Genomic DNA, 288,358 nt, shown 5'->3' with positions numbered 1-288,358 from the left:
GAAGTGGTGATTCCTGAAGCCGAATTGCTCCGGTCTCAGGATGTAATTTGTTATGCAGTGCCTAGTGATGCGTTTGAGAATCACCTTCTCAACAATCTTACTGAGCGAACTCAGATGGCTGATGGGTCGGCAATTTTGTGGGAGGCTGTGGTCTTTCCCCGGCTTCCTGAACATCAGGACCTTGGCCGTCTTCCAAAAGGCGGGGAAGTGTTGGTGTTTTAGTATGGCATTCGTTATGTGTGTTAGGTAATCAGTTGCTTTATCCGTGAACTCCTGTAGGACACGGTTTTGAATGCCTTCATGACCAGGGGCTTTCCTAGCAGCGGAATGCATTATAGCCCAGGAGACTTCGGCCTTTCCTGTAAGACCAGTTTTAGATTCCGATGCTTCATTTCAGGTTTACTGTATCGCTTGGACCTTCTTATTTACGATGAAACACAGAAATTGCATCGGAATTAAATACAAATGGCAAAATGTCGCCTAAAGTACAAGTACACTGGCTCTTCTTACTGTCTATGATTTGAACCTTTCCTGTGAGACCAGTTTTAGATTCCGATGCTTCACCTCAGGTTTACTGTACCCCTTGTCGAATGTCGTCACGCGATGGTTGGGCTAGAATGCGTGTAACCTCTTGGTCAGTAGCAAGTGTGAACACTGGATCTGATGGTACCAGGTTCGGTGTGAATGACGCTGCGAGTGTTCGAGCCATTTGTTCTGCTTTCTCTTCCGCTGAGTATGCAGGTCCGTCAGGCCCTTGAAGCGTTGGGGTGTATATTTTCTCCCTGGTGAAGTGTCGGGCTAGCTGCCACACGCCAGGTCGTGCGGTGTCCAGCCCTTCGAGTTTTTGATTCCACTGTTGTGTTCTATGTGTTTGTATTTTATCGTGTATGATGCCCTGTAGTCTGTTAATGTGCCGTTTGAAGTACGGACGCCTGGTGGGCTGCCATTGTCTCCTGAGGGGTTTCCTCATTGAGATTAGGCCCAGGATTCCTGGGGCAGGGCCGCACTGCGTTGTTGTGAGGTGCGATCAGGTATGGTGCCTGCCATTGCGTCCCGGACGGCGTTAGTGAGGGTTTCTACTGCCTCGTCAATTTGTCCTGTTTCGTTAATTTCGTGTATAGGTGGGATGTTGCTTTCAAGCGTTTGCTTGAATAATGTCCAATTCGCACGCCTGTAGTCCAACATCTTGCGTTGTTCCGTGTGCTGCAGTGTTTCCTCCATGTATAGTATTACAGGTTGGTGGTTTGAGGGCAGATCGTTTTCAATGGCAACGTTGAGTGTCGCTGTAATGCCCTTGATGAGGGCCATGTCTATCACGTCTGGCCTGTGTCCCCTATGATAGGGAATGTGCGTCGGTTCAGTCGGCGCTAGTATGATGTAGTTTCTACCTAGCGAATGTTCGTACAGTTTTTTGCCGTTGGGATTTCGTATGCGTGAATTCCATTCTGGGTGTTTTGCGTTCAGAACTCCAGCGACTATTACTCGCGGTGAAATGTTGAGTAATGTGCTGATATCACGTGTTGAGATGCTTACAGGGCTGTTGTATACCGATATCAGTGTGGTGTAGGCTCCGTTGAACTTGACTCTGACGGCCGTAGCCTCGATTTTTTCCAGTTCAGGGAGCTCTATGTTTGTGTGCTCAATGTCTTTGTGTATGACGATTGCAGTTCCACCTGCCACGGCGTCGCCCGGTCGGTCGGTACGATAGACACTGTAGCCAGGAAAGTTTAATTGTTTGTGCGGTTTAAGTTTAGTCTCGCTCAGTAGCGCGACAAGGATTCCCTTGCGATCCATGAACGCGGCAAATTCTGCCCTTTTGTTGTGGATCGAGTCTGCATTCCAGAACAGGTTCCGTGATAGTGTATGCGGGTCTGCGTTATGGGCCGGGTGTGGTGTATTATTCATGTAAGAGTGTGAAAGAGTGTTGTGATGGCAGTGTGTATGACAGCCCAGTATTGCCCGGGTTCGGCGCTCATGAGCTGGGTGATGAGTGTAGCGACGGCCGTCAGCACCTTGGTAAGGATTTGAGCGGTCGTGTGTCGGGGGAATAGTGTTTCCAGTATTCCGCCAGGTGGTGTGTTGGTGTTGGGTGTGGCAGCCTGAGGTGCTGTTGTGGAGTTAGCGGCCGCTTGTGCGGGTATTGGTGTGTTGTTAGGAGCGGCATTTGTGCTTTGTGACAGAGGTTGTGGCGCCTGTGTTACTTCTGTGGTGAGGGGGATGGAAGTGTGAGTTACAGTCTCAGTGTCTTGTTGACTATTTTCCTGTGTGTTGCTGTTCTGTTGTTGCTGTGTGGCCTGTTGTGGTGATTTCGTGTTCCCCGCCCTGTGTTTGCGTGTACGTCTATTCCTCCTCTGGGCTTGGGGTTCGGGGGGTTCTTGTGTGGGTGTGTTTTCCTGTAAATGGTGCGTTTGTTCGCAGCACGTGATTTCCGGGAGTGGGGTCGTGTTGTTTGGGGGCATAGGTGTTGGTACCAATGCTTGTTGGGTTTCAGGTGTTGCCTGTGATTGTTGTGTGGCTGTTGCAGCGGTTGTTTCACGTGTGTGTGTAGGGCGCTGAGGTTCCGCAGCCTGTGCCGTTCCGCCAGGGCGTGCAACCGTGGCAAACGTTACGCCGTTCCTTACTGGGTTCGGCGCTGGCCTTGGGCGTGGTATGTCGTACAGTACCCTGCTTTTGTCTTGTTTTCGCTTCAGCGTCTGTTTGTATGAGTTGCACTGTCTGAAGTTTGCCGCATGGGGCCCACCGCAGTTGGCACAGCGTCGATGGTTTGGTTGTATTTGTGTGCAGGTGTGATTGCCAGCGCATCCGCGGCAGCGAGTTGCCAGGCCGCAGCGGAGGGCCGAGTGGCCGAACCGCTGGCAGTTGTCGCATTGTGGGGGACGTTGGGTGGTTCGTAGAGTTCTACACGTACGTCCATCCGCAGAAAGCTCTTTATCTGCAGGATGGCGCGGGAATCAGCCGTGTCGGCTAACTCAACCATGTAGTGTGGTAGCGGTGCGTGTGTACGGAACCCTGTCATCCGGGAGGCACTTTTACAGTCGAATCCCAGATAACAAAGGGCCGCATGTACAGTCTCGTTGGGGGTGCTGGGGTCCACTCCCTGATCACGTACGTCTGGGTTCTCTCGTTCAGCGTTCTGTACGTGTAATGTTCGATCTTCCGATCTTTGAGGAAGGTCAGAAGATCTTTATATTCGTTGTCTGTGGCAACGTACAGTGAGGCCCTGTCCCCCGAGTACTTTGCATGTAATGTGCTGTTTATGTGCCTCTCCGCGAATGCAGTGTTAAGGACACTAAGGTTCCCGTAGTTTTGTGTAACAACTGGGGGGAAACCAGTCTTGTGTTGTGTGGGCACTGCTGTGGCTTTGTGTGCTTTGCTGTTGTTCGCCACAGCTGTGTTTGCGTTTTGTTTTGTGCTAATGTTGCTAGCCTGAGATGAAGTGGGTGTAGGCAACAGCGCCTTTCGGTTGCCTAGCGAGTTTGGTTGCTCGCTTGTTTGTGCTGGTGTTTTTTTGGGTCTGCGTTTTGGGCCCTCCACCTGCCAGGGCTCTGTGTAGTGGTTTTCCGTATCCACATCCGCCGCCGCTGCCTCGGTTTCTTGAGGCTGCGACGCCGGTGGGGGAATGGTACATGACTATCCAGTGACAGGTGAGTGTAAGGTAATGTTTAGTGTAGTTGTCTTGTTGGGACAGACTCCGCCCCGAAAAGTTCGGTGATTAGCCGGCGCGACTAGAGCTGCTTTTGCGATTTCGTGCCAAGCTGTCGAGCGTCGCCAGCCGCTCCCTTGCCTTCGGTAGCGGGCGGGGCGCGAATTTCGGCGGGTGCAGTCGAACCTCGCGCCTCTTGTGTTGCAGTCTTGCTGCGGGTGATAGCAGGGGAAGTGCTAGTAGCGTCAGCCATCTCGCACTTAGGATTATTTATTGGGTAGGAAGGGGGAAACGACAATTTTACTTTTCTCGAAAGGCGAGAGAAGTGTTACTTGTTCGCTATGGAAGTGGGTGGTCCCTACTTTATGCTAACATGCGCTGTTCGTGCAAGCGCGGCACCTAAAGGAGGTGCGGGAGAAGAATGGCCTGCAGCGTGCGGGCTTGCTCCCGTGAAGGAGCCCTGCTACTGCTCAGAGTCCCTAAAAGAACGTGAGAATCACGTTGGGGGCGTTGGGTAACCGGAGGCTACCGTGAGCTGCGAGCCGAAGCTCTTTCGCGGCAGTCCGCGACTGGTTGCGCGGCTTTGCGTCGAAGGGGAGCAGGCTCAACCCTTCGGCACTCGGCCGGTTGCCGCTGGGCGGCTGCGCCAAGAGCGGCTGATGCGCACTCCGGGGGCGCTGCCGCGCGACTGGCTGCGGAGCGCTGGTAGCGGCCGGCTGGAGTGGGTAGCGGGCGAGCTACGGCTGCTGGTGGTCGGCGACTGCGCTGCGAGGTCCTCTCCGCTCGGCGTCCAAACGACGAATTGCAATTTCTGTGTTTCATCGTCAATAAGAAGCTCCAAGGGATACAGGAAAACTAAAGTGAAGCATCGGAATCTAAAACTGGTGTCACCGGAAAAGTTCAAAACGTAGACAGTAAGAAGAGTCAGTCATCTTGTACTTAATTCGGCATTGTGCCTTTTGTATTTAATTCCGATGCAATATCTGTGTTTCATCGTCAACAGGAAGGTCCAAGGGATACAGTAAACCTGAAGTGAAGCATCAGAAACTAAAACTGGTCTCACAGGATAGGTTCAAAACATAGACATTAAGAAGAGGCAGAATTCTTGTACTTAAGTCGGCATTGTGCCTTTTGTATTTAAATCCCGAGGCAATTTCTGTGTTTCATCGTCAATAAGAAGGTCCAAGAAATACAGTAAACCTGAAGTGAAGCATCGGAATCTAAAACTGGACTCACAGGAGAGGTTCAAATCATAGAAAGTGAGAGTGTCAGTCCTCTTGTACTTAAGTCGGCATTGTGCCTTTTGTATTAAATTTGGATGCTATTTCTGTGTTTCATCGTCAGTAAGAAGGTCCAAGGGATACACTAAACCTTATGTGAAGCATCGGAATCTAAAACTGGACTCACAGGAGACGTTCAAATCATAGAAAGTGGGAGTGTCAGTTCTCTTGTACTTAAGTCGGCATTGTGCCTTTTGTATTAAATTCGGATGCAATTTCTGTGTTTCATCGTCAATAAGAAGGTGCAAGGTATACAGTAAACCTGAAGTGAAGCATCGGAATCTAAAACTGGACTCACAGGAGAGGATCAAATCATAGAAAGTTATAGTGTCAGTCCTCTCGTACTTAAGTCGGCATTGTGCTTTTTGAATTTAATTCCGCTGCAATGTCTGTGTTTCATCGTCAATAAGAAGGTGCAAGGTATACAGTAAACCTGAAGTGAAGCATCGTAATCTAAAACTGGACCCACAGGAGAGGTTCAAATCACAGAAAGTGAGAGTGTCAGTCCTCTTTTACTTCAGTCGGCATTGTGCCTTTTGTATTAAATTCGGATGCAATTTCTGTGTTTCATCGTCAGTAAGAAGGTGCAAGGTATACAGTTAACCTGAAGTGAAGCATCGGAATCTAAAACAGGACTCACAGGAGAGGTTCAAATCATAGAAAGAGAGAGTGTCAGTCCTCGTTTACTTTAGTCGGCATTGTGCCTTTTGTATTGAATTCGGATGCAATTTCTGTGTTTCATCGTCAATAAGAAGGTCCAAGGGATACAGTAAACCTGAAGTGAAGCATCCGAATCTAAAACTGGACTCACAGGAGAGGTTCAAATCATAGAAAGAGAGAGTGTCATGCCGTCTTTTACTTAAGTCGGCATTGTGCCTTTTGTATTAAATTCGGATGCAGTTTCAGTGTTTCATCGTCAATAAGAAGGTCCAAGAGATTCAGCAAACGTGAAGTGAAGCATCGGAATCTAAATTTGGACTCACAGGAGAGGTTCAAATCATAGAAAGAGAGAGTGTCAGTCCGCTTGTACTTAAGTCGTCATTGTGCCTTTTGTATTAAATTCGGATCAATTTCTGTATTTCATCGTCAATGAGAAGGTCCAAGGGATACAGTAAACCTGAAGTGAAGCATCGGAAACTAAAACTGGACTCACAGGAGAGGGTCAAATCATAGAAAGCGAGAGTGTCAGTTCTCTTTTACTAAAGTCGGCATTGTGCCTTTTGAATTTAATTCCGAGGCAATTTCTGTGTTTCATCGTCAATAAGAAGGTACAAGGTATACAGTAAACCTGAAGTGAAGCATCGGAATCTAAAACTGGACTCACAGGAGAGGTTCAAATCACAGAAAGTGATAGTGTCAGTCCTCTTTTACTTAAGTCGGCATTGTGCCTTTTGTATTAAATTCGGATGCAATTTCTGTGTTTCATTGCCAACAAGAAGGTCCAAGGGATACAGTAAAGCTGAAGTGAAGCATTGGAATCTGAAACTGGATTCACAGGAGAGGTTCAAATCATAGAATGTTAGAGTGCCAGTCCTCTTGTACTTAAGTCGGCATTGTGCCTTTTGTATTAAATTCGGATGCAAAGTCTGTGTTTCTTCGTCAATAAGAAGGTCCAAGGGATACAGTAAACCTGAAGTGAAGCATCGGAATCTAAAACTGGACTCACAGGAGAGCTTCAAATCATAAAAAGTGACAGTGTCAGTCCTCTTGTAGTTAAGTCCGCATTGTGCCTTTTGTATTAAAGTCGGACGCAGTTTCTGTGCTTCATCGTCAATAATAATGTGCAAGGTATACTGTAAACCTGAAGTGGAGCATCGGAACCTAAAACTGGACTCACAGGAAAAGTTCAAATCGTAGAAAGTGAGAGTGTCAGTCCTCTTGTACTTTAGTCGGCATTGTGCCTTTTGTATTAAATTCGGATGCAATTACAGTGTTTCATCGTCAATAAGAAGGTGCAATGTATACAGTAAACCTGAAGTGAAGCATCGGAATCTAAAACTGGACTCACAGGAGAGGTTCAGATCATAGAAAGTTAGAGTGTCAGTCCTCTTGTACTTACGTCGGCATTGTGACTTTTGTATTAAATTCCGATGCAATTTCTGTGTTTCATCGTCAGTAAGAAGGTGCAAGGTATACAGTAAACTCTAGGTGAAGCATTGGAATCTAAAGCTGGACTCACAGGAGAGGTTCAAATCGTAGAAAGTGAGAGTGTCAGTCCTCTTGTACTTAAGTCGGCATTGTGCCTTTTGTATAAAATTCGGATGCAATTACCGTGTTTCATCGTCAATAAGAAGGTGAAAGGTATACAGTAAACCTGAAGTCAAGCATCGGAATCTAAAACTGGACTCACTGGAGAGGTTCAAATCATAGAAATTTAGAGTGTCAGTCCTCTTGTACTTAAGTCGGCATTGTGCCTTTTGTATTAAATTCGGATGTAAACTCTGTGTTTCATCGTAAATAAGAAGGTCCAAGGGATACAGTATTCCTGAAGTGAAGCATCGGAATCTAAAACAGGACTCACAGGAGAGGTTCAAATCATAGAAAGAGAGAGTGTCAGTCGTCTTCTACATAAGTCGGCATTGTACCTTCTGTATTAAATTCGGATGCGATTTCTGTGTTTCATCGTCAATGTGAAGGTCCAAGGTATACGGTAAACCTGAAGTAAAGCATCGGAATCTATAACTGGACTCACAGGAGAGGATCAAATCATAGAAAATTAGAGTGTCAGTCCTCTTTTACTTAAGTCGGCATTGTGCCTTTTGCATTAAATTCGGATGCAATTTCTGTGTTTCATCGTCAATAAGAAGGTCCAAGGGATACAGTAAACCTGAAGTGAAGCAGCGGAATCTAAAATTGGACTCACAGGAGAGGTTGAAATCATAGAAAGTGAGAGTGTCAGTCCTCTTGTACTTCAGTCGGCATTGTGCCTTTTCTATTAAATTCGGATGCAATTTCTATGTTTCATCGTCATTATGAAGGTCCAAGGGATACAGTGAACCTGAAGTAAAGCATCGGAATCTAAAACTGGACTCACAGGAGAAGCTCAAATCATAGATAGTTAGACTGTCAGTCCTCTTGTACTTAGGTCGGCATTGTGCCTTTTGTATTAAATTCGGATGCAATTTCGGTGTTTCATCGTCAATAAGAAGGTCCAAGGTATACAGTAAACCTGAAGTGAAGCATCGGAATCTAAAACTGGACTCACAGGAGAGGTTCAAATCTTAGAAAGTTAGAGATTCAGTCCTCATGTACTTAAGTCGGCATTGTGCCTTTTTAATTCAATTGCGATGTAATTTCTGTGTTTCATCGTCAATAAGAAGGTGCAAGGTATACAGTAAACCTGAAGTGAAGCATCGGAATCTAGAAGTGGACTTTCAGGAGAGGTTCAAATAATAGAAAGTGAGAGTGACAGTCCTCTTGTACTTAAGTCGGCATTGTGCGTTTTGTATTAAATTCGGATGCAACATCTGTGTTTCATCGTCAATACGAAGGTCCAAGGTATACAGTAAATCTTAAGTGAAGCATCGGAATCTAAAACTGAACTCACAGGAGAGGTTCAAAACATAGACAGTTACAGTGTCAGTCCTCATGTACTTAAGTCAGCATTGTGCCTTTTGTATTAAATTCGGATGCAATTTCTGTGTCTCATCGTCAATAAGAAGGTCCAAGGGATACAGTAAACGTGATGTGAAGCATCGGAATCTAAAAGTGGACTCACAGGGGAGGTTCAAATCATAGAAAGTTAGACTGTCAGTCCTCTTGTACTTAAGAAGGAATTGTGTCTTTTGAATTTAATTCCGATGCAATTTCTGTGTTTCATCGTCAATAAAAAGGTCCAAAGAATACAGTAAACCTGAAGAGAAGCATCGGAATCTAAAACTGGACTCAGAGGAGAGATCCAAATCATAGAAAGTTAGAGTGTCACTCCTCTTGTACATACGTCGGCATTGTGCCTTTTGAATTTAATTCCGAAGCTTTTTTTATGTTTCATCGTCAATAAGACGGTGCAAGATATACAGCAAACCTGAAGTGAAGCATCGGAATCTAAAACTGGACTCACAGGGGAGGTTCAACTCATAGAAAGTGAGAGTGTCAGTCCTCTTGTACTTAAGTCGGCATTGAGCTTTTTTTATTAAATTCCGATGCAATTTCTGTGTTTTATCGTCAATAAGAAGGTGCAAGGTATATAGTAAACCTGAAGTGAAGCATCGGAATCTAAAACTGGACTCACAGGAGAGGTTCAAATCACAGAAAGTGAGAGTGTCAGTCCTCTTTTACTTAAGTAGGCATTGTGCCTTTTCTATTAAATTCGGATGCAATTTCTATGTTTCATCGTCATTATGAAGGTCCAAGGGATACAGTGAACCTGAAGTAAAGCATCGGAATCTAAAACTGGACTCACAGGAGAGGTTGAAATCATAGAAAGTGAGAGTGTCAGTCCTCTTGTACTTCAGTCGGCATTGTGCCTTTTCTATTAAATTCGGATGCAATTTCTATGTTTCATCGTCATTATGAAGGTCCAAGGGATACAGTGAACCTGAAGTAAAGCATCGGAATCTAAAACTGGACTCACAGGAGAAGTTCAAATCATAGATAGTTAGACTGTCAGTCCTCCTGTACTTAGGTCGGCATTGTGCCTTTTGTATTAAATTCGGATGCAATTTCGGTGTTTCATCGTCAATAAGAAGGTCCAAGGTATACAGTAAACCTGAAGTGAAGCATCGGAATCTAAAACTGGACTCACAGGAGAGGTTCAAATCTTAGAAAGTTAGAGATTTAGTCCTCATGTACTTAAGTCGGCATTGTGCCTTTTGAATTCAATTGCGATGTAATTTCTGTGTTTCATCGTCAATAAGAAGGTGCAAGGTATACAGTAAACCTGAAGTGAAGCATCGGAATCTAGAAGTGGACTTTCAGGAGAGGTTCAAATAATAGAAAGTGAGAGTGACAGTCCTCTTGTACATAAGTCGGCATTGTGCGTTTTGTATTAAATTCGGATGCAATATCTGTGTTTCATCGTCAATACGAAGGTCCAAGGTATACAGTAAATCTTAAGTGAAGCATCGGAATCTAAAACTGGACTCACAGGAGAGGTTCAAAACATAGACAGTTACAGTGTCAGTCCTCATGTACTTAAGTCAGCATTGTGCCTTTTGTATTAAATTCGGATGCAATTTCTGTGTCTCAACGTCAATAAGAAGGTCCAAGGGATACAGTAAACGTGATGTGAAGCATCGGAATCTAAAAGTGGACTCACAGGGGAGGTTCAAATCATAGAAAGTTAGACTGTCAGTCCTCTTGTACTTAAGAAGGAATTGTGTCTTTTGAATTTAATTCCGATGCAATTTCTGTGTTTCATCGTCAATAAAAAGGTCCAAAGAATACAGTAAACCCGAAGAGAAGCATCGGAATCTAAAACTGGACTCACAGGAGAGATCCAAATCATAGAAAGTTAGAGTGTCACTCCTCTTGTACATACGTCGGCATTGTGCCTTTTGAATTTAATTCCGAAGCTTTTTTTATGTTTCATCGTCAATAAGACGGTGCAAGATATACAGTAAACCTGAAGTGAAGCATCGGAATCTAAAACTGGACTCACAGGGGAGGTTCAACTCATAGAAAGTGAGAGTGTCAGTCCTCTTGTACTTAAGTCGGCATTGAGCTTTTTTTTATTAAATTCCGATGCAATTTCTGTGTTTTATCGTCAATAAGAAGGTGCAAGGTATACAGTAAACCTGAAGTGAAGCATCGGAATCTAAAACTGGACTCACAGGAGAGGTTCAAATCATAGAGAGTTAGAGTGTCAGTCCTCTTGTACTTAAGTCGGCATTGTGTCTTTTGAATTTAATACCGATGCTATTTCTGTGTTTTATCGTCAATACGAAAGTGCAAGGTGTACAGTAAACCTGAAGTGAAGCATCGGAATCTAAAAGTGGACTCACAGGCCAGGTTCAAATCAAAGAAAGAGAGAGTGTCAGTCCTCTTTTACTTAAGTCGGCATTGTGCGTTTTGTATTAATTTCGGATTCAATTTCTGTATTTCATCGTCAATAAGAAGGTCCAAGGGATACAGTAAACCTGAAGTGAAGCATCGGAATCTAAAACTGGACTCATAGGAGAGGTTCAAATCATAGAAAGTTAGAGTGTCAGTCCTCTTGTACTTAAGAAGGCATTGTGCCTTTTGAATTTAATTCCGTTGCAATATCTGTGTTTCATCGTCAATAAGTAGGTCCAAAGGATACAGTAAACCTGAAGTGAAGCATGGGAATCTAAAACTGGACTCACAGGAGAGGTTCAAATCAAAGATAGTTAGAGTGTGAGTCCTCTTGTAGTTAAGTCGGCATTGTGCCTGTTGAATTTAATTCCGATGCAATTTCTGTGTTTCATCGGCAATGACAAGGTGCAAGGTATACAGTAAACCTGAAGTGAAGCATCGGAATCTAAAACTGGACTCACAGGAGAGTTTCAAATCATTGAGAGTTAGAGTGTTAGTCCTCTTGTACTTAAGTCGGCATTGTGCCTTTTGAATTCAATACCGATGCTATTTCTGTATTTCATCGTCAATACGAATGTGCAAGGTATACAGTAAACCTGAAGTGAAGCATCGGAATCTAAAACTGGACTCACAGGAGAGGTTCAAATCACAGAAAGTGAGAGTGTCAGTCCTCTTTTACTTAAGTAGGCATTGTGCCTTTTGTATTAAATTCGGATGCAATATCTGTGTTTCATCGTCAATAAGAAGGTCCAAGGGATGCAGCGAACCTGAAGTGAAGCATGGGAATCTGAAACTGGACTCACAGGAGTAGTTCAAATCGTAGAATGTGAGAGTGTCAGTCCTCTTGTACTTTAGTCGGCATTGTGCCTTTTGTATTAAATTCGGATGCAATTACAGTGTTTCATCGTCAATAAGAAGGTGCAATGTATACAGTAAACCTGAAGTGAAGCATCGGAATCTAAAGCTGGACTCACAGGAGAGGTTCAAATCATAGAAAGTTAGAGTGTCAGTCCTCTTGTACTTAAGTCAGCATTGTGCCCTTTGTAATAAATTCCGATGCAATTTCTGTGTTTCATCGTCAATACGAAGGTCCAAGGGATACAGTAAACCAGAAGGGAAGCATCGGAATCTGAAACTGGACTCACTGGAGAGGTTCAAATCTTAGAAAGTTAGAGTGTCAGTCCTCTTGCACTTAAGTCGGCATTGTGCCTTTTGAATTTAATTCCGATGCGATTTCTGTGTTTTATCGTCAATAAGAAGGTGCAAGGTATTCAGTACACGTGAAGTGAAGCATCGGAAACTAAAACTGGACTCACAGGAGAGGTCCAAATCACAGAAAGTGAGAGTGTTAGTCTTCTTTTACTTAAGTCGGCATTGGGCCTTTTGTATTAAATTCGGATGCAATTTCTGTGTTTCATCGTCAATACGAAGGTCCAAGTGATACAGGAAACCAGAAGGGAAGCATCGGAATCTGAAACTGGACTCACAGGAGAGGTTCAAATCATAGAAAGTTAGAGTGTCAGTCCTCTTATACTTAAGTCGGCATTGTGCCTTTGAATTTAATTCCGATGCAATTTCTGTGTTTCATCGTCAATAAGTACGTCCAAAGGATACAGTAAACCTGAAGTGAAGCATGGGAATCTAAAACTGGACTCACAGGAGAGGTTCAAATCAAAGATAGTTAGAGTGTCAGTCCTCTTGTACTTAAGTTGGCATTGTATCTTTTGAATTTAATTCCGATGCAATTTATGTGTTTCATCGTCAATAAGAAGGTCCAAGGGATATAGTAAACCTGAAGTGAAGCATCAGAATCTAAAAGTGGACTCACAGGAGAGGTTCAAATCATTGAAAGAGAGAGTGTCAGTCGTCTTTTACTTAAGTAGGCATTGTGCCTTTTCTATTAAATTCGGATGCAATTTCTATGTTTCATCGTCATTATGAAGGTCCAAGGGATACAGTGAACCTGAAGTAAAGCATCGGAATCTAAAACTGGACTCACAGGAGAAGTTCAAATCATAGATAGTTAGACTGTCAGTCCTCCTGTACTTAGGTCGGCATTGTGCATTTTGTATTAAATTCGGATGCAATTTCGGTGTTTCATCGTCAATAAGAAGGTCCAAGGTATACAGTAAACCTGAAGTGAAGCATCGGAATCTAAAACTGGACTCACAGGAGAGGTTCAAATCTTAGAAAGTTAGAGATTTAGTCCTCATGTACTTAAGTCGGCATTGTGCCTTTTGAATTCAATTGCGATGTAATTTCTGTGTTTCATCGTCAATAAGAAGGTGCAAGGTATACAGTAAACCTGAAGTGAAGCATCGGAATCTAGAAGTGGACTTTCAGGAGAGGTTCAAATAATAGAAAGTGAGAGTGACAGTCCTCTTGTACATAAGTCGGCATTGTGCGTTTTGTATTAAATTCGGATGCAATATCTGTGTTTCATCGTCAATACGAAGGTCCAAGGTATACAGTAAATCTTAAGTGAAGCATCGGAATCTAAAACTGGACTCACAGGAGAGGTTCAAAACATAGACAGTTACAGTGTCAGTCCTCATGTACTTAAGTCAGCATTGTGCCTTTTGTATTAAATTCGGATGCAATTTCTGTGTCTCATCGTCAATAAGAAGGTCCAAGGGATACAGTAAACGTGATGTGAAGCATCGGAATCTAAAAGTGGACTCACAGGGGAGGTTCAAATCATAGAAAGTTAGACTGTCAGTCCTCTTGTACTTAAGAAGGAATTGTGTCTTTTGAATTTAATTCCGATGCAATTTCTGTGTTTCATCGTCAATAAAAAGGTCCAAAGAATACAGTAAACCTGAAGAGAAGCATCGGAATCTAAAACTGGCTCACAGGAGAGATCCAAATCATAGAAAGTTAGAGTGTCACTCCTCTTGTACATACGTCGGCATTGTGCCTTTTGAATTTAATTCCGAAGCTTTTTTTATGTTTCATCGTCAATAAGACGGTGCAAGATATACAGCAAACCTGAAGTGAAGCATCGGAATCTAAAACTGGACTCACAGGGGAGGTTCACCTCATAGAAAGTGAGAGTGTCAGTCCTCTTGTACTTAAGTCGGCATTGAGCTTTTTTTATTAAATTCCGATGCAATTTCTGTGTTTTATCGTCAATAAGAAGGTGCAAGGTATACAGTAAACCTGAAGTGAAGCATCGGAATCTAAAACTGGACTCACAGGAGAGGTTCAAATCATAGAGAGTTAGAGTGTCAGTCCTCTTGTACTTAAGTCGGCATTGTGTCTTTTGAATTTAATACCGATGCTATTTCTGTGTTTTATCGTCAATACGAAAGTGCAAGGTGTACAGTAAACCTGAAGTGAAGCATCGGAATCTAAAAGTGGACTCACAGGCCAGGTTCAAATCAAAGAAAGAGAGAGTGTCAGTCCTCTTTTACTTAAGTCGGCATTGTGCGTTTTGTATTAATTTCGGATTCAATTTCTGTATTTCACCGTCAATAAGAAGGTCCAAGGGATACAGTAAACCTGAAGTGAAGCATCGGAATCTAAAACTGGACTCATAGGAGAGGTTCAAATCATAGAAAGTTAGAGTGTCAGTCCTCTTGTACTTAAGAAGGCATTGTGCCTTTTGAATTTAATTCCGTTGCAATATCTGTGTTTCATCGTCAATAAGTAGGTCCAAAGGATACAGTAAACCTGAAGTGAAGCATGGGAATCTAAAACTGGACTCACAGGAGAGGTTCAAATCAAAGATAGTTAGAGTGTGAGTCCTCTTGTAGTTAAGTCGGCATTGTGCCTGTTGAATTTAATTCCGATGCAATTTCTGTGTTTCATCGGCAATGACAAGGTGCAAGGTATACAGTAAACCTGAAGTGAAGCATCGGAATCTAAAACTGGACTCACAGGAGAGGTTCAAATCATTGAGAGTTAGAGTGTTAGTCCTCTTGTACTTAAGTCGGCATTGTGCCTTTTGAATTCAATACCGATGCTATTTCTGTATTTCATCGTCAATACGAATGTGCAAGGTATACAGTAAACCTGAAGTGAAGCATCGGAATCTAAAACTGGACTCACAGGAGAGGTTCAAATCACAGAAAGTGAGAGTGTCAGTCCTCTTTTACTTAAGTAGGCATTGTGCCTTTTGTATTAAATTCGGATGCAATTTCTGTGTTTCATCGTCAATAAGAAGGTCCAAGGGATGCAGCGAACCTGAAGTGAAGCATGGGAATCTGAAACTGGACTCACAGGAGTAGTTCAAATCGTAGAATGTGAGAGTGTCAGTCCTCTTGTACTTTAGTCGGCATTGTGCCTTTTGTATTAAATTCGGATGCAATTACAGTGTTTCATCGTCAATAAGAAGGTGCAATGTATACAGTAAACCTGAAGTGAAGCATCGGAATCTAAAACTGGACTCACAGGAGAGGTTCAAATCATAGAAAGTTAGAGTGTCAGTCCTCTTGTACTTAAGTCTGCATTGTGCCCTTTGTATTAAATTCCGATGCAATTTCTGTGTTTCATCGTCAATACGAAGGTCCAAGGGATACAGTAAACCAGAAGGGAAGCATCGGAATCTGAAACTGGACTCACTGGAGAGGTTCAAATCTTAGAAAGTTAGAGTGTCAGTCCTCTTGCACTTAAGTCGGCATTGTGCCTTTTGAATTTAATTCCGATGCGATTTCTGTGTTTCATCGTCAATAAGAAGGTGCAAGGTATTCAGTAAACGTGAAGTGAAGCATCGGAAACTAAAACTGGACTCACAGGAGAGGTCCAAATCACAGAAAGTGAGAGTGTTAGTCTTCTTTTACTTAAGTCGGCATTGGGCCTTTTGTATTAAATTCGGATGCAATTTCTGTGTTTCATCGTCAATACGAAGGTCCAAGTGATACAGGAAACCAGAAGGGAAGCATCGGAATCTGAAACTGGACTCACAGGAGAGGTTCAAATCATAGAAAGTTAGAGTGTCAGTCCTCTTATACTTAAGTCGGCATTGTGCCTTTTGAATTTAATTCCGATGCAATTTCTGTGTTTCATCGTCAATAAGTACGTCCAAAGGATACAGTAAACCTGAAGTGAAGCATGGGAATCTAAAACTGGACTCACAGGAGAGGTTCAAATCAAAGATAGTTAGAGTGTCAGTCCTCTTGTACTTAAGTTGGCATTGTATCTTTTGAATTTAATTCCGATGCAATTTATGTGTTTCATCGTCAATAAGAAGGTCCAAGGGATATAGTAAACCTGAAGTGAAGCATCAGAATCTAAAAGTGGACTCACAGGAGAGGTTCAAATCATTGAAAGAGAGAGTGTCAGTCGTCTTTTACTTAAGTCGGCATTGTGCCTTTTGTATTAAATTCGGATGCAATATCTGTGTTTCATCGTCAATAAGAAGGTCCAAGAGATTCAGCAAACCTGAAGTGAAGCATCGGAATCTAAAACTGGACTCACAGGAGAGGTTCAAATCATAAAAAGTGACAGTGTCAGTCCTCTTGTAAGACTGCATTATGCCTTTTGTATTAAATTCGGACGCAGTTTCTGTGCTTCATCGTCAATAATAAGGTGCAAGGTATACAGTAAACCTGAAGTGAAGCATCGGAATCTGAAACTGGACTCACAGGAGAGGTTCAAATCATAGAAAGTTAGAGTGTCAGTCCTCTTGTACTTTAGTCGGCATTGTGGCTTTTGTATTAAATTCGGATGCAGTTTCCGTGTTTCATCGTCAATAAGAAGGCGCAAGGTATACAGTAAACCTGAAGTGAAGCATCGGAATCTAAAACTGGACACACAGGAGAGGTACAAATCGTAGAAAAAGAGAGTGTCATTCCTCTTGTACTTAAGTCGACATTGTGCCTTTTGTATTAAATTCCGATGCAATTTCTGTGTTTCATCGTCAATACGAAGGTCCAAGGTATGCAGTGAACCAGAAGGGAAGCATCGGAATCTGAAACTGGACTCACTGGAGAGGTCCAAATCTTAGAAAGTTAGAGTGTAAGTCCTCTTGCACTTAAGTCGGCATTGTGCCTTTTGAAATTAAATCCGATGCGATTTCTGTGTTTCATCGTCAATAAGAAGGTGCAAGGTATTCAGTAAACGTGAAGTGAAGCATCGGAATCTGAAACTGGACTCACAGGAGAGGTTCAAATCACAGAAAGTGAGAGTGTCAGTCCTCTTTTACTTAAGTCGGCATTGTGCCTTTTGTATTAAATTCGGATGCAATTTCTGTGTTTCATCGTCAATACGAAGGTCCAATGGATACAGTAAACCTGAAGGGAAGCATCGGAATCTGAAACTGGACTCACAGGAGAGGTTCAAATCATAGAAAGTTAGACTGTCAGTACTCTTGTACTTAAGTCAGCATTGTGCCTTTTGTATTAAATTCGGATGCAATTTCCGTGTTTCATCGTCAATAAGAAGGTCCAAAGTATACAGTAAACCTGAAGTGAAGCATCGGAATCTAAAACTGGACTCCCAGGAGAGGTTCAAATCTTAGAAAGTTAGAGTGTCAGTCCCCTTGTACTTGTCGGGATTGTGCCTTTTGAATTTAATTTGGATGCAATTTCTGTGTTTCATCGTCAATAAGACCGTGCAAGGTATACAGTAAACCTGAAGTGAAGCATCAGAATGTAATACTGGACTCACAGGAGAGGTTCTAATCATAGAAAGTTAGGGTGTCAGTCCTCATGTACTTAAGTCGGCATTGTGCTTTTTGAATTTAATTCCGATGTAATTTCTGTGTTTCATCGTCAATAAGAAGGTGCAAGGTATACTGTAAACCTGAAGTGAAGCATCGGAATCTAAAACTGGACTGACAGGAGGGCTTCAAATCACAGAAAGTGAGAGTGTCTGTCCTCTTTTACTTAAGTCGGCATTGTGCCTTTTGTATTAAATTCGGATGCAATTTCTGTGTTTCATCGTCAATAAGAAGTTCCAAGGTATACAGTAAACCTGAAGTGAAGCATCGGAATCTAAAAGCGGACTCACAGGAGCGGTTCAAATCATAGAAAGTTAGAGTGTCAGTCCTCTTGTACTTAAGAAGGCATTGTGTCATTTGAATTTAAATCTGATGCAATTTCTATGTTTCATCGTCAATAAGAAGGTCCAAAGGATACAGTAAACCTGAAGAGAAGCATCGGAATCTAAAACTGGACTCACAGGAGAGGTCCAAATCGTAGAAAGTTTTAGTGGCAGTCCTCTTGTACTTGTCGGCATTGTGCCTTTTGAATTTAATTTGGATGCAATTTCTGTGTTTCATCGTCAATAAGACGGTGCAAGGTATACAGTAAACCTGAAGTGAAGCATCAGAATCTAATACTGGACTCACAGGAGAGGTTCTGATCATAGAAAGTTAGAGTGTCAGTCCTCTTGTACTTACGTCGGCATTGTGCCTTTTGAATTTAATTCCGATGCAATTTTTATGTTTCATCGTCAATAACACGGTGCAAGGTATACAGTAAACCTGAAGTGAAGCATCGGAATCTAAAACTTGACTCACAGGAGAGGTTAAAATCATAGAAAGGGAGAGTGTCTTTCCTCTTGTACTTAAGTCGGTATTGTGCCTTTTGTATTAAATTCGGATGCAATTTCTGTATTTCATCGTCAATAAGAAGGTCCAAGGGGTACAGTAAACCTGAAGTGAAGCATCGGAATCTAAAACTGGACTCACAGGAGAGGTTCAAATCATAGAAAGGGAGAGTGTCTGTCCACTTGTACTTAAGTCTGCATTGTGCCTTTTGAATTTAATTCCGATTCAATTTCTCTGTTTCATCGGCAATAAGAAGGTGCAAGGTATACAGTAAACCTGAAGTGAAGCATCGGAATCCAAAACTGGACACACGGGAGTGGTTCAAATCATAGAGAGTTAGAGTGTCAGTCCTGTTGTACTTAAGTCGGCATTGTGCCTTTTGAATTTAATTCCGATGCAATTTCTGTGTTTCATTGTCAATAAGAAGGTGCAAGGTATACAGTAAGCCTGAAGTGAAGCATCGGAATCGAAAACTGGCCCTATAGGTGAGGTTTAAATCATAGAAAGTTAGAGTGTCAGTCCTCTTGTACTTAAGTCGGCATTGTGCCATTTGTATTAAATGCGGATGCAATTTCTGTATTTCATCGTCAGTAAGAAGGTCCAAGGGATACAGTATACCTGAAGTGAAGCATCGGAATCTAAAACTGAACTCACAGGAGAGGTTCAAATCATAGAAAGGGAGAGTGTCTGTCCACTTGTACTTAAGTCTGCATTGTGCCTTTTGAATTTAATTCCGATTCAATTTCTCTGTTTCATCGGCAAATAAGAAGGTGCAAGGTATACAGTAAACCTGAAGTGAAGCATCGGAATCCAAAACTGGACACACGGGAGTGGTTCAAATCATAGAGAGTTAGAGTGTCAGTCCTGTTGTACTTAAGTCGGCATTGTGCCTTTTGAATTTAATTTCGATGCAATTTCTGTGTTTCATTGTCAATAAGAAGGTGCAAGGTATACAGTAAGCCTGAAGTGAAGCATCGGAATCGAAAACTGGCCCCATAGGTGAGGTTTAAATCATAGAAAGTTAGAGTGTCAGTCCTCTTGTACTTAAGTCGGCATTGTCCCATTTGTATTAAATGCGGATGCAATTTCTGTATTTCATCGTCAGTAAGAAGGTCCAAGGGATACAGTATACCTGAAGTGAATAATCGGAATTTAAAACTGGACTCACAGGAGAGGTTCAAATCATAGAAAGGGAGAGTGTCTGTCCTCTTGTACTTAAGTCTGCATTGTGCCTTTTGAATTTAATTCCGATGCAATTTCTCTCTTTCATCGGCAATAAGAAGGTGCAAGGTATACAGTAAACCTGAAGTGAAGCATCGGAATCCAAAACTGGACACACGGGAGTGGTTCAAATCATAGAGAGTTAGAGTGTCATTCCTCTTGTACTTAAGTCGGCATTGTGCCTTTTGAATTTAATTCCGATGCAATTTCTGTGTTTCATTGTCAATAAGAAGGTGCAAGGTATACAGTAAGCCTGAAGTGAAGCATCGGAATCGAAAACTGGCCCCATTGGTGAGGTTTAAATCATAGAAAGTTAGAGTGTCAGTCCTCTTGTTCTTAAGTCGGCATTGTGCCATTTGTATTAAATGCGGATGCAATTTCTGTATTTCATCATCAGTAAGAAGGTCCAAGGGATACAGTAAACCTGAAGTGAAAATCCGGAATTTAAAACTGGACTCACAGGAGAGGTTCAAATCATAGAAAGTTAGAGTGTCAGTCCTCTTGTACTTAAGTCGGCATTGTGCCTTTTAAATTTAATTCCGATGCAATATCTCTGTTTCATCGGCAATAAGAAGGTGCAAGGTATACAGTAAACCTGAAGTGAAGCATCGGAATCCAAAACTGGACACACGGGAGAGGTTCAAATCATAGAGAGTTAGAGTGTCAGTCCTCTTGTACTTAAGTCGGCATTGTGCCTTTTGAATTTAATTCCGATGCAATTTCTGTGTTTCATTGTCAATAAGAAGGTGCAAGGTATACAGTAAACCTGAAGTGAAGCATCGGGAACTAAAACTGGACTCACAGGAGAGGTTCAAATCATAGTAAGAGAGAGTGTCAGTCCTCTAGTACTTAAATCGGTTTTGTGCCTTTTGTATTAAATTCGGATGCAATTTCTGTATTTCATCGTCAATAAGAAGGTCCAACGGATACAGTTAGCCTGAAGTGAAGCATCAGAAACTAAAACTGGACTCACAGGAGAGGTTCAAATCATAGAAAGTTAGAGTGTCAGTCCTCTTGTACTTAAGTCGGCATTGTGCCTTTTGAATTTAATTCCGATGCAATTTCTATGTTTCATCGTCAATAAGAAGGTGCAAGGTATACAGTAAAAATGAAGTGAAGCATCTAAATCTAAAACTGGACTCACAGGAGAGGTTCAAATCATAGAAAGAGAGAGTGACAGTCCTCTTTTACTTAATTTGGCATTGTGCCTTTTGTATTAAATTCCGATGAAATTTGTCTGTTTCATCGTCAATAAGTAGGTGCAAGGTATACAGTAAACCTGAAGTGAAGCATCGGGAACTAAAACTGGACTCACAGGAGACTTTAAAATCATAGAAAGGGAGAGTGTCAGTCCTCTTGTACTTAAGTGGGAATTGTGCCTTTTGTATTAAATTCGGATGCAATTTCTGTGTTTCATCGTCAATAAGAAGGTCCAAGGGGTACAGTAAACCTGAAGTGAAGCATCGGAATCTAAAACTGTACTCACAGGAGAGGTTCAAATCATAGAAAGGGAGAGTGTCAGTCCTCTTGTACTTAAGTCTGCATTGTGCCTTTTGAATTTAATTACGATGCAATTTCTCTGTTTCATCGGCAATAAGAAAGTGCAAGATATACAGTAAACCTGAAGTGAAGCATCGGAATCCAAAACTCGACACATGGGAGAGGTTCAAATCATAGAGAGTTAGAGTGCCAGTCCTCTTGTACTTAAGTCGGCATTGTGCCTTTTGAATTTAATTCGGATGCAATTTCTGTGTTTCATTGTCAATAAGAAGGTGCAAGGTATACAGTAAGCCTGAAGTGAAGCATCGGAATCGAAAACTGGCCTCATAGGTGAGGTTCAAATCATAGAAAGTTAGAGTGTCAGTCCTCTTGTACTTAAGTCGGCATTGTGCCATTTGTATTAAATGCGGATGCAATTTCTGTATTTCATCGTCAGTAAGACGGTCCAAGGGATACAGTAAACCTGAAGTGAAAAATCGGAATTTAAAACTGGACTCTCAGGAGAGGTTCCAATCATAGAAAGATAGAGTGTCAGTCCTCTTGTACTTAAGTCGGCATTGTGCCTTTTAAATTTAATTCCGATGCAATTTCTCTGTTTCATCGGCAATAAGAAGGTGCAAGGTATACAGTAAACCTGAAGTGAAGCATAGGAATCCAAAACTGGACACACGGGAGAGGTTCAAATAATAGAGAGTTAGAGTGTCATTCCTCTTGTACTTAAGTCGGCATTGTGCCTTTTGAATTTAATTCCGATGCAATTTCTGTGTTTCATTGTCAGTAAGAAGGTGCAAGGTATACAGTAAACCTGAAGTGAAGCATCGGGAACTAAAACTAGACTTACAGGAGAGGTTCAAATCATACTAAGCGAGAGTGTCAGTCCTCTTGTACTTAAGTCGGTTTTGTGCCATTTGTATTAAATTCGGATGCAATTTCTGTATTTCATCGTCAATAAGAACCTCCAAGGGATACAGTAAACCTGAAGTGAAGCACCGGAATATAAAATTGGACTCACAGAAGAGGCTAAATCATAGAAAGTGAGAGTGTGAGTCCTCATGTACTTCAGTCGGCATTGTGCCTTTTGAATTTAATTCCGATGCAATTTCTATGTTTCATCGTCAATATGAAGGTGCAAGGTATACAGTAAACCTGAAGCATCGGAATCTAAAACTGGACTCACAGGAGAGGTTCAAAACATAAAAAGAGAGAGTGACAGTCCTCTTTTACTTTAGTCGGCATTGTGCTTTTTGTATTAAATTCCGATGAAATTTCTCTGTTTCATCGTCAATATGATGGTCCAAGGGATACAGTAAACCTGAAGTGAAGCATCGGAATGTAAAACTGGACTGACAGGAGAGGTTCAAATCATAGAAAGTTAGACTGTCAGTCCTCTTGTACTTGAGTCCTCATTGTGCCTTTTGTATTAAATTCGGATGCAAACTCTGTTTCATCGTCAATAAGAAGGTCCAAGGGATACAGTAAACCTCAAGTGAAGCATCGGAATCTAAAACTGGACTCACAGGAGAGGTTCAAATCATAGAAAGTGAGAGTGTCAGTCCTCTTGTACTTAAGTCGGCATTGTGCCATTTGAATATAATTCCGATGCAATTTCTGTGTTTCATTGTCAATAAGAAGGTGCAAGGTATACAGTAAACCTGAAGTGAAGCATCGGGAACTAAAACTGGACTCACAGGAGAGGTTCAAATCATAGTAAGAGAGAGTGTCAGTCCTCTAGTACTTAAATCGGTTTTGTGCCTTTTGTATTAAATTCGGATGCAATTTCTGTATTTCATCGTCAATAAGAAGGTCCAACGGATACAGTTAGCCTGAAGTGAAGCATCAGAAACTAAAACTGGACTCACAGGAGAGGTTCAAATCATAGAAAGTTAGAGTGTCAGTCCTCTTGTACTTAAGTCGGCATTGTGCCTTTTGAATTTAATTCCGATGCAATTTCTATGTTTCATCGTCAATAAGAAGGTGCAAGGTATACAGTAAAAATGAAGTGAAGCATCTAAATCTAAAACTGGACTCACAGGAGAGGTTCAAATCATAGAAAGAGAGAGTGACAGTCCTCTTTTACTTAATTTGGCATTGTGCCTTTTGTATTAAATTCCGATGAAATTTGTCTGTTTCATCGTCAATAAGTAGGTGCAAGGTATACAGTAAACCTGAAGTGAAGCATCGGGAACTAAAACTGGACTCACAGGAGACTTTAAAATCATAGAAAGGGAGAGTGTCAGTCCTCTTGTACTTAAGTGGGAATTGTGCCTTTTGTATTAAATTCGGATGCAATTTCTGTGTTTCATCGTCAATAAGAAGGTCCAAGGGGTACAGTAAACCTGAAGTGAAGCATCGGAATCTAAAACTGTACTCACAGGAGAGGTTCAAATCATAGAAAGGCAGAGTGTCAGTCCTCTTGTACTTAAGTCTGCATTGTGCCTTTTGAATTTAATTACGATGCAATTTCTCTGTTTCATCGGCAATAAGAAAGTGCAAGATATACAGTAAACCTGAAGTGAAGCATCGGAATCCAAAACTCGACACATGGGAGAGGTTCAAATCATAGAGAGTTAGAGTGCCAGTCCTCTTGTACTTAAGTCGGCATTGTGCCTTTTGAATTTAATTCGGATGCAATTTCTGTGTTTCATTGTCAATAAGAAGGTGCAAGGTATACAGTAAGCCTGAAGTGAAGCATCGGAATCGAAAACTGGCCTCATAGGTGAGGTTCAAATCATAGAAAGTTAGAGTGTCAGTCCTCTTGTACTTAAGTCGGCATTGTGCCATTTGTATTAAATGCGGATGCAATTTCTGTATTTCATCGTCAGTAAGACGGTCCAAGGGATACAGTAAACCTGAAGTGAAAAATCGGAATTTAAAACTGGACTCTCAGGAGAGGTTCCAATCATAGAAAGATAGAGTGTCAGTCCTCTTGTACTTAAGTCGGCATTGTGCCTTTTAAATTTAATTCCGATGCAATTTCTCTGTTTCATCGGCAATAAGAAGGTGCAAGGTATACAGTAAACCTGAAGTGAAGCATAGGAATCCAAAACTGGACACACGGGAGAGGTTCAAATAATAGAGAGTTAGAGTGTCATTCCTCTTGTACTTAAGTCGGCATTGTGCCTTTTGAATTTAATTCCGATGCAATTTCTGTGTTTCATTGTCAGTAAGAAGGTGCAAGGTATACAGTAAACCTGAAGTGAAGCATCGGGAACTAAAACTAGACTTACAGGAGAGGTTCAAATCATACTAAGCGAGAGTGTCAGTCCTCTTGTACTTAAGTCGGTTTTGTGCCATTTGTATTAAATTCGGATGCAATTTCTGTATTTCATCGTCAATAAGAACCTCCAAGGGATACAGTAAACCTGAAGTGAAGCACCGGAATATAAAATTGGACTCACAGAAGAGGCTAAATCATAGAAAGTGAGAGTGTGAGTCCTCATGTACTTCAGTCGGCATTGTGCCTTTTGAATTTAATTCCGATGCAATTTCTATGTTTCATCGTCAATATGAAGGTGCAAGGTATACAGTAAACCTGAAGCATCGGAATCTAAAACTGGACTCACAGGAGAGGTTCAAAACATAAAAAGAGAGAGTGACAGTCCTCTTTTACTTTAGTCGGCATTGTGCTTTTTGTATTAAATTCCGATGAAATTTCTCTGTTTCATCGTCAATATGATGGTCCAAGGGATACAGTAAACCTGAAGTGAAGCATCGGAATGTAAAACTGGACTGACAGGAGAGGTTCAAATCATAGAAAGTTAGAGTGTCAGTCCTCTTGTACTTGAGTCCTCATTGTGCCTTTTGTATTAAATTCGGATGCAAACTCTGTTTCATCGTCAATAAGAAGGTCCAAGGGATACAGTAAACCTCAAGTGAAGCATCGGAATCTAAAACTGGACTCACAGGAGAGGTTCAAATCATAGAAAGTGAGAGTGTCAGTCCTCTTGTACTTAAGTCGGCATTGTGCCATTTGAATATAATTCCGATGCAATTTCTGTGTTTCATTGTCAATAAGAAGGTGCAAGGTATACAGTAATCCTTAAGTGAAGCATCGGAATCGAAAACTGGCCTCATAGGTGAGGTTCAAATCATAGATAGTTAGAGTGTCAGTCCTTTTGTACTCAAGTCGGCATTGTGCCATTTGTATTAAATGTGGATGCAATTTCTGTATTTCATCGTCAGTAAGAAGTTCCAAGGGATACAGTAAACCTGAAGTGAAAAATCGGAATCTAAAACTGGACTCACAGGAGAGGTTCAAATCATAGAAAGTTAGAATGTCAGTCCTCTTGTACTTAAGTCGGCATTGTGCCTTTTAAATTTTATTCCGATGCAACTTATTTGTTTCGTCGGCAATAAGAAGGTGCAAGGTATACAGTAAACCTGAAGTGAAGCATCGGAATCCAAAACTGGACACACGGGAGAGGTTCAAATCATAGAAAGTTAGAGTGTCAGTCCTCTTGTACTTAAGTCGGCATTGTGCCTTTTGATTTTAATTCCGATGCTATTTCTATGTTTCATCGTCAATAAGAATGTGCAAGGTATACAGTAAAAATGAAGTAAAGCATCGGAATCTAAAACTGGACTCACAGGAGAGTTTCAAATCTTAGAAAGAGAGAGTGACAGTCCTCTTTTACTTAATTTGGCATTGAGCCTTTTGTATTAAATTCGGATGCAATTTCTGTGTTTCATCGACAATAAGAAGGTCCAAGGGATACAGTATACCTGAAGTGAAGCACCGGAATCTAAAACTGGACTCACAGGAGAAGTTCAAATCATAGAAAGTTAGAGTGTCACTCCTCTTGTACTCAAGTCGGCATTGTGCCTTTTGTATTAAATTCGGATACAATTTCTGTGTTTCATCGTTAATAAGAAGGTCCAAGGTATACAGTAAACCCGAAGTGAAGCATCGGAATCTAAAACTGGACTGACAGGAGAGGTTCAAATCACAGAAAGTGAGAGTGTCAGTCCACTTTTACTTAAGTCGGCATTGGGCCTTTTGTATTAAATTCGGATGCAATTTCTCTGTTTCCACGTCAATAAGAAGGTCCAAGGTATACAGTAAACCTGAAGTGAAGCATCGGAATCTGAAACAGGACTTACAGGAGAGGTTCAAATAATAGAAAAAAAGAGTGTCAGTCCTCTAGTTCTTAAGTCGGCATTCTGCCTTTTGTATTAAATTCGGGTGCAATTTCTGTGTTCCATCGTTACTGAGATGGTACAAGGGATACAGTAAACCTGAAGTGAAGCATCGGAATCTAAAAGTGGACCAACAGGAGCGGTTCAAATCATAGAAAGTTAGAGTGTCAGTCCTCTTGTACTTAAGAAGGCATTGTGCCTATTGAATTGAATTCCGATGCAATTTATGTGTTTCTTCGTCAATAAGAAGGTCCAAAGGATACAGTAAACTTGAAGAGAAGCATCGAAATCTAAATCTGGACTCACAGGAGAGGTTCAAATCATAGAAAGTTAAAGTGTCAGTCCTCTTGTACTTGTCGGCATTGTGTCTTTTGAATTTAATTAGGATGCAATTTCTATGTTTCATCGTCAATAAGAGGGTGCAAGGTATACAGTAAACCTGAAGTGTAGCATCAGGATCTAAAACTGGACTCACAGGAGAGGTTCAAATCATAGAAAGTTAGAGTGTCAGTCCTCTTGTACTTACGTCGGCATTGTCCCCTTTGAATTTAATTCCGGTGCAAATTTTAAGTTTCATCGTCTATAAGGCGGTGCAAGGTATACAGTAAACCCGAAGTGAAGCATCGGAATCTAAAACTGGACTCACAGGAGAGGTTCAAATCATAGAAAGTGAGAGTGTCAGTCCTCTTGTACTTAAGTCGGCATTGTGCCTTTTGTATTAAATTCCAATGCAATTTCTGTGTTTCATCGTCAATAAGAAGGTCCAAGGGATACAGTAAACCTGAAGTGAAGCATCGGAATCTAAAACTGGACTTACAGGAGAGGTTCAAATAATAGAAAGTTAGAGTGTCAGTCCTCTTGTACTTAAGTCGGCATTCTGCCTTTTGTATTAAATTCGGATGCAAACTCTGTTTCATCGTCAATAAGAAGGTCCAAGGGATACAGTAAACCTGAAGTGAAGCATCGAAATCTAAAACTGGACTCACAGGAGAGGTTCAAATCATAGAAAGTGAGAGTGTCAGTCCTCTTGTACTTAAGTCGGCATTGTGCCTTTTGAATATAATTCCGATGCAATTTCTGTGTTTCATTGTCAATAAGAAGGTGCAAGGTATACAGTAATCCTTAAGTGAAGCATCGGAATCGAAAACTGGCCTCATAGGTGAGGTTCAAATCATAGATAGTTAGGGTGTTAGTCCTCTTGTACTCAAGTCGGCATTGTGCCATTTGTATTAAATGCGGATGCAATTTCTGTATTTCATCGTCAGTATAAAAGGTCCAAGGGATACAGTAAACCTGAAGTGAAAAATCGGAATCTAAAACTGGACTCACAGGAGAAGTTCAAATCATAGAAAGTTAGAATGTCAGTCCTCTTGTACTTAAGTCGGCATTGTGCCTTTTAAATTTTATTCCGATGCAACTTCTTTGTTTCATCGGCAACAAGAAGGTGCAAGGTATACAGTAAACCTGAAGTGAAGCATCGGAATCCAAAACTGGACACACGGGAGAGGTTCAAATCATAGCAAGTTAGAGTGTCAGTCCTCTTTTACTTAATTTGGCATTGAGCTTTTGTATTAAATTCCGATGAAATTTCTTTGTTTCATCGTCAATAAGAAGGTCCAAGTGATATAGTAAACCTGAAGTGAAGCATCGGATCTAAAACTGGACTCACAGGAGAGGTTCAAATCATAGAAATTGAGAGTGTCAGTCCTCTTTTACTTAAGTCGGCATTCTGCCTTTTGTATTAAATTCGGATGCAATTTCTGTGTTTCATCGTCAATAAGAAGGTCCAAGGGATACAGTAAACCTTAAGTGAAGCACCGGAATATAAAACTTGACTCACAGATGAGGTTCAAATCATAGAAAGTGAGAGTGTCAGTCCTCATGTACTTTAGTCGGCATTGTGCCTTTTGAATTTAATTCCGATGCAATTTCTATGTTTCATCGTCAATATGAAGGTGCAAGGTATACAGTAAACCTGAAGTGAAGCATCGGAATCTAAAACAGGACTCACAGGACAGGTTCAAAACATAAAAAGAGAGAGTGACAGTCCTCTTTTACTTAAGTCGGCATTGTGCCTTTTGTATTAAATTCTGATGAAATTTCTCTGTTTCATCGTCAATAAGAAGGACCAAGGGATACAGTAAACCTGAAGTGAAGCATCGGAATCTAAAACTGGACTCACAGGAGAGGTTCAAATCATAGAAAATGGGAGTGTCAGTCCTCTTTTACTTAAGTCGGCATTGTGCCTTTTGTATTAAATTCGGATGCAATTTCTGTGTTTCATCGACAATAAGAAGGTCCAAGGGATACAGTATACCTGAAGTGAAGCACCGGAATCTAAAACTGGACTCACAGGAGAAGTTCAAATCATAGAAAGTTAGAGTGTCACTCCTCTTGTACTCAAGACGGCATTGTGCCTTTTGTATTAAATTCGGATACAATTTCTGTGTTTCATCGTCAATAAGAAGGTCCAAGGTATACAGTAAACCCGAAGTGAAGCATCGGAATCGAAAACTGGACTGACAGGAGAGGTTCAAATCACAGAAGGTGAGAGTGTCAGTCCACTTTTACTTAAGTCGGCATTGGGCCTTTTGTATTAAATTCGGATGCAATTTCTCTGTTTCCACGTCAATAAGAAGGTCCAAGGTATACAGTAAACCTGAAGTGAAGCATCGGAATCTGAAACAGGACCTACAGGAGAGGTTCAAATAATAGAAAAAGAGAGTGTCAGTCCTCTAGTACTTAAGTCGGCATTCTGCCTTTTGTATTAATTTCGGGTGCAATTTCTGTGTTCCATCGTTACTGAGATGGTACAAGGGATACAGTAAACCTGAAGTGAAGCATCGGAATCTAAAAGTGGACCAACAGGAGCGGTTCAAATCATAGAAAGTTAGAGTGTCAGTCCTCTTGTACTTAGGAAGGCATTGTGCCTTTTGAATTGAATTCCGATGCAATTTATGTGTTTCATCGTCAATAAGAAGGTCCAAAGGAAACAGTAAACCTGAAGAGAAGTATCGAAATCTAAATCTGGACTCACAGGAGAGGTTCAAATCATAGAAAGTTAAAGTGTCAGCCCTCTTGTACTTGTCGGCATTGTGTCTTTTGAATTTAATTCGGATGCAATTTCTATGTTTCATCGTCAATAAGACGGTGCAAGGTATACAGTATACCTGAAGTGTAGCATCGGGATCTAAAACTGGACTCACAGGGGAGCTTCAAATCATAGAAAGTTAGAGTGTCAGTCCTCTTGTACTTACGTCGGCATTGTCCCCTTTGAATTTAATCCGGGGCAAATTTTAAGTTTCATCGTCTATAAGACGGTGCAAGGTATACAGTAACCCCGAAGTGAAGCATCGGAACCTAAAACTGGACTCACAGGAGAGGTTCAAATCATAGAAAGTGAGAGTGTCAGTCCTCTTGTACTTAAGTCGGCATTGTGCCTTTTGTATTAAATTCCGATGCAATTTCAGTGTTTCATCGTCAATAAGAAGGTCCAAGGGATACAGTAAACCTGAAGTGAAGCATCGGAATCTATAACTAGTGTCACAGGAATGGTTCAAACATTGACAGTAAGAAGAGTCAGTCTTCATGTACTTAAATCGGCACTGTGCCTTTTGTATTTATTCCCGATGCAATTTCTGTGTTTCATCGTCAATAAGAAGGTCCAAGGGATACAGTAAACCTCAAGTGAAGCATCGGAATCTAAAACTGGACTCACAGGAGAGGTTCAAATCATAGAAAGTGAGAGTGTCAGTCCTCTTGTACTTAAGTCGGCATTGTGCCATTTGAATATAATTCCGATGCAATTTCTGTGTTTCATTGTCAATAAGAAGGTGCAAGGTATACAGTAATCCTTAAGTGAAGCATCGGAATCGAAAACTGGCCTCATAGGTGAGGTTCAAATCATAGATAGTTAGAGTGTCAGTCCTTTTGTACTCAAGTCGGCATTGTGCCATTTGTATTAAATGTGGATGCAATTTCTGTATTTCATCGTCAGTAAGAAGTTCCAAGGGATACAGTAAACCTGAAGTGAAAAATCGGAATCTAAAACTGGACTCACAGGAGAGGTTCAAATCATAGAAAGTTAGAATGTCAGTCCTCTTGTACTTAAGTCGGCATTGTGCCTTTTAAATTTTATTCCGATGCAACTTATTTGTTTCGTCGGCAATAAGAAGGTGCAAGGTATACAGTAAACCTGAAGTGAAGCATCGGAATCCAAAACTGGACACACGGGAGAGGTTCAAATCATAGAAAGTTAGAGTGTCAGTCCTCTTGTACTTAAGTCGGCATTGTGCCTTTTGATTTTAATTCCGATGCAATTTCTATGTTTCATCGTCAATAAGAATGTGCAAGGTATACAGTAAAAATGAAGTAAAGCATCGGAATCTAAAACTGGACTCACAGGAGAGTTTCAAATCTTAGAAAGAGAGAGTGACAGTCCTCTTTTACTTAATTTGGCATTGAGCCTTTTGTATTAAATTCGGATGCAATTTCTGTGTTTCATCGACAATAAGAAGGTCCAAGGGATACAGTATACCTGAAGTGAAGCACCGGAATCTAAAACTGGACTCACAGGAGAAGTTCAAATCATAGAAAGTTAGAGTGTCACTCCTCTTGTACTCAAGTCGGCATTGTGCCTTTTGTATTAAATTCGGATACAATTTCTGTGTTTCATCGTTAATAAGAAGGTCCAAGGTATACAGTAAACCCGAAGTGAAGCATCGGAATCTAAAACTGGACTGACAGGAGAGGTTCAAATCACAGAAAGTGAGAGTGTCAGTCCACTTTTACTTAAGTCGGCATTGGGCCTTTTGTATTAAATTCGGATGCAATTTCTCTGTTTCCACGTCAATAAGAAGGTCCAAGGTATACAGTAAACCTGAAGTGAAGCATCGGAATCTGAAACAGGACTTACAGGAGAGGTTCAAATAATAGAAGAAAAGAGTGTCAGTCCTCTAGTTCTTAAGTCGGCATTCTGCCTTTTGTATTAAATTCGGGTGCAATTTCTGTGTTCCATCGTTACTGAGATGGTACAAGGGATACAGTAAACCTGAAGTGAAGCATCGGAATCTAAAAGTGGACCAACAGGAGCGGTTCAAATCATAGAAAGTTAGAGTGTCAGTCCTCTTGTACTTAAGAAGGCATTGTGCCTATTGAATTGAATTCCGATGCAATTTATGTGTTTCTTCGTCAATAAGAAGGTCCAAAGGATACAGTAAACTTGAAGAGAAGCATCGAAATCTAAATCTGGACTCACAGGAGAGGTTCAAATCATAGAAAGTTAAAGTGTCAGTCCTCTTGTACTTGTCGGCATTGTGTCTTTTGAATTTAATTAGGATGCAATTTCTATGTTTCATCGTCAATAAGAGGGTGCAAGGTATACAGTAAACCTGAAGTGTAGCATCAGGATCTAAAACTGGACTCACAGGAGAGGTTCAAATCATAGAAAGTTAGAGTGTCAGTCCTCTTGTACTTACGTCGGCATTGTCCCCTTTGAATTTAATTCCGGTGCAAATTTTAAGTTTCATCGTCTATAAGGCGGTGCAAGGTATACAGTAAACCCGAAGTGAAGCATCGGAATCTAAAACTGGACTCACAGGAGAGGTTCAAATCATAGAAAGTGAGAGTGTCAGTCCTCTTGTACTTAAGTCGGCATTGTGCCTTTTGTATTAAATTCCAATGCAATTTCTGTGTTTCATCGTCAATAAGAAGGTCCAAGGGATACAGTAAACCTGAAGTGAAGCATCGGAATCTAAAACTGGACTTACAGGAGAGGTTCAAATAATAGAAAGTTAGAGTGTCAGTCCTCTTGTACTTAAGTCGGCATTCTGCCTTTTGTATTAAATTCGGATGCAAACTCTGTTTCATCGTCAATAAGAAGGTCCAAGGGATACAGTAAACCTGAAGTGAAGCATCGAAATCTAAAACTGGACTCACAGGAGAGGTTCAAATCATAGAAAGTGAGAGTGTCAGTCCTCTTGTACTTAAGTCGGCATTGTGCCTTTTGAATATAATTCCGATGCAATTTCTGTGTTTCATTGTCAATAAGAAGGTGCAAGGTATACAGTAATCCTTAAGTGAAGCATCGGAATCGAAAACTGGCCTCATAGGTGAGGTTCAAATCATAGATAGTTAGGGTGTTAGTCCTCTTGTACTCAAGTCGGCATTGTGCCATTTGTATTAAATGCGGATGCAATTTCTGTATTTCATCGTCAGTATAAAAGGTCCAAGGGATACAGTAAACCTGAAGTGAAAAATCGGAATCTAAAACTGGACTCACAGGAGAAGTTCAAATCATAGAAAGTTGGAATGTCAGTCCTCTTGTACTTAAGTCGGCATTGTGCCTTTTAAATTTTATTCCGATGCAACTTCTTTGTTTCATCGGCAACAAGAAGGTGCAAGGTATACAGTAAACCTGAAGTGAAGCATCGGAATCCAAAACTGGACACACGGGAGAGGTTCAAATCATAGCAAGTTAGAGTGTCAGTCCTCTTTTACTTAATTTGGCATTGAGCTTTTGTATTAAATTCCGATGAAATTTCTTTGTTTCATCGTCAATAAGAAGGTCCAAGTGATATAGTAAACCTGAAGTGAAGCATCGGATCTAAAACTGGACTCACAGGAGAGGTTCAAATCATAGAAATTGAGAGTGTCAGTCCTCTTTTACTTAAGTCGGCATTCTGCCTTTTGTATTAAATTCGGATGCAATTTCTGTGTTTCATCGTCAATAAGAAGGTCCAAGGGATACAGTAAACCTTAAGTGAAGCACCGGAATATAAAACTTGACTCACAGATGAGGTTCAAATCATAGAAAGTGAGAGTGTCAGTCCTCATGTACTTTAGTCGGCATTGTGCCTTTTGAATTTAATTCCGATGCAATTTCTATGTTTCATCGTCAATATGAAGGTGCAAGGTATACAGTAAACCTGAAGTGAAGCATCGGAATCTAAAACTGGACTCACAGGACAGGTTCAAAACATAAAAAGAGAGAGTGACAGTCCTCTTTTACTTAAGTCGGCATTGTGCCTTTTGTATTAAATTCTGATGAAATTTCTCTGTTTCATCGTCAATAAGAAGGACCAAGGGATACAGTAAACCTGAAGTGAAGCATCGGAATCTAAAACTGGACTCACAGGAGAGGTTCAAATCATAGAAAATGGGAGTGTCAGTCCTCTTTTACTTAAGTCGGCATTGTGACTTTTGTATTAAATTCGGATGCAATTTCTGTGTTTCATCGACAATAAGAAGGTCCAAGGGATACAGTATACCTGAAGTGAAGCACCGGAATCTAAAACTGGACTCACAGGAGAAGTTCAAATCATAGAAAGTTAGAGTGTCACTCCTCTTGTACTCAAGACGGCATTGTGCCTTTTGTATTAAATTCGGATACAATTTCTGTGTTTCATCGTCAATAAGAAGGTCCAAGGTATACAGTAAACCCGAAGTGAAGCATCGGAATCGAAAACTGGACTGACAGGAGAGGTTCAAATCACAGAAGGTGAGAGTGTCAGTCCACTTTTACTTAAGTCGGCATTGGGCCTTTTGTATTAAATTCGGATGCAATTTCTCTGTTTCCACGTCAATAAGAAGGTCCAAGGTATACAGTAAACCTGAAGTGAAGCATCGGAATCTGAAACAGGACCTACAGGAGAGGTTCAAATAATAGAAAAAGAGAGTGTCAGTCCTCGAGTACTTAAGTCGGCATTCTGCCTTTTGTATTAATTTCGGGTGCAATTTCTGTGTTCCATCGTTACTGAGATGGTACAAGGGATACAGTAAACCTGAAGTGAAGCATCGGAATCTAAAAGTGGACCAACAGGAGCGGTTCAAATCATAGAAAGTTAGAGTGTCAGTCCTCTTGTACTTAGGAAGGCATTGTGCCTTTTGAATTGAATTCCGATGCAATTTATGTGTTTCATCGTCAATAAGAAGGTCCAAAGGAAACAGTAAACCTGAAGAGAAGTATCGAAATCTAAATCTGGACTCACAGGAGAGGTTCAAATCATAGAAAGTTAAAGTGTCAGCCCTCTTGTACTTGTCGGCATTGTGTCTTTTGAATTTAATTCGGATGCAATTTCTATGTTTCATCGTCAATAAGACGGTGCAAGGTATACAGTATACCTGAAGTGTAGCATCGGGATCTAAAACTGGACTCACAGGGGAGCTTCAAATCATAGAAAGTTAGAGTGTCAGTCCTCTTGTACTTACGTCGGCATTGTCCCCTTTGAATTTAATCCGGGGCAAATTTTAAGTTTCATCGTCTATAAGACGGTGCAAGGTATACAGTAACCCCGAAGTGAAGCATCGGAACCTAAAACTGGACTCACAGGAGAGGTTCAAATCATAGAAAGTGAGAGTGTCAGTCCTCTTGTACTTAAGTCGGCATTGTGCCTTTTGTATTAAATTCCGATGCAATTTCAGTGTTTCATCGTCAATAAGAAGGTCCAAGGGATACAGTAAACCTGAAGTGAAGCATCGGAATCTATAACTAGTGTCACAGGAATGGTTCAAACATTGACAGTAAGAAGAGTCAGTCTTCATGTACTTAAATCGGCACTGTGCCTTTTGTATTTATTCCCTATGCAATTTCTGTGTTTCATCGTCAATAAGAAGGTCCAAGGGATACAGTAAACCTGAAGTGAAGCATCGGAATCTAAAACTGGACTCACAGGAGAAGTTCAAATCATAGAAAATGGGAGTGTCAGTCCTCTTTTACTTAAGTCGGCATTGTGCCTTTTGTATTAAATTCGGATGCAATTTCTGTGTTTCATCGTCAATAAGAAGGTCCAAGGGATACAGTATACCTGAAGTGAAGCACCGGAATCTAAAACTGGACTCACAGGAGAAGTTCAAATCATAGAAAGTTAGAGTGTCACTCCTCTTGTACTTAAGAAGGCATTGTGCCTTTTAAATTGAATTCCGATGCAATTTATGTGTTTCATCGTCAATAAGAAGGTCCAAAGGATACAGTAAACCTGAAGAGAAGCATCGAAATCTGTATCTGGACTCACAGGAGAGGTTCAAATCATAGAAAGTTAAAGTGTCAGTCCTCTTGTACTTACGTCGGCATTGTCCCCTTTGAATTTAATTCCGGTGCAAATTTTAAGTTTCATCGTCTATAAGACTGTGCAAGGTATACAGTAACCCCGAAGCGAAGCATCGGAATCTAAAACAGGACTCACAGGAGAGGTTCAAATCATAGAAAGTGAGAGTGTCAGTCCTCTTGTACTTAAGTCGGCATTGTGCCTTTTGTATTAAATTCCGATGCAATTTCTGTGTTTCATCGTCAATAAGAAGGTCCAAGGGATACAGTAAACCTGAAGTGAAGCATCGGAATCTAAAACTGGACTCACAGGAGGGGTTCAAATCATAGCTAGTTAGAGTGTCAGTCCTCATATACCTAAGTCGGCATTGTGTCATTTGATTTTAATTCCGATGCAATTTCTGGGTTTCATCGTCAATAAGAAGGTGCAAGGTATACCATAAACCTGAAGTGAAGCATCGGAATCTAAAACTGGACTCACAGGAGAGGTTCAAATCATAGAGAGTTATAGTGTCAGTCCTCTTGTACTTAAGGTGGCATTGTGCATTTTGAATTTAATTCCGATGCAATTTCTCTGATTCATCGGCAATAAGAAGGTGCAAGGTATTCAGCAAACCTGAAGTGAAGCATCGGAATCCAAAACTGGACACACGGGAGAGGTTCAAATCAAGGAGAGTTAGAGTGTCAGTCCTCTTGTACTTAAGTCAGCATTGTGCATTTTGAATATAATTCCGATGCAATTTCTGTGTTTCATTGTCAATAAGAAGGTGCAAGGTATACAGTAATCCTTAAGTGGAGCATCGGAATCGAAAACTGGCCTCATAGGTGAGGTTCAAATCATAGATAGTTAGAGTGTCAGTCCTCTTGTACTTAAGTCGGCATTGTGCCATTTGTATTAAATGCGGATGCAATTTCTGTATTTCATCGTCAGTAAGAAGGTCCAAGGGATACAGTAAACCTGAAGTGAAAAATCGGAATCTAAAACTGGACTCACAGGAGAGGTTCAAATCATAGAAAGTTAGAGTGTCAGTCCTCTTGTACTTAAGTCGGCATTGTGCCTTTTAAATTTAATTCCGATGCAATTTCTTTGTTTCATCGGCAATAAGAAGGTGCAAGGTATACAGTAAACCTGAAGTGAAGCATCGGAATCCAAAACTGGACACACGGGAGAGGTTCAAATCATAGAGAGTTAGAGTGTCAGTCCTCTTGTACTTAAGTCGGCATTGTGCCTTTTGAATCTAATTCCGATGCAATTTCTGTGTTTCATTGTCAATAAGAAGGTGCAAGGTATACAGTAAACCTGAAGTGAAGCATTGGGAACTAAAACTGGACTCACAGCAGAGGTTCAAATCATAGTAAGGGAGAGTGTCAGTCCTCTTTTACTTCAGTCGGTATTGTGCGTTTTGTATTAAATTCGGATGCAATTTCTGTATTTCTACGTCAATAAGAAAGTCCAAGGGATACAGTTAACCTGAAGTGAAGCATCGGAATCTGAAACTGGACTCACAGGAGAGGTTGAAATCATAGAAAGTGAGAGTGTCAGTCCTCTTGTACTTAAGTCGGCATTGTGTCTTTTGAATTTAATACCGATGCTATTTCTGTGTTTTATCGTCAATACGAAAGTGCAAGGTGTACAGTAAACCTGAAGTGAAGCATCGGAATCTAAAAGTGGACTCACAGGCCAGGTTCAAATCAAAGAAAGAGAGAGTGTCAGTCCTCTTTTACTTAAGTCGGCATTGTGCGTTTTGTATTAATTTCGGATTCAATTTCTGTATTTCATCGTCAATAAGAAGGTCCAAGGGATACAGTAAACCTGAAGTGAAGCATCGGAATCTAAAACTAGACTCATAGGAGAGGTTCAAATCATAGAAAGTTAGAGTGTCAGTCCTCTTGTACTTAAGAAGGCATTGTGCCTTTTGAATTTAATTCCGATGCAATATCTGTGTTTCATCGTCAATAAGTAGGTCCAAAGGATACAGTAAACCTGAAGTGAAGCATGGGAATCTAAAACTGGACTCACAGGAGAGGTTCAAATCAAAGATAGTTAGAGTGTGAGTCCTCTTGTAGTTAAGTCGGCATTGTGCCTGTTGAATTTAATTCCGATGCAATTTCTGTGTTTCATCGGCAATGACAAGGTGCAAGGTATACAGTAAACCTGAAGTGAAGCATCGGAATCTAAAACTGGACTCACAGGAGAGGTTCAAATCATTGAGAGTTAGAGTGTTAGTCCTCTTGTACTTAAGTCGACATTGTGCCTTTTGAATTCAATACCGATGCTATTTCTGTATTTCATCGTCAATACGAATGTGCAAGGTATACAGTAAACCTGAAGTGAAGCATCGGAATCTAAAACTGGACTCACAGGAGAGGTTCAAATCACAGAAAGTGAGAGTGTCAGTCCTCTTTTACTTAAGTAGGCATTGTGCCTTTTCTATTAAATTCGGATGCAATATCTATGTTTCATCGTCATTATGAAGGTCCAAGGGATACAGTGAACCTGAAGTAAAGCATCGGAATCTAAAACTGGACTCACAGGAGAGGTTGAAATCATAGAAAGTGAGAGTGTCAGTCCTCTTGTACTTCAGTCGGCATTGTGCCTTTTCTATTAAATTCGGATGCATTTTCTATGTTTCATCGTCATTATGAAGGTCCAAGGGATACAGTGAACCTGAAGTAAAGCATCGGAATCTAAAACTGGACTCACAGGAGAAGTTCAAATCATAGATAGTTAGACTGTCAGTCCTCTTGTACTTAGGTCGGCATTGTGCCTTTTGTATTAAATTCGGATGCAATTTCGGTGTTTCATCGTCAATAAGAAGGTCCAAGGTATACAGTAAACCTGAAGTGAAGCATCGGAATCTAAAACTGGACTCACAGGAGAGGTTCAAATCTTAGAAAGTTAGAGATTCAGTCCTCATGTCCTTAAGTCGGCATTGTGCCTTTTGAATTCAATTGCGATGTAATTTCTGTGTTTCATCGTCAATAAGAAGGTGCAAGGTATACAGTAAACCTGAAGTGAAGCATCGGAATCTAGAAGTGGACTTTCAGGAGAGGTTCAAATAATAGAAAGTGAGAGTGACAGTCCTCTTGTACTTAAGTCGGCATTGTGCGTTTTGTATTAAATTCGGATGCAATATCTGTGTTTCATCGTCAATACGAAGGTCCAAGGTATACAGTAAATCCTAAGTGAAGCATCGGAATCTAAAACTGGACTCACAGGAGAGGTTCAAAACATAGACAGTTACAGTGTCAGTCCTCATGTACTTAAGTCAGCATTGTGCCTTTTGTATTAAATTCGGATGCAATTTCTGTGTCTCATCGTCAATAAGAAGGTCCAAGGGATACAGTAAACGTGATGTGAAGCATCGGAATCTAAAAGTGGACTCACAGGGGAGGTTCAAATCATAGAAAGTTAGACTGTCAGTCCTCTTGTACTTAAGAAGGAATTGTGTCTTTTGAATTTAATTCCGATGCAATTTCTGTGTTTCATCGTCAATAAAAAGGTCCAAAGAATACAGTAAACCTGAAGAGAAGCATCGGAATCTAAAACTGGACTCACAGGAGAGATCCAAATCATAGAAAGTTAGAGTGTCACTCCTCTTGTACATACGTCGGCATTGTGCCTTTTGAATTTAATTCCGAAGCTTTTTTTATGTTTCATCGTCAATAAGACGGTGCAAGATATACAGCAAACCTGAAGTGAAGCATCGGAATCTAAAACTGGACTCACAGGGGAGGTTCAACTCATAGAAAGTGAGAGTGTCAGTCCTCTTGTACTCAAGTCGGCATTGAGCTTTTTTTATTAAATTCCGATGCAATTTCTGTGTTTTATCGTCAATAAGAAGGTGCAAGGTATACAGTAAACCTGAAGTGAAGCATCGGAATCTAAAACTGGACTCACAGGCCAGGTTCAAATCAAAGAAAGAGAGAGTGTCAGTCCTCTTTTACTTAAGTCGGCATTGTGCGTTTTGTATTAATTTCGGATTCAATTTCTGTATTTCATCGTCAATAAGAAGGTCCAAAGGATACAGTAAACCTGAAGTGAAGCATCGGAATCTAAAACTGGACTCATAGGAGAGGTTCAAATCATAGAAAGTTAGAGTGTCAGTCCTCTTGTACTTAAGAAGGCATTGTGCCTTTTGAATTTAATTCCGATGCAATATCTGTGTTTCATCGTCAATAAGTAGGTCCAAAGGATACAGTAAACCTGAAGTGAAGCATGGGAATCTAAAACTGGACTCACAGGAGAGGTTCAAATCAAAGATAGAGTGTGAGTCCTCTTGTAGTTAAGTCGGCATTGTGCCTGTTGAATTTAATTCCGATGCAATTTCTGTGTTTCATCGGCAATGACAAGGTGCAAGGTATACACTAAACCTGAAGTGAAGCATCGGAATCTAAAACTGGACTCACAGGAGAGGTTCAAATCATTGAGAGTTAGAGTGTTAGTCCTCTTGTACTTAAGTCGGCATTGTGCCTTTTGAATTCAATACCGATGCTATTTCTGTATTTCATCGTCAATACGAATGTGCAAGGTATACAGTAAACCTGAAGTGAAGCATCGGAATCTAAAACTGGACTCACAGGAGAGGTTCAAATCACAGAAAGTGAGAGTGTCAGTCCTCTTTTACTTAAGTAGGCATTGTGCCTTTTGTATTAAATTCGGATGCAATTTCTGTGTTTCATCGTCAATAAGAAGGTCCAAGGGATGCAGCGAACCTGAAGTGAAGCATGGGAATCTGAAACTGGACTCACAGGAGTAGTTCAAATCGTAGAATGTGAGAGTGTCAGTCCTCTTGTACTTTAGTCGGCATTGTGCCTTTTGTATTAAATTCGGATGCAATTACAGTGTTTCATCGTCAATAAGAAGGTGCAATGTATACAGTAAACCTGAAGTGAAGCATCGGAATCTAAAACTGGACTCACAGGAGAGGTTCAAATCATAGAAAGTTAGAGTGTCAGTCCTCTTGTACTTAAGTCTGCATTGTGCCCTTTGTATTAAATTCCGATGCAATTTCTGTGTTTCATCGTCAATACGAAGGTCCAAGGGATACAGTAAACCAGAAGGGAAGCATCGGAATCTGAAACTGGACTCACTGGAGAGGTTCAAATCTTAGAAAGTTAGAGTGTCAGTCCTCTTGCACTTAAGTCGGCATTGTGCCTTTTGAATTTAATTCCGATGCGATTTCTGTGTTTCATCGTCAATAAGAAGGTGCAAGGTATTCAGTAAACGTGAAGTGAAGCATCGGAAACTAAAACTGGACTCACAGGAGAGGTCCAAATCACAGAAAGTGAGAGTGTTAGTCTTCTTTTACTTAAGTCGGCATTGGGCCTTTTGTATTAAATTCGGATGCAATATCTGTGTTTCATCGTCAATAAGAAGGTCCAAGAGATTCAGCAAACCTGAAGTGAAGCATCGGAATCTAAAACTGGACTCACAGGAGAGGTTCAAATCATAAAAAGTGACAGTGTCAGTCCTCTTGTAAGTCTGCATTATGCCTTTTGTATTAAATTCGGACGCAGTTTCTGTGCTTCATCGTCAATAATAAGGTGCAAGGTATACAGTAAACCTGAAGTGAAGCATCGGAATCTGAAACTGGACTCACAGGAGAGGTTCAAATCATAGAACGTTAGAGTGTCAGTCCTCTTGTACTTTAGTCGGCATTGTGCCTTTTGTATTAAATTCGGATGCAGTTTCCGTGTTTCATCGTCAATAAGAAGGCGCAAGGTATACAGTAAACCAGAAGTGAAGCATCGGAATCTAAAACTGGACACACAGGAGAGGTACAAATCGTAGAAAAAGAGAGTGTCATTCCTCTTGTACTTAAGTCGACATTGTGCCTTTTGTATTAAATTCCGATGCAATTTCTGTGTTTCATCGTCAATACGAAGGTCCAAGGTATGCAGTGAACCAGAAGGGAAGCATCGGAATCTGAAACTGGACTCACTGGAGAGGTTCAAATCTTAGAAAGTTAGAGTGTAAGTCCTCTTGCACTTAAGTCGGCATTGTGCCTTTTGAAATTAAATCCGATGCGATTTCTGTGTTTCATCGTCAATAAGAAGGTGCAAGGTATTCAGTAAACGTGAAGTGAAGCATCGGAATCTGAAACTGGACTCACAGGAGAGGTTCAAATCACAGAAAGTGAGAGTGTCAGTCCTCTTTTACTTAAGTCGGCATTGTGCCTTTTGTATTAAATTCGGATGCAATTTCTGTGTTTCATCGTCAATACGAAGGTCCAATGGATACAGTAAACCTGAAGGGAAGCATCGGAATCTGAAACTGGACTCACAGGAGAGGTTCAAATCATAGAAAGTTAGACTGTCAGTACTCTTGTACTTAAGTCAGCATTGTGCCTTTTGTATTAAATTCGGATGCAATTTCCGTGTTTCATCGTCAATAAGAAGGTCCAAAGTATACAGTAAACCTGAAGTGAAGCATCGGAATCTAAAACTGGACTCACAGGAGAGGTTCAAATCTTAGAAAGTTAGAGTGTCAGTCCCCTTGTACTTGTCGGCATTGTGCCTTTCGAATTTAATTTGGATGCAATTTCTGTGTTTCATCGTCAATAAGACCGTGCAAGGTATACAGTAAACCTGAAGTGAAGCATCAGAATGTAATACTGTACTCACAGGAGAGGTTCTAATCATAGAAAGTTAGGGTGTCAGTCCTCATGTACTTAAGTCGGCATTGTGCTTTTTGAATTTAATTCCGATGTAATTTCTGTGTTTCATCGTCAATAAGAAGGTGCAAGGTATACTGTAAACCTGAAGTGAAGCATCGGAATCTAAAACTGGACTGACAGGAGGGCTTCAAATCACAGAAAGTGAGAGTGTCTGTCCTCTTTTACTTAAGTCGGCATTGTGCCTTTTGTATTAAATTCGGATGCAATTTCTGTGTTTCATCGTCAATAAGAAGTTCCAAGGTATACAGTAAACCTGAAGTGAAGCATCGGAATCTAAAAGCGGACTCACAGGAGCGGTTCAAATCATAGAAAGTTAGAGTGTCAGTCCTCTTGTACTTAAGAAGGCATTGTGTCATTTGAATTTAAATCTGATGCAATTTCTATGTTTCATCGTCAATAAGAACGTCCAAAGGATACAGTAAACCTGAAGAGAAGCATCGGAATCTAAAACTGGACTCACAGGAGAGGTCCAAATCGTAGAAAGTTTTAGTGGCAGTCCTCTTGTACTTGTCGGCATTGTGCCTTTTGAATTTAATTCCGATGCAATTTTTATGTTTCATCGTCAATAACACGGTGCAAGGTATACAGTAAACCTGAAGTGAAGCATCGGAATCTAAAACTTGACTCACAGGAGAGGTTAAAATCATAGAAAGGGAGAGTGTCTTTCCTCTTGTACTTAAGTCGGTATTGTGCCTTTTGTATTAAATTCGGATGCAATTTCTGTATTTCATCGTCAATAAGAAGGTCCAAGGGGTACAGTAAACCTGAAGTGAAGCATCGGAATCTAAAACTGGACTCACAGGAGAGGTTCAAATCATAGAAAGGGAGAGTGTCTGTCCACTTGTACTTAAGTCTGCATTGTGCCTTTTGAATTTAATTCCGATTCAATTTCTCTGTTTCATCGGCAATAAGAAGGTGCAAGGTATACAGTAAACCTGAAGTGAAGCATCGGAATCCAAAACTGGACACACGGGAGTGGTTCAAATCATAGAGAGTTAGAGTGTCAGTCCTGTTGTACTTAAGTCGGCATTGTGCCTTTTGAATTTAATTCCGATGCAATTTCTGTGTTTCATTGTCAATAAGAAGGTGCAAGGTATACAGTAAGCCTGAAGTGAAGCATCGGAATCGAAAACTGGCCCCATAGGTGAGGTTTAAATCATAGAAAGTTAGAGTGTCAGTCCTCTTGTACTTAAGTCGGCATTGTGCCATTTGTATTAAATGCGGATGCAATTTCTGTATTTCATCGTCAGTAAGAAGGTCCAAGGGATACAGTATACCTGAAGTGAAGCATCGGAATCTAAAACTGGACTCACAGGAGAGGTTCAAATCATAGAAAGGGAGAGTGTCTGTCCACTTGTACTTAAGTCTGCATTGTGCCTTTTGAATTTAATTCCGATTCAATTTCTCTGTTTCATCGGCAAATAAGAAGGTGCAAGGTATACAGTAAACCTGAAGTGAAGCATCGGAATCCAAAACTGGACACACGGGAGTGGTTCAAATCATAGAGAGTTAGAGTGTCAGTCCTGTTGTACTTAAGTCGGCATTGTGCCTTTTGAATTTAATTTCGATGCAATTTCTGTGTTTCATTGTCAATAAGAAGGTGCAAGGTATACAGTAAGCCTGAAGTGAAGCATCGGAATCGAAAACTGGCCCCATAGGTGAGGTTTAAATCATAGAAAGTTAGAGTGTCAGTCCTCTTATACTTAAGTCGGCATTGTCCCATTTGTATTAAATGCGGATGCAATTTCTGTATTTCATCGTCAGTAAGAAGGTCCAAGGGATACAGTATACCTGAAGTGAATAATCGGAATTTAAAACTGGACTCACAGGAGAGGTTCAAATCATAGAAAGGGAGAGTGTCTGTCCTCTTGTACTTAAGTCTGCATTGTGCCTTTTGAATTTAATTCCGATGCAATTTCTCTGTTTCATCGGCAATAAGAAGGTGCAAGGTATACAGTAAACCTGAAGTGAAGCATCGGAATCCAAAACTGGACACACGGGAGTGGTTCAAATCATAGAGAGTTAGAGTGTCATTCCTCTTGTACTTAAGTCGGCATTGTGCATTTTGAATTTAATTCCGATGCAATCTCTGTGTTTCATTGTCAATAAGAAGGTGCAAGGTATACAGTAAGCCTGAAGTGAAGCATCGGAATCGAAAACTGGCCCCATTGGTGAGGTTTAAATCATAGAAAGTTAGAGTGTCAGTCCTCTTGTTCTTAAGTCGGCATTGTGCCATTTGTATTAAATGCGGATGCAATTTCTGTATTTCATCATCAGTAAGAAGGTCCAAGGGATACAGTAAACCTGAAGTGAAAATCCGGAATTTAAAACTGGACTCACAGGAGAGGTTCAAATCATAGAAAGTTAGAGTGTCAGTCCTCTTGTACTTAAGTCGGCATTGTGCCTTTTAAATTTAATTCCGATGCAATATCTCTGTTTCATCGGCAATAAGAAGGTGCAAGGTATACAGTAAACCTGAAGTGAAGCATCGGAATCCAAAACTGGACACACGGGAGAGGTTCAAATCATAGAGAGTTAGAGTGTCAGTCCTCTTGTACTTAAGTCGGCATTGTGCCTTTTGAATTTAATTCCGATGCAATTTCTGTGTTTCATTGTCAATAAGGAGGTGCAAGGTATACAGTAAACCTGAAGTGAAGCATCGGGAACTAAAACTGGACTCACAGGAGAGGTTCAAATCATAGTAAGAGAGAGTGTCAGTCCTCTAGTACTTAAATCGGTTTTGTGCCTTTTGTATTAAATTCGGATGCAATTTCTGTATTTCATCGTCAATAAGAAGGTCCAACGGATACAGTTAGCCTGAAGTGAAGCATCGGAAACTAAAACTGGACTCACAGGAGAGGTTCAAATCATAGAAAGTTAGAGTGTCAGTCCTCTTGTACTAAAGTCGGCATTGTGCCTTTTGAATTTAATTCCGATGCAATTTCTATGTTTCATCGTCAATAAGAAGGTGCAAGGTATACAGTAAAAATGAAGTGAAGCATCAGAATCTAAAACTGGACTCACAGGAGAGGTTCAAATCATAGAAAGAGAGAGTGACAGTCCTCTTTTACTTAATTTGGCATTGTGCCTTTTGTATTAAATTCCGATGAAATTTGTCTGTTTCATCGTCAATAAGTAGGTGCAAGGTATACAGTAAACCTGAAGTGAAGCATCGGGAACTAAAACTGGACTCACAGGAGACTTTAAAATCATAGAAAGGGAGAGTGTCAGTCCTCTTGTACTTAAGTCGGAATTGTGCCTTTTGTATTAAATTCGGATGCAATTTCTGTGTTTCATCGTCAATAAGAAGGTCCAAGGGATACAGTAAACCTGAAGTGAAGCATCGGAATCTAAAACTGTACTCACAGGAGAGGTTCAAATCATAGAAAGGGAGAGTGTCAGTCCTCTTGTACTTAAGTCTGCATTGTGCCTTTTGAATTTAATTACGATGCAATTTCTCTGTTTCATCGGCAATAAGAAAGTGCAAGATATACAGTAAACCTGAAGTGAAGCATCGGAATCCAAAACTGGACACATGGGAGAGGTTCAAATCATAGAGAGTTAGAGTGCCAGTCCTCTTGTACTTAAGTCGGCATTGTGCCTTTTGAATTTAATTCGGATGCAATTTCTGTATTTCATTGTCAATAAGAAGGTGCAAGGTATACAGTAAGCCTGAAGTGAAGCATCGGAATCGAAAACTGGCCTCATAGGTGAGGTTCAAATCATAGAAAGTTAGAGTGTCAGTCCTCTTGTACTTAAGTCGGCATTGTGCCATTTGTATTAAATGCGGATGCAATTTCTGTATTTCATCGTCAGTAAGACGGTCCAAGGGATACAGTAAACCTGAAGTGAAAAATCGGAATTTAAAACTGGACTCTCAGGAGAGGTTCAAATCATAGAAAGATAGAGTGTCAGTCCTCTTGTACTTAAGTCGGCATTGTGCCTTTTAAATTTAATTCCGATGCAATTTCTCTGTTTCATCGGCAATAAGAAGGTGCAAGGTATACAGTAAACCTGAAGTGAAGCATAGGAATCCAAAACTGGACACACGGGAGAGGTTCAAATAATAGAGAGTTAGAGTGTCATTCCTCTTGTACTTAAGTCGGCATTGTGCCTTTTGAATTTAATTCCGATGCAATTTCTGTGTTTCATTGTCAGTAAGAAGGTGCAAGGTATACAGTAAACCTGAAGTGAAGCATCGGGAACTAAAGCTAGACTTACAGGAGAGGTTCAAATCATACTAAGCGAGAGTGTCAGTCCTCTTGTACTTAAGTCGGTTTTGTGCCTTTTGTATTAAATTCGGATGCAATTTCTGTATTTCATCGTCAATAAGAACCTCCAAGGGATACAGTAAACCTGAAGTGAAGCACCGGAATATAAAATTGGACTCACAGAAGAGGCTCAAATCATAGAAAGTGAGAGTGTGAGTCCTCATGTACTTCAGTCGGCATTGTGCCTTTTGAATTTAATTCCGATGCAATTTCTATGTTTCATCGTCAATATGAAGGTGCAAGGTATACAGTAAACCTGAAGCATCGGAATCTAAAACTGGACTCACAGGAGAGGTTCAAAACATAAAAAGAGAGAGTGACAGTCCTCTTTTACTTTAGTCGGCATTGTGCTTTTTGTATTAAATTCCGATGAAATTTCTCTGTTTCATCGTCAATATGATGGTCCAAGGGATACAGTAAACCTGAAGTGAAGCATCGGAATGTAAAACTGGACTGACAGGAGAGGTTCAAATCATAGAAAGTTAGAGTGTCAGTCCTCTTGTACTTAAGTCCTCATTGTGCCTTTTGTATTAAATTCGGATGCAAACTCTGTTTCATCGTCAATAAGAAGGTCCAAGGGATAGAGTAAACCTCAAGTGAAGCATCGGAATCTAAAACTGGACTCACAGGAGAGGTTCAAATCATAGAAAGTGAGAGTGTCAGTCCTCTTGTACTTAAGTCGGCATTGTGCCATTTGAATATAATTCCGATGCAATTTCTGTGTTTCATTGTCAATAAGAAGGTGCAAGGTATACAGTAATCCTTAAGTGAAGCATCGGAATCGAAAACTGGCCTCATAGGTGAGGTTCAAATCATAGATAGTTACAGTGTCAGCCCTTTTGTACTCAAGTCGGCATTGTGCCATTTGTATTAAATGTGGATGCAATTTCTGTATTTCATCGTCAGTAAGAAGTTCCAAGGGATACAGTAAACCTGAAGTGAAAAATCGGAATCTAAAACTGGACTCACAGGAGAGGTTCAAATCATAGAAAGTTAGAATGTCAGTCCTCTTGTACTTAAGTCGGCATTGTGCCTTTTAAATTTTATTCCGATGCAACTTATTTGTTTCGTCGGCAATAAGAAGGTGCAAGGTATACAGTAAACCTGAAGTGAAGCATCGGAAACCAAAACTGGACACACGGGAGAGGTTCAAATCATAGAAAGTTAGAGTGTCAGTCCTCTTGTACTTAAGTCGGCATTGTGCCTTTTGATTTTAATTCCGATGCAATTTCTATGTTTCATCGTCAATAAGAATGTGCAAGGTATACAGTAAAAATGAAGTAAAGCATCGGAATCTAAAACTGGACTCACAGGAGAGTTTCAAATCTTAGAAAGAGAGAGTGACAGTCCTCTTTTACTTAATTTGGCATTGAGCCTTTTGTATTAAATTCCGATGAAATTTCTCTGTTTCATCGTCAATAAGAAGGTCCAAGGGATACAGTAAACCTGAAGTGAAGCATCGGAATCTAAAACTGGACTCACAGGAGAGGTACAAACCATAGAAAATGGGAGTGTCAGTCCTCTATTACGTAAGTCGGCATTGTGCCTTTTGTATTAAATTCGGATGCAATTTCTGTGTTTCATCGACAATAAGAAGGTCCAAGGGATACAGTATACCTGAAGTGAAGCACCGGAATCTAAAACTGGACTCACAGGAGAAGTTCAAATCATAGAAAGTTAGAGTGTCACTCCTCTTGTACTCAAGTCGGCATTGTGCCTTTTGTATTAAATTCGGATACAATTTCTGTGTTTCATCGTTAATAAGAAGGTCCAAGGTATACAAGAAACCCGAAGTGAAGCATCGGAATCTAAAACTGGACTGACAGGAGAGGTTCAAATCACAGAAAGTGAGAGTGTCAGTCCACTTTTACTTAAGTCGGCATTGGGCCTTTTGTATTAAATTCGGATGCAATTTCTCTGTTTCCACGTCAATAAGAAGGTCCAAGGTATACAGTAAACCTGAAGTGAAGCATCGGAATCTGAAACAGGACTTACAGGAGAGGTTCAAATAATAGAAAAAAAGAGTGTCAGTCCTCTAGTTCTTAAGTCGGCATTCTGCCTTTTGTATTAAATTCGGGTGCAATTTCTGTGTTCCATCGTTACTGAGATGGTACAAGGGATACAGTAAACCTGAAGTGAAGCATCGGAATCTAAAAGTGGACCAACAGGAGCGGTTCAAATCATAGAAAGTTAGAGTGTCAGTCCTCTTGTACTTAAGAAGGCATTGTGCCTTTTGAATTGAATTCCGATGCAATTTATGTGTTTCATCGTCAATAAGAAGGTCCAAAGGATACAGTAAACTTGAAGAGAAGCATCGAAATCTAAATCTGGACTCACAGGAGAGGTTCAAATCATAGAAAGTTAAAGTGTCAGTCCTCTTGTACTTGTCGGCATTGTGTCTTTTGAATTTAATTAGGATGCAATTTCTATGTTTCATCGTCAATAAGAGGGTGCAAGGTATACAGTAAACCTGAAGTGTAGCATCAGGATCTAAAACTGGACTCACAGGAGAGGTTCAAATCATAGAAAGTTAGAGTGTCAGTCCTCTTGTACTTACGTCGGCATTGTCCCCTTTGAATTTAATTCCGGTGCAAATTTTAAGTTTCATCGTCTATAAGGCGGTGCAAGGTATACAGTAAACCCGAAGTGAAGCATCGGAATCTAAAACTGGACTCACAGGAGAGGTTCAAATCATAGAAAGTGAGAGTGTCAGTCCTCTTGTACTTAAGTCGGCATTGTGCCTTTTGTATTAAATTCCAATGCAATTTCTGTGTTTCATCATCAATAAGAAGGTCCAAGGGATACAGTAAACCTGAAGTGAAGCATCGGGATCTAAAACTGGACTTACAGGAGAGGTTCAAATAATAGAAAGTTAGAGTGTCAGTCCTCTTGTACTTAAGTCGGCATTCTGCCTTTTGTATTAAATTCGGATGCAAACTCTGTTTCATCGTCAATAAGAAGGTCCAAGGGATACAGTAAACCTGAAGTGAAGCATCGAAATCTAAAACTGGACTCAAAGGAGAGGTTCAAATCATAGAAAGTGAGAGTGTCAGTCCTCTTGTACTTAAGTCGGCATTGTGCCTTTTGAATATAATTCCGATGCAATTTCTGTGTTTCACTGTCAATAAGAAGGTGCAAGGTATACAGTAATCCTTAAGTGAAGCATCGGAATCGAAAACTGGCCTCATAGGTGAGGTTCAAATCATAGATAGTTAGAGTGTTAGTCCTCTTGTACTCAAGTCGGCATTGTGCCATTTGTATTAAATGCGGATGCAATTTCTGTATTTCACCGTCAGTATAAAAGGTCCAAGGGATACAGTAAACCTGAAGTGAAAAATCGGAATCTAAAACTGGACTCACAGGAGAAGTTCAAATCATAGAAAGTTAGAATGTCAGTCCTCTTGTACTTAAGTCGGCATTGTGCCTTTTAAATTTTATTCCGATGCAACTTCTTTGTTTCATCGGCAACAAGAAGGTGCAAGGTATACAGTAAACCTGAAGTGAAGCATCGGAATCCAAAACTGGACACACGGGAGAGGTTCAAATCATAGCAAGTTAGAGTGTCAGTCCTCTTATACTTAATTTGGCATTGAGCTTTTGTATTAAATTCCGATGAAATTTCTTTGTTTCATCGTCAATAAGAAGGTCCAAGTGATATAGTAAACCTGAAGTGAAGCATCGGATCTAAAACTGGACTCACAGGAGAGTTTCAAATCATAGAAATTGAGAGTGTCAGTCCTCTTTTACTTAAGTCGGCATTCTGCCTTTTGTATTAAATTCGGATGCAATTTCTGTGTTTCATCGTCAATAAGAAGGTCCAAGGGATACAGTAAACCTTAAGTGAAGCACCGGAATATAAAACTTGACTCACAGATGAGGTTCAAATCATAGAAAGTGAGAGTGTCAGTCCTCATGTACTTTAGTCGGCATTGTGCCTTTTGAATTTAATTCCGATGCAATTTCTCTGTTTCATCGTCAATAAGAAGGTCCAAGGGATACAGTAAACCTGAAGTGAAGCATCGGAATCTAAAACTGGACTCACAGGAGAGGTTCAAATCATAGAAAATGGGAGTGTCAGTCCTCTTTTACTTAAGTCGGCATTGTGCCTTTTGTATTAAATTCGGATGCAATTTCTGTGTTTCATCGACAATAAGAAGGTCCAAGGGATACAGTATACCTGAAGTGAAGCACCGGAATCTAAAACTGGACTCACAGGAGAAGTTCAAATCATAGAAAGTTAGAGTGTCACTCCTCTTGTACTCAAGACGGCATTGTGCCTTTTGTATTAAATTCGGATACAATTTCTGTGTTTCATCGTCAATAAGAAGGTCCAAGGTATACAGTAAACCCGAAGTGAAGCATCGGAATCGAAAACTGGACTGACAGGAGAGGTTGAAATCACAGAAGGTGAGAGTGTCAGTCCACTTTTACTTAAGTCGGCATTGGGCCTTTTGTATTAAATTCGGATGCAATTTCTCTGTTTCCACGTCAATAAGAAGGTCCAAGGTATACAGTAAACCTGAAGTGAAGCATCGGAATCTGAAACAGGACCTACAGGAGAGGTTCAAATAATAGAAAAAGAGAGTGTCAGTCCTCTAGTACTTAAGTCGGCATTCTGCCTTTTGTATTAAATTCGGGTGCAATTTCTGTGTTCCATCGTTACTGAGATGGTACAAGGGATACAGTAAACCTGAAGTGAAGCATCGGAATCTAAAAGTGGACCAACAGGAGCGGTTCAAATCATAGAAAGTTAGAGTGTCAGTCCTCTTGTACTTAGGAAGGCATTGTGCCTTTTGAATTGAATTCCGATGCAATTTATGTGTTTCATCGTCAATAAGAAGGTCCAAAGGAAACAGTAAACCTGAAGAGAAGCATCGAAATCTAAATCTGGACTCACAGGAGAGGTTCAAATCATAGAAAGTTAAAGTGTCAGCCCTCTTGTACTTGTCGGCATTGTGTCTTTTGAATTTAATTCGGATGCAATTTCTATGTTTCATCGTCAATAAGACGGTGCAAGGTATACAGTATACCTGAAGTGTAGCATCGGGATCTAAAACTGGACTCACAGGGGAGCTTCAAATCATAGAAAGTTAGAGTGTCAGTCCTCTTGTACTTACGTCGGCATTGTCCCCTTTGAATTTAATCCGGGGCAAATTTTAAGTTTCATCGTCTATAAGACGGTGCAAGGTATACAGTAACCCCGAAGTGAAGCATCGGAACCTAAAACTGGACTCACAGGAGAGGTTCAAATCATAGAAAGTGAGAGTGTCAGTCCTCTTGTACTTAAGTCGGCATTGTGCCTTTTGTATTAAATTCCGATGCAATTTCTGTGTTTCATCGTCAATAAGAAGGTCCAAGGGATACAGTAATCCTGAAGTGAAGCATCGGAATCTAAAACTGGACTCACAGGAGGGGTTCAAATCATAGATAGTTAGAGTGTCAGTCCTCATATACCTAAGTCGGCATTGTGTCGTTTGATTTTAATTCCGATGCAATTTCTGTGTTTCATCGTCAATAAGAAGGTCCAAGGGATACAGTAAACCTGAAGTGAAGCAACGGAATCTAAAACTGGACTCACAGGAGAAGTTCAAATCATAGAAAATGGGAGTGTCAGTCCTCTTTTACTTAAGTCGGCATTGTGCCTTTTGTATTAAATTCGGATGCAATTTCTGTGTTTCATCGTCAATAAGAAGGTCCAAGGGATACAGTATACCTGAAGTGAAGCACCGGAATCTAAAACTGGACTCACAGGAGAAGTTCAAATCATAGAAAGTTAGAGTGTCACTCCTCTTGTACTCAAGTCGGCATTGTGCCTTTTGTATTAAATTCGGATACAATTTCTGTGTTTCTTGGTCAATAAGAAGGTCCAAGGTATACAGTAAACCTGAAGTGAAGCATCGGAATCTAAAACTGGACTGACAGGAGAGGTTCAAATCACAGAAAGTGAGAGTGTCAGTCCACTTTTACTTAAGTCGGCATTGGGCCTTTTGTATTAAATTCGGATGCAATTTCTCTGTTTCAACGTCAATAAGAAGGTCCATGGTATACAGTAAACCTGAAGTGAAGCATCGGAATCTAAAACAGGACTTACAGGAGAGGTTCAAATAATAGAAAAAGAGAGTGTCAGTCCTCTAGTACTTAAGTCGGCATTCTGCCTTTTGTATTAAATTCGGGTGCAATTTCTGTGTTCCATCGTTACTGAGATGGTTCAAGGGATACAGTAAACCTGAAGTGAAGCATCGGAATCTAAAAGTGGACCAACAGGAGCGGTTCAAACCATAGAAAGTTAGAGTGTCAGTCCTCTTGTACTTAAGAAGGCATTGTGCCTTTTAAATTTAATTCCGATGCAATTTATGTGTTTCATCGTCAATAAGAAGGTCCAAAGAATACAGTAAACCTGAAGAGAAGCATCGAAATCTGTATCTGGACTCACAGGAGAGGTTCAAATCATAGAAAGTTAAAGTGTCAGTCCTCTTGTACTTACGTCGGCATTGTCCCCTTTGAATTTAATTCCGGTGCAAATTTTAAGTTTCATCGTCTATAAGACTGTGCAAGGTATACAGTAACCCCGAAGTGAAGCATCGGAATCTAAAACTGGACTCACAGGAGAGGTTCAAATCATAGAAAGTGAGAGTGTCAGTCCTCTTGTACTTAAGTCGGCATTGTGCCTTTTGTATTAAATTCCGATGCAATTTCTGTGTTTCATCGTCAATAAGAAGGTCCAAGGGATACAGTAAACCTGAAGTGAAGCATCGGAATCTAAAACTGGACTCACAGGAGGGGTTCAAATCATAGCTAGTTAGAGTGTCAGTCCTCATATACCTAAGTCGGCATTGTGTCATTTGATTTTAATTCCGATGCAATTTCTGGGTTTCATCGTCAATAAGAAGGTGCAAGGTATACCATAAACCTGAAGTGAAGCATCGGAATCTAAAACTGGACTCACAGGAGAGGTTCAAATCATAGAGAGTTATAGTGTCAGTCCTCTTGTACTTAAGGTGGCATTGTGCATTTTGAATTTAATTCCGATGCAATTTCTCTGATTCATCGGCAATAAGAAGGTGCAAGGTATTCAGCAAACCTGAAGTGAAGCATCGGAATCCAAAACTGGAGACACGGGAGAGGTTCAAATCAAGGAGAGTTAGAGTGTCAGTCCTCTTGTACTTAAGTCAGCATTGTGCATTTTGAATATAATTCCGATGCAATTTCTGTGTTTCATTGTCAATAAGAAGGTGCAAGGTATACAGTAATCCTTAAGTGGAGCATCGGAATCGAAAACTGGCCTCATAGGTGAGGTTCAAATCATAGATAGTTAGAGTGTCAGTCCTCTTGTACTTAAGTCGGCATTGTGCCATTTGTATTAAATGCGGATGCAATTTCTGTATTTCATCGTCAGTAAGAAGGTCCAAGGGATACAGTAAACCTGAAGTGAAAAATCGGAATCTAAAACTGGACTCACAGGAGAGGTTCAAATCATAGAAAGTTAGAGTGTCAGTCCTCTTGTACTTAAGTCGGCATTGTGCATTTTAAATTTAATTCCGATGCAATTTCTTTGTTTCATCGGCAATAAGAAGGTGCAAGGTATACAGTAAACCTGAAGTGAAGCATCGGAATCCAAAACTGGACACACGGGAGAGGTTCAAATCATAGAGAGTTAGAGTGTCAGTCCTCTTGTACTTAAGTCGGCATTGTGCCTTTTGAATCTAATTCAGATGCAATTACTGTGTTTCATTGTCAATAAGAAGGTGCAAGGTATACAGTAAACCTGACGTGAAGCATTGGGAACTAAAACTGGACTCACAGGAGAGGTTCAAATCATAGTAAGGGAGAGTGTCAGTCCTCTTTTACTTCAGTCGGTATTGTGCGTTTTGTATTAAATTCGGATGCAATTTCTGTATTTCTACGTCAATAAGAAAGTCCAAGGGATACAGTTAACCTGAAGTGAAGCATCGGAATCTAAAACTGGACTCACAGGAGAGGTTCAAATCATAGAAAGTGAGAGTGTCAGTCCTCATGTACTTTAGTCGGCATTGTGCCTTTTGAATTTAATTCCGATGCAATTTCTATGCTTCATCGTCAATATGAAGGTGCAAGGTATACAGTAAACCTGAAGTGAAGCATCGGAATCTAAAACTGGACTCACAGGACAGGTTCAAAACATAAAAAGAGAGAGTGACAGCCCTCTTTTACTTAAGTCGGCATTGTGCCTTTTGTATTAAATTCCGATGAAATTTCTCTGTTTCATCGTCAATAAGAAGGTCCAAGGGATACAGTAACCTGAAGTGAAGCATCGGAATCTAAAACTGGACTCACAGGAGAGGTTCAAATCATAGAAAATGGGAGTGTCAGTCCTCTTTTACTTAAGTCGGCATTGTGCCTTTTGTATTAAATTCGGATGCAATTTCTGTGTTTCATCGTCAATAAGAAGGTCCAAGGGATACAGTATACCTGAAGTGAAGCACCGGAATCTAAAACTGGACTCACAGGAGAAGTTCAAATCATAGAAAGTTAGAGTCTCACTCCTCTTGTACTCAAGTCGGCATTGTGCCTTTTGTATTAAATTCGGATACAATTTCTGTGTTTCATCGTCAATACGAAGGTCCAAGGTATACAGTAAACCTGAAGTGAAGCATCGGAATCTAAAACTGGACTGACAGGAGAGGTTCAAATCACAGAAAGTGAGAGTGTCAGTCCACTTTTACTTAAGTCGGCATTGGGCCTTTTGTATTAAATTCGGATGCAATTTCTCTGTTTCAACGTCAATAAGAAGGTCCATGGTATACAGTAAACCTGAAGTGAAGCATCGGAATCTAAAAAAGGACTTACAGGAGAGGTTCAAATAATAGAAAAAAGAGAGTGTCAGTCCTCTAGTACTTAAGTCGGCATTCTGCAATTTCTGTGTTCCATCGTTACTGAGATGGTTCAAGGGATACAGTAAACCTGAAGTGAAGCATCGGAATCTAAAAGTGGACCAACAGGAGCGGTTGAAATCATAGAAAGTTAGAGTGTCAGTCCTCTTGTACTTAAGAAGGCATTGTGCCTTTTGAATTGAATTCCGATGCAATTTATGTGTTTCATCGTCAATAAGAAGGTCCAAAGGATACAGTAAACCAGAAGAGAAGCATCGAAATCTAAATCTGGACTCACAGGAGAGGTTCAAATCATAGAAAGTTAAAGTGTCAGTCCTCTTGTACTTGTCGGCATTGTGTCTTTTGAATTTAATTAGGATGCAATTTCTATGTTTCATCGTCAATAAGAGGGTGCAAGGTATACAGTAAACCTGAATTGTAGCATCAGGATCTAAAACTGGACTCACAGGAGAGGTTCAAATCATAGAAAGTTAGAGTGTCAGTCCTCTTGTACTTACGTCGGCATTGTCCCCTTTGAATTTAATTCCGGTGCAAATTTTATGTTTCATCGTCTATAAGGCGGTGCAAGGTATACAGTAAACCCGAAGTGAAGCATCGGAATCTAAAACTGGACTCACAGGAGAGGTTCAAATCATAGAAAGTGAGAGTGTCAGTCCTCTTGTACTTAAGTCGGCATTGTGCCTTTTGTATTAGATTCCAATGCAATTTCTGTGTTTCATCGTCAATAAGAAGGTCCAAGGGATACAGTAAACCTGAAGTGAAGCATCGGAATCTAAAACTGGACTTACAGGTGAGGTTCAAATCATAGATAGTTAGAGTGTCAGTCCTCTTGTACTTAAGTCGGCATTGTGCCATTTGTATTAAATGCGGATGCAATTTCTGTATTTCATCGTCAGTAAGAAGGTCCAAGGGATACAGTAAACCTGAAGTGAAAAATCGGAATCTAAAACTGGACTCACAGGAGAGGTTCAAATCATAGAAAGTTAAAGTGTCAGTCCTCTTGTACTTAAGTCGGCATTGTGCCTTTTAAATTTAATTCCGATGCAATTTCTTTGTTTCATCGGCAATAAGAAGGTGCAAGGTATACAGTAAACCTGAAGTGAAGCATCGGAATCCAAAACTGGACACACGGGAGAGGTTCAAATCATAGAGAGTTAGAGTGTCAGTCCTCTTGTACTTAAGTCGGCATTGTGCCTTTTGAATCTAATTCCGATGCAATTTCTGTGTTTCATTGTCAATAAGAAGGTGCAAGGTATACAGTAAACCTGAAGTGAAGCATTGGGAACTAAAACTGGACTCACAGGAGAGGTTCAAATCATAGTAAGGGAGAGTGTCAGTCCTCTTGTACTTCAGTCGGTATTGTGCGTTTTGTATTAAATTCGGATGCAATTTCTGTATTTCTACGTCAATAAGAAAGTCCAAGGGATACAGTTAACCTGAAGTGAAGCATCGGAATCTAAAACTGGACTCACAGGAGAGGTTCAAATCATAGAAAGTGAGAGTGTCAGTCCTCATGTACTTTAGTCGGCATTGTGCCTTTTGAATTTAATTCCGATGCAATTTCTATGCTTCATCGTCAATATGAAGGTGCAAGGTATCCAGTAAACCTGAAGTGAAGCATCGGAATCTAAAACTGGACTCACAGGACAGGTTCAAAACATAAAAAGAGAGAGTGACAGCCCTCTTTTACTTAAGTCGGCATTGTGCCTTTTGTATTAAATTCCGATGAAATTTCTCTGTTTCAACGTCAATAAGAAGGTCCATGGTATACAGTAAACCTGAAGTGAAGCATCGGAATCTAAAAAAGGACTTACAGGAGAGGTTCAAATAATAGAAAAAAGAGAGTGTCAGTCCTCTAGTACTTAAGTCGACATTCTGCCTTTTGTATTAAATTCGGGTGCAATTTCTGTGTTCCATCGTTACTGAGATGGTTCAAGGGATACAGTAAACCTGAAGTGAAGCATCGGAATCTAAAAGTGGACCAACAGGAGCGGTTGAAATCATAGAAAGTTAGAGTGTCAGTCCTCTTGTACTTAAGAAGGCATTGTGCCTTTTGAATTGAATTCCGATGCAATTTATGTGTTTTTCTTCGTCAATAAGAAGGTCCAAAGGATACAGTAAACCTGAAGAGAAGCATCGAAATCTAAATCTGGACTCACAGGAGAGGTTCAAATAATAGAAAAAGAGAGTGTCAGTCCTCTAGTACTTAAGTCGGCATTCTGCCTTTTGTATTAAATTCCGATGCAATTTCTGTGTTTCATCGTTAATAAGAAGGTCCAAGGGATACAGTAAACCGGAAGTGAAGCATCGGATTCTAAAACTGGACTCACAGGAGGGGTTCAAATCATAGATAGTTAGATTGTCAGTCCTCTTGTACGTAAGTCGGCAGTGTGCCTTTTGAATTTAATGCCGATGCTATTTCTGTGTTTCATCGTCAATACGAACGTGCAAGGTATACAGTAAACCTGAACTGAAGCATCGGAATCTAAAACTGGACTCACAGGAGAGGTTCAAATCATAGAAAGAGAGAGTGTTAGTCCTCTTTACTTAAGTCCGCATTGTGCGTTTTGTATTAAATTGGGATGCAGTTTCTGTATTTCATCGTCAATAAGAAGGTCCAAGGGATACAGTAAACCTGAAGATTCGGAATCTGAAAACGGTCTCACAGGGAGGTTCAAATCATAGATTGTTAGAGTGTCAGTCCTCTTGTACTTAAGAAGGCATTGTGCCTTTTGAATTTAATTCCGATACAATATCTGTGTTTCATCTTCAATAAGACGGTGCAAGGTATACAGTAAACCTGAAGTGACGCATCGGAATCCAAAACTGGACTCACAGGACAGGTTCAAATCATAGAGAGTTAGATTGTCTGTCCTCTTGTACTTAAGTCGGCATTGTGCCTTTTGAATTTAATGCCGATGCTATATCTGTGTTTCATCGTCAATACGAACGTGCAAGGTATACAGTAAACCTGAACTGAAGCATCGGAATCTAAAACTGGACTCACAGGAGAGGTTCAAATCATAGAAAGTTAGAGTGGCAGTCCTCTTGTACTTCTCGGCATTGTGCCTTTTCAATTTAATTCGGATGCAATTTCTGTGTTTCATCTTCAATAAGATGGTGCAAGGTATACAGTAAACCTGAAGTGACGCATCGGAATCCAAAACTGGACTCACAGGACAGGTTCAAATCATAGAAAGTTAGAGTGTCAGACCTCTTGTACTTACATCGGCATTGTGCCTTTTGAATTTAATTCCGATGCAATTTTTATGTTTCATCGTCAAGAAGACGGTGCAACGTATACAGTAAACCTGAAGTGAAGCATCGGAATCTAAAACTGGACTCACAGGAGAGGTTCAAATCATAGAAAGTGAGAGTGTCAGTCCTCTTGTACTTAAGTCGGCATTGCGCCTTTTGTAATAATTTCAGATTAAATTCTGTGTTTCATCATCAATAAGAAGGTCCAAGGGATTCAGTAAACCTGAAGTGAAGCATCGCAATCTAAAACTGGACTCACAGGAGTGTTTCAAATCATAGATAGTTAGAGTGTCAGTCCTCTTGTACTTAAGTCGGCATTGTGCCTTTTGTATTAACGTCCGATGAAATTTCTGTGTTTCATCGTCAATAAGAAGGTCCAAGGGATACAGTAAACCTGAAGTGAAGCATCGAAATCTAAAACTGGACTCACAGGAGAGGTTCAAATCAAAGAAAGGGAGAGTGTCTGTCCTCTTGTACTTAAGTCGGTATTGTGCCTTTTGTATCAAATTCAGATGCGATTTCTGTATTACATCATTAATAAGAAGGCCCAAGGGATACAGTAAATCTGAAGTGAAGCATCGGAATCTAAAACTGGACTCAAAGGAGAGGTTCAAATCATAGAAAGTTAGAGTGTCAGTCCTCTTGTACTTAGGTCGGCATTGTGCCTTTTGAATTTAATTCCGATGCAATTTCTGTGTTTCATCGTCAATAAGAAGGTGCAAGGTATACAGTAAAAATTAAGTGAAGCATCGGAATCTAAAACTGGACTCACAGGAGAGGTTCAAATCATAGTAAGGGAGAGTGTCAGTCCTCTTGTACTTAAGTCGGTATTGTGCCTTTTGTATTAAATTCGGATGCAATTTCTGTATTTCATCGTCAATAAGAAGGTCCAAGGGATACAGTAAACCTAAAGTGAAGCATCTGAATCTAAAACTGGACTCACAGGAGAGGTTCAAATCATAGAAAATGAGAGTGTCAGTCCTCTTTTACTTAAGTCGGCATTGTGCATTTTGTATTAAATTCGGATGCAATTTCTGTGTTTCATCGACAATAAGAAGGTCCAAGGGATACAGTAATCCTGAAATGAAGCACCGGAATATAAAACTGGACTCACAGAAAAGGTTCAAATCATAGAAAGTGAGAGTGTCAGTCCTCATGTACTTCAGTCGGCATTGTGCCTTTTGAATTTAATTCCGATGCAATTTCTATGTTTCATCGTCAATATGAAGGTGCAAGGTATTCAGTAAACTTGAAGTGAAGCATCGGAATCTAAAACTGGACTCACAGGAGAGGTTCAAAACATAAGAAGAGAGAGTGACAGTCCTCTTTTACTTAAGTCGGCATTGTGCCTTTTGTATTAAATTCCGATGAAATTACTCTGTTTCATCGTCAATAAGAAGGTCCAAGGGATACAGTAAACCTGAAGTGAAGCATCGAAATCTAAAACTGGACTCACAGGAGAGGTTCAAATCATAGAAAATGGAGTGTCAGTCCTCTTTTACTTAAGTCGGCATTGTGCCTTTTGTATTAAATTCGGATGCAATTTCTGTGTTTGATCGTCAATAAGAAGGTCCAAGGGATACAGTATACCTGAAATGAAGCACCGGAATCTAAAACTGGACTCACAGGAGAAGTTCAAATCATAGAAAGTTAGAGTGTCACTCCTCTTGTACTCAAGTCGGCATTGTGCCTTTTGTATTAAATTCGGATACAATTTCTGTGTTTTATCGTCAATAAGAGGGTCCAAGGTATACAGTAAACCTGAAGTGAAGCATCGGAATCTAAAACTGGACTGACAGGAGAGGTTCAAATCACAGAAAGTGAGAGTGTCAGTCCACTTTTACTTAAGTCGGCATTGGGCTTTTTGTATTAAATTCAGGTGCAATTTCTGTGTTTCAACGTCAATAAGAAGGTCCAAGGTATACAGTAAACCTGAAGTGAAGCATCGGAATCTAAAACTGGACTTACAGGAGAGGTTCAAATAATAGAAAGTGAGAGTGTCAGTCCTCTTGTACTTAAGTCGGCATTCTGCCTTTTGTATTAAATTCGGGTGCAATTTCTGTGCTTCATCGTTACTGAGATGGTCCAAGGGATACAGTAAACCTGAAGTGAAGCATCGGAATCGAAAACTGGACTCACAGAAGAGGTTCAAATCATAGAAAGTTAGAGTGTCAGTCCTCTTGTACTTAAGTCGTCATTGTGCCTTTTGTATTAAATTCGGATGCAATTTCTGTGTCTCATCGTCAATAAGAAGGTCCAAGGTATACAGTAAACCTGAAGTGAAGCATCGGAATCTGAAACTGGACTCACAGGAGATTTTCAAATCACAGAAAGTGAGAGTGTCAGTACTCCTTTACTTAATTCGGCATTGTGCCTTTTGTATTAAATTCGGATGCAATTTCTGTGTTTCATCGTCAATAAGAAGGTCCGAGGGATACAGTAAACCTGAAGTGAAGCATCGAAATCTATAACTGGACTCACAGGAGAGGTTCAAATCATAGAAAGTTAAAGTGTCAGTCCTCTTGTACTTGTCGGCAATGTGTCTTTTGAATTTAATTCGGATGCAATTTCTATGTTTCATCGTCAATAAGACGGTGCAAGGTATACAGTAAACCTGAAGTGTAGCATCGGGATCTAAAACTGGACTCACAGGAGAGGTTCAAATCATAGAAAGTTAGAGTGTCAGTCCTCTTGTACTTACGTCGGCATTGTCCCCTTTGAATTTAATTCCGGTGCAAATTTTAAGTTTCACCGTCTATAAGACGGTGGAAGGTATACAGTAAACCCGAAGTGAGGCATTGGAATCTAAAACTGGACTCACAGGAGAGGTTCAAATCGTAGAAAGTGAGAGTGTCAGTCCTCTTGTACTTAAGTCGGCATTGTGCCTTTGGTATTAAATTCCCATGCAATTTCTGTGTTTCATCGTCAATAAGAAGGTCCAAGGCATACAGTAAACCTGAAGTGAAGCATCGGAATCTAAAACTGGACCCACAGGAGGGGTTCAAAACATAGATAGTTAGAGTGTCAGTCCTCTTATACCTAAGTCGGCATTGTGTCGTTTGATTTTAATTCCGATGCAATTTCTGTGTTTCATCGTCAATAAGAAGGTCCAAGGGATACAGTAAACCTGAAATGAAGATTCGGAATCTGAAACAGGTCTCACAGGGAGGTTCAAATCATAGATAGTTAAAGTGTCAGTAATCTTGTACTTAAGAAGGCATTGTGCCTTTTGAATTTAATTCCGATGCAATATCTGTGTTTCATCGTCAATGAGAAGGTCCAAAGGATACAATAAACCTGCAGAGAAGCTTCGGAATCTAAAACTGGACTCACAGGAGAGGTTCAAATTATAGAAAGTTAGAGTGGCAGTCCTCTTGTACTTCTCGGCATTGTGCCTTTTCAATTTAATTCGGATGCAATTTCTGTGTTTCATCTTCAATAAGACGGTGCAAGGTATACAGTAAACCTGAAGTGACGCATCGTAATCCAAAACTGGACTCACAGGACAGGTTCAAATCATAGAAAGTTAGAGTGTCAGTCCTCTTGTACTTACGTCGGCATTGTCCCCTTTGAATTTAATTCCGGTGCAAATTTTAAGTTTCATCATCTATAAGACTGTGCAAGGTATACAGTAAACCCGAAGTGAAGCATCGGAATCTAAAACTGGACTCACAGGAGAGGTTCAAATCATAGAAAGAGAGAGTGTTAGTCCTCTTTTACTTAAGTCCGCATTGTGCGTTTTGTATTAAATTCGGATGCAGTTTCTGTATTTCATCGTCAATAAGAAGGTCCAAGGGATACAGTAAACCTGAAGATTCGGAATCTGAAAACGGTCTCACAGGGAGGTTCAAATCATAGATAGTAAGAGTGTCAGTCCTCTTGTACCTAAGAAGGCATTGTGCCTTTTGAATTTAATTCCGATGCAATATCTGTGTTTCATCTTCAATAAGACGGTGCAAGGTATACAGTAAACCTGAAGTGACGCATCGGAATCCAAAACTGGACTCACAGGACAGGTTCAAATCATAGAGAGATAGATTGTCAGTCCTCTTGTACTTAAGTCGGCATTGTGCCTTTTGAATTTAATGCCGATGCTATATCTGTGTTTCATCGTCAATACGAACGTGCAAGGTATACAGTAAACCTGAACTGAAGCATCGGAATCTAAAATTGGACTCACAGGAGAGGTTCAAATCATAGAAAGAGAGAGTTTTAGTCCTCTTTTACTTAAGTCCGCATTGTGCGTTTTGTATTAAATTCGGATGCAGTTTCTGTATATCATCATCAATGAGAAAGTCCAAAGGATACAGTAAACCTGCAGAGAAGCATCGGAATCTAAAACTGGACTCACAGGAGAGGTTCAAATCATAGAAAGTTAGAGTGGCAGTCCTCTTGTACTTCTCGGCATTGTGCCTTTTCAATTTAATTCGGATGCAATTTCTGTGCTTCATCTTCAATAAGATGGTGCAAGGTATACAGTTAACGTGAAGTGACGCATCGGAATCCAAAACTGGACTCACAGGACAGGTTCAAATCATAGAAAGTTAGAGTGTCAGACCTCTTGTACTTACATCAGCATTGTGCCTTTTGAATTTAATTCCGATGCAATTTTTATGTTTCATCGTCAAGAAGACGGTGCAACGTATACAGTAAACCTGAAATGAAGCATCGGAATCTAAAACTGGACTCACAGGAGAGGTTCAAATCATAGAAAGTAAGAGTGTCAGTCCTCTTGTACTTAAGTCGGCAATGCGCCTTTTGTAATAATTTCAGATTAAATTCTGTGGTTAATCATCAATAAGAAGGTCCAAGGGATTCAGTAAACCTGAAGTGAAGCATCGCAATATAAAACTGGACTCACAGGAGGGGTTCAAAACATAGATAGTTAGAGTGTCAGTCCTCTTGTACTTAAGTCGGAATTGTGCCTTTTGTATTAACTTCCGATGAAATTTCTGTGTTTCATCGTCAATAAGAAGGTCCAAGGGATACACTAAACCTGAAGTGAAGCATCGGAATCTAAAACTGGACTCACAGGAGAGGTTCAAATCATAGTAAGGGAGAGTGTCAGTCCTCTTGTACTTAAGTCTGTATTGTGCCTTTTGTATTAAATTCGGATGCAATTTATGTATTTCATCGTCAATAAGAAGGTCCAAGGGATACAGTTAACCTGAAGTGAAGCATCGGAATCTAAAACTGGACTCACAGGAGAGGTTCAAATCATAGAATGTTAGAGTGTCATTCCTCTTGTACTTAAGTCGGCATTGTGCCATTTGAATTTAATTCCGATGCAATTTCTATGTTTCATCGTCAATAGGAAGGTGCAAGGTATACAGTAAAAATGAAGTGAAGCATCGGAATCTAAAACTGGACTCACAGGAGTGGTTCAAATCATAGAAAGAGAGAGTGACAGTCCTCTTTTACTTAATTTGGCATTGTGCCTTTTGTATTAAATTCCGATGAAATTTCTCTGTTTCATCTTCAATAAGAAGGTCGAAGGGATACAGTAAACCTGAAGTGAAGCATCGGAATCTAAAACTGGACTCACAGGAGAGGTTCAAATCATAGAAAATGAGAGTGTCTGTCCTCTTTTACTTAAGTCGGCATTGTGCATTTTGTATTAAATTCGGATGCAATTTCTGTGTTTCATCGACAATAAGAAGGTCCAAGGGATACAATAATCCTGAAATGAAGCACCGGAATATAAAACTGGACTCACAGAAAAGGTTCAAATCATAGAAAGTGAGAGTGTCAGTCCTCATTTACTTCAGTCGGCATTGTGCCTTTTGAATTTAATTCCGATGCAATTTCTATGTTTCATCGTCAATATGAAGGTGCAAGGTATTCAGTAAACCTGAAGTGAAGCATCGGAATCTAAAACTGGACTCACAGGAGAGGTTCAAAACATAAAAAGAGAGAGTGACAGTCCTCTTTTACTTAAGTCGGCATTGTGCCTTTTGTATTAAATTCCGATGAAATTACTCTGTTTCATCGTCAATAAGAAGGTCCAAGGGATACAGTAAACCTGAAGTGAAGCATCGAAATCTAAAACTGGACTCACAGGAGAGGTTCAAATCATAGAAAATGGAGTGTCAGTCCTCTTTTACTTAAGTCGGCATTGTGCCTTTTGTATTAAATTCGGATGCAATTTCTGTGTTTGATCGTCAATAAGAAGGTCCAAGGGATACAGTATACCTGAAGTGAAGCACCGGAATCAAAAACTGGACTCACAGGAGAAGTTCAAATCATAGAAAGTTAGAGTGTCACTCCTCTTGTACTCAAGTCGGCATTGTGCCTTTTGTATTAAATTCGGATACAATTTCTGTGTTTTATCGTCAATAAGAAGGTCCAAGGTATACAGTAAACCTGAAGTGAAGCATCGGAATCTAAAACTGGACTGACAGGAGAGGTACAAATCACAGAAAGTGAGAGTGTCAGTCCACTTTTACTTAAGTCGGCATTGGGCTTTTTGTATTAAATTCGGGTGCAATTTCTGTGTTTCAACGTCAATAAGAAGGTCCAAGGTATACAGTAAACCTGAAGTGAAGCATCGGAATCTAAAACTGGACTTACAGGAGAGGTTCAAATAATAGAAAGTGAGAGTGTCAGTCCTCTTGTACTTACGTCGGCATTGTCCCCTTTGAATTTAATTCCGGTGCAAATTTTAAGTTTCACCGTCTATAAGACGGTGGAAGGTATACAGTAAACCCGAAGTGAGGCATCGGAATCTAAAACTGGACTCACAGGAGAGGTTCAAATCATAGAAAGTGAGAGTGTCAGTCCTCTTGTACTTAAGTCGGCATTGTGCCTTTGGTATTAAATTCCGATGCAATTTCTGTGTTTCATCGTCAATAAGAAGGTCCAAGGCATACAGTAAACCTGAAGTGAAGCATCGGAATCTAAAACTGGACCCACAGGAGGGGTTCAAAACATAGATAGTTAGAGTGTCAGTCCTCTTATACCTAAGTCGGCATTGTGTCGTTTGATTTTAATTCCGATGCAATTTCTGTGTTTCATCGTCAATAAGTAGGTCCAAGGGATACAGTAAACCTGAAATGAAGATTCGGAATCTGAAACAGGTCTCACAGGGAGGTTCAAATCATAGATAGTTAATGTGTCAGTCCTCTTGTACTTAAGAAGGCATTGTGCCTTTTGAATTTAATTCCGATGCAATATCTGTGTTTCATCGTCAATGAGAAGGTCCAAAGAATACAGTAAACCTGCAGAGAAGCTTCGGAATCTAAAACTGGACTCACAGGAGAGGTTCAAATTATAGAAAGTTAGAGTGGCAGTCCTCTTGTACTTCTCGGCATTGTGCCTTTTCAATTTTATTCGGATGCAATTTCTGTGTTTCATCTTCAATAAGACGGTGCAAGGTATACAGTAAACCTGAAGTGACGCATCGGAATCCAAAACTGGACTCACAGGACAGGGTCAAATCATAGAAAGTTAGAGTGTCAGTCCTCTTGTACTTACGTCGGCATTGTCCCCTTTGAATTTAATTCCGGTGCAAATTTTACGTTTCATCGTCTATAAGACTGTGCAAGGTATACAGTAAACCCGAAGTGAAGCATCGGAATCTAAAACTGGACTCACAGGAGAGGTTCAAATCATAGAAAGAGAGAGTGTTAGTCCTCTTTTACTTAAGTCCGCATTGTGCGTTTTGCATTAAATTCGGATGCAGTTTCTGTATTTCATCGTCAATAAGAAGGTCCAAGGGATACAGTAAACCTGAAGATACGGAATCTGAAAACGGTCTCACAGGGAGGTTCAAATCATAGATAGTAAGAGTGTCAGTCCTCTTGTACCTAAGAAGGCATTGTGCCTTTTGAATTTAATTCCGATGCAATATCTGTGTTTCATCTTCAATAAGATGGTGCAAGGTATACAGTAAACCTGAAGTGACGCATCGGAATCCAAAACTGGACTCACAGGACAGGTTCAAATCATAGAGAGATAGATTGTCAGTCCTCTTGTACTTATGTCGGCATTGTGCCTTTTGAATTTAATGCCGATGCTATATCTGTGTTTCATCGTCAATACGAACGTGCAAGGTATACAGTAAACCTGAACTGAAGCATCGGAATCTAAAATTGGACTCACAGGAGAGGTTTAAATCATAGAAAGAGAGAGTTTTAGTCCTCTTTTACTTAAGTCCGCATTGTGCGTTTTGTATTAAATTCGGATGCAGTTTCTGTATTTCATCATCAATGAGAAAGTCCAAAGTATACAGTAAACCTGCAGAGAAGCATCGGAATCTAAAACTGGACTCACAGGAGAGGTTCAAATCATAGAAAGTTAGAGTGTCAGACCTCTTGTACTTACATCAGCATTGTGCCTTTTGAATTTAATTCCGATGCAATTTTTATGTTTCATCGTCAAGAAGACGGTGCAACGTATACAGTAAACCTGAAATGAAGCATCGGAATCTAAAACTGGACTCACAGGAGAGGTTCAAATCATAGTAAGGGAGAGTGTCAGTCCTCTTGTACTTAAGTCTGTATTGTGCCTTTTGTATTAAATTCGGATGCAATTTCTGTATTTCATCGTCAATAAGAAGGTCCAAGGGATGCAGTTAACCTGAAGTGAAGCATCGGAATCTAAAACTGGACTCACAGGAGAGGTTCAATCATAGAATGTTAGATTGTCATTCCTCTTGTACTTAAGTCGGCATTGTGCCTTTTGAATTTAATTCCGATGCAATTTCTATGTTTCATCGTCAATAGGAAGGTGCAAGGTATACAGTAAAAATGAAGTGAAGCATCGGAATCTAAAACTGGACTCACAGGAGTGGTTCAAATCATAGAAAGAGAGAGTGACAGTCCTGTTTTACTTAATTTGGCATTGTGCCTTTTTGTATTAAATTCCGATGAAATTTCTCTGTTTCATCTTCAATAAGAAGGTCGAAGGGATACAGTAAACCTGAAGTGAAGCATCGGAATCTAAAACTGGACTCACAGGAGAGGTTCAAATCATAGAAAATGAGAGTGTCAGTCCTCTTTTACTTAAGTCGGCATTGTGCATTTTGTATTAAATTCGGATGCAATTTCTGTGTTTCATCGACAATAAGAAGGTCCAAGGGATACAGTAATCCTGAAATGAAGCACCGGAATATAAAACTGGACTCACAGAAAAGGTTCAAATCATAGAAAGTGAGAGTGTCAGTCCTCATTCACTTCAGTCGGCATTGTGCCTTTTGAATTTAATTCCGATGCAATTTCTATGTTTCATCGTCAATATGAAGGTGCAAGGTATTCAGTAAACCTGAAGTGAAGCATCGGAATCTAAAACTGGACTCACAGGAGAGGTTCAAAACATAAAAAGAGAGAGTGACAGTCCTCTTTTACTTAAGTCGGCATTGTGCCTTTTGTATTAAATTCCGATGAAATTACTCTGTTTCATCGTCAATAAGAAGGTCCAAGGGATACAGTAAACCTGAAGTGAAGCATCGAAATCTAAAACTGGACTCACAGGAGAGGTTCAAATCATAGAAAATGGAGTGTCAGTCCTCTTTTACTTAAGTCGGCATTGTGCCTTTTGTATTAAATTCGGATGCAATTTCTGTGTTTGATCGTCAATAAGAAGGTCCAAGGGATACAGTATACCTGAAGTGAAGCACCGGAATCAAAAACTGGACTCACAGGAGAAGTTCAAATCATAGAAAGTTAGAGTGTCACTCCTCTTGTACTCAAGTCGGCATTGTGCCTTTTGTATTAAATTCGGATACAATTTCTGTGTTTTATCGTCAATAAGAAGGTCCAAGGTATACAGTAAACCTGAAGTGAAGCATCGGAATCTAAAACTGGACTGACAGGAGAGGTTCAAATCACAGAAAGTGAGAGTGTCAGTCCACTTTTACTTAAGTCGGCATTGGGCTTTTTGTATTAAATTCGGGTGCAATTTCTGTGTTTCAACGTCAATAAGAAGGTCCAAGGTATACAGTAAGCCTGAAGTAAAGCATCGGAATCTAAAACTGGACTTACAGGAGAGGTTCAAATAATAGAAAGTGAGAGTGTCAGTCCTCTTGTACTTACGTCGGCATTGTCCCCTTTGAATTTAATTCCGGTGCAAATTTTAAGTTTCACCGTCTATAAGACGGTGGAAGGTATACAGTAAACCCGAAGTGAGGCATCGGAATCTAAAACTGGACTCACAGGAGAGGTTCAAATCATAGAAAGTGAGAGTGTCAGTCCTCTTGTACTTAAGTCGGCATTGTGCCTTTGGTATTACATTCCGATGCAATTTCTGTGTTTCATCGTCAATAAGAAGGTCCAAGGCATACAGTAAACCTGAAGTGAAGCATCGGAATCTAAAACTGGACCCACAGGAGGGGTTCAAAACATAGATAGTTAGAGTGTCAGTCCTCTTATACCTAAGTCGGCATTGTGTCGTTTGATTTTAATTCCGATGCAATTTCTGTGTTTCATCGTCAATAAGTAGGTCCAAGGGATACAGTAAACCTGAAATGAAGATTCGGAATCTGAAACAGGTCTCACAGGGAGGTTCAAACCATAGATAGTTAAAGTGTCAGTCCTCTTGTACTTAAGAAGGCATTGTGCCTTTTGAATTTAATTCCGATGCAATATCTGTGTTTCATCGTCAATGAGAAGGTCCAAAGGATACAGTAAACCTGCAGAGAAGCTTCGGAATCTAAAACTGGACTCACAGGAGAGGTTCGAATTGTAGAAAGTTAGAGTGGCAGTCCTCTTGTACTTCTCGGCATTGTGCCTTTTCAATTTAATTCGGATGCAATTTCTGTGTTTCATCTTCAATAAGACGGTGCAAGGTATACAGTAAACCTGAAGTGACGCATCGGAATCCAAAACTGGACTCACAGGACAGGTTCAAATCATAGAAAGTTAGAGTGTCAGTCCTCTTGTACTTACGTCGGCATTGTCCCCTTTGAATTTAATTCCGGTGCAAATTTTACGTTTCATCGTCTATAAGACTGTGCAAGGTATACAGTAAACCCGAAGTGAAGCATCGGAATCTAAAACTGGACTCACAGGAGAGGTTCAAATCATAGAAAGAGAGAGTGTTAGTCCTCTTTTACTTAAGTCCGCATTGTGCGTTTTGTATTAAATTCGGATGCAGTTTCTGTATTTCATCGTCAATAAGAAGGTCCAAGGGATACAGTAAACCTGAAGATTCGGAATCTGAAAACGGTCTCACAGGGAGGTTCAAATCATAGATAGTAAGAGTGTCAGTCCTCTTGTACCTAAGAAGGCATTGTGCCTTTTGAATTTAATTCCGATGCAATATCTGTGTTTCATCTTCAATAAGATGGTGCAAGGTATACAGTAAACCTGAAGTGACGCATCGGAATCCAAAACTGGACTCACAGGACAGGTTCAAATCATAGAGAGATAGATTGTCAGTCCTCTTGTACTTATGTCGGCATTGTGCCTTTTGAATTTAATGCCGATGCTATATCTGTGTTTCATCATCAATACGAACGTGCAAGGTATACAGTAAACCTGAACTGAAGCATCGGAATCTAAAATTGGACTCACAGGAGAGGTTCAAATCATAGAAAGAGAGAGTTTTACTCCTCTTTTACTTAAGTCCGCATTGTGCGTTTTGTATTAAATTCGGATGCAGTTTCTGTATTTCATCATCAATGAGAAGGTCCAAAGGATACAGTAAACCTGCAGAGAAGCATCGGAAGCTAAAACTGGACTCACAGGAGAGGTTCAAATCATAGAAAGTTAGAGTGGCCGTCCTCTTGTACTTCTCGGCATTGTGCCTTTTCAATTTAATTCGGATGCAATTTCTGTGTTTCATCATCAATAAGATGGTGCAAGGTATACAGTAAACCTGAAGTGACGCATCGGAATCCATACTGGACTCACATGACAGGTTCAAATCATAGAAAGTTAGAGTGTCAGACCACTTGTACTTACATCTGCATTGTGCCTTTTGAATTTAATTCCGATGCAATTTTTATGTTTCATCGTCAAGAAGACGGTGCAACGTATACAGTAAACCTGAAATGAAGCATGGGAATCTAAAACTGGACTCACAGGAGAGGTTCAAATCATAGAAAGTGAGAGTGTCAGTCCTCTTGTACTTAAGTCGGCATTGCGCCTTTTGTAATAATTTCAGATTAAATTCTGTGGTTAATCATCAATAAGAAGGTCCAAGGGATTCAGTAAACCTGAAGTGAAGCATCGCAATCTAAAACTGGACTCACAGGAGGGGTTCAAATCTTAGATAGTTAGAGCGTCAGTCCTCTTGTACTTAAGTCGGCATTGTGCCTTTTGTATTAACTTCCGATGAAATTTCTGTGTTTCATCGTCAATAAGAAGGTCCAAGGGATACAGTAAACCTGAAGTGAAGCATCTTAATCTAAAACTGGACTCACAGGAGAGGTTCAAATCATAGAAAGGGAGAGTGTCTGTCCTCTTGTACTTAAGTCGGTGTTGTGCCTTTTGTATTAAATTCAGATGCGATTTCTGTATTTCATCATTAATAAGAAAGCCCAAGGGATACAGTAAACCTGAAGTGAAGCATCGGAATCTAAAACTGGACTCACAGGAGAGGTTCAAATCATAGAAAGTTAGAGTGTCAGTCCTCTTGTACTTAAGGCGGCATTGTGCCTTTTGAATTTAATTCCGATGCAATTTCTGTGTTTCATCGTCAATAAGAAGGTCCAAGGGATACAGTTAACCTGAAGTGAAGCATCGGAATCTAAAACTGGACTCACAGGAGAGGTTCTAATCATAGAAAGTTAAAGTGTCATTCCTCTTGTACTTAAGTCGTCATTGTGCCTTTTGAATTTAATTCCGATGCAATTTCTATGTTTCATCGTCAATAAGAAGGTGCAAGGTATACAGTAAAAATGAAGTGAAGCATCGGAATCTAAAACTGGTCTCACAGGAGTGGTTCAAATCATAGAAATAGAGAGTGACAGTCCTCTTTTACTTAATTTGGCATTGTGCCTTTTGTATTAAATTCCGATGAAATTTCTCTGTTTCATCTTCAATAAGAAGGTCGAAGGGATACAGTAAACCTGAAGTGAAGCATCGGAATCTAAAACTGGACTCACAGGAGAGGTTCAAATCATAGAAAATGAGAGTGTCAGTCCTCTTTTACTTAAGTCGGCATTGTGCATTTTGTATTAAATTCGGATGCAATTTCTGTGTTTCATCGTCAATAAGAAGGTCCAAGGGATACAGTAATCCTGAAATGAAGCACCGGAATATAAAACTGGACTCACAGAAAAGGTTCAAATCATAGAAAGTGAGAGTGTCAGTCCTCATGTACTTCAGTCGGCATTGTGCCTTTTGAATTTAATTCCGATGCAATTTCTATGTTTCATCGTCAATATGAAGGTGCAAGGTATACAGTAAACCAGAAGTGAAGCATCGGAATCTAAAACTGGACTCACAGGAAAGGTTCAAAACATAAAAAGAGGGAGTGACAGTCCTTTTTTACTTAAGTCGGCATTGTGCCTTTTGTATTAAATTCCGATGAAATTTCTCTGTTTCATCGTCAATAAGAAGGTCCAAGGGATACAGTAAACCTGAAGTGAAGCATCGAAATCTAAATCTGGACTCACAGGAGAGGTTCAAATCATAGAAAATGGAGTGTCAGTCCTCTTGTACTTAAGTCGGCATTGTGCCTTTTGTATTAAATTCGGATGCAATTTCTGTGTTTCATCGTCAATAAGAAGGTCCAAGGGATACAGTATACCTGAAGTGAAGCACCGGAATCTAAAACTGGACTCACAGGAGAAGTTCAAATCATAGAAAGTTAGAGTGTCACTCCTCTTGTACTCAAGTCGGCATTGTGCCTTTTGTATTAAATTCGGATACAATTTCTGTGTTTTGTCGTCAATAAGAAGGTCCAAGGTATACAGTAAACCTGAAGTGAAGCATCGGAATCTAAAACTGGACTGACAGGAGAGGTTCAAATCACAGAAAGTGAGAGTGTCAGTCCACTTTTACTTAAGTCGGCATTGGGCTTTTTGTATTAAATTCGGATGCAATTTCTGTGTTTCAACGTCAATAAGAAGGTCCAAGGTGTACAGTAAACCTGAAGTGAAGCATCGGAATCTAAAACTGGACTTACAGGAGAGGTTCAAATAATAGAAAGTGAGAGTGTCAGTCCTCTTGTACATAGGTCGGCATTCTGCCTTTTGTATTAAATTCGGGTGCAATTTCTGTGTTTCATCGTTACTGAGATGGTCCAAGGGATACAGTAAACCTGAAGTGAAGCATCGGAATCTCAAACTGGACTCACAGAAGAGGTTCAAATCATAGAAAGTTAGAGTGTCAGTCCTCTTGTACTTAAGTCGTCTTGTGCCTTTTGTATTAAATTCGGATGCAATTTCTGTGTCTCATCGTCAATAAGAAGGTCCAAGGTATACAGTAAACCTGAAGTGAAGCATCGGAATCTGAAACTGGACTCACAGGAGAGGTTCAAATCACAGAAAATGGAGTGTCAGTCCTCTTTTACTTAAGTCGGCATTGTGCCTTTTGTATTAAATTCGGATGCAATTTCTGTGTTTCATCGTCAATAAGAAGGTCCAAGGGATACAGTATACCTGAAGTGAAGCACCGGAATCTAAAACTGGACCCACAGGAGGGGTTCAAAACATAGATAGTTAGATTGTCAGTCCTCTTATACCTAAGTCGGCATTGTGTCGTTTGATTTTAATTCCGATGCAATTTCTGTGTTTCATCGTCAATAAGAAGGTCCAAGGGATACAGTAAACCTGAATTGAAGATTCGGAATCTGAAACAGGTCTCACAGGGAGGTTCAAATCATAGATAGTTAGAGTGTCCGTCCTCTTGTACTTAAGAAGGCATTGTGCCTTTTGAATTTAATTCCGATGCAATATTTGTGTTTCATCGTCAAAGAGAAGGTCCAACGGATACAGTAAACCTGCAGAGAAGCATCGGAATCTAAAACTGGACTCACAGGAGAGGTTCAAATCATAGAAAGTTAGAGTGGGAGTCCTCTTGTACTTCTCGGCATTGTGCCTTTTCAATTTAATTCGGATGCAATTTCTGTGTTTCATCTTCAATAAGATGGTGCAAGGTGTTCAGTAAACCTGAAGTGACGCATCGGAATCCAAAACTGGACTCACAGGACAGGTTCAAATCATAGAAAGTTAGGGTGTCAGACCTCTTGTACTTACATCGGCATTGTGCCTTTTGAATTTAATTCCGATTCAATTTTTATGTTTCATCGTCAAGAAGACGGTGCAACGTATACAGTAAACCTGAAATGAAGCATCGGAATCTAAAACTGGACTCACAGGAGAGGTTCAAATCATAGAAAGTGAGAGTGTCAGTCCTCTTGTACTTAAGTCGGCATCGCGCCTTTTGTAATAATTTCAGATTAAATTCTGTGTTTAATCATCAATAAGAAGGTCCAAGGGATTCAGTAAACCTGAAGTGAAGCATCGCAATCTAAAACTGGACTCACAGGATTGGTTCAAATCATAGATAGTTAGAGCTTCAGTCCTCTTGTACTTAAGTCGGCATTGTGCCTTTTGGATTTAATTCCGATGCAATTTCTGTGTTTCATCGTCAATAAGACGGTGCAAGTTATACAGTAAAAATTAAGTGAAGCATCGGAATCTAAAACTGGACTCACAGGAGAGGTTCAAATCATAGTAAGGGAGAGTGTCAGTCCTCTTGTACTTAAGTCGGTATTGTGCCTTTTGTAATAAATTCGGATGCAATTTCTGTATTTCATCGTCAATAAGAAGGTCCAAGGGATACAGTTAACCTGAAGTGAAGCATCGGAATCTAAAACTGGACTCACAGGAGAGGTTCAAATCATAGAAAGTTAAAGTGCCATTCGTCTTGTACTTAAGTCGGCATTGTGCCTTTTGAATTTAATTCCGATGCAATTTCTATGTTTCATCGTCAATAAGAAGGTGCAAGGTATAGAGTAAAAATGAAGTGAAGCATCGGAATCTAAAACTGGACTCACAGGAGTGGTTCAAATCATAGAAAGAGAGAGTGACAGTCCTCTTTTACTTAATTTGGCATTGTGCCTTTTGTATTAAATTCCGATGAAATTTCTCTGCTTCATCTTCAATAAGAAGGTCGAAGGGATACAGTAAACCTGAAGTGAAGCATCGGAATCGAAAACTGGACTCACAGGAGAGGTTCAAATCATAGAAAATGAGAGTGTCAGTCCTCTTTTACTTAAGTTGGCATTGTGCATTTTGTATTAAATTCGGATGCAATTTCTGTGCTTCATCGTCAATAAGAAGGTCCAAGGGATACAGTAATCCTGAAATGAAGCACCGGAATATAAAACTGGACTCACAGAAAAGGTTCAAATAATAGAAAGTGAGAGTGTCAGTCCTCATGTACTTCAGTCGGCATTGTGCCTTTTGAATTTAATTCCGATGCAATTTCTATGTTTCATCGTCAATATGAAGGTGCAAGGTATACAGTAAACCTGAAGTGAAGCATCGGAATCTAAAACTGGACTCACAGGAGAGGTTCAAACATAAAAAGAGGGAGTGACAGTCCTTTTTTACTTAAGTCGGCATTGTGCCTTTTGTATTAAGTTCCGATGAAATTTCTCTGTTTCATCGTCAATAAGAAGGTCCAAGGGATACAGTAAACCTGAAGTGAAGCATCGAAATCTAAAACTGGACTCACAGCAGAGGTTCAAATCATAGAAAATGGAGTGGCAGTCCTCTTTTACTTAAGTCGGCATTGTGCCTTTTGTATTAAATTCGGATGCAATTTCTGTGTTTCATCGTCAATAAGAAGGTCCAAGGGATACAGTATACCTGAAGTGAAGCACCGGAATCTAAAACTGGACTCACAGGAGAAGTTCAAATCATAGAAAGTTAGAGTGTCACTCCTCTTGTACTCAAGTCGGCATTGTGCCTTTTGTATTAAATTCGGACACAATTTCTGTATTTTATCGTCAATAAGAAGGTCCAAGGTATACAGTAAACCTGAAGTGAAGCATCGGAATCTAAAACTGGACTGACAGGAGAGGTTCAAATCACAGAAAGTGAGAGTGTCAGTCCACTTTTACTTAAGACGGCATTGGGCTTTTTGTATTAAATTCGGATGCAATTTCTGTGTTTCAACGTCAATAAGAAGGTCCAAGGTATACAGTAAACCTGAAGTGAAGCATCGGAATCTAAAACTGGACTTACAGGAGAGCTTCAAATAATAGAAGGTGAGAGTGTCAGTCCCCTTGTACTTAAGTCGTCATTGTGCCTTTTGTATTAAATTCGGATGCAATTTCTGTGTCTCATCGTCAATGAGAAGGTCCAAGGTATACAGTAAACCTGAAGTGAAGCATCGGAATCTGAAACTGGACTCACAGGAGAGGTTCAAATCACAGAAAGTGAGAGTGTCAGTACTCCTTTACTTAATTCGGCATTGTGCCTTTTGTATTAAATTCGGATGCAATTTCTGTGTTTCATCGTCAATAAGAAGGTCCAAGGGATACAGTAAACCTGAAGTGAAGCATCGGAAACTAAAAGTGGATCAACAGGAGCGGTTCAAATCATAGAAGGTTAGAGTGTCAATCCTCTTATACTTAAGAAGGCATTGTGCCCATGAATTGAATTGAATACCGATGCAATTTATGTGTTTCATCGTCAATAAGATGGTCCAAAGGATACAGTAAACCTGAAGAGAAGCATCGAAATCTATAACTGGACTCACAGGAGAGGTTCAAATCATAGAAAGTTAAAGTGTCAGTCCTCTTGTACTTAAGTCGGTATTGTGCCTTTTAAATTTAATTCCGATGCAATTCCTGTGTTTCATCGTCAAGAAGAAGGTGCAAGGTATACAGTAAACCTGAAGTGAAGCATTGGGATCTAAAACTGGACTCACAGGAGAGGTTCAAATCATAGAAAGTTAGAGTGTCAGTCCTCTTGTACTTACTTCGGCATTGTCCCCTTTGAATTTAATTCCGGTGCATATTTTAAGTTTCATCGTCTATAAGGCGGTGGAAGGTATACAGTAAACCCGAAGTGAGGCATCGGAATCTAAAACTGGACTCACAGGAGAGGTTCAAATCATAGAAAGTGAGAGTGTCAGTTCTCTTGTACTTAAGTCGGCATTGTGCCTTTTGTATTAAATTCCGATGCAATTTCTGTGTTTCATCGTCAATAAGAAGGTCCTAGGTATACCGTAAACCTGAAGTGAAGCATCGGAATCTAAAACTGGACTCACATTAGAGGTTCAAATCATAGAGAGTTAGAGTGTCAGTCCTCTTGTACTTAAGTCGGCATTGTGCCTTTTGAATTTAATGCCGATGCTATTTCTGTGTTTCATCGTCAATACGAAGGTGCAAGGTATACAGTAAACCTGAACTGAAGCATCGGAATCTAAAACTGGACTCACAGGAGAGGTTCAAATCATTTAAAGAGAGAGTGTCAGTCCTCTTTTACTTAAGTCCGCATTGTGCGTTTTTTATTAAATTCGGATGCAATTTCTGTGTTTCATCGTCAATAAGAAGGTCCAAGGGATACAGTAAACCTGAAATGAAGATTCGGAATCTGAAACAGGTCTCACAGGGAGGTTCAAATCATAGATAGTTAGAGTGTCAGTCCTCTTGTACTTAAGAAGGCATTGTGCCTTTTGAATTTAATTCCGATGCAATATCTGTGTTTCATCGTCAATGAAAAGGTCCAAAGGATACAGTAAACCTGCAGAGAAGCATCGGAATCTAAAACTGGACTCACAGGAGAGGTTCAAATTATAGAAAGTTAGAGTGGCAGTCCTCTTGTACTTCTCGGCATTGTGCCTTTTCAATTTAATTCGGATGCAATTTCTGTGTTTCATCTTCAATAAGACGGTGCAAGGTATACAGTAAACCTGAAGTGACGCATCGGAATCCAAAACTGGACTCACAGGACAGGTTCAAATCATAGAAAGTTAGAGTGTCATTCCTCTTGTACTTAAGTCGGCCTTGTGTCTTTTGTAATAATTTCCGATTAATTTCTGTGTTTCATCGTCAATAAGAAGGTCCAAAGTATACATTAAACCTGAAGTGAAGCATCGGAATCCAAAACTGGTCTCACAGGAGCGGTTCAAATCATAGAAAGTGAGAGTGTCAGTCCTCTTGTACTTAAGTCGGCATTGTGTCTTTTGTAATAATTTCCGATTAATTTCTGTGTTTCATCGTCAATAAGAAGGTCCAAGGGATTCAGTAAACCTGAAGTGAAGCATCGCAATCTGAAACTGGATTCACAGGATGGGTCCAAATCATAGATAGTTAGAGTGTCAGTCCCCTTGTACTTAAGTCGGCATTGTGCCTTTTGTATTAAATTCCGATGAAATTTCTGTGTTTCATCGTCAATAAGAAGGTCCAAGGGATACAGTATACCTGAAGTGAAGCACCGGAATCTAAAACTGGACTCACAGGAGAAGTTCAAATCATAGAAAGTTAGAGTGTGACTCCTCTTGTACTCAAGTCGGCATTGTGCCTTTTGTATTAAATTCGGATACAATTTCTGTGTTTTATCGTCAATAAGAAGGTCCAAGGTATACAGTAAACCTGAAGTGAAGCATCGGAATCTAAAACTGGACTGACAGGAGAGGTTCAAATCACAGAAAGTGAGAGTGTCAGTCCACTTTTACTTAAGTCGGCATTGTGCCTTTTGTATTAAATTCCGATGCAATTTCTGTGTTTCATCGTCAATAAGAAGGTCCAAGGCATACAGTAAACCTGAAGTGAAGCATCGGAATCTAAAACTGGACCCACAGGAGGGGTTCAAAACATAGATAGTTAGATTGTCAGTCCTCTTATACCTAAGTCGGCATTGTGTCGTTTGATTTTAATTCCGATGCAATTTCTGTGTTTCATCGTCAATAAGAAGGTCCAAGGGATACAGTAAACCTGAATTGAAGATTCGGAATCTGAAACAGGTCTCACAGGGAGGTTCAAATCATAGATAGTTAGAGTGTCCGTCCTCTTGTACTTAAGAAGGCATTGTGCCTTTTGAATTTAATTCCGATGCAATATCTGTGTTTCATCGTCAAAGAGAAGGTCCAACGGATACAGTAAACCTGCAGAGAAGCATCGGAATCTAAAACTGGACTCACAGGAGAGGTTCAAATCATAGAAAGTTAGAGTGGCAGTCCTCTTGTACTTCTCGGCATTGTGCCTTTTCAATTTAATTCGGATGCAATTTCTGTGTTTCATCTTCAATAAGATGGTGCAAGGTGTTCAGTAAACCTGAAGTGACGCATCGGAATCCAAAACTGGACTCACAGGACAGGTTCAAATCATAGAAAGTTAGGGTGTCAGACCTCTTGTACTTACATCGGCATTGTGCCTTTTGAATTTAATTCCGATTCAATTTTTATGTTTCATCGTCAAGAAGACGGTGCAACGTATACAGTAAACCTGAAATGAAGCATCGGAATCTAAAACTGGACTCACAGGAGAGGTTCAAATCATAGAAAGTGAGAGTGTCAGTCCTCTTGTACTTAAGTCGGCATCGCGCCTTTTGTAATAATTTCAGATTAAATTCTGTGTTTAATCATCAATAAGAAGGTCCAAGGGATTCAGTAAACCTGAAGTGAAGCATCGCAATCTAAAACTGGACTCACAGGATTGGTTCAAATCATAGATAGTTAGAGCTTCAGTCCTCTTGTACTTAAGTCGGCATTGTGCCTTTTGGATTTAATTCCGATGCAATTTCTGTGTTTCATCGTCAATAAGACGGTGCAAGTTATACAGTAAAAATTAAGTGAAGCATCGGAATCTAAAACTGGACTCACAGGAGAGGTTCAAATCATAGTAAGGGAGAGTGTCAGTCCTCTTGTACTTAAGTCGGTATTGTGCCTTTTGTAATAAATTCGGATGCAATTTCTGTATTTCATCGTCAATAAGAAGGTCCAAGGGATACAGTTAACCTGAAGTGAAGCATCGGAATCTAAAACTGGACTCACAGGAGAGGTTCAAATCATAGAAAGTTAAAGTGCCATTCGTCTTGTACTTAAGTCGGCATTGTGCCTTTTGAATTTAATTCCGATGCAATTTCTATGTTTCATCGTCAATAAGAAGGTGCAAGGTATAGAGTAAAAATGAAGTGAAGCATCGGAATCTAAAACTGGACTCACAGGAGTGGTTCAAATCATAGAAAGAGAGAGTGACAGTCCTCTTTTACTTAATTTGGCATTGTGCCTTTTGTATTAAATTCCGATGAAATTTCTCTGCTTCATCTTCAATAAGAAGGTCGAAGGGATACAGTAAACCTGAAGTGAAGCATCGGAATCGAAAACTGGACTCACAGGAGAGGTTCAAATCATAGAAAATGAGAGTGTCAGTCCTCTTTTACTTAAGTTGGCATTGTGCATTTTGTATTAAATTCGGATGCAATTTCTGTGTTTCATCGTCAATAAGAAGGTCCAAGGGATACAGTAATCCTGAAATGAAGCACCGGAATATAAAACTGGACTCACAGAAAAGGTTCAAATAATAGAAAGTGAGAGTGTCAGTCCTCATGTACTTCAGTCGGCATTGTGCCTTTTGAATTTAATTCCGATGCAATTTCTATGTTTCATCGTCAATATGAAGGTGCATGGTATACAGTAAACCTGAAGTGAAGCATCGGAATCTAAAACTGGACTCACAGGAGAGGTTCAAACATAAATAGAGGGAGTGACAGTCCTTTTTTACTTAAGTCGGCATTGTGCCTTTTGTATTAAGTTCCGATGAAATTTCTCTGTTTCATCGTCAATAAGAAGGTCCAAGGGATACAGTAAACCTGAAGTGAAGCATCGAAATCTAAAACTGGACTCACAGCAGAGGTTCAAATCATAGAAAATGGAGTGGCAGTCCTCTTTTACTTAAGTCGGCATTGTGCCTTTTGTATTAAATTCGGATGCAATTTCTGTGTTTCATCGTCAATAAGAAGGTCCAAGGGATACAGTATACCTGAAGTGAAGCACCGGAATCTAAAACTGGACTCACAGGAGAAGTTCAAATCATAGAAAGTTAGAGTGTCACTCCTCTTGTACTCAAGTCGGCATTGTGCCTTTTGTATTAAATTCGGACACAATTTCTGTATTTTATCGTCAATAAGAAGGTCCAAGGTATACAGTAAACCTGAAGTGAAGCATCGGAATCTAAAACTGGACTGACAGGAGAGGTTCAAATCACAGAAAGTGAGAGTGTCAGTCCACTTTTACTTAAGTCGGCATTGGGCTTTTTGTATTAAATTCGGATGCAATTTCTGTGTTTCAACGTCAATAAGAAGGTCCAAGGTATACAGTAAACCTGAAGTGAAGCATCGGAATCTAAAACTGGACTTACAGGAGAGCTTCAAATAATAGAAAGTGAGAGTGTCAGTCCCCTTGTACTTAAGTCGTCATTGTGCCTTTTGTATTAAATTCGGATGCAATTTCTGTGTCTCATCGTCAATGAGAAGGTCCAAGGTATACAGTAAACCTGAAGTGAAGCATCGGAATCTGAAACTGGACTCACAGGAGAGGTTCAAATCACAGAAAGTGAGAGTGTCAGTACTCCTTTACTTAATTCGGCATTGTGCCTTTTGTATTAAATTCGGATGCAATTTCTGTGTTTCATCGTCAATAAGAAGGTCCAAGGGATACAGTAAACCTGAAGTGAAGCATCGGAAACTAAAAGTGGATCAACAGGAGCGGTTCAAATCATAGAAGGTTAGAGTGTCAATCCTCTTGTACTTAAGAAGGCATTGTGCCCATGAATTGAATTGAATACCGATGCAATTTATGTGTTTCATCGTCAATAAGATGGTCCAAAGGATACAGTAAACCTGAAGAGAAGCATCGAAATCTATAACTGGACTCACAGGAGAGGTTCAAATCATAGAAAGTTAAAGTGTCAGTCCTCTTGTACTTAAGTCGGTATTGTGCCTTTTAAATTTAATTCCGATGCAATTCCTGTGTTTCATCGTCAAGAAGAAGGTGCAAGGTATACAGTAAACCTGAAGTGAAGCATTGGGATCTAAAACTGGACTCACAGGAGAGGTTCAAATCATAGAAAGTTAGAGTGTCAGTCCTCTTGTACTTACTTCGGCATTGTCCCCTTTGAATTTAATTCCGGTGCATATTTTAAGTTTCATCGTCTATAAGGCGGTGGAAGGTATACAGTAAACCCGAAGTGAGGCATCGGAATCTAAAACTGGACTCACAGGAGAGGTTCAAATCATTTAAAGAGAGAGTGTCAGTCCTCTTTTACTTAAGTCCGCATTGTGCGTTTTTTATTAAATTCGGATGCAATTTCTGTGTTTCATCGTCAATAAGAAGGTCCAAGGGATACAGTAAACCTGAAATGAAGATTCGGAATCTGAAACAGGTCTCACAGGGAGGTTCAAATCATAGATAGTTAGAGTGTCAGTCCTCTTGTACTTAAGAAGGCATTGTGCCTTTTGAATTTAATTCCGATGCAATATCTGTGTTTCATCGTCAATGAAAAGGTCCAAAGGATACAGTAAACCTGCAGAGAAGCATCGGAATCTAAAACTGGACTCACAGGAGAGGTTCAAATTATAGAAAGTTAGAGTGGCAGTCCTCTTGTACTTCTCGGCATTGTGCCTTTTCAATTTAATTCGGATGCAATTTCTGTGTTTCATCTTCAATAAGACGGTGCAAGGTATACAGTAAACCTGAAGTGACGCATCGGAATCCAAAACTGGACTCACAGGACAGGTTCAAATCATAGAAAGTTAGAGTGTCATTCCTCTTGTACTTAAGTCGGCCTTGTGTCTTTTGTAATAATTTCCGATTAATTTCTGTGTTTCATCGTCAATAAGAAGGTCCAAAGTATACATTAAACCTGAAGTGAAGCATCGGAATCCAAAACTGGTCTCACAGGAGCGGTTCAAATCATAGAAAGTGAGAGTGTCAGTCCTCTTGTACTTAAGTCGGCATTGTGTCTTTTGTAATAATTTCCGATTAATTTCTGTGTTTCATCGTCAATAAGAAGGTCCAAGGGATTCAGTAAACCTGAAGTGAAGCATCGCAATCTGAAACTGGATTCACAGGATGGGTTCAAATCATAGATAGTTAGAGTGTCAGTCCCCTTGTACTTAAGTCGGCATTGTGCCTTTTGTATTAAATTCCGATGAAATTTCTGTGTTTCATCGTCAATAAGAAGGTCCAAGGGATACAGTAAACCTGAAGTGAAGCATCTTAATCTAAAACTGGACTCACAGGAGAGGTTCAAATCACAGAAAGTGAGAGTGTCTGTCCTCTTGTACTTAAACCGGTATTGTGCCTTTTGTATTAAATTCAGATGCAATTTCTGAATTTCATCATCAATAAGAAGGCCCAAGGGATACAGTAAAATTGAAGTAAAGCATCGGAATCTAAAACTGGACTCACAGGAGACGTTCAAATCATAGAAAGTTAGAGTGTCTGTCCCCTTGTACTTAAGTCGGCATTGTGCCTTTTGAATTTAATTCCGATGCAATTTCTGTGTTTCAACGTCAATAAGAAAGTGCAAGGTATACAGTAAACCTGAAGTGAAGCATCGGAATCCAAAACTGGACTCACAGGAGAGGTTCAAATCATAGAAAGGGAGAGTGTCAGTCCTCTTGTACTTAAGTCGGTAATGTGGCTTTTGTATTAAATTCGGATGCAATTTCTGTATTTCATCATCAATAAGATGGTCCAAGGGATACAGTAAACCTGAAGTGAAGCATCGGAATCTAAAACTGGACTCACAGGAGAGTTTCAAATCATAGAAAGTTAGAGTGTCAGTCCTCATGTACTTAAGTCGGCATTGTGCCTTTTGAATTTAATTCCGATGCAATTTCTGTGTTTCATCGTCAATAAGAAGGTGCAAGGTATACAGTAAACCTGAAGTGAAGCATCGGAATCCTAAACTGGACTCACAGGAGAGGTTCAAATCATAGAAAGTTAGAGTGTCATTCCTCCTGTACTTACATCGGCATTGTGCCTTTTGAATTTAATTCCGATGCAATTTTTATGTTTCATCGTCAAGAAGACGGTGCAACGTATACAGTAAACCTGAAGTGAAGCATCGGAATCTAAAACTGGACTCACAGGAAAGGTTCAAATCATAGAAAGTGAGAATGTCAGTCCTCTTGCACTTAAGTCGGCCTTGAGCCTTTTGTAATAACTTCCGATGCAATTTCTGTGTTTCATCGTCAATAAGAAGGTCCAAGGGATTCAGTAAACCTGACGTGAAGCATCGGAATCTAAAACTGGACTCACAGGAGGGGTTCAAATCATAGATTGTTAGAGTGTCAGTCCTCTTGTACTGATGTCGGCATTGTGCCTTTTGAATTTAATACCGATGCTATTTCAGTGTTACATCGTCAATACGAAGGTGCAAGGTATACAGTAAACCTGATGTGAAGCATCGGAATCTAAAACTGGACTGATAGGAGAGGTTAAAATCATTGAAAGTTAGAGAGTCAATCCTCTTGTACTTAAGTCGGCATTGTGCCTTTTGTATTAAATGCGGATGCAACTTCTGTATTTCATCGTCAATAAGAAGGTCGAAGGGATACAGTAAACCTGAAGTGAAGAATCGGAATCTAAAACTGGACTCACAGGAGAGGTTCGAATCATAGACAGTTGGAGTGTCAGTCCTCTTGTACTTAAGTCGGCATTGTGCCTTTTGAATTTAATTCAAATGCAACTTCTGTGTTCCATCGTCAATAAGGCGGTGCAAGGTATACAGTAAACGTGAAGTGAAGCATCGGAATCTAAAACTGGAATCACAGAAGAGGTTCAGATCATAGAAAGTGAGAGTGTCAGTCCTCTTTTACTTATGTCGGCATTGTGGCTTTTGTATTAAATTCGGATGCAATTTCTGTATTTCATCGTCAGTAAGAAGGTCCAAGGGATACTGTAATCCAGAAGTGAAGAATCGGATTCTAAAACTGGACTCACAGGAGAGGTTCAAATCATAGAAAGTTAGAGTGACAGTCCTCTTGTACTTAAGTCGGCATTGTGGCTTTTGAATTTAATTCAAATGCAATTTCTGTGTTTCATCGTCAATAAGGCGGTGCAAGGTATACAGTAAACGTGAAGTGAAGCATCGGAATCTAAAACTGGAATCACAGGAGAGGTTCAGGTCATAGAAAGTGAGAGTGTCAGTCCTCTTGTACTTAAGTTGGCATTGTGCCTTTTGTATTAAATTCCGATGCAATTTCTGTGTCTCATCGTCAACAAGAAAGTGCAAGGTATACAGTAAACCTGAAGTGAAGCATCGGAATCTAAAACTGGACTCACAGGAGAGGTTCAAATCAAAGAAAGGGAGAGTGACAGTCCTCTTTTACTTAAGTCGGCATTGTGCCTTTTGAATTTAATTCTGATGCAATTTCTGAGTTTCATCGTCAATAAGAAGGTGCAAGGTATACAGTAAACCTGAAGTGAAGCATCGGAATCCAAAACTGGACTCACCAGAGAGCTTCAAATCATGGAGAGTTAGAGTGTCAGTCCTCTTATACTTAAGTCGGCATTGTGCCATTTGAATTTAATTCCGATGCAACTTCTGTGTTTCATCGTCAATAAGAAGGTGCAAGGTATACAGTAAACCTGAAGTGAAGCATCGGAATCTAAAACTGGACTCATAGGAGTGGTTAAAATCATTGAAATTTAGAGTGTCAGTCATCTTGTACTTAAGTCTGCATTGTGCCTTTTGTATTAAATGCGGATGCAATTTCTGTATTTCATCGTCAATAAGAAGGTCCAAGGGATACAGTAAACCTGAAGTGAACAATCGGAATCTAAAACTGGACTCACAGGTGAGGTTCGAATCATAGAAAGTTAAAGTGTCAGTCCTCTTGTACTTAAGTCGGCATTGTGCGTTTTGAATTTAATTCCGATGCAATTTCTGTGTTTCATCGTCAATAAGACGGTGCAGGGTGTACAGTAAACCTGAAGTGAAGCATCGGAATCTAAAACTGGAATCACAGGAGAGGTTCAGATCATAGAAAGTGAGAGTGTCAGTCCTCTTTTACTTATGTCGGCATTGTGGCTTTTGTATTAAATTCGGATGCAATTTCTGTATTTCATCGTCAATAAGAAGGTCCAAGGGATACAGTAATACTGAAGTGATGAATCGGATACTAAAACTGGACTCACAGGAGAGGTTCAAATCATAGAATGTTAGAGTGACAATCCTCTTGTACTTAACTCGGCATGGTGCCATTTGAATTTAATTCCGATGCAATTTCTGTGTTTCATCGTCAATAAGAAGGTGCAAGGTATACAGTAAACCTGAAGTGAAGCATCAGAATCTAAAACTGGACTCATAGGAATGGTTAAAATTATTGAAAGTTAGAGTGTCAGTCATCTTGTGCTTAAGTCAGCATTGTGCCTTTTGTATTAAATGCGGATGCAATTTCTGTATTTCATCGTCAATAAGAAGGTCCAAGGGATACAGTAAACCTGAAGTGAAGAATCGGAATCTAAAACTGGACTCACAGGAGAGGTTCAAAGAATAGAAAGTTAGAGTGTCAGTCCTCTTGTACTTAAGTGGGCATTGTGCTTTTGAATTTAAATCCGATGCAATTTCTGTGTTTCATCGTCAATAAGACGGTGCAAGGTATACAGTAAACCTGAAGTGAACCATCGGAATCTAAAACTGGACTCACAGGAGAGGTTCAAATCATAGAAAGTTAGAGTGTCAGTCCTCTTGTACTTAAGTTGGCATTGTGCTTTTGAATTTAATTCCGATGCAATTTCTGTGTTTCATCGTCAATAAGAAGGTCCAAGGGATACAGTAAACCTGAAGTGAAGCATCCGAAACTAAAAGTGGACTCACAGCAGACTTTCAAATCTTAGAAAGTGAGAGTGTCAGTCCTCTTGTACTTAAGTTGGCATTGTGCCTTTTGTATTACATTCCGATGCAATTTCTGTGTTTCATCGTCAAGCAGAAGGTGCAAGGTATACAGTAAACCTGAAGTGAAGCATCGGAATCTAAAACTGGACTCACAGGAGAGGTTCAAATCATAGAAATGGAGAGTGTCAGTCCTCTTGGATTTAAGTCGGTATTGTGCCTTTGGTATTAAATGCGGATGCAATTTGTGTATTTCATCGTCAATAAGAAGGTCCAAGGGATACAGTAAACCTGAAGTGAAGAATCGGAACCTAAAACTGGGCTCACAGGAGAGGTTCAAATCATAGAAAGTTAGAGTATCAGTCCTCTTGTACTTAAGTTGGCATTGCGCTTTTGAATTTAATGCCGATGCAATTTCTGTGTTTAGTCGTCAATAAGACGGTGCAAGGTATACAGTAAACCTGAAGTGAAGCATCGGAATCTAAAACTGGAATCACAGGAGAGGTTCAGATCATAGAAAGTGAGAGTGTCAGTCTTCTTGTACTTAAGTTGGCATTGTGCCTTTTGAATTAAATTCCGATGCAATTTCTGTGTTTCATCGTCAATAAGAAGGAGCAAGGTATACAGTAAACCTGAAGTGAAGCATCGGAATATATAACTGGACTCACAGGAGAGGTTCAAATCATAGAAAGAGAGAGTGACAGTCCTCTTTTACTTAAGTCGGCATTGTGCCTTTTCTATTAAATTCCGATGAAATTTCTGTGTCTCATCGTCAATAAGAAGGTCTAAGGGATACAGTATACCTGAAGTGAAGCATCGGAATCTAAAAATGGACTCACAGGAGAGGTTCAAATCATAGAAAGGGAGAATGTCAGTCCTCTTGTACGTAAGTCGGTATTTTGCCTTTTGTATTAAATTCGAATGCAATTTCTGTATTTCATCGTCTATAAGAAGGTCCAAGGGATACAGTAAACCTGACGTGAAGCATCGGAATCTAAAACTGGACTCACAGCAGACTTTCAAATCTTAGAAAGTTAGAGTGTCAGTCCTCTTGTACTTAAGTCGGTATTGTGCCTTTTAAATGTAATTCCGATGCAATTCCTGTGTTTCATCGTCAAGAAGAAGGTGCAAGGTATACAGTAAACCTGAAGTGAAGCATCGGAATCCAAAACTGGACTCACAGGAGAGGTTCAAATCATGGAGAGTTAGAATGTCAGTCCTCTTATACTTAAGTCGGCATTGTTCCATTTGACTTTAACTCCTATGCAATTTCTGTGTATGATCGTCAATAAGAAGGTGCAAGGTATACAGTAAACCTGATGTGAAGCATCGGAATCTAAAACTGGACTGATAGGAGAGGTTAAAATCATTGAAAGTTAGAGAGTCAGTCCTCTTTTACTTAAGTCGGCATTGTGCCTTTTGTATTAAATGCGGATGCAACTTCTGTATTTCATCGTCAATAAGAAGGTCGAAGGGATACAGTAAACCTGAAGTGAAGAATCGGAATCTAAAACTGGACTCACAGGAGAGGTTCGAATCATAGAAAGTTAGTGTCAGTCCTCTTGTACTTAAGTCGGCATTGTGCCTTTTGAATTTAATTCAAATGCAATTTCTGTGTTTCATCGTCAATAAGACGGTGCAAGGTATACAGTAAACCTGAAGTGAAGCATCGGGATCTAAGACTGGAATCACAGGAGAGGTTCAGGTCATAGAAAGTGAGAGTGTCAGTCCTCTTGTACTTAAGTTGGCATTGTGCCTTTTGTATTAAACTCCGATGCAATTTCTGTGTCTCATCGTCAATAAGAAGGTGCAAGGTATACAGTAAACCTGAAGTGAAGCATCGGAATCTAAAACTGGACTCACAGGAGAGGTTCAAATCAAAGAAAGAGAGAGTGACAGTCCTCTTTTACTTAAGTCGGCATTGTGCCTTTTGAATTTAATTCTGATGCAATTTCTGTGTTTCATCGTCAATAAGAAGGTGCAAGGTATACAGTAAACCTGAAGTGAAGCATCGGAATCCAAAACTGGCCTCACAGGAGAGGTTCAAATCAAAGAAAGAGAGAGTGACAGTCCTCTTTTACTTAAGTCGGTATTGTGCCTTTTGTATTAAATTCGGATGCAATTTCTGTATTTCATCATCAATAAGAAGGTCTAAGGGATACAGTAAACCTGAAGTGAAACATCGGAATCTAAAACTGGACTCACAGGAGAGGTTCAAATCATAGAAAGTTAGAGTGTCAGTCCTCTTGTACTTAAGCCGGCATTGTGCCTTTCAAATTTAATTCCGATGCAATTTCTGTGTTTCATCGCCAATAAGAAGGTGAAAGGTATACAGTAAACCTGAAGTGAAGCATCGGAATCCAAAACTGGGCTCACAGGAGAGGTTCAAATCATGGAGAGTTAGTGTGTCAGTCCTCTTATACTTAAGTCGGCATTGTGCCTTTTGTATTAAATTCCGATGAAATTTCTGTGTCTCATCGTCAATAAGAAGGTCTAAGGGATACAGTATACCTGAAGTGAAGCATCGGAATCTAAAAATGGACTCACAGGAGAGGTTCAAATCATAGAAAGGGAGAATGTCAGTCCTCTTGTACGTAAGTCGGTATTTTGCCTTTTGTATTAAATTCGAATGCAATTTCTGTATTTCATCGTCTATAAGAAGGTCCAAGGGATACAGTGAACCTGACGTGAAGCATCGGAATCTAAAACTGGACTCACAGCAGACTTTCAAATCTTAGAAAGTTAGAGTGTCAGTCCTCTTGTACTTAAGTCGGTATTGTGCCTTTTAAATTTAATTCCGATGCAATTCCTGTGTTTCATCGTCAAGAAGAAGGTGCAAGGTATACAGTAAACCTGAAGTGAAGCATCGGAATCCAAAACTGGACTCACAGGAGAGGTTCAAATCATGGAGAGTTAGAATGTCAGTCCTCTTATACTTAAGTCGGCATTGTTCCATTTGACTTTAACTCCTATGCAATTTCTGTGTATGATCGTCAATAAGAAGGTGCAAGGTATACAGTAAACCTGATGTGAAGCATCGGAATCTAAAACTGGACTGATAGGAGAGGTTAATATCATTGAAAGTTAGAGAGTCAGTCCTCTTTTACTTAAGTCGGCATTGTGCCTTTTGTATTAAATGCGGATGCAACTTCTGTATTTCATCGTCAATAAGAAGGTCGAAGGGATACAGTAAACCTGAAGTGAAGAATCGGAATCTAAAACTGGACTCACAGGAGAGGTTCGAATCATAGAAAGTTAGTGTCAGTCCTCTTGTACTTAAGTCGGCATTGTGCCTTTTGAATTTAATTCAAATGCAATTTCTGTGTTTCATCGTCAATAAGACGGTGCAAGGTATACAGTAAACCTGAAGTGAAGCATCGGAATCTAAAACTGGAATCACAGGAGAGGTTCAGGTCATAGAAAGTGAGAGTGTCAGTCCTCTTGTACTTAAGTTGGCATTGTGCCTTTTGTATTAAATTCCGATGCAATTTCTGTGTCTCATCGTCAATAAGAAGGTGCAAGGTATACAGTAAACCTGAAGTGAAGCATCGGAATCTAAAACTGGACTCACAGGAGAGGTTCAAATCAAAGAAAGAGAGAGTGACAGTCCTTTTTTACTTAAGTCGGCATTGTGCCTTTTGAATTTAATTCTGATGCAATTTCTGTGTTTCATCGTCAATAAGAAGGTGCAAGGTATACAGTAAACCTGAAGTGAAGCATCGGAATCCAAAACTGGCCTCACAGGAGAGGTTCAAATCAAAGAAAGAGAGAGTGACAGTCCTCTTTTACTTAAGTCGGTATTGTGCCTTTTGTATTAAATTCGGATGCAATTTCTGTATTTCATCATCAATAAGAAGGTCTAAGGGATACAGTAAACCTGAAGTGAAACATCGGAATCTAAAACTGGACTCACAGGAGAGGTTCAAATCTAGAAAGTTAGAGTGTCAGTCCTCTTGTACTTAAGCCGGCATTGTGCCTTTTAAATTTAATTCCGATGCAATTTCTGTGTTTCATCGCCAATAAGAAGGTGAAAGGTATACAGTAAACCTGAAGTGAAGCATTGGAATCCAAAACTGGGCTCACAGGAGAGGTTGAAATCATGGAGAGTTAGTGTGTCAGTCCTCTTATACTTAAGTCGGCATTGTGCCTTTTGAATTTAATTCCGATGCAATTTCTGTGTTTCATCGTCAATAAGAAGGTCCAAGAGATACAGTAAATCTGAAGTGAAGCATCGGAATCTAAAACTGGACTCACAGGAGAGGTTCAAATCATAGAAATGGAGAGTGTCAGTCCTCTTGTACTTAAGTCGGTATTGTGCCTTTGGTATTAAATGTGGATGCAATTTCTGTATTTCATCGTCAATAAGAAGGTCCAAGGGATACAGTAAACCTGAAGTGAAGAATCGGAATCTAAAACTGGACTCAGAGGAGAGGTTCAAATCATAGAAAGTTAGAGTATCAGTCCTCTTGTACTTAAGTTGGCATTGTGCTTTTGAATTTAATGCCGATGCAATTTCTGTGTTTCATCGTCAATAAGAAGGTGCAAGGTATACAGTAAACCTGAAGTGAAGCATCGGAATCTAAAACTGGAATCACAGGAGAGGTTCAGATCATAGAAAGTGAGAGTGTCAGTCTTCTTGTACTTAAGTTGGCATTGTGCCTTTTGAATTAAATTCCGATGCAATTTCTGTGTTTCATCGTCAATAAGAAGGAGCAAGGTATACAGTAAACCTGAAGTGAAGCATCGGAATATAAAACTGGACTCACAGGAGAGGTTCAAATCATAGGAAGAGAGAGTGACAGTCCTCTTTTACTGAAGTCGGCATTGTGCCTTTTGTATTAAATTCCGATGAAATTTCTGTGTCTCATCGTCAATAAGAGGGGCTAAGGGATACAGTATACCTGAAGTGAAGCATCGGAATCTAAAAATGGACTCACAGGAGAGGTTCAAATCATAGAAAGGGAGAATGTCAGTCCTCTTGTACGTAAGTCGGTATTTTGCCTTTTGTATTAAATTCGAATGCAATTTCTGTATTTCATCGTCTATAAGAAGGTCCAAGGGATACAGTAAACCTGACGTGAAGCATCGGAATCTAAAACTGGACTCACAGCAGACTTTCAAATCTTAGAAAGTTAGAGTGTCAGTCCTCTTGTACTTAAGTCGGTATTGTGCCTTTTAAATTTAATTCCGATGCAATTCCTGTGTTTCATCGTCAAGAAGAAGGTGCAAGGTATACAGTAAACCTGAAGTGAAGCATCTGAATCCAAAACTGAACTCACAGGAGAGGTTCAAATCATGGAGAGTTAGAATGTCAGTCCTCTTATACTTAAGTCGGCATTGTTCCATTTGACTTTAACTCCTATGCAATTTCTGTGAATGATCGTCAATAAGAAGGTGCAAGGTATACAGTAAACCTGATGTGAAGCATCGGAATCTAAAACTGGACTGATAGGAGAGGTTAAAATCATTGAAAGTTAGAGTGACAGTCCTCTTGCACTTAAGTCGGCATTGTGCCTTTTGAATTTAATTCAAATGCAATTTCTGTGTTTCATCGTCAATAAGACGGTGCAAGGTATACAGTAAACCCGAAGTGAAGCAACGGAATCTAAAACTGCAAACACAGGAGAGGTTCAGATCATAGAAAGTGAGAGTGTCAGTCCTCTTGTACTTAAGTTGGCATTGTGCCTTTCGTATTAAATTCCGATGCAATTTCTGTGTCTCATCGTCAATAAGAAGGTGCAAGGTATACAGTAAACCTGAAGTGAAGCATCGGAATCTAAAACTGGACTCACAGGAGAGGTTCAAATCAAAGAAAGAGAGAGTGACAGTCCTCTTTTACTTAAGTCGGCATTGTGCCTTTTGAATTTAATTCTGATGCAATTTCTGTGTTTCATCGTCAATAAGAAGGTGCAAGGTATACAGTAAACCTGAAGTGAAGCATCGGATTCCAAAACTGGACTCACCAGAGAGGTTCAAAACATGGAGAGTTAGAGTGTCAGTCCTTTTATACTTAAGTCGGCATTGTGCCATTTGAATTTAATTCCGATGCAATTTCTGTGTTTCATCGTCAATAAGAAGGTGCAAGGTATACAGTAAACCTGAAGTGAAGCATCGGAATCTAAAACTGGACTCATAGGAGTGGTTAAAATCATTGAAATTTAGAGTGTCAGTCATCTTGTACTTAAGTCTGCATTGTGCCTTTTGTATTAAATGCGGATGATATTTCTGTATCTCATCGTCAATAAGAAGTCCAAGGGATACAGTAAACCTGAAGTGAAGAATCGGAATCTAAAACTGGACTCACAGGTGAGGTTCGAATCATAGAAAGTTAAAGTGTCAGTCCTCTTGTACTTAAGTCGGCATTGTGCGTTTTGAATTTAATTCCGATGCAATTTCTGTGTTTCATCGTCAATAAGACGGTGCAGGGTATACAGTAAACCTGAAGTGAAGCATCGGAATCTAAAACTGGAATCACAGGAGAGGTTCAGATCATAGAAAGTGAGTGTGTCGGTCCTCTTTTACTTATGTCGGCATTGTGGCTTTTGTATTAAATTCGGATGCAATTTCTGTATTTCATCGTCAATAAGAAGGTCCAAGGGATACAGTAATCCTGAAGTGATGAATCGGATTCTAAAACTGGACTCACAGGAGAGGTTCAAATCATAGAATGTTAGAGTGACAATCCTCTTGTACTTAAGTCGGCATGGTGCCTTTTGAATTTAATTCAAATGCAATTTCTGTGTTTCATCGTTAATAAGACGGTGCAAGGTATACAGTAAACCTGAAGTGAAGCATCGGAATCTAAAACTGGAATCACAGGAGAGGATCAGGTCATAGAAAGTGAGAGTGTCAGTCCTCTTGTACTTACTTTGGCATTGTGCCTTTTGTATTAAATTCCGATGCAATTTCTGTGTTTCATCGTCAATAAGAAGGTGCAAGGTATACAGTAAACCTGAAGTGAAGCATCGGAATCTAAAACTGGACTCACAGGAGAGGTTCAAATCAAAGAAAGAGAGAGTGACAGTCCTCTTTTACTTAAGTCGGCATTGTGCCTTTTGAACTTAATTCTGATGCAATTTCTGTGTTTCATCGTCAATAAGAAGGTGCAAGGTATACAGTAAACCTGAAGTGAAGCATCGGATTCCAAAACTGGACTCACCAGAGAGGTTCAAATCATGGAGAGTTAGAGTGTCCGTCCTCTTATACTTAAGTCGGCATTGTGCCATTTGAATTTAATTCCGATGCAATTTCTGTGTTTCATCGTCAATAAGAAGGTGCAAGGTATACAGTAAACCTGAAGTGAAGCATCGGAATCTAAAACTGGACTCATAGGAATGGTTAAAATTATTGAAAGTTAGAGTGTCAGTCATCTTGTACTTAAGTCAGCATTGTGCCTTTTGTATTAAATGCGGATGCAATTTCTGTATTTCATCGTCAATAAGAAGGTCCAAGGGATACAGTAAACCTGAAGTGAAGAATCGGAACCTAAAACTGGACTCACAGGAGAGGTTCAAATCATAGAAAGTGAGAGTGTCAGTCCTCTTGTACTTAAGTTGGCATTGTGCTTTTGAATTTAATGCCGATGCAATTTCTGTGTTTAGTCGTCAATAAGACGGTGCAAGGTATACAGTAAACCTGAAGTGAAGCATCGGAATCTAAAACTGGAATCACAGGAGAGGTTCAGATCATAGAAAGAGAGAGTGACAGTCCTCTTTTACTTAAGTCGGCATTGTGCCTTTTGTATTAAATTCCGATGAAATTTCTGTGTCTCATCGTCAATAAGAAGGTCTAAGGGATACAGTATACCTGAAATGAAGCATCGGAATCTAAAAATGGACTCACAGGAGAGGTTCAAATCATAGAAAGGGAGAATGTCAGTCCTCTTGTACGTAAGTCGGTATTTTGCCTTTTGTATTAAATTCGAATGCAATTTCTGTATTTCATCGTCTATAAGAAGGTCCAAGGGATATAGTAAACCTGACGTGAAGCATCGGAATCTGAAACTGGACTCACAGCAGACTTTCAAATCTTAGAAAGTTAGAGTGTCAGTCCTCTTGTACTTAAGTCGGTATTGTGCCTTTTAAATTTAATTCCGATGCAATTCCTGTGTTTCATCGTCAAGAAGAAGGTGCAAGGTATACAGTAAACCTGAAGTGAAGCATCGGAATCAAAAACTGGACTCACAGGAGAGGTTCATATCATGGAGAGTTAGAATGTCAGTCCTCTTATACTTAAGTCGGCATTGTTCCATTTGACTTTAACTCCTATGCAATTTCTGTGTTTCATCGTCAATAAGAAGGTGCAAGGAATACAGTAAACCTGATGTGAAGCATCGGAATCTAAAACTGGACTGATAGGAGAGGTTAAAATCATTGAAAGTTAGAGAGTCAGTCCTCTTGTACTTAAGTCGGCATTGTGCCTTTTGTATTAAATGCGGATGCAACTTCTGTATTTCATCGTCAATAAGAAGGTCGAAGGGATACAGTAAACCTGAAGTGAAGAATCGGAATCTAAAACTGGACTCACAGGAGAGGTTCGAATCATAGAAAGTTAGAGTGTCAGTCCTCTTGTACTTAAGTCGGCATTGTGCCTTTTGAATTTAATTCCGATGCAATTTCTGTGTTTCATCGTCAATAAGACGGTGCAGGGTATACAGTAAACCTGAAGTGAAGCATCGGAATCTAAAAATGGAATCACAGGAGAGGTTCAGATCATAGAAAGTGAGAGTGTCAGTCCTCTTTTACTTATGTCGGCATTGTGGCTTTTGTATTAAATTCGGATGCAATTTCTGTATTTCATCGTCAGTAAGGAGGTCCAAGGGATACAGTAATCCTGAAGTGAAGAATCGGATTCTAAAACTGGACTCACAGGAGAGGTTCAAATCATAGAAAGCTAGAGTGACAGTCCTCTTGTACTTATGTCGGCATTGTGCCTTTTGAATTTAATTCAAATGCAATTTCTGTGTTTCATCGTCAATAAGACGGTGCAAGGTATACAGTAAACCTGAAGTGAAGCATCGGAATCTAAAACTGGAATCACAGGAGAGGTTCAGGTCATAGAAAGTGAGAGTGTCAGTCCTCTTGTACTTAAGTTGGCATTGTGACTTTTGTATTAACTTCCGATGCAATTTCTGTGTCTCATCGTCAATAAGAAGGTGCAAGGTATACAGTAAACCTGAAGTGAAGCATCGGAATCTAAAACTGGACTCACAGGAGAGGTTCAAATCAAAGAAAGAGAGAGTGACAGTCCTCTTTTACTTAAGTCGGCATTGTGCCCTTTGAATTTAATTCTGATGCAATTTCTGTATTTCATCGTCAATAAGAAGGTGCAAGGTATACAGTAAACCTGAAGTGAAGCATCGGAATCCAAAACTGGACTCACTAGAGAGGTTCAAATCATGGAGAGTTAGAGTGTTAGTCCTCTTATACTTAAGTCGGCATTGTGCCATTTGAATTTAATTCCGATGCAATTTCTGTGTTTCATCGTCAATAAGACGGTGCAAGGTATACAGTATACCTGAAGTGAAGCATCGGAATCTAAAACTGGACTCACAGGAGAGGTTCAAATCATAGAAAGTTAGAGTGTCAGTCCTCTTGTACTTAAGTTTGCATTGTGCTTTTGAATTAAATTCCGATGCAATTTCTGTGTTTCATCGTCAATAAGAAGGAGCAAGGTATACAGTAAACCTGAAGTGAAGCATCGGATATAAAACTGGACTCACAGGAGAGGTTCAGATCATAGAAAGTGAGAGTGTCAGTCCTCTTGTACTTAAGTTGGCATTGTGCCTCTTGTATTAAATTCCGTTGCAATTTCTGTGTTTCATCGTCAATAAGACGGTGCAAGGTATACAGTAAACCTGAAGTGAAGCATCGGAATCTAAAACTGGACTCACAGGAGAGGTTCAAATCATAGAAAGTTAGAGTGTCAGTCCTCTTGTACTTAAGTTGGCATTGTGCTTTTGAATTTAATTCCGATGCAATTTCTGTGTTTCATCGTCAATAAGAAGGTCCAAGGGATACAGTAAACCTGAAGTGAAGCATCTGAAACTAAAAGTGGACTCACAGCAGACTTTCAAATCTTAGAAAGTGAGAGTGTCAGTCCTCTTGTACTTAAGTTGGCATTGTGCCTTTTGTATTACATTCCGATGCAATTTCTGTGTTTCATCGTCAAGAAGAAGGTGCAAGGTATACAGTAACCCTGAAGTGAGGCATCGGAATCTAAAACTGGACTCACAGGAGAGGTTCAAATCATAGAAATGGAGAGTGTCAGTCCTCTTGTACTTAAGTCGGTATTGTGCCTTTGGTATTAAATGCGGATGCAAGTTCTGTATTTCATCGTCAATAAGAAGGTCCAAGGGATACAGTAAACCTGAAGTGAAGAATCGGAATCTAAAACTGGACTCACAGGAGAGGTTCAAATCATAGAAAGTTAGAGTATCAGTCCTCTTGTACTTAAGTTGGCATTGTGCTTTTGAATTTAATGCCGATGCAATTTCTGTGTTTAGTCGTCAATAAGACGGTGCAAGGTATACAGTAAACCTGAAGTGAAGCATCGGAATCTAAAACAGGAATCACAGGAGAGGTTCAGATCATAGAAAGCAAGAGTGTCAGTCTTCTTGTACTTAAGTTGGCATTGTGCCTTTTGAATTAAATTCCGATGCAATTTCTGTGTTTCATCGTCAATAAGAAGGAGCAAGGTGTACAGTAAACCTGAAGTGAAGCATCGGAATATAAAACTGGACTCACAGGAGAGGTTCAAATCATAGAAAGAGAGAGTGACAGTCCTCTTTTACTTAAGTCGGCATTGTGCCTTTTGTATTAAATTCCGATGAAATTTCTGTGTCTCATCGTCAATAAGAAGGTCTAAGGGATACAGTATACCTGAAGTGAAGCATCGGAATCTAAAAATGGACTCACAGGAGAGGTTCAAATCATAGAAAGGGAGAATGTCAGCCCTCTTGTACGTAAGTCGGTATTTTGCCTTTTGTATTAAATTCGAATGCAATTTCTGTATTTCATCGTCTATAAGAAGGTCCAAGGGATACAGTAAACCTGACGTGAAGCATCGGAATCTAAAACTGGACTCACAGCAGACTTTCAAATCTTAGAAAGTTAGAGTGTCAGTCCTCTTGTACTTAAGTCGGTATTGTGCCTTTTAAATTTAATTCCGATGCAATTCCTGTGTTTCATCGTCAAGAAGAAGGTGCAAGGTATACAGTAAACCTGAAGTGAAGCATCGGAATCCAAAACTGGACTCACAGGAGAGGTTCAAATCATGGAGAGTTAGAATGTCAGTCCTCTTATACTTAAGTCGGCATTGTTCCATTTGACTTTAACTCCTATGCAATTTCTGTGTATGATCGTCAATAAGAAGGTGCAAGGTATACAGTAAACCTGATGTGAAGCATCGGAATCTAAAACTGGACTGATAGGAGAGGTTAAAATCATTGAAAGTTAGAGAGTCAGTCCTCTTGTACTTAAGTCGGCATTGTGCCTTTTGTATTAAATGCGGATGCAACTTCTGTATTTCATCGTCAATAAGAAGGTCGAAGGGATACAGTAAACCTGAAGTGAAGAATCGGAATCTAAAACTGGACTCACAGGAGAGGTTCGAATCATAGAAAGTTAGAGTGTCAGTCCTCTTGTACTTAAGTCTTCATTGTGCCTTTTGAATTTAATTCCGATGCAATTTCTGTGTTTCATCGTCAATAAGACGGTGCAGGGTATACAGTAAACCTGAAGTGAAGCATCGGAATCTAAAACTGGAATCACAGGAGAGGTTCAGATCATAGAAAGTGAGAGTGTCAGTCCTCTTTTACTTATGTCGGCATTGTGGCTTTTGTATTAAATTCGGATGCAATTTCTGTATTTCATCATCAGTAAGAAGGTCCAAGGGATACAGTAATCCTGAAGTGAAGAATCGGATTCTAAACTGGACTCACAGGAGAGGTTCAAATCATAGAAAGTTAGAGTGACAGTCCTCTTGTACTTAAGTCGGCATTGTGCCTTTTGAATTTAATTCAAATGCAATTTCTGTGTTTCATCGTCAATAAGACGGTGCAAGGTATACAGTAAACCTGAAGTGAAGCATCGGAATCTAAAACTGGAATCACAGGTGAGGTTTAGGTCATAGAAAGTGAGAGTGTCAGTCCTCTTGTACTTAAGTTGGCATTGTGCCTTTTGTATTAAATTCCGATGCAATTTCTGTGTCTCATCGTCAATAAGAAGGTGCAAGGTATACAGTAAACCTGAAGTGAAGCATCGGAATCTAAAACTGGACTCACAGGAGAGGTTCAAATCAAAGAAAGAGAGAGTGACAGTCCTCTTGTACTTAAGAAGGCATTGTGTCATTTGAATTTAAATCTGATGAAATTTCTGTGTTTCATCGTCAATAAGAAGGTCCAAGGGATTCAGTAAACCTGAAGTGAAGCATCGGAATCTAAAACTGGACTCACAGGAGAGGTTCAAATCATAGAAAGGGAGAGTGTCAGTCCTCTTGTACTTAAGTCGGTATTGTGCCTTTGGTATTAAATTCGGATGCAACATCTGTACTTCATCATCAATAAGAAGGTCCAAGAGATACAGTAAACCTGAAGTGAAGCATCGGAATCTAAATCTGGACTCACAGGAGAGGTTCAAATCATAGAAAGTTAGAGTGTCAGTCCTCATGTACTTAAGTCGGCATTGAGCTTTTGTATTAAATTCCGATGCAATTTCTGTGTCTTATCGTCAATAAGAAGGTGCAAGGTATACAGTAAACCTGAAGTGAAGCATCGGAATCCAAAACTGGACTCACAGGAGAGGTTCAAATCATGGAGAGTTAGAATGTCAGTCCTCTTATACTTAAGTCGGCATTGTTCCTTTTGAATTTAACTCCTATGAAATTTCTGTGTATCATCGTCAATAAGAAGGTGCAGGGTATACAGTAAACCTGAAGTGAAGCATCGGAATCTAAAACTGGAATCACAGGAGAGGTTCAGATCATAGAATGTTAGAGTGACAATCCTCTTGTACTTAAGTCGGCATTGTGCCTATTGAATTTAATTCAAATGCAATTTCTGTGTTTCATCGTCAATAAGACGGTGCAAGGTATACAGTAAACCTGAAGTGAAGCATCGGAATCTAAAACTGGAATCACAGGAGAGGTTCAGGTCATAGAAAGTGAGAGTGTCAGTCCTCTTGTACTTAAGTTGGCATTGTGCCTTTTGTATTAAATTCCGATGCAATTTCTGTGTTTCATCGTCAATAAGAAGGTGCAAGGTATACAGTAAATCTGAAGTGAAGCATCGGAATCTAAAACTGGACTCACAGGAGAGGTTCAAATCAAAGAATGTTAGAGTGACAATCCTCTTGTACTTAAGTCGGCATTGTGCCTATTGAATTTAATTCAAATGCAATTTCTGTGTTTCATCGTCAATAAGACGGTGCAAGGTATACAGTAAACCTGAAGTGAAGCATCGGAATCTAAAACTGGAATCACAGGAGAGGTTCAGGTCATAGAAAGTGAGAGTGTCAGTCCTCTTGTACTTAAGTTGGCATTGTGCCTTTTGTATTAAATTCCGATGCAATTTCTGTGTTTCATCGTCAATAAGAAGGTGCAAGGTATACAGTAAATCTGAAGTGAAGCATCGGAATCTAAAACTGGACTCACAGGAGAGGTTCAAATCAAAGAAAGAGAGAGTGACAGTCCTCTTTTACTTAAGTCGGCATTGTGCCTTTTGAATTTAATTCTGATGCAATTTCTGTGTTTCATCGTCAATAAGAAGGTGCAAGGTATACAGTAAACCTGAAGTGAAGCATCGGAATCCAAACTGGACTCACCAGAGAGGTTCAAATCATGGAGAGTTAGAGTGTCAGTCCTCTTATACTTAAGTCGGCATTGTGCCATTTGAATTTAATTCCGATGCAATTTCTGTGTTTCATCGTCAATAAGAAGGTGCAAGGTATACAGTAAACCTGAAGTGAAGCATCGGAATCTAAAATTGGACTCATAGGAGTGGTTAAAATCATTGAAAGTTAGAGTGTCAGTCATCTTGTACTTAAGTCAGCATTGTGCCTTTTGTATTAAATGCGGATGCAATTCCTGTATTTCATCGTCAATAAGAAGGTCCAAGGGATACAGTAAACCTGAAGTGAAGAATCGGAATCTAAAACTGGACTCACAGGTGAGGTTCGAATCATAGAAAGTTAGAGTGTCAGTCCTCTTGTACTTAAGTCGGCATTGTGCGTTTTGAATTTAATTCCGATGCAATTTCTGTGTTTCATCGTCAATAAGACGGTGCAGGGTATACAGTAAACTTGAAGTGAAGCATCGGAATCTAAAACTGGAATCACAGGAGAGGTTCAGATCATAGAAAGTGAGAGTGTCAGTCCTCTTTTACTTATGTCGGCATTGTGGCTTTTGTATTTAATTCGGATGCAATTTCTGTATTTCATCGTCAGTAAGAAGGTCCAAGGGATACAGTAAGCCTTAAGTGAAGAATCGGAATCTAAAACTGGACTCACAGGTGAGGTTCGAATCATAGAAAGTTAGAGTGTCAGTCCTCTTGTACTTAAGTCGGCATTGTGCGTTTTGAATTTAATTCCGATGCAATTTCTGTGTTTCATCGTCAATAAGACGGTGCAGGGTATACAGTAAACTTGAAGTGAAGCATCGGAATCTAAAACTGGACTCACAGGGGGGGGGTTCAAATCATAGAAGGAGTGAGTGACAGTCCTCATTTACTTAAGTCGGCATTGTGCCTTTTGTATTAAATTCCGATGAAATTTCTGTGTTTCATCGTCAATAAGAAGGTCCAAGGGATTCAGTAAACCTGAAGTGAAGCATCGGAATCTAAAACTGGACTCACAGGAGAGGTTCAAATCATAGAAAGGGAGAGTGTCAGTCCTCTTGTACTTAAGTTGGTATTGTGCCTTTGTTATTAAATTCGGATGCAATTTCTGTACTTCATCATAAATAAGAAGGTCCAAGAGATACAGTAAACCTGAAGTGAAGCATCGGAATCTAAAACTGGACTCACAGGAGAGGTTCAAATCATAGAAAGTTAGAGTGTCAGTCCTCATGTACGTAAGTCGGCATTCTGCCTTTCGAATTTATTTCCGATGCAATGTCTGTGTTTCATCGTCGTTAAGAAGGTGCAAGGTATACAGTAAACCTGAAGTGAAACATCGGAATCCAAAACTGTACTCACAGGAGAGGTTCAAATCATGGAGAGTTAGAATGTCAGTCCTCTTACACTTAAGTCGGCATTGTTCCTTTTGAATTTAACTCCTATGCAATTTCTGTGTATCATCGTCAATAAGAAGGTGCAAGGTATACAGTAAACCTGATGTGAAGCATCGGAATCTAAAACTGGACTCATAGGAGAGGTTAAAATCATTGAAAGTTAGAGAGTCAGTCCTCTTGTACTTAAGTCCGCATTGTGCCTTTTGTATTAAATGCGGATGCAATTTCTGTATTTCATCGTCAATAAGAAGGTCCAAGTGATACAGTAAACCTGAAGTGAGGAATCGGAATCTAAAACTGGACTCACAGGTGAGGTTCGAATCATAGAAAGTTAGAGTGTCAGTCCTCTTGTACTTAAGTCGGCATTAAGCCTTTTGAATTTAATTCCGATGCAATTTCTGTGTTTCATCGTCAATAAGACGGTGCAGGGTATACAGTAAACCTAAAGTGAAGCATCGGAATCTAAAACTGGAATCACAGGAGAGGTTCAGATCATAGAAAGTGAGAGTGACAGTCCTCTTTTACTTAAGTCGGCATTGTGCCTTTTGAATTTAATTCTGATGCAATTTCTGTGTTTCATCGTCAATAAGAAGGTGTAAGGTATACAGTAAACCTGAAGTGAAGCATCGGAATCCAAAACTGGACTCACCAGAGAGGTTCAAATCATGGAGAGTTAGAGTGTCAGTCCTCTTATACTTAAGTCGGCATTGTGCCATTCGCATTTAATTCCGATGCAATTTCTGTGTTTCATCGTCAATAAGAAGGTGCAAGGTATACAGTAAAACTGAAGTGAAGCATCGGAATATAAAACTGGAATCACAGGAGAGGTTCAGGTCATAGAAAGTGAGAGTGTCAGTCCTCTTGTACTTAAGTTGGCATTGTGCCTTTTGTATAAAATTCCGATGCAATTTCTGTGTTTCATCGTCAATAAGAAGGTGCAAGGTATACAGTAAACCTGATGTGAAGCATCGGAATCTAAAACTGGACTCATAGGAGAGGTTAAAATCATTGAAAGTTAGAGAGTCAGTCCTCTTGTACTTAAGTCGGCATTGTGCCTTTTGTATTAAATGCGGATGCAATTTCTGTATTTCATCGTCAATAAGAAGGTCCAAGTGATACAGTAAACCTGAAGTGAGGAATCGGAATCTAAAACTGGACTCACAGGTGAGGTTCGAATCATAGAAAGTTAGAGTGTCAGTCCTCTTGTACTTAAGTCGGCATTAAGCCTTTTGAATTTAATTCCGATGCAATTTCTGTGTTTCATCGTCAATAAGACGGTGCAGGGTATACAGTAAACCTAAAGTGAAGCATCGGAATCTAAAACTGGAATCACAGGAGAGGTTCAGATCATAGAAAGTGAGAGTGTCAGTCCTCTTTTACTTATGTCGGCATTGTGGCTTTTGTATTAAATTCGGATGCAATTTCTGTATTTCATCGTCAATAAGAAGGTCCAAGGGATACAGTTATCCTGAAGTGAAGAATCGGATTCCAAAACTGGACTCACATGAGAGGTTCAAATCATAGAATGTTAGAGTGACAATCCTCTTGTACTTAAGTCGGCATTGTGCCTTTTGAATTTAATTCAAATGCAATTTCTGTGTTTCATCGTCAATAAGACGGTGCAAGGTATACAGTAAACCTGAAGTGAAGCATCGGAATCTAAAACTGGAATCACAGGAGAGGTTCAGGTCATAGAAAGTGAGAGTGTCAGTCCTCTTGTACTTAAGTTGGCATTGTGCCTTTTGTATTAAATTCCGATGCAATTTCTGTGTTTCATCGTCAATAAGAAGGTGCAAGGTATACAGTAAACCTGAAGTGAAGCATCGGAATCTAAAACTGGACTCATAGGAGTGGTTAAAATCATTGAAAGTTAGAGTGTCAGTCATCTTGTACTTAAGTCAGCATTGTGCCTTTTGTATTAAATGCGGATGCAATTTCTGTATTTCATCGTCAATAAGAAGGTCCAAGGGATACAGTAAACCTGAAGTGAAGAATCGGAATCTAAAACTGGACTCACAGGAGAGGTTCAAATCATAGAAAGTTAGAGTGTCAGTCCTCTTGTACTTAAGTGGGCATTGTGCTTTTGAATTTAATTCCGATGCAATTTCTGTGTTTCATCGTCAATAAGACGGTGCAAGGTATACAGTAAACCTGAAGTGAAGCATCGGAATCTAAAACTGGAATCACAGGAGAGGTTCAGATCATAGAAAGTGGAGTCAGTCCTCTTGTACTTAAGTTGGCATTGTGCCTCTTGTATTAATTTCCGATGCAATTTCTGTGTTTCATCGTCAATAAGAAGGTGCAAGGTGTACAGTAAACCTGAAGTGAAGCATCGGAATCTAAAAAAGGACTCACAGGAGGGGTTCAAATCATAGAAAGAGAGAGTGACAGTCCTCATTTACTTAAGTCGGCATTCTGCCTTTTGTATTAAATTCCGATGAAATATCTGTGTTTCATCGTCAATAAGAAGGTCCAAGGGAATCAGTAAACCTGAAGTGAAGCATCGGAATCTAAAACTGGACTCACAGGAGAGGTTCAAATCATAGAACGGGAGAATGTCAGTCCTCTTGTACTTAAGTCGGTATTGTGCCTTTGGTATTAAATTCGGATGCAACATCTGTACTTCATCATCAATAAGAAGGTCCAAGAGATACAGTAAACCTGAAGTGAAGCATCGGAATCTAAATCTGGACTCACAGGAGAGCTTCAAATCATGGAAAGTTAGAGTGTCAGTCCTCATGTACTTAAGTCGGGATTGAGCTTTTGTATTAAATTCCGATGCAATTTCTGTGTCTTATCGTCAAAAAGAAGGTGCAAGGTATACAGTAAACCTGAAGTGAAGCATCGGAATCCAAAACTGGACTCACAGGAGAGGTTCAAATCATGGAGAGTTAGAATGTCAGTCCTCTTATACTTAAGTCGGCATTGTTCCTTTTGAATTTAACTCCTATGAAATTTCTGTGTATCATCGTCAATAAGAAGGTGCAGGGTATACAGTAAACCTGAAGTGAAGCATCGGAATCTAAAACTGGAATCACAGGAGAGGTTCAGATCATAGAAAGTGAGAGTGTCAGTCCTCTTTTACTTATGTCAGCATTGTGGCTTTTGTATTAAATTCGGATGCAATTTCTGTATTTCATCGTAAATAAGAAGGTCCAAGGGATACAGTAATCCTGAAGTGAAGAATCGGATTCTAAAACTGGACTCACAGGAGAGGTTCAAATCATAGAATGTTAAAGTGACAATCCTCTTGTACTTAAGTCGGCATTGTGCCTTTTGTATTAAATTCCGATGCAATTTCTGTGTTTCATCGTCAATAAGAAGGTGCAAGGTATACAGTAAACCTGAAGTGAAGCATCGGAATCTAAAACTGGACTCACAGGAGAGGTTCAAATCAAAGAAAGAGAGAGTGACAGTCCTCTTTTACTTAAGTCGGCATTGTGCCTTTTGAATTTAATTCTGATGCAATTTCTGTGTTTCATCGTCAATAAGAAGGTGCAAGGTATACAGTAAACCTGAAGTGAAGCATCGGAATCCAAACTGGACTCACCAGAGAGGTTCAAATCATGGAGAGTTAGAGTGTCAGTCCTCTTATACTTAAGTCGGCATTGTGCCATTTGAATTTAATTCCGATGCAATTTCTGTGTTTCATCGTCAATAAGAAGGTGCAAGGTATACAGTAAACCTGAAGTGAAGCATCGGAATCTAAAATTGGTCTCATAGGAGTGGTTAAGATCATTGAAAGTTAGAGTGTCAGTCATCTTGTACTTAAGTCTGCATTGTGCCTTTTGTATTAAATGCGGATGCAATTCCTGTATTTCATCGTCAATAAGAAGGTCCAAGGGATACAGTAAACCTGAAGTGAAGAATCGGAATCTAAAACAGAACTCACAGATGAGGTTCGAATCATAGAAAGTTAGAGTGTCAGTCCTCTTGTACTTAAGTCGGCATTGTGCGTTTTGAATTTAATTCCGATGCAATTTCTGTGTTTCATCGTCAATAAGAAGGTGCAAGGTATACAGTAAACCTGAAGTGAAGCATCGGAATCTAAAATTGGACTCATAGGAGTGGTTAAAATCATTGAAAGTTAGAGTGTCAGTCATCTTGTACTTAAGTCTGCATTGTGCCTTTTGTATTAAATGCGGATGCAATTCCTGTATTTCATCGTCAATAAGAAGGTCCAAGGGATACAGTAATCCTGAAGTGAAGAATCGGATTCTAAAACTGGACTCACAGGAGAGGTTCAAATCATAGAATGTTAGAGTGACAATCCTCTTGTACTTAAGTCGGCATTGTGCCTTTTGTATTAAATTCCGATGCAATTTCTGTGTTTCATCGTCAATAAGAAGGTGCAAGGTATACAGTAAACCTGAAGTGAAGCATCGGAATCCAAACTGGACTCACCAGAGAGGTTCAAATCATGGAGAGTTAGAGTGTCAGTCCTCTTATACTTAAGTCGGCATTGTGCCTTTTGTATTAAATGCGGATGCAATTTCTGTATTTCATCGTCAATAAGAAGGTCCAAGTGATACAGTAAACCTGAAGTGAGGAATCGGAATCTAAAACTGGACTCACTGGTGAGGTTCGAATCATAGAAAGTTAGAGTGTCAGTCCTCTTGTACTTAAGTCGGCATTAAGCCTTTTGAATTTAATTCCGATGCAATTTCTGTGTTTCATCGTCAATAAGAAGGTGCAAGGTATACCGTAAACCTGAAGTGAAGCATCAGAATCCAAAACTGGACTCACCAGAGAGGTTCAAATCATGGAGAGTTAGAGTGTCAGTCCTCTTGTACTTAAGTTGGCATTGTGCCTTTTGTATTAAATTCCGATGCAATTTCTGTGTTTCATCGTCAATAAGAAGGTGCAAGGTATACAGTAAACCTGAAGTGAAGCATCGGAATCTAAAACTGGACTCATAGGAGTGGTTAAAATCATTGAAAGTTAGAGTGTCAGTCATCTTGTACTTAAGTCAGCATTGTGCCTTTTGTATTAAATGCGGATGCAATTTCTGTATTTCATCGTCAATAAGAAGGTCCAAGGGATACAGTAAACCTGAAGTGAAGAATCGGAATCTAAAACTGGACTCACAGGAGAGGTTCAAATCATAGAAAGTTAGAGTGTCAGTCCTCTTGTACTTAAGTGGGCATTGTGCTTTTGAATTTAATTCCGATGCAATTTCTGTGTTTCATCGTCAATAAGACGGTGCAAGGTATACAGTAAACCTGAAGTGAAGCATCGGAATCTAAAACTGGAATCACAGGAGAGGTTCAGATCATAGAAAGTGAGAGTCAGTCCTCTTGTACTTAAGTTGGCATTGTGCCTCTTGTATTAATTTCCGATGCAATTTCTGTGTTTCATCGTCAATAAGAAGGTGCAAGGTATACAGTAAACCTGAAGTGAAGCATCGGAATCTAAAAAAGGACTCACAGGAGGGGTTCAAATCATAGAAAGAGAGAGTGACAGTCCTCATTTACTTAAGTCGGCATTGTGCCTTTTGTATTAAATTCCGATGAAATATCTGTGTTTCATCGTCAATAAGAAGGTCCAAGGGAATCAGTAAACCTGAAGTGAAGCATCGGAATCTAAAACTGGACTCACAGGAGAGGTTCAAATCATAGAACGGGAGAATGTCAGTCCTCTTGTACTTAAGTCGGTATTGTGCCTTTGGTATTAAATTCGGATGCAACATCTGTACTTCATCATCAATAAGAAGGTCCAAGAGATACAGTAAACCTGAAGTGAAGCATCGGAATCTAAATCTGGACTCACAGGAGAGCTTCAAATCATAGAAAGTTAGAGTGTCAGTCCTCATGTACTTAAGTCGGGATTGAGCTTTTGTATTAAATTCCGATGCAATTTCTGTGTCTTATCGTCAAAAAGAAGGTGCAAGGTATACAGTAAACCTGAAGTGAAGCATCGGAATCCAAAACTGGACTCACAGGAGAGGTTCAAATCATGGAGAGTTAGAATGTCAGTCCTCTTATACTTAAGTCGGCATTGTTCCTTTTGAATTTAACTCCTATGAAATTTCTGTGTATCATCGTCAATAAGAAGGTGCAGGGTATACAGTAAACCTGAAGTGAAGCATCGGAATCTAAAACTGGAATCACAGGAGAGGTTCAGATCATAGAAAGTGAGAGTGTCAGTCCTCTTTTACTTATGTCAGCATTGTGGCTTTTGTATTAAATTCGGATGCAATTTCTGTATTTCATCGTAAATAAGAAGGTCCAAGGGATACAGTAATCCTGAAGTGAAGAATCGGATTCTAAAACTGGACTCACAGGAGAGGTTCAAATCATAGAATGTTAGAGTGACAATCCTCTTGTACTTAAGTCGGCATTGTGCCTTTTGTATTAAATTCCGATGCAATTTCTGTGTTTCATCGTCAATAAGAAGGTGCAAGGTATACAGTAAACCTGAAGTGAAGCATCGGAATCTAAAACTGGACTCACAGGAGAGGTTCAAATCAAAGAAAGAGAGAGTGACAGTCCTCTTTTACTTAAGTCGGCATTGTGCCTTTTGAATTTAATTCTGATGCAATTTCTGTGTTTCATCGTCAATAAGAAGGTGCAAGGTATACAGTAAACCTGAAGTGAAGCATCGGAATCCCAACTGGACTCACCAGAGAGGTTCAAATCATGGAGAGTTAGAGTGTCAGTCCTCTTATACTTAAGTCGGCATTGTGCCATTTGAATTTAATTCCGATGCAATTTCTGTGTTTCATCGTCAATAAGAAGGTGCAAGGTATACAGTAAACCTGAAGTGAAGCATCGGAATCTAAAATTGGACTCATAGGAGTGGTTAAAATCATTGAAAGTTAGAGTGTCAGTCATCTTGTACTTAAGTCTGCATTGTGCCTTTTGTATTAAATGCGGATGCAATTCCTGTATTTCATCGTCAATAAGAAGGTCCAAGGGATACAGTAAACCTGAAGTGAAGAATCGGAATCTAAAACTGAACTCACAGATGAGGTTCGAATCATAGAAAGTTAGAGTGTCAGTCCTCTTGTACTTAAGTCGGCATTGTGCGTTTTGAATTTAATTCCGATGCAATTTCTGTGTTTCATCGTCAATAAGACGGTGCAGGGTATACAGTAAACTTGAAGTGAAGCATCGGAATCTAAAACTGGAATCACAGGAGAGGTTCAGATCATAGAAAGTGAGAGTGTCAGTCCTCTTTTACTTATGTCGGCATTGTGGCTTTTGTATTTAATTCGGATGCAATTTCTGTATTTCATCGTCAATAAGAAGGTCCAAGGGATACAGTAAACCTGAAGTGAAGAATCGGAATCTAAAACTGGACTCATAGGTGAGGTTCGAATCATAGAAAGTTAGAGTGTCAGTCCTCTTGTACTTACGTCGGCATTGTGCGTTTTGAATTTAATTCCGATGCAATTTCTGTGTTTCATCGTCAATAAGACGGTGCAGGGTATACAGTAAACTTGAAGTGAAGCATCGGAATCTGAAACTGGACTCACAGGAGGGGTTCAAATCATAGAAAGAGTGAGTGACAGTCCTCATTTACTTAAGTCGGCATTGTGCCTTTTGTATTAAATTCCGATGAAATTTCTGTGTTTCATCGTCAATAAGAAGGTCCAAGGGATTCAGTAAACCTGAAGTGAAGCATCGGAATCTAAAACTGGACTCACAGGAGAGGTTCAAATCATAGGAAGGGAGAGTGTCAGTCCTCTTGTACTTAAGTTGGTATTGTGCCTTTGTTATTAAATTCGGATGCAATTTCTGTACTTCATCATAAATAAGAAGGTTCAAGAGATACAGTAAACCCGAAGTGAAGCATCGGAATCTAAAACTGGACTCACAGGAGAGGTTCAAATCATAGAAAGTTAGAGTGTCAGTCCTCATGTACGTAAGTCGGCATTCTTCCTTTTGAATTTATTTCCGATGCAATGTCTGTGTTTCATCGTCATTAAGAAGGTGCAAGGTATACAGTAAAACTGAAGTGAAGCATCGGAATATAAAACTGGAATCACAGGAGAGGTTCAGGTCATAGAAAGTGAGAGTGTCAGTCCTCTTGTACTTAAGTTGGCATTGTGCCTTTTGTATTAAATTCCGATGCAATTTCTGTGTTTTATCGTCAATAAGAAGGTGCAAGGTATACAGTAAACCTGAAGTGAAGCATCGGAATCTAAAACTTTACTCACAGGAGAGGTTCAAATCAAAGAAAGAGAGAGTGACAGTCCTCTTTTACTTAAGTGGGCAATGTGCCTTTTGAATTTAATTCTGATGCAATTTCTGTGTTTCATCGTCAATAAGAAGGTGCAAGGTATACAGTAAACCTGAAGTGAAGCATCGGAATCCAAACTGGACTCACCAGAGAGGTTCAAATCATGGAGAGTTAGAGTGTCAGTAATCTTATACTTAAGTCGGCATTGTGCCTTTTGTATTAAATGCGGATGCAATTTCTGTATTTCATCGTCAATAAGAAGGTCCAAGTGATACAGTAAACCTGAAGTGAGGAATCGGAATCTAAAACTGGACTCACAGGTGAGGTTCGAATCATAGAAAGTTAGAGTGTCAGTCCTCTTGCACTTAAGTCGGCATTAAGCCTTTTGAATTTAATTCCGATGCAATTTCTGTGTTTCATCGCCAATAAGAAGGTGCAAGGTATACCGTAAACCTGAAGTGAAGCATCGGAATCCAAAACTGGACTCACCAGAGAGGTTCAAATCATGGAGAGTTAGAGTGTCAGTCCTCTTGTACTTAAGTTGGCATTGTGCCTTTTGTATTAAATTCCGATGCAATTTCTGTGTTTCATCGTCAATAAGAAGGTGCAAGGTATACAGTAAACCTGAAGTGAAGCATCGGAATCTAAAACTGGACTCATAGGAGTGGTTAAAATCATTGAAAGTTAGAGTGTCAGTCATCTTGTACTTAAGTCAGCATTGTGCCTTTTGTATTAAATGCGGATGCAATTTCTGTATTTCATCGTCAATAAGAAGGTCCAAGGGATACAGTAAACCTGAAGTGAAGAATCGGAATCTAAAACTGGACTCACAGGAGAGGTTCAAATCATAGAAAGTTAGAGTGTCAGTCCTCTTGTACTTAAGTGGGCATTGTGCTTTTGAATTTAATTCCGATGCAATTTCTGTGTTTCATCGTCAATAAGACGGTGCAAGGTATACAGTAAACCTAAAGTGAAGCATCGGAATCTAAAACTGGAATCACAGGAGAGGTTCAGATCATAGAAAGTGAGAGTCAGTCCTCTTGTACTTAAGTTGGCATTGTGCCTCTTGTATTAATTTCCGATGCAATTTCTGTGTTTCATCGTCAATAAGAAGGTGCAAGGTATACAGTAAACCTGAAGTGAAGCATCGGAATCTAAAAAAGGACTCACAGGAGGGGTTCAAATCATAGAAAGAGAGAGTGACAGTCCTCATTTACTTAAGTCGGCATTGTGCCTTTTGTATTAAATTCCGATGAAATATCTGTGTTTCATCGTCAATAAGAAGGTCCAAGGGAATCAGTAAACCTGAAGTGAAGCATCGGAATCTAAAACTGGACTCACAGGAGAGGTTCAAATCATAGAACGGGAGAATGTCAGTCCTCTTGTACTTAAGTCGGTATTGTGCCTTTGGTATTAAATTCGGATGCAACATCTGTACTTCATCATCAATAAGAAGGTCCAAGAGATACAGTAAACCTGAAGTGAAGCATCGGAATCTAAATCTGGACTCACAGGAGAGCTTCAAATCATAGAAAGTTAGAGTGTCAGTCCTCATGTACTTAAGTCGGGATTGAGCTTTTGTATTAAATTCCGATGCAATTTCTGTGTCTTATCGTCAAAAAGAAGGTGCAAGGTATACAGTAAACCTGAAGTGAAGCATCGGAATCCAAAACTGGACTCACAGGAGAGGTTCAAATCATGGAGAGTTAGAATGTCAGTCCTCTTATACTTAAGTCGGCATTGTTCCTTTTGAATTTAACTCCTATGAAATTTCTGTGTATCATCGTCAATAAGAAGGTGCAGGGTATACAGTAAACCTGAAGTGAAGCATCGGAATCTAAAACTGGAATCACAGGAGAGGTTCAGATCATAGAAAGTGAGAGTGTCAGTCCTCTTTTACTTATGTCAGCATTGTGGCTTTTGTATTAAATTCGGATGCAATTTCTGTATTTCATCGTAAATAAGAAGGTCCAAGGGATACAGTAATCCTGAAGTGAAGAATCGGATTCTAAAACTGGACTCACAGGAGAGGTTCAAATCATAGAATGTTAGAGTGACAATCCTCTTGTACTTAAGTCGGCATTGTGCCTTTTGTATTAAATTCCGATGCAATTTCTGTGTTTCATCGTCAATAAGAAGGTGCAAGGTATACAGTAAACCTGAAGTGAAGCATCGGAATCTAAAACTGGACTCACAGGAGAGGTTCAAATCAAAGAAAGAGAGAGTGACAGTCCTCTTTTACTTAAGTCGGCATTGTGCCTTTTGAATTTAATTCTGATGCAATTTCTGTGTTTCATCGTCAATAAGAAGGTGCAAGGTATACAGTAAACCTGAAGTGAAGCATCGGAATCCAAACTGGACTCACCAGAGAGGTTCAAATCATGGAGAGTTAGAGTGTCAGTCCTCTTATACTTAAGTCGGCATTGTGCCATTTGAATTTAATTCCGATGCAATTTCTGTGTTTCATCGTCAATAAGAAGGTGCAAGGTATACAGTAAACCTGAAGTGAAGCATCGGAATCTAAAATTGGACTCATAGGAGTGGTTAAAATCATTGAAAGTTAGAGTGTCAGTCATCTTGTACTTAAGTCTGCATTGTGCCTTTTGTATTAAATGCGGATGCAATTCCTGTATTTCATCGTCAATAAGAAGGTCCAAGGGATACAGTAAACCTGAAGTGAAGAATCGGAATCTAAAACTGAACTCACAGATGAGGTTCGAATCATAGAAAGTTAGAGTGTCAGTCCTCTTGTACTTAAGTCGGCATTGTGCGTTTTGAATTTAATTCCGATGCAATTTCTGTGTTTCATCGTCAATAAGACGGTGCAGGGTATACAGTAAACTTGAAGTGAAGCATCGGAATCTAAAACTGGAATCACAGGAGAGGTTCAGATCATAGAAAGTGAGAGTGTCAGTCCTCTTTTACTTATGTCGGCATTGTGGCTTTTGTATTTAATTCGGATGCAATTTCTGTATTTCATCGTCAATAAGAAGGTCCAAGGGATACAGTAAACCTGAAGTGAAGAATCGGAATCTAAAACTGGACTCATAGGTGAGGTTCGAATCATAGAAAGTTAGAGTGTCAGTCCTCTTGTACTTACGTCGGCATTGTGCGTTTTGAATTTAATTCCGATGCAATTTCTGTGTTTCATCGTCAATAAGACGGTGCAGGGTATACAGTAAACTTGAAGTGAAGCATCGGAATCTAAAACTGGACTCACAGGAGGGGTTCAAATCATAGAAAGAGTGAGTGACAGTCCTCATTTACTTAAGTCGGCATTGTGCCTTTTGTATTAAATTCCGATGAAATTTCTGTGTTTCATCGTCAATAAGAAGGTCCAAGGGATTCAGTAAACCTGAAGTGAAGCATCGGAATCTAAAACTGGACTCACAGGAGAGGTTCAAATCATAGGAAGGGAGAGTGTCAGTCCTCTTGTACTTAAGTTGGTATTGTGCCTTTGTTATTAAATTCGGATGCAATTTCTGTACTTCATCATAAATAAGAAGGTTCAAGAGATACAGTAAACCCGAAGTGAAGCATCGGAATCTAAAACTGGACTCACAGGAGAGGTTCAAATCATAGAAAGTTAGAGTGTCAGTCCTCATGTACGTAAGTCGGCATTCTTCCTTTTGAATTTATTTCCGATGCAATGTCTGTGTTTCATCGTCATTAAGAAGGTGCAAGGTATACAGTAAAACTGAAGTGAAGCATCGGAATATAAAACTGGAATCACAGGAGAGGTTCAGGTCATAGAAAGTGAGAGTGTCAGTCCTCTTGTACTTAAGTTGGCATTGTGCCTTTTGTATTAAATTCCGATGCAATTTCTGTGTTTTATCGTCAATAAGAAGGTGCAAGGTATACAGTAAACCTGAAGTGAAGCATCGGAATCTAAAACTTTACTCACAGGAGAGGTTCAAATCAAAGAAAGAGAGAGTGACAGTCCTCTTTTACTTAAGTGGGCAATGTGCCTTTTGAATTTAATTCTGATGCAATTTCTGTGTTTCATCGTCAATAAGAAGGTGCAAGGTATACAGTAAACCTGAAGTGAAGCATCGGAATCCAAACTGGACTCACCAGAGAGGTTCAAATCATGGAGAGTTAGAGTGTCAGTCCTCTTATACTTAAGTCGGCATTGTGCCTTTTGTATTAAATGCGGATGCAATTTCTGTATTTCATCGTCAATAAGAAGGTCCAAGTGATACAGTAAACCTGAAGTGAGGAATCGGAATCTAAAACTGGACTCACAGGTGAGGTTCGAATCATAGAAAGTTAGAGTGTCAGTCCTCTTGTACTTAAGTCGGCATTAAGCCTTTTGAATTTAATTCCGATGCAATTTCTGTGTTTCATCGCCAATAAGAAGGTGCAAGGTATACCGTAAACCTGAAGTGAAGCATCGGAATCCAAAACTGGACTCACCAGAGAGGTTCAAATCATGGAGAGTTAGAGTGTCAGTCCTCTTGTACTTAAGTTGGCATTGTGCCTTTTGTATTAAATTCCGATGCAATTTCTGTGTTTCATCGTCAATAAGAAGGTGCAAGGTATACAGTAAACCTGAAGTGAAGCATCGGAATCTAAAACTGGACTCATAGGAGTGGTTAAAATCATTGAAAGTTAGAGTGTCAGTCATCTTGTACTTAAGTCAGCATTGTGCCTTTTGTATTAAATGCGGATGCAATTTCTGTATTTCATCGTCAATAAGAAGGTCCAAGGGATACAGTAAACCTGAAGTGAAGAATCGGAATCTAAAACTGGACTCACAGGAGAGGTTCAAATCATAGAAAGTTAGAGTGTCAGTCCTCTTGTACTTAAGTGGGCATTGTGCTTTTGAATTTAATTCCGATGCAATTTCTGTGTTTCATCGTCAATAAGACGGTGCAAGGTATACAGTAAACCTAAAGTGAAGCATCGGAATCTAAAACTGGAATCACAGGAGAGGTTCAGATCATAGAAAGTGAGAGTCAGTCCTCTTGTACTTAAGTTGGCATTGTGCCTCTTGTATTAATTTCCGATGCAATTTCTGTGTTTCATCGTCAATAAGAAGGTGCAAGGTATACAGTAAACCTGAAGTGAAGCATCGGAATCTAAAAAAGGACTCACAGGAGGGGTTCAAATCATAGAAAGAGAGAGTGACAGTCCTCATTTACTTAAGTCGGCATTGTGCCTTTTGTATTAAATTCCGATGAAATATCTGTGTTTCATCGTCAATAAGAAGGTCCAAGGGATTCAGTAAACCTGAAGTGAAGCATCGGAATCTAAAACTGGACTCACAGGAGAGGTTCAAATCATAGAACGGGAGAGTGTCAGTCCTCTTGTACTTAAGTCGGTATTGTGCCTTTGGTATTAAATTCGGATGCAACATCTGTACTTCATCATCAATAAGAAGGTCCAAGAGATACAGTAAACCTGAAGTGAAGCATCGGAATCTAAATCTGGACTCACAGGAGAGGTTCAAATCATAGAAAGTTAGAGTGTCAGTCCTCATGTACTTAAGTCGGCATTGAGCTTTTGTATTAAATTCCGATGCAATTTCTGTGTCTTATCGTCAATAAGAAGGTGCAAGGTATACAGTAAACCTGAAGTGAAGCATCGGAATCCAAAACTGGACTCACAGGAGAGGTTCAAATCATGGAGAGTTAGAATGTCAGTCCTCTTATACTTAAGTCGGCATTGTTCCTTTTGAATTTAACTCCTATGAAATTTCTGTGTATCATCGTCAATAAGAAGGTGCAGGGTATACAGTAAACCTGAAGTGAAGCATCGGAATCTAAAACTGGAATCACAGGAGAGGTTCAGATCATAGAAAGTGAGAGTGTCAGTCCTCTTTTACTTATGTCAGCATTGTGGCTTTTGTATTAAATTCGGATGCAATTTCTGTATTTCATCGTAAATAAGAAGGTCCAAGGGATACAGTAATCCTGAAGTGAAGAATCGGATTCTAAAACTGGACTCACAGGAGAGGTTCAAATCATAGAATGTTAGAGTGACAATCCTCTTGTACTTAAGTCGGCATTGTGCCTTTTGTATTAAATTCCGATGCAATTTCTGTGTTTCATCGTCAATAAGAAGGTGCAAGGTATACAGTAAACCTGAAGTGAAGCATCGGAATCTAAAACTGGACTCACAGGAGAGGTTCAAATCAAAGAAAGAGAGAGTGACAGTCCTCTTTTACTTAAGTCGGCATTGTGCCTTTTGAATTTAATTCTGATGCAATTTCTGTGTTTCATCGTCAATAAGAAGGTGCAAGGTATACAGTAAACCTGAAGTGAAGCATCGGAATCCAAACTGGACTCACCAGAGAGGTTCAAATCATGGAGAGTTAGAGTGTCAGTCCTCTTATACTTAAGTCGGCATTGTGCCATTTGAATTTAATTCCGATGCAATTTCTGTGTTTCATCGTCAATAAGAAGGTGCAAGGTATACAGTAAACCTGAAGTGAAGCATCGGAATCTAAAATTGGACTCATAGGAGTGGTTAAAATCATTGAAAGTTAGAGTGTCAGTCATCCTGTACTTAAGTCAGCATTGTGCCTTTTGTATTAAATGCGGATGCAATTCCTGTATTTCATCGTCAATAAGAAGGTCCAAGGGATACAGTAAACCTGAAGTGAAGAATCGGAATCTAAAACTGAACTCACAGATGAGGTTCGAATCATAGAAAGTTAGAGTGTCAGTCCTCTTGTACTTAAGTCGGCATTGTGCGTTTTGAATTTAATTCCGATGCAATTTCTGTGTTTCATCGTCAATAAGACGGTGCAGGGTATACAGTAAACTTGAAGTGAAGCATCGGAATCTAAAACTGGAATCACAGGAGAGGTTCAGATCATAGAAAGTGAGAGTGTCAGTCCTCTTTTACTTATGTCGGCATTGTGGCTTTTGTATTTAATTCGGATGCAATTTCTGTATTTCATCGTCAATAAGAAGGTCCAAGGGATACAGTAAACCTGAAGTGAAGAATCGGAATCTAAAACTGGACTCACAGGTGAGGTTCGAATCATAGAAAGTTAGAGGGTCAGTCCTCTTGTACTTAAGTCGGCATTGTGCGTTTTGAATTTAATTCCGATGCAATTTCTGTGTTTCATCGTCAATAAGACGGTGCAGGGTATACAGTAAACTTGAAGTGAAGCATCGGAATCTAAAACTGGACTCACAGGAGGGGTTCAAATCATAGAAAGAGTGAGTGACAGTCCTCATTTACTTAAGTCGGCATTGTGCCTTTTGTATTAAATTCCGATGAAATTTCTGTGTTTCATCGTCAATAAGAAGGTCCAAGGGATTCAGTAAACCTGAAGTGAAGCATCGGAATCTAAAACTGGACTCACAGGAGAGGTTCAAATCATAGGAAGGGAGAGTGTCAGTCCTCTTGTACTTAAGTTGGTATTGTGCCTTTGTTATTAAATTCGGATGCAATTTCTGTACTTCATCATAAATAAGAAGGTTCAAGAGATACAGTAAACCTGAAGTGAAGCATCGGAATCTAAAACTGGACTCACAGGAGAGGTTCAAATCATAGAAAGTTAGAGTGTCAGTCCTCATGTACGTAAGTCGGCATTCTTCCTTTTGAATTTATTTCCGATGCAATGTCTGTGTTTCATCGTCATTAAGAAGGTGCAAGGTATACAGTAAACCTGAAGTGAAACATCGGAATCCAAAACTGTACTCACAGGAGAGGTTCAAATCATGGAGAGTTAGAATGTCAGTCCTCTTACACTTAAGTCGGCATTGTTCCTTTTGAATTTAACTCCTATGCAATTTCTGTGTATCATCGTCAATAAGAAGGTGCAAGGTATACAGTAAACCTGATGTGAAGCATCGGAATCTAAAACTGGACTCATAGGAGAGGTTAAAATCATTGAAAGTTAGAGAGTCAGTCCTCTTGCACTTAAGTCGGCATTGTGCCTTTTGTATTAAATGCGGATGCAATTTCTGTATTTCATCGTCAATAAGAAGGTCCAAGTGATACAGTAAACCTGAAGTGAGGAATCGGAATCTAAAACTGGACTCACAGGTGAGGTTCGAATCATAGAAAGTTAGAGTGTCAGTCGTCTTGTACTTAAGTCGGCATTAAGCCTTTTGAATTTAATTCCGATGCAATTTCTGTGTTTCATCGTCAATAAGACGGTGCAGGGTATACAGTAAACATAAAGTGAAGCATCGGAATCTAAAACTGGAATCACAGGAGAGGTTCAGATCATAGAAAGTGAGAGTGTCAGTCCCCTTTTACTTATGTCGGCATTGTGGCTTTTGTATTAAATTCGGATGCAATTTCTGTATTTCATCGTCAATAAGAAGGTCCAAGGGATACAGTTATCCTGAAGTGAAGAATCGGATTCCAAAACTGGACTCACATGAGAGGTTCAAATCATAGAATGTTAGAGTGACAATCCTCTTGTACTTAAGTCGGCATTGTGCCTTTTGAATTTAATTCAAATGCAATTTCTGTGTTTCATCGTCAATAAGACGGTGCAAGGTATACAGTAAACCTGAAGTGAAGCATCGGAATCTAAAACTGGAATCACAGGAGAGGTTCAGGTCATAGAAAGTGAGAGTGTCAGTCCTCTTGTACTTAAGTTGGCATTGTGCCTTTTGTATTAAATTCCGATGCAATCTCTGTGTTTCATCGTCAATAAGAAGGTGCAAGGTATACAGTAAACCTGAAGTGAAGCATCGGAATCTAAAACTGGACTCACAGGAGAGGTTCAAATCAAAGAAAGAGAGAGTGACAGTCCTCATTTACTTAAGTCGGCATTGTGCCTTTTGAATTTAATTCTGATGCAATTTCTGTGTTTCATCGTCAATAAGAAGGTGTAAGGTATCCAGTAAACCTGAAGTGAAGCATCGGAATCCAAAACTGGACTCACCAGAGAGGTTCAAATCATGGAGAGTTAGAGTGTCAGTCCTCTTATACTTAAGTCGGCATTGTGCCATTCGCATTTAATTCCGATGCAATTTCTGTGTTTCATCGTCAATAAGAAGGTGCAAGGTATACAGTAAAACTGAAGTGAAGCATCGGAATATAAAACTGGACTCATAGGAGAGGTTAAAATCATTGAAAGTTAGAGTGTCAGTCATCTTGTACTTAAGTCAGCATTGTGCCTTTTGTATTACATGCAGATGCAATTTCTGTATTTCATCGTCAATAAGAAGGTCCAAGGGATACAGTAAACCTGAAGTGAAGAATCAGAATCTAAAACTGGACTCACAGGTGAAGTTCAAATCATAGAAAGTTAGAGTGTCAGTCCTCTTGTACTTAAGTGGGCATTGTGCCTTTTGAATTTAATTCCGATGCAATTTCTGTGTTTCATCGTCAATAAGACGGTGCAAGGTATACAGTAAACCCGAAGTGAAGCATCGGAATCTAAAACTGGACTCACAGGAGACTTACAAATCATAGAAAGTGAGAGTGTCAGTCCTCTTGTACATAAGTTGGCATTGTTCCTTTTGTATTACATTCCGATGCAATTTCTGTGTTTCATCGTCAATAAGAAAGTGCAAGGTATACAGTAAACCTGAACTGAAGCATTGGAATCTAAAACTGGACTCACAGGAGGGGTTCAAATCATAGAAAGAGATAGTGACAGTCCTCTTTTACTTAAGTCGGCATTGTGCCTTATGTATTAAATTCCGATGAAATTTCTGTGTTTCATCGTCAATAAGAAGGTCCAATGGATTCAGTAAACCTGAAGTGAATCATCGGAATCTAAAACTGGACTCACAGGAGGGGTTCAAATCATAGAAAGGGAGAGTGTCTGTCCTCTTGTACTTAAGTCGGTATTTTGCCTTTTGTATCACATTCGAATGCAATTTCTGTATTTCATCGTCTATAAGAAGGTCCAAGGGATACAGCAAACCTGAAGTGAAGCATCGGAATCTAAAACTGGACTCACAGGAGACTTACAAATCATAGAAAGTGAGAGTGTCAGTCCTCTTGTACATAAGTTGGCATTGTTCCTTTTGTATTACATTCCGATGCAATTTCTGTGTTTCATCGTCAATAAGAAGGTGCAAGGTATACAGTAAACCTGAAGTGAAGCATCAGAATCCAAAACTGGACTCACAGGAGAGGTTCAAATCATGGAGAGTTAGAATGTCAGTCCTCTTATACTTACGTCGGCATTGTGCCTTTTGAATTTAATTCCGATGCAATTTCTGTGTATCATCGTCAATAAGAAGGTGCAAGGTATACACTAAACCTGATGTGAAGCGTCGGAATCTAAAACTGGACTCATAGGAGAGGTTAAAATAATTGAAAGTTAGAGTGTCAGTCCTCTTGTACTTAAGTCGGCATTGTGCTTTTTGTATAAATGCGGATGCAAATTCTGTATTTCATCGTCAATAAGAACGTCCAAGGGATACAGTAAACCTGAAGTGAATCATCGGAATCTAAAACTGGACTCGCAGGAGGGGTTCAAATCATAGAAAGGGAGAGTGTCTGTCCTCTTGTACCTAAGTCGGTATTTTGCCTTTTGTATCAAATTCGAATGCAATTTCTGTATTTCATCGTCAATAAGAAGGTCCAAGTGATACAGTAAACCTGAAGTGAAGAATCGGAATCTAAAACTGGACTTACAGAAGAGGTTCGAATCATAGAAAGTTAGAGTGTCAGTCCTCTTGTACTTAAGTCGGCATTGTGCCTTTTGAATTTAATTCCGATGCAATTTCTGTGTTTCATCGTCAATAAGACGGTGCAGGGTATACAGTAAACCTAAAGTGAAGCATCGGAATCTAAAACTGGAATCACAGGAGAGGTTCAGATCATAGAAAGTTAGAGTGTCTGTCCTCTTGTACTTAAGTCGGCATTGTGCCTTTTGAAATTAATACCGATGCTATTTCAGTGTTTCATCGTCAATACGAAGGTGCAAGGTATACAGTAATCCAGAAGTGAAGCATCGGAAACTGAAACTGGACACACAGGAGAGGATCATATGATAGAAAGAGAGAGTGTCAGTCCTCTTTTACTAATGTCGGAATTGTGGCTTTTGTATTAAATTCGGATGCAATTTCTGTATTTCATCGTCAATAAGAAGGTCCAAGGGATACAGTAAACCTGAAGTGAAGAATCGGATTCTAAAAGTGGACTCACAGGAGAAGTTCAAATCATAGAAAGTCAGAGTGTCAGTCCTCTTATACTTAAGTCGGCATTGTGCCTTTGAATTTAATTCCGATGCAATTTCTGTGTTTCATCGTCAATAAGAAGGTGCAAGGTATACAGTAAACCTGAAGTGAAGCATCGGAATCTAAAACTGGACTCATAGGAGAGGTTAAAATCGTTGAAAGTTAGAGTGTCAATCATCTTGTACTTAAGTCAGCATTGTGCCTTTTGTATTAAATGCGGATGCAATTTCTGCATTTCATCGTCAATAAGAAGGTCCAAGGGATACAGTAAACCTGAAGTGAAGAATCGGAATCTAAAACCGGACTCACAGGAGAGGTTCAAATCATAGAAAGTGAGAGTGTCAGTCCTCTTGTACTTAAGTTCGCATTGTGCCTTTTGTATTAAATTCCGATGCAATTTCTGTGTTTCATCGTCAATAAGAAGGTGCAAGGTATACAGTAAACCTGAAGTGAAGCATCGGAATCTAAAACTGGACTCACAGGAGAGGTTCAAATCATAGAAAGAGAGAGTGACAGTCCTCTTTTACTTAAGTCGGCATTGCGCCTTTTGTATTAAATTCCGATGCAATTTCTGTGTTTCATCGTCAATAAGAAGGTCTAAGGGATTCAGTGAACCTGAAGTGAAGCAGCGGAATCTAAAACTGGACTCACAGGAGAGGTTCAAATCATAGAAAGGGAGAGTGTCAGTCCTCTTGTACTTAAGTCGGTATTTTGCCTTTTGTATTAAATTCGAATGCAATTTCTGTATATCATCGTCTATAAGAAGGTCGAAGGGATACAGTAAACCTGAAGTGAAGCATCGGAATCTAAAACTGGACTCACAGGAGACTTTCAAATCATAGAAAGTGAGAGTGTCAGTCGTCTTGTACTTAAGTTGCCATTGTGCCTTTTGTATTAAATTCCGATGCAATTTCTGTATTTCATCGTCAATAAGAAGGTGCAAGGTATACAGTAAACCGGAATTGAAGCATCGGAATCTAAAACTGGACCCACAGAAGAGGTTCAAACCATAGAAAGAGAGAGTGATAGTCCTCTTTTACCTAAGTCGGCATTGTGCCTTTTATATTAAATTCCGATGACATTTCAGTGTTTCATCGTCAATAAGAAGATCCAAGGGATACAGCAAACCTGAAGTGAAGCATCGGAATCTAAAACTGGACTCACAGGAGAGATTCAAATCATAGAAAGTTAGAGTGTCAGTCCTCTTGTACTTAAGTCGGCATTGTGCCTTTTGAATATAATTCCCATGCAATTTATGTGTTTCATCGTCAATAAGAAGGTGCAAGGTATACAGTAAACCTGAAGTGAAGCATCGGAATCCAAAACTGGACTCACCAAAGAGGTTCAAATCATGGAGAGTTAGGGTGTCAGTCCTCTTATACTTAAGTCGGCATTGTGAATTTTGAATTTAATTCCGATGCAATTTCTGTGTATCATCGTCAATAAGAAGGTCCATGGGATTCAGTAAACCTCAAGTGAAGCATCGGAATCTAAAACTGGACTCACAGGAGAGGTTCAAATCATAGAAAGGGAGAGTGTCAGTCCTCTTGTACTTAAGTCGGTATTTTGCCTTTTGTATTAAAATCGAATGCAATTTCTGTATTTCATCGTCAATAAGAAGGTCCAAGGGATACAGTAAACCTGAAGTGAAGAATCGGAATCTAAAACTGGACTCACAGGAGAGGTTCAAATCATAGAAAGTTAGAGTGTCAGTCCTCTTGTAGTTAAGTTGGCATTGTGCCTTTTGTATTAAATCCCGATGAAATTTCTGTGTTTCATCGTCAATAAGAAGGTGCAAGGTATACAGTAAACCTGAAGTGAAGCATCGGAATCTAAAACTTGACTCCCAGGAGAGGTTCAAATCATAGAAAGAGAGAGTGACAGTCCTCTTTTACTTAAGTCGGCATTGTGCCTTTTGTATTAAATTCCGATGAAGTTTCTGTGTTTCATCGTCAATAAGAAGGTCCATGGGATTCAGTAAACCTCAAGTGAAGCATCGGAATCTAAAACTGGACTCACAGGAGAGGTTCAAATCATAGAAAGGGAGAGTGTCAGTCCTCTTGTACTTAAGTCGGTATTTTGCCTTTTCTATTAAATTCGAATGCAATTTCTGTATTTCATCGTCTATAAGAAGGTCCAAGGGATACAGTAAACCTGAAGTGAAGCATCGGAATCTAAAAATGGACTCACAGGAGACTTTCAAATCATAGAAAGTGAGAGTGTCAGTCCTCTTGTACTTAAGTTGGCATTGTGCCTTTTGTATTATATTCCGATGCAATTTCTGTGTTTCATTGTCAACAAGAAGGCGAAAGGTATACAGTGAACCTGAAGTGAAGCATCGGAATCCAAAACTGGTCTCACAGGAGATGTTCAAATCATGGAGAGTTAGAATGTCAGTCCTCTTATACTTTGGTCGGCATTGTGCCTTTTGAATTTAATTCCGATGCAATTTCTGTGTATCATCGTCAATAAGAAGGTGCAAGGAATACAGTAAACCTGATGTGAAGCATCGGAATGTAAAACTGGACTCATAGGAGAGGTTAAAATCATTGAAAGTTAGAGTGTCAGTCCTCTTGTACTTAAGTCAGCATTGTGCCTTTTGTATTAAATGCGGATGCAATTTCTGTATTTCATCGTCAATAAGAAGGTCCAAGGGATACAGTAAACCTGAAGTGAAGCATCGGAATCTAGAACTGGACTCACAGGAGAGGTTCAAATCATAGAAAGTTAGAGTGTCAGTCCTCATGTTCTTAAGTCGGCATTGTGCCCTTTGAATTTAATTCCGATGCAATTTCTGTGTTACATCGTCAATAAGAAGGTGCAAGGTATACAGTAAACCTGAAGTGAAGCATCGGAATCCAAAACTGGACTCACAGGAGCGTTTCAAATCTTGGAGAGTTAGAATGTCAGTCCTCTTATACTTAGGTCGGCATTTTCCCTTTTGAATTTAATTCCGATGCAATTTCTGTGTATCATCGTAAATAAGAAGGTGCAAGGTATACAGTAAACCTGATGTGAAGGATCGGAATCTAAAATTGGACTCATAGGAGAGGTTAAAATCATTGAAAGTTAATGTGTCAGTCCTCTTGTACTTAAGTCGGCATTGTGCCTTTTGTATTAAATGCGGATGCAATTTCTGTATTTTATCGTCAATAAGAAGGTCCAAGGGACACAGTAAACCTGAAGTGAAGAGTCGGTATCTAAAACTGGACTCACAGGAGAGGTTCGAATCATAGAAAGTTAGAGTGTCAGTCCTCTTGTACTTAAGTGCGCATTGTGCTTTTTGAATTTAATTCCGATGTAATTTGTGTGTTTCATCGTCAATAAGACGGTGCAAGGTATACAGTAAACCTGAAGTGAAGCATCGGAATCCAAAACTGGACTCAACAGAGAGGTTCAAATCATGGAGAGTTAGAGTGTCAGTCCTCTTATACTTAAGTCGGCATTGTGCCTTTTGAATTTAATTCCGATGCAATTTCTGTGTTTCATCGTCAATAAGATGGTGCAAGGTATACAGTAAACGTGATGTGAAGCATCGGAATCTAAAACTGGACTCATAGGAGGGGTTAAAATCATTGAAAGTTAGAGTGTCAGTCATCTTGTACTTAAGTTGGCATTGTGCCATTTGTATTAAATGCGGATGCAATTTCTGTATTTTTTCGTCAAATAGAAGGTCCAAGGGATACAGTAAACCTGTAGTGAAGAATCGGAATCTAAAACTGGACTCACAGGAGAGGTTCAAATCATCGAAAGTTAGAGTGTCAGTCCTCTTGTAGTTAAGTTGGCATTGTGCCTTTTGTATTAAATTCCGATGAAAAATCTGTGTTTCATCGTCAATAAGAAGGTGCAAGGTATACAGTAAACCTGAAGTGAAGCATCGGAATCTAAAACTTGACTCACAGGAGAGGTTCAAATCACTGAAAGAGAGAGTAACAGTCCTCTTTTACTTAAGTCGGCATTGTGCCTTTTGTATTAAATTCCGATGAAATTTCTGTGTTTCATCGTCAATAAGAAGGTCCAAGGGATTCAGTAAACCTGAAGTGAAGCATCGGAATCTAAAACTCGACTCACAGGAGAGGTTCAAATCATAGAAAGGGAGAGTGTCAGTCCGCTTGTACTTAAGTCGGTATTTTGCCTTTTGTATTAAATTCCAATGCAATTTCTGTATTTCATCGTCTATAAGAAGGTCCAAGGGATACAGTAAACCTGAAGTGAAGCATCGGAATCTAAAACTGGACTCACAGGAGACTTTCAAATCATAGAAAGTGTGAGTGTCAGTCCTCTTGTACTTACGTTGGCATTGTGCCTTTGTATTATATTCCGATGCAATTTCTGTGTTTCATCGTCAATAAGAAGGTGCAAGGTATACAGTAAACCTGAAGTGAAGCATCGGAATCCAAAACTGGACTCACAGGAGAGGTTCAAATCATGGAGAGTTAGAATGTCAGTCCTCTTGTACTTAGGACAGCATTGTGCCTTTTGAATTTAATTCCGATGCAATTTCTGTGTATCATCGTCAATAAGAAGGTGCAAGGTATACAGTAAACCTGATGTGAAGCATCGGAATCTAAAACTGGACTCATAGGAGATGTTAAAATCATTGAAAGTTATAGTGTCAGTCCTCTTGTACTTAAGTCGGCATTGTGCCTTTTGTATTAAATGCAGATGCAATTTCTGTATTTCATCGTCAATAAGAAGGTCCAAGGGATACAGTAAACCTGAAGTGAAGCATCGGAATCTAAAACTGGACTCACAATAGAGGTTCAAATCATAGAAAGTTAAAGTGTCAGTCCTCATGTTCTTAAGTCTCATTGTGATCTTTGAATTTAATTCCGATGCAATTTCTGTATTTCATCGTCAATAAGAAGGTGCAAGGTATACAGTAAACCTGAAGTGAAGCATCGGAATCCAAAACTGGACTCACAGGAGAGTTTCAAATCATGGAGAGTTAGAATCTCAGTCCTCTTATACTTAGGTCGGCATTGTGCCTTTTAAATTTAATTCCGATGCAATTTCTGTTTATCATCGTAAATAAGAAGGTGCAAGGTATACAGTAAAACTGATGTGAAGCATCAGAATCTAAAATTGGACTCACAGGAGAGGTTAAAATCATAGAAAGAGAGAGTGACAGTCCTCTGTTTCTAAAGTCGGCATTGTGCCTTTTGTATTAAATTCCAATGAAATTTCTGTGTTTCATCGCCAATAAGAAGGTCCAAGGGATTCAGTAAACCTGAAGTGAAGCATCGGAATCTAAAACTGGACTCACAGGAGAGGTTCATATCATAGAAAGCGAGAGTGTCAGACGTCTTGTACTTAAGTCGGTATTTTGCCTTTTGTATTAAATTCGAATGCAATTTCTGTATTTCATCGTCTATATGAAGGTCCAAGGGATACAGTAAACCTGAAGTGAAGCATCGGAATCTAAAACTGGACTCACAATAGAGGTTCAAATCATAGAAAGTTAGAGTGTCAGTCCTCATGTTTTTAAGTCTCATTGTGCCCTTTGAATTTAATTCCGATGCAATTTCTGTATTTCATCGCCAATAAGAAGGTGCAAGGTATACAGTAAACCTGAAGTGAAGCATCGGAATCCAAAACTGGACTCACAGGAGAGTTTCAAATCATGGAGAGTTAGAATGTCAGTCCTCTTATACTTAGGTCGGCATTGTGCCTTTTGAATTTAATTCCGATGCAATTTCTGTGTATCATCGTAAATAAGAAGGTGCAAGGTATACAGTAAAACTGATGTGAAGCATCAGAATCTAAAATTGGACTCACAGCAGAGGTTCAAATCATAGAAAGAGAGAGTGACAGTCCTCTTTTTCTAAAGTCGGCATTGTGCCTTTTGTATTAAATTCCAATGAAATTTCTGTGTTTCATCGCCAATAAGAAGGTCCAAGGGATTCAGTAAACCTGAAGTGAAGCATCGGAATCTAAAACTGGACTCACAGGAGAGGTTCATATCATAGAAAGGGAGAGTGTCAGTCCTCTTGTACTTAAGTCGGTATTTTGCCTTTTGTATTAAATTCGAATGCAATTTCTGTATTTCATCGTTTATATGAAGGTCGAAGGGATACAGTAAACCTGAAGTGAAGCATCGGAATCTAAAACTGGACTCACAGGAGACTCTCAAATCATAGAAAGTGAGAGTGTCAGTCCTCTTGTACTTAAGTTGGCATTGTGCTTTTTGTATTAAATTCCGATGCAATTTCTGTATTTTATCGTCAATAAGAAGGTGCAAGGTATACAGTAAAAATGAATTGAAGCATCGGAATCTAAAACAGGACTCACAGCAGAGGTTCAAACCATAGAAAGGGAGAGTGACAGTCCTCTTTTACCTAAGTCGGCATTGTGCCTTTTATATTAAATTCCGATGACATTTCAGTGTTTCATCGTCAATAAGAAGATCCAAGGGATATAGCAAACCTGAAGTGAAGCATCGGAATCTAAAACTGGACTCACAGGAGAGGTAGAAATCATAGAAAGCGAGAGTGTCAGTCCTCTTTTACTTAAGTCGGTATATTGCCTTTTGTATTAAATTCCGATGCAATTTCTGTATTTCATCGTCAATAAGAAGGTGCAAGGGATACAGTAAATCTGAGGTGAAGCATCGGAATCTAAAACTGGACTCACAGGAGAGGTTGAAGTCATAGAAAGGAGAGTGTCTGTCCTCTTGTACTTGAGTCGGTATTGTGCCTTTTGTATTAAATTCGTATGCAATATCTGTATTTCACCATCAATAAGAAGGTCCAAGGGATACAGTAAACCTGAAGTGAAGCATCGGAATCTAAAACTGGACTCACAGGAGAGATTCAAATCATAGAAAGTTAGAGTGTCAGTCCTCTTGTACTTAAGTTGTCACTGTGCCTTTTGAATTTAATTCCGATGCAATTTCTGTGTTTCATCGTCAATAAGAAGGTGCAAGGTATACAGTAAACCTGAAGTGAAGCATCGGAATCCAAAACTGGACTCACAGGAGAGGTTCAAATCATGGAGAGTTAGAATGTCAGTCCTCTAATACTTAGGTCGGCATTGTGCCTTTTGAATTTAATTCCGATGCAATTTCTGTGTATCATCGTCAATAAGAAGGTGCAAGGTATACAGTAAACGTGATGTGAAGCATCGGAATCTAAAACTGGACTCATAGGAGAGGTTAAAATCATTGAAAGTTAGAGTGTCAGTCATCTTGTACTTAAGTTGGCATTGTGCCTTTTGTATTAAATGCGGATGCAATTTCTGTATTTCATCGTCAATAAGAAGGTCCAATGGATACAGTAAACCTGAAGTGAAGAATCGGAATCTAAAACTGGACTCACAGGAGAGGTTCAAATCATCAAAAGTTAGAGTGTCGGTCCTCTTGTAGTTAAGTTGGCATTGTGCCTTTTGTATTAAATTCCGATGAAAAATCTGTGTTTCATCGTCAATAAGAAGGTGCAAGGTATACAGTAAACCTTAAGTGAAGCATCGGAATCTAAAACTTGACTCACAGGAGAGGTTCAAATCACTGAAAGAGAGAGTGACAGTCCTCTTTTACTTAAGTCGGCATTGTGCCTTTTGTATTAAATTCCGATGAAATTTCTGTGTTTCATCGTCAATAAGAAGGTCCAAGGGATTCAGTAAACCTGAAGTGAAGCATCGGAATCTAAAACTGGACTCACAGGAGAGGTTCAAATCATAGAAAGGGAGAGTGTCAGTCCTCTTGTACTTAAGTCGGTATTTTGTCTTTTGTATTAAATTCCAATGCAATTTCTGTATTTCATCGTCTATAAGAAGGTCCAAGGGATACAGTAAACCTGAAGTGAAGCATCGGAATCTAAAACTGGACTCACAGGAGACTTTCAAATCATAGAAAGTGAGAGTTTCAGTCCTCTTGTACTTAAGTTGGCATTGTGCCTTTGTATTATATTCCGATGCAATTTCTGTGTTTCATCGTCAATAAGAAGGTGCAAGGTATACAGTAAACCTGAAGTGAAGCATCGGAATCCAAAACTGGACTCACAGGAGAGGTTCAAATCATGGAGAGTTAGAATGTCAGTCCTCTAATACTTAGGTCGGCATTGTGCCTTTTGAATTTAATTCCGATGCAATTTCTGTGTATCATCGTCAATAAGAAGGTGCAAGGTATACAGTAAACCTGATGTGAAGCATCGGAATCTAAAACTGGACTCATAGGAGAGGTTAAAATCATTGAAAGTTAGAGTGTCAGTCCTCTTGTACTTAAGTCGGCATTGTGCCTTTTGTATTAAATGCGGATGCAATTTCTGTATTTCATCGTCAATAAGAAGGTCCAAGGGATACAGTAAACCTGAAGTGAAGCATCGGAATCTAAAACTGGACTCACAATAGAGGTTCAAATCATAGAAAGTTAGAGTGTCAGTCCTCATGTTCTTAAGTCTCATTGTGCCCTTTGAATTTAATTCCGATGCAATTTCTGTGTTTCATCGTCAATAAGAAGGTGCAAGGTATACAGTAAACCTGAAGTGAAGCATCGGAATGCAAAACTGGACTCACAGGAAAGTTTGAAATCATGGAGAGTTAGAATGTCAGTCCTCTTATACTTAGGTCGGCATTGTGCATTTGAATTTAATTCCGATGCAATTTCTGTGTATCATCGTAAATAAGAAGGTGCAAGGTATACAGTAAACCTGATGTGAAGCATCGGAATCTAAAATTGGACTCATAGGAGAGGTTAAAATCATTGAAAGTTAGAGTGTCAGTCCTCTTGTACTTATGTCGGCATTGTGCCTTTTGTATTAAATGCTGATGCGATTTCTGTATTTCATCGTCAATAAAAAGGTCCAAGGGACACAGTAAACCTGAAGTGGAGAATCGGAATCTAAAACTGGACTCACAGGAGAGGTTCGAATCATAGAAAATTAGAGTGTCAGTCCTCTTGTACTTAAGTCGGCATTGTGCTTTTGAATTTAATTCCGATGCAATTTCTGTGTTTCATCGTCAATAAGACGGTGCAAGGTATACAGTAAACCTGAAGTGAAGCATCGGAATCTAAAACTGGAATCACAGGAGAGGTTCAGATCATAGAAAGTGAGGGTGTCAGTCCTCTTGTACTTAAGTTGGCATTGTGCCTTTTGTATTAAATTCCGATGCAATTTCTGTATTTCATCGTCAACAAGAAGGTGCAAGGTATACAGTAAACCTGAAGTGAAGCATCGGAATCTAAAACTGGACTCACAGGAGAGGTTCAAACCATAGAAAGAGAGAGCGACAGTCCTCTTTTACCTAAGTCGGCATTGTGCCTTTTATATTACATTCCGATGACATTTCAGTGTTTCATCGTCAATAAGAAGATCCAAGGGATATAGCAAACCTGAAGTGAAGCATCGGAATCTAAAACTGGACTCACAGGAGAGGTAGAAATCATAGAAAGCGAGAGAGTCAGTCCTCTTTTACTTAAGTCGGTATATTGCCTTTTGTATTAAATTCCGATGCAATTTCTGTATTTCATCGTCAATAAGAAGGTGCAAGGGATACAGTAAATCTGAGGTGAAGCATCGGAATCTAAAACTGGACTCACAGGAGAGGTTGAAGTCATAGAAAGGAGAGTGTCTGTCCTCTTGTACTTGAGTCGGTATTGTGCCTTTTGTATTAAATTCGTATGCAATATCTGTATTTCACCATCAATAAGAAGGTCCAAGGGATACAGTAAACCTGAAGTGAAGCATCGGAATCTAAAACTGGACTCACAGGAGAGATTCAAATCATAGAAAGTTAGAGTGTCAGTCCTCTTGTACTTAAGTTGTCACTGTGCCTTTTGAATTTAATTCCGATGCAATTTCTGTGTTTCATCGTCAATAAGAAGGTGCAAGGTATACAGTAAACCTGAAGTGAAGCATCGGAATCCAAAACTGGACTCACCAGAGAGGTTCAAATCGTGGAGAGTTAGAGTGTCAGTCCTCTTATACTTAAGTCGGCATTGTGCCTTTTGAATTTAATTCCGATGCAATTTCTGTGTTTCATCGTCAATAAGAAGGTGCAAGGTATACAGTAAACGTGATGTGAAGCATCGGAATCTAAAACTGGACTCATAGGAGAGGTTAAAATCATTGAAAGTTAGAGTGTCAGTCATCTTGTACTTAAGTTGGCATTGTGCCTTTTGTATTAAATGCGGATGCAATTTCTGTATTTCATCGTCAATAAGAAGGTCCAATGGATACAGTAAACCTGAAGTGAAGAATCGGAATCTAAAACTGGACTCACAGGAGAGGTTCAAATCATCAAAAGTTAGAGTGTCGGTCCTCTTGTAGTTAAGTTGGCATTGTGCCTTTTGTATTAAATTCCGATGAAAAATCTGTGTTTCATCGTCAATAAGAAGGTGCAAGGTATACAGTAAACCTGAAGTGAAGCATCGGAATCTAAAACTTGACTCACAGGAGAGGTTCAAATCACTGAAAGAGAGAGTCACAGTCCTCTTTTACTTAAGTCGGCATTGTGCCTTTTGTATTAAATTCCGATGAAATTTCTGTGTTTCATCGTCAATAAGAAGGTCCAAGGGATTCAGTAAACCTGAAGTGAAGCATCGGAATCTGAAACTGGACTCACAGGAGAGGTTCAAATCATAGAAAGGGAGAGTGTCAGTCCTCTTGTACTTAAGTCGGTATTTTCTCTTTTGTATTAAATTCCAATGCAATTTCTGTATTTCATCGTCTATAAGAAGGTCCAAGGGATACAGTAAACCTGAAGTGAAGCATCGGAATCTAAAACTGGACTCACAGGAGACTTTCAAATCATAGAAAGTGAGAGTTTCAGTCCTCTTGTACTTAAGTTGGCATTGTGCCTTTGTATTATATTCCGATGCAATTTCTGTGTTTCATCGTCAATAAGAAGGTGCAAGGTATACAGTAAACCTGAAGTGAAGCATCGGAATCCAAAACTGGACTCACAGGAGAGGTTCAAATCATGGAGAGTTAGAATGTCAGTCCTCTTATACTTAAGTTGGCATTGTGCCTTTTGTATTAAATGCGGATGCAATTTCTGTATTTCATCGTCAATAAGAAGGTCCAATGGATACAGTAAACCTGAAGTGAAGAATCGGAATCTAAAACTGGACTCACAGGAGAGGTTCAAATCATCAAAAGTTAGAGTGTCGGTCCTCTTGTACTTAAGTCGGCATTGTGCCTTTTGTATTAAATGCGGATGCAATTTCTGTATTTCATCGTCAATAAGAAGGTCCAAGGGATACAGTAAACCTGAAGTGAAGCATCGGAATCTAAAACTGGACTCACAATAGAGGTTCAAATCATAGAAAGTTAGAGTGTCAGTCCTCATGTTCTTAAGTCTCATTGTGCCCTTTGAATTTAATTCCGATGCAATTTCTGTGTTTCATCGTCAATAAGAAGGTGCAAGGTATACAGTAAACCTGAAGTGAAGCATCGGAATGCAAAACTGGACTCACAGGAAAGTTTCAAATCATGGAGAGTTAGAATGTCAGTCCTCTTATACTTAGGTCGGCATTGTGCCTTTTGAATTTAATTCCGATGCAATTTCTGTGTATCATCGTAAATAAGAAGGTGCAAGGTATACAGTAAACCTGATGTGAAGCATCGGAATCTAAAATTGGACTCATAGGAGAGGTTAAAATCATTGAAAGTTAGAGTGTCAGTCCTCTTGTACTTATGTCGGCATTGTGCCTTTTGTATTAAATGCTGATGCGATTTCTGTATTTCATCGTCAATAAAAAGGTCCAAGGGACACAGTAAACCTGAAGTGGAGAATCGGAATCTAAAACTGGACTCACAGGAGAGGTTCGAATCATAGAAAATTAGAGTGTCAGTCCTCTTGTACTTAAGTCGGCATTGTGCTTTTGAATTTAATTCCGATGCAATTTCTGTGTTTCATCGTCAATAAGACGGTGCAAGGTATACAGTAAACCTGAAGTGAAGCATCGGAATCTAAAACTGGAATCACAGGAGAGGTTCAGATCATAGAAAGTGAGGGTGTCAGTCCTCTTGTACTTATGTTGGCATTGTGCCTTTTGTATTAAATTCCGATGCAATTTCTGTATTTCATCGTCAACAAGAAGGTGCAAGGTATACAGTAAACCTGAAGTGAAGCATCGGAATCTAAAACTGGACTCACAGGAGAGGTTCAAACCATAGAAAGAGAGAGCGACAGTCCTCTTTTACCTAAGTCGGCATTGTGCCTTTTGTATTAAATTCCGATGACATTTCTGTGTTTCATCGTCAACAAGAAGATCCAAGGGATACAGTAAACCTGAAGTGAAGCATCGGAATCTAAAACTGGACTCACAGGAGAGGTTCAAATCGTAGAAAGCGAGAGTGCAGTCCTCTTTTACGTAAGTCGGTATATTGCCTTTTGTATTAAATTCCGATGCAATTTCTGTATTTCATCGTCAATAAGAAGGTCCAAGGGATACAGTAAACCTGAAGTGAAGCATCGGAATCTAAGACTGGTATCACAGGGGAGGTTCAAATCATAGAAAGTAAGAGTGTCAGTCCTCTTGTACTTAAGTCGGCATTGTGCCTTTTGAACTTAATTCCGATGCAATTTCTGTGTTTCGTCGTCAATAAGAAGGTGCAAGGTACACAGTAAACCTGAAGTGAAGCATCGGAATCTAAAACTGGACTCACAGGAGAGGTTCGAATCATAGAAAGAGAGAGTGACAGTCCTCTATTACTTAAGTCGGCATTGTGCTTTTTGTATTAAATTCCGATGAAATTTCTCTGTTTCATCGTCAATAAGAAGGTCCAAGTGATACAGTAAACCTGAAGTGAAGCATCGGAATCTAAAACTGGACTCTGTGATATTCGCTATTTTTGGCTTAATTAAAACAGCAAATTCAGCCAGAAGGCAAATACTTGTTTATAAAGAATGATTAATATATAATAAGGCGTCGCATGGCGACGGTGGAATTTTCTAGATAATGTAATTTGTCGTCTTTGGGCGGCAATAAAAACAGAAAAATGCGGATAGATATACGATCCTTCACTATTTTGTTCGAGGGAGAACAAATGAAGCCTGGAGCGCTAAGAAGACTTTTACTGTTTTTCTGAAGTAAGACGGACGCAGATTTGTGGCAGTCTGATCTAATTTTTACTAAATGTATAAAAACGTGTATGTCTGAGTTGAGTGAAGTGTAAAGAACTGTTATAACTTACCGTGACGACGCACGAGCGACTCAAAGAAGACAATGGCTATATAAAAGAGCGCTAAATGGACATGATACGGACATAAAAATCTACCGTCATTGTTGTATTAAGCTTAAGGTACGATATATGTTTTAGTTATAATAAATATTTGTTCTGGGAATACTGAATCATTTAGCAGTGCTCATTTCTATTATCTCCTCAGTATTATTTTCATTTTAATTATGCATTTTGCTAATATTACAGACACCAAGATCAGCAGTCCAATGTGCGTGTTACATTGATAAAAGGAAAACTGTTTTATCGTCTTCTTGCATCAGCTTTAATATCGAATTTCCCTTTTGTGTGATGTTACAGTTGTTTTTGCGCCCTTAAGAACTTTCTGGTCCCTTAGGAAATTTTGTTTTGTCATAACAATAACTTCACAACCGGGTATGATCGTATCTACGATCATGAAGTAATTAGAAAGACGATAACGCAATTTCTTAATCAATACTACGCTAGTTGAGACTGCCTCAAGCCACGAGAAACTGCAAGTAAAAACTAATCACATCTCAATATGCAATATTTTATGACAATGGTCAATCCATGATTCTTACGCCAATTGTGATTGATAAAACAGTAAGCTAAATCTTAATTTCCAACTTTCCATTGAATAGCAACATCACTTCTATTTTGTAACATCACACTTGGCGCCCGAACAGGGACTTGACCAAAAATTAGTTCAAATTCTTGGAAAATTTTCTATGTGCTTGTGTTAATAAATGTTCTGATGTTTCATGTACACATCGTCTCTCTGTGAGAATAACGGTCGATAACTCAGTTTAATTACCGAGAGAAAAGAAAAGAAAAGAGACGTGAATTTGCTGAGACAACATAGCGGTATTCAAGCCATCAAAAAGTAAGTCAGAATTTTGCATACGCAGTGTAGTGCTTCAGTAGCAACGTTGCTTTTCCAAGTCGATCCACATCCTTTCTATCTCCTTCCCGCTATAGAAAATCTGCTTTATTTTATCTTTCAAAGTAAAATTATTCGTAGTCTGATAATAGAAATTATTTCTCCCCATTGTTAGTAGAGCTGTATTGCATTTTCAATATGGTGGATAGTGTGTGCAATTTGCAGTGAAGAGCATCTTCATTCATTTGTCTGAAACGTTTAGGTTCCATCTTGTCTTCTCGCAAGATAGAATTTCATTTGTTGCTCACGCGAGAGTGGTGCTCTTAGCGGACTCACCACGTCACTGACAAACGACGAAAGCCTTACGTAGCACGTGATTTACTAACGAAAATGGCAGATAGTAAACAGAGACAGGTGACAACAGGAGACGGGAGTGAAGACGTTAATAGTATTCCATACCCTTTACGATCGCGAACGGTAGGTTCCCGTGTGGAAACTGAACTAACAATGTCTGTAACAGGGGAAAGTGACCCTAAAGTCCAAATTCTTCCCGCTGCAGCTACAAATGACCTCGGTGCGTTAATGGAAATGCTGAAACAACAGTTTGACGCAGTAAATGAGACTATAAAAACACAAAATGAGACTGTTAACGCCCGATTAGATGCTGTAAGCGAATCAGTAAAAACACAAAATGAGACTGTTAACGCCCGATTAGATGCTGTAAGCGAATCAGTAAAAACACAAAATGAGACTATAAAAACACAAAATGAGACTGTTAACGCCCGATTAGATGCTGTAAGCGAATCATTAAAAACACAGCTAGGCACAATCAAAACAGATCTGCATAAAGAAATTACGGCTGAATTAAATACCCATTTGGGTGAGGTGCAAACTAAGATCAGTGATCAAATTCAGAAAATGCAGAAACAGGTGAAAAGTGAAATAGCTGAAGTATCTGGAACATTAAACACAAAAATTCAGGCAGCTACCAAAGAAATAAACTCAGTTAGAAATGCAGTATCTGACATTGAAGGTGTAGTGGAGGATCTGTCGAGGCAGATAGACTCAATCAATATTGAAGAACAGGTTAAGAGCACCGTGAAAGCACACACGGAGGCATTGTCGGAACACTACAGTGAATGGATAAAGGGTAAAGATATTTTTATCGAAAAGAAGGTCAGGGAGGAGCTTAGGGAGACTGTCAAGGATGTAACTTATGAAATCTTAGCTGCTCCTGGTAAGTCTGGAGACACAGTGGTTTCTGAATTGGGACAGATTCGGAGGACACTTACACGGGATCTTCCCGAGTGGAAGCAGCAAGTAGTGGACGAAGTCAGAATGCTGAGAAACTGTGTAGAAAATCCGCACACGCATACGCAAACTATAGGGAACAACTCTTTAGACGGTGACGAATGTCAGTCAACTCCTTATTGTTCACCGCCTGATTACATGCAAAACAACAGTCCTGTTGAGTCCCGAGTAGGGAAAATAAATGATCCGCCCACAATCGTGAGTTTAATGCAAGAGGAAAGTGTGATTAAGCATCGCACTTTTCCTGTTTTTCATCCGCAGAAGCGAGAAATACACCCCATCGTGTTCCTAAAGAATTTTTCCGGCATATTTCCCAGGAGCTGGACAGACAGACAGCGTATTCAGTTCGTCACTGGCTTTATTTCTGGTGATGCAGCATTATGGGGAACGGAAATGGTAGACACGTGTAGGAATTATGAAGAGTTTGAGAAAATGTTCTTGGCAAAATTTTGGAGTAATGGGGTACAGCAAAGATTAAGGAAGGAGGTGTACGGTGCGGAAATTTTCAATGAGAAGCATGGAAGTCTCCGGCCATACTTCGAGAAGTATCTAGCAAAAATTAAATTCTGGGATTCTCCGATTTCTTCCAAGGACGTAATTATGATTCTCAAAAGCAAACTCCCTGTGTCTATTAGAGAGAAATTAGTAAATGTGTCCGAAGAAGACACGAATGTATTCCTTTCTGTGCTGGATTCCTTAGATTTAATTAGCGAGGATGTGCGCTCCAAGGTTGGCAGCGGCAAATTCTTCCCTGGCTGCCAGCAGAATGCATCGCACGCGGACAACAATGCGCCCAAGGAGAGAGCGAGCTACTGCGACCGCTGTTACCAACCTGCCAGCGGTTATCAAAACGCAAACGGCAATAACTTTAAACGGAAGCAGAAAACCAATTACAGTAATCAGCAGAGATACCACCCAATTTACAACCACCAGGTACAACATCAGTACGGAAACCCACCGTTTAATTCTGCGCCTGAGCAGTATGGAAATTCTCCACAAACTAGTGGTAATTTTTCAAATGGACCAGTGTACAATCAAAGTTATAGGTCGAAAAATAGCAAGTGGCATGGGCAAGGCGGAGGCCACCCAGCACATCAGAACAACTTTTCACAGAATAGAGGACCGCGGAACAATTTTCAAACGGTACCAAATGCTAACTTTCCTTCACAAGGAAATGATTCTGCCGGCAACCAAAAGATCGGGCGACAGCAGCCGTCTCAAGTATTTTATTCACAAGTGAATGCACCCAGTGGATTTTACCCCTCTACACCGGCATTTGTACCACATAACCAGCACCAATATAAAACGGAACAAACACTTACGGCCATGAATGACAAACAGGTTAAACATCCTGCGGAAAATTAGAGGCAGCGCCTTTCAGCCTCCTAGAGGTCGCTGCGGATTTTGAGTGGGGTTACTAACGAATACTCTGATTCTGAGTATGTTAATGCGATACGGTACGACCATGAGACCGACTTACGAGATGACCTTGCACCTGACCTAGAAGCTCAAGACGTTAATGACATTTATGATGAACAGGTCCAGGCTTCGATTAAGATTTCTATTGCCAACATTCCTGTCACAGCCATTGTTGATACAGGAGCAAACATCAATGTGATGTCATCATGTCTTTTCAGACAGGTGTCTTCTGTTTCAAAAGTTTTATCATTACCGATTCAGGGCTGCTCCATATCGGGAGCGATTGGTCCATTGAAACAAAGAGTTAGTTTACAGACACAGCCTCAACTGCAGATAGAATCTGTTTCGGTTTCCTGCCTCTTGCGTACTGGAAATTTCCTTGTGTGAACTGTTAATAATAAGTATTGTGTTGAACAGCACACTGACTACATGGTAACGGCTATTACATGTAAACTTTAAGTATTAAATGCTATGTATGAAAAAATTGTTTATAGTGATGGACATTGAACCGATATTTCTTCAACAAGCTGAAGCAGGAAACTGGGGTTGCACCAAGAATTTCAATTTAATTTTAAGTTAGTATTAAAAAAAAAAAAAAATGCTTGCGAGGCGATTGCCCGGAGCTATATAAATATGTAAAGGTGAGAAATGGAGAAGGATGCGTAAATAAGCACTTCTCTCAAGGTACAAGAATATTTATAGATTTATTTTTAGTAATGTAAGTACTTGAAGTTCTGTAGTAAAAGCCCAAATTACCTGCTTAAAAAAAAAAAAAAGGGGGGGTACATGTTCAAACAGTCCAGACAGTGGACAGGAGTAGAAGAAATAGCTTAAAGTTTAGTTAAAGCGTGCTGTTAAATGGAAAAAACAAGTGGTAACCCACACGTGTTCACGCAAGGAGACAATAAGCTGTAGTAAACTAAGTAAGGTGAAATACAGTACAAATGGAGGCAAACCATGAAGCATCAATAATGTAGCGTAAGTACTCCACGAGGCCATTAATTGCTATGAAAGTAAACTATTTCCCTGTGATCTGAGCCCAATGTAAAGAGTATATGAGGAATGTTAGCTGACGAATTGATTTCAGTAGAATCAAGTTACTAAATAACCACACAGCAAGCCCCCTGTATCATAAATAAGTCCAAGTAAAGATCTTCAGAAGATTTGTAGTGTAATCTAGCGACCATTCAATACCCTAATTGAAGGCTAATCTAAAGAACATGCAATGCAGTGATATTTAAACTTAATACTGACTATAACCAGAGTAAGACGTAGAAGTAGCAAAGCATGCTGTAATGAAAGAGGTTGAAATTTATATATGTGCCTATGTTTATTATGATAATTTTATTTACATGCAGATTTTATTGCAAAAATGTCTCCTGAGACACTCCTCTTATGAAATCCATTTTCCTTGTGCCCGTTCCTTTTGATCCTGGTTCATTAACCCAGACCAAGGGTCGACTTGTAAAAGGCACGTGTGCTTCGAAGCAAAGCAGTGCTTATGAGAAATGAGACACGTAGCGTGATGAACTTCGCTAGCTTTGGTAATGTTTGTTATGGACCGGTTGCGTAAACCCAGTGAACTGTCGGTAATTCCATTCATGCGAAAAAAAGTAGACACGCGTTACCCTATTTTTTTTTAACAGAGAACGATTGCTGAGTACATGAAGCGAAGAGGGAGAACTATTGTTATCCAGTCTGCCCTCAAATATAAAAAAAATTTGGCAAGCACAAAGGAAAGCACAAAAAGAAAAAAAAAAAGATTCAGCGTTAAATGTGTACTCGTTAAGTAGTAGATATGCTGCGTGGCAGTAGAAAATGATCTTGGGTGCACTAAAGAATAAATGCAACGAGTGTTGCGAAACCTGTAGTTTTCATAATGAGGAGATGAGCACTTAAAAGAAAGTTTGAAAGAATATTTTTAGGTTCACTAGTGAAAGTAAACCTTGAGATATAAAGAGTCCATTCATAAAGCAGTTGTTCACTGGACTTAACAAAAGGAGTGACCATTAATTGTAAATATTAGCTCGTAAGTGATCTTTTGTAAATAGTAGAATATAAGTCTTTCTGTACCAATGGAGGAAACCTGCAAAATTAATTGTTTTGTAAATGAACTCCATCGGCGAAGGAACTAAGCACGAATGCTGTGTGAAGATGCACACTAAAGTGCGACGTGCATAATAAAAATAACTGTTCACTGTATACTAGTGGTAGTGTTGTACTGCAAGTGTAAAAAGAAGTCAAGGCTACGACAACAGGTGCAACGCAAAGTTCAGTGTTGTTCTAAGTGCAGCGACAGCTAAAACATTCGTCGTCACTTACCTGTGAGCCTCATGGGAGGCAGTTGACAGAGAAGTATGGAGGCAGCTTCAGTGTCTGGCTCCTCCGATGGAAAACGCGCGCGAGGTGTTTGTATCGATGCACTCGTGTGATACGAAGTTCATAAAAAAAAAAAAAAAAGGAGCACTCGACGACCACCATCTCTGTTACAGCCTGAGCGCGAACGGATACTGAGTGTTGGAGCTCACGCAACACTGTGCAGCCGCTGTGAGTGGCTGACGTGTGGGTGACGAAACAATCCAAACTTTAAACTGCTAACCGCCATGACTTCAATCGTACATACTGGAGGAAAGACATTTGTACACTTGTGTGACTACATCTTCATATGTAAATTAAGCGATTTTCTTGAGTTGAAGTTAAGATGAGTGAGAGGCAGATTGTTAGATTACTCAGACCTTAAAGCCATTAATACCGGCACTCCTGAACACTGCTAAAATGAATTATAATCCAGTCTCTTGATGGACAAAGAAAATGAATGTGCACTATAGGAAGACCCTAAACTCCAGACCAATCCCGATCCTTAACAAATGTATCCAATAGGTTATAAGTTATACTAATAATTTTCCACTTCTGTTTCATATTGTAAATAAAAACCCGGGAAGCCGCATGAATTCCTGGCACCACAGCGGAAAGGACAGATGTACTGCATGATGAACGCCGTAGACAGCTAACACAGAAAGTGAAAGCATCACGAAGTGTAGTGCTACGTTATTAAACTGTAATTGAACCACAATGAGTCAACAGATGCTCGAACATTGTCCACTCTAGTTTAGTGCAAATAAGCACTCACTGTACTCATGTATTAGTTGTTAAGCTCAAGAGAAAGTAATTTCTGAATTCTATCCCCTGAAGAGCGAAATGAACGTTCACTTATTGTTATAAGCAAATATGGACCAAACTTAAAAATGCACATAAATGTTAGTCTTGGTATTATGGAATGAAGTGACTGATGAACAAAGAATGAAAAACTTTATTTTGAAAAATGATAAATATCTGATATATGTTTATAAATGTGATTTCAATTTATGTACTTTGTACGCCAGTAACGTTATGTAAATGTCACACCAAAAATCACGAATATCTCATGAGGACATGAGGATCGAGGTAATCCTTCGGCATTCCCTCTCTCCTCATGGGAGGCAATGTGATATTCGCTATTTTTGGCTTAATTAAAACAGCAAATTCAGCCAGAAGGCAAATACTTGTTTATAAAGAATGATTAATATATAATAAGGCGTCGCATGGCGACGGTGGAATTTTCTAGATAATGTAATTTGTCGTCTTTGGGCGGCAATAAAAACAGAAAAATACGGATAGATATACGATCCTTCACTATTTTGTTCGAGGGAGAACAAATGAAGCCTGGAGCGCTAAGAAGACTTTTACTGTTTTTCTGAAGTAAGACGGACGCAGATTTGTGGCAGTCTGATCTAATTTTTACTAAATGTATAAAAACGTGTATGTCTGAGTTGAGTGAAGTGTAAAGAACTGTTATAACTTACCGTGACGACGCACGAGCGACTCAAAGAAGACAATGGCTATATAAAAGAGCGCTAAATGGACATGATACGGACATAAAAATCTACCGTCATTGTTGTATTAAGCTTAAGGTACGATATATGTTTTAGTTATAATAAATATTTGTTCTGGGAATACTGAATCATTTAGCAGTGCTCATTTCTATTATCTCCTCAGTATTATTTTCATTTTAATTATGCATTTTGCTAATATTACAGACACCAAGATCAGCAGTCCAATGTGCGTGTTACATTGATAAAAAGAAAACTGTTTTATCGTCTTCTTGCATCAGCTTTAATATCGAATTTCCCTTTTGTGTGATGTTACAGTTGTTTTTGCGCCCTTAAGAACTTTCTGGTCCCTTAGGAAATTTTGTTTTGTCATAACAATAACTTCACAACCGGGTATGATCGTATCTACGATCATGAAGTAATTAGAAAGACGATAACGCAATTTCTTAATCAATAGCACGCTAGTTGAGACTGCCTCAAGCCACGCGAAACTGCAAGTAAAAACTAATCACATCTCAATATGCAATATTTTATGACAATGGTCAATCCATGATTCTTACGCCAATTGTGATTGATAAAACAGTAAGCTAAATCTCAATTTCCAACTTTCCATTGAATAGCAACATCACTTCTATCTTGTAACATCACAACTCACAGGAGAGGTTAAAAACATAGAAAGGGAGAGTGTCAGTCCTCTTGTACTTAAGTCGGCATTGTGCCTTTTGTATTAAATTCCGATGCAATTTCTGTATTTCATCGTCAATAAGAAGGTGCAAGGTATACAGTAAACCTGAAGTGAAGCATCGGAATATAAAACTGGACCCACAGGAGAGGTTCAAATCATAGAAAGAGAGAGTGACAGTCCTCTTTTACTTAAGTCGGCATTGTGCCTTTTGTATTAAATGCCGATGCAATTTCTGTATTTCATCGTCAATAAGAAGGTCCAAGGGATACACTAAACCTGAAGTGAAGAATCGGAATCTAAAACTGGACTCACAGGAGAGGTTCGAATCATAGAAAGTTAGAGTGTCAGTCCTCTTGTACTTAAGTCCGCATTGTGCCTTTTGAATTTAATTCCGATGCAATTTCTGTGTTTCATCGTCAATAAGACGGTGCAAGGTATACAGTAAACCTGAAGTGAAGCATCGGAATCTAGAACTGGAATCACAGGAGAGGTTCAGATCATAGAAAGTGAGAGTGTCAGTCCTCTTTTACTTATGTCGGCGTTGTGGCTTTTGTATTAAATTCGGATGCAATTTCTGTATTTCATCGTCAATAAGAAGGTCCAAGGGATACAGTAATCCTGAAGTGAAGAATCGGATACTAAAACTGGACTCACACGAGAGGTTCAAATCACAGAAAGTTAGTGTGTCAGTCCTCTTTTACTTAAGTCGTCATTGTGCCTTTTGAATTTAATTCAAATGCAATTTCTGTGTTTCATCGTCAATAAGACGGTGCAAGGTATACAGTAAACCTAAAGTGAAGCATCGGAATCTAAAACTGGAATCACAGGAGAGGTTCAGGTCATAGAAAGTGAGAGTGTCAGTCCTCTTGTACTTAAGTTGGCATTGTGCCTTTTGTATTAAATTCCGATGCAATTTCTGTGTTTCATCGTCAATAAGAAGGTGCAAGGTATACAGTAAACCTGAAGTGCAGCATCGGAATCTAAAACTGGACTCACAGGAGAGGTTCAAATCAAAGAAAGAGAGAGTGACAGTCCTCTTTTACTTAAGTCGGCATTGTGCCTTTTGTATTAAATTCCGATGAAATTTCTGTGTTTCTTCGTCAATAAGAAGGTCAAGGGATACAGTAAACCTGAAGTGAAGCATCAGAATCTAAAACTGGACTCACAGGAGAGATTCAAGTCATAGAAAGGGAGAGTGTCTGTCCTCTTGTACTTAAGTCGGTATTGTGCCTTTTGTATTAAATTCGGATGCAATATCTGTATTTCACCATCAATAAGAAGGTCCAAGGGATACAGTAAACCTGAAGTGAAGCATCGGAATCTAAAACTGGACACACGGGAGAGGTTCAAATCATAGAAAGTTAGAGTGTCAGTCCTCTTGTACTTAAGTCAGCATTGTGCCTTTTGTATTAAATGCGGATGCAATTTCTGTATTTCATCGTCAATAAGAAGGTCCAAAGGATACAGTAATCCTGAAGTGAAGAATCGGAATCTAAAACTGGACTCACAGGAGAGGTCCAAATCATAGAAAGTTAGAGTGTCAGTCCTCTTGTACTTAAGTGGGCATTGTGCCTTTTGAATTTAATTCCGATGCAATTTCTGTGTTTCATCGTCAATAAGACGGTGCAAGGTATACAGTAAACCTAAAGTGAAGAATCGGAATCTAAAACTGGACTCACAGGAGAGGTTCAAATCATCAAAAGTTAGAGTGTCGGTCCTCTTGTAGTTAAGTTGGCATTGTGCCTTTTGTATTAAATTCCGATGAAAAATCTGTGTTTCATCGTCAATAAGAAGGTGCAAGGTATACAGTAAACCTGAAGTGAAGCATCGGAATCTAAAACTTGACTCACAGGAGAGGTTCAAATCACTGAAAGAGAGAGTGACAGTCCTCTTTTACTTAAGTCGGCATTGTGCCTCTTGTATTAAATTCCGATGAAATTTCTGTGTTTCATCGTCAATAAGAAGGTCCAAGGGATTCAGTAAACCTGAAGTGAAGCATCGGAATCTAAAACTGGACTCACAGGAGAGGTTCAAATCATAGAAAGGGAGAGTGTCAGTCCTCTTGTACTTAAATCGGTATTTTGTCTTTTGTATTAAATTCCAATGCAATTTCTGTATTTCATCGTCTATAAGAAGGTCCAAGGGATACAGTAAACCTGAAGTGAAGCATCGGAATCTAAAACTGGACTCACAGGAGACTTTCAAATCATAGAAAGTGAGAGTTTCAGTCCTCTTGTACTTAAGTTGGCATTGTGCCTTTGTATTATATTCCGATGCAATTTCTGTGTTTCATCGTCAATAAGAAGGTGCAAGGTATACAGTAAACCTGATGTGAAGCATCGGAATCTAAAACTGGACTCATAGGAGAGGTTAAAATCATTGAAAGTTAGAGTGTCAGTCCTCTTGTACTTAAGTCGGCATTGTGCCTTTTGTATTAAATGCGGATGCAATTTCTGTATTTCATCGTCAATAAGAAGGTCCAAGGGATACAGTAAACCTGAAGTGAAGCATCGGAATCTAAAACTGGACTCACAATAGAGGTTCAAATCATAGAAAGTTAGAGTGTCAGTCCTCATGTTCTTAAGTCTCATTGTGCCCTTTGAATTTAATTCCGATGCAATTTCTGTGTTTCATCGTCAATAAGAAGGTGCAAGGTATACAGTAAACCTGAAGTGAAGCATCGGAATCCAAAACTGGACTCACAGGAGAGGTTCAAATCACGGAGAGTTAGAATGTCTGTCCTCTTATACTTAGGTCGGCATTGTGCCTTTTGAATTTAATTCCGATGCAATTTCTGTGTATCATCGTCAATAAGAAGGTGCAAGGTATACAGTAAACCTGATGTGAAGCATCGGAATCTAAAACTGGACTCATAGGAGAGGTTAAAATCATTGAAAGTTAGAGTGTCAGTCCTCTTGTACTTAAGTCGGCATTGTGCCTTTTGTATTAAATGCGGATGCAATTTCTGTATTTCATCGTCAATAAGAAGGTCCAAGGGATACAGTAAACCTGAAGTGAAGCATCGGAATCTAAAACTGGACTCACAATAGAGGTTCAAATCATAGAAAGTTAGAGTGTCAGTCCTCATGTTCTTAAGTCTCATTGTGCCCTTTGAATTTAATTCCGATGCAATTTCTGTGTTTCATCGTCAATAAGAAGGTGCAAGGTATACAGTAAACCTGAAGTGAAGCATCGGAATGCAAATCTGGACTCACAGGAAAGTTTCAAATCATGGAGAGTTAGAATGTCAGTCCTCTTATACTTAGGTCGGCATTGTGCCTTTTGAATTTAATTCCGATGCAATTTCTGTGTATCATCGTAAATAAGAAGGTGCAAGGTATACAGTAAACCTGATGTGAAGCATCGGAATCTAAAATTGGACTCATAGGAGAGGTTAAAATCATTAAAAGTTAGAGTGTCAGTCCTCTTGTACTTATGTCGGCATTGTGCCTTTTGTATTAAATGCGGATGCGATTTCTGTATTTCATCGTCAATAAAAAGGTCCAAGGGACACAGTAAACCTGAAGTGGAGAATCGGAATCTAAAACTGGACTCACAGGAGAGGTTCGAATCATAGAAATTTAGAGTGTCAGTCCTCTTGTACTTAAGTCGGCATTATGCTTTTGAATTTAATTCCGATGCAATTTCTGTGTTTCATCGTCAATAAGACGGTGCAAGGTATACAGTAAACCTGAAGTGAAGCATCGGAATCTAAAACTGGAATCACAGGAGAGGTTCAGATCATAGAAAGTGAGGGTGTCAGTCCTCTTGTACTTAAGTTGGCATTGTGCCTTTTGTATTAAATTCCGATGCAATTTCTGTATTTCATCGTCAACAAGAAGGTGCAAGGTATACAGTAAACCTGAAGTGAAGCATCGGAATCTAAAACTGGACTCACAGGAGAGGTTCAAACCATAGAAAGAGAGAGCGACAGTCCTCTTTTACCTAAGTCGGCATTGTGCCTTTTGTATTAAATTCCGATGACATTTCTGTGTTTCATCGTCAACAAGAAGATCCAAGGGATACAGTAAACCTGAAGTGAAGCATCGGAATCTAAAACTGGACTCACAGGAGAGGTTCAAATCGTAGAAAGCGAGAGTGTCAGTCCTCTTTTACGTAAGTCGGTATATTGCCTTTTGTATTAAATTCCGATGCAATTTCTGTATTTCATCGTCAATAAGAAGGTCCAAGGGATACAGTAAACCTGAAGTGAAGCATCGGAATCTAAGACTGGTATCACAGGGGAGGTTCAAATCATAGAAAGTAAGAGTGTCAGTCCTCTTGTACTTAAGTCGGCATTGTGCCTTTCGAACTTAATTCCGATGCAATTTCTGTGTTTCGTCGTCAATAAGAAGGTGCAAGGTACACAGTAAACCTGAAGTGAAGCATCGGAATCTAAAACTGGACTCACAGGAGAGGTTCGAATCATAGAAAGAGAGAGTGACAGTCCTCTATTACTTAAGTCGGCATTGTGCTTTTTGTATTAAATTCCGATGAAATTTCTCTGTTTCATCGTCAATAAGAAGGTCCAAGGGATACAGTAAACCTGAAGTGAAGCATCGGAATCTAAAACTGGACTCTGTGATATTCGCTATTTTTGGCTTAATTAAAACAGCAAATTCAGCCAGGAGGCAAATACTTGTTTATAAAGAATGATTAATATATAATAAGGCGTCGCATGGCGACGGTGGAATTTTCTAGATAATGTAATTTGTCGTCTTTGGGCGGCAATAAAAACAGAAAAATACGGATAGATATACGATCCTTCACTATTTTGTTCGAGGGAGAACAAATGAAGCCTGGAGCGCTAAGAAGACTTTTACTGTTTTTCTGAAGTAAGACGGACGCAGATTTGTGGCAGTCTGATCTAATTTTTACTAAATGTATAAAAACGTGTATGTCTGAGTTGAGTGAAGTGTAAAGAACTGTTATAACTTACCGTGACGACGCACGAGCGACTCAAAGAAGACAATGGCTATATAAAAGAGCGCTAAATGGACATGATACGGACATAAAAATCTACCGTCATTGTTGTATTAAGCTTAAGGTACGATATATGTTTTAGTTATAATAAATATTTGTTCTGGGAATACTGAATCATTTAGCAGTGCTCATTTCTATTATCTCCTCAGTATTATTTTCATTTTAATTATGCATTTTGCTAATATTACAGACACCAAGATCAGCAGTCCAATGTGCGTGTTACATTGATAAAAGGAAAACTGTTTTAGCGTCTTCTTGCATCAGCTTTAATATCGAATTTCCCTTTTGTGTGATGTTACAGTTGTTTTTGCGCCCTTAAGAACTTTCTGGTCCCTTAGGAAATTTTGTTTTGTCATAACAATAACTTTACAACCGGGTATGATCGTATCTACGATCATGAAGTAATTAGAAAGACGATAACGCAATTTCTTAATCAATACTACGCTAGTTGAGACTGCCTCAAGCCACGCGAAACTGCAAGTAAAAACTAATCACATCTCAATATGCAATATTTTATGACAATGGTCAATCCATGATTCTTACGCCAATTGTGATTGATAAAACAGTAAGCTAAATCTTAATTTCCAACTTTCCATTGAATAGCAACATCACTTCTATTTTGTAACATCACACTTGGCGCCCGAACAGGGACTTGACCAAAAATTAGTTCAAATTCTTGGAAAATTTTCTATGTGCTTGTGTTAATAAATGTTCTGTCGTTTCATGTACACATCGTCTCTCTGTGAGAATAACGGTCGATAACGCAGTTTAATTACCGAGAGAAAAGAAAAGAAAAGAGACGTGAATTTGCTGAGACAACATAGCGGTATTCAAGCCATCAAAAAGTAAGTCAGAATTTTGCATACGCAGTGTAGTGCTTCAGTAGCAACGTTGCTTTTCCAAGTCGATCCACATCCTTTCTATCTCCTTCCCGCTATAGAAAATCTGCTTTATTTTATCTTTCAAAGTAAAATTATTCGTAGTCTGATAATAGAAATTATTTCTCCCCATTGTTAGTAGAGCTGTATTGCATTTTCAATATGGTGGATAGTGTGTGCAATTTGCAGTGAAGAGCATCTTCATTCATTTGTCTGAAACGTTTAGGTTCCATCTTGTCTTCTCGCAAGATAGAATTTCATTTGTTGCTCACGCGAGAGTGGTGCTCTTAGCGGACTCACCACGTCACTGACAAACGACGAAAGCCTTACGTAGCACGTGATTTACTAACGAAAATGGCCGATAGTAAACAGAGACAGGTGACAACAGGAGACGGGAGTGAAGACGTTAATAGTATTCCATACCCTTTACGATCGCGAACGGTAGGTTCCCGTGTGGAAACTGAACTAACCATGTCTGTAACAGGGGAAAGTGACCCTAAAGTCCAAATTCTTCCCGCTGCAGCTACAAATGACCTCGGTGCGTTAATGGAAATGCTGAAACAACAGTTTGACGCAGTAAATGAGACTATAAAAACACAAAATGAGACTGTTAACGCCCGATTAGATGCTGTAAGCGAATCAGTAAAAACACAAAATGAGACTGTTAACGCCCGATTAGATGCTGTAAGCGAATCAGTAAAAACACAAAATGAGACTATAAAAACACAAAATGAGACTGTTAACGCCCGATTAGATGCTGTAAGCGAATCATTAAAAACACAGCTAGGCACAATCAAAACAGATCTGCATAAAGAAATTACGGCTGAATTAAATACCCATTTGGGTGAGGTGCAAACTAAGATCAGTGATCAAATTCAGAAAATGCAGAAACAGGTGAAAAGTGAAATAGCTGAAGTATCTGGAACATTAAACACAAAAATTCAGGCAGCTACCAAAGAAATAAACTCAGTTAGAAATGCAGTATCTGACATTGAAGGTGTAGTGGAGGATCTGTCGAGGCAGATAGACTCAATCAATATTGAAGAACAGGTTAAGAGCACCGTGAAAGCACACACGGAGGCATTGTCGGGACACTACAGTGAATGGATAAAGGGTAAAGATATTTTTATCGAAAAGAAGGTCAGGGAGGAGCTTAGGGAGACTGTCAAGGATGTAACTTATGAAATCTTAGCTGCTCCTGGTAAGTCTGGAGACACAGTGGTTTCTGAATTGGGACAGATTCGGAGGACACTTACACGGGATCTTCCCGAGTGGAAGCAGCAAGTAGTGGACGAAGTCAGAATGCTGAGAAACTGTGTAGAAAATCCGCACACGCATACGCAAACTATAGGGAACAACTCTTTAGACGGTGACGAATGTCAGTCAACTCCTTATTGTTCACCGCCTGATTACATGCAAAACAACAGTCCTGTTGAGTCCCGAGTAGGGAAAATAAATGATCCGCCCACAATCGTGAGTTTAATGCAAGAGGAAAGTGTGATTAAGCATCGCACTTTTCCTGTTTTTCATCCGCAGAAGCGAGAAATACACCCCATCGTGTTCCTAAAGAATTTTTCCGGCATATTTCCCAGGAGCTGGACAGACAGACAGCGTATTCAGTTCGTCACTGGCTTTATTTCTGGTGATGCAGCATTATGGGGAACGGAAATGGTAGACACGTGTAGGAATTATGAAGAGTTTGAGAAAATGTTCTTGGCAAAATTTTGGAGTAATGGGGTACAGCAAAGATTAAGGAAGGAGGTGTACGGTGCGGAAATTTTCAATGAGAAGCATGGAAGTCTCCGGCCATACTTCGAGAAGTATCTAGCAAAAATTAAATTCTGGGATTCTCCGATTTCTTCCAAGGACGTAATTATGATTCTCAAAAGCAAACTCCCTGTGTCTATTAGAGAGAAATTAGTAAATGTGTCCGAAGAAGACACGAATGTATTCCTTTCTGTGCTGGATTCCTTAGATTTAATTAGCGAGGATGTGCGCTCCAAGGTTGGCAGCGGCAAATTCTTCCCTGGCTGCCAGCAGAATGCATCGCACGCGGACAACAATGCGCCCAAGGAGAGAGCGAGCTACTGCGACCGCTGTTACCAACCTGCCAGCGGTTATCAAAACGCAAACGGCAATAACTTTAAACGGAAGCAGAAAACCAATTACAGTAATCAGCAGAGATACCACCCAATTTACAACCACCAGGTACAACATCAGTACGGAAACCCACCGTTTAATTCTGCGCCTGAGCAGTATGGAAATTCTCCACAAACTAGTGGTAATTTTTCAAATGGACCAGTGTACAATCAAAGTTATAGGTCGAAAAATAGCAAGTGGCATGGGCAAGGCGGAGGCCACCCAGCACATCAGAACAACTTTTCACAGAATAGAGGACCGCGGAACAATTTTCAAACGGTACCAAATGCTAACTTTCCTTCACAAGGAAATGATTCTGCCGGCAACCAAAAGATCGGGCGACAGCAGCCGTCTCAAGTATTTTATTCACAAGTGAATGCACCCAGTGGATTTTACCCCTCTACACCGGCATTTGTACCACATAACCAGCACCAATATAAAACGGAACAAACACTTACGGCCATGAATGACAAACAGGTTAAACATCCTGCGGAAAATTAGAGGCAGCGCCTTTCAGCCTCCTAGAGGTCGCTGCGGATTTTGAGTGGGGGTACTAACGAATACTCTGATTCTGAGTATGTTAATGCGATACGGTACGACCATGAGACCGACTTACGAGATGACCTTGCACCTGACCTAGAAGCTCAAGACGTTAATGACATTTATGATGAACAGGTCCAGGCTTCGATTAAGATTTCTATTGCCAACATTCCTGTCACAGCCATTGTTGATACAGGAGCAAACATCAATGTGATGTCATCATGTCTTTTCAGACAGGTGTCTTCTGTTTCAAAAGTTTTATCATTACCGATTCAGGGCTGCTCCATATCGGGAGCGATTGGTCCATTGAAACAAAGAGTTAGTTTACAGACACAGCCTCAACTGCAGATAGAATCTGTTTCGGTTTCCTGCCTCTTGCGTACTGGAAATTTCCTTGTGTGAACTGTTAATAATAAGTATTGTGTTGAACAGCACACTGACTACATGGTAACGGCTATTACATGTAAACTTTAAGTATTAAATGCTATGTATGAAAAAATTGTTTATAGTGATGGACATTGAACCGATATTTCTTCAACAAGCTGAAGCAGGAAACTGGGGTTGCACCAAGAATTTCAATTTAATTTTAAGTTAGTATTAAAAAAAAAAAAAATGCTTGCGAGGCGATTGCCCGGAGCTATATAAATATGTAAAGGTGAGAAATGGAGAAGGATGCGTAAATAAGCACTTCTCTCAAGGTACAAGAATATTTATAGATTTATTTTTAGTAATGTAAGTACTTGAAGTTCTGTAGTAAAAGCCAAAATTACCTGCTTAAAAAAAAAAAAGGGGGGGGGTACATGTTCAAACAGTCCAGACAGTGGACAGGAGTAGAAGAAATAGCTTAAAGTTTAGTTAAAGCGTGCTGTTAAATGGAAAAAACAAGTGGTAACCCACACGTGTTCACGCAAGGAGACAATAAGCTGTAGTAAACTAAGTAAGGTGAAATACAGTACAAATGGAGGCAAACCATGAAGCATCAATAATGTAGCGTAAGTACTCCACGAGGCCATTAATTGCTATGAAAGTAAACTATTTCCCTGTGATCTGAGCCCAATGTAAAGAGTATATGAGGAATGTTAGCTGACGAATTGATTTCAGTAGAATCAAGTTACTAAATAACCACACAGCAAGCCCCCTGTATCATAAATAAGTCCAAGTAAAGATCTTCAGAAGATTTGTAGTGTAATCTAGCGACCATTCAATACCCTAATTGAAGGCTAATCTAAAGAACATGCAATGCAGTGATATTTAAACTTAATACTGACTATAACCAGAGTAAGACGTAGAAGTAGCAAAGCATGCTGTAATGAAAGAGGTTGAAATTTATATATGTGCCTATGTTTATTATGATAATTTTATTTACATGCAGATTTTATTGCAAAAATGTCTCCTGAGACACTCCTCTTATGAAATCCATTTTCCTTGTGCCCGTTCCTTTTGATCCTGGTTCATTAACCCAGACCAAGGGTCGACTTGTAAAAGGCACGTGTGCTTCGAAGCAAAGCAGTGCTTATGAGAAATGAGACACGTAGCGTGATGAACTTCGCTAGCTTTGGTAATGTTTGTTATGGACCGGTTGCGTAAACCCAGTGAACTGTCGGTAATTCCATTCATGCGAAAAAAAGTAGACACGCGTTACCCTATTTTTTTTTAACAGAGAACGATTGCTGAGTACATGAAGCGAAGAGGGAGAACTATTGTTATCCAGTCTGCCCTCAAATATAAAAAAAATTTGGCAAGCACAAAGGAAAGCACAAAAAGAAAAAAAAAAGATTCAGCGTTAAATGTGTACTCGTTAAGTAGTAGATATGCTGCGTGGCAGTAGAAAATGATATTGGGTGCACTACAGAATAAATGCAACGAGTGTTGCGAAACCTGTAGTTTTCATAATGAGGAGATGAGCACTTAAAAGAAAGTTTGAAAGAATATTTTTAGGTTCACTAGTGAAAGTAAACCTTGAGATATAAAGAGTCCATTCATAAAGCAGTTGTTCACTGGACTTAACAAAAGGAGTGACCATTAATTGTAAATATTAGCTCGTAAGTGATCTTTTGTAAATAGTAGAATATAAGTCTTTCTGTACCAATGGAGGAAACCTGCAAAATTAATTGTTTTGTAAATGAACTCCATCGGCGAAGGAACTAAGCACGAATGCTGTGTGAAGATGCACACTAAAGTGCGACGTGCATAATAAAAATAACTGTTCACTGTATACTAGTGGTAGTGTTGTACTGCAAGTGTAAAAAGAAGTCAAGGCTACGACAACAGGTGCAACGCAAAGTTCAGTGTTGTTCTAAGTGCAGCGACAGCTAAAACATTCGTCGTCACTTACCTGTGAGCCTCATGGGAGGCAGTTGACAGAGAAGTATGGAGGCAGCTTCAGTGTCTGGCTCCTCCGATGGAAAACGCGCGCGAGGTGTTTGTATCGATGCACTCGTGTGATACGAAGTTCATAAAAAAAAAAAAAAAGGAGCACTCGACGACCACCATCTCTGTTACAGCCTGAGCGCGAACGGATACTGAGTGTTGGAGCTCACGCAACACTGTGCAGCCGCTGTGAGTGGCTGACGTGTGGGTGACGAAACAATCCAAACTTTAAACTGCTAACCGCCATGACTTCAATCGTACATACTGGAGGAAAGACATTTGTACACTTGTGTGACTACATCTTCATATGTAAATTAAGCGATTTTCTTGAGTTGAAGTTAAGATGAGTGAGAGGTAGATTGTTAGATTACTCAGACCTTAAAGCCATTAATACCGGCACTCCTGAACACTGCTAAAATGAATTATAATCCAGTCTCTTGATGGACAAAGAAAATGAATGTGCACTATAGGAAGACCCTAAACTCCAGACCAATCCCGATCCTTAACAAATGTATCCAATAGGTTATAAGTTATACTAATAATTTTCCACTTCTGTTTCATATTGTAAATAAAAACCCGGGAAGCCGCATGAATTCCTGGCACCACAGCGGAAAGGACAGATGTACTGCATGATGAACGCCGTAGACAGCTAACACAGAAAGTGAAAGCATCACGAAGTGTAGTGCTACGTTATTAAACTGTAATTGAACCACAATGAGTCAACAGATGCTCGAACATTGTCCACTCTAGTTTAGTGCAAATAAGCACTCACTGTACTCATGTATTAGTTGTTAAGCTCAAGAGAAAGTAATTTCTGAATTCTATCCCCTGAAGAGCGAAATGAACGTTCACTTATTGTTATAAGCAAATATGGACCAAACTTAAAAATGCACATAAATGTTAGTCTTGGTATTATGGAATGAAGTGACTGATGAACAAAGAATGAAAAACTTTATTTTGAAAAATGATAAATATCTGATATATGTTTATAAATGTGATTTCAATTTATGTACTTTGTACGCCAGTAACGTTATGTAAATGTCACACCAAAAATCACGAATATCTCATGAGGACATGAGGATCGAGGTAATCCTTCGGCATTCCCTCTCTCCTCATGGGAGGCAATGTGATATTCGCTATTTTTGGCTTAATTAAAACAGCAAATTCAGCCAGAAGGCAAATACTTGTTTATAAAGAATGATTAATATATAATAAGGCGTCGCATGGCGACGGTGGAATTTTCTAGATAATGTAATTTGTCGTCTTTGGGCGGCAATAAAAACAGAAAAATACGGATAGATATACGATCCTTCACTATTTTGTTCGAGGGAGAACAAATGAAGCCTGGAGCGCTAAGAAGACTTTTACTGTTTTTCTGAAGTAAGACGGACGCAGATTTGTGGCAGTCTGATCTAATTTTTACTAAATGTATAAAAACGTGTATGTCTGAGTTGAGTGAAGTGTAAAGAACTGTTATAACTTACCGTGACGACGCACGAGCGACTCAAAGAAGACAATGGCTATATAAAAGAGCGCTAAATGGACATGATACGGACATAAAAATCTACCGTCATTGTTGTATTAAGCTTAAGGTACGATATATGTTTTAGTTATAATAAATATTTGTTCTGGGAATACTGAATCATTTAGCAGTGCTCATTTCTATTATCTCCTCAGTATTATTTTCATTTAAATTATGCATTTTGCTAATATTACAGACACCAAGATCAGCAGTCCAATGTGCGTGTTACATTGATAAAAAGAAAACAGTTTTATCGTCTTCTTGCATCAGCTTTAATATCGAATTTCCCTTTTGTGTGATGTTACAGTTGTTTTTGCGCCCTTAAGAACTTTCTGGTCCCTTAGGAAATTTTGTTTTGTCATAACAATAACTTCACAACCGGGTATGATCGTATCTACGACCATGAAGTAATTAGAAAGACGATAACGCAATTTCTTAATCAATAGCACGCTAGTTGAGACTGCCTCAAGCCACGCGAAACTGCAAGTAAAAACTAATCACATCTCAATATGCAATATTTTATGACAATGGTCAATCCATGATTCTTACGCCAATTGTGATTGATAAAACAGTAAGCTAAATCTCAATTTCCAACTTTCCATTGAATAGCAACATCACTTCTATTTTGTAACATCACAACTCACAGGAGAGGTTAAAAACATAGAAAGGGAGAGTGTCAGTCCTCTTGTACTTAAGTCGGCATTGTGCCTTTTGTATTAAATTCCGATGCAATTTCTGTATTTCATCGTCAATAAGAAGGTGCAAGGTATACAGTAAACCTGAAGTGAAGCATCGGAATATAAAACTGGACCCACAGGAGAGGTTCAAATCATAGAAAGAGAGAGTGACAGTCCTCTTTTACTTAAGTCGGCATTGTGCCTTTTGTATTAAATGCGGATGCAATTTCTGTATTTCATCGTCAATAAGAAGGTCCAAGGGATACACTAAACCTGAAGTGAAGAATCGGAATCTAAAACTGGACACACAGGAGAGGTTCGAATCATAGAAAGTTAGAGTGTCAGTCCTCTTGTACTTAAGTCGGCATTGTGCCTTTTGAATTTAATTCCGATGCAATTTCTGTGTTTCATCGTCAATAAGACGGTGCAAGGTATACAGTAAACCTGAAGTGAAGCATCGGAATCTAGAACTGGAATCACAGGAGAGGTTCAGATCATAGAAAGTGAGAGTGTCAGTCCTCTTTTACTTATGTCGGCGTTGTGGCTTTTGTATTAAATTCGGATGCAATTTCTGTATTTCATCGTCAATAAGAAGGTCCAAGGGATACAGTAATCCTGAAGTGAAGAATCGGATTCTAAAACTGGACTCACACGAGAGGTTCAAATCATAGAAAGTTAGTGTGTCAGTCCTCTTTTACTTAAGTCGTCATTGTGCCTTTTGAATTTAATTCAAATGCAATTTCTGTGTTTCATCGTCAATAAGACGGTGCAAGGTATACAGTAAACCTAAAGTGAAGCATCGGAATCTAAAACTGGAATCACAGGAGAGGTTCAGGTCATAGAAAGTGAGAGTGTCAGTCCTCTTGTACTTAAGTTGGCATTGTGCCTTTTGTATTAAATTCCGATGCAATTTCTGTGTTTCATCGTCAATAAGAAGGTGCAAGGTATACAGTAAACCTGAAGTGCAGCATCGGAATCTAAAACTGGACTCACAGGAGAGGTTCAAATCAAAGAAAGAGAGAGTGACAGTCCTCTTTTACTTAAGTCGGCATTGTGCCTTTTGTATTAAATTCCGATGAAATTTCTGTGTTTCTTCGTCAATAAGACGGTCAAGGGATACAGTAAACCTGAAGTGAAGCATCAGAATCTAAAACTGGACTCACAGGAGAGGTTCAAGTCATAGAAAGGGAGAGCGTCTGTCCTCTTGTACTTAAGTCGGTATTGTGCCTTTTGTATTAAATTCGGATGCAATATCTGTATTTCACCATCAATAAGAAGGGCCAAGGGATACAGTAAACCTGAAGTGAAGCATCGGAATCTAAAACTGGACACACGGGAGAGGTTCAAATCATAGAAAGTTAGAGTGTCAGTCCTCTTGTACTTAAGTCAGCATTGTGCCTTTTGTATTAAATGCGGATGCAATTTCTGTATTTCATCGTCAATAAGAAGGTCCAAAGGATACAGTAATCCTGAAGTGAAGAATCGGAATCTAATACTGGACTCACAGGAGAGGTCCAAATCATAGAAAGTTAGAGTGTCAGTCCTCTTGTACTTAAGTGGGCATTGTGCCTTTAGAATTTAATTCCGATGCAATTTCTGTGTTTCATCGTCAATAAGACGGTGCAAGGTATACAGTAAACCTGAAGTGAAGCATCGGAACCTAAAACTGGAATCACAGGAGAGGTTCAGATCATAGAATGTGAGAGTGTCAGTCCTCTTGTACTTAAGGTGGCATTGTGCCTTTTGTATTAAATTCCGATGCAATTTCTGTGTTTCATCGTCAATAAGAAGGTGCAAGGTATACAGTAAACCTGAAGTGAAGCATCGGAATCTAAAACTGTACTCACAGGAGAGGTTCAAATCGTAGAAAGAGAGAGTGACAGTCCTCATTTACTTAAGTCGGCATTGTGCCTTTTGTATTAAATTCCAATGAAGTTTCTGTGTTTCAAGGTCAATAAGATGGTCCAAGGGATTCAGTAAACCTGAAGTGAAGCATCGGAATCTAAAACTGGACTCACAGGAGAGGTTCAAGTCATAGAAAGGGAGAGTGTCAGCCCACTTGTACTTAAGTCGGTATTTTGCCTTTTGTATTAAATTCGAATGCAATTTCTGTATATCATCGTCTATAAGAAGGTCCAAGGGATACAGTAAACCTGAAGTGAAGCATCGGAATCTAAGACTGGACTCACAGGAGACTTTCAAATCATAGGAAGTGAGAGTGTCAGTCCTCTTGTACTTAAGTTGGCATTGTGCCTTTTGTGTTACATTCCGATGCAATTTCTGTGTTTCATCGTCAATAAGAAGGTGCAAGGTATACAGTAAACCTGAAGTGAAGCATCGGAATCCAAAACTGGACTCACAGGAGAGGTTCAAATCATGGAGAGTTAGACTGTCAGTCCTCTTATACTTAGGTCGGCATTGTGCTTTTTGAATTTAATTCCGATGCAATTTCTGTGTATCATCGTAAATAAGAAGGTGCAAGGTATACAGTAAACCTGATGTGAAGCATCGGAATCTAAAATTGGACTCATAGGAGAGGTTAAAATCATTGAAAGTTAGAGTGTCAGTCCTCTTGTACTTAAGTCGGCATTGTGCCTTTTGTATTAAATGCGGATGCAATTTCTGTATTTCATCGTCAATAAGAAGGTCCAAGGGACACAGTAAATCTGAAGTGAAGAATCGGAATCTAATACTGGACTCACAGGAGAGGTTCGAATCATAGAACGTTAGTGTGTCATTCCTCTTGTACTTAAGTCGGCATTGTGCTTTTGAATTTAATTCCGATGCAATTTCTGTGTTTCATCGTCAATAAGACGGTGCAAGGTATACAGTAAACCTGAAGTGAAGCATCGGAATCTAAAACTGGAATCACACGAGAGGTTCAGATCATAGAAAGTGAGAGTGTCAGTCCTCTTGTACTTAAGTCAGCATTGTGCCTTTTGTATTAAATGCGGATGCAATTTCTGTATTTCATCGTTAATAAGAAAGTGCAAGGTATACAGTAAACCTGAAGCGAAGCATCGGAATCTAAAACTGGACTCACAGGAAAGGTTCAAACCATAGAAAGTGAGAGTGACAGTCCTCTTTTACCTAAGTCGGCATTGTGCCTTTTGTATTAAATTCCGATGAAATTTCAGTGTTTCATCGTCAATAAGAAGATCCAAGGGATACAGTAAACCTGAAGTGAAGCATCGGAATCTAAAACTGGACTCACAGGAGAGGTTCAAATCATAGATAGCGAGAGTGTGAATCCTCTTTTACTTAAGTCGGTATATTGCCATTTGTATTAAATTCCGATGCAATTTCTGTATTTCTTCGTCAATAAGAAGGTCCAAGGGATATAGTAAACCTGAAGTGAAGAATCGGAATCTAAAACTGGACTCACAGGAGAGGTTCGAATCATAGAGAGTTAGAGTGTCAGTCCTCATGTACTTAAGTCGGCATTGTGCCTTCTGAATTTAATTCCGATGCAATTTCTGTGTTTCATCGTCAATAAGACGGTGCAAGGTATACAGTAAACCTGAAGTGAAGCATCGGAATCTAAAACTGGAATCACAGGAGAGGTTCAGATCATAGAAAGTGAGAGTGTCAGTGCTCTTTTACTTATGTCGGCATTGTGGCTTTTGTATTAAATTCGGATGCAATTTCTGTATTTCATCGTCAATAAGAAGGTCCAAGTGATACAGTAATCCTGAAGTGAAGAATCGGATTCTAAAACTGGACTCACAGGAGTGGTTCAAATCATTGAAAGTTAGAGTGTCAGTCCTCTTGTACTTAAGTCGGCATTGTGCCTTTTGAATTTAATTCAAATGCAATTTCTGTGTTTCATCGTCAATAAGACGGTTCAAGTTATACAGTAAACCTCAAGTGAAGCATCGGAATCTAAAACTGGAATCACAGGAGAGGTTCAGGTCATAGAAAGTGAGAGTGTCAGTCCTCTTGTACTTAAGTTGGCATTGTGCCTTTTGTATTAAATTCCGATGAAATTTCTGTGTTTCATCGTCAATAAGAAGGTGCAAGGTACACAGTAAACCTGAAGTGAAGCATCCGAATCTAAAACTGGACTCATAGGAGACTTTCAAATCATAGAAAGTGAGAGTGTCAGTCCTCTTGTACTTAAGTTGGCATTGTGCCTTTTGTATTACATGCCGATGCAATTTCTGTGCTTCATCGTCAATAAGAAGGTGCAAGGTATACAGTAAACCTGAAGTGAAGCATCGGAATCCAAAACTGGACTCACAGGAGAGGTTCAAATCATGGAGAGTTAGAGTGTCAGTCCTCTTATACTTAGGTCGGCATTGTGCCTTTTGAATTTAATTCCGATGCAATTTCTGTGTATCATCGTAAATAAGAAAATGCAAGGTATACAGTAAACCTGATGTGAAGCATCGGAATCTAAAATTGGACTCATAGGAGAGGTTAAAATCATTCAAAGTTAGAGTGTCAGTCCTCTTGTACTTAAGTCGGCATTGTGCCTTTTGTATTAAATGCGGATGCAATTTCTGTATTTCATCGTCAACAAGAAGGTCCAAGGGACACAGTAAACCAGAAGTGAAGAATCGGAATCTAAAACTGGACTCACAAGAGAGGTTCGAATCATAGAAAGTTAGAGTGTCATTCCTCTTGTACTTAAGTCGGCATTGTGCTTTTGAATTTAATTCCGATACAATTTCTGTGTTTCATCGTCAATAAGACGGTGCAAGGTATACAGTAAACCTGAAGTGAAGCATCGGAATCTAAAACTGGAATCACAGGAGAGGTTCAGTCATAGGAAGTGAGAGTGTCAGTCCTCTTGTACTTAAGTTGGCATTGTGCCTTTTGTATTAAATTACGATGCAATATCTGTGTTTCATTGTCAATAAGAAGGTGCAATTTATACAGTAAACCTGAAGTGAAGCATCGGAATCTAAAACTGGACTCACAGGATAGGTTCATATCAAAGAAAGAGAGAGTGACAGTCCTCTTTTACTTAAGTCGGCATTGTGCCTTTTGTATTAAATTTCGATGAAATTTCTGTGTTTCATCGTCAATAAGAAGGTCCAAGGGATACAGTAATCCTGAAGTGAAGCATCGGAATCTAAATCTGGACTCACAGGAGAGCTTCAAGTCATAAAAAGGGAGAGTGTCTGTCCTCTTATACTTAAGTCGGTATTGTGCCTTTTGTATTAAATTCGTATGCAATTTCTGTATTTCACCCATCAATAAGAAGGTCCAAGGGATACAGTAAATTTGAAGTGAAGCATCGGAATCTAAAACTGGACTCACAGGAGAGGTTCAAAACATAGAAAGTTAGAGTGTCAGTCCTCTTGCACTTAAGTCGGCATTGTGCCTTTTGAATTTAATTCCGATGCAATTTCTGTGTTTCATCGTCAATAAGAAGGTGCAAGGTATACAGTAAACCTGAAGTGAAGCATCGGAATCTAAAACTGGACTCATAGGAGAGGTTAAAATCATTGAAAGTTAGAGTGTCAGTCATCTTGTACTTAAGTCAGCATTGTGCCTTTTGTATTAAATGCGGATGCAATTTCTGCAATTCATCGTCAATAAGAAGGTCCAAGGGATACAGTAAACCTGAAGTGAAGAATCGGAATCTAAAACTGGACTCACAGGAGAGGTTCAAATCATAGAAAGTTAGAGTGTCAGTCCTCTTGTACTTAAGTGGGCATTGTGCCTTTTGAATTTAATTCCGATGCAATTTCTGTGTTTCATCGTCAATAAGACGGTGCAAGATATACATTAAACCTGAAGTGAAGCATCGGAATCTAAAACTGGAATCACAGGAGAGGTTCAGATCATAGAAAGTGAGAGTGTCAGTCCTCTTGTACTTAAGTTGGCTTTGTGCCTTTTGTATTAAATTCCGATGCAATTTCTGTGCTTCATCGTCAATAAGAAGGTGCAAGGTATACAGTAAACCTGAAGTGAAGCATCGGAATCTAAAACTGGACTCACAGGAGAGGTTCAAATCATAGAAAGAGAGTGACAGTCCTCTTTTACTTAAGTCGGCACTGTGCCTTTTGTATTAAATTCGAATGCAATTTCTGTATTTCATCGTCTATAAGATGGTCCAAGGGATACAGTAAACCTGAAGTGAAGCATCAGAATCTAAAACTGGACTCACAGGAGACTTTGAAATCATAGAAAGTGAGAGTGTCAGTCCTCTTGTACTTAAGTTGGCATTGTGCCTTTTGTATTACATTCCGATGCAATTTCTGTGCTTCATCGTCAATAAGAAGGTGCAAGGTATACAGTAAACCTGAAGTGAAGCATCAGAATCCAAAACTGGACTCACAGGAGAGGTTCATATCATGGAGAGTTAGAATGTCAGTCCTCTTTTACTTACGTCGGCATTGTGCCTTTTGAATTTAATTCCGATGCAATTTCTGTGTATCATCGTCAATAAGAAGGAGCAAGGTATACAGTAAACCTGTTGTGAAGCATCGGAACCTAAAACTGGACTCATAGGAGAGGTTAAAATCATTGAAAGTTAGAGTGTCAGTCCTTTTGTACTTAAGTCGGCATTGTGCCTTTTGTATTAAATGCGGATGCAATTTCTGTATTTCATCGTCAATAAGAAGGTTCAAGGGACACAGTAAACCTGAAGTTAAGAATCGGAATCTAGAACTGGACTCACAGGAGAGGTTCAAATCATAGAAAGTTAGTGTGTCATTCCTCTTGTACTTAAGTCGGCATTGTGATTTTGAATTTAATTCCGATGCAATTTCTGTGTTTCATCGTCAATAAGACGGTGCAAGGTATACAGTAAACCTGAAGTGACGCATCGGAATCTAAAACTGGAATCACAGGTGAGGTTCAGATCATAGAAAGTGAGAGTGTCAGACCTCTTGTACTTAAGTTGGCATTGTGCCTTTTGTATTAAATTCCGATGCAATTTCTGTATTTCATCGTTAATAAGAAGGTGCAAGGTATACAGTAACCTGAAGTGAAGCATCGGAATCTAAAACTGGACTCACAGGAGAGGTTTCAAACCATAGAAAGTGAGAGTGACAGTCCTCTTTTACCTAAGTCGGCATTGTGCCTTTTGTATTGAATTCCGATGAAATTTCAGAGTTTCATTGTCAATAGGAAGGTGCAAGGTATACAGTAAACCTGAAGTGAAGCATCGGAATCTAAAACTGGAATCACAGGAGAGGTTCAGGTCATAGAAAGTGAGAGTGTCTGTCCTCTTGTACTTAAGTTGGCATTGTGCCTTTTGTATTAAATTCCGATGCAATTTCTGTGTTTCATTGTCAATAGGAAGGTGCAAGGTATACAGTAAACCTGAAGTGAAGCATCGGAATCTAAAACTGGACTCACAGGAGAGGTTCAAATCAAAGAAAGAGAGTGTGACAGTCCTCTTTTACTTATGTCGGCATTGTGCTTTTGTATTAAATTCCGATGAAATTTCTGTGTTTCATCGTCAATAAGAAGGTCCAAGGGATACAGTAAACCTGAAGTGAAGCATCGGAATCTAAATCTGGACTCACAGGAGAGCTTCAAGTCATAAAAAGGGAGAGTGTCTGTCCTCTTATACTTAAGTCGGTATTGTGCCTTTTGTATTAAATTCGGATGCAATTTCTGTATTTCACCCATCAATAAGAAGGTCCAAGGGATACAGTAAATTTGAAGTGAAGCATCGGAATCTAAAACTGGACTCACAGGAGAGGTTCAGATCATGGAAAGTGAGAGTGTCAGTCCTATTTTACTTATGTCGGCATTGTGGCTTTTGTATTAAATTCGGATGCAATATCTGTATTTCATCGTCAATAAGAAGGTCCTAATGATACAGTAATCCTGAAGTGAAGAATCGGATTCTAAAACTGGACACTCAGGAGAGGTTCAAATCATAGAAAGTTAGAGTGTCAGTCCTCTTGTACTTAAGTCGGCATTGTGCCTTTTGAATTTAATTCAAATGCAATTTCTGTGTTTCATCGTCAATAAGACGGTGCAAGGTATACAGTAAACCTCAAGTGAAGCATCGGAATCTAAAACTGGAATCACAGGAGAGGTTCAGGTCATAGAAAGCGAGAGTGTCAGTCCTCTTGTACTTAAGTCAGCATTGTGCCTTTTGAATTTAATTCAAATGCAATTTCTGTGTTTCATCGTCAATAAGACGGTGCAAGGTATACAGTAAACCTCAAGTGAAGCATCGGAATCTAAAACTGGACTCACAGGAGACTTTCAAATCATAGAAAGTGAGAGTGTCAGTCCTCTTGTACTTAAGTCGGCATTGTGCTTTTGAATTTAATTCCGATGAAATTTCTGTGCTTCATCGTCATAAGAAGGTGCAAGGTATACAGTAAACCTGAAGTGAAGCACCGGAATCCAAAACTGGACTCACAGGAGAGGTTCAAATCATGGAGAGTTAGAATGTCAGTCCTCTTATACTTAGGTCGGCATTGTGCCTTTTGAATTTAATTCCGATGCCATTTCTGTGTATCATCGTAAATATGAAGGTGCAAGGTATACAGTAAACCTGATGTGATGCTTCGGAATCTAAAATTGGACTCATAGGAGAGGTTAAAATCTTGGAAAGTTAGAGTGTCAGTCCTCTTGTACTTAAGTCGGCATTGTGCCTTTTGTATTAAATGCGGATGCAATTTCTGTATTTCATCGTCAATAAGAAGGTCCAAGGGACACAGTAAACCTGTAGTGAAGCATCGGAAACTAAAACTGGACTCACAGGAGAGGTTCGAATCATAGAAAGTTAGAGCGTCATTCTTCTTGTACTTAAGTCGGCATTGTGCTTTTGAATTTAATTCCGATGCAATTTCTGTGTTTCATCGTCAATAAGACGGTGCAAGGTATACAGTAAACCTGAAGTGAAGCATCGGAATCTAAAACTGGAATCACAGGAGAGGTTCAGGTCATAGAAAGTGAGAGTGTCAGTCCTCTTGTACTTAAGTTGGCATTGTGCATTTGGATTAAATTCCGATTCAATTTCTGTGTTTCATTGTCAATAAGAAGGTGCAAGGTATACAGTAAACCTGAAGTGAAGCATCGGAATCTAAAACTGGACTCATAGGAGAGGTTCAAATCAAAGAAAGAGAAAGTGACAGTCCTCTTTTACTTAAGTCGGCATTGTGCCATTTGTATTAAATTCCGATGAAATTTCTGTGTTCCATCGTCAATGAGAAGGTCCAAGGGATACAGTAAACCTGAAGTGAAGCATCGGAATCCAAAACTGGACTCACAGGAGAGCTTCAAGTCATATAAAGGGAGAGTGTCTGTCCTCTTATACTTAAGTCGGTATTGTGCCTTTTGTATTAAATTCGGATGCTATTTCTGTATTTCACTCATCAATAAGAAGGTCCAAGGGATACAGTAAATTTGAAGTGAAGCATCGGAATCTAAAACTGGACTCACAGGAGAGGTTCAAATCATAGAAAGTTAGAGTGTCAGTCCTCTTGTGCTTAAGTCGGCATTGTGCCTTTTGAATTTAATTCCGATGCAAATTCTGTGTTTCATCGTCAATATGAAGGTGCAAGGTATACAGTAAACCTGAAGTGAAGCATCGGAATCCAAAACTGGACTCACCAGGGAGGTTCAAATCATGGAGAGTTAGAGTGTCAGTCCTCTTCTACTTAAGTCGGCATTGTGCCTTTTGAATTTAATTCCGATGCAATTTCTGTGTTTCATCGTCAATAAGAAGGTGCAAGGTATACAGTAAACCTGAAGTGAAGCATCGGAATCTAAAACTGGACTCATAGGAGAGTTTAAAATCATTGAAAGTTAGAGTGTCAGTCATCTTGTACTTAAGTCAGCATTGTGCCTTTTGTACTAAATGCGGATGCAATTTCTGTAATTCATCGTCAATAAGAAGGTCCAAGGGAAACAGTAAACCTGAAGTGAAGAATCGGAATCTAAAACTGGACTCACAGGAGAGGTTCAAATCATAGAAAGTTAGAGTGTCAGTCCTCTTGTACTGAAGTGGGCATTGTGCCTTTTGAATTTAATTCCGATGCAATTTCTGTGTTTCATCGTCAATAAGACGGTGCAAGGTATACAGTAAACCTGAAGTGAAGCATCGGAATCTAAAACTGGAATCACAGGAGAGGTTCAGATCATAGAAAGTGAGAGTGTCAGTCCTCTTGTACTTAAGTTGGCTTTGTGCCTTTTGTATTAAATTCCGATGCAATTTCTGTGTTTCATCGTCAATAAGAGGGTGCAAGGTATAAAGTAAACCTGAAGTGAAGCATCGGAATCTAAAACTGGACTCACAGGAGAGGTTCAAATCATAGAAAGAGAGAGTGACAGTCCTCTTTTACTTAAGTCGGCATTGTGCCTTTTGTATTAAATTCGAATGCAATTTCTGTATATCATCGTCTATAAGAAGGTCCAAGGGATACAGTAAACCTGAAGTGAAGCATCGGAATCTAAAACTGGACTCACAGGAGAGGTTCAAATCATAGAAAGTTAGAATGTCAGTCCTCATGTTCTTAAGTCGGCATTGTGCCCTTTGAATTTAATTCCGATGCAATTTCTGTGTTTCATCGTCAATAAGAAGGTGCAAGGTATACAGTAAACCTGAAGTGAAGCATCGGAATCCAAAACTGGACTCACAGGAGAGGTTCAAATCATGGAGAGTTAGAATGTCAGTCCTCTTATACTTAGGTCGGCATTGTGCCATTTGAATTTAATTCCGATGCAATTTCTGTGTATCATCGTAAATAAGAAGGTGCAAGGAATACAGTAAACCTGATGTGAAACATCGGAATCTAAAATTGGACTCATAGGAGAGGTTAAAATCATTGGAAATTAGAGTGTCAGTCCTCTTGTACTTAAGTCGGCATTGTGCCTTTTGTATTAAATGCGGATGCAATTTCTGTATTTCATCGTCAATAAGAAGGTCCAAGGGACACAGTAAACCTGAAGTGAAGAATCGGAATCTAAAACTGGACTCACAGGAGAGGTTCGAATCATAGAAATTTAGAGTGTCATTCCTCTTGTACTTAAGTCGGCATTGTGCTTTTGAATTTAATTCCGATGCAATTTCTGTGTTTCATCGTCAATAAGGCGGTGCAAGGTATACAGTAAACCTGAAGTGAAGCATCGGAATCTAAAACTGGAATCACAGGAGAGGTTCAGATCATAGAGAGTGTCAGTCCTCTTGTACTTAAGTTGGCATTGTGCATTTTGTCTTAAATTCCGATGCAATTTCTGTATTTCATCGTTAATAAGAAGGTGCAAGGTATACAGTAAACCTGAAGTGAACCATCGGAATCTAAAACTGGACTCACAGGAGAGGTTCAAATCATAGAAAGCGAGAGTGTCAGTCCTCTTTTACTTAAGTCGGTATATTGCTTTTTGTATTAAATTCCGATGCAATTTCTGTATTTCATCGTCAATAAGAAGGTCCAAGGGATACAGTAAACCTGAAGTGAAGCATCGGAATCTAAGACTGGACTCACAGGGGAGGTTCAAATCATAGAAAGTTAGAGTGTCAGTCCTCTTGTACTTAAGTCGGCATTGTGTCTTTTGAATTTAATTCCGATGCAATTTCTGTGTTTCGTCGTCAATAAGAAGGTGCAAGGTATACAGTAAACCTGAAGTGAAGCATCGGAATCTAAAACTGGACTCACAGGAGAGGTTCAAATCATAGAAAGAGAGAGTGACAGTCCTCTTTTACTTAAGTCGGCATTGTGCCTTTTGTATTAAATTCGAATGCAATTTCTGTATTTCATCGTCTATAAGAAGGTCTTAGGGATACAGTAATCATGAAGTGAAGAATCGGATTCTAAAACTGGTCTCACAGGAGAGGTTCAAATCATAGAAAGTTAGAACGTCAGTCCTCTTGTACTTAAGTCGGATTTGTGCCTTTTGAATTCAATTCAAATGCAATTTCATTGTTTCAACGTCAATAAGACGGTGCAAGGTATACAGTAAACCTGAAGTGAACCATCGGAATCTAAAACTGGATTCACATAAGAGGTTCAGGTCATAGAAAGTGAGAGTGTCAGTCCTCTTGTACTTAAGTTGGCATTGTGCCTTTTGTAATAAATTCCGATGCAATTTCTGTATTTCATCGTCTATAAGAAGGTGCAAGGTATACAGTAAACCTGAAGTGAAGCATCGGAATCTAAAACTGGACTCATAGGAGAGTTTAAAATCATTGAAAGTTAGAGTGTCAGTCATCTTGTACTTAAGTCAGCATTGTGCCTTTTGTATTAAATGCGGATGCAATTTCTGTAATTCATCGTCAATAAGAAGGTCCAAGGGATACAGTAAACCTGAAGTGAAGAATCGGAATCTAAAACTGGACTCACAGGAGAGGTTCAAATCATAGAAAGTTAGAGTGTCCGTCCTCTTGTACTGAAGTGGGCATTGTGCCTTTTGAATTTAATTCCGATGCAATTTCTGTGTTTCATCGTCAATAAGACGGTGCAAGGTATACAGTAAACCTGAAGTGAAGCATCGGAATCTAAAACTGGAATCACAGGAGAGGTTCAGATCATAGAAAGTGAGAGTGTCAGTCCTCTTGTACTTAAGTTGGCTTTGTGCCTTTTGTATTAAATTCCGATGCAATTTCTGTGTTTCATCGTCAATAAGAGGGTGCAAGGTATAAAGTAAACCTGAAGTGAAGCATCGGAATCTAAAACTGGACTCACAGGAGAGGTTCAAATCATAGAAAGAGAGAGTGACAGTCCTCTTTTACTTAAGTCGGCATTGTGCCTTTTGTATTAAATTCGAATGCAATTTCTGTATTTCATCGTCTATAAGAAGGTCCAAGGGATACAGTAAACCTGAAGTGAAGCATCGGAATCCAAAACTGGACTCACAGGAGAGGTTCAAATCATGGAGAGTTAGAATGTCAGTCCTCTTATACTTAGGTCGGCATTGTGCCTTTTGAATTTAGTTCCGATGCAATTTCTGTGTATCATCGTAAATAAGAAGGTGCAAGGTATACAGTAAACCTGATGTGAAACATCGGAATCTAAAATTGGACTCATAGGAGAGGTTAAAATCATTAAAAATTAGAGTGTCAGACCTCTTGTACTTAAGTCGGCATTGTGCCTTTTGTGTTAAATGCGGATGCAATTTCTGTATTTCATCGTCAATAAGAAGGTCCAAGGGACACAGTAAACCTGAAGTGAAGAATCGGAATCTAAAACTGGACTCACAGGAGAGGTTCGAATCATAGAAATTTAGACTGTCATTCCTCTTGTACTTAAGTCGGCATTGTGCTTTTGAATTTAATTCCGATGCAATTTCTGTGTTTCATCGTCAATAAGGCGGTGGAAGGTATACAGTAAACCTGAAGTGAAGCATCGGAATCTAAAACTGGAATCACAGGAGAGGTTCAGATCATAGAGAGTGTCAGTCCTCTTGTACTTAAGTTGGCATTGTGCATTTTGTCTTAAATTCCGATGCAATTTCTGTATTTCATCGTCAATAAGATGGTGCAAGGTATACAGTAAACCTGAAGTGAAGCATCGGAATCTAAAACTGGACTCACAGGAGAGGTTCAAATCATAGAAAGCGAGAGTGTCAGTCCTCTTTTACTTAAGTCGGTATATTGCTTTTTGTATTAAATTCCGATGCAATTTCTGTATTTCATCGTCAATACGAAGGTCCAAGGGATACAGTAAACCTGAAGTGAAGCATCGGAATCTAAGACTGGACTCACAGGGGAGGTTCAAATCATAGAAAGTTAGAGTGTCAGTCCTCTTGTACTTAAGTCGGCATTGTGTCTTTTGAATTTAATTCCGATGCAATTTCTGTGTTTCGTCGTCAAAAAGAAGGTGCAAGGTATACAGTACACCTGAAGTGAAGCATCGGAATCTAAAACTGGACTCACAGGAGAGGTTCAAATCATAGAAAGAGAGAGTGACAGTCCTCTTTTACTTAAGTCGGCATTGTGCTTTCTGTATTAAATTCCGATGAAATTTCTCTGTTTCATCGTCAATAAGAAGGTCTAAGGGATACAGTCAACCTGAAGTGAAGCATCGGAATCTAAAACTGGACTTACAGGAGATGTTAAAAACATAGAAAGGGAGAGTGTCAGTCCTCTTGTACTAAACTCGGCATTGTGAATTTTGTACTAAATCTTATGCAATTTCTGTATTTCATCATCAATGAGAAGGTCCAAGGGATACAGTAAACCTGAAGTGAAGCATCGGAATCTAAAACTGGACTCACAGGAGAGGTTCAAATCGTAGAAAGTTTGAGTGTCAGTCCACGTGCACTTAAGTCGGCATTGTGCCTTTTGTATTAAATGCGGATGCAATTTCTGTATTTCATCGTCAATAACAAGGTCCAAGGGATACAGTAAACCTGAAGTGAAGAATCGGATTCTAAATCTGGACTCACAGGAGAGGTTCAAATCATAGAAAGTTAGAGCGTCAGTCCTCTTGTACTTAAGTCGGCATTGTGCCTTTTGAATTCAATTCAAATGCAATTTCATTGTTTCAACGTCAATAAGACGGTGCAAGGTATACAGTAAACCTGAAGTGAACCATCGGAATCTAAAACTGGATTCACATAAGAGGTTCAGGTAATAGAAAGTGAGAGTGTCAGTCCTCTTGTACTTAAGTTGGCATTGTGCCTTTTGTAATAAATTCCGATGCAATTTCTGTATTTCATCGTCTATAAGAAGCTCCAAGGGATACAGTAAACCTGAAGTGAAGCATCGGAATCTAAAACTGGTCTCACAGGAGACTTTCAAATCATAGAAAGTGAGAGTGTCTGTCCTCTTGTACTTAAGTTGGCATTGTGCCTTTTGTATTACATGCCGATGCAATTTCTCTGCTTCATCGTCAATAAGAAGGGGCAAGGTATACTGTAAACCTGAAGTGAAGCACCGGAATCCAAAACTGGACTCACAGGAGAGGTTCATATCAAAGAAAGGGAGAGTGACAGTCCTCTTTTACTTAAGTCGGCATTGTGCCTTTTGTATTAAATTCCGATGAAATTTCTGTGTTTCATCGTCAATAAGAAGGTCCAAGGGATACAGTAAACCTGAAGTGAAGCATCGGAATCTAAAACTGGACTCACAGGAGAGCTTCAAGTCATAAAAAGGGAGAGTGTCTGTCCTCTTATACTTAAGTCGGTATTGTGCCTTTTGAATTTAATTCCGATGCAATTTCTGTGTTTCATCGTCAATATGAAGGTGCAAGGTATACAGTAAACCTGAAGTGAAGCATCGGAATCCAAAACTGGACTCACCAGGGAGGTTCAAATCATGGAGAGTTAGAGTGTCAGTCCTCTTATACTTGAGTCGGCATTGTGCATTTTGAATTTAATTCCGATGCAATTTCTCTGTTTCATCGTCAATAAGAAGGTGCAAGGTATACAGTAAACCTGAAGTGAAGCATCGGAATGTAAAACTGGACTCATAGGAGAGTTTAAAATCATTGAAAGTTAGAGTGTCAGTCATCTTGTACTTAAGTCAGCATTGTGCCTTTTGTATTAAATGCGGATGCAATTTCTGTAATTCATCGTCAATAAGAAGGTTTAAGGGATACAGTAAACCTGAAGTGAAGAATCGGAATCTAAAACTGGACTCACAGGAGAGGTTCAAATCATAGAAAGTTAGAGTGTCAGTCCTCTTGTACTTAAGTGGGCATTGTGCCTTTTGAATTTAAATCCGATGCAATTTCTGTGTTTCATCGTCAATAAGACGGTGCAAGGTATACAGTAAACCTGAAGTGAAGCATCGGAATCTAAAACTGGAATCACAGGAGAGGTTCAGATCATAGAAAGTGAGAGTGTCAGTCCTCTTGTACTTAAGTCGGCTTTGTGCCTTTTGTATTAAATTCCGATGCAATTTGTGTGTTTCATCGTCAATAAGAGGGTGCAAGGTATAAAGTAAACCTGAAGTGAACCATTGGAATCTAAAACCGGACTTACAGGAGAGGTTCAAATCATAGAAAGAGAGAGTGACAGTCCTCTTTTACTTAAGTCTGCATTGTGCCTTTTGTATTAAATTCGAATGCAATTTCTGTATTTCATCGTCTATAAGAAGGTCCAAGGGATACAGTAAACCTGAAGTGAAGCATCGGAATCTAAAACTGGACTCACAGGAGAGGTTCAAATCATAGAAAGTTAGAGTGTCAGTCCTCATGTTCCTAAGTCGGCATTGTGCCCTTTGAATTTAATTCCGATGCAATTTCTGTGTTTCATCGTCAATAAGAAGGTGCAAGGTATACAGTAAACCTGAAGTGAAGCATCGGAATCCAAAACTGGACTCACAGGAGAGGTTCAAATCATGGAGAGTTAGAACGTCAGTCCTCTTATACTTAGGGCGGCATTGTGCCTTTTGAATTTAATTCCGATGCAATTTCTGTGTATCATCGTAAATAAGAAGGTGCAAGGTATACAGTAAACCTGATGTGAAGCATCGGAATCTAAAATTGGACTCATAGGAGAGGTTAAAATCATTGAAAGTTAGAGTGTCAGTCCTCTTGTACTTAAGTCGGCATTGTGCCTTTTGTATTAAATGCGGATGCAATTTCTGTATTTCATCGTCAATAAGAAGGTCCAAGGGATACAGTAAACCTGAAGTGAAGAATCGGAATCTAAAACTGGACTCACAGGAGAGGTTCGAATCATAGAAATTTAGAGTGTCATTCCTCTTGTACTTAAGTCGGAATTGTGCTTTTTAATTTAAATCCGATGCAATTTCTGTGTTTCATCGTCAATAAGACGGTGCAAGCTATACAGTAAACCTGAAGTGAAGCATCGGAATCTAAAACTGGAATCACAGGAGAGGTTCCGATCATAGAGTGTGTCAGTCCTCTTGTACATAAGTTGGCATTGTGCATTTGTCTTAAATTCCGATGCAATTTCTGTATTTCATCGTCAATAAGAAGGTGCAAGGTATACAGTAAACCTGAAGTGAAGCATCGGAATCTAAAATTGGACTCACAGGAGAGGTTCAAATCATAGAAAGCGAGAGTGTCAGTCCTCTTTTACTTAAGTCGGTATATTGCTTTTTGTATTAAATTCCGATGCAATTTCTGTATTTCATCGTCAATAAGAAGGTCCAAGGTATAGAGTAAACCTGAAGTGAAGCATCGGAATCTAAAACTGGACTTACAGGAGAGGTTAAAAACATAGAAAGGGAGAGTGTCAGTCCTCTTGTACTGAAGTCGGCATTGTGGTTTCTGAATTTAATTCCGATGCAATTTCTGTGTTTCATCGTCAATAAGACGGTGCAAGGTATACAGTAAACCTGAAGTGAAGCATCGGAATCTAAAACTGGAATCACAGGAGAGGTTCAGATCATAGAAAGTGAGAGTGTCAGTCCTCTTTTACTTATGTCGGCATTGTGGCTTTTGTATTAAATTCGGATGCAACATCTGTATGTCATCGTCAATAAGAAGGTCCAAATGATACAGTAATCCTGAAGTGAAGAATCGGATTCTAAAACTGGACTCACAGGAGAGGTTCAAATCATAGAAAGTTAGAGTGTCAGTCCTCTTGTACTTAAGTTGGCATTGTGCCTTTTGAATTTAATTCAAATGCAATATCTGTGTTTCGTCGTCAATAAGACGGTGCAAGGTATACAGTAAACCTCAAGTGAAGCATCGGAATCTAAAACTGGAATCACAGGAGAGGTTCAGGTCATAGAAAGTGAGAGTGTCAGTCCTCTTGTAATTAAGTGGGCATTGTGCCTTTTGAAATTAATGCCGATGCAATTTCTGTGTTTCATCGTCAATAAGACGGTGCAAGGTATACAGTAAACCTGAAGTGAAGCATCGGAATCTAAAACTGGAATCACAGGAGAGGTTCAGATCATAGAAAGAGAAAGTGACAGTCCTCTTTTACTTAAGTCGGCATTGTGCCTTTTGTATTAAATTCGAATGCAATTTCTGTATTTCATCGTCTATAAGAAGCTCCAAGGGATACAGTAAACCTGAAGTGAAGCATCGGAATCTAAAACTGGACTAACAGGAGACTTTCAAATCATAGAAAGTGAGAGTGTCAGTCCTCTTGTACTTAAGTTGGCATTGTGCCTTTTGTATTAAATTCCGATGCAATTTCTGTGTTTCATTGTCAATAAGAAGGTAAAAGGTATACAGTAAACCTGAAGTGAAGCATTGGAATCTAAAACTGGACTCACAGGAGAGGTTCAAATCAAAGAAAGAGAGAGTGACAGTCCTCTTTTACTTAAGTCAGCATTGTGCCTTTTGTATTAAATGCGGATGCAATTTCTTTATTTCATCGTCAATAAGAAGGTCCAAGGGATACAGTAAACCTGAAGTGAAGAATCGGAATCTAAAACTGGACTCACAGGAGAGGTTCAGATCATAGAAAGTTAGAGTGTCAGTCCTCTTGTACTTAAGTGGCCATTGTGCCTTTTGAATTTAATTCCGATGCAATTTCTGTGTTTCATCGTCAATAAGACGGTACAAGGTATACAGTAAACCTGAAGTGAAGCATCGGAATCTAAAACTGGAATCACAGGAGAGGTTCAGATCATAGAAAGAGAAAGTGACAGTCCTCTTCTACTTAAGTCGGCATTGTGCCTTTTGTATTAAATTATAATGCAATTTCTGTATTTCATCGTCTATAGGAAGCTCCAAGGGATACAGTAAACCTGAAGTGAAGCATCGGAATCTAAAACTGGACTCACAGGAGACTTTCAAATCATAGAAAGTGAGAGTGTCAGTCCTCTTGTACTTAAGTTGGCATTGTGCCTTTTGTATTACATGCCGATGCAATTTCTGTGCTTCATCGTCAATAAGAAGGTGCAAGGTATACAGTAACCCTGAAGTGAAGCACCGGAATCCAAAACTGGACTCACAGGAGAGGTTCAAATCATGGAGAGTTAAATGTCAGTCCTCTTATACTTAGGTCGGCATTGTGCCTTTTGAATTTAATTCCGATGCAATTTCTGTGTATCATCGTAAATAAGAAGGTGCAAGGTATACAGTAAACCTGATGTGATGCATCGGAATCTAAAATTGGACTCATAGGAGAGGTTAAAATCGTGGAAAGTTAGAGTGTCAGTCCTCTTGTACTTAAGTCGGCATTGTGCCTTTTGTATTAAATGCGGATGCAATTTCTGTATTTCATCATCAATAAGAAGGTCCAAGGGACACAGTAAACCTGAAGTGAAGCATCGGAATCTAAAACTGGACTCACAGGAGAGGTTCGAATCATAGAAAGTTAGAGTGTCATTCCCCTTGTACTTAAGTCGGCATTGTGCTTTTGAATTTAATTCCGATGCAATTTCTGTGTTTCATCGTCAATAAGACGGTGCAAGGTATACAGTAAACCTGAAGTGAAGCATCGGAATCTAAAACTGGAATCACAGGAGAGGTTCTGGTCATAGAAAGTGAGAGTGTCAGTCCTCTTGTACTTAAGTTGGCATTGTGCCTTTTGTATTAAATTCCGATGCAATTTCTGTGTTTCATTGTCAATAATACGGTGCAAGGTATACAGTAAACCTGAAGTGAAGCATCGGAATCTAAAACTGGACTCACAGGAGAGGTTCAAATCAAAGAAAGAGAGAGTGACAGTCCTCTTTTACTTAAGTCGGTATTGTGCCTTTTGTATTAAATTCGGATGCAATTTCTGTATTTCACCCATCAATAAGAAGGTCCAAGGGATACAGTAAATTTGAAGTGAAGCATCGGAATCTAAAACTGGACTCACAGGAGAGGTTCAAATCATAGAAAGTTAGAGTGTCAGTCCTCTTGTACTTAAGTCGGCATTGTGCCTTTTGAATTTAATTCCGATGCAATTTCTGTGTTTCATCGTCAATACGAGGGTGCAAGGTATAAAGTAAACCTGAAGTGAAGCATCGGAATCTAAAACTGGACTCACAGGAGAGGTTCAAATCATAGAAAGAGAGAGTGACAGTCCTCTTTTACTTAAGTCGGCATTGTGCCTTTTGTATTAAATTCGAATGCAATTTCTGTATTTCATCGTCTATAAGTTGGTCCAAGGGATACAGTAAACCTGAAGTGAAGCATCGGAAATTAAAACTGGACTCACAGGAGAGGTTCAAATCATAGAAAGTTAGAGTGTCAGTCCTCATCTTCTTAAGTCGGCATTGTGCCCTTTGAATTTAATTCCCATGCAATTTCTGTGTTTCATCGTCAATAAGAAGGTGCAAGGTATACAGTAAACCTGAAGTGAAGCATCGGAATCCAAAACTGGACTCACAGGCGAGGTTCAAATCATGGAGAGTTAGAATGTCAGTCCTCTTATACTTAGGTCGGCATTGTGCCTTTTGAATTTAATTCCGATGCAATTTCTGTGTATCATCGTAAATAAGAAGGTGCAAGGTATACAGTAAACTTGATGTGAAGCATCGGAATCTAAAATTGGACTCATAGGAGAGGTTAAAATCATTGAAAGTTAGAGTGTCATTCCTCTTGTACTTAAGTCGGCATTGTGCTTTTGAATTTAATTCCGATGCAATTTCTGTGTTTCATCGTCAATAAGACGGTGCAAGGTATCCAGTAAACCTGAAGTGAAGCATCGGAATCTAAAACTGGAATCACAGGAGAGGTTCAGATCATAGAGAGTGTCAGTCCTCTTGTACTTAAGTTGGCATTGTGCATTTTCTCTTAAATTCCGATGCAATTTATGTATTTCATCGTCAATAAGAAGGTGCAAGGTATACAGTAAACCTGAAGTGAAGCATCGGAATCTAAAACTGGACTCACAGGAGAGGTTCAAATCATAGAAAGCGAGAGTGTCAGTCCTCTTTTACTTAAGTCGGTATATTGCTTTTTGTATTAAATTCCGATGCAATTTCTGTATTTCATCGTCAATAAGAAGGTCCAAGGGATACAGTAAACCTGAAGTGATGCATCGGAATCTAAGACTGGACTCACAGGGGAGGTTCAAATCATAGAAAGTTAGAGTGTCAGTCCTCTTGTACTTAAGTCAGCATTGTGTCTTTTGAATTTAATTCCGATGCAATTTCTGTATTTCATCGTCAATAAGAAGGTCCAAGGGATACAGTAAACCTGAAGTGAAGAATCGGAATCTAAAGCTGGACTCACAGGAGAGGTTCAGATCATAGAAAGTTAGAGTGTCAGTCCTCTTGTACTTAAGAGGCCATTGTGCCTTTTGAATTTAATTCCGATGCAATTTCTGTGTTTCATCGTCAATAAGACGGTGCAAGGTATACAGTAAACCTGAAGTGAAGCATCGGAATCTAAATCTGGAATCACAGGAGAGGTTCAGATCATAGAAAGAGAAAGTGACAGTCCTCTTCTACTTAAGTCGGCATTGTGCCTTTTGTATTAAATTCGAATGCAATTTCTGTATTTCATCGTCTATAGGAAGCTCCAAGGGATACAGTAAACCTGAAGTGAAGCATCGGAATCTAAAACTGGACTCACAGGAGACTTTCAAATCATAGAAAGTGAGAGTGTCAGTCCTCTTGTACTTAAGTTGGCATTGTGCCTTTTGTATTACATGCCGATGCAATTTCTGTGCTTCATCGTCAATAAGAAGGTGCAAGGTATACAGTAAACCTGAAGTGAAGCACCGGAATCCAAAACTGGACTCACAGGAGAGGTTCAAATCATGGAGAGTTAGAATGTCAGTCCTCTTATACTTAGGTCGGCATTGTGCCTTTTGAATTTAATTCCGATGCAATTTCTGTGTATCATCGTAAATAAGAAGGTGCAAGGTATACAGTAAACCTGATGTGATGCATCGGAATCTAAAATTGGACTCATAGGAGAGGTTAAAATCGTGGAAAGTTAGAGTGTCAGTCCTCTTGTACTTAAGTCGGCATTGTGCCTTTTGTATTAAATGCGGATGCAATTTCTGTATTTCATCGTCAATAAGAAGGTCCAAGGGACACAGTAAACCTGAAGTGAAGCATCGGAATCTAAAACTGGACTCACAGGAGAGGTTCGAATCATAGAAAGTTAGAGTGTCATTCCCCATGTACATAAGTCGGCATTGTGCTTTTGAATTTAATTCCGATGCAATTTCTGTGTTTCATCGTCAATAAGACGGTGCAAGGTATACAGTAAACCTGAAGTGAAGCATCGGAATCTAAAACTGGAATCACAGGAGAGGTTCTGGTCATAGAAAGTGAGAGTGTCAGTCCTCTTGTACTTAAGTTGGCATTGTGCCTTTTGTATTAAATTCCGATGCAATTTCTGTGTTTCATTGTCAATAAGAAGGTAAAAGGTATACAGTAAACCTGAAGTGAAGCATTGGAATCTAAAACTGGACTCACAGGAGAGGTTCAAATCAAAGAAAGAGAGAGTGACAGTCCTCTTTTACTTAAGTCAGCATTGTGCCTTTTGTATTAAATGCGGATGCAATTTCTTTATTTCATCGTCAATAAGAAGGTCCAAGGGATACAGTAAACCTGAAGTGAAGAATCGGAATCTAAAACTGGACTCACAGGAGAGGTTCAGATCATAGAAAGTTAGAGTGTCAGTCCTCTTGTACTTAAGTGGCCATTGTGCCTTTTGAATTTAATTCCGATGCAATTTCTGTGTTTCATCGTCAATAAGACGGTACAAGGTATACAGTAAACCTGAAGTGAAGCATCGGAATCTAAAACTGGAATCACAGGAGAGGTTCAGATCATAGAAAGAGAAAGTGACAGTCCTCTTCTACTTAAGTCGGCATTGTGCCTTTTGTATTAAATTATAATGCAATTTCTGTATTTCATCGTCTATAGGAAGCTCCAAGGGATACAGTAAACCTGAAGTGAAGCATCGGAATCTAAAACTGGACTCACAGGAGACTTTCAAATCATAGAAAGTGAGAGTGTCAGTCCTCTTGTACTTAAGTTGGCATTGTGCCTTTTGTATTACATGCCGATGCAATTTCTGTGCTTCATCGTCAATAAGAAGGTGCAAGGTATACAGTAACCCTGAAGTGAAGCACCGGAATCCAAAACTGGACTCACAGGAGAGGTTCAAATCATGGAGAGTTAAATGTCAGTCCTCTTATACTTAGGTCGGCATTGTGCCTTTTGAATTTAATTCCGATGCAATTTCTGTGTATCATCGTAAATAAGAAGGTGCAAGGTATACAGTAAACCTGATGTGATGCATCGGAATCTAAAATTGGACTCATAGGAGAGGTTAAAATCGTGGAAAGTTAGAGTGTCAGTCCTCTTGTACTTAAGTCGGCATTGTGCCTTTTGTATTAAATGCGGATGCAATTTCTGTATTTCATCATCAATAAGAAGGTCCAAGGGACACAGTAAACCTGAAGTGAAGCATCGGAATCTAAAACTGGACTGACAGGAGAGGTTCGAATCATAGAAAGTTAGAGTGTCATTCCCCTTGTACTTAAGTCGGCATTGTGCTTTTGAATTTAATTCCGATGCAATTTCTGTGTTTCATCGTCAATAAGACGGTGCAAGGTATACAGTAAACCTGAAGTGAAGCATCGGAATCTAAAACTGGAATCACAGGAGAGGTTCTGGTCATAGAAAGTGAGAGTGTCAGTCCTCTTGTACTTAAGTTGGCATTGTGCCTTTTGTATTAAATTCCGATGCAATTTCTGTGTTTCATTGTCAATAATACGGTGCAAGGTATACAGTAAACCTGAAGTGAAGCATCGGAATCTAAAACTGGACTCACAGGAGAGGTTCAAATCAAAGAAAGAGAGAGTGACAGTCCTCTTTTACTTAAGTCGGTATTGTGCCTTTTGTATTAAATTCGGATGCAATTTCTGTATTTCACCCATCAATAAGAAGGTCCAAGGGATACAGTAAATTTGAAGTGAAGCATCGGAATCTAAAACTGGACTCACAGGAGAGGTTCAAATCATAGAAAGTTAGAGTGTCAGTCCTCTTGTACTTAAGTCGGCATTGTGCCTTTTGAATTTAATTCCGATGCAATTTCTGTGTTTCATCGTCAATACGAGGGTGCAAGGTATAAAGTAAACCTGAAGTGAAGCATCGGAATCTAAAACTGGACTCACAGGAGAGGTTCAAATCATAGAAAGAGAGAGTGACAGTCCTCTTTTACTTAAGTCGGCATTGTGCCTTTTGTATTAAATTCGAATGCAATTTCTGTATTTCATCGTCTATAAGATGGTCCAAGGGATACAGTAAACCTGAAGTGAAGCATCGGAAATTAAAACTGGACTCACAGGAGAGGTTCAAATCATAGAAAGTTAGAGTGTCAGTCCTCATCTTCTTAAGTCGGCATTGTGCCCTTTGAATTTAATTCCCATGCAATTTCTGTGTTTCATCGTCAATAAGAAGGTGCAAGGTATACAGTAAACCTGAAGTGAAGCATCGGAATCCAAAACTGGACTCACAGGCGAGGTTCAAATCATGGAGAGTTAGAATGTCAGTCCTCTTATACTTAGGTCGGCATTGTGCCTTTTGAATTTAATTCCGATGCAATTTCTGTGTATCATCGTAAATAAGAAGGTGCAAGGTATACAGTAAACTTGATGTGAAGCATCGGAATCTAAAATTGGACTCATAGGAGAGGTTAAAATCATTGAAAGTTAGAGTGTCAGTCCTCTTGTACTTAAGTCGGCATTGTGCCTTTTGTATTAAATGCGGATGCAATTTCTGTATTTAATCGTCAATAAGAAGGTCCAAGGGACACAGTAAACCTGAAGTGAAGAATCGGAATCTAAAACTGGAATCACAGGAGAGGTTCGAATCATAGATATTTAGAGTGTCATTCCTCTTGTACTTAAGTCGGCATTGTGCTTTTGAATTTAATTCCGATGCAATTTCTGTGTTTCATCGTCAATAAGACGGTGCAAGGTATCCAGTAAACCTGAAGTGAAGCATCGGAATCTAAAACTGGAATCACAGGAGAGGTTCAGATCATAGAGAGTGTCAGTCCTCTTGTACTTAAGTTGGCATTGTGCATTTTCTCTTAAATTCCGATGCAATTTATGTATTTCATCGTCAATAAGAAGGTGCAACGTATACAGTAAACCTGAAGTGAAGCATCGGAATCTAAAACTGGACTCACAGGAGAGGTTCAAATCATAGAAAGCGAGAGTGTCAGTCCTCTTTTACTTAAGTCGGTATATTGCTTTTTGTATTAAATTCCGATGCAATTTCTGTATTTCATCGTCAATAAGAAGGTCCAAGGGATACAGTAAACCTGAAGTGATGCATCGGAATCTAAGACTGGACTCACAGGGGAGGTTCAAATCATAGAAAGTTAGAGTGTCAGTCCTCTTGTACTTAAGTCAGCATTGTGTCTTTTGAATTTAATTCCGATGCAATTTCTGTATTTCATCGTCAATAAGAAGGTCCAAGGGATACAGTAAACCTGAAGTGAAGAATCGGAATCTAAAGCTGGACTCACAGGAGAGGTTCAGATCATAGAAAGTTAGAGTGTCAGTCCTCTTGTACTTAAGAGGCCATTGTGCCTTTTGAATTTAATTCCGATGCAATTTCTGTGTTTCATCGTCAATAAGACGGTGCAAGGTATACAGTAAACCTGAAGTGAAGCATCGGAATCTAAATCTGGAATCACAGGAGAGGTTCAGATCATAGAAAGAGAAAGTGACAGTCCTCTTCTACTTAAGTCGGCATTGTGCCTTTTGTATTAAATTCGAATGCAATTTCTGTATTTCATCGTCTATAGGAAGCTCCAAGGGATACAGTAAACCTGAAGTGAAGCATCGGAATCTAAAACTGGACTCACAGGAGACTTTCAAATCATAGAAAGTGAGAGTGTCAGTCCTCTTGTACTTAAGTTGGCATTGTGCCTTTTGTATTACATGCCGATGCAATTTCTGTGCTTCATCGTCAATAAGAAGGTGCAAGGTATACAGTAAACCTGAAGTGAAGCACCGGAATCCAAAACTGGACTCACAGGAGAGGTTCAAATCATGGAGAGTTAGAATGTCAGTCCTCTTATACTTAGGTCGGCATTGTGCCTTTTGAATTTAATTCCGATGCAATTTCTGTGTATCATCGTAAATAAGAAGGTGCAAGGTATACAGTAAACCTGATGTGATGCATCGGAATCTAAAATTGGACTCATAGGAGAGGTTAAAATCGTGGAAAGTTAGAGTGTCAGTCCTCTTGTACTTAAGTCGGCATTGTGCCTTTTGTATTAAATGCGGATGCAATTTCTGTATTTCATCGTCAATAAGAAGGTCCAAGGGACACAGTAAACCTGAAGTGAAGCATCGGAATCTAAAACTGGACTCACAGGAGAGGTTCGAATCATAGAAAGTTAGAGTGTCATTCCCCATGTACATAAGTCGGCATTGTGCTTTTGAATTTAATTCCGATGCAATTTCTGTGTTTCATCGTCAATAAGACGGTGCAAGGTATACAGTAAACCTGAAGTGAAGCATCGGAATCTAAAACTGGAATCACAGGAGAGGTTCTGGTCATAGAAAGTGAGAGTGTCAGTCCTCTTGTACTTAAGTTGGCATTGTGCCTTTTGTATTAAATTCCGATGCAATTTCGGTGTTTCGTTGTCAATAATACGGTGCAAGGTATACAGTAAACCTGAAGTGAAGCATCGGAATCTAAAACTGGACTCACAGGACAGGTAAAAATCAAAGAAAGGGAGAGTGACAGTCCTCTTTTACTTAAGTCGACATTGTGCCTTTTGTATTAAATTCCGATGAAATTTCTGTGTTTCATCGTCAATAAGAAGGTCCAAGGGATACAGTAAACCTGAAGTGAAGCATCGGAATCTAAAACTGGACTCACAGGAGAGCTTCAAGTCATAAAAAGGGAGAGTGTCTGTCCTCTTATACTTAAGTCGGTATTGTGCCTTTTGTATTAAATTCGGATGCAATTTCTGTATTTCACCCATCAATAAGAAGGTCCAAGGGAAACAGTAAATTTGAAGTGAAGCATCGGAATCTAAAACTGGACTCACAGGAGAGGTTCAAATCATAGAAAGTTAGAGTGTCAGTCGTCATCTTCTTAAGTCGGCATTCTGCCCTTTGAATTTAATTCCGATGCAATTTCTGTGTTTCATCGTCAATAAGAAGGTGCAAGGTATACAGTAAACCTGAAGTGAAGCATCGGAATCCAAAACTGGACTCACAGGAGAGGTTCAAATCATGGAGAGTTAGAATGTCAGTCCTCTTATACTTAGGTCGGCATTATGCCTTTTGAATTTAATTCCGATGCAATTTCTGTGTATCGTCGTAAATAAGAAGGTGCAAGGTATACAGTAAACCTGATGTGAAGCATCGGAATCTAAAATTGGACTCATAGGAGAGGTTAAAATCAATGAAAGTTAGAGTGTCAGTCCTCTTGTACTTAAGTCGGCATTGTGCCTTTTGTATTAAACGCGGATGCAATTTCTGTATTTCATCGTCAATAAGAAGGTCCAAGGGACACAGTAAACCTGAAGTGAAGAATCTTAATCTAAAACTTGACTCACAGGAGAGGTTCGAATCATAGATATTTAGAGTGTCGTTCCTCTTGTACTTAAGTCGGCATTGTGCTTTTGAATTTAATTCCGATGCAATTTCTGTGTTTCATCGTCAATAAGACGGTGCAAGGTATCCAGTAAACCTGAAGTGAAGCATCGGAATCTAAAACTGGAATCACAGGAGAGGTTCAGATCATAGAGAGTGTCAGTCCTCTTGTACTTAAGTTGGCATTGTGCATTTTCTCTTAAATTCCGATGCAATTTATGTATTTCATCGTCAATAAGAAGGTGCAAGGTATACAGTAAACCTGAAGTGAAGCATCGGAATCTAAAACTGGACTCACAGGAGAGGTTCAAATCATAGAAAGCGGGAGTGTCAGTCCTCTTTTACTTAAGTCGGTATATTGCTTTTTGTATTAAATTCCGATGCAATTTCTGTATTTCATCGTCAATAAGAAGGTCCAAGGGATACAGTAAACCTGAAGTGATGCATCGGAATCTAAGACTGGACTCACAGGGGAGGTTCAAATCATAGAAAGTTAGAGTGTCAGTCCTCTTGTACTTAAGTCAGCATTGTGTCTTTTGAATTTAATTCCGATGCAATTTCTGTGTTTCGTCGTCAATAAGAAGGTGCAAGGTATACAGTAAACCTGAAGTGAAGCATCGGAATCTAAAACTGGACTCACAGGAGAGGTTCAAATCATAGAAAGAGAGAGTGACAGTCCTCTTTTACTTATGTCGGCATTGTGGCTTTCGTATTAAAGTCGGATGCAATTTCTGTATTTCATCGTCAATAAGAAGGTCCAAGGGATACAGTAATCATGAAGTGAAGAATCGGATTCTAAAACTGGACTCACAGGAGAGGTTCAAATCATAGAAAGTTAGAGCGTCAGTCCTCTTGTACTTAAGTCGGCATTGTGCCTTCTGAATTTAATTCCGATGCAATTTCTGTGTTTCATCGTCAATAAGACGGTGCAAGGTTTACAGTAAACCTGAAGTGAAGCATCGGAATCTAAAACTGGAATCACAGGAGAGGTTCAGATCATAGAAAGTGAGAGTGTCAGTCCTCTTTTACTTATGTCGGCATTGTGGCTTTTGTATTAAAGTCGGATGCAATTTCTGTATTTCATCGTCAATAAGAAGGTCCAAGGGATACAGTAATCATGAAGTGAAGAATCGGATTCTAAAACTGGACTCACAGGAGAGGTTCAAATCATAGAAATTTAGAGCGTCAGTCCTCTTGTACTTAAGTCGGCATTGTGCCTTTTGAATTCAATTCAAATGCAATGTCATTGTTTCAACATCAATAAGACGGTGCAAGGTATACAGTAAACCTGAAGTGAACCAACGGAATCTAAAACTGGATTCACATAAGAGGTTCAGGTCATAGAAAGTGAGAGTGTCAGTCCTCTTGTACTTAAGTCGGCATTGTGCCTTTTGTATTAAATGCGGATGCAATTTCTGTATTTCATCGTCAATAAGAAGGTCCAAGGGACACAGTAAACCTGAAGTGAAGCATCGGAATCTAAAACTGGACTCACAGGAGAGGTTCGAATCATAGAAAGTTAGAGTGTCATTCCATTTGTACTTAAGTCGGCATTGTGCTTTTGAATTTAATTCCGATTCAATTTCTGTGTTTCATCGTCAATAAGACGGTGCAAGGTATACAGTAAACCTGAAGTGAAGCATCGGAATCTAAAACTGGAATCACAGGAGAGGTTCTGGTCATAGAAAGTGAGAGTGTCAATCCTCTTGTACTTAAGTTGGCATTGTGCCTTTTGTATTAAATTCCGATGCAATTTCTGTGTTTCATTGTCAATAATACGGTGCAAGGTATACAGTAAACCTGAAGTGAAGCATCGGAATCTAAAACTGGACTCACAGGAGAGGTTCAAATCAAAGAAAGAGAGAGTGACAGTCCTCTTTTACTTAAGTCGGCATTGTGCCTTTTGTATTAAATTCCGATGAAATTTCTGTGTTTCATCGTCAATAAGAAGGTCCAAGGGATACAGTAAACCTGAAGTGAAGCATCGGAATCTAAAACTGGACTCACAGGAGAGCTTCAAGTCATAAAAAGGGAGAGTGTCTGTCCTCTTATACTTAAGTCGGTATTGTGCCTTTTGTATTAAATTCGGATGCAATTTCTGTATTTCACCCATCAATAAGAAGGTCCAAGGGATACAGTAAATTTGAAGTGAAGCATCGGAATCTAAAACTGGACTCACAGGAGAGGTTCAAATCATAGAAAGTTAGAGTGTCAGTCCTCTTGTACTTAAGTCGGCATTGTGCCTTTTGAACTTAATTCCGATGCAATTTCTGTGTTTCATCGTCAATATGAAGGTGCAAGGTATACAGTAAACCTGAAGTGAAGCATCGGAATCCAAAACTGGACTCTCAGGAGAGGTTCAAATCATAGAAAGAGAGAGTGACAGTCCTCTTTTACTTATGTCGGCATTGTGGCTTTTGTATTAAAGTCGGATGCAATTTCTGTAATTCATCGTCAATAAGAAGGTCCAAGGGATACAGTAAACCTGAAGTGAAGAATCGGAATCTAAAACTGGACTCACAGGAGAGGTTCAAATCATAGAAAGTTAGAGTCTCAGTCCTCTTGTACTGAAGTGGGCATTGTGCCTTTTGAATTTATTTCCGATGCAATTTCTGTGTTTCATCGTCAATAAGACGGTGCAAGGTATACAGCAAACCTGAAGTGAAGCATCGGAATCTAAAACTGGAATCACAGGAGAGGTTCAGATCATAGAAAGTGAGAGTGTCAGTCCTCTTGTATTTAAGTTGGCTTTGTGCCTTTTGTATTAAATTCCGATGCAATTTCTGTGTTTCATCGTCAATAAGAGGGTGCAAGGTATAAAGTAAACCAGAAGTGAAGCATCGGAATCTAAAACTGGACTCACAGGAGAGGTTCAAATCATAGAAAGAGAGAGTGACAGTCCTCTTTTACTAAGTCGGCATTGTGCCTTTTGTATTAAATTCGAATGCAATTTCTGTATTTCATCGTCTATAAGAAGGTCCAAGGGATACAGTAAACCTGAAGTGAAGCATCGGAATCTAAAACTGGACTCACAGGAGAGGTTCAAATCATAGAAAGAGAGAGTGACAGTCCTCTTTTACTTATGTCGGCATTGTGGCTTTTGTATTAAAGTCGGATGCAATTTCTGTATTTCATCGTCAATAAGAACGTCCAAGGGATACAGTAATCATGAAGTGAAGAATCGGATTCTAAAACTGGACTCAAGGAGAGGTTCAAATCATGGAGAGTTAGAATGTCAGTCCTCTTATACTTAGGTCGGCATTGTGCCTTTTGAATTTAATTCCGTTGCAATTTCTGTGTTTCATCGTAAATAAGAAGGTGCAAGGTATACAGTAAACCTGATGTGATGCATCGGAATCTAAAATTGGACTCATAGGAGAGGTTAAAATCGTGGAAAGTTAGAGTGTCAGTCCTCTTGTACTTAAGTCGGCATTGTGCCTTTTGTATTAAATGCGGATGCAATTTCTGTATTTCATCGTCAATAAGAAGGTCCAAGGGACACAGTAAACCTGAAGTGAAGCATCGGAATCTAAAACTGGACTCACAGGAGAGGTTCGAATCATAGAAAGTTTGAGTGTCATTCCCGTTGTACTTAAGTCGCCATTGTGCTTTTGAATTTAATTCCGATGCAATTTCTGTGTTTCATCGTCAATAAGACGGTGCAAGGTATACAGTAAACCTGAAGTGAAGCATCGGAATCTAAAACTGGAATCACAGGAGAGGTTCTGGTCATAGAAAGTGAGAGTGTCAGTCCTCTTGTACTTAAGTTGGCATTGTGCTTTTGTATTAAATTCCGATGCAATTTCTGTGTTTCATTGTCAATAATACGGTGCAAGGTATACAGTAAACCTGAGTGAAGCATCGGAATCTAAAACTGGACTCACAGGAGAGGTTCAAATCAAAGAAAGGGAGAGTGACAGTCCTCTTTTACTTAAGTCGACATTGTGCCTTTTGTATTAAATTCCGATGAAATTTCTGTGTTTCATCGTCAATAAGAAGGTCCAAGGGATACAGTAAACCTGAAGTGAAGCATCGGAATCTAAAACTGGACTCACAGGAGAGCTTCAAGTCATAAAAAGGGAGAGTGTCTGTCCTCTCATACTTAAGTCGGTATTGTGCCTTTTGTATTAAATTCGGATGCAATTTCTGTATTTCACCCATCAATAAGAAGGTCCAAGGGATACAGTAAATTTGAAGTGAAGCATAGGAATCTAAAACTGGACTCACAGGAGAGGTTCAAATCATAGAAAGTTAGAGTGTCTGTCCTCTTGTACTTAAGTCGGCATTGTGCCTTTTGAATTTAATTCCGATGCAATTTCTGTGTTTCATCGTCAATAAGAGGGTGCAAGGTATAAAGTAAACCTGAAGTGAAGCATCGGAATCTAAAACTGGACTCACAGGAGAGGTTCAAATCATAGAAAGAGAGAGTGACAGTCCTCTTTTACTTAAGTCGGCATTGTGCCTTTTGTATTAAATTCGAATGCAATTTCTGTATTTCATCGTCTATAAGATGGTCCAAGGGATACAGTAAACCTGAAGTGAAGCATCGGAAATTAAAACTGGAGTCACAGGAGAGGTTCAAATCATAGAAAGTTAGAGTGTCAGTCCTCATCTTCTTAAGTCGGCATTCTGCCCTTTGAATTTAATTCCGATGCAATTTCTGTGTTTCATCGTCAATAAGAAGGTGCAAGGTATACAGTAAACCTGAAGTGAAGCATCGGAATCCAAAACTGGACTCACAGGAGAGGTTCAAATCATGGAGAGTTAGAATGTCAGTCCTCTTATACTTAGGTCGACATTGTGCCTTTTGAATTTAATTCCGATGCAATTTCTGTGTATCGTCGTAAATAAGAAGGTGCAAGGTATACAGTAAACCTGATGTGAAGCATCGGAATCTAAAATTGGACTCATAGGAGAGGTTAAAATCATTGAAAGTTAGAGTGTCAGTCCTCTTGTACTTATGTCGGCATTGTGCCTTTTGTATTAAATGCGGATGCAATTTCTGTATTTCATCGTCAATAAGAAGGTCCAAGGGACACAGTAAACCTGAAGTGAAGAATCTTAATCTAAAACTTGACTCACAGGTGAGGTTCGAATCATAGATATTTAGAGTGTCGTTCCTCTTGTACTTAAGTCGGCATTGTGCTTTTGAATTTAATTCCGATGCAATTTCTGTGTTTCATCGTCAATAAGACGGTGCAAGGTATCCAGTAAACCTGAAGTGAAGCATCGGAATCTAAAACTGGAATCACAGGAGAGGTTCAGATCATAGAGAGTGTCAGTCCTCTTGTACTTAAGTTGGCATTGTGCATTTTCTCTTAAATTCCGATGCAATTTATGTATTTCATCGTCAATAAGAAGGTGCAAGGTATACAGTAAACCTGAAGTGAAGCATCGGAATCTAAAACTGGACTCACAGGAGAGGTTCAAATCATAGAAAGCGAGAGTGTCAGTCCTCTTTTGCTTAAGTCGGTATATTGCTTTTTGTATTAAATTCCGATGCAATTTCTGTATTTCATCGTCAATAAGAAGGTCCAAGGGAGACAGTAAACCTGAAGTGATGCATCGGAATCTAAGACTGGACTCACAGGGGAGGTTCAAATCATAGAAAGTTAGAGTGTCAGTCCTCTTGTACTTAAGTCAGCATTGTGTCTTTTGAATTTAATTCCGATGCAATTTCTGTGTTTCGTCGTCAATAAGAAGGTGCAAGGTATACAGTAAACCTGAAGTGAAGCATCGGAATCTAAAACTGGACTCACAGGAGAGGTTCAAATCATAGAAAGAGAGAGTGACAGTCCTCTTTTACTTATGTCGGCATTGTGGCTTTCGTATTAAAGTCGGATGCAATTTCTGTATTTCATCGTCAATAAGAAGGTCCAAGGGATACAGTAATCATGAAGTGAAGAATCGGATTCTAAAACTGGACTCACAGGAGAGGTTCAAATCATAGAAAGTTAGAGCGTCAGTCCTCTTGTACTTAAGTCGGCATTGTGCCTTCTGAATTTAATTCCGATGCAATTTCTGTGTTTCATCGTCAATAAGACGGTGCAAGGTTTACAGTAAACCTGAAGTGAAGCATCGGAATCTAAAACTGGAATCACAGGAGAGGTTCAGATCATAGGAAGTGAGAGTGTCAGTCCTCTTTTACTTATGTCGGCATTGTGGCTTTTGTATTAAAGTCGGATGCAATTTTTGTATTTCATCGTCAATAAGAAGGTCCAAGGGATACAGTAATCATGAAGTGAAGAATCGGATTCTAAAACTGGACTCACAGGAGAGGTTCAAATCATAGAAATTTAGAGCGTCAGTCCTCTTGTACTTAAATCGGCATTGTGCCTTTTGAATTCAATTCAAATGCAATTTCATTGTTTCAACATCAATAAGACGGTGCAAGGTATACAGTAAACCTGAAGTGAACCAACGGAATCTAAAACTGGATTCACATAAGAGGTTCAGGTCATAGAAAGTGAGAGTGTCAGTCCTCTTGTACTTAAGTCGGCATTGTGCCTTTTGTATTAAATGCGGATGCAATTTCTGTATTTCATCGTCAATAAGAAGGTCCAAGGGACACAGTAAACCTGAAGTGAAGCATCGGAATCTAAAACTGGACTCACAGGAGAGGTTCGAATCATAGAAAGTTAGAGTGTCATTCCATTTGTACTTAAGTCGGCATTGTGCTTTTGAATTTAATTCCGATGCAATTTCTGTGTTTCATCGTCAATAAGACGGTGCAAGGTATACAGTAAACCTGAAGTGAAGCATCGGAATCTAAAACTGGAATCACAGGAGAGGTTCTGGTCATAGAATGTGAGAGTGTCAATCCTCTTGTACTTAAGTTGGCATTGTGCCTTTTGTATTATATTCCGATGAAATTTCTGTGTTTCATCGTCAATAAGAAGGTCCAAGGGATACAGTAAACCTGAAGTGAAGCATCGGAATCTAAAACTGGACTCACAGGAGAGCTTCAAGTCATAAAAAGGGAGAGTGTCTGTCCTCTTATACTTAAGTCGGTATTGTGCCTTTTGTATTAAATTCGGATGCAATTTCTGTATTTCACCCATCAATAAGAAGGTCCAAGGGATACAGTAAATGTGAAGTGAAGCATCGGAGTCTAAAACTGGACTCACAGGAGAGGTTCAAATCATAGTAAGTTAGAGTGTCAGTCCTCTTGTACTTAAGTCGGCATTGTGCCTTTTGAATTTAATTCCGATGCTATTTCTGTGTTTCATCGTCAATATGAAGGTGCAAGGTATACAGTAAACCTGAAGTGAAGCATCGGAATCCAAAACTGGAGTCACCAGGGAGGTTCAAATCATGGAGAGTTAGAGTGTCAGTCCTCTTATACTTAAGTCGGCATTGTGCCTTTTGAATTTAATTCCGATGCAATTTCTGCGTTTCATCGTCAATAAGAAAGTGCAAGGTATACAGTAAACCTGAAGTGAAGCATCGGAATCTAAAACTGGACTCATAGGAGAGTTTAAAATCATTGAAAGTTAGAGTGTCAGTCTTCTTGTACTTAAGTCAACATTGTGCCTTTTGTATTAAATGCGGATACAATTTCTGTAATTCATCGTCAATAAGAAGGTCCAAGGGATACAGTAATCATGAAGTGAAGAATCGGATTCTAAAACGGGACTCAAGGAGAGGTTCAAATCATAGAAAGTTAGAGCGTCAGTCCTCTTGTACTTAAGTCGGCATTGTGCCTTCTGAATTTAATTCCGATGCAATTTCTGTGTTTCATCGTCAATAAGACGGTACAAGGTTTACAGTAAACCTGAAGTGAAGAATCGGAATCTAAAACTGGAATCACAGGAGAGGTTCAGATCATAGAAAGTGAGAGTGTCAGTCCTCTTTTACTTATGTCGGCATTGTGGCTTTTGTATTAAAGTCGGATGCAATTTCTGTATCTCATCGTCAATAAGAAGGTCCAAGGGATACAGTAATCATGAAGTGAAGAATCGGATTCTAAAACTGGACTCACAGGAGAGGTTCAAATCATAGAAAGTGAGAGTGTCAGTCCTCTTGTACTTAAGTTGGCATTGTGCCTTTTGTAATAAATTCCGATGCATTTTCTGTGTTTCATTGTCAATAAGAAGGTGCAAGGTATACAGTAAACCTGAAGTGAAGCATCGGAATCTAAAACTGGACTCACAGGAGAGGTTCAAATCAAAGAAAGAGAGAGTGACAGTCCTCTTTTACTTAAGTCGGAATTGTGCCTTTTGCATTAAATTCCGATGAAATTTCTGTGTTTCATCGTCAATACGAAGGTCCAAGGGATACAGTAAACCTGAAGTGAAGCATCGCAAACTAAAACTGGACTCACAGGAGAGGTTCAAGTCATAAAAATGGAGAGTGTCTGTCCTTATATACTTAAGTCGGTATTTTGCCTTTTGTGTTAAATTCGGATGGAATTTCTGTATTTCACCCATCAATAAGAAGGTCCAAGGGATACAGTAAACCTGAGGTGAAACATCGGAATTTAAAACTGGACTAACAGGAGAGGTTCAAATCATAGAAAGTTAGAGTGTCAGTCCTCTTGTACTTAAGTCGGCATTGTGCATTTTGAATTTAATTCCGATGCAATTTCTGTGTTTCATCGTCAATAAGAAGGTGCAAGGTATACAGTAAACCTGAAGTGAAGCATCGGAATCCAAAACTGGACTTACCAGGGAGGTTCAAATCATGGAGAGTTAGAGTGTCAGTCCTCTTATACTTAAGTCGGCATTGTGCCTTTTGAATTTAATTCCGATGCAATTTCTGTGTTTCATCGGCAATAAGAAAGTGCAAGGTATACAGTAAACCTGAAGTGAAGCATTGGAATCTAAAACTCGACTCATAGGAGAGGTTAAAATCATTGAAAGTTAGAGTGTCAGTCATCTTGTACTTAAGACAGCATTGTGCCTTTTGTATTAAATGCGGATGCAAATTCTGTATTTCATCGTCAATAAGAAGGTCCAAGGGATACAGTAAACCTGAAGTGAAGAATCGGAATCTAAAACTGGACTCACAGAAGAGGTTCAAATCATAGAAAGTTAGAGTGTCAGTCCTCTTGTACTTAAGTGGGCATTGTGCCTTTTGAATTTAAATCCGATGCAATTTCTGTGTTTCATCGTCAATAAGACAGTGCAAGGTATACAGTAAACCTGAAGTGAAGCATCGGAATGTAAAACTGGAATCACAGGAGAGGTTCAGATCATAGAAACTGAGAGTGTCAGTCCTCTTGTACTTAAGTTGGCTTTGTGCCTTTTGTATTAAATTCCGATGCAATTTCTGTGTTTCATCGTCAATAAGAAGGTGCAAGGTATACAGTAAACCTGAAGTGAAGCATCGGAATCTCAAACTGGACTCACAGGAGAGGTTCAATTCATAGAAAGAGAAAGTGACAGTCCTCTTTTACTTAAGTCGGCATTTTGCCTTTTGTATTAAATTCCGATGAATTTTCTGTGTTTCGTCGTCAATAAGAACGTCCAAGGGATTCAGTAAATCTGAAGTGAAGCATCGGAATCTAAAACTGGACTCACAGGAGAGGTTCAAATCATAGAACGGGGGAGAGTGTCAGTCCTCTTGTACTTAAGTCGGTATTTTGCTTTTTGTATTAAATTCGAATGCAATTTCTGTATTTTATCGTCTATAAGGAGGTCCAAGGGATACAGTAAACCTGAAGTGAAGCATCGGAATCTAAAACTGGGCTCACAGGAGACTTTCAAATCATAGAAAGTGAGAGTGTCAGTCCTCTTGTACTTAAGTCGGCATTCTGCCTCTTGTAATAAATGCGGATGCAATTTCTGTATTTCATCGTCAATAAGAAGGTCCAAGGGACACAGTAAACCTGAAGTGAAGAATCGGAATCTAAAACTGGACTAACAGGACAGGTTCAAATCATAGAAAAGTAGAGTGTCAGTCCTCTTGTAGTTAAGTCGGCATTGTGGCTTTTGAATTTAGTTCCGATGCAATTTCTGTGTTTCATCCTCAATAAGACGGTGCAAGGTGTACAGTAAACCTGAAGTGAAGCATCGGAATCTAAAACTGGAATCACAGGAGAGGTTCAGATCATAGAAAGTGAGAGTGTCAGTCCTCTTTTACTTATGTCGGCTTTGTGGCTTTTGTATTGAATTCTTATGCAATTTCTGTATTTCATCGTCAATAAGAAGGTCGGAGGGATACAGTTATCCTGAAGTGAAGAATCGGATTCTAAAACTGGACTCACAGGAGAGGTTCAAATCACAGAAAGAGAGAGTGACAGTCCTCTTTTACTTAAGTCGGCATTGTGCCTTTTGTATTAAATTCCGATGACATTTCTGTGTTTCATCGTCAATAAGAAGGTCCAAGGGATACAGTAAACCTGAAGTGAAGCATCGGAATCTAAAACTGGACTCACAGGAGAGGTTCAAGTCATAGAAAGGGAGAGTGTCTGTCCTCTTGTACTTAAGTCGGCATTGTGCTTTTTGTATTAAATTCGGACGCAATTTCTCTATTTCACCATCAATAAGAAGGTCCAAGGGATACAGTAGTCCTGAAGTGAAGCATCGGAATATAAACTGGACTCATAGGAGAGGTTCAAATCATAGAAAGTTAGAGTGTCAGTCCTCTTGTACTTAAGTCGGCATTGTGCCTTTTGAATTTAATTCCGATGCAATTTCTGTGTTTCATCGTCAATAAGAAGGTGCAAGGTATACAGTAAACCTGAAGTGAAGCATCGGAATCCAAAACTGGACTCACCAGAGAGGTTCAAATCATGGAGAGTTAGAGTGTCAGTCCTCTTATACTTAAGTCGGCATTGTGCCTTTTGATTTTAATTCCGATGCAATTTCTATGTTTCATCGTCAATAAAAAGGTGCAAGGTATACAGTAAATCTGAAGTGAAGCATCGGAATCTAAAACTGGAATCACAGGATAGGTGCAGGGCATAGAAAGTGGGAGTGTCAGTCCTCTTGTACTTAAGTTGGCGTTGTGCCTTTTGTATTAAATTCCGATGCAATTTCTGTGATTCATCGTCAATAAGAAGGTGCAAGGTATACAGTAAACCTGAAGTGAAGCATCGGAATCTAAAACTGGACTCACAGGAGAGGTTCAAGTCATAGTAGGGGAGAGTGTCTGTCCTCTTGTACTTAAGTCGGTATTGTGCCCTTTGTATTAAATTCGGATGCAATTTCTGTATTTCACCATCAATAAGAAGGTGCAAGGTATACAGTAAACCTGAAGTGAAGCATCGGAATCTACAACTGGACCCACAGGAGAGGTTCAACTCATACATAGTTAGAGTGTCAGTCCTCTTGTACTTAAGTCGGCATTGTGTCTTTTGAATTTAATTTCGATGCAATTTCTGTGTTTCATCGTCAATAAGAAGGTGCAAGGTATACTGTAAGCCATAAGTGAAGCATCGCAACCTAAAACTGGACTCACAGGAGAAGTTCAAATCATAGAGAGATAGAGTGTCAGTCCTCTAGTACTTAAGTTGGCATTGTGCCTTTTAAATTTAATTCCGATGCAATTTCTGTGTTTCATCGTCAATAAGAAGGTGCAAGGTATACAGTAAACCTGTAGTGAAGCATCGGAACCTAAAACTGGACTCACAGGAGAGGTTCAAATCATAGAGAAGAGAGAGTGTCAGTCCTCTTTTACTTAAGTCGGCAATGTGCCTTTTGTATTAAATTCGGATGCAATTTCTGTATTTCATCGTCTATAAGAAGGTCCAAGGTATACAGTAAACCTGAGGTGAAGCATCGGAATCTAAAACTGGACTCACAGGAGAGGTTCAAATCATAGAAAGGGAGAGTGTCAGTCCTCCTGTATTTTAGTCGGCATTGTGCCGCTTGTATTAAATTCGGATGCAATTTCTGTGTTTCATCGTCAATAAGAACGACCAAGGGATACAGTAAACCCTAAGTGAAGCATCGGAATCTAAAACTGGACCCACAGGAGCGGTTCAACTCATACATAGTTAGAGTGTCAGTCCTCTTGTACTTAAGTCGGCATTGTCTTTTGAATTTAATTCCGATGCAATTTCTGTGTTTCATCGTCAATAAGAAGGTGCAAGGTATACAGTAAACCAGAAGTGAAACATCGCAACCTAAAACTGGACTCACAGGAGAAGTTCAAATCATAGAGAGTTAGAGTGTCAGTCCTCTTGTACTTAAGTCGGCATTGTGTCTTTTGAATTTAATTCCGATGCAATTTTTGTGTTTCATCGTCAATAAGACGGTGCAAGGTATGAAACTGAAGTGAAGCATCGGAATCTAAAACTTGAATCACAGGAGAGGTTCAAATCATAGAAAGTGAGAGTGTCAGTCTTCTTGTACTTAAGTCGGCATTGTGCCTTTTGTATAAAATTCCGATGCAGTTTCTGTGTTTCATCGTCAATAAGAAGGTGCAAGGTATACAGTAAACCTGAAGTGAATCATCGGAATCTAAAACTGGACTCACAGGAGAGGTTCAAATCATAGAAAGAGAAAGTGGCAGTCCTCTTTTTTTTTAAGTCGGCATTGTGCCTTTTCTATTTAATTACGATGAACATTCTGTGTTTCATCGTCAATAAGAAGGTCCAAGGGATACAGTAAACCTGAAGTGAAGCATCGGAATCTAAAACTGGACTCACAGGAGAGGTTCGAATCATAGAAAGGGAGGGTGTCAGTCCTCTTTTACTTAAGTCGGCATTGTGCCTTTTGTATTAAATTCGGATGCAATTTCTGTGTTTCATCGTCAATAAGAAGTACCAAGGGATACAGGACACTTGAAGTGAAGCATCGGAATCTAAAACTGGACCCACAGCAGAGGTTCAAATCATAGATAGTTAGAGTGTCAGTCCTGTTGTACTTAAGTCGGCATTGTGTTTTTTGAATTTAATTCCGTTGCAATTTCTGTGTTTCATCGTCAATAACAAGGTGCAAGGTATACAGTAACCCAGAAGTGAAGCACCGGAATCTAAAACTGGACTCACAGGAGAGGTTCAAATCATATAGAGTTAGAGTGTCAGTCCTCTTGCACTTAAGTCGTCTTTGTGCCTTTTAAATTTGATTCCGATGCAATTTCTGTATTTCATCGTCAATAAGGAGGTGCAAGGTATACAGTAAACCTGAAGGGAAGCATCGGAATCGAAAACTGGACTCAGAGGAGAGGTTCAAATCATAGAAAGAGAGAGTGTCAGTCCTGTTTTACTTAAGTCGGCATTGTGCCTATTGTATTAAATTCGGATGCAATTTCTGTATTTCATCGTCAATAAGAATGTCCAAGGTATACAGTAAACCTGAAGTGAAGCATCGGAATCTAAAACTGGACTCACAGGAGAGGTTCAAATCATAGAAAATTAGAGTGTCAGTCCCCTTGTACTTAAATCGGCATTGTGCCTTTCGAATTTAATTCCGATACAATTTCTGTGTTTCATCGTCAATAACACGGTGCAAGCTATACAGTAAACCTGAAGTGAAGCATCGGAATCTAAAACTGGAATCACAGGAGAGGTTCAAATCATAGAAACTGAGGGCGTTAGTCCTCTTGTACTTAAGTCGGTAATGTGCCTTTTGTATTAAATTCGGATGCAATTTCTGTATTTCTTCGTCAATAAGAAGGTCAAAGGGATACAGTAAATCAGAAGTGAAGCATCGGAATCTAAAACTGGACTCACAGGAGAGGTTCAAATCATAGAAAATTAGAGTGTCAGTCCCCTTGTATTTAAATCGGCATTGTGCCTTTTGAATTTAATTCCGATGCAATTTCTGTGTTTCATCGTCAATAACACGCTGCATGGTATACAGTAAACCTGAAGTGAAGCATCGGAATCTAAAACTGGAATCACAGGAGAGGTTCAGATCATGGAAAGTGAGAGTGTCAGTCCTCTTGTACTTAAGTTGGCATTGTGCCTTTTGTATTAAATTCCGATGCAATTTCTGTGTTTCATCGTCAATAAGAAGGTGCAAGGTATACAGTAAACCTGATGTGAAGCATCGGAATCTAGATCTGGACTCACAGGAGAGGTTCAAATCATAGAAAGGGAGAGTGTCAGTCCTCTTGTACTTAAGTCGGTATTTTGCCTTTTGTATTAACTTCGAATGCAATTTCTGTATTTCATCGTCCATAAGAAGGTCCAAGGGATACAGTAAACCTGAAGTGAAGCATCGGAATCTAAAACTGGACTCACAGGAGACTTTCAAATCATAGAAAGTGAGAGTGTCAGTCCTCTTGTACTTAAGTTTGCATTGTGCCATTTGTATTACAATCCGATGCAATTTCTGTGTTTCATCGTCAATAAGAAGGTGCAAGGTATACAGTAAACCTGAAGTGAAGCATCGGACTCCAAAACTGGACTCACAGGAGAGGTTCAAACCATGGAGAGTTAGAATGTCAGTCCTCTTATACTTAGGTCGGCATTGTGAGTTTTGAATTTAATTCCGATGCAATTTCTGTGTATCATCGTCAATAAGAGGGTGCAAGGTATACAGTAAACCTGATGTGAAGCATCAGAATCTAAAACTGGACTTATAGGAGAGGTTAAAATCATTGAAAGTTAGAGTGTCAGTCCTCTTGTACTTAAGTCGGCATTGTGCTTTTTGTATTAAATGCGGATGCAATTTCTGTATTTCATCGTCAATAAGAAGGTCCAAGGGATAGAGTAAACCTGAAGTGAAGCATCGGAATCTAAAACTGGACTCACAGGAGAGGTTCAAATCATAGAAAGTTAGAGTGTCAGTCCTCATGTTCTTAAGTCGGCATTGTGCCTTTTGAATTTAATTCCGATTAAATTTCTGTGTTTCATCGTCAATAAGAAGGTGCAAGGTATACAGTAAACCTGAAGTGAAGCATCGGAATCCAAAACTGGACTCACAGGAGAGGTTCAAATCATGGAGAGTTAGAATGTCAGTCCTCTTATACTTAGGTCGGCATTGTGCCTTTTGAATTTAATTCCGATGCAATTTCTGTATATCATCGTAAATAAGAAGGTGCAAGGTATACAGTAAACCTGATGTGAAGCATCGGAATCTGAAATAGGACTCATAGGAGAGATTAAAATCATTGAAAGTTAGAGTGTCAGTCCTCTTGTACTTAAGTCGCCATTGTGCCTTTTGTATTAAATTCGGATGCAATTTCTGTATTTCATCGTCAATAAGAAGGTCCAAGGTATACAGTAAACCTGAAGTGAAGCATCGGAATCTAAAACTGGACTCACAGGAGAGGTTCAAATCATAGAGAGTTAGAGTGTCAGTCCTCTTGTACTTAATTCGGCATTGTGCCTTTTGAATGTAATTCCGATGCAATTTCTGTGTTTCATCGTCAATAAGGAGGTGCAAGGGATACAGTAAACTTGAAGTGAAGCATGGGAATCTAAAACTGGACTCACAGGCGAGGTTCAAATCATAGAAAGGGAGAATGTCAGTCCTCCTGTACTTAAGTCGGCATTGTGCCGTTTGTATTAAATTCGCATGCAATTTCTGTGTTTCATCGTCAATAAGAACGACCAAGGGATACAGTAAACCCTAAGTGAAGCATCGGAATCTAAAAGTGGACCCACAGGAGAGGTTCAACTCATACATAGTTAGAGTGTCAGTCCTCTTGTACTTAAGTCGGAATTGTGGCTTTTGAATTTAATTGCGATGCAATTTCTGTGTTACATCATCAATAAGAAGGTGCAAGGTATACAGTAAACCAGAAGTGAAACATCGCAACCTAAAACTGGACTCACAGGAGAAGTTCAAATCATAGAGAGTTAGAGTGTCAGTCGTCTTGTACTTAAGTCGGCATTGTGTCTTTTGAATTTAATTCCGATGCAATTTTTGTGTTTCATCGTCAATAAGACGGTGCAAGGTATGAACCTGAAGTGAAGCATCGGAATCTAAAACCTGAATCACAGGAGAGGTTCAAATCATAGAAAGTAAGAGTGTCAGTCCTCTTGTACTTAAGTCGGCATTGTGCCTTTTGTATAAAATTCCGATGCAGTTTCTGTGTTTCATCGTCAATAAGAAGGTGCAAGGTATACAGTAAACCTGAAGTGAATCTTCGGAATCTAAAACTGGACTCACAGGAGAGGTTCAAATCATAGAAAGAGAGAGTGGCAGTCCTCTTTTACTTAAGTCGGCATTGTGCCTTTTCTATTTAATTACGATGAACTTTCTGTGTTTCATCGTCAATAAGAAGGTCCAAGGGATACAGTAAACCTGAAGTGAAGCATCGGAATCTAAAACTGGACTCACAGGAAAGGTTCGAATCATAGAAAGGGAGAGTGTCAGTCCTCTTTTACTTAAGTCGTCATTGTGCCTTTTGTGTTAAATTCGGATGCAATATCTGTGTTTCATCGTCAATAAGAAGGACCAAGGGATACAGTACACCTGAAGTCAAGCATCGGAATCTAATACTGGACCCACAGCAGAGGTTCAAATCATAGATAGTTAGAGTGTCAGTCCTGTTGTACTTAAGTCGGCATTGTGTTTTTTGAATTTAATTCCGATGCAATTTCTGTGTTTCATCGTCAATATCAAGGTGCAAGGTGTACAGTAACCCAGAAGTGAAGCATCGGAATCTAAAACTGGACTCACAGGAGAGGTTCAAATCATAGAGAGTTAGAGTGTCAGTCCTCTTGTACTTAAGTCGTCATTGTGCCTTTTAAATTTGATTCCGATGCAGTTTCTGTGTTTCATCGTTAATAAGAAGGTGCAAGGTATACAGTAAACCTGAAGTGAAGCATCGGAATGTAAAACTGGACTCAGAGGAGAGGTTAAAATCATAGAAAGAGAGAGTGTCAGTCCTGTTTTACTTAAGTCGGCATTGTGCCTATTGTATTTAATTCGGATGCAATTTCTGTATTTCATCGTCAATAAGAAGGTCCAAGGTATACAGTAAACCTGAAGTGAAGCATCGGAATCTAAAACTGGACTCACAGGAGAGGTTCAAATCATAGAAAGTGAGGGTGTTAGTCCTCTTGTACTTAAGTCGGTATTGTGCCTTTTGTATTAAATTCGGATGCAATTTCTGTATTTCATCGTCAATAAGAAGGTCAAAGGGATACAGTAAATCAGAAGTGAAGCATCGGAATCTAAAACTGGACTCACAGGAGAGGTTCTAATCATAGATAATTAGAGTGTCAGTCCCCTTGTACTTAAATCGGCATTGTGCCTTTTGAATTTGATTCCGATGCAATTTCCGTGTTTCATCGTCAATAACACGGTGCAAGGTATACAGTAAACGTGAAGTGAAGCATCAGAATCCAAAACTGGACTCACAGGTGAGGTTCAAATCATAGACAGTTAGAGTGTCAGTCCTCTTGGACTGAAGTCGGCATTGTGCCTTATGAATATAATTCCGATGCTATTTTTGTGTTTCATTGTCATTAAGACGGTGCAAGGTATGAACCTGAAGTGAAGCATCGGAATCTAAAACTGGAATCACAGGAGATGTTCAAATCAGAGAAAGTGAGAGAGTCAGTCGTCTTGTACTTAAGTCGGCAATGTGCCTTTTGTATTAAATTCCGATGCAATTTCTGTGTTTCATCGTCAATAAGAAGGTGCCAGGTATACAGTAAACCTGAAGTGAAGCATCGGAATCTAAAACTGGGCTTACGGGAGAGGTTCAAATCATAGAAAGAGAGAGGGACAGTCCTCTTTTACTTAAGTCGGCGTTGTGCCTTTTGTATTAAATTCCGATTAAATTTCTGTGTTTCATCGTCAATAAGAAGGTCCCAGGGATACAGTAAACCTGAAGTGATGGATCGGAATCTAAAACTGGACTCACAGGAGAGGTTCAAATCATAGAAACGGAGAGTGTGAGTCCTCTTGTACTTAAGTTGGCATTGTGCCTTTTGTATTGAATTCGGATTCAATTTCTGTGTTTCATCGTCAATAAGAATGTGAAAGGTATACAGTGAACCTGAAGTGCAGCATCGGAATCTAAAACTGGACTCACAGGAGAGGTTCAAATCATAGAAAGGGAAAGTGTCAGTCCTCTTTTACTTAAGTCGGTATTGTGCCTTTTGTATTAAATTCGGATGCAATTTCTGTGTTCCATCGTCAATAAGAAGGTCAAAGGGATACAGTAAATCAGAGGTGAAGCATCGGAATCTAAAACTGGACTCACAGGAGAGGTTCAAATCATAGAAAATTAGAGTGTCAGTCCCCTTGTACTTAACACTCTCTGTACCAGGCCTATTTTATGCACCCGTCCCTAGAAACCGGGCAATTTTACCAATATTAAAAAAATTACTGCATCAAATCTACTGTTTGGATTGTGGCAAATTTGGTACCATCTTGAAGCTGCACATTTCTACTTTAATTCTGAGTGAAAGAAACTACTTTACAATGCACAGCTTTAAGGTACAGTTATAGAAATCACTTAGATGTTTTAAGAATTTAGAAAAAGTCATACGAATAAGGGAATACAATTGTGATTTATTTTTAACCAAAATTGTGGCACTACATTACATGTTTCTGATAGTATACAGTATTACATATAAATTTCACACAGAATCATATTGTTTTTTAGTGTGGAAAATTTTAAAGCAAGGTTCCAGGCAGAGTGCAACGCCACACTGTTCACATTCGTATCGTGTCTCTTTGCGAGAAGCCTTGCCACTCTGTTTCTTGCTCCTGGAACTGCACACGTGACACACACGAGCAGCATACTTCTTAGTAGTTGCAGGTATGTGCTGCAAAAAATGTCTCTTTGTTAGCCGACCTACAGTTCCTTCATTTCTTGGAATGAATTCAAGTGTGTCGTCTTCAACAAGCTGAACTGCAAGCACTGTTATAAAGTCTGTTATTGTAATTTTCTTCCTGTGCACTGCATTGTACAGCCAAAATGCATTTGATACTCCCATAAGCAGCAAATGGAAATATAATTTTCGCCACCATTTCACAGTTCTGTGCTGGAACGGATTGTACTGCAGGCGTTGGTCTCCAATATCCACTCCAATTTTATTGAGGTTGTAATCAAGTACCTGAAGTGGTTTCAATACTACAGACCCATTTCTCTTAGTATGCGTACCAAATGTTGCTTGATGCCTTGTAGACAATGTATACACATCTCTCTTATCTTTCCACTTCATTGCCAATACATTATCTTTACGCCGAAAAGACATTTCGCCCTTTTTCAGCTTAGCAGATACTAAATCTTTAGGCAATCCTTTCCTGGATTTGTTCACAGTACCAACAGCTCCAGTGCCTTTCTCTGCCAGTTGCTGAAATAGCTCTGGACTGGAATAAAATCGATCTAAATACACAGTGTGGCCTTTGTTCAGCAAGCTGCTGTCAGACAACAATCGCAAAATAACCGCAGACGAAGAATTGTCAACAATATGCTTACCAGCATAAACTTCAAAATTTACAACATAGCCACTACTGGCTTCAGCAACAGCATATACTTTCAGTCCATACTTATGAGGCTTATTTTGCATGTAAACACGGAAACTCACACGACCTCGAAATGGGCAAATTCCTTCATCAATTGTCACTTTTTCTGAGGGACGATATGCCTGGATACATCGCTCCTTCAAATTATTATAATATGGCAAAACTTTGTAAAGTGGATGAAATCCATCTTCGCCTGGTTTTTTCTGATTTGAATTGTCAACAAGATGCAAGCATGACAGTATCTGAGTGAAACGCAAACGGCTCATGACATGGGGACAAAAGTTACAACTAAGAACAGGATTAGTGCTCCAATGGTCCGCAATTTTGGGCTTTTTCGAAACACACATGTGGAAAATAATACCCAAGAAACGCCTCATCTCACTTATAGTCACTGGCTTCCACGAACTCAAAACTGAATGGGGCTTCAGATTATTTCCTCTTCTTTTCTTCTGTATTGTCTGTGATGCATACAAATTTGTCTGTCTCTTGAGTTCATTTACGTCACTGTCAGTAAGGAACACTTTACTGCAATCCAGTACAGAACTCGACTCATCAATATCCACTAGTATCTGCCTGGGTGTCGTGTTGACAGGCAGAGGTCGGTAGGTGTCAACTGCAGTCCACTCACTGTCTTTCGGATACGGCACAGCTGCTGGATTTGAAGCAACACCTTCAACATCATTCTCGTCTTCATCTGAAGACAAACTGTCATCAATCTCGTCTTCTAAAAAGAATATCACATTATGTGTAACTACATACATCGTTTACACATGTTCAACAGATATGTGCGTACTGCACAATTACGTGGAAAATTCGTAAATACGTACCTTCAAACACACCATTGCATTCAGAATCGTCTGAATCACTCTCTACATTATCCAGAGTGTCGCTATGATTGATCAAATCCGCAATTTCTGCGTCTGATAAACCGCGCCGAAACATGATGACAAACAACTGAATGATATACAGACTGAGAACGCAAAGATAAGTTTTAACATGAATTACAGCGCTGCCGTGACATCTATGGACGCATTTTGTTAATAAACATCTGAAAAACGTATAGCGCTGGCCAAACCCGTAGAAATAACGTTGCAGTGTTTTGAATGAAATTAAATGTAGCGGCCCGTAAATTTTACGGGCTTGGTGATTTTCGCGCGATCCCAGGCCCGTAAATTTTACGGGCTTGGCGCTTAGAGTGTTAAATCGGCATTGTGCCTTTTGAATTTAATTCCGATGCAATTTCCGTGTTTCATCGTCAATAACACGGTGAAGGTATACAGTAAACGTGAAGTGAAGCATCAGAATCCAAAACTGGACTCACAGGAGAGTTTCAAATCATAGACAGAGTGTCAGTCCTCTTGGACTTAAGTCGGCATTGTGCCTTATGTATATAATTCCGATGCAATTTTTGTGTTTCATTGTCATTAAGACGGTGCAAGGCATGAACCTGAAGTGAAGCATCGGAATCTAAAACTGGAATCACAGGAGAGGTTCAAAACATAGATAGTTAGTGTGTCAGTCCACTTGTACTTATGTCGGCATTGTGCCTTTTAAATTTAATTCCGATGCAATTTCTGTGTTTCGTCGTCAATAAGAAGGTGCAAGGTATACAGTAAACCTGAAGTGAAGCATCGGAATCTAAAACTGGACCCACGGGAGAGGTTCAAATCATAGAAAGAGCGAGTGTCAGTCCTCTTTTACTTAAGTCGGCATTGTGCCTTTTGAATTTAATTCCGATGCATTTTCTGTGTTTTATCGTCAATAAGAAGGTGCAAGGTATACAGTAAACCTGAAGTGAAGCATCGGAATCCAAAACTGGACTCACAGGAGAGGTTCAAATCATAGAAATTTAGAGTGTCAGTCCTCTTGTACTTAAGTCGGCATTGTGCCTTTTGAATTTAATTCCGATGCAATTTTTGTGTTTCATCAACTATAAGACGGTGCAATGTATAAATCTGAAGTGAAGCATCGGAATCTAAATCTGGAATCACAGAAGAGGTTCAAATATTGGAAAGTGAGAGTGTCAGTCCTCTTGTACTTAAGTCGGCATTGTGCCTTTTGTATTAAATTCGGATGCAATTTCTGTGTTTCATCGTCAATAAGAAGGTGCAAGGTATACAGTGAACCTGAAGTGAAGCATCGGAATCTCAAACTGGACTCAGAGGAGTGGTTCAAATCATAGAAAGAGAGAGTGACACCCCTCTTTTACTTAAGTCGGCATCGTGCCTTTTGTATTAAATTCCGATGAAATTTCTCTTTTTCATCGTCAATAAGAAGGTCCAAGGGATACAGTAAACCCGAAGTGAAGCATCGGAATCTAAAACTGGACTCACAGGAGAGGTTCAAATCATAGAAAGTGAGATTGTTAGTCCTTTTGTACTTAAATCGGCATTGTGTCGTTTGAATTTAATTCCGATGCAATTTCTGTGTTTCATCGTCAATAATAATGCGCATACATAGGGGCAGAAATCCATTCCAGTACGATTATGCCACAGGTGGTAAATCATTGGAAGCGGTAACGACCGTAAAATACTTAGGAGTTACTATCCGGAGCGATCTGAAGTGGAATGATCACATAAAACAAATAGTGGGAAAAGCAGGCGCCAGGTTGAGATTCATAGGAAGAATTGTAAGAAAATGTGACTCATCGACGAAAGAAGTAGCTTACAAAACGCTTGTTCGTCCGATTCTTGAGTATTGCTCATCAGTATGGGACCTTTACCATGTTGGATTAATAGAAGAGAAAGACATGATCCAGCGAAAAGCAGCGTGATTCGTCATGGGAACATTTAGTCGGCGCGAGATCGTTACGGAGATGCTGAACAAGCTCCAGTGGCGGACACTTCAAGAAAGGCGTTACGCAATACGGAGAGGTTTATTATCGAAATTACGAGAGAGCACATTCCGGGAAGAGATGGGCAACATATTACTACCGCCCACATATATCTCGCGTAATGATCACAACGAAAAGATCCGAGATATTAGAGCAAATACGGAGACTTACAAGCAGTCGTTCTTCCCACGCAAAATTCGTGAATGGAACAGGGAAGGGGGGATCAGATAGTGGTACAATAAGTACCCTCCGCCACACACCGTAAGGTGGCTCGCGGAGTATAGATGTAGATGTAGATGTAAGAAGGTGCAAGGTATACAGTAAACCAGCAGTGAAGCATCGGAATCTAAAACTGGACTCACAGGAGAGGTTCAAATCACAGAGAGTTAGAGTGTCAGTCCCCTTGTACTTAAGTCGCCATTGTGCTTTTTGAATTTAATACCGATGCTATTTCTGTGTTTCATCGTCAATACGAAGGTGCAAGGTATACAGTAAACCTGAAGTGAAGCATCGGAATCCAAAACTGGACTCACAGGAGAGGTTTAGATCATAGATAGTTAGAGTGTCAGTCCTCTTGTACTAAAGAAGGCATTGTGCCTTTTGAATTTAATTCGGATGCAATTTCTGTGTTTCATCGTCAATAAGACGGTGCAAGGTATACAGTAAACCTGAAGTGAAGCATCGGAATCTGAAACTGGACTCACAGGAGAGGTTCAAATCATAGAAAGTTAGAGTGTCAGTCCTCTTGTACTTACGTCGGCACTGTGCCCTTTGAATTTTATTCCGATGCAATTTTTATGTTTCATCGTCAATAAGACGGTGCAAGGTATACAGGAAAATTGTAGTGAAGCATCGGAATCTAAAACTGGACTCACAGGAGAGGTTTAAATCATAGAAAGTGGGAGTGTCAGTCCTCTTGTACTTAAGCCGGCATTGTGCCTTTTGTATTAAATTCCGATGCAATTTCTGTGTTTCATCGTCAATAAGAAGGGCTAAGGGATACAGTAAACCTGAAGTAAAGCATCGGAATCTAAAACTGGACTCACAGGAGGGGTTCAAATCATAGATAGTTAGAGTCTCAGTCCTCTAATACCTAAGTCGGCATTGTGTCGTTTGAATTTAATTCCGATGCAATTTCTGTGTTTCATTGTCAATAAGAAGGTGCAAAGTATACAGTAAACCTGAAGTGAAGCATCGGAATCTAAAACTGGACTCACAGGAGAGGTTCAAATCATAGAGAGTTAGAGTGTCAGTCCCTTGTACTTAAGCCGGCATTGTGCCTTTTGAATTTAACACCGATGCTATTTCTGTGTTTCATCGTCACTACGAATGTGCAAGGTATACAGTAAACCTGAAGTGAAGCATCGGAATCTAAAACTGGACTCACAGGAGAGGTTCAATTCATAGAAAGAGAGAGTGTCAGTCCTCTTTTACTTCAGTCGGCATTGCGCCTTTTGTTTTAAATTCGGATGCAATTTCTGTATTTCATCGTCAATAAGAAGGTCCAAGGGATACAGTAAACCTGAAGTGAAGCATCGGAATCTAAAACTGGACTCACAGGAGAGGTTCAAATCATAGAAAGTTAGAATGTCAGTCCTCTGGTACTTAAATCGGCATTGTGCCTTTTGAATTTAATACCGATGCTATTTCTGTGTTTCATCGTCAATACGAAGGTGCAAGGTATACAGTAAACCTGAAGTGAAGCATCGGAATCTAAAACTGGACTCACAGGAGGGGATCAAATCATAGATAGTTAGAGTGTCAGTCCTCCTATACCTAAGTCGGCACTGTGTCGTTTGAATTGAAATCCGATGCAATTTCTGTGGTTAATCGTCTATAAGAAGGTGCAAGGTATACAGTAAACCTGAAGTGAAGCATCGGAATCTAAAACTGGACTCACAGGAGAGGTTCAGATCATAGATAGTTAGAGTGTCAGTCCTCTTGTACTAAAGAAGGCACTGTGCCTTTTGAATTTAATTCCGATGCAATTTTTATGTTTCATCGTCAATAAGACGGTGCAAGGTATACAGGAAACCTGTAGTGAAGCATCGGAATCTAAAACTGGACTCACAGGAGAGGTTTAAATCATAGAAAGTGGGAGTGTCAGTCCTCTTGTACTTAAGTCGGCATTGTGCCTTTTGTATTAAATTCCCATGCAATTTCTGTGTTTCATCGTCAATAAGAAGGGCTAAGGGATACAGTAAACCTGAAGTAAAGCATCGGAATCTAAAACTGGACTCACAGGAGGGGTTCAAATCATAGATAGTTAGAGTGTCAGTCCTCTAATACCTAAGTCGGCATTGTGTCGTTTGAATTTAATTCCGATGCAATTTCTGCGTTTCATCGTCAATAAGAAGGTGCAAGGTATACAGTAAACCTGAAGTGAAGCATCGGAATCTAAAACTGGACTCACAGGAGAGGTTCAAATCATAGAGAGTTAGAGTGTCAGTCCCTTGTACTTAAGTCGGCATTGTGCCTTTTGAATTTAATACCGATGCTATTTCTGTGATTCATCGTCAATACGAATGTGCAAGGTGTACAGTAAACCCGAAGTGAAGCATTGGACTCTAAAACTGGAATTACACGAGAGGTTCAGATCATAGGAAGTGAAAGTGTCAGTCCTCTTGTACTTAAGTTGGCATTGTGCCTTTTGTATTAAATTCGGATGCAATTTCTGTGTTTCATCATCAATAAGACGGTGCAAGGTATACAGCAAAACCTGAAGTGAAGCATCGGAATCTAAAACTGGACTCACAGGATAGGTTCAAATCATAGAAAGGGAGAGTGTCAGTCCTCTTTTACTTAAGTCGGCATTGTGCCTTTTGTATTAAATTCGGATGCAATTTCTGTGTTCCATCGTCAATAAGAATGACCAAGGGATACAGTAAACCTGAAGAGAAGCTTCGGAATCTAAAACTGGACCCAGAGGAGAGGTTCAAAACATAGATAGTTAGAGTGTCAGTCCTGTTGTACTTAAGTCGGCATTGTGTCTTTTAAATTTAATTCCGATGCAATTTCTGTGTTTCATCGTCAATAAGAAGGTGCAAGGTATACAGTAAACCAGAAGTCAAGCATCGAAATCTAAAACTGGACTCACATCAGAGGTTCAAATCATTGAGAGTTTGAGTGTCAGTCCACTTGTACTTAAGTCGGCATTGTGCCTTTTAAATTTAATTCCGATGCAATTTCTGTGTTTCGTCGCCAATAAGAAGGTGAAAGGTATACAGTAAACCTGAAGTGAAGCATCGGAATCTAAAACTGGACCCACAGGAGAGGTTCAAATCATAGAAAGAGCGAGTGTCAGTCCTCTTTTACTTAAGTCGGCATTGTGCCTTTTGAATTTAATTCCGATGCAATTTCTGTGTTTCATCGTCAATAAGAAGGTGCAAGGTATACAGTAAACCTGAAGTGAAGCATCGGAATCCAAAACTGGACTCACAGGAGAAGTTCAAATCATAGAGAATTAGAGTGTCAGTCCTCTTGTACTTAAGTCGGCATTGTGTCTTTTGAATTTAATTCCGATGGAATTCTTGTGTTTCATCGTCAATAAGACGGTGCAAGGTATGAACCTGAACTGAAGCATCGGAATTTAAAACTTGAATCACAGGAGAGGTTCAAATCATAGAAAGTGATAGTGTCAGTCCTCTTGCACTTAAGTCGGCATTGTGCCTTTTGTATTAAATTCCGATGCAGTTTCTGTGTTTCATCGTCAATAAGAATGTGCAAGGTATACAGTAAACCTGATGTGAATCATCGGAATCTAAAACTGGACTCACAGGAGAGGTTCAAATCATAGAAAGAGAGAGTGGCAGTCCTCTTTTACGTATGTCGGCATTGTGCCTTTTGTATTTAATTACGATGAACTTTCTGTGTTTCATCGTCAATAAGAAGGTCCAAGGGATACAGTAAACCTGAAGTGAAGCATCGGAATCTAAAACTGGACCCACAGGAGAGGTTCAAATCATAGAGAGTTAGAGTGTCAGTCCTCTTGTACTTAAGTCGTCATTGTGCCTTTTAAATTTGATTCCGATGCAATTTCTGTGTTTCATCGTCAATAAGAAGGTGCAATGTATACAGTAAACCTGAAGTGAAGCATCGGAATCTAAAACTGGACTCAGAGGAGAGGTTCAAATCATAGAAGGAGAGAGTGTCAGTCCCGTTTTACTTAAGTCGGCATTGTGCCTATTGTATTAAATTCAGATGCAATTTCTGTATTTCATCGTCAATAAGAACGGCCAAGGTATACAGTAAACCTGAAGTGAAGCATCGGAATCTAAAAGTGGACTCGCAGGAGAGTTTCAAATCATAGAAAGTGAGGGTGTTAGTCCTCTTGTACTTAAGTCGGCAATGTGCCTTTTGTATTAAATGCGGATGCAATTTCTGTATTTCATCGTCAATAAGATGGTCCAAGGGATACAGTAAACCTGAAGTGAAGAATCGGAATCTAAAACTGGACTCACAGGAGAGGTTCAAATCATAGACAGTTAGAGAGTCAGTCCTCTTGGACTTAAGTCGGCATTGTGCCTTATGAATATAATTCCGATGCAATTTTTGTGTTTCATCGTCAATAAGACGGTGCAAGGTATGAACCTGAAGTGAAGCATCGGAATCTAAAACTGGAATCACAGGAGAGGTTCAAATCATAGAAAGTGAGAGCGTCAGTCCTCTTGTACTTAAGTCGGCAATGTGCCTTTTGTATTAAATTCCGATGCAATTTCTGTGTTTCATCGTCAATAAGAAGGTGCAAGGTATACAGTAAACCTGAAGTGAAGCATCGGAATCCAAAACTGGACTTACAGGAGAGGTTCAAATCATAGAAAGCGAGAGTGAGAGTACTCTTTTACTTAAGTCGGCATTGTGCCTTTTGTATTAAATTCCGATTATATTTCTGTGTTTCATCGTCAATAAGAAGGTCCAAGGGATACAGTAAACCTGAAGTGATGGATCGGAATCTAAAACTGGACTCACAGGAGAGGTTCAAATCATAGAAACGGAGAGTGTCAGTCCTCTTGTACTTAAGTTGGCATTGTGCCTTTTGTATTAAATTCGGATTCAATATCTGTGTTTCATCGTCAATAAGAATGTGAAAGGTATACAGTGAACCTAAAGTGCAGCATCGGAATCTAAAACTGGACTTACAGGAGAGGTTCAAATCATAGAAAGAGAGAGTGACAGTTCTCTTTACTTAAGTTGGCATTGGGCCTTTTGTATTAAATTCGGATGCAATTTCTGTGTTCCATCGTCAATAAGAAGGACCAAGGGATACAGTAAACCTGAAGTGAAGCATCGGAATCTAAAACTGGACCCACAGGAGAAGTTCAAATCATAGATAGTTAGAGTGTCAGTCCTGTTGTACTTAAGTCGGCATTGTGTCTTCTAAATTTAATTCCGATGCAATTTCTGTGTTTCATCGTCAATAAAAAGGTGCAAGGTATACAGTAAACCAGAAGTGAAGCATCGGAATCTAAAACTGGACCCACATCAGAGGTTCAAATCATCGAGAGTTAGAGTGACAGTCCACTTGTACTTAAGTCGGCATTGTGCCTTTTAAATTAAATTCCGATGCAATTTCTGTGTTCCGTCGTCAATAAGAAGGTGCAAGGTATACAGTAAACCTGAAGTGAAGCATCGGAATCTAAAACTGGACCCACAGGAGAGGTTCAAATCATAGAAAGAGCGAGTGTCAGTCCTCTTTTACTTAAGTCTGCATTGTGTTTTTTGAATTTAATTCCGATGCAATTTCTGTGTTTCATCGTCAATAAGAAGGTGGAAGGTATACAGTATACCTGAAGTGAAGCTTCGGAATCCTAAACTGGACTCACAGGAGAGGTTCAAATCATAGAGAGTTAGAGTGTCAGTCCTCTTGTACTTAAGTCGGCATTGTGCCTTTTGAATTTAATTCCGATGCAATTTCTGTGTTTCATCGTCAATAAGAAGGTGCAAGGCATACAGTAAACCTGAAGTGAAGCATTGGAATCCAAAACTGGACTCACAGGAGAGGTTCAAATCATAGAAAGTTAGAGTGTCAGTCCTCTTGTACTTAAGTCGGCATTGTGACTTTTGAATTTAATTCCGATGCAATTTTTGTGTTTCATCGTCAATAAGACGGTGCAATGTATAAATCTGAAGTGAAGCATCGGAATCAAAAACTGGAATCACAGAAGAGGTTCAAATATTGGAAAGTGAGAGTGTCAGTCCTCTTGTACTTAAGTCGGCATTGTGCCTTTTGTATTAAATTCGGATGCAATTTCTGTGTTTCATCGTCAAAACGAAGGTGGAAGGTATACAGTAAACCTGAAGTGAAGCATCGGAATCTAAAACTGGACTCACAGGAGAGGTTCAGATCATAGATAGTTAGAGTGTCAGTCATCTTGTACTAAAGAAGGCATTGTGCTTTTTGAATTTAATTCCGATGCAATTTCTGTGTTTCATCGTCAATAAGACGGTGCAAGGTATACAGTAAACCTGAAGTGAAGCATCGGAATCTGAAACTGGACTCACAGGAGAGGTTCAAATCATAGAAAGTTAGAGTATCAGACCTCTTGTACTTAAGCCGGCATTGTGCCTTTTGTATTAAATTCCGATGCAGTTTCTGTGTTTCATCGTCAATAAGAAGGTGCAAGGTATACAGTAAACCTGAAGTGAAGCATCGGAATCTAAAACTGGACTCACAGGAGAGGTTCAAATCATAGAAAGTGAGATTGTTAGTCCTCTTGTACTTAAATCGGCATTGTGTCGTTTGAATTTAATTCCGATGCAATTTCTGTGTTTCATCGTCAATAATAATGCGCATACATAGGGGCAGAAATCCATTCCAGTACGATTAAGCCACAGGTGGTAAATCATTGGAAGCGTTAACGACCGTAAAATACTTAGGAGTTACTATCCGGAGCGATCTGAAGTGGAATGATCACATAAAACAAATAGTGGGATAAGCAGGCGCCAGGTTGAGATTCATAGGAAGAATTCTAAGAAAATGTGACTCGTCGACGAAAGAAGTAGCTTACAAAACGCTTGTTAGTCCGATTCTTGAGTATTTCTGATCAGTATGGGACCCTTACCAGGTTGGATTAATAGAAGAGATAGACATGATCCAGCGAAAAGCAGCGCGATTCGTCATGGGGACATTTAGTCAGCGCGAGAGCGTTACGGAGATGCTGAACAAGCTCCAGTGGCGGACACTTCAAGAAAGGCGTTACGCAATACGGAGAGGTTTATTATCGAAATTACGAGAGAGCACATTCCGGGAAGAGATGGGCAACATATTACTACCGCCCACATATGTCTCGCGTAATGATCACAACGAAAAGATCCGAGAAATTAGAGCAAATACGGAGACTTACAAGCAGTCGTTCTTCCCACGCACAATTCGTGAATGAACAGGGAAGGGGGGATCAGATAGTGGTACAATAAGTACCCTCCGCCACACACCGTAAGGTGGCTCGCGGAGTATAGATGTAGATGTAGATGTAAGAAGGTGCAAGGTATACAGTAAACCTGCAGTGAAGCATCGCAACCTAAAACTGGACTCACAGGAGAAGTTCAAATCATAGAGAGTTAGAGTGTCAGTCCTCTTGTACTTAAGTCGGCATTGTGTCTTTTGAATGTAATTCCGATGCAATTCTTGTGTTTCATCGTCAATAAGACGGTGCAAGGTATGAACCTGAACTGAAGCATCGGAATCTAAAACTTGAATCACAGGAGAGGTTCAAATCATAGAAAGTGACAGTGTCAGTCCTCTTGCACTGAAGTCGGCATTGTGCCTTTTGTATTAAATTCCGATGCAGTTTCTGTGTTTCATCGTCAATAAGAATGTGCAAAGTATACAGTAAACCTGATGTGAATCATCGGAATCTAAAACTGGACTCACAGGAGAGGTTCAAATCATAGAAAGAGAGAGTGGCAGTCCTCTTTTACTTATGTCGGCATTGTGCCTTTTGTATTTAATTACGATGAACTTTCTGTGTTTCATCGTCAATAAGAAGGTCCAAGGGATACAGTAAACCTGAAGTGAAGCATCGGAATCTAAAACTGGACTCACAGAATAGGTTCGAATCATAGAAAGGGAGGGTGTCAGTCCTCTTTTATTTAAGTCGGCATTGTGCCTTTTGTATTAAATTCGCATGCAATTTCTGTGTTTCATCGTCAATAGGAAGGACCAAGGGATACAGTACACCTGAAGTGAAGCATCGGAATCTAAGACTGGACCCACAGCAGAGGTTCAAATCATAGATAGTTAGAGTGTCAGTCCTGTTGTACTTAAGTCGGCATTGTGTTTTTTGAATTTAATTCCGATGCAATTTCTGTGTTTCATCGTCAATAACAAGGTGCAAGGTATACAGTAACCCAGAAGTGAAGCATCGGAATCTAAAACTGGACCCACAGGAGAGGTTCAAATCATAGAGAGTTAGAGTGTCAGTCCTCTTGTACTTAAGTCGTCATTGTGCCTTTTAAATTTGATTCCGATGCAATTTCTGTGTTTCATCGTCAATAAGAAGGTGCAAGGTATACAGTAAACCTGAAGTGAAGCATCGGAATCTAAAACTGGACTCAGAGGAGAGGTTCAAATCATAGAAGGAGAGAGTGTCAGTCCCGTTTTACTTAAGTCGGCATTGTGCCTGTTGTATTAAATTCAGATGCAATTTCTGTATTTCATCGTCAATAAGAAGGTCCAAGGTATACAGTAAACCTGAAGTGAAGCATCGGAATCTAAAACTGGACTCACAGGAGAGGTTCAAATCATAGAAAGTGAGGGTGTTAGTCCTCTTGTACTTAAGTCGGCATTGTGCCTTTTGTATTAAATGCGGATGCAATTTCTGTATTTCATCGTCAATAAGATGGTCCAAGGGATACAGTAAACCTGAAGTGAAGAATCGGAATCTAAAACTGGACTCACAGGAGAGGTTCAAATCATAGACAGTTAGAGAGTCAGTCCTCTTGGACTTAAGTCGGCATTGTGCCTTATGAATATAATTCCGATGCAATTTTTGTGTTTCATCGTCAATAAGACGGTGCAAAGTATGAACCTGAAGTGAAGCATCGGAATCTAAAACTGGAATCACAGGAGAGGTTCAAATCATAGAAAGTGAGAGCGTCAGTCCTCTTGTACTTAAGTCGGCAATGTGCCTTTTGTATTAAATTCCGATGCAATTTCTGTGTTTCATCGTCAATAAGAAGGTGCAAGGTATACAGTAAACCTGAAGTGAAGCATCGGAATCTAAAACTGGACTTACAGGAGACGTTCAAATCATAGAAAGAGAGAGTGAGAGTCCTCTTTTACTTAAGTCGGCATTGTGCCTTTTGTATTAAATTCCGATTAAATTTCTGTGTTTCATCGTCAATAAGAAGGTCCAAGGGATACAGTAAACCTGAAGTGATGGATCGGAATCTAAAACTGGACTCACAGGAGAGGTTCAAATCATAGAAACGGAGAGTGTCAGTCCTCTTGTACTTAAGTTGGCATTGTGCCTTTTGTATTAAATTCGGATTCAATTTCTGTGTTTCATCGTCAATAAGAATGTGAAAGGTATACAGTGAACCTGAAGTGCAGCATCGGAATCTAAAACTGGACTTACAGGAGAGGTTCAAATCATAGAAAGAGAGAGTGATAGTCCTCTTTACTTAAGTTGGCATTACGCCTTTTGTATTAAATTCGGATGCAATTTCTGTGTTCCATCGTCAATAAGAAGGACCAAGGGATACAGTAAACCTGAAGTGAAGCATCGGAATCTAAAACTGGACCCACAGGAGAGGTTCAAAACATAGATAGTTAGAGTGTCAGTCCTGTTGTACTTAAGTCGGCATTGTGTCTTCTAAATATAATTCCGATGCAATTTCTGTGTTTCATCGTCAATAAGAAGGTGAAGGTATACAGTAAACCAGAAGTGAAGCATCGGAATCTAAAACTGGACCCACATCAGAGGTTCAAATCATCGAGAGTTAGAGTGTCAGTCCACTTGTACTTAAGTCGGCATTGTGCCTTTTAAATTAAATTCCGATGCAATTTCTGTGTTTCGTCGTCAATAAGAAGGTGCAAGGTATACAGTAAACCTGAAGTGAAGCATCGGATTCTAAAACTGGACCCACAGGAGAGGTTCAAATCATAGAAAGAGCGTGTGTCAGTCCTCTTTTACTTAAGTCGGCATTGTGCCTTTTGAATTTAATTCCGATGCAATTTCTGTGTTTCATCGTCAATAAGAAGGTGCAAGGTATACAGTAAACCTGAAGTGAAGCTTCAGAATCCTAAACTGGACTCACAGGAGAGGTTCAAATCATAGAGAGTTAGAGTGTCAGTCCTCTTGTACTTAAGTCGGCATTGTGCCTTTTGAATTTAACTCCGATGCAATTTCTGTGTTTCATCGTTAATAAGAAGGTGCAAGGTATACAGTAAACCTGAAGTGAAGCATCGGAATCCAAAACTGGACTCACAGGAGAGGTTCAAATCATAGAAAGTTAGAGTGTCAGTCCTCTTGTACTTAAGTCGGCATTGTGACTTTTGAATTTAATTCCGATGCAATTTTTGTGTTTCATCATCAATAAGACGGTGCAATGTATAAATCTGAAGTGAAGCATCGGAATCTAAAACTGGAATCACAGAAGAGGTTCAAATATTGGAAAGTGAGAGTGTCAGTCCTCTTGTACTTAAGTCGGCATTGTGCCTTTTGTATTAAATTCGGATGCAATTTCTGTGTTTCATCGTCAAAACGAAGGTGGAAGGTATACAGTAAACCTGAAGTGAAGCATCGGAATCTAAAACTGGACTCACAGGAGAGGTTCAGATCGTAGATAGTTAGAGTGTCAGTCATCTTGTACTAAAGAAGGCATTGTGCCTTTTGAATTTAATTCCGATGCAATTTCTGTGTTTCATCGTCCATAAGACGGTGCAAGGTATACAGTAAACCTGAAGTGAAGCATCGGAATCTGAAACTGGACTCACAGGAGAGGTTCAAATCATAGAAAGTTAGAGTATCAGTCCTCTTGTACTTAAGCCGGCATTGTGCCTTTTGTATTAAATTCCGATGCAATTTCTGTGTTTCATCGTCAATAAGAAGGGCTAAGGGATACAGTAAACCTGAAGTAAAGCATCGGAATCTAATACTGGACTCACAGGAGGGGTTCAAATCATAGATAGTTAGAGTGTCAGTCCTCTAATACCTAAGTCGGCATTGTGTCGTTTGAATTTAATTCCGATGCAATTTCTGTGTTTCATCGTCAATAAGAAGGTGCAAGGCAAACAGTAAACCTCAAGTGAAGCATCGGAATCTAAAACTGGACTCACAGGAGAGGTTCAAATCATAGAGAGTTAGAGTGTCAGTCCCCTGTACTTAAGTCGGCATTGTGCCTTTTGAATTTAATACCGATGCTATTTCTGTGTTTCATCGTCAATACGAATGTGCAAGGTATACAGTAAACCTGAAGTGAAGCATCGGAATCTAAAACTGGACTCACAGGAGAGGTTCAATTCATAGAAAGAGAGAGTGTCAGTCCTCTTTTACTTGAGTCGGCATTGCGCCTTTTGTAATAAATTCGGATGCAATTTCTGTATTTCATCGTCAATAAGAAGGTCCAAGGGATACAGGAAACCTGAAGTGAAGCATCGGAATCTAAAACTGGACTCACAGGAGAGGTTCAAATCATAGAAAGTTAGAAAGTCAGTCCTCTGGTACTTAAATCGGCATTGTGCCTTTTGAATTTAATACCGATGCTATATCTGTGTTTCATCGTCTATACGAAGGTGCAAGGCATACAGTAAGCCTGAAGTGAAGCATCGGAATCTAAAACTGGACTCACAGGAGGGGATCAAATCATAGATAGTTAGAGTGTCAGTCCTCTTATACCCAAGTCGGCACTGTGTCGTTTGAATTTATATCCGATTCAATTTCTGTGTTTCATCGTCAATAAGGAGGTGCAAGGTATACAGTAAACCTCAAGTGAAGCATCGGAATCTAAAACTGGACTCACATGACAGGTTCAGATCATAGATAGTTAGAGTGTCAGTCCTCTTGTACTAAAGAAGGCATTGTGCCTTTTGAATTTAATTCCGATGCAATTTTTATGTTTCATCGTCAATAACACGGTGCAAGGTATACAGCAAAACCTGATGTGAAGCATTGGAATCCAAAACTGGACTCATAGGAGAGGTTCAAATCATAGAAAGAGAGATTGTTAGTCCTCTTGTACTTAAATCGGCATTGTGTCGTTTGAATTTAATTCCGATGCAATTTCTGTGTTTCATCGTCAATAATAATGCGCATACATAGGGGCAGAATTCCATTCCAGTACGATTATGCCACAGGTGGTAAATCATTGGAAGCGGTAACGACCGTAAAATACTTAGGAGTTACTATCCGGAGCGATCTGAAGTGGAATGATCACGTAAAACAAATAGTGGGATAAGCAGGCGCCAGGTTGAGATTCATAGGAAGAATTCTAAGATAATGTGACTCATCGACGAAAGAAGTAGCTTACAAAACGCTTGTTCGTCCGATTCTAGAGTATTGCTCATCAGTATGGGACCCTTACCAGGTTGGATTAATAGAAGAGATAGACATGATCCAGCGAAAAGCAGCGCGATTCGTCATGGGGACATTTAGTCAGCGCGAGAGCGTTACGGAGTTGCTGAACAAGCTCCAGTGGCGGACACTTCAAGAAAGGCGTTACGCAATACGGAGAGGTTTATTATCGAAATTACGGGAGAGCACATTCCGAAAAGAGATGGGCAACATATTACTACCGCCCACATATATCTCGCGTAATGATCACAACGAAATGATCCGAGAAATTAGAGCAAATACTGAGACTTACAAGCAGTCGTTCTTCCCACACACAATTCGTGAATGGAACAGGGAAGGGGGGATCAAATAGTGGTACAATAAGTACCCTCCGCCACACACCGTAAGGTGGCTCGCGGAGTATAGATGTAGATGTAGATGTAAGAAGGTGCAAGGTATACAGTAAACCTGCAGTGAAGCATCGGAATCTAAAACTGGACTCACAGGAGAGGTTCAAATCACAGAGAGTTAGAGTGTCAGTCCTCTTGTACTTAAGTCGCCATTGTGCCTTTTGAATTTAATACCGATGCTATTTCTGTGTTTCTTCGTCAAAGCGAAGGTGAAAGGTATACAGTAAACCTGAAGTGAAGCATCGGAATCTAAAACTGGACTCACAGGAGAGGTTCAGATCATAGATAGTTAGAGTGTCAGTCCTCTTGTACTAAAGAAAGCATTGTGCATTTTTGAATTTAATTCCGATGCAATTTCTGTGTTTCATCGTCAATAAGAACGACCAAGGGATACAGTAAACCCTAAGTGAAGCATCGGAATCTAAAACTGGACCCACAGGAGTGGTTCAACTCATACATAGTTAGAGTGTCAGTCCTCTTGTACTTAAGTCGGCATTTTATCTTTTCAATTTAAATCCGATGCAATTTCTGTGTTTCATCGTCAATAAGAAGGTACAAGGTATACAGTAAACGAGAAGTGAAGCATCGCAACCTAAAACTTGACTCACAGGAGAAGTTCAAATCATAGAGAGTTAGAGTGTCAGTCCTCTTGTACTTAAGTCAGCATTGTGTCTTTTGAATTTAATTCCGATGCAATTCTTGTGTTTCATCGTCAATAAGACGGTGCAAGGTATGAACCTGAACTGAAGCATCGGAATCTAAAACTCGAATCACAGGAGAGGTTCAAATCATAGAAAGTGAGAGTGTCAGTCCTCTAGTACTTAGGTCTGCATTGTGCCTTTTGTATTAAATTCCGATGCAGTTTCTGTGTTTCATCGTCAATAAGAAGGTGCAAGGTATACAGTAAACCTGATGTGAATCATCGGAATCTAAAACTGGACTCACAGGAGAGGTTCAAATCATAGAAAGAGAGAGTGGCAGTCCTCTTTTACTTATGTCGGCATTGTGCCTTTTGTATTTAATTACGATGAACTTTCTGTGTATCATCGTCAATAAGAAGGTCCAAGGGATACAGTAAACCTGAAGTGAAGCATCGGAATCTAAAACTGGACTCACAGGAGAGGTTCGAATCGTAGAAAGGGAGGGTGTCAGTCCTCTTTTACCTAAGTCGGCATTGTGCCTTTTGTATTAATTTCGGATGCAATTTCTGTGTTTCATCGTCAATAGGAAGGACCAAGGGATACAGTACACCTGAAGTGAAGCATCGGAATCTAAGACTGGACCCACAGCAGAGGTTCAAATCATAGATAGTTAGAGTGTCAGTCCTGTTGTACTTAAGTCGGCATTGTGTTTTTTGAATTTAATTCCGATGCAATTTCTGTGTTTCATCGTCAATAACAAGGTGCAAGGTATACAGTAAGCCAGAAGTGAAGCATCGGAATCTAAAACTGGACTCACAGGAGAGGTTCAAATCATTCAGAGTTAGAGTGTCAGTCCTCTTGTACTTAAGTCGTCATTGTGCCTTTTAAATTTGATTCCGTTGCAATTTCTGTTTTTCATCGTCAATAAGAAGGTGCAAGGTATACAGTAAACCTGAAGTGAAGCATCGGAATCTAAAACTGGACTCAGAGGAGAGGTTCAAATCATAGAAGGAGAGAGTGTCAGTCCTGTTTTACTTAAGTCGGCATTGTGCCTATTGTATTAAATTCGGATGCAATTTCTGTATTTCATCGTCAATAAGAAGGCCCAAGGTATACAGTAAACCTGAAGTGATGCATCGGAATCTAAAACTGGACTCACAGGAGAGGTTCAAATCATAGAAAGTGAGGGTATTAGTCCTCTTGTACTTAAGTCGGTATTGTGCCTTTTGTATTAAATTCGGATGCAATTTCTGAATTTCATCGTCAATAAGAAGGTCAAAGGGATACAGTAAATCAGAAGTGAAGCATCGGAATCTAAAACTGGACTCACAGGAGAGGTTCAAATCATAGAAAATTAGTGTGTCAGTCCCCTTGTACTTAAATCGGCATTGTGCCTTTTGAATTTAATTCCGATGCAATTTCTGTGTTTCATCGTCAATAACACGGTGCAAGGTATACAGTAAACCTGAAGTGAAGCATCAGAATCCAAAACTGGACTCACAGGAGAGGTTCAAAACATAGAGATTTAGAGTGTCATTCCTTTTGTACTTAAGTCGGCATGGTGCTTTTGAATTTAATTCCGATGCAATTTATGTGTTTCATCGTCAATGTGAAGGTGCAAGGTATACAGTAAACCTGCAGTGAAACATCGGAATCTAAAACTGGTCTCATAGGAGAGGTTCAAATCATAGAAAGTTAGAGTGTCAGTCCTCTTGGACTTCAGTCGGCATTGTGCCTTATGAATATAATTCCGATGGAATTTTTGTGTTTCATCGTCAATAAGACGGTGCAAGGTATGAACCTGAAGTGAAGCATCGGAATCTAAAACTGGAATCACAGGAGAGGTTCAAGTCATAGAAAGTGAGAGTGTCAGTCCTCTTGTACTTAAGTCGGCAATGTGCCTTTTGTATTAAATTCCGATGCAATTTCTGTGTTTCATCGTCAATAAGAAGGTGCAAGGTATACAGTAAACCTGAAGTGAAGCATCGGAATCTAAAACTGGACTTACAGGAAAGGTTCAAATCATAGAAACAGAGAGTGACAGTCATCTTTTACTTAAGTCGGCATTGTGCCTTTTGTATTAAATTCCGATTAAATTTCTGTGTTTCATCGTCAATAAGAAGGTCCAAGGGATACAGTAAACTTGAAGTGACTGATCGGAATCTAAAACTGGACTCACAGCAGAGGTTCAAATCATAGAAACGGAGAGTGTCAGTCCTCTTGTACTTAAGTTGGCATTGTGCCTTTTGTATTAAATTCGGATTCAATTTCTGTGTTTCATCGTCAACAAGAATGTGAAAGGTATACAGTGATCCTGAAGTGCAGCATCGGAATCTAAAACTGGACTTACAGGAGAGGTTCAAATCATAGAAAGAGAGAGTGACAGTCCTCTTTTACTTAAGTCGGCATTGTGCCTTTTGTATTAAATTCGGATGCAATTTCTGTGTTCCATCGTCAATAAGAAGGACCAAGGGATACAGTAAACCTGAAGTGAAGCATCGGAATCTAAAACTGGACCCACAGGAGAGGTTCAAAACATAGATAGTTAGAGTGTCAGTCCTGTTGTACTTAAGTCGGCATTGTTTTTTTTTAATTTAATTCCGATGCAATTTCTGTGTTTCATCGTCAATAAGAAGGTGCAAGGTATACAGTAAACCAGAAGTGAAGCATCGGAATCTAAAGCTGGACCCACATCAGTGGTTCAAATCATCGAGAGTTGGAGTGTCAGTCCACATGTACTTAAGTCGGCATTGTGCCTTTTAAATTTAATTCCGATGCAATTTCTGTGTTTCGTCGTCAATAAGAAGGTGCAAGGTATACAGTAAACCTGAAGTGAAGCATCGGAATCTAAAACTAGACCCACAGGAGAGGTTCAAATCATAGAAAGAGCGAGTGTCAGTCCTCTTTTACTTAAGTCGGCATTGTGCTTTTGAATTTAATTCCGATGCAATTTCTGTGTTTCATCGTCAATAAGAATGTGCAAGGTGTACAGTAAACCTGAAGTGAAGCATCGGAATCCAAAACTGGACTCACAGGAGAGGTTCAAATCAAAGAGAGTTAGAGTGTCAGTCCTCTTGTACTTAAGTCGGCATTGTGCCTTTTGAATTTAATTCCGATGCAATTTCTGTGTTTCATCGTCAATACGAAGGTGCAAGGTATACAGTAAACCTGAAGTGAAGCCTCGGAATCCAAAACTGGACTCACAGGAGAGGTTCAAATCATAGAAAGAGAGAGTGACACCCATCTTTTTCTTAAGTCGGCATCGTGCCTTTTGTATTAAATTCCGATGAAATTTCTGTTTTTCATCGTCAATAAGAAGGTCCAAGGGATACAGTAAACCCGAAGTGAAGCATCAGAATCTAAAACTGGACTCACAGGAGAGGTTCAAATCATAGAAAGTGAGATTGTTAGTCCTCTTGTACTTAAATCGGCATTGTGTCGTTTGAATTTAATTCCGATGCAATTTCTGTGTTTCATCGTCAATAATAATGCGCATACATAGGGGCAGAAATCCATTCCAGTACGATTATGCCACAGGTGGTAAATCATTGGAAGCGGTAACGACCGTAAAATACTTAGGAGTTACTATCCGGAGCGATCTGAAGTGGAATGATCACATAAAACAAATAGTGGGAAAAGCAGGCGCCAGGTTGAGATTCATAGGAAGAATTCTAAGAAAATGTGACTCATCGACGAAAGAAGTAGCTTACAAAACGCATGTTCGTCCGATTCTTGAGTATTGCTCATCTGTATGGGACCCTTACCAGGTTGGATTAATAGAAGAGATAGACATGATCCAGCGAAAAGCAGCGCGATTCGTCATGGGGACATTTAGTCAGCGCGAGAACGTTACAGAGATGCTGAACAAGCTCCAGTGGCGGACAATTCCAGAAAGACGTTACGCAAAACGGAGAGGTTTATTATCGAAATTACGAGAGAGCACATTCCGGGAAGAGATGGGCAACATATTACTACCGCCCACATATATCTCGCGTAATGATCACAACGAAAAGATCCGAGAAATTAGAGCAAATACGGAGACTTACAAGCAGTCGTTCTTCCCACGCACAATTCGTGAATGGAACAGGGAAGGGGGGACCAGATAGTGGTACAATAAGTACCCTCCGCCACACACCGTAAGGCGGCTCGTGAAGTATAGATGTAGATGTAGATCTAAGAAGGTGCAAGGTATACAGTAAACCTGCAGTGAAGCATCAGAATCTAAAACTGGACTCACAGGAGAGGTTCAAATCACAGAGAGTTAGAGTGTCAGTCCTCTTGTACTTAAGTCGCCATTGTGCCTTTTGAATTTAATACCGATGCCATTTCTGTGTTTCATCGTCAAAACGAAGGAGGAAGGTATACAGTAAACCTGAAGTGAAGCATCGGAATCTAAAACTGGACTCACAGGAGAGGTTCAGATCATAGATAGTTAGAGTGTCAGTCCTCTTGTACTAAAGAAGGCATTGTGCCTTTTGAATTTAATTCCGATGCAATTACTGTGTTTCATCGTCAATAAGAAGGTCCAAAGGATACAGTAAACATGAAGAGAAGCATCGGAATCTAAAACTGGACTCACAGGAGAGGTTCAGATCATAGATAGTTAGAGTGTCAGTCCTCTTGTACTAAAGAAGGCATTGTGCCTTTTGAATTTAATTCCGATGCAATTTTTATGTTTCATCGTCAATAAGACGGTGCAAGGTATACCGGAAATCTGTAGTGAAGCATCGGAATCTAAAACTGGACTCACAGGAGAGGTTTAAATCATAGAAAGTGGGAGTGTCAGTCCTCTTGTACTTAAGTCGGCATTGTGCCTTTTGTATTAAATTCCGATGCAATTTCTGTGTTTCATCGTCAATAAGAAGGGTTAAGGGATACAGTAAACCTGAAGTAAAGCATCGAAATCTGAAACTGGACTCACATGAGGGGTTCAAATCATAGATAGTTAGAGTGTCAGTCCTCTAATACCTAAGTCGGCATTGTGTCGTTTGAATTTAATTCCGATGCAATTTCTGTGTTTCATCGTTAATAAGAAGGTGCAAGGTATACAGTAAACCTGAAGTGAAGCATCGGAATCTGAAACTGGACTCACAGGAGAGGTTCAAATCATAGAGAGTTAGAGTGTCAGTCCCTTGTACTTAAGTCGGCATTGTGCCTTTTGAATTTAATACCGATGCTATTTCTGTGTTTCATCGTCAATACGAATGTGCAAGGTATACAGTAAACCCGAAGTGAAGCATAGGACTCTAAAACTGTAATCACAGGAGAGGTTCATATCATAGGAAGTGAGAGTGTCAGTCCTCTTTTACTTAAGTCGGCATTGTGCCTTTTGTATTAAATTCGGATGCAATTTCTGTGTTCCATCGTCAATAAGAAGGAGCAAGGGATACAGTAAACCTGAAGTGAAGCATCGGAATCCAAAACTGGACTCACAGGAGAGGTTCAAATCATAGAGAGTTAGAGTGTCAGTCCTCTTGTACTTAAGTCGGCATTGTGCCTTTTAAATTTAATTCCGATGCAATTTCTGTGTTTCATCGTCAATAAGAAGGTGAAAGGTATTCAGTAAACCTGAAGTGAAGCATCGGAATCCAAAACTGGACTCCCAGGAGAGGTTCAATTCATAGAAAGTTAGAGTGTCAGTCCTCTTGTACTTAAGTCGGCATTGTGCCTTTTGAATTTAATTCCGATGCAATTTTTGTGTTTCATCGTCAATAAGACGGTGCAATGTATAAATCTGAAGTGAAGCATCGGAATCTAAAACTGGAATCACGGAAGAGGTTAAAATATTGGAAAGTGAGAGTGTCAGTCCTCTTGTACTTAAGTCGGCATTGTGCCTTTTGTATTAAATTCGGATGCAATTTCTGTGTTTCATCGTCAATAAGAAGGTGCAAGGTATACAGTAAACCTGAAGTGAAGCATCGGAATCTCAAACTGGACTCACAGGAGAGGTTCAAATCATAGAAAGAGAGAGTGACACACCTCTTTTAATTAAGTCGGCATCGTGCCTTTTGTATTAAATTCCGATGAAATTTCTGTTTTTCATCGTCAATAAGAAGGTCCAAGGGATACAGTAAACCCGAAGTGAAGCATCGGAATCTAAAACTGGACTCACAGGAGAGGTTCAAATAATAGAAAGTGAGATTGTTAGTCCTCTTGTACTTAAATCGGCATTGTGTCGTTTGAATTTAATTCCGATGCAATTTCTGTGTTTCATCGTCAATAATAATGCGCATACATAGGGGCAGAAATCCATTCCAGTACGATTATGCCACAGGTGGTAAATCATTGGAAGCGTTAACGACCGTAAAATACTTAGGAGTTACTATCCGGAGCGATCTGAAGTGGAATGATCACATAAAACAAATAGTGGGAAAAGCAGGCCCCAGGTTGAGATTCATAGGAAGAATTCTAAGAAAATGTGACTCATCGACGAAAGAAGTAGCTTACAAAACGCTTGTTCGTCCTATTCTTGAGTATTGCTCATCAGTATGGGACCCTTACCAGGTTGGATTAATAGAAGAGATAGACATGATCCAGCGAAAAGCAGCGCGATTCGTCATGGGGACATTTAGTCAGCGTGAGAGCGTTACGGAGATGCTGAACAAGCTCCAGTGGCGGACACTTCAAGAAAGGCGTTACGCAATACGGAGAGGTTTATTATCGAAATTACGAGAGAGCACATTCCGAAAAGAGATGGGCAACATATTACTACCGCCCACATATATCTCGCGTAATGATCACAACGAAAAGATCCGGGAAATTAGAGCAAATACGGAGACTTACAAGCAGTCGTTCTTCCCACGCACAATTCGTGAATGGAACAGGGAAGGGGGGATCAGATAGTGGTACAATAAGTACCCTCCGCCACACACCGTAAGGTGGCTCGCGGAGTATAGATGTAGATGTAGATGTAAGAAGGTGCAAGGTATACAGTAAACCTGCAGTGAAGCATCGGAATCTGAAACTGGACTCACAGTTGTTGTTGTTGTGGTCTTCAGTCCTGATACTGGTTTGATGCAGCTCTCCATGCTACTCTATCCTGTGCAAGCTTTTTCATCTCCCAGTACCTACTGCAACCTACATCCTTCCGAATCTGCTTAGTGTATTCATCTCTTGGTCTCCCTCTACGATTTTTACCCTCCACGCTGCCCTCCAATACTAAATTGGTGATCCCTTGATGCCTCAGAACATGTCCTACCAACCGATCCCTTCTTCTGGTCAAGTTGTGCCACAAACTTCTCTTCTCCCCAATCCTATTCAATACTTCCTCATTAGTTATGTGATCTACCCATCTAATCTTCAGCATTCTTCTGTAGCGCCACATTTCGAAAGCTTCTGTTCTCTTCTTGTCCAAACTATTTATCGTCCATGTTTCACTTCCATACATGGCTACACTCCATACGAATACTTTCAGAAATGACTTCCTGACACTTAAATCAATACTGGATGTTAACAAATTTCTCTTCTTCAGAAACGCTTTCCTTGCCATTGCCAGCCTACATTTTATATCCTCTCTACTTCGACCATCATCAGTTATTTTGCTCCCCAAATAGCAAAACTCCTTTACTACTTTAAGTGCCTCATTTCCTAATCTAATTTCCTCAGCATCACCCGACTTAATTAGACTACATTCCATTATCCTTGTTTTGCTTTTGTTGATGTTCATCTTATATCCTCCTTTCAAGACACTGTCCATTCCATTCAACTGCTCTTCCAAGTCCTTTGCTGTCTCTGACAGAATTACAATGTCATCGGCGAACCTCAAAGTTTTTATTTCTTCTCCATGAATTTTAATACCTACTCCGAATTTTTCTTTTGTTTCCTTTACTGCTTGCTCAATATACAGATTGAACAACATCGGGGAGAGGCTACAACCCTGTCTTACTCCCTTCCCAACCACTGCTTCCCTTTCATGTCCCTCGACTCTTATAACTGCCATCTGGTTTCTGTACAAATTGTAAATAGCCTTTCGCTCCCTGTATTTTACCCCTGCCACCTTTAGAATTTGAAAGAGAGTATTCCAGTCAACATTGTCAAAGGCTTTCTCTAAGTCTACAAATGCTAGAAACGTAGGTTTGCCTTTCCTTAATCTTTCTTCTAAGATAAGTCGTAAGGTTAGTATTGCCTCACGTGTTCCAGTGTTTCTACGGAATCCAAACTGATCTTCCCCGAGGTTGGCTTCTACTAGTTTTTCCATTCGTCTGTAAAGAATTCGTGTTAGTATTTTGCAGCTGTGGCTTATTAAGCTGATAGTTCGGTAATTTTCACAACTGTCAACACCTGCTTTCTTTGGGATTGGAATTACTATATTTTTCTTGAAGTCTGAGGGTATTTCGCCTGTTTCATACATCTTGCTCACCAGATGGTAGAGTTTTGTCAGGACTGGCTCTCCCACGGCCGTCAGTAGTTCCAATGGAATATTGTCTACTCCGGGGGCCTTGTTTCGACTCAGGTCTTTCAGTGCTCTGTCAAACTCTTCACGCAGTATCGTATCTCCCATTTCATCTTCATCTACATCCTCTTCCATTTCCATAATATTGTCCTCAAGTACATCGCCCTTGTATAGACCCTCTATATACTCCTTCCACCTTTCTGCTTTCCCTTCTTTGCTTAGAACTGGTTTTCCATCTGAGCTCTTGATATTCATACAAGTCGTTCTCTTATCTCCAAAGGTCTCTTTAATTTTCCTGTAGGCGGTATCTATCTTACCCCTAGTGAGATAGGCCTCTACATCCTTACATTTGTCCTCTAGCCATCCCTGCTTAGCCATTTTGCACTTCCTGTCGATCTCGTTTTTGAGACGTTTGTATTCCTTTTTGCCTGTTTCACTTACTGCATTTTTATATTTTCTCCTTTCATCAATTAAATTCAATATTTCTTCTGTTACCCAAAGATTTCTACTAGCCCTCGTCTTTTTACCTACTTGATCCTCTGCTGCCTTCACTACTTCATCCCTCAAAGCTACCCATTCTTCTTCTACTGTATTTATTTCCCCCATTCCTGTCAATTGCTCCCTTATGCTCTCCCTGAGTCTCTGTACAACCTCTGGTTCTTTTAGTTTATGCAGGTCCCATCTCCTTAAATTCCCACCTGTTTGCAGTTTCTTCAGTTTTAATCTACAGGTCATAACCAATAGATTGTGGTCAGAGTCCACATCTGCCCCTGGAAATGTCTTACAGTTTAAAACCTGGTTCCTAAATCTCTGTCTTACCATTATATAATCTATCTGATACCTTTTAGTATCTCCAGGGTTCTTCCATGTATACAACCTTCTTTCATGATTCTTAAACCAAGTGTTAGTTATGATTATGTTGTGCTCTGTGCAAAATTCGACCAGGCGGCTTCCTCTTTCATTTCTGTCCCCCAATCCATATTCACCTACTATGTTTCCTTCTCTCCCTTTTCCTACACTCGAATTCCAGTCACCCATCACTATTAAATTTTCGTCTCCCTTCACAATCTGAATAATTTCTTTTATTTCATCATACATTTCTTCAATTTCTTCGTCATCTGCAGAGCTAGTTGGCATATAAACTTGTACTACTGTAGTGGGCGTGGGCTTCGTATCTATCTTGGCCACAATAATACGTTCACTATGCTGTTTGTAGTAGCTTACCCGCACTCCTATTTTCCTATTCATTATTAAACCTACTCCTGCATTACCCCTATTCGATTTTGTGTTTATAACCCTGTAGTCACCTGACCAGAAGTCTTGTTCCTCCTGCCACCGAACTTCACTAATTCCCACTATATCTAACTTCAACCTATCCATTTCCCTTTTTAAATTTTCTAACCTACCTGCCCGATTAAGGGATCTGACATTCCACGCTCCGATCCGTAGAACGCCAGTTTTCTTTCTCTTGATAACGACATCCTCTTGAGTAGTCCCCGCCCGGAGATCCGAATGGGGGACTATTTTACCTCCGGAATATTTTACCCAAGAGGACGCCATCATCATGTAATCATACAGTAAAGCTGCATGCCCTCGGGAAAAATTACGGCTGTAGTTTCCCCTTGCTTTCAGCCGTTCGCAGTACCAGCACAGCAAGGCCGTTTTGGTTATTGTTACAAGGCCAGATCAGTCAATCATCCAGACTGTTGCCCTTGCAACTACTGAAAAGGCTGCTGCCCCTCTTCAGGAACCACACGTTTGTCTGGCCTCTCAACAGATACCCCTCCATTGTGGTTGCACCTACGGTACGGCTATCTGTATCGCTGAGGCACGCAAGCCTCCCCACCAATGGCAAGGTCCATGGTTCATGGGGGGTGGACTCACAGGAGAGGTTCAAATCACAGAGAGTTAGAGTGTCAGTCCTCTTGTACTTAAGTCGCCATTGTGCATTTTGAATTTAATACCGATGCTATTTCTGTGTTTCATCGTCAATACGAAGGTGCAAAGTATACAGTAAACCTGAAGTGAAGCATCGGAATCTAAAACTGGACTCACAGGAGAGGTTCAGATCATAGATAGTTAGAGTGTCAGTCCTCTTGTACTAAAGAAGGCATTGTGCCTTTTGAATTTAATTCCGATGCAATTTCTGTGTTTCATCGTCAATAAGAAGGTCCAAAGGATACAGTAAACATGAAGAGAAGCATCGGAATCTAAAACTGGACTCACATTAGAGGTTCAAATCATAGAAAGTTAGAGTGTCAGTCCTCTTGTACTTGTCGGCACTGTGCCTTTTGAATTTAATTCGGATGCAATTTCTGTGTTTCATCGTCAATAAGACGGTGCAAGGTATACAGTAAACCTGAAGTGAATCATCGGAATCTGAAACTGGACTCACAGGAGAGGTTCAAATCATAGAAAGTTAGAGTGTCAGTCCTCTTGTACTTACGTCGGCACTGTGCCCTTTGAATTTAATTCCGATGCAATTTTTATGTTTCATCGTCAATAAGACGGTGCAAGGTATACAGGAAACCTGTAGTGAAGCATCGGAATCTAAAACTGGACACACAGGAGAGGTTCAAATCATAGAGAGTTAGAGTGTCAGTCCCTTGTTCTTAAGTCGGCATTGTGCCTTTTGAATTTAATACCGATGCTATTTCAGTGTTTCATCGTCAATACGAATGTGCAAGGTATACAGTAAACCTGAAGTGAAGCATCGGAATCTAAAACTGGACTCACAGGAGAGGTTCAATTCATAGAAAGAGAGAGTGTCAGTACTCTTTTACTTGAGTCGGCATTGCGCCTTTTGTAATAAATTCGGATGCAATTTCTGAATTTCATCGTCAATAAGAAGGTCCAAGGGATACAGTAAACCTGAAGTGAAGCATCGGAATCTAAAACTGGACTCACAGGAGAGGTTCAAATCATAGAAAGTTAGAATGTCAGTCCTCTGGTACTTAAATCGGCATTGTGCCTTTTGAATTTAATACCGATGCTATTTCTGTGTTTCATCGTCAATACGAAGGTGCAAGGTATACAAAACCTGAAGTGAAGCATCGGAATCTAAAACTGGACTCACAGGAGGGGATCAAATCATAGATAGTTAGAGTGTCACTCCTCTTATACCTAAGTCGGCACTGTGTCGTTTGAATTTAAATCCGATGCAATTTCTGTGTTTCATCGTCAATAAGAAGGTGCAAGGTATACAGTAAACCTGAAGTGAAGCATCGGAATCTAAAACTGGACTCACAGTAGAGGTTCAGATCATAGATAAATAGAGTGTCAGTCTTCTTGTACTAAAGAAGGCATTGTGCCTTTTGAATTTAATTCCGATGCAATTTTTATGTTTCATCGTCAATAAGACGGTGCAAGTTATACAGGAAACCTGTAGTGAAGCATCGGAATCTAAAACTGGACTCACAGGAGAGGTTTAAATCATAGAATGTGGGAGTGTCAGTCCTCTTGTACTTAAGTCGGCATTGTGCCTTTTGTATTAAATTCCGATGCAATTTCTGTGTTTCATCGTCAATAAGAAGGGCTAAGGGATACAGTAAACCTGAAGTAAAGCATCGGAATCTAAAACTGGACTCACAGGAGGGGTTCAAATCATAGATAGTTAGAGAGTCAGTCCTCTAATACCTAAGTCGGCATTGTGTCGTTTGAATTTAATTCCGATGCAAATTCTGTGTTTCATCGTCAATAAGAAGGTGCAAGGTATACAGTAAACCTGAAGTGAAGCATCGGAATCTAAAACTGGACTCACAGGAGAGGTTCAAATCATAGAGAGATAGAGTGTCAGTCCCTTGTACTTAAGTCGGCATTGTGCCTTTTGAATTTAATACCGATGCTATTTCTGTGTTTCATCGTCAATAAGAAGGTGCAAGGTATACAGTAAACCTGAAGTTAAGCATCGGAATCTAAAACTGGACTCACAGGAGAGGTTCAAACCATAGAAAGAGAGAGTGACAGTCCTCTTTTACTTAAGTCGGCATTGTTCCTTTTGTATTAAATTCCGATGAAATTTCTCTGTTTCATCGTCAATAAGAAAGTCCAAGGGATACAGTAAACCTGATCTGAAGCATCGGAATCTAAAACTGAACACACAGGAGAGGTTCAAATCATAGAAAGTTAGAGTGTCAGTCCTCTGGTACTTAAGTCGGCATTGTGCCTTTTGAATTTTATTCCGATGCAATTTTTGTGTTTCATCGTCAATAAGACGGTGCAAGGTATAAACCTGAAGAGAAGCATCGGAATCTAAAACTGGAATCACAGGAGAGGTTCAAATCATAGAAAGTGAGAGTGTCAGTCCTCTTTTACTTAAGTTGGCATTGTTCCTTTTGTATTAAATGCAGATGCAATTTCTGTATTTCATCGTCAATAAGAAGGTCCAAGGGACTCAGTAAACCTGAAGTGAAGAACCGGAATCTAAAACTGGACTCACAGGAGAGGTTCGAATCATAGAAAGTTAGAGTGTCAGTCCTCTTGTACTTAAGTCGGCATTGAGCTTTTGAATTTAATTCCGATGCAATTTCTGTGTTTCATCGTCAATAAGACGGTGCAACGTATACAGCAAACCTGTAGTGAAGCATCGGAATCTAAAACTGGACTCACAGGAGAGATTTAAATCATAGAAAGTGGGAGTGTCAGTCCTCTTGTACTTAAGTCGGCATTGTGCCTTTTGTATTAAATTCCGATGCAATTTCTGTGTTTCATCGTCAATAAGAAGGTGCAAGGTATACAGTAACCTGAAGTGAAGCATCGGAATCTAAAACTGGACTCACAGGAGACGTTCAAATCATAGAAAGAGAGAGTGTCAGTCCTCTTTTACTTGAGTCGGCATTGCGCCTTTTGTAATAAATTCGGATGCAATTTCTGTATTTCATCGTCAATAAGAAGGTCCAAGGGATAAAGTAAACCTGAAGTGAAGCATCGGAATCTAAAACTGGACTCACAGGAGAGGTTCAAATCATTGAAAGTTAGAATGTCAGTCCTCTGGTACTTAAATCGGCATTGTGCCTTTTGAATTTAATACCGATGCTATTTCTGTGTTTCATCGTCAATACGAAGGTGCAAGGTATACAGTAAACCTGAAGTGAAGCATCGGAATCTAAAACTGGACTCACAGGAGAGATTCAAATCATAGATAAATAGTGTGTCAGTCCTCTTGTACTAAAGAAGGCATTGTGCCTTTTGAATTTAATTCCGATGCAATTTTTATGTTTCATCGTCAATAAGACGGTGCAAGGTATACAGGAAACCTGTAGTGAAGCATCGGAATCTAAAACTGGACTCACAGGAGAGGTTTAAATCATAGAAAGTGGGAGTGTCAGTCCTCTTGTACTTAAGTCGGCATTTTGCCTTTTGTATTAAATTCCGATGCAATTTCTGTGTTTCATCGTCAATAAGAAGGGCTAAGGGATACAGTAAACCTGAAGTTAAGCATCGGAATCTAAAACTGGACTCACAGGAGAGTTTCAAACCATAGAAAGAGAGAGTGACAGTAATATTTTACTTAAGTCGGCATTGTTCCTTTTGTATTTAATTCCGATGAAATTTCTCAGTTTCATCGTCAATAAGAAAGTCCAAGGGATACAGTAAACCTGAACTGAAGAATCGGAAACTAAAACTGAACACACAGGAGAGGTTCAAATCATAGAAAGTTAGAGTGTCAGTCCTCTGGTACTTAAGTCGGCATTGTGCCTTTTGAATTTTATTCCGATGCAATTTTTGTGTTTCATCGTCAATAAGACGGTGCAAGGTATAAACCTGAAGTGAAACATCGGAATGTAAAACTGGAATCACAGGAGAGATTCAAATCATAGAAAGTGAGAGTGTCAGTCCTCTTTTACTTAAGTCGGCATTGTGCCTTTTGTATTAAATGCGGATGCAATTTCTGTATTTCATCGTCAATAAGAAGGTCCAAGGGACTCAGTAAACCTGAAGTGATGAATCGGAATCTAAAACTGGACTCACAGGAGAGGTTCGAACCATAGAAAGTTAGAGTGTCAGTCCTCTTGTACTTAAGTCGGCATTGTGCTTTTGAATTCAATTCCGATGCAATTTCTGTGTTTCATCGTCAATAAGACCGTGCAAGGTATACAGCGAAACCTGAAGTGAAGCATCGGAATCTAAAACTGGAATCACAGGAGAGGTTCAGGTCATAGAAAGTGAGAGTGTCAGTCCTCTTGTACTTATGTTGGCATTGTGCCTTTTGTATTAGACTCCGATGCAATTTCTGTAATTCATCGTCAATAAGAAGGTCCAAGGGATGCAGTAAACCTGAAGTGAAGAACGGAATCTAAAACTGGTATCATAGGAGAGGTTCAAATCATAGAAAGTTAGAGTGTCAGTCCTCTTGTACATAAGTCGGCATTGTGCCTTTTGTATTAAATGCGAATGCAATTTCTGTATTTCATCGTCAATAAGAAGGTCCAAGGTATACAGTAAACCTGAAGTGAAGCATCGGAATCTAAAACTGGACTCACAGGAGAGGTTCAGATCATAGATAAATAGAGTGTCAGTCCTCTTGTACTAAAGAAGGCATTGTGCCTTTTGAATTTAATTCCGATGCAATTTTTATGTTTCATCGTCAATAAGACGGTGCAAGGTATACAGGAAACCTGTAGTGAAGCATCGGAATCTAAAACTGGACTCACAGGAGAGGTTTAAATCATAGAAAGGGGGAGTGTCAGTCCTCTTGTACTTAAGTCGGCATTGTGCCTTTTGTATTAAATTCCGATGCAATTTCTGTGTTTCATCGTCAATAAGAAGGGCTAAGGGTTACTGTAAACCTGAAGTAAAGCATCGGAATCTAAAACTGGACCCACAGGAGGGGTTCAAATCATAGATAGTTAGAGAGTCAGTCCTCTAATACCTAAGTCGGCATTGTGTCGTTTGAATTTAATTCCGATGCAAATTCTGTGTTTCATCGTCAACAAGAAGGTGCAAGGTATACAGTAAACCTGAAGTGAAGAATCGGAATCTAAAACTGGACTCACAGGAGAGGTTCAAATCATAGAGAGATAGAGTGTCAGTCCCTTGTACTTAAGTCGGCATTGTGCCTTTTGAATTTAATACCGATGCTATTTCTGTGTTTCATCGTCAATAAGAAGGTGCAACGTATACAGTAAACCTGAAGTTAAGCATCGGAATCTAAAACTGGACTCACAGGAGAGGTTCAAACCATAGAAAGAGAGAGTGACAGTCCTCTTTTACTTAAGTCGGCATTGTTCCTTTTGTATTAAATTCCGATGAAATTTCTCTGTTTCATCGTCAATAAGAAAGTCCAAGTGATACAGTAAACCTGATCTGATGCATCGGAATCTAAAACTGAACACACAGGAGAGGTTCAAATCATAGAAAGTTAGAGTGTCAGTCCTCTGGTACTTAAGTCGGCATTGTGCCTTTTGAATTTTATTCCGATGCAATTTTTGTGTTTCATCGTCAATAAGACGGTGCAAGGTATAAACCTGAAGTGAAGCATCGGAATCTAAAACTGGAATCACAGGAGAGGTTCAAATCATAGAAAGTGAGAGTGTCAGTCCTCTTTTACTTAAGTTGGCATTGTTCCTTTTGTATTAAATGCGGATGCAATTTCTGTATTTCATCGTCAATAAGAAGGTCCAAGGGACTCAGTAAACCTGAAGTGAAGAATCGGAATCTAAAACTGGACTCACAGGAGAGGTTCGAATCATAGAAAGTTAGAGTGTCAGTCATCTTGTACTTAAGTCGGCATTGAGCTTTTGAATTTAATTCCGATGCAATTTCTGTGTTTCATCGTCAATAAGACGGTGCAAGGTATACAGCAAACCTGTAGTGAAGCATCGGAATCTAAAACTGGACTCACAGGAGAGGTTTAAATCATAGAAAGTGGGAGTGTCAGTCCTCTTGTACTTAAGTCGGCATTGTGCCTTTTGTATTAAATTCCGATGCAATTTCTGTGTTTCATCGTCAATAAGAAGGTGCAAGATATACAGTAACCTGAAGTGAAGCATCGGAATCTAAAACTGGACTCACAGGAGAGGTTCAAATCATAGAAAGAGAGAGTGTCAGTCCTCTTTTACTTGAGTCGGCATTGCGCCTTTTGTAATAAATTCGGATGCAATTTCTGTATTTCATCGTCAATAAGAAGGTCCAAGGGATAAAGTAAACCTGAAGTGAAGCATCGGAATCTAAAACTGGACTCACAGGAGAGGTTCAAATCATTGAAAGTTAGAGTGTCAGTCCTCTGGTACTTAAGTCGGCATTGTGCCTTTTGAATTTTATTCCGATGCAATTTTTGTGTTTCATCGTCAATAAGACGGTGCAAGGTATAAACCTGTAGTGAAACATCGGAATCTAAAACTGGAATCACAGGAGAGATTCAAATCATAGAAAGTGAGAGTGTCAGTCCTCTTTTACTTAAGTCGGTATATTGCCTTTTGTATTAAATTCCGATGTATTTTCTGTATGTCATCGTCAATAAGAAGGTCCAAGGGATACAGTAAACCTGAAGTGAAGCATCGGAATCTAAGACTGGACTCACAGGGGAGGTTCAAATCATAGAAAGTTAGAGTGTCAGTCCTCTTGTACTAAAGTCGGCATTGTGCATTTTGAATTTAATTCCGATGCAATTTCTGTGTTTCGTCGTCAATAAGAAGGTGCAAGGTATACAGTAAACCTGAAGTGAAGCATCGGAATCTAAAACTGGACTCACAGGAGAGGTTCAAATCATAGAAAGAGAGAGTGACAGTCCTCTTTTACTTAAGTCGGCATTGTGCTTTTTGTATTAAATTCCGATGAAATTTCTCTGTTTCATCGTCAATAAGAAGGTCCAAGGATACAGTAAACCTGAAGTTGAAGCATCGGAATCTAAAACTGGACTCACAGGAGAGGTTCAAATCATAGAAAGAGAGAGTGACAGTCCTCTTTTACTTAAGTCGGCATTGTGCTTTTTGTATTAAATTCCGATGAAATTTCTCTGTTTCATCGTCAATAAGAAGGTCCAAGGGATACAGTAAACCTGAAGTGAAGCATCGGAATCTAAATCTGGACTCACAGGAGAGGTTAAAAACATAGAAAGGGAGACCGTCAGTCCTCTTGTACTTAAGACGGCATTGTTCCTTTTGTATTAAATTCGGATGCAATTTCTGTATTTCATCATCAATAAGAAGGTCCAAGGGATACAGTAAATCTGAAGTGAAGCATCGGAATCTAAAACTGGACTCACAGGAGAGGTTCAAGTCATAGAAAGTTAGAGTGTAAGTCCTCTTGTACTTAAGTAGGCATTGTGCCTTTTGTATTTAATGCGGATGCAATTTCTGTATTTCATCGTCAATAAGAAGGTCCAAGGGATACAGTAAACCTGAAGTGAAGAATCGGAATCTAAAACTGGACTCACAGGAGAGGTTCGAATCATAGAAAGTTAGAGTGTCAGTCCTCTTGTACTTAAGTCGGCATTGTGCCTTTTGAATTTAATTCCGATGCAAATTCTGTGTTTCATCGTCAATAAGACGGTGCAAGGTATACAGTAAACCTGAAGTGAAGCATCGGAATCTAAAACTGGAATCACAGGAGAGGTTCAGATCATAGATAGTGAGAGTGTCAGTCCTCTTTTACTTATGTCGGCATTGTGGCTTTTGTATTAAATTCGGATGCAATTTCTGTATTTCATCGTCAATAAGAAGGTCCTAGGGATACAGTAATCATGAAGTGAAGAATCGGATTCTAAAACTGGACTCACAGGAGAGGTTCAAATCATAGAAAGTTAGAGTGTCAGTCCTCTCGTACTTAAGTCGGCATAGTGTCTTTTGAATTTAATTCAAATGCAATATCTGTGTTTCATCGTCAATAAGACGGTGCAAGGTATACAATAAACCTGAAGTGAAGCATCGGAATCTAAAACTGGAATCACAGGAGAGGTTCAGGTCATAGAAAGTGAGAGTGTCAGTCCTCTTGTACTTAAGTTGGCATTGTGCCTTTTGTATTAAATTCCGATGCAATTACTGTGTTTCATCGTCAATAAGAAGGTGCAAGGTATATAGTAAACCTGAAGTGAATCATCGGAATCTAAAACTGGACTCACAGGAGAGGTCCAAATCAAAGAAAGAGAGAGTGACAGTCCTCTTTTACTTAAGTCGACATTGTGCCTTTTGTATTAAATTCCGATGAAATTCATCTGTTTCATCGTCAATAAGAAGGTCCAAGGGATACAGTAAACCTGAAGTGAAGCATCGGAATCTAAAACTGGACTCACAGGAGAGGTTAAAAACATAGAAAGGGAGAGTGTCAGTCCTCTTGTACTTAAGTCGGCATTGTGCCTTTTGTATTAAATTCGGATGCAATTTCTGTATTTCATCATCAATAAGAAGGTCCAAGGTATACAGTAAACCTGAAGTGAAGCATCCGAATCCAAAACTGTACTCACAGGAGAGGTTCAACTCATAGAAAGTTAGAGTGTAAGTCCTCTTGTACTTAAGTCGGCATTGTGCCTTTTGTATTAAATGTGGATGCAATTTCTGTATTTCATCGTCGATAAGAAGGTCCAAGGGATACAGTAAACCTGAAGTGAAGAATCGGAATCTAAAACTGGACTCACAGGAGAGGTTCGAATCATGGAAAGTTAGAGTGTCAGTCCCCTTGTACTTAAGTCGGCATTATGCCTTTTGAATTTAATTCCGATGCAAATTCTGTGTTTCATCGTCAATAAGACGGTGCAAGGTATACAGTAAACCTGAAGTGAAGCATCGGAATCTAAAACTGGAATCACAGGAGAGGTTCAGATCATAGAAAGTAAAAGTGTCAGTCCTCTTCTACTTATGACGGCATTGTGGCTTTTGTATTAAATTCGGATGCAATTTCTGCATTTCATCGTCAGTAAGAAGGTCCAAGGGATACAGTAATCCTGTAGTGAAGAATCGGATTCTAAAACTGAACTCACAGGAGAGGTTCAAATCATAGAAAGTTAGAGTGTCAGTCCTCTTGTACTTAAGTTGGCATTGTGCCTTTTGAATTTAATTCCGATGCAATTTCTGTGTTTCATCGTCAATAAGACGGTGCAAGGTATACAGTAAACCTGAAGTGAAGCATCAGAATCTAAAACTGGAATCAAAGGAGAGGTTCAGGTCACAGAAAGTGAGAGTGTCAGTCCTCTTGTACTTAAGTTGGCATTGTGCCTTTTGTATTAATTTCCGATGTAATTTCTGTGTTTCATCGTCAAGAAAGAAGGTGCAAGGTATACAGTAAACCTGAAGTGAAGCATCGGAATCTAAAACTGGACTCACAGGAGAGGTTCAAATCATAGAAAGAGAGAGTGACAGTCCTCTTTTACTTAAGTCGGCATTGTGCCTTTTGTATTAAATTCCGATGAAATTTCTATGTTTCATCGTCAATAAGAAAGTCCAAGGGATTCAGTAAACCTGAAGTGAAGCATCGGAATCTAAAACTGGACTCACAGGAGACTTTCAAATCATAGAAAGTGAGAGTGTCAGGCCTCTTGTACTTAAATTGGCATTGTGCCTTTTGTATTACATTCCGATGCAATTTCTGTGTTTCATCGTCAATAAGAAGGTGCAAGGGATACAGTAAACCTGAAGTGAAGCATCGGAATCCAAAACTGGACTCACAGGAGAGGTTCAAATCATGGAGGGTTATAATGTCAGTTCTCTTATACTTAGGTCGGCATTGTGCCTTTTGAATTTAATTCCGATGCAATTTCTGTGTATCATCGCCAATACGAAGGTGCAAGGTATACAGTAAACCTGATGTGAAGCATCGGAATCTAAAACTGGACTCATAGGAGAGGTTAAAATCATTGAAAGTTAGAGTGTCAGTCCTCTTGTACTTAAGTCGGCATTGTGCCTTTTGTATTAAATGCGGATGCAATTTCTGTATTTCATCGTCAATAAGAAGGTCCAAGGAATACAGTAAACCTGAAGTGAAGCATCGGAATCTAAAACTGGACTCACAGGAGATGTTCAAATCATAGAAAGTTAGAGTGTCAGTCCTCATGTTCTTAAGTCAGCATTGTGCCCTTTGAATTTAATTCCGATGCAATTTCTGTGTTTCATCGTCAATAAGAAGGTGCAAGGTATACAGTAAACCTGAAGTGAAGCATCGGAATCCAAAACTGGACTCACAGGAGAGGTTCAAATCATGGAGAGTTAGAATGTCAGTCCTCTTATACTTAGGTCGGCATTGTGCCTTTTGAATTTAATTCCGATGCAATTTCTGTGTATCATCGTAAATAAGAAGGTGCAAGGTATACAGTAAACCTGATTTGAAGCACCGGAATCTAAAATTGGACTCATAGGAGAGGTTAAAATCATTGAAAGTTAGAGTGTCAGTCCTCTTGTACTTCAGTTGGCATTGTGCCTTTTGTATTAAATTCCGATGCAATTTCTGTGTTTCATCGTCAATAAGAAGGTGCAAGGTATACAGTAAACCTGAAGTGAAGCATCGGAATCTAAAACTGGACTTACAGGAGAGGTTCAAACCATAGAAAGAGAGAGTGACAGTCCTCTTTTACCTAAGTCGGCATTGTGAAATTTTGTATTAAATTCGGATGAAATTTCAGTGTTTCATCGTCAATAAGAAGATCCAAGGGATACAGTAAACATGAAGTGAAGCATCGGAATCTAAAACTGGACGCACAGGAGAGGTTCAAATCATAGAAAGCGAGAGTGTCAGTCCTCTTTTACTTAAGTCGGTATATTGCCTTTTGTATTAAATTCCGATGCAATTTCTGTATTTCATCGTCAATAAGAAGGTCCAAGGGATACAGTAAACCTGAAGTGAAGCATCGGAATCTAAAACTGGACTCACAGGAGAGGTTCAAACCATAGAAAGAGAGAGTGACAGTCCTCTTTTACCTAAAGTCGGCATTGTGCCTTTTGTATTAAATTCCGATGAAATTTCTGTATTTCATCGTCAATAAGAAGGTCCAAGGTATACAGTAAACCTGAAGTGAAGCATCGGAATCTAAGACTGGACTCACAGGGGAGGTTCAGATCATAGAAAGTGAGAGTGTCAGTCCTCTTTTACTTATGTCGGCATTGTGGCTTTTGTATTAAATTCGGATGCAATTTCTGTATTTCATCGTCAATAAGAAGGTCCAAGGGATACAGTAAACCTGAAGTGAAGAATCGGAATCTAAAACTGGACTCACAGGAGAGGTTCAAATCAAAGGAAGTTAGAGTGTCAGTCCTCTTGTACTTAAGTTGGCATTGTGCCTTTTGAATTTAATTCCGATGCAATTTCTGTGTTTCATCGTCAATAAGACGGTGCAAGGTATACAGTAAACCTGAAGTGAAGCATCGGAATCTAAAACTGGACTCACAGGAGAGGTTCAAACCATAGAAAGAGAGAGTGACAGTCCTCTTTTACCTAAAGTCGGCATTGTGCCTTTTGTATTAAATTCCGATGAAATTTCTGTGTTTCATCGTCAATAAGAAAGTCCAAGGGAATCAGTAAACCTGAAGTGTAGCATCCGAATCTAAAACTATACTCACAGGAGATTTTCAAATCATAGAAAGGGAGAGTGTCAGTCCTCTTGTACTTAAGTCGGCATTGTGCCTTTTGTATTAAATTCGGATGCAATTTCGGTATTTCTTCATCAATAAGATGGTCCAAGGTAAACAGTAAACCTGAAGTGAAGCATCGGAATCTAAAACTGTACTCACAGGAGAGGTTCAAGTCATAGAATGTTAGAGTGTAAGTCCTCTTGTACTTAAGTCGGCATTGTGCCTCTTGTATTAAATGCGGATGCAATTTCTGTATTTCATCGTCAATAAGAAGGTCCAAGGGATACAGTAAACCTGAAGTGAAGAATCGGAATCTAAAACTGGACTCACAGGAGAGGTTCGAATCATAGAAAGTTAGAGTGTCAGTCCTCTTGTACTTAAGTCGGCATTGTGCCTTTTGAATTTAATTCCGATGCAAATTCTGTGTTTCATCGTCAATAAGACGGTGCAAGGTATACAGTAAACCTGAAGTGAAGCATCGGAATCTAAAACTGGAATCACAGGAGAGGTTCAGATCATACAAAGTGAGAGTGTCAGTCCTCTTTCACTTATGACGGCATTGTGGCTTTTGTATTAAATTCGGATGCAATTTCTGTATTTCATCGTCAATAACAAGGTCCAAGGGATACAGTAATCCTGAAGTGAAGAATCGGATTCTAAAACTGGACTCACAGGAGAGGTTCAAATCATAGAAAGTTAGAGTGTCAGTCCTCTTGTACTTAAAGGGGCATTGTGCCTTTTGAATTTAATTCCGATGCAATTTCTGTGTTTCATCGTCAATAAGACGGTGCAAGGTATACAGTAAACCTGAAGTGAAGCATCGGAATCTAAAACTGGACTCACAGGAGAGGTTCAAATCATAGAAAGGGAGAGTGACAGTCCCCTTTTACTTAAGTCGGCATTGTGCCTTTTGTATTAAATTCCGATGTTCTTTCTATGTTTAATCGTCAATAAGCAAGTCAAAGGGATTCAGTAAACCTGAAGTGAAGCATCGGAATCTAAAACTGGACTCACAGGAGACTTTCAAATCATAGAAAGTGAGAGTGACAGTCCTCTTGTACTTAAATTGGCATTGTGCCTTTTGTATTACATTCCGATGCAATTTCTGTGTTTCATCGTCAATAGGAAGGTGCAAGGAATACAGTAAACCTGAAGTGAAGCATCGGAATCCAAAACTGGACTCACAGGAGAGGATCAAATCATGGAGAGTTATAATGTCAGTCCTCTTATACTTAGGTCGGCATTGTGCCTTTTAAATTTAATTCCGATGCAATTTCTGTGTATCATCGCCAATAAGAAGGTCCAAGGTATACAGTAAACCTGATGTGAAGCATCGGAATCTAAAACTGGACTCATAGGAGAGGTTAAAATCATTGAAAGTTAGGGTGTCAGTCCTCTTGTACTTAAGTCGGCATTGTGCTTTGGTATTAAATGCGGATGCAATTTCTGTATTTCATCGTCAATAAGAAGGTCCAAGGAATACAGTAAACCTGAAGTGAAGCATCGGAATCTAAAACTGGACTCACAGGAGATGTTCAAATCATAGAAAGTTAGAGTGTCAGTCTTCATGTTCTTAAGTCGGCATTGTGCCCTTTGAATTTAATTCCGATGCAATTTCTGTGTTTCATCGTCAATAAGAAGTTGCAAGGTATACAGTAAACCTGAAGTGAAGCATCAGAATCCAAAACTGGACTCACAGGAGAGGTTCAAATCATGGAGAGTTAGGATGTCAGTCCTCTTATACTTAGGTCGGCATTGTGCCTTTTGAATTTAATTACGATGCAATTTCTGTGTATCATCGTAAATAAGAAGGTGCAAGGTATACAGTAAACCTGATGTGAAGCACCGGAATCTAAAATTGGACTCATTGGAGAGGTTAAAATCATTGAAAGTTAGAGTGTCAGGCCTCTTGTACTTAAGTCGGCATTGTGCCTTTTGTATTAAATGCGGAGGCAATTTCTGTATTTCATCGTCAATAAGAAGGTCCAAGGGACACAGTAAACCTGAAGTGAAGAATCGGAATCTAAAACTGGACTCACAGGAGAGGTTCAGATCATAGAAAGTGAGAGTGTCAGTCCTCTTGTACTTAAGTTGGCATTGTGCCTTTTGTATTAAATTCCGATGCAATTTCTGTATATCATCGTCAATAAGAAGGTGCAAGGTATACAGTAAACCTGAAGTGAAGCATTGGAATCTAAAACTGGACTTACAGGTGAGGTTCAAACCATAGAAAGAGAGAGTGACAGTCCTCTTTAACCTAAGTCGGCATTGTGCCTTTTGTATTAAATTCCGATGAAATTTCAGTGTTTCATCGTCAATAAGAAGATCCAAGGGATACAGTAAACGTGAAGTGAAGCATCGGAATCTAAAACTGGACTCACAGGAGAGGTTCAAATCATAGCAAGCGAGAGTGTCAGTCCTCTTTTACTTAAGTCGGTATATTGCCTTTTGTATTAAATTCCGATGCAATTTCTGTATTTCATCGTCAATAAGAAGGTCCAAGGGATACAGTAAACCTGAAGTGAAGCATCGGAATCTAAAACTGGACTCACAGGAGAGGTTCAAACCATAGAAAGAGAGAGTGACAGTCCTCTTTTACCTAAGTCGGCATTGTGCCTTTTGTATTAAATTCCGATGAAATTTCAGTGTTTCATCGTCAATAAGAGGATCCAAGGGATAAAGTAAACCTGAAGTGAAGCATCGGAATCTAAAACTGGACTCACAGGAAAGGTTCAAATCATAGAAAGCGAGAGTGTCAGTCCTCTTTTACTTAAGTCGGTATATTGCCTTTTGTATTAAATTCCGATGCAATTTCTGTATTTCATCGTCAATAAGAAGGTCCAAGGTATACAGTAAACCTGAAGTGAAGCATCGGAATCTAAGACTGGACTCACAGGGGAGGTTCAGATCATAGAATGTGAGAGTGTCAGTCCTCTTTTACTTATGTCGGCATTGTGGCTTTTGTATTAAATTCGGATGCAATTTCTGTATTTCATCGTCAATAAGAAGGTCCAAGGGATACAGTAAACCTGAAGTGAAGAATCGGAATCTAAAACTGGACTCACAGGAGAGGTTCAAATCAAAGTAAGTTAGAGTGTCAGTCCTCTTGTACTTAAGTGGGCATTGTGCCTTTTGAATTTAATTCCGATGCAATTTCTGTGTTTCATCGTCAATAAGACGGTGCAAGGTATATAGTAAACCTGAAGTGAAGCATCGGAATCTAAAACTGGAATCACAGGAGAGGTTCAGATCATAGAATGTGAGAGTGTCAGTCCTCTTGTACTTAAGTTGGCATTGCGCCTTTTGTATTAAATTCGGATGCAAATTATGTGTTTCATCGTCAATAAGAAGGTGCAAGGTATACAGTAAACCTGAAGTGAAGCATCGGAATCCAAAACTGGACACACAGGAGAGGTTCAAATCATAGAAAGAGAGAGTGACAGTCCTCTTTTACTTAAGTCGGCATTGTGCCTTTTGTATTAAATTCCGATGAAATTTCTGTGTTTCATCGTCAATGAGAAAGTCCAAGGGATTCAGTAAACCTGAAGTGAAGCATCGGAATCTAAAACTGGACACACAGGACAGGTTCAACTCATACATAGTTAGAGTGTCAGTCCCCCTGTACTTAAGTCGCCATTGTGCCTTTTGAATTTAATACCGATGCTATTTCTGTGTGTCATCGTCAATACGATGGTGAAAGGTATACAGTAAACCTGAAGTGAAGCATCGGAATCCAAAACTGGACTCATAGGAGAGGTTCATATCATAGAAAGTTAGAGTGTCAGTCTTCTTGTACTTAAGTCGGCATTGTGCCTTTTGATTTTAATTCCGATGCAATTTCTGTGTTTCGTCGTCAATAAGAAGGTGCAAGGTATACCCTAAACCAGAAGTGAAGCATCGGAATGTAAAACAGGACTCACAGCAGAGGTTCAAATCATAGAAAGAGAGAGTGACAGTCCTCTTTTACTTAAGTCGGCATTGTGCTTTTTATATTAAATTCACATGAAATTTCTCTGTTTCATCGTCAATAAGAAGGTCCAAAGGATACAGTAAACCTGAAGTGAAGCATCGGAATCTAACACTGGACCCACAGGAGAGGTTAAAAACATAGAAAGGGAGAGTGTCAGTCCTCTTGTACTTAAGTCGGCATTGTGCCGTTTGTATTAATTTCGGATTCAATTTCTGTGTTTCATCGTCAATAAGAAGGTGCAAGGTATACAGTAAACCTGAAGTGAAGCATCGGAATCTAAAACTGGACTCACAGGAGAGATTCAAATCATAGAAAGTGAGAGTGTCAGTCCTCTTGTACTTAAGTCGGCATTGTGCCGTTTGTATTAAATTCGGATGCTATTTCTGTGTTTCATCGTCAATAAGAAGGACCAAGGGATACAGTAAACCTGAAGTGAAGCATCGGAATCTAAAACTGGACACACAGGAGAGGTTCAACTCATACATAGTTAGAGTGTCAGTCCTCTTGTACTTAAGTCGGCATTGTGTCTTTGAATTCAATTCCGATGCAATTTCTGTGTTTCAACGTCAATAAGAAGCTGCAAGGTATACAGCAAACCATAAGTGAAGCATCGCAACCTTAAACTGGACTCACAGGAGAAGTTCAAAACATAGAGAGTTAAAGTGTCAGTCCTCTTGTACTTAAGTCGGCATTGTGCCTTTTAAATTTAATTCCGATGCAATTTCTGTGTTTCATCGTCAATAAGAAGGTGCAAGGTATACAGTAAACCTGTAGTGAAGCATCGGAACCTAAAACTGGACTCACAGGAGAGGTTCAAATCATAGAGAGTTAGAGTGTCAGTCCTCTTGTACTTAAGTCGGCATTGTGCCTTTTGAATTTAATTTCGATGCAATTTCTGTGTTTCATCGTCAATATGAAGGTGCAAGGTACGAACCTGAAGTGAAGCATCGGAATCTAAAACTGGAATCACAGGAGAGGTTCAAATCATAGAAAGTGAGAGTGTCAGTCCTCTTGTACTTAAGTCGGCATTGTGCCTTTTGTATTAAATTCTGATTAAATTTCTGTGTTTCATCGTCAATAAGAAGGTCCAAGGGATACAGTAAACCTAAAGTGATGGATCGGAATCTAAAACTGGACTCACAGGAGAGGTTCAAATCATAGAAAGGGAGAGTGTCAGTCCTCTTGTACTTAAGTTGGCATTGTGCCTTTTGTATTAAATTCGGATTCAATTTCTGTGTTTCATCGTCAATAAGAAGGTGCAAGGTATACAGTGAACCTGAAGTGCAGCATCGGAATCTAAAACTGGACTCACAGGAGAGGTTCAAATCATAGAAAGGCAGAGTGTCAGTCCTCTTGTACTTAAGTCGGCATTGTGCCTTTTGTATTAAATTCGGATGCAATTTCTGTGTTTCATCGTAAATAAGAAGGACCAAGGGATACAGTAAACCTGAAGTGAAGCATCGGAATCTAAAACTGGACCCACAGGAGAGGTTCAAATCATAGATAGTTAGAGTGTCAGTCCCGTTGTACTTAAGTCGGCATTGTGTCTTTTAAATTATATCCGATGCAATTTCTGTGTTTCGCCGTCAATAAGAAGGTGCAAGGTATACAGTAAACCTGAAGTGAAGCATCGGAATCTAAAACTGGACCCACAGGGGAGGTTCAAATCATAGAAAGAGCGAGTGTCAGTCCTCTTTTACTTAAGTCGGCATTGTGCCTTTTGAATTTAATTCCGATGCAATTTCTGTGTTTCATCGTCAATAGGAAGGAGCAAGGTATACAGTAAACCTGAAGTGAAGCATCGGAATCCAAAACTGGACTCACAGGAGAGGTTCAAGTCATAGAGAGTTAGAGTGTCAGTCCTCTTGTACTTAAGTCGGCATTGTGCCTTTTGAATTTAATTCCGATGCAATTTCTGTGTTTCATCGTCAATAAGAAGGTGCAAAGTATACAGTAAACTCGAAGTGAAGCAACGGAATCCAAAACTGGACTCATAGGAGAGGTTCAAATCATAGAAAGAAAGATTGTTAGTCCTCTTGTACTTAAATCGGCATTGTGTCGTTTGAATTTAATTCCGATGCAATTTCTGTGTTTCATCGTCAATAATAATGCGCATACATAGGGGCAGAAATCCATTCCAGTACGATTATGCCACAGGTGGTAAATCATTGAAAGCGGTAACGACCGTAAAATACTTAGGAGTTACTATCCGGAGCGATCTGAAGTGGAATGATCACATAAAACAAATAGTGGGAAAAGCAGGCGCCAGGTTGAGATTCATAGGAAGAATTCTAAGAAAATGTGACTCATCGACGAAAGAAGTAGCTTACAAAACGCTTGTTCGTCCGATTCTTGAGTATTGCTTATCAGTATGGGACTCTTACCAGGTTGGATTAATAGAAGAGATAGACATGATCCAGCGAAAAGCAGCGCGATCCGTCATGGGGACATTTAGTCAGCGCGAGAGCGTTAGGGAGATGCTGAACAAGCTCCAGTGGCGGACACTTCAAGAAAGGCGTTACGCAATACGGAGAGGTTTATTATCCAAATTACGAGAGAGCACATTCCGGGAAGAGATGGGCAACATATTACTACCGCCCACATATATCTCGCGTAATGATCACAACGAAAAGATCCGAGAAATTAGAGCAAATACGGAGACTTACAAGCTGTCGTTCTTCCCACGCACAATTCGTGAATGGAACAGGGAAGGAGGGATCAAATAGTGGTAAAATAAGTACCCTCCGCCACACACCGTAAGGTGGCTCGCGGAGTATGGATGTAGATGTAGATGTAAGAAGGTGCAAGGTATACAGTAAACCTGCAGTGAAGCATCGGAATCTAAAACTGGACTCACAGGAGAGGTTCAAATCACAGAGAGTTAGAGTGTCAGTCCTCTTGTACTTAAGTCGCCATTGTGCCTTTTGAATTTAATACCGATGCTATTTCTGTGTTTCATCGTCAATAAGAAGATGCAAGGTATACAGTAAACCTGAAGTGAAGCATTGGAATCTAAAACTGGACTCACAGGAGAGGTTCAAATCATAGAAAGTGGGAGTGTCAGTCATCTTGTACTTAAGTCGGCATGGTGCCTTTTGTATTAAATTCCGATGCAATTTCTGTGTTTCATCGTCAATAAGAGGGGCTAAGGGATACAGTAAACCTGAAGTAAAGCATCGGAATCTAAAACTGGACTCACAGGAGAGGTTCAATTCGTAGAAAGATAGAGTGTCAGTCCTCTTTTACTTGAGTCGGCATTGTGCCTTTTGTAATAAATTCGGATGCAATTTCTGTATTTTATCGTCAATAAGAAGGTCCAAGGGATACTGTAAACCTGAAGTGAAGTATCGGAATCTAAAACTGGACTCACAGGAGAGGTTCAAATCATAGAAAGTTAGAATGTCTGTCCTCTGGTACTTAAATCGGCATTGTGCCTTTTGAATTTAATTCCGATGCAATTTCTGTGTTTTATCGTCAATAAGAAAGGGCAAGGTATACTGTAAACCTGAAGTGAAGCATCGGAATCCATAACTGAACTCACAGAAGACGTTCAAATCGTAGAGAGTTAGAGTGTCAGTCCTCTTGAACTGAAGTCGGCATTGTGCCTTTTGAATTTAATTCCGATGCAATTTCTGTGTTTCATCGTCAATAAGAAGGTGCGATGTATACAGTAAACCAGAAGTGAGGCATCGGAATCTAAAACTGGACTCATAGGAGAGGTTCAAATCATAGAAAGATAGAGTGTCAGTCCGTTTGTACATAAGTCGGAATTGTGCCTTTTGTATTAAATGCGGATGCAATTTCTGTATTTCATCGTCAATAAGAAGGTCCAACGGATACAGTAAACCTGAAGTGAAGAATCGGAATCTAAAACTGGACTCACAGGAGAGGGTCAAATCACAGAAAGTTAGAGTGTCAGTCCTCTGGTACTTAAGTCGGCATTGTGCCTTTTGAATTTCATTCCGATGCAATTTTTGTGTTTCATCGTCAATAAGACGGAGCAAGGTATAAACCTGAAGTGAAGCATCGGAATCTAAAACTGGAATCACATGAGAGGTTCAAATCATAGAAAGTGAGAGTGTCAGTCCTCTTGTACTTAAGTCGGCATTGTGCCTTTTGTATTAAATTCCAGTGCAATTTCTGTGGTTCATCGTCAATAAGAAGGTGCAAGGTATTCAGTAAACCTGAAGTGAAGCATCGGAAACTAAAACTGGACTCACAGGAGAGGCTCAAATCATAGAAAGAGAGAGTGACAGTCCTCTTTTACTTAAGTCAGCATTGTGCCTTTTGTATTAAATTCCGATGAAATATCTGTGTTTCATCGTCAATAAGAAGGTCCAAGGGATACAGTAAACCTGAAGTGAAGCATCGGAATCTAAAACTGGACTCACAGGAGAGGTTCAAATCATAGAAAGGGAGAGTGTCAGTCCACTTGTACATAAGTCGGCATTGTGCCTTTTGTATTGAATTCGGATTCAATTTCTGTGTTTCATCGTCAATCAGAAGGTGCAAGGTATATAGTAAACCTGAAGTGAAGCATCGGAATCTAAAACTGGACTCACAGGAGAGGTTCAAATCGTAGATAGTGAGAGTGTCAGTCCTCTTGTACTTATGTCGGCATTGTGCCTTTTGTATTAAATGCTGATGCAATTTCTGTATTTCATCGTCAATAAGAAGGTCAAAGTGATACAGTAAACCTGAAGTGAAGAATCGGATTCTAAAACTGGACTCACAGGAGAGGTTCAAATCACAGAAAGTTAGAGTGTCAGTCCTCTTGTACTTAAGTCGGCATTGTGCCTTTAGAATATAATTCTGATGCAATTTTTGTGTATCATCGTCCATAAGACGGTGCAAGGTATATACCTGAAGTTAAGCATCAGAATCTAAAACTGGAATCACAGGAGAGGTTCAAATTATAGACAGTGAGAGTGTCAGTCCTCTTGTACTTAAGAAGGCATTGTGCCTTTTGTATTAAATTCCGATGCAATTTCTGTGTTTCATCGTCAATAAGAAGGTGCAAGGTATACAGTAAACCCGAAGAGCAGCATGGGAATCTAAAACTGGACTCACAGGAGAGGTTCAAATCATAGAAAGAGAGACAGTCCTCTTTTACCTTAGTCGGCATTGTGCCTTTTGTATTAAATTCCGATGAAATTTCTGTGTTTCATCGTCAATAAGAAGGTCCAAGGTATACAGTAAACCTGAAATGAAGCATCAGAATCTAATACTGGACTCACAGGAGAGGTTCAAATGATAGAATGTGAGATTGTTATTCCACTTGTACTTAAGTCGGCATTGTGCCTTTTGTATTAAATTCCGATGATATTTCTGTGTTTCATCGTCAATAAGAGGGTCCAAGAGATACAGTCAACCTGAAGTGAAACATCGGAAACTATGACTGGACTAACAGGAGAGGTTCATATCATAGAAAGGGAGAGTGTCACTCCTCTTGTACTTAAGTTGGTATTGTGCCTTTTGTATTAAATTCGTAAGCAGTTTCTGTATTTCATCGTCAATAAGAAGGTCCAAGGGATACAGTAAAGCACCGGAATCTAAAACTGGACTCACAGGAGAGGTTCAAATCATACAGAGTTAGAGTGTCAGTGTCTTATACTTAAGTCGGCATTGTGCCTTTTGAATTTAATTCCGATGCAATTTCTTTGTTTCATCGTCAATAAGAAGGTGCAAGGTGTTAAGTAATCCGGAAGTGAAGCATCGGAATCTAAAACTGGACTCACAGGAGAGGTTGAAATCATAGAAAGAGAGAGTGTCATTCCCCTTTTACTTAAGTCGGCATTGTGCCTTTTGTATTAAATTCCGACGAAATTTCTGTGTTTCATCGTCAATAAGAGGGTCCAAGAGGTACAGTAAACCTGAAGCGAAGCATCGGAAACTAAAAGTGGACTAACAGAATAGGTTCATTTCATAGAAAGGGAGAGTGTCAGTCCTCTTGTACTTAAGTCGGTATTGTGCCTTTTGTATTAAATTCGGATGCAATTTCTGTATTTCATCGTCAATAAGAAGGTTCAAGGGATACAGTAAGGCATCGGAATGTAAATCTGGACTTACTGGAGAGGTTCAAATCATAGAAAGTTAGAGTGTCACTCCTCTTGTACTTAAGTCGGCATTGTGCCTTTTGAACTTAATTCCGATGCAATGTCTGTGTTTCATCGTCAATAAGAAGGTGCAGGGTATACAGTAAACCTAAAGTGAAGCATCGGAATCCAAAACTGGACTCACAGGAGAGGTTCAAATCATACAGTGTTAGAGTGTCAGTCCTCTTGTACTTAAGTCGGCATTGTGCCTTTTGTATTAAATTCCGATGTATTTTTTGTGTTTCATCGTCAATAAGAAGGTGCAAGGTATACAGTAAACCTGAAGTGAAGCATCGGAATCTAAAACTGGACTCACAGGAGAGGTTCAAATCATAGAAAGAGAGAGTGCCGGTTCTCTTTTACTTAAGTCGACATTGTGCCTTTTGTATTAAATTCGGATGCAATTTCTGAATTTCATCGTCAATAACAAGGTCCAAGGGATACAGTAAACCTGAAGTGAAGCATCGGAATCTAAAACTGGACTCACAGGAGAGGTTCAAATCATAGAAAGCGAGAGTGCCAGTCCTCTTGTACTTAAGTCGGCATTGTGACTTTTGTATTAAATTCGGATGCAATTTCTGTGTTTCATCGTCAATAAGAAGGTGCAAGGTATACAGTAAACCTGAAGTGAAGCAACGGAGTCTAAAACTGGACTGGCAGGCGAGGTTCAAATCATAGATATTGAGAGTGTCAGTCCTCTTGTACTTAAGCCGGCACTGGGCCTTTTAAATTTAATTCCGATGCAATTTCTGTGTTTCATCGTCAATTAGAAGGTGCAAGGTATACAGTAAACTTGAAGTGAAGCATTGGAATCTAAAACTGGACTCACAGGAGAGGTTCAAATCATAGAAAGAGAGATTGTCAGTCCTCTTTTACTTAAGTCGGCATTGTACCCTTTGTATTACATTCGGAAGCGATTTCTGTATTTCATCGTCAATAAGAAGGTCCAAGGTATACAGTAAACCTGAAGAGAAGCATCGGAATCTAAAACTGGACTCACAGGGGAGGTTCAAATCATAGAAAGTGAGATTGTTTGTCCTCTTGTACATAAGTAGGCATTGTGCCTTTTGTATTAAATTCCGATGCAATTTCTGTGTTTCATCGTCAATAAGAATGTGCAAGGTATACAGTAAACCTGAAGTGAAGCATCGGAATCTAAAACTGGACTCACAGGAGAGGTTCAAACCATAGAAAGTGAGAGTGACGGTCCTCTTGTACTTAAGTCGGCATTGTGCCTTAGTATTAAATTCGGATGCAATTTCTGTATTTCATCGTCAATAAGAATGTCCAAGATATACAGTAAACCTGAAGTGAAGCATCGGAATCTAAAACTGGACTCACAGGAGAGGTTCAAATCATAGAAAGTTAGGGTGTCGGTCCTCTTGTACTTAAGTCGGCATTGTGCCTTTTGAATTTAATTCCGATGCAATTTCTGTGTTTCATCGTCAATAAGAATGTGCAAGGTATACAGTAAACCAAAAGTGAAGCATCGGAATCCAAAACTCGACTCATAGGAGAGGTTCAAATCATACAGAGTTAGAGTGTCAGTCCTCTTGTACCTAAGTCGGCATTGTGCCTTTTGAATTTAATGCCGATGTAAATTCTGTGTTTCATCGTCAATAAGACGGTGCAAGGTATACAGTAAACCGGAAGTGAAGCATCGGAATCTAAAACTGGACTGACAGGAGAGGTTCAAGTCATAGAGAGAGAGAGTGTCAGTCCTCTTTTACTTAAGTTGGCATTGTGAATTATGTATTAAATTCGGATTCAATTTCTGTATTTCATCGTCAATAAGAAGGTCCAAGGGATACAGTACACCTGAAGTGCAGTATCGGAATCTAAAACTGGACTCACAGGAGTGGTTCAAATCGTAGAAAATGAGAGTGTTAGTCGTCTTGTACTTAAGTCGTCATTGTGACTTTTGTATTAAATTCCGATGTAATTTCTGTGTTTCATCGTCAATAAGAATGTGCAAGGTATACAGTAAACCTGAAGTGAAGCATCGGAATCTAAAACTGTACTCACAGGAGAGGTTCAAATCATAGAAATTGAGAGTATCAGTCCTATTTTACTTAAGTCGGCATTGTGCCTTTTGTATTAAATTCGGATGCAATTTCTGAATTTCATCGTCAATAAGAAGGTCCAAACGATACAGTAAACCTGAAGTGAAGCATCGGAATTTAAAACTGGACTCACAGGAGAGGTTCAAATCATAGAAAGTGAGAGTGTCAGTTCTCTTGTACTTAAGTCGGCATTGTGCTTTTTGTATGACATTCGGATGCAATTTCTGTGTTTCATCGTCAATAAGAAGGTGCAAGGTATACAGTAAACCTGAAGTGAAGCATTGGAATCTAAAACTGAGCTCACAGGAGAGGTTCAAATCATAGAAAGTGAGAGTGTCAGTCCTCTTGTACTTAAGTAGGCATTGTGCCTTTTGTATTAAATTCGGGTGCAATTTCTGTGTTTCATCGTCAATAAGAAGGTGCAAGGCATACAGTAAACCTGAAGTTAAGCATCGGAATCTAAAACTGGACTCACAGGAGAGGCTCAAATCATAGAAAGCGAGAGTGTCAGTCCTCTTGTAGTTAAGTCGGCATTGTGCCTTTTGTATTAAATTCGGATGCAATTTCTGTGTTTCATCGTCAATAAGAAGGTGCAAGGTGTACAGTAAACCTGAAGTGAAGCAACGGAGTCTAAAACTGGACTGGCAGGCGAGGTCCAAATCATAGAAAGTGAGAGTGTCAGTCCTCTTGTACTTATGTCGGCACTGTGCCTTTTAAATTTAATTCCGATGCAATTTCTGTGTTTCATCGTCAATTAGAAGGTGCAAGGTATACAGTAAACCTGAAGTGAAGCATTGGAATCTAAAACTGGACTCACAGGAGAGGTTCAAATCATAGAAAGAGAGATTGTCAGTCCTCTTTTACATAAGTCGGCATTGTACCCTTTGTATTAAATTCGGATGCGATTTCTGTATTTCATCGTCAATAAGAAGGTCCAAGGTATACAGTAAACCTGAAGTGAAGCATCGGAATCTAAAACTGGGCTCACAGGAGAGGTTCAAATCATAGAAAGTGAGATTGTTAGTCCTCTTGTACATAAGTAGGCATTGTGCCTTTTGTATTAAATTCCGATGCAATTTCTGTGTTTCATCGTCAATAAGAATGTGCAAGGTATACAGCAAACCTAAAGTGATGCATCGGAATCCATAACTGGACTCACAGGAGAGGTTCAAATCATACAGAGTTAGAATGTCAGTCCTCTTGTACTTAAGTCGGCATTGTGCTTTTTGAATTTAATTCCGATGCAATTTCTGTGTTTCATCGTCAATAAGAAGGTGCAAGGTATACAGTAAACCGGAAGTGAAGCATCGGAATCTAAAACTGGACTCACAGGAGAGGTTCAAATCATAGAAAGTAAGAGTCTCAGTCCTCTTGAACTTAAGTTGGCATTGTGCCTTTTGTATTAAATTCCGATGTAATTTCTGTGTTTCATCGTCAATAAGAATGTGCAAAGTATAAAGTAAACCTGAAGTGAAGCATCGGAATCTAAAACTGGACTCACAGCAGAGGTTCAAATCATAGAAAGTGAGAGCGTCAGTCCTCTTGTACTTAAGTCGGCATAGTGCCTTTTGTATTAAATTCGGATGCAATTTCTGAATTTAATCGTCAATAAGAAGGTCCAAGGGATACAGTAAACCTGAAGTGAAGCATCGGAATCTAAAACTGGACTCACAGGAGAGGTTCAAATCATAGAAAGTGAGATTGTTAGTCCTCTTGTACATAAGTCTTCATTGTGCCTTTTGTATCAAATTCCGATGCAATTTCTGTGTTTCATCGTCAATAAGAATGTGCAAGGTATACAGTAAACCAAAAGTGAAGCATCGGAACCCAAAACTCGACTCACAGGAAAGGTTCAAATCATACAGAGTTAGAGTGTCAGTCCTCTTGTACCTAAGTCGGCATTGTTCCTTTTTGAATTTAATTCCGATGTAATTTCTGTGTTTCATCGTCAATAAGACGGTGCAAGGTATACAGTAAACCGGAAGTGAAGCATCGGAATCTAAAACTGGACTGACAGGAGAGGTTCAAGTCATAGAGAGAGAGAGTGTCAGTCCTCTTTTACTTAAGTTGGCATTGTGAATTATGTATTAAATTCGGATTCAATTTCTGTATTACATCGTCAATAAGAAGGTCCAAGGGATACAGTAAACCTGAAGTGCAGTATCGGAATCTGAAACTGGACTCACAGGAGAGGTTCAAATCATAGAAATTGAGAGTATCAGTCCTATTTTACTTAAGTCGGCATTGTGCCTTTTGTATTAAATTCGGATGCAATTTCTGAATTTCATCGTCAATAAGAAGGTCCAAGGGATACAGTAAACCTGAAGTGAAGCATCGGAATCTGAAACTGGACTCACAGGAGAGGTTCAAATCATAGAAAGTGAGAGTGTCAGTTCTCTTGTACTTAAGTCGGCATTGTGCCTTTTGTATGAAATTCGGATGCAATTTCTGTGTTTCATCGTCAATAAGAGGGTGCAAGGTATACAGTAAACCTGAAGTGAAGCATCGGAATCTAAAACTGGGCTCACAGGAGAGGTTCAAATCATAGAAAGTGAGAGTGTCAGTCCTCTTTTACTTATTTCGGCATAGTGCCTTTTGTATTAAATTCGGATGCAATTTCTGTGTTTTATCATCAATAAGAAAGTGCAAGGTATACAGTAAACCTGAAGTGAAGCATTGGAATCTAAAACTGGAAGCGCAGGATAGGTTCAAATCATAGATAGTTAGAGTGTCAGTCCTCTTGTACTTAAGTCGGCATTGTACCTTTTGAATATAATTCCGACGCAATTTCTGTGTTTCATCGTCAATGAGAAGGTGCAAGGTATACAGTAAACCTGAAGTGAAGCATCGGAATCTAAAACTGGACTCACAGGAGAGGTTCAAATCATAGAAAGAGAGAGTGTCAGTCCTGTTTTACTTAAGTCGGCATTGTGCCTTATGTATTAAATTCGGATGCAATTTCTGTATATCATCGTCAATAAGAATGTCCAAGGGATATAGTAAACCTGAAGTGAAGCTTCGGAATCTAAAACTGGACTCACAAGAGAGGTTCAAATCGTAGAAAGTGAGAGTGTTAGTCCTCTTGTACTTAAGTCGGCATTGTGCCTTTTGTATTACATTCCTATGTAATTTCTGTGTTTCATCGTCAATAAGAAGGTGCAAGGTATGCAGTAAACCTGAAGTGAAGCATCGGAATCTAAAACTATACTCACAGGAGAGGTTCAAATCATAGAAAGTGAGAGTGTCAGTCCTCATTTACTTAAGTCGGCATTGTGCCTTTTGTATTAAATTCGGATGCAATCTCTGTGTTTCATCGTCAATAAGAAGGTCCAAGGGATATAGTAAACCTGAAGTGAAGCTTCGGAATCTAAAACTGGACCCAAAGGAGAGGTTCAAATCATAGAAATTAAGAGTGTCAGTCCTCATGTACTTAAGTCATCATTGTGCCTTTTGTATTAAATTCGGATGCAATTTCTTTTTTTCATCGTCAATAAGAAGGTGCAAGGTATAAAGTAAACCTGAAGTGAAGAAAGGGAATCTAAAACTGGACTCACAGGAGAGGTTCTAATCACAGAAAATGAGAGTGTCAGTCCTCTTTTACTTATTTCGGCATAGTGCCTTTTGTATTAAATTCGGATGCAATTTCTGTGTTTCATCGTCAATAAGAAGGTGCAAGGTATACAGTAAAATTGAAGTGAAGCATCGGAATCTAAAACTGGCCTCACAGGAGAGGTTCAAATCATAGAAAGTGAGAGTGTCAGTCCTCATTTACTTAAGTCGGCATTGTGCCTTTTGTATTAAATTCGGATGCAATTTCTGAATTTCATCGTCAATAAGAAGGTCCAAGGGATACAGTAAACCTGAAGTGAAGCATCGGAATCTAAAACTGGACTCACAGGAGAGGTTCAAATCATAGAGAGTGAGAGTGTCAGTCCTCTTGTACTTAAGTCGGCACTGTGCGTTTTAAATTTAATTCCGATGCAATTTCTGTGTTTCATCGTCAATAAGAAGGTGCAAGGTATACAGTAAACCTGAAGTGAAGCATTGGAATCTAAAACTGGACTCACAGGAGAGGTTCAAATCATAGAAAGAGAGAATGTCAGTCCTCTTTTACTTAAGCCGGCATTGTACCCTTTGTATTAAATTCGGATGCGATTTCTGTATTTCATCGTCAATAAGAAGGTCCAAGGTATACAGTAAACCTGAAGTGAAGCATCGGAATCTAAAACTGGACTCACAGGAGAGGTTCAAATCATATAGAGTTAGAATGTCAGTCCTCTTGTACTTAAGTCGGTATTGTGCCTTTTGAATTTAATTCCGATGCAATTTCTGTGTTTCATCGTCAATAAGAAGGTGCAAGGTATACAGTAAACCGAAGGTGAGGCATCGGAATCTAAAACTGGACTCACAGGAGAGGTTCAAATCATAGAAAGGGAGAGCGTCAGTCCTCTTTTACTTAAGTCGGCATTGTGCCTGATGTATTAAATTCGGATGCAATTTCTGTATTTCATCGTCAATAAGAAGGTCCAAGGGATACAGTAAACCTGAAGTACAGCATCGGAATCTAAAACTGGACTCACAGGAGAGGTTCAAATCATAGAAAGTGAGAGCGTCAGTCCTCTTATACTTAAGTCGGCATTGTGCCTTTTGTATTAAATTCCGATGTAATTTCTGTGTTTCATCGTCAATAAAAATGTGCAAGGTATACAGTAAACCTGAAGTGAAGCATCGGAATCTAAAACTGGACTCAGAGGAGAGGTTCAAATCATAGAAAGTGAGAGCGTCAGTCCTCATGTACTTAAGTCGGCATAGTGCCTTTTGCATTAAATTCGGATACAATTTCTGAATTTCATCGTCAATAAGAAGGTCCAAGGGATACAGTAAACCTGAAGTGAAGCATCGGAATCTAAAACTGGACTCACAGGACAGGTTCAAATCATAGAAAGTGAGAGTGTCAGTCCTCTTGTACTTAAGTCGGCATTGTGCCCTTTGTATTAAATTCAGATGCAATTTCTGTATTTCATCGTCAATAAAAATGTCTAAGATATACAGTAAAAATGAAGTGAAGCATCGGAATCTAAAACTGGACTCACAGGAGAGGTTCAAATCATAGAAAGTTAGAGTGTCAGACCTCTTGTACACAAGTCGGCATTGTGCCTTTTGAATTTAGTTCCGATGCAATTTCTGTGTTTCATCGTCAATAAGAATGTGCAAGGTATACAGTAAACCTACAGTGAAGCATCGGAATCCAAAACTCGACTCACAGGAGAGGTTCAAATCCTACAGAGTTAGAGTGTCCGTCCTCTTGTACTTAAGTCGGCATTGTGCCTTTTGAATTTAATTCCGATGTAATTTCTGTGTTTCATCGTCAATAAGACGGTGCAAGGTATACAGTAAACCGGAAGTGATGCATCGGAATCTATATCTGGACTCACAGGAGAGGTTCAAATCATAGAGAGAGGGAGTGTCAGTCCTGTTTTACTTAAGTCGGCATCGTGAACTATGTATTAAATTCGGATGCAATTTTTGTATTTCATCGTCAATAAGACGGTCCAAGGGATACAGTAAACCTGAAGTGCAGCATCGGAATCTAAAACTGGACTCACAGGAGTGGTTCAAATCGTAGAAAGTGAGAGTGTTAATCCTCTTGTATTTAAGTCGTCATTGTGCCTTTTGTATTACATTCCGATGTAATTTCTGTGTTACATCGTCAATAAGAATGTGCAAGGTATACAGTAAACCTGATGTGAAGCATCGGAATCTAAAACTGTACTCACAGGAGAGGTTCAAATCATAGAAAGTGAGAGTATCAGTCCTATTTTACCTAAGTCGGCATTGTGCCTTTTGTATTAAATTCGGATGCAATTTCTGAATTTCATCGCCAATAAGAAGGTCCAAGGGATACAGTAAACCTGAAGTGAAGCATCGGAATCTAAAACTGGACTCACAGGAGAGATTCAAATCATAGAAAGTGAGAGTGTCGGTTCTCTTGTACTTAAGTCGGTATTGTGCCTTTTGTATTAAATTCGGATGCAATTTCTGTCTTTCATCGTCAATAAGAAGGTGCAAGGTATACAGTAAACCTGAAGTGAAGCATCGGAATCTAAAACTGGACTCACAGGAGAGGTTCAAATCATAGAGAGTTAGACTGTCAGTCCCCTTGTACTTAAGACGGCATTGTGCCTTTTGAATATAATTCCGACGCAATTTCTGTGTTTCATCGTCAATAAGAAGGTGCAAGGTATACAGTAAACCTGAAGTGAGGCATCGGAATCTAAAACTGGACTCACAGGAGAGGTTCAAATCATAGAAAAAGAGAGTGTCAGTCCTGTTTTACTTAAGTCGGCATTGTGCCTTATGTATTAAATTCGGATGCAATTTCTGTATATCATCGTCAATAAAATGTCCAAGGGATACAGTAAATCTGAAGTGAAGCATCGGAATCTAAAACTGGACTCACAGGAGAGGTTCAAATCGTAGAAAGTGAGAGTGTTAGACCTCTTGTACTTAAGTCGGCATTGTGCCTTTTGTATTAAATTCGGATGCAATTTCTGTGTTTCATCGTCAATAAGAAGGTGCAAGGTATACACTAAACCTGAAGTGAAGCTACGGAGTCTAAAACTGGACTGGCAGGCGACTTCCAAATCATAGAAATTGAGAGTGTCAGTCCTCTTGTACTTAAGTCGGCACTGTGCCTTTTAAATTTAATTCCGATGCAATTTCTGTGTTTCATCGTCAATTAGAAGGTGTAAGGTATACAGTAAACCTGAAGTGAAGCATTGGAATCTAAAACTGGACTCACAGGAGAGGTTCAAATCATAGAAAGAGAGATTGTCAGTCCTCTTTTACTTAAGTCGGCATTGGACCCTTTGTATTAAATTCGGATGCGATTTCTGTATTTCATCGTCAATAAGAAGGTCCAAGGTATACAGTAAACCTGAAGTGAAGCATCGGAATCTAAAACTTGACTCACAGGAGAGGTTCAAATCATAGAAAGTGAGATTGTTAGTCCTCTTGTAAATAAGTAGGCATAGTGATTTTGTATTAAATTCGGATGCAATTTCTGTATTTCATCGTCAATAAGAAGGTCCAAGGGATACAGTAAACCTGAAGTGCAGCATCGGAATCTAAAACTGGACTCACAGGAGAGGTTCAAATCGTAGAAAGTGAGAGTGTTAGACCTCTTGTACTTAAGTCGGCATTGTGCCTTTTGTATTAAATTCCGATGTAATTTCTGTGTTTCATCGTCAATGAGAAGGTGCAAGGTATACAGTAAACCTGAAGTGAAGCATCGGAATCTAAAACTGGACTCACAGGAGAGGTTCAAATCATAGAAAGTAAGAGTGTCAGTCCTCATTTACTTAAGTCCGCATTGTGCCTTTTGTATTAAATTCGGATGCAATCTCTGTGTTTCATCGTCAATAAGAAGGTCCAAGGGATACAGTAAACCTGAAGTGAAGCATCGGAATCTAAAACTGGACTCAAAGGAGAGGTTCAAATCATAGAAATTGAGAGTGTCAGTCCTCATGTACTTAAGTCTTCATTGTGCCTTTTGTATCAGATTCGGATGCAATATCTGTGTTTCATCGTCAATAACAATGTCCCAGGGTCACAGAAAACTGAAATGAAGCATCGGAATTTAAAACTGGACTGACAGGATAGGTTCAAATCATAGAAAGTTAGACTGTCAGTCCTCCTGTACTTAACTCGGCATTGTGCCTTTTCAATTTAATTCCGATGCTATTTCTGTTTTTCATCGTCAATAAGAAGGTGCAAGGTATACAGTAAACCTGAAGTGAAGCATCGGAATCTAAAACTGGACTCACAGGAGAGGTTCTAATCACAGAAAGTGAGAGTGTCAGTCCTCTTTTACTTATTTCGGCATAGTGATTTTGTATTAAATTCGGATGCAATTTCTGTATTTCATCGTCAATAAGAAGGTCCAAGGGATACAGTAAACCTGAAGTGCAGCATCGGAATCTAAAACTGGATTCACAGGAGAGGTTCAAATCATAGAAAGTGAGTGTGTCAGTCCTCTTGTACTTAAGTCGGCATTGTGCCTTTTGTATTAAATTCCGATGTAATTTCTGTGTTTCATCGTCAATATGAATGTGCAAAGTATACAGTAAACCTGAAGTGAAGCATCGGAATCTAAAACTGGACTCACAGGAGAGGTTCAAATCATTGAAAGTGAGAGCGTCAGTCCTCTTGTACTTAAGTCGGCATAGTGCCTTTTGTATTAAATTCGGATGCAATTTCTGAATTTCATCGTCAATAAGAAGGTCCAAGGGATACAGTAAACCTGAAGTGAAGCATCGGAATCTAAAACTGGACTCACAGGAGAGGTTCAAATCGTAGAAAGTGAGAGTGTCAGTCCTCTTGTACTTAAGTCGGCATTGTGCCTTTTGTATTAAATTCGGATTCAATTTCTGTGTTTCATCGTCAATAAGAAGGTGCAAGGTATACAGTAAACCTGAAGTGAAGCATCGGAATCTAAAACTGGACTCACAGGAGAGGTTCAAATCATAGATAGTTAGAGTGTCAGTCCTCTTGTACTTAAGGCGACAATGTGTGTTTTGAATTTATTTCCGATGCAATTTCTGTGTTTCATCGTCAATAAGAAGGAGCAAGGTATACAGTAAACCCGAAGTGAAGCATCGGAAACTAAATCTGGACTCACAGGGGAGTTTCAAATCATAGAAAGTTAAAGTGTCAGTCCTCTTGTACTTAAGTCGGCATTGTGCCTTTTGTATTAAATTCGGATGCAATTTCTGTATTTCATCATCCATAAGAAGGTCCAAGGGATACAGGAAACCTTAAGTGAATCATCGGAAACTAACACTGGACTTACAGGAGAGGTTCAAATCATAGAAAGCGAGAGTGTCAGTCCTCTTGTACTTAAGTCGGCATTGTGCCTTTTGTATGAAATTCGGATGCAATTTCTGTGTTTCATCGTCAATAAGAAGGCGCAAGGTATACAGTAAACCTGAAGTGAAGCATCGGAATCTAAAACTGGACTCACAGGAGAGGTTCAAATCATAGAAAGCGAGAGTGTCAGTCCTCTTGTACTTAAGTCGGCATTGTGCCTTTTGTATTAAATTCGGATGCAATTTCTGTGTTTCATCGTCAATAAGAAGGTGCAAGGTATACACTAAACCTGAAGTGAAGCTACGGAGTCTAAAACTGGACTGGCAGGCGACTTGCAAATCATAGAAATTGAGAGTGTCAGTCCTCTTGTACTTAAGTCGGCACTGTGCCTTTTAAATTTAATTCCGATGCAATTTCTGTGTTTCATCGTCAATTAGAAGGTGCAAGGTATACAGTAAACCTGAAGTGAAGCATTGGAATCTAAAACTGGACTCACAGGAGAGGTTCATATCATAGAAAGAGAGATTGTCAGTCCTCTTTTACTTAAGTCGGCATTGGACACTTTGTATTAAATTCGGATGCGATTTCTGTATTTCATCGTCAATAAGAAGGTCCAAGGTATACAGTAAACCTGAAGTGAAGCATCGGAATCTAAAACTTGACTCACAGGAGAGGTTCAAATCATAGAAAGTGAGATTGTTAGTCCTCTTGTAAATAAGTAGGCATAGTGATTTTGTATTAAATTCGGATGCAATTTCTGTATTTCATCGTCAATAAGAAGGTCCAAGGGATACAGTAAACCTGAAGTGCAGCATCGGAATCTAAAACTGGATTCACAGGAGAGGTTCAAATCATAGAAAGAGAGAGTGTCAGTCCTCTTGTACTTAAGTCGGCATTGTGCCTTTTGTATTAAATTCCGATGTAATTTCTGTGTTTCATCGTCAATAAGAATGTGCAAAGTATACAGTAAACCTGAAGTGAAGCATCGGAATCTAAAACTGGACTCACAGGAGAGGTTCAAATCATTGAAAGTGAGAGCGTCAGTCCCCTTGTACTTAAGTCGGCATAGTGCCTTTTGTATTAAATTCGGATGCAATTTCTGAATTTAATGGTCAATAAGAAGGTCCAAGGGATACAGTAAACCTGAAGTGAAGCATCGGAATCTAAAACTGGACTCACAGGAGAGGTTCAAATCATAGAAAGTGAGAGTGTCAGTCCTCTTGTACTTAAGTCGGCATTGTGCCTTAGTATTAAATTCGGATGCAATTTCTGTATTTCATCGTCAATAAGAATGTCCAAGATATACAGTAAACCTGAAGTGAAGCATCGGAATCTAAAACAGGACTCACAGGAGAGGTTCAAATCATAGAAAGATAGGGTGTCAGTCCTCTTGTACTTACGTCGGCATCGTGCCTTTTGAATTTAATTCCGATGCAATTTCTGTGTTTCATCGTCAATAAGAATGTGCAAGGTATACAGTAAACCAAAAGTGAAGCATCGGAATCCAAAACTCGACTCACAGGAGAGGTTCAAATCATACAGAGTTAGAGTGTCAGTCCTCTTGAACCTAAGTCGGCATTGTGCCTCTTGAATTTAATTCCGATGTAATTTCTGTGTTTCATCGTCAATAAGACGGTGCAAGGTATACAGTAAACCGGAAGTGAAGGTTCGGAATCTAAAACTGGACTGACAGGAGAGGTTCAAGTCATAGAGAGAGAGAGTGTCAGTCCTCTTTTACTTAAGTTGGCATTGTGAATTATGTATTAAATTCGGATTCAATTTCTGTATTTCATCGTCAATAAGAAGGTGCAAGGTATACAGTAAACCTGAAGTGCAGTATCGGAATCTAAAACTGGACTCACAGGAGTGGTTCAAATCGTAGAAAGTGAGAGTGTTAGTCCTCTTGTACTTAAGTCGTCATTGTGCCTTTTGTATTAAATTCCGATGTAATTTCTGTGTTTCATCGTCAATAAGAATGCGCAAGGTATACAGTAAACCTGAAGTGAAGCATCGGAATCTAAAACTGGACTCACAGGAGAGGTTCAAATCATAGAAAGTAAGAGTGTCAGTTCTCTTGTACTTAAGTCGGCATTGTGCCTTTTGTATGAAATTCGGATGCAATTTCTGTGTTTCATCGTCAATAAGAAGGTGCAAGGTATAGAGTAAACCTGAAGTGAAGCATTGGAATCTAAAACTGGGCTCACAGGAGAGGTTCAAATCATAGAAAGTGAGAGTGTCAGTCCTCTTGTACCTAAGTGGGCATTGTTTCTTTTGAATTTAATTCCGATGCAATTTCTGTGTTTCATCGTCATTAAGAAGGTGCAAGGTATACAGTAAACCAGAAGGGAAGCATCGGAATCTAAAACTGGACTCACAGGAGAGGTTCAAATCATAGAGAGTTAGACTGTCAGTCCCCTTGTACTTATGTCGGCATTGTGCCTTTTGAATATAATTCCGACGCAATTACAGTGTTTCGTCATCAATAAGAAGGTTCAAGGTATACAGAAAACCTGGAGTGAAGCATCGGAATCTAAATCTGGACTCACAGGAGAGGTTCAAATCAATGAAAGAGAGAGTGTCAGTCCAGTTTTACTTCAGTCGGCATTGTGCCTTATGTATTAAATTCGGATGCAATTTCTGTATATCATCGCCAATAAGAATGTCCAAGGGATACAGTAAACCTGAAGTGAAGCATCAGAATCTAAATCAGGACTCACAGGAGAGGTTCAAATCGTAGAAAGTGAGAGTGTTAGTCCTCTTGTACTTAAGTCTTCATTGTGCCTTTTGTATTAAATTCGGATGCAATTTCTGTTTTTCATCGTCAATAAGAAGGTGCAATGTATACAGTAAACCTGAAGTGAAGAAAGGGAATCTAAAACTGGACTCACAGGAGAGCTTCTAATCACAGAAAGTGAGAGTGTCAGTCCACTTTTACTTATTTCGGCATAGTGCCTTTTGTATTAAATTCGGATGCAATTTCTGTGTTTCATCGTCAATAAGAAGGTGCAAGGTATACAGTAAACCTGAAGTGAAGCATTGGAATCTAAAACTGGACGCGCAGGAGAGGTTCAAATCATAGATAGTTAGAGTGTCAGTCCTCTTGTACTTAAGTGGGCATTGTGTCTTTTGAATTTAATTCCGATGCAATTTCTGTGTTTCATCGTCAATAAGAAGGTGCATGGTATACAGTAAAGCAGAGGTGTAGCAGCGGAATCTAAAACTGGACTCACAGGAGAGGTTCAAATCATAGAGAGTTAGACTGTCAGTCCCCTTGTACTTAAGTCGGCATTGTGCCTTTTGAATATAATTCCGACGCAATTTCTGTGTTTCATCGTCAATGAGAAGGTGCAAGGTATACAGTAAACCTGAAGTGAAGCATCGGAATCTAAAACTGGACTCACAGGAGAGGTTCAAATCATAGAAAGAGAGAGTGTCAGTCCTGTTTTACTTGAGTCGGCATTGTGCCTTATGTATTAAATTCGGATGCAATTTCTGTATATCATCGTCAATAAGAATGTCCAAGGGATACAGTAAACCTGAAGTGAAGCATCTGAAACTAAAACTGGACTCACAGGAGAGGTTCAAATCGTAGAAAGTGAGAGTGTCAGTCCTCTTGTACTTAAGTCGGCATTGTGCCTTTTGTATTAAATTCCGATGTAATTTCTGTGTTTCATCGTCAATAAGAAGGTGCAAGGTATGCAGTAAACCTGAAGTGAAGCATCGGAATCTAAAACTGGACTCACAGGAGAGGTTCAAATCATAGAAAGTGAGAGTGTCAGTCCTCATTTACTTAAGTCGGCATTGTGCCTTTTGTATTAAATTCGGATGCAATCTTTGTGTTTTATCGTCAATAAGAAAGTCCAAGGGATATAGTAAACCTGAAGTTAAGCATCGGAATCTAAAACTGGACTCAAAGGAGAGGTTCAAAGCATAGAAATTGAGAGTGTCAGTCCTCATGTACTTAAGTCTTCATTGTGCCTTTTGTATTAAATTCGGATGCAATTTCTGTTTTTCATCGTCAATAAGAAGGTGCAAGGTATACAGTAAACCTGAAATGAAGAAAGGGAATCTAAAACTGGACTCACAGGAGAGGTTCTAATCACAGAAAGTGAGAATGTCAGTCCTCTTTTACTTATTTCGACATAGTGCCTTTTGTATTAAATTCGGATGCAATTTCTGTGTTTCATCGTCAATAAGAAGGTGCAAGGTATACAGAAAACCTGAAGTGAAGCATCGGAATCTAAAACTGGCCTCACAGGAGAGGTTCAAATCGTAGAAAGTGAGAGTGTTAGTTCTCTTGTACTTAAGTCGGCATTGTGCATTTTGTATTAAATTCCGATCTATTTTTTGTGTTTCATCGTCAATAGGAAAGTGCAAAGTATACAGTAAACCTGAAGTGAAGCATCGGAATCTAAAACCGGACTCACAGGAGAGGTTCAAATCATAGAAAGTGAGAGTGTCAGTCCTCTTTTACTTAAGTCGGCATTGTGCCTTTGTATTAAATTCGGATGCAATTTCTGAATTTCATCGTCAATAAGAAGGTCCATGGGATACAGTAAACCTGAAGTGAAGCATCGGAATCTAAAACAGGACTCACAGGAGAGGTTCAAATCATAGAAAGATAGGGTGTCAGTCCTCTTGTACTTACGTCGGCATTGTGCCTTTTGTATTAAATTCCGATGTAATTTCTGTGTTTCATCGTCAATAAGAATGTGCAAAGTATACAGTAAACCTGAAGTGAAGCATCGGAATCTAAAACTGGACTCACAGGAGAGGTTCAAATCATTGAAAGTGAGAGCGTCAGTCCCCTTGTACTTAAGTCGGCATAGTGCCTTTTGTATTAAATTCGGATGCAATTTCTGAATTTAATGGTCAATAAGAAGGTCCAAGGGATACAGTAAACCTGAAGTGAAGCATCGGAATCTAAAACTGGACTCACAGGAGAGGTTCAAATCATAGAAAGTGAGAGTGTCAGTCCTCTTGTACTTAAGTCGGCATTGTGCCTTAGTATTAAATTCGGATGCAATTTCTGTATTTCATCGTCAATAAGAATGTCCAAGATATACAGTAAACCTGAAGTGAAGCATCGGAATCTAAAACAGGACTCACAGGAGAGGTTCAAATCATAGAAAGATAGGGTGTCAGTCCTCTTGTACTTACGTCGGCATCGTGCCTTTTGAATTTAATTCCGATGCAATTTCTGTGTTTCATCGTCAATAAGAATGTGCAAGGTATACAGTAAACCAAAAGTGAAGCATCGGAATCCAAAACTCGACTCACAGGAGAGGTTCAAATCATACAGAGTTAGAGTGTCAGTCCTCTTGAACCTAAGTCGGCATTGTGCCTCTTGAATTTAATTCCGATGTAATTTCTGTGTTTCATCGTCAATAAGACGGTGCAAGGTATACAGTAAACCGGAAGTGAAGGTTCGGAATCTAAAACTGGACTGACAGGAGAGGTTCAAGTCATAGAGAGAGAGAGTGTCAGTCCTCTTTTACTTAAGTTGGCATTGTGAATTATGTATTAAATTCGGATTCAATTTCTGTATTTCATCGTCAATAAGAAGGTGCAAGGTATACAGTAAACCTGAAGTGCAGTATCGGAATCTAAAACTGGACTCACAGGAGTGGTTCAAATCGTAGAAAGTGAGAGTGTTAGTCCTCTTGTACTTAAGTCGTCATTGTGCCTTTTGTATTAAATTCCGATGTAATTTCTGTGTTTCATCGTCAATAAGAATGCGCAAGGTATACAGTAAACCTGAAGTGAAGCATCGGAATCTAAAACTGGACTCACAGGAGAGGTTCAAATCATAGAAAGTAAGAGTGTCAGTTCTCTTGTACTTAAGTCGGCATTGTGCCTTTTGTATGAAAGTCGGATGCAATTTCTGTGTTTCATCGTCAATAAGAAGGTGCAAGGTATAGAGTAAACCTGAAGTGAAGCATCGGAATCTAAAACTGGGCTCACAGGAGAGGTTCAAATCATAGAAAGTGAGAGTGTCAGTCCTCTTGTACCTAAGTGGGCATTGTTTCTTTTGAATTTAATTCCGATGCAATTTCTGTGTTTCATCGTCATTAAGAAGGTGCAAGGTATACAGTAAACCAGAAGGGAAGCATCGGAATCTAAAACTGGACTCACAGGAGAGGTTCAAATCATAGAGAGTTAGACTGTCAGTCCCCTTGTACTTATGTCGGCATTGTGCCTTTTGAATATAATTCCGACGCAATTACAGTGTTTCGTCATCAATAAGAAGGTTCAAGGTATACAGAAAACCTGGAGTGAAGCATCGGAATCTAAATCTGGACTCACAGGAGAGGTTCAAATCAATGAAAGAGAGAGTGTCAGTCCAGTTTTACTTCAGTCGGCATTGTGCCTTATGTATTAAATTCGGATGCAATTTCTGTATATCATCGCCAATAAGAATGTCCAAGGGATACAGTAAACCTGAAGTGAAGCATCAGAATCTAAATCAGGACTCACAGGAGAGGTTCAAATCGTAGAAAGTGAGAGTGTTAGTCCTCTTGTACTTAAGTCTTCATTGTGCCTTTTGTATTAAATTCGGATGCAATTTCTGTTTTTCATCGTCAATAAGAAGGTGCAATGTATACAGTAAACCTGAAGTGAAGAAAGGGAATCTAAAACTGGACTCACAGGAGAGCTTCTAATCACAGAAAGTGAGAGTGTCAGTCCACTTTTACTTATTTCGGCATAGTGCCTTTTGTATTAAATTCGGATGCAATTTCTGTGTTTCATCGTCAATAAGAAGGTGCAAGGTATACAGTAAACCTGAAGTGAAGCATTGGAATCTAAAACTGGACGCGCAGGAGAGGTTCAAATCATAGATAGTTAGAGTGTCAGTCCTCTTGTACTTAAGTGGGCATTGTGTCTTTTGAATTTAATTCCGATGCAATTTCTGTGTTTCATCGTCAATAAGAAGGTGCATGGTATACAGTAAAGCAGAGGTGTAGCAGCGGAATCTAAAACTGGACTCACAGGAGAGGTTCAAATCATAGAGAGTTAGACTGTCAGTCCCCTTGTACTTAAGTCGGCATTGTGCCTTTTGAATATAATTCCGACGCAATTTCTGTGTTTCATCGTCAATGAGAAGGTGCAAGGTATACAGTAAACCTGAAGTGAAGCATCGGAATCTAAAACTGGACTCACAGGAGAGGTTCAAATCATAGAAAGAGAGAGTGTCAGTCCTGTTTTACTTGAGTCGGCATTGTGCCTTATGTATTAAATTCGGATGCAATTTCTGTATATCATCGTCAATAAGAATGTCCAAGGGATACAGTAAACCTGAAGTGAAGCATCTGAAACTAAAACTGGACTCACAGGAGAGGTTCAAATCGTAGAAAGTGAGAGTGTCAGTCCTCTTGTACTTAAGTCGGCATTGTGCCTTTTGTATTAAATTCCGATGTAATTTCTGTGTTTCATCGTCAATAAGAAGGTGCAAGGTATGCAGTAAACCTGAAGTGAAGCATCGGAATCTAAAACTGGACTCACAGGAGAGGTTCAAATCATAGAAAGTGAGAGTGTCAGTCCTCATTTACTTAAGTCGGCATTGTGCCTTTTGTATTAAATTCGGATGCAATCTTTGTGTTTTATCGTCAATAAGAAAGTCCAAGGGATATAGTAAACCTGAAGTTAAGCATCGGAATCTAAAACTGGACTCAAAGGAGAGGTTCAAAGCATAGAAATTGAGAGTGTCAGTCCTCATGTACTTAAGTCTTCATTGTGCCTTTTGTATTAAATTCGGATGCAATTTCTGTTTTTCATCGTCAATAAGAAGGTGCAAGGTATACAGTAAACCTGAAATGAAGAAAGGGAATCTAAAACTGGACTCACAGGAGAGGTTCTAATCACAGAAAGTGAGAATGTCAGTCCTCTTTTACTTATTTCGACATAGTGCCTTTTGTATTAAATTCGGATGCAATTTCTGTGTTTCATCGTCAATAAGAAGGTGCAAGGTATACAGAAAACCTGAAGTGAAGCATCGGAATCTAAAACTGGCCTCACAGGAGAGGTTCAAATCGTAGAAAGTGAGAGTGTTAGTTCTCTTGTACTTAAGTCGGCATTGTGCCTTTTGTATTAAATTCCGATCTATTTTTTGTGTTTCATCGTCAATAGGAAAGTGCAAAGTATACAGTAAACCTGAAGTGAAGCATCGGAATCTAAAACCGGACTCACAGGAGAGGTTCAAATCATAGAAAGTGAGAGTGTCAGTCCTCTTTTACTTAAGTCGGCATTGTGCCTTTGTATTAAATTCGGATGCAATTTCTGAATTTCATCGTCAATAAGAAGGTCCATGGGATACAGTAAACCTGAAGTGAAGCATCGGAATCTAAAACTGGACTCACAGGAGAGGTTCAAATCATAGAGAGTGAGAGTTTCAGTCCTCTTGTACTTAAGTCGGCACTGTGCGTTTTAAATTTAATTCCGATGCTATTTCTGTGTTTCATCGTCAATAAGAAGGTGCAAGGTATACAGTAAACCTGAAGTGAAGCATTGGAATCTAAAACTGGACTTACAGGAGAGGTTCAAATCATAGAAAGAGAGAATGTCAGTCCTCTTTTACTTAAGCCGGCATTGTACCCTTTGTATTAAATTCGGATGCGATTTCTGTATCTCATCGTCAATAAGAAGGTCCAAGGTATACAGTAAACCTGAAGTGAAGCATCGGAATCTAAAACTGGACTCACAGGAGAGGTTTAAATCATAGAAAGTGAGATTGTTAGTCCTCTTGTACATAAGTCGGCATTGTGCCTTTTGTATTAAATTCCGATGCAATTTCTGTGTTTCATCGTCAATAAGAATGTGCAAGGAATACAGTAAACCTAAAGTGAAGCATCGGAATCCAAAACTGGACTCACAGGAGAGGTTCAAATCATATAGAGTTAGAATGTCAGTCCTCTTGTACTTAAGTCGGTATTGTGCCTTTTGAATTTAATTCCGATGCAATTTCTGTGTTTCATCGTCAATAAGAAGGTGCAAGGTATACAGTAAACCGGAGGTGAGGCATCGGAATCTAAAACTGGACTCACAGGAGAGGTTCAAATCATAGAAAGTAAGAGTGTCAGTCCTCTTTTACTTAAGTCGGCATTGTGCCTGATGTATTAAATTCGGATGCAATTTCTGTATTTCGTCGTCAATAAGAAGGTCCAAGGGACACAGTAAACCTGCAGTGCAGCATCGGAATCTAAAACTGGACTCACAGGAGAGGTTCTAATCATAGAAAGTGAGAGCGTCAGTCCTCTTGCACTTATGTCGGCATTGTGCCTTTTGTATTAAATTCCGATGTAATTTCTGTGTTTCATCGTCAATAAAAAGGTGCAAAGTATACAGTAAACCTGAAGTGAAGCATCGGAATCTAAAACTGGACTCACAGGAGAGGTTCAAATCATAGAAAGTGAGAGCGTCAGTCCTCATTTACTTAAGTCGGCATTGTGCCTTTTGTATTAAATTCGGATGCAATCTCTGTGTTTCATCGTCAATAAGAAGGTCCAAGGGATATAGTAAACCTGAAGTGAAGCATCGGAATCTAAAACTGGACTCAAAGGAGAGGTTCAAATCATAGAAATTGAGAGTGTCAGTCCTCATGTACTTAAGTCTTCATTGTGCCTTTTGTATTAAATTCGGATGCAATTTCTGTTTTTCATCGTCAATAAGAAGGTGCAAGGTATACAGTAAACCTGAAGTGAAGAAAGGGAATCTAAAACTGGACTCACAGGAGAGGTTCTAATCACAGAAAGTGAGAGTGTCAGTCCTCTTTTACTTATTTCGGCATAGTGCCTTTTGTATTTAATTCGGATGCAATTTCTGTGTTTCATCGTCAATAAGAAGGTGCAAGGTATACAGTAAACCTGAAGTGAAGCATCGGAATCTAAAACTGGCCTCACTGGAGAGGTTCAAATCGTAGAAAGTGAGAGTGTTAGTTCTCTTGTACTTAAGTCGGCATTGTGCCTTTTGTATTAAATTCCGATCTATTTTCTGTCTTTCATCGTCAATAGGAAAGTGCAAAGTATACAGTAAACCTGAAGTGAAGCATCGGAACCTAAAACTGGACTCACAGGAGAGGTTCAAATCATAGAAAGTGAGAGTGTCAGTCCTCTTTTACATATGTCGGCATTGTGCCTTTTGTATTAAATTCGGATGCAATTTCTGAATTTCATCGTCAATAAGAAGGTCCAAGGGATACAGTAAACCTGAAGTGAAGCATCGGAATCTAAAACTGGACTCACAGGAGAGGTTCAAATCATAGAGAGTGTGAGTGTCAGTCCTCTTGTACTTAAGTCGGCACTGTGCGTTTTAAATTTAATTCCGATGCAATTTCTGTGTTTCATCGTCAATAAGAAGGTGCAAGGTATACAGTAAACCTGAAGTGAAGCATTGGAATCTAAAACTGGACTCACAGGAGAGGTTCAAATCATAGAAAGAGAGAATGTCAGTCCTCTTTTACTTAAGCCGGCATTGTACCCTTTGTATTAAATTCGGATGCGATTTCTGTATTTCATCGTCAATAAGAAGGTACAAGGTATACAGTAAACCTGAAGTGAAGCATCGGAATCCAAAACTGGACTCACAGGAGAGGTTAAAATCATATAGAGTTAGAATGTCAGTCCTCTTGTACTTAAGTCGGTATTGTGCCTTTTGAATTTAATTCCGATGCAATTTCTGTGTTTCATCGTCAATAAGAAGGTGCAAGGTATACAGTAAACCGGAAGTGAGGCATCGGAATCTAAAACTGGACTCACAGGAGAGGTTCAAATCATAGAAAGAGAGAGTGTCAGTCCTCTTTTACTTAAGTCGGCATTGTGCCTGATGTAATAAATTCGGATGCAATTTCTGTATTTCATCGTCAATAAGAAGGTTCAAGGGATACAGTAAACCTGAAGTGCAGCATCGGAATCTAAAACTGGACTCACAGGAGAGGTTCAAATCATAGAAAGTGAGAGCGTCAGTCCTCTTGTACTTAAGTCGGCATTGTGCCTTTTGTATTAAATTCCGATGTAATTTCTGTGTTTCATCGTCAATAAGAATGTGCAAAGTATACAGTAAACCTGAAGTGAAGCATCGGAATCTAAAACTGGACTCACAGGAGAGGTTCAAATCATAGAATGTGAGAGCGTCAGTCCTCTTGTACTTAAGTCGGCATAGTGCCTTTTGCATTAAATTCGGATACAATTTCTGAATTTCATCGTCAATAAGAAGGTCCAAGGGATACAGTGAACCTGAAGTGAAGCATCGGAATCTAAAACTGGACTCACAGGAGAGGTTCAAATCATAGAAAGTAAGAGTGTCAGTCCTCTTGTACTTAAGTCGGCATTGTGCCTTTTGTATTAAATTCAGATGCAATTTCTGTATTTCATCGTCAATAAAAATGTCCAAGATATACAGTAAACCTGAAGTGAAGCATCGGAATCTAAAACTGGACTCACAGGAGAGGTTCAAATCATAGAAAGTTAGAGTGTCAGACCTCTTGTACATAAGTCCGCATTGTGCCTTTTGAATTTAGTTCCGATGCAATTTCTGTGTTTCATCGTCAATAAGAATGTGCAAGGTATACAGTAAACCTACAGTGAAGCATCGGAATCCAAAACTCGACTCACAGGAGAGGTTCAAATCCTACAGAGTTAGAGTGTCAGTCCTCTTGTACTTAAGTCGGCATTGTGCCTTTTGAATTTAATTCCGATGTAATTTCTGTGTTTCATCGTCAATAAGACGGTGCAAGGTATACAGTAAACCGGAAGTGAAGCATCGGAATCTAAAACTGGACTCACAGGAGAGGTTCAAATCATAGAGAGAGGGAGTGTGTAGCGTTGCTCTTGGGGGACAAAAAATAAAAATAATTGTTACTTTTTTTTAATGTCGAAAAAGTGAATATTTTGGTGGGCCACTTGGCAACAGAATCAGGGATTTATTACACTATTATAATAACATACGTTGACCATTAAATACCTGAATAAGAGCAGCATATTGATATATATATTTGAGATCGCTCGGAAGAAACATTATCATTTCTGTGCATTTTTATAGTCGCGATGTAGTCATACCCGGAACAACACTAAGGGACCAGAAGATTTATAGAATTTAAAAGAAATGCAACGCTACACAATTAAAAAGGGTTGGTTCAGAAATAATAGGAAAACGATAATGTTCCTTCTGCCTCATGCTGCGTTCGGCCCATCAGCGTGATCGTAATTTCTGATGATGAAGTAACACAAAATAATTAACAGTTAAGTAAATAAGGAGATGGACTCATCAAGGTTAATTTACGAAAATAAGCACACTTATCTTTAACACAGGTTTTTTTTTTAATGCTACGTACCTTTTCATATTAAATTACAATAGATGACCATTGTGGTTAAATACTTTATACATAACAGTCAAAATGTTCTCTTGATGCTGTCTGTTCGTAATCAGTTACCAGAAACTACATGCTTTCTGATTGACAAAATAACATTTAGCATTTTCACTCAATATTTTCACATAGAATATAAAATATAGTTGCGGAACACAGCAAGTCCGCGTCCGCCTCTCATGGAATACAAACAGTAAAAGGTGAGGCGCGAAAAGCCTCATTTGTCTTGAAACAACAGAATTCTTTTTTTATACCATTAATCGATGCATGTACATAGAGATTTACTGGCACCGCGCAAGAAGGGCAAAGATAAAGAATAATAGATTCTGTCGCTGCTATGCGATGATTCATTTCTTTTACTTTACAATTTTTCGATAACTTTAGGCCATCAGGCGTTTACTATTGAGCGTATATTAATGTTTGTGAGGCGAAAATTACTAATATTACACTGCCTCCCATGAGGAGGGAAGGAATACCGAAGGTATTACTTTCATCCTCATGCCCATTGGAATATTTGTAATTTTCGGATGTAACATACAGGTTATTAGAAGTTTCATTTCATATTCATTCCATAATAAAAGAATTAACGTTTCAATTTGTAATTACTGACGGTGAATCATTGTGAATTTGTTCTGTTTTCTATCAGTGTTTGCATGGATTCAGTCTTTCTTGGTGATTCTTAAAATTAAGGCTATAAGTACACATATTTACAAAATTTATAAGGAAATAGAGTCACACTTCATTTTTCATCGTTGCAAAAGTAATTTGACTACCACAACTGGTACACAACTTTCTGTTTTGACAGTATTATTTATATTGTCATCGTCTTGTCGATTGATTACCTTGTCCGTTGTCGCACTTAATTATACATTTATTTTCGTCGCACATACACTATTTATGATATACTTGGATTGTAGAGCGGCCACTGGTGATGGCTTCGACAAGGAAGTCCATATCTTTCATTTTCAGGGCTCGAGTGTGGCTCTCCGAATTATTTCACATATGAAACAGATAAAATATCTTATATTAGAATAGCTTACAAAACTAATTTTATATACATGTGGGATGAGATATAGGAAGGATCGGATCCTTTGACGTATTTTCGTGTGCTTATTTTCATTCGTGTCGTGACCTCTCGTCAAGGTTTACATTTCAACAGTGTTCAGAGGTGACCTTGTGACTTGTCTCTGTGTATAATCAGTCATTATAATAATTACGTTAACTTCTCTATCTTAGAGTCTCTCGGAAGGTTTATGATACACTCAGAATGTTTTCAGTACTGGGTGTGAATGTTTTTACTACAGAATGTAGCGCACAGCAACTGTGTTGGCGGTTGAACGTTTACATTATTTCGTCACATGGTGGCTGTCCGCCTCCACTGTTGCAAGCAATCTTGAAATTCAGTCTGTGCGCGCGCACGTGACCGGAGCTTTCTTGCAGAGTGTTGATTTCGCACTTGAGGTGCCGTGCGTCGCTTTTGTTCGGCGGATCGTGGCTTTGTGCTTTTTTTAGATTGCTGGAGGGAGCTTCTGCCACCGAAACTGCCTCACATCACTTCCTGTCCACTATCCAGTTACGGATTCACAGGTAAGTGGTAGCTACCGCTGCAACTGCATGTGTGGAATGACACTGATTATTACACACATCAACGAAATTGTTCACACATATGGTGCAGTATAATACTGCCACTGAAAACCGTCGAACTTTAAAACTTCACTTGCACTGTGGTGAGCGTCTGCGTGAACGGTGTACTAAAAGAAATTCTCGCGTCATAACATCACACGGTGTTTACAAGTTGATTTACTTACTAATATTTACAAGAGTTCATTTAAATCGAGAAATAATCTAATTGACCACTTTGAATCAAAACAACTGTTTCTTAATTAGTCTTTTTTTTTATTTAAGCCTACGGTCACAGGTAGGCTATTATAAGTCCTTTTTCTTTGACCAAATCCGTTCCAATCTCGTTTACAAATTAATTTCATTCATAGTAATCTTTATCACGCTTGCTTACTCGTTTTGTAGGACCAATACTTTTTTTTTTTTTTTTAGTGCTCGTCTTATTTAGTGTCAAAAGTTTTTCTCGTATGTGCTTGTCTTTAAAGAAAGTTCGAGGACAGATTTGAAAATAGCAATTCCGCCTCTGAGTTTCGTGTAGAAATACAAACAGTCGAAAAAAGAAAGGTGGGAAAAGCGGGCCTACTCGCGGATCGTCGACAGAATCTAAATTACTCCTCAACCAGGTCGAAAATTTAAATTACCTTGCGCATTACAAAAGCAATATGCGCGTCGCGAACCTACTCATTTTTATATGTAGTGCCTCACTTCCTAAGCACACGTGCATCTTTACAAGTTGATCCTGAGGAGTGGATAGGATCAAGGATCTTAAAGGATTTGCACTTAGGAAAGGGATTCAATAATCACATAATCACAGAGAAAACAATAAATATTGCAGTGCACACTTAAAATAAAATCTATCACTTCAAGCATGTATATCTAATATGTATCTTGCTGCAGCTTGCTTACTACTCTTTGCTCATTTCTTAGACTAAGTCAAGTTTATGCATTACGCATTTGGGTATTAATTATCATTTGTATATATAAGCCTCTCACTAGAGTGTTGTTTTTTGCTGCTGTTGCTACCTGTGAAGCTTGGGCGAGATCCTTATTATATGTGCTGCTAGCTTGTGAATTTGCAGTATCGCTAATGCTCAATAGTACCGTGAAGTTGGCATAATAAACCATGTTACTCATATCTTCTTTGACTCAGCTTGTTTATAGTCTGGACTCATCTTACTTTGCGTTATACAATAAACTTCCTTTTTATTCCATCACGCTTTTACTTAAGGTTAACGTCAGGCCTTTTTAGAACAATTGCACTGCGTCATCAATCTGTTCATGCTTAATCCTAGGTATCTGTTCACTTCAAAGAGATGTTATTTTATCGCTGGCACAGCACTGTGCTGGAATTTACAAGTTAAATCTACCGACTGTTTTACGCTAACAGGTGGTGCCTTATTTACGTCACATTTGAAAATAGGGAATAACCTCATGGAATCGAATCTTTTCTTACAACTTTCCTATTTTGTCTGGACGTTTAAGTATTTCCTTTTAAAACAGGTCATTAATTTGTCCTCGATTAAATTTCACTTACTAATACTAAGCACATATAATCATCATTTTCATATTACTATTTAGGGAGAGAAGTGCATTATTCGCTCCTTCCTGCTCATTCTCAAATTACTATTTAGCGAGAGAAGTGCATTATTCGCTCCTTCCTCTTTCCTCATTTTAGTACCTCGGGGCTAATTAATACCTCTCGAGTACATCATTTTCCTTACATACTAACTTATAACTAAAATTGAAAATCGCCTCTAGGACATGTCGTCCTGTTTACATAAAGATTATTCATGTCAATACTTGTCTGCAACTTATTCTATATTTTATTTTCCAGACACGTTGTTTTGATACATAAGGTTTCCTTTCAGCACCGGTTAACGTCCGTAGTCAGTTCAGTTCCGTTCTTGTTACTCATTGGTTAATCCTGATCTCCAATACCTTAGAATTTTCTTACAGCTTAAATTAACTTAATTCCTGGCGTTATGAAATTTTCTTAAATCTTGATGGTGGAACAATCCTTTGATTTTATTCGTGGCAGGGTCAGATAACAAATAGCTACCAATGTGTGGTTTCCTCATTATCACAAAGGGACCTTCATAAATGTGTTGCCACTTACGATTCTTCTTTAACAACAGGGATGGTTTAAAGTGAGTCCTGACTAATACCTTTTCTCCTTCTTTGAAATCTATAACTCTGTTTACCTTCTTATCAAATGCCTTTTTTCGGAGGTTAGCATACGTTGTCAATGATATGAGAGCTTGCCTGATTTTTGCGTCTAGGTCCAATTCGTTGTCTTGTAACTTTGGAAGGGGGTCTATCCATTCATTCCTCTCTTTTGATCTTGACATTAACTCATGTGCCGTGAATCCGGTCGACAGATGAGGAAGGTGGTTTACAATCTGTTCGAATGGTGTTACGAAGTCTACCCACTTAGATTGCTTATTCGGAACGTACGTCCTTATAAATCTGTTAAATTCTTTGAAGATTCTTTCTGTCGGATTCGATTGCGGTCGAAACAGGGATATCAAAATTTGTTTGATTCTATGGCGAGCAAGAAATGCACGCCACGGGCGTGATGTGAAATTTGAAGCATTATCAGACAAAATTGATTCTGGAACCCCGAATCGTGGGAAATAATCATTTTCAATGCGACGAATTATTGGATTTGCACAATAAGATTATACTGCGTACAGTCTTATGTGCTTAGAAAAATTGTCCAGGATTGCTACTAAGTATTTAGCGCCTCCCCTACCGGTGGGTAGTGGACCTGCTAAATCAATACTAAGAAGCTGGTTTGGCCTTTCAGCAACTATTGGATTTAGTGGAATTGAAGTGGAAATGTTTAAGGATTTTGCCTTTTGACAGATGACACAGTTTCTCAATAATTTATGAATTCTCTGGTGTAGATTCGGAACATAACAGTAAGTCGAGATTTTCCTTTTACATTTTTCTGGTCCGTAGTGACCCCATGAAATGTGAGTGTACCACAGAAGATGTTCAATGAAATTTCGAGGGATGCAAACACACCACCTTTCAGATGACTCAGACGTCTTATGAAATAGCATTTGGTTATGAACTTTATAAAACTTGGACAACTTGTGGGCTGGATTTTCGTGAAGAATTTGTATAACCTTTTTCCATTTTGGATCTGTATTTTGAAGAATCTGAATCTGCCTACATAACTGAAGAAAATACTTTCTGTGAATTGGATCTTTCATTAACAAGACTTTATAATTAGACATTTGTTCCACCAGTTCGCTGGTTTCTAGTAAGCCCTCAGGTAAGCGAGAAAGTGCGTCTGCTATAACATTATCTTTACCTTTTATATATACAATATCAAAGTCATATTCCTGCAGGAATAAGCACCACCGAGTAAGACGACGGTGTTGCAACTTGCATGTAAGGAGGAATGATAAGGCTTGATGGTCTGAATAGACTTTAATTTTTCTTCCATAGATATAATAGTTAAATCGCCTAAAAGCCCATATTACGGCAAGTGCCTCCAACTCCGTAACCGAATAAGACTTCTCACACTCTGATAACACTCGACTCGCAAAGCTAATCACTTGGATTTGCTCGTGTCCATTTACTAATTGAATCTGGAAAAGACAAGCGCCGATACCCACAAAGGAAGCGTCTGCAGTAATACAAAATTCCTTATCCATCTGAGGATGATGGAGAATGTTACTGTTAACCAGACTGTCTTTAATTTTCTTAAATCCGTCTTGGCATTCCGGCGTCCAGTTCCAATGTGAATTCTTTTTTAAAAGGTTGTGAAGAGCGGGATTGTACAATACCTGATTGGGAACAAAACGTCTGAAAAATGACGTAAGACCGATAAATCCTCTCAGTTGCCTTTTTGTAACAGGGGTTGGAAAGTTTTTTATAGCAGATAATTTTTCCGGGTCGGGTTTAATTCCTTCAGGGGTGATGATGTGCCCTAAAAATTTAATTTCACTTTTTCCAAACTTGGATTTCTTAAGATTTGCTGTAACACCATACTCTCTGAATCGTTGAAATATCTTTTGCAGAAGGGCCACATGATCTTCCCAATTTTTCGATGCTACAAGAACGTCATCCACATAGACTGTTACCTCATCTAAAAGTTCAGGACCTAGTGCATAGTCAAGGGCAGAAATAAAAATTCCGGAACTCACATTTAGTCCAAACGGTACAACTTTGAAATGGTAAGATCTACCTGCCAATATAAACGCAGTGTACTTCCTAGACTCCTGCGCAAGTTTTACTTGCCAGTAACTGCTTTTCAAATCAAGGGTACTCAAATACTTAACTCCATGAAACTTCTGCAGATGCTCTTCAAGAGCCTCTGGTCTCGTTCTTATGGGTACTATAATTTTATTGATTAATCTTGCATCTAGGACTAGCCTTACGCTACCATCTGATTTTAGCACAGACAATAAAGGACTCGAATAAGGTGAATGAGAAACTTCTATCACATTCCAGCGTAACATTTTCTTGATCTCGCACTTGACAGCTTCGCGTCTCGCATATGGAATGGAATAGCTTGTTCTACAGTAGGTTGAATGGGGCAGGACATCCATTCGATATTCAAAGCCTTTTATTAGTCCAGGTTTCTTAGAAAATACTTGAACGTAATCTGTTAACAAATTGTAAAGCTCATTCTTCTGTTGTATGGATAATTCAATGGACTCACTAGCTTTACCGTGTAATTCATTCTGACCAGGAATTAGGTCTTTATAATCATCGTCATTAACACTTTCAAGATCTGTCATGTCTTCTGTCTGACTGTACTGTTGTCTTTTAGTCCATGGCCGTACTGCTGTTTGAAGCACCCCAAAGTTTGTCTTCACCTTACTTATTAACAAATTTACAGTTACTTGTTGCTGGCTCGCTACTAGAGTACAGATTCCACACTCGATGTCAATTTTAGCTTTCGTCTGCCTCAAGAATTCCATACTCAGGATACATGGCACTGATAGGTTTTTAACAATAAAAAAATGCACGTTACTGAAATAGACTCTATCTGGATTTGAAGCTGAGTCTGAAGATTTACACGTTGTGTTAGTGGACCAATTGCTCCCGATATGGTGCAACCTTGAATTGGAAGTGATAAAACTTTGCATACAGAGGATATTTGCTTAAATAAACATAAAGATAAGACATTTATATTAGCTCCTGTATCTACAATAGCTGTTACAGGTATGTTGGCAATTGATACCCTCATGGAAGCTTGAACTTGTTCGTCCCATACGTCATCATTGTCTTTCGTCTCAGTGTCTGCTACTAGATCATCCCGTAAGTTTGTCTCTTTGTCATACCTAATTGCTTTAATTTCGTGTGGACTAAGGGACAGGGTGCCCCCATTCAAACCTGCAGCATCCTCTAGGAGGCTCAAAGGTGCTGCTTTTAATTTTCCGCTCGACGCTTACTTTCCTGCTGATTTATATTTCTTAATGTTTCTTCCGTCTGGAACTGATGTTGGTTTTGTGGTACGAACTCGGTTGGAAACGGATCTTGTTGTCCTGGCGTATTCGCTTGCGCATAATAAATTTGCGTATTATGCGGGCGTTTAGGCTTCAGAGTTCCCGAAGGTCCGTTCGCTTGTGGCTGAACAGTATTTTGCTGTGGCTTGTGTTGATTGTAACCGTTAGTGAAAGGTGTACATTGGTCTTCACCTTGATTATGCCATTTATTTCTTTTCCACTGACGATTTGAATCGTAAGACTGATCGTTTTGATAATTACCGTTAATCGGTTGCGTGTTTCCATATTGCTGGGGCTGTGTGCTATAATGTGTATTTTCGTACTGAGGTGGTGACGAATTATATATTGGATTGTATCTCTGTCCGTTATTGTACTTATTTTTGTATTTGCTGTTGGAGTACGTAGTGCGTTTATTTTTGAAACCGTTGTGGGGTTGGTACTGGCTGTCGCTGTGACGCGCTTTCGCTCGGCCACCATTGTTGCCTGCGTATTCTGTATTGTGCTGGCCGCCTGCACTGAAGTGGGCGTTGCCAACATCAACTCTAGCGTCCTCGTAAATCAGATCTAACGAGTCTAACACAGATAGGAAAGTGTCCGTATCGTCCTCAGACACGTTTACTAACTTTTCTCTGATCGCAATCGGTAGCTTAGTTTTTAGAATCATAATAACGTCTTTGGCGGTGATCGGCGAATCCCAGAACTTGATTTTCGCTAAATACTTTTCAAAATATCTTCTCAAACTACCGCGCTTACTGTTAAACACTTCGGCGTTGTAAACCTCTTTTCTCAGGCGCTGCTGCACACCAGAACTCCAGAATTTAGCTAAAAACATCTGTTCAAACTCTTTGTAACTCTTACAAGAGTCGACCATTTCGGTTCCCCATAAGGCAGCATCGCCTACGATAAATCCACTAACGAATTGAATTCGCTGGCGGTCACTCCAGCTACTCGGGAAAATTCCTGAAAAATTTCGGAGGAACACTATAGGATGAATTTCTCTTTTCTGTGGGTGAAAGGTCGGAAAAATACGATGTTTGATCACGCTTTCCTCCTGCATCAAACTAACAAAAGTGGATGGGCTGGTAGTCTGGTTAACTTGTGCTTCTATAGAACTATGAGTTTGAGCGTTATCATATGGTGAACGGTTATGTACCTGCTGTTGTTCATTACTTCGTGGTGAATTATTCCAGTTTCCTGACACGGGAGGTGGGGAATTTTCAACTTGACATTTTAGTGTACGAACTTCACCAACTATCTGTTGACGCCATTCAGGTAAATCTTGAGCTAACGTTCGTCTTATCTGGCCTAATTCTGACATCACCGTGTCTCCTGTTTTTCCAGGGGCTGCCAATATTTCAAAGGTCATGTTTTTGACAGTTTCCCTTAGTTCGTTCTTGACCTTGTTTTCTATGAATCCGTCTTTGTTTTTAATCCACTCTTGGTAGTGATCAGACAATGCTTCAGCATGTGCCTTAACAGTATTCTTTATTTGGTCCTCTACATTAAGAGCCTCAATCTGTTTCGAAAGATCATCAACAACATTCTCGATCGTGTCTACTGCGGTTTTAACTCCTTTGACCTCATCAGAGATTGCAGTATAATCTTCTTTTAAGGTCGCAGCTTGTTTTTGATATTCTATCACTTTTGAATTTATCTCCCCCTTGGCTGCTTCGATTTTTTCATCTAACCGTTTTGAAATATCCTCTATTTTTGACTCTACTTGTGTGTCAATTTCTAGCCTCATGATCGTGATCTGACTGCTGATTTGGCTTTGGACATTACCCAACAGGGTATTTAAATCAGCTGTTATGTCTGCCTTTAGTTCGGCCTTTACCGAATTTAACCGTGTATTTAGGTCATTTATCTCCGTTTGCAGATCTGTTTTTACTGAATTTATGTCTGTTTTTACCGAATTTATTTCTGTTTTTACTGAATTTATGTCTTCTTTTACTGAGTTGCACAGATTTGTAAGGACCTGATTTTTATTATGCCGTCTTTCGGCCTTCTCTTTTTCTTCGCGGGCCTTTTCATCTAATTTTTCCTGCTTTTCACGTTCCTGTCTTTGCGCCTCTCTCTGTCTTTGACTTTCGAACTTGCGTTCCATTATTGCTTCGATCATTGCAGCCAAGTCATGTTTTTCAAAAGCGGGAATAGTTTGCACACTAGGACCAGCTTCTAAAATTTCGGTCGAGGCTGCTTCTGCCTCCGCTCGTGTACCTATCGCGCGTGATCGTAATGGATAGTGAGGTCCATTCGCATCACCGCTGTCGTCTGGTTTTGTTTGTGTCCGCTGTTTACCGTCAGCCATGTTCATGAATTATTTGTCAAACGTCAAAATGCTACAGATATTGTTTGTCACTGCCGTCAGTCGTTTGTCTGTGACGTAGTGCTATGGCTTACTGGGACCTAAGATAAAATTTTAACTCTGGGTAACAACTGACGTTCATTTACGCCAAGAAGACAAGATGGTTCCTACTAATTACAAACAAATGAAATATCACACGCTTTCCAGTTTTGAGCGTAGTTATCCGCCATATCGTAATTTTTTTTTATGCACTGACAACAATGGTACACTTTCACTGAATTTAACTACATAGGAATGGACTATGGACAAATTGAAATAAAGCTGTTTCAAGGCAAGGAAAGACAGGTTTATGTTCTGATCAACTCGAAAGATGCTACGTCACTACGAAAGCTTGGCTACTGCGTATAAAAATTTGACTTACTATGGCTGTCTTGATAATGATACAGCTGGATACTCGCGTTTTTTGGTAATTTCATCAATCGTTCTTCTGAATTAATTAAAAGGTTTTCCCACTTCTCTTTCTCGGTTGAATTGCATCCACATGAAAAAATGAAACAGTTATTAGAACAAGCAAAGAAAATTTTTTAAACACATACATGAAATGATTTTTTTGATCAAGTCCCTGTTCGGGCGCCAAGTGTAGCGTTGCTCTTGGGGGACAAAAAATTAAAAGAATTGTTACTTTTTTTTTAATGTCGAAAAAGTGAATATTTTGGTGGGCCACTTGGCAACAGAATCAGGGATTCATTACACTATTATAATAACATACGTTGACCATTAAATACCTGAATAAGAGCAGCATATTGATATATATATTTGAGATCGCTCGGAAGAAACATTATCATTTCTGTGCATTTTTATAGTCGCGATGTAGTCATACCCGGAACAACACTAAGGGACCAGAAGATTTATAGACTTTAAAAGAAATGCAACACTACACAATTAAAAAGAGTTGGTTCAGAAATAATAGGAAAACGATAATGTTCCTTCTGCCTCATGCTGCGTTCGGCCCATCAGCGTGATCGTAATTTCTGATGATGAAGTAACACAAAATAATTAACAGTTAAGTAAATAAGGAGATGGACTCATCAAGGTTAATTTACGAAAATAAGCACACTTATCTTTAACACACGTTTTTTTTAATGCTACGTACCTTTTCATATTAAATTACAATAGATGACCATTGTGGTTAAATACTTTATACATAACAGACAAAATGTTCTCTTGATGCTGTCTGTTCGTAATCAGTTACCAGAAACTACATGCTTTCTGACTGACAAAATAACATTTAGCATTTTCACTCAATATTTTCACATAGAATATAAAATACAGTTGCGGAACACAGCAAGTCCGCGTCCGCCTCTCATGGAATACAAACAGTAAAAGGTGAGGCGCGAAAAGCCTCATTCGTCTTGAAACAACAGAATTCTTTTTTTATACCATTAATCGATACATGTACATAGAGATTTACTGGCACCGCGCAAGAAGGGCAAAGATAAAGAATAATAGATTCTGTCGCTGCTATGCGATGATTCATTTCTTTTACTTTACAATTTTTCGATAACTTTAGGCCATCAGGCGTTTACTATTGAGCGTATATTAATGTTTGTGAGGCGAAAATTACTAATATTACAAGTGTCAGTCCTGTTTTACTTAAGTCGGCATCGTGAACTATGTATTAAATTCGGATGCAATTTCTGTATTTCATCGTCAATAAGACGGTCCAAGGGATACAGTAAACCTGAAGTGCAGTATCGGAATCTAAAACTGGACTCACAGGAGTGGTTCAAATCGTAGAAAGTGAGAGTGTTAGTCCTCTTGTATTTAAGTCGTCATTGTGCCTTTTGTATTACATTCCGATGTAATTTCTGTGTTACATTGTCAATAAGAATGTGCAAGGTATACAGTAAACCTGATGTGAAGCATCGGAATCTAAAACTGTACTCACAGGAGAGGTTCAAATCATAGAAAGTGAGAGTATCAGTCCTATTTTACCTAAGTCGGCATTGTGCCTTTTGTATTAAATTCGGATGCAATTTCTGAATTTCATCGTCAATAAGAAAGTCCAAGGGATACAGTAAACCTGAAGTGAAGCATCGGAATCTAAAACTGGACTCACAGGAGAGGTTCAAATCATAGAAAGTGAGAGTGTCGGTTCTCTTGTACTTAAGTCGGCATTGTGCCTTTTGTATTAAATTCGGAGGCAAAATTCTGTGTTTCATCGTCAATAAGAAGGTGCAAGGTATACAGTAAACCTGAAGTGAAGCATCGGAATCTAAAACTGGACTCACAGGAGAGGTTCAAATCATAGAAAGTGAGAGTGTCAGTCCTCTTGTACTTAAGTAGGCATTGTGCCTTTTGTATTAAATTCGGATGCAATTTCTGTGTTTCATCGTCAATAAGAAGGTGCAAGGTATACAGTAAACCTGAAGTGAAGCATCGGAATCTAAAACTGGACTCACAGGAGAGGTTCAAATCAAACATAGTTAGAGTGTCAGTCCTCTTGTACTTAAGTGGGCATTGTGTCTTTTGAATTTAATTCCGATGCAATTTCTGTGTTTTATCGTCAATAAGAAGGTGCAAGGTACACAGTAAACCAGACGTGAAGCATCGGAATCTAAAACTGGACTCACAGGAGAGGTTCAAATCATAGAGAGTTAGACTGTCAGTCCCCTTGTACTTAAGACGGCATTGTGCCTTTTGAATATAATTCCGACGCAATTTCTGTGTTTTATCGTCAATAAGAAGGTGCAAGGTATACAGTAAACCTGAAGTGAGGCATCAGAATCTAAAACTGGACTCACAGGAGAAGTTCAAATCATAGAAAAAGAGAGTGTCAGTCCTGTTTTACTTAAGTCGGCATTGTGCCTTATGTATTAAATTCGGATGCAATTTCTGTATTTCATCGTCAATAAGAATGTCCGAGGGATACAGTAAATCTGAAGTGAAGCATCGGAATCTAAAACTGGACTCACAGGAGAAGTTCAAATCGTAGAAAGTGAGAGTGTTAGTCCTCTTGTACTTAAGTCGGCAATGTGCCTTTTGTATTAAATTCCGATCTAATTTCTGTGTTTCATCGTCAATAAGAAGGTGCAAGGTATACAGTAAACCTGAAGTGAAGCATCGGAATCTAAAACTGGACTAACAGGAGAGGTTCAAATCATAGAAAGTGAGAGTGTCAGTCCTCATTTACTTAAGTCCGCATTGTGCCTTTTGTATTAAATTCGGATGCAATCTCTGTTTTTTATCGTCAATAAGAAGGTCCAAGGGATACAGTAAACCTGAAGTGAAGCATCGGAATCTAAAACTGGACTCAAAGGAGAGGCTCAAATCATAGAAATTGAGAGTGTCAGTCCTCATGTACTTAAGTCTTCATTGTGCCTTTTGTATCAAATTCGGATGCAATTTCTATGTTTCTCGTCAATAACAAGGTCCCAGGGATACAGAAACCTGAAATGAAGCATCGGAATCTAAAACTGGGCTGACAGGATAGGTTCAAATAATAGAAAGTTAGACTGTCAGTCCTCTTGTACTTAGGTCGGCATTGTGCCTTTTGAATTTAATTCCGATGCTATTTCTGTTTTTCATCGTCAATAAGAAGGTGCAAGGTATACAGTGAACCTGAAGTGAAGCATCGGAATCTAAAACTGGACTCACAGGAGAGGTTCTAATCACAGAAAGTGAGAGTGTCAATCCTCTTTTACTTATTTCGGCATAGTGCATTTTGTATTATATTCGGATGCAATTTCTGTGTTACATCGTCAATAAGAAGGTGCAAGGTATACAGTAAACCTGAAGTGCAGCATCGGAATCTAAAACTGGACTCACAGGAGAGGTTCAAATCATAGAAAGTGAGAGTGTCAGTCCTCTTGTACTTAAGTCGGCTCTGTGCCTTTTAAATTTAATTCCGATGCAATTTCTGTGTTTCATCGTCAATAAGAAGGTGCAAGGTATACAGTAAACCTGAAGTGAAGCATTGGAATCTAAAACTGGACTCACAGGAGAGGTTCAAATCATAGAAATAGAGATTGTCAGTCCTCTTTTACTTAAGTCGGCAATGTACACTTTGTATTAAATTCGGATGCGATTTCTGTATTTCATCGTCAATAAGAAGGTACAAGGTATACAGTAAACCTAAAGTGAAGCATCGGAATCTAAAACTGGACTCACAGGAGAGGTTCAAATCATAGAAAGTGAGAGTGTCAGTCCTCTTGTACTTAAGTCGGCATTGTGCCTTTTGTATTAAATTCCGATGTAATTTCTGTGTTTCATCTTCAATAAGAATGTGCAAAGTATACAGTAAACCTGAAGTGAAGCATCGGAATCTAAAACTGGACTCACAGGAGAGGTTCAAATCATTGAAAGTGAGAGCGTCAGTCCTCTTATACTTAAGTCAGCATAGTGCCTTTTGTATTAAATTCGGATGCAATTTCTGAATTTCATCGTCAATAAGAAGGTCCAAGGGATACAGTAAACCTGAAGTGAAGCATCGGAATCTAAAACTGGACTCACAGGAGAGGTTCAAATCATAGAAAGTGAGAGTGTCAGTCCTCTTGTACTTAAGTCGGCATTGTGCCTTTTGTATTAAATTCGGATGCAATTTCTGTGTTTCATCGTCAATAACAAGGTGCAAGGTATACAGTAAACCTGAAGTGAAGCATCGGAATCTAAAACTGGACTCACAGGAGAGGTTCAAATTATAGATAGTTAGAGTGTCAGTCCTCTTGTACTTAAGGCGACAATGTGTGTTTTGAATTTATTTCCGATGCAATTTCTGTGTTTCATCGTCAATAAGAAGGCGCAAGGTATCCAGTAAACCCGAAGTGAAGCTTCGGAAACTAAAACTGGACTCACAGGGGAGGTTCAAATCATAGAAAGTTAAAGTGTCAGTCCTCTTGTACTTAAGTCGGCATTGTGCCTTTTGTATTAAATTCGGATGCAATTTCTGTATTTCATCGTCCATAAGAAGGTCCAAGGGATACAGGAAACCTTAAGTGAATCATCGGAAACTAACACTGGACTTACAGGAGTGGTTCAAATCATAGATAGTTAGAGTGTCAGTCCTCATGTACTTAAGTCGGCATTGTGCTTTTTGAATTAAAATCGGATGAAATTTTTGTGTTTCATCGTCAATAAGAAGATGTAAGGTATACAGAAAACCTGAAGTGAAACATTGGAATCCGAAACTGGACTCACAGGAGAAGTTCAAATCATAGAGAGTTAGAGTGTCAGTCCTCTTGTACTTAAGTCGGAATTGTGCATTTTGAAATTAATTCCGATGTAATTTCTGTGTTTCATGGTCAATAAGATGGTGCAAAGTATACAGTAAACCTGAAGTGAAGCATCGGCATCTAAAACTGGACTCACAGGAGAGGTTCAAATCATAGAAAGTGAGAGTGTCAGTCCTCTTTTACTTAAGTCGGCATTGTGCCTTTTGTATTAAATTCGGATGCAATCTCTGCGATTCATCGTCAATAAGAAGGTCCAAAGGATGCAGTAAACCTGAAGTGAGGCATCGGAATCTAAAACTGGACTAACAGGGGAGGTTCAAATCATAGAAAGTGAGAGTGTCAGTACTCTTGTACTTAAGTAGGCATTGTGCCTTTTGTATTAAATTCGGATGCAATTTCTGTGTTTC

The 288,358-nt window shown here is 39.5% G+C and overlaps 1 protein-coding gene across 1 annotated transcript; it reads right to left on the bottom strand.

The window, feature by feature from the left end:
* Positions 1–153,655: 153,655 nt before the first annotated feature.
* LOC124740677 (piggyBac transposable element-derived protein 4-like) lies at positions 153,656–273,887 on the bottom strand. Its single transcript, XM_047248628.1, has 4 exons — positions 273,778–273,887; positions 202,541–202,734; positions 200,828–202,437; positions 153,656–153,799 (listed from the first exon to the last, which is right to left on the bottom strand). Exons 1-4 carry the CDS (start codon positions 273,885–273,887, stop codon positions 153,656–153,658), a joined length of 2,058 nt encoding a protein of 685 aa, XP_047104584.1.
* Positions 273,888–288,358: the final 14,471 nt, after the last annotated feature.

The sequence above is a fragment of the Schistocerca piceifrons genome, unplaced genomic scaffold (assembly GCF_021461385.2).
Source record: "Schistocerca piceifrons isolate TAMUIC-IGC-003096 unplaced genomic scaffold, iqSchPice1.1 HiC_scaffold_1804, whole genome shotgun sequence".
Lineage (NCBI taxonomy): Eukaryota > Metazoa > Arthropoda > Insecta > Orthoptera > Acrididae > Schistocerca > Schistocerca piceifrons.
The sequence above is the reverse complement of the archived record's forward strand: the minus strand, read 5'-3'. Positions and strand labels throughout refer to the sequence as shown.

Excerpts from the sequence above, each read along its gene's own strand:
- LOC124740677 (XM_047248628.1), bottom strand. The coding sequence starts at position 273,887 with ATGAAACTTCTAATAACCTGTATGTTACATCCGAAAATTACAAATATT. Across the intron at positions 202,438-202,540 it reads ATGCAATGGTGTGTTTGAAG|AAGACGAGATTGATGACAGT; the intron begins GTACGTATTTAC and ends TATTCTTTTTAG. Across the intron at positions 153,800-200,827 it reads CTAAAAAACAATATGATTCT|TCACTTCATTCCATAATACC; the intron begins GTGTGAAATTTA and ends TTTGTTCATCAG.